The sequence below is a fragment of the Myxocyprinus asiaticus genome, chromosome 3 (genome assembly GCF_019703515.2).
Source record: "Myxocyprinus asiaticus isolate MX2 ecotype Aquarium Trade chromosome 3, UBuf_Myxa_2, whole genome shotgun sequence".
NCBI classification, from domain to species: domain Eukaryota; kingdom Metazoa; phylum Chordata; class Actinopteri; order Cypriniformes; family Catostomidae; genus Myxocyprinus; species Myxocyprinus asiaticus.
In genome coordinates, this window is record NC_059346.1 from 53,350,416 (window position 1) to 53,638,773 (window position 288,358).

General features: G+C 39.4%; 3 protein-coding genes and 1 long non-coding RNA gene across 8 annotated transcripts; 1 reads left to right on the forward strand and 3 right to left on the reverse strand.

Annotated features, from left to right (window-relative positions):
• The first annotated feature begins 5,722 nt into the window (after positions 1-5,722).
• Positions 5,723-99,756, forward strand: LOC127430727 (acetyl-CoA carboxylase). 5 transcript variants are annotated; one of them, XM_051680733.1, is made up of 55 exons: positions 5,723-5,896; positions 13,310-13,565; positions 19,571-19,703; positions 19,782-19,920; positions 20,216-20,325; positions 21,116-21,197; positions 21,328-21,426; positions 23,296-23,402; positions 23,512-23,622; positions 23,752-23,961; positions 25,919-26,089; positions 31,340-31,501; positions 37,692-37,855; positions 39,134-39,284; positions 39,604-39,707; positions 43,479-43,706; positions 44,062-44,212; positions 47,347-47,481; positions 47,576-47,722; positions 48,452-48,640; positions 48,902-49,002; positions 49,105-49,193; positions 50,875-50,999; positions 51,130-51,243; positions 53,014-53,127; positions 53,246-53,335; positions 55,651-55,769; positions 60,932-60,955; positions 61,760-61,861; positions 64,315-64,458; positions 65,043-65,142; positions 65,948-66,055; positions 66,136-66,192; positions 66,388-66,432; positions 70,335-70,376; positions 71,497-71,712; positions 71,803-71,958; positions 72,581-72,805; positions 74,681-74,836; positions 74,996-75,142; positions 76,004-76,273; positions 76,374-76,471; positions 77,182-77,302; positions 78,180-78,290; positions 86,643-86,786; positions 87,009-87,129; positions 88,289-88,385; positions 88,645-88,741; positions 89,537-89,672; positions 89,753-89,930; positions 90,890-91,002; positions 93,399-93,553; positions 94,157-94,327; positions 96,048-96,184; positions 98,362-99,756. In XM_051680733.1, the coding sequence occupies exons 2-55, from the start codon at positions 13,339-13,341 to the stop codon at positions 98,486-98,488; spliced, it is 7,170 nt and encodes a 2,389-aa protein (XP_051536693.1). In that variant the 5' UTR covers positions 5,723-5,896; positions 13,310-13,338; the 3' UTR covers positions 98,489-99,756. The 5 variants fall into 5 exon arrangements, with proteins under 5 accessions (XP_051536693.1, XP_051536702.1, XP_051536711.1 ...); XM_051680742.1 differs by having other exon boundaries at positions 72,581-72,784; XM_051680751.1 differs by lacking the exon at positions 61,760-61,861.
• Positions 99,757-102,967: 3,211 nt separating this feature from the next.
• LOC127430768 (protein AATF-like) lies at positions 102,968-134,894 on the reverse strand. Its single transcript, XM_051680818.1, has 12 exons — positions 134,787-134,894; positions 132,197-132,364; positions 128,735-129,118; positions 128,083-128,220; positions 122,084-122,198; positions 121,019-121,241; positions 119,578-119,745; positions 118,716-118,799; positions 115,460-115,527; positions 115,304-115,384; positions 113,642-113,713; positions 102,968-103,282 (listed from the first exon to the last, which is right to left on the reverse strand). Exons 1-12 carry the CDS (start codon positions 134,869-134,871, stop codon positions 103,231-103,233), a joined length of 1,638 nt encoding a protein of 545 aa, XP_051536778.1. The 5' UTR covers positions 134,872-134,894; the 3' UTR covers positions 102,968-103,230.
• Positions 134,895-144,488: 9,594 nt separating this feature from the next.
• On the reverse strand, positions 144,489-154,242 carry LOC127430820 (LIM/homeobox protein Lhx1-like). Its single transcript, XM_051680923.1, has 5 exons — positions 153,963-154,242; positions 152,569-152,792; positions 151,007-151,281; positions 150,470-150,638; positions 144,489-145,801 (listed from the first exon to the last, which is right to left on the reverse strand). The coding sequence occupies exons 1-5, from the start codon at positions 154,130-154,132 to the stop codon at positions 145,431-145,433; spliced, it is 1,209 nt and encodes a 402-aa protein (XP_051536883.1). The 5' UTR covers positions 154,133-154,242; the 3' UTR covers positions 144,489-145,430.
• Positions 154,243-268,567: 114,325 nt separating this feature from the next.
• Positions 268,568-275,549, reverse strand: LOC127430836 (uncharacterized). Its single transcript, XR_007895499.1, has 4 exons — positions 275,496-275,549; positions 271,991-272,111; positions 271,787-271,898; positions 268,568-268,749 (listed from the first exon to the last, which is right to left on the reverse strand). It is a non-coding gene; the product is annotated as an uncharacterized LOC127430836 (long non-coding RNA).
• Positions 275,550-288,358: the final 12,809 nt, after the last annotated feature.

Consider the following 288,358-nt stretch of genomic DNA (forward strand, 5'->3'; position numbering starts at 1 on the left):
ATTTTTTTCATACTGAAAGTTTTTTTTTTTTTTTTTTTTTTTTTTTTTTTTTGTATATGCTGAGTAGCTGTTTTTGCACAAATCAAAACTGCATTATTTTGCTTTCAGGTAGCTGGGACTCATATAACAGCGATTACTGGGTAGACTAACAATCACTTCGTATTCAATGATGTTGTCACATTTCCCATAAGATAAAATTATTTTAAGAAGAACATAGTTCAACAGAAAAAAAAAATAGTGACATTGTGCAATGGAGGAAACACGTATTACAGTATATTAAAGACTAATAACTTTTGTGTTAAAGGTCACACAAAAGCCTTCCTGCAATGTTTTGGGAACATTAGTTTATGGTTCTAAAAGCTAAAACCTAAAAAGACAATTTCTAGAACGTTAGGAACAGGTTCTTCAAAATAAACAAATAAATAAAATGAACAATTGGGAACCATACAATACATACACCAGCTTTCTGATGCGCATGCAGCAGCTAGTGAGACAATTCACTTCCAGCACATGCACGATCAGCACTGGTGACCCCCAGGGATGTGTGCTCTCCCCACTACTCTTCTCCCTCTACACAAATGACTGCACCACCAAGGACCCCTATGTCAAGCTCCTGAAGTTTGCAGACAACACCACTGTCTTCGGCCTCATCCAAGATGCCGATGAGTCTGCATACAGAAGGGAGGTTAAACAGCTGGCTGCCTGGTGCAGTTAAAACAACTTGGAGCTGAACACGCTCAAAATAGTGGAGATGATTGTGGACTTTAGGAGGAACACCCTGACATTGACCCCCCTCACCATTCTAAACAGCACTGTGGCAGCAGTGGAGTCATTCAGGTTCCTGGGCACTACCATCTCACAGGACCTGAAATGGAAGACCCACATTGACTCCATTGTGAAAAAGGCCCAGCAGAGGTTGTACTTCGCCAGTTGTAGAAATTCAACCTGCCACAGGCGCTGCTGATACAGTTCTACCCAGCGGTCATTGAGTCTGTCCTCTGCACTTCAATAACTGTCTGGTTTGGTTCAGCTACCAAACTGGATATCAGAAGACTACAAAGGACAGTTCGGACTACTGAGAGGAATATTGGTTGCCCCCTGCCCCCCCCCCCTTCAAGAACTGTACACTTCCAGAGTGAGGAAAAAGGCTGGAAAAATCACTCTGGACCCCACTCACCCTGCCCACTACCTTTTTGAACTGTTGCCTTCTGGACGACATTACAGAACTCTGAGCACCAGAACTGTCAGGCACAGGAACAGTTTTTTTCCCTCAGGCTATCCATCTCATGAACAGTTAAAACTGCCCCATTTAGCAATAATTATGTGCAATACACAGCTAAGTCTATTATATTTATCCAACATATCTCTTCTGCCATACATTCCCTTGAAATGTATATAACAGATTTGTATATTGTACATACATTCATACACACAGTTACATTCAAAAAGTATTTTGATTACTGAAGAGATTACTTTGCATTTTATTGTCATTTGTTTCATTTAATATTTAGTCCTTTCAGATGGAAAACATTTATACATATAAATGATGCGATCCAAAGTGCATTTGAACAGCGGTGAAACACTTTCTTATGATGTGTTACATTCATACGAGCAGACAGAGAAGTAAGTTTGAAGTAAGTTTGGAGCAGAAGAAATAGAAATAAACCTTGTGTAAACTGTCAGCTTTACGCTAAGATAAAATGCTATTTCTAGCCATTTTACATGCACGTTACCAGGCAAGATCTTATTTTTTTAACAAGAAAATTCACGTTAGATCATAATTTCTTTCTTTAAGACCTTTGATATTAGGGCAAAAATCGTATTCTTGATAATAATTTTTGTATTGTTTTCCTGTATAAATATGTCTTATTGTGTATTTCTATATGTGCTTATATTTTCTATTCACTTTTTAATTTTTTTTTTTCTATTATCTATGTCTTGTTGCTGTATTGTTTGTGCACTGGAAGCTCCTGTCACCAAGACAAATTCCTTGTATGTGTAAGCATACTTGGCAATAAAACTAATTCTGATTCTGATACAACTAACTTGGCTCTAAGCCTAGGGCCTCAAAATCCCGTGGGCCCCCCCGGTCAGACTGTGAAATGTTCTAGAGGAAAGTTCTGTGTTTTGTGGATCTGATTGGCCTTGTGTTCTTTGGGGACCCGCATCCAGATGTATCAGAAGTAATGCTGCATAATATGTTCAGCACATTTGGTCCAATCAACTCTATGTAGGTATTTATAGAGACCTTGTGCTGCCTGCAGTGTGCTTATTAAAGGAATATTTTAAGTTAAGCTCAGTCGACAGCATTTGTGGCATAAAGGTGATTTCCACAAAAAATGGTTTTGACTCAACTCTTCTTTTCTTTAAAAAAAGATAAAAGAAAAGAAACATCGAGGTCACAGTGAGGCACTTATAATGGAAGTGAATGGAGGTTTTAAAGGCAGAAATATGAAGCTTATCATTTGATAAAAACACTTACTTTAATTCTTCTGTTAAAACTTGTGTCTTACTTGAACTTTAAAGATGTTTACATCATCGTTTACTGGGGATACATGGTAAAGTTGTAAAACTGGATATAACTTTACACAGAAAAGATTAGACTAAAATCGTGTGAACACACACATTGTTTATGTCTTGTGCTATACTTTTGAAACAGCAAGTATTTTAACGTTTACGTATAGTCAGATAGGCCTACTGTAACTGTTACTTTAAAAAGTGATAAAAATGTTTGTATTGAGTAAGTACCGTTACACAAAGTAGTCACAGTGTTTTTGAAAGATTTGAATTGTCTGTGCGGGACAAGGACGATTTGGGTTTCATTTGGATTTAAACTATTTTTTGTTATAGTTCATTATGAAAGGCACCGTGAAAAGTGGATCAGTGTTCTTCTCCTGGATGCCTGTTTTGTGATGATATTGTAGTGTAATGATTTTGCCAGTAGATGACAGTGTTAAACTAGGTTTTGTCAGGTTCAGCTTCATCCTTGGCTGCATCCAAAAATGTAGGCAGCTGACTTGCCACCAACTCAGTTAACAGCTTATCCGGCAGCATCTTTGAATGAATGGAACTCTCAAAGAAACTGGTCTCAGAGCAGTTTGAAAAGGAACTCATTTTCATCCCACCTCCATATACAGCCCAAGGCCTAATGACCTTGACACTAGGCATTTAGCCTACTTTATTCAGTATGTTGCCATTTGGCAAATTTTAAATGTAGTCTCAGTACAGTTACACGTGTTCATATGAAGATAAAGGTACATTTGTAATCAAAGTACACGTTGCTACACCTCAGGCTTTGGTAATCACAGCAGGAATGCTGATGAAATATCAGCCAGATTATTGAAACACTACTGTGTAATATGTGGATATGAAATGTGGCCTTTAATTAAAGGTACTGAAATATTTTATGATATTTCTCAGATTTTGGATTGCTTATTAACAGTTAAGTGGATCTAAAATCTTATTTTAATCTTATTCTGTGCAACATATAATCTGCAATAAAAATAAAATAAAAAAATCACAGTTTTAAGGCAACTTCTCAGCAGTCTCCCAGTGCAACCAGTTTCACTGGATAACTTGCATATTCTTAGGTTATTGCTCTAATGTTATTAACATTACAGTAGATTCCACCTATTCTGCCAATTGCACTCTTCACTTGTTTGTGTAATGTACTGTATAATATATCATTGTATTGTTAGTATATTCTGTATATTGAATGCTGTATGTATATATTGTATGCAATGATATGTCACAAAAAACTGATTGATATTGATACTGTATGCAATTTTTGATTTTTGGTGCTACCCACCAAGTCATATTCCTTGTAAGTGTAACTTGGCCTATAAACTTGAATTCGGAGTCTCATTTCACATAAACTGCAATGTTGCACAATGTAAGCTGCTGTTTAGTGATTTCCAGTGAAATTATTTACCCAATATCTGGATCAGGCTTCTGCATCTAGACTACAGTCTGGCCGAACAGGTCAAGGTTGTGCCTTTTGAAATACGATCATCAAATCAGATTTGCTTGCATATCAGAAAGTTGTTCTAAAGTGCAACAATGGTTATCAACTGCATGGAGGGTGCCAATAAAAAGTGAGGAATCTGTCTGTCTGTCTGTTTGTCTATCTATCTATGACCCATCTAGCAACAACTAGAACACTTTAGAAACCACTTACTGTAGAATCACTCTGATAAACACTTAAAGGAATATTCCAGGTTCAATACAAATTACACTCAATCAACAGCATTTGTGGCATAATGATGATTACCACAAAAAAATATTCTACTCATTCCTCTTTTCTTAAAAAAAAAAAAAAATAAAAAAAAAAAAAAAAGAAGCAAAAATCGAGGTTATGCACTTGGAACCAGTGTTGGGTAAGTTACTCTAAAAAAGTAATTAATTATTAACTACTAATTACATCTTCTACAGTGTAATTAGATTACTGTACTAATTACTCTGTCTGAAAAGTAATTGCATTACTTATTACTAATTACTTTCTAAAACCCTTATCAACCTCGACCAGATGAAAAATACAAGGATAGACGTGAAACTGTTTTTTTAATTCTTTCAAATAAATAATATAAAATCAAATAAATTATTCATGAACTGGCCAAAGAATTTAAGGGGGCTGCATTAAATTAGAAAACATTTTGCATTATACATTTTAACATTAGACATTAAATTTCAATTTTAAATTCACTTTTGTTTTATATAGAATTGTTCCATAGTCTATACAGGATTTAACACAATTACATCAGAAGTAACTGTAATTAATTACTGAACAATTAAGAGTAATCCCTTACTTAATTTTTTTCAATGAAAAAGTAATTTAATTAAAGTAATTAATTACTTAGTAATGCATTACACCCAACACTGCTTGGAACCCATGGAAGTGCATGGGGCTGATTTTTGGAGGGTTTAAAGGCAGAAATGTGAAGCTTATAATTGTATAAAAGCACTTCAATTCTTCAGTTAAAACTTATGTATTATTTGAGCCGTAAAGTTGTTTAAATTGACGTTTTTATGGTCGTATTAGGGGTTACAACGTTACGTTGTCATGGCAACAACGTTGTATAATTAGATATACATTTAAACATAAAAGGTTAGCAAGCAATTTTATCACACTAAAATCATGTTTAACATCTTGTGGCTATACTTTTGAAACAGTGAACATTAACGTTAACAGACTGTAAAAGTAAAAAAAAAAAAAAAAGAGGGACAAGTCGAAATTTATTTTTGTGGGGTTATCAATATTATGCCACAGATGCTGTCGACTGAGTCTAACTTGTGTTGAACCAAGATTATTCCTTTAAAACACCATGGCAACCACCCAGGGCCCCCTAGCAACCACATATTTTACCACATCTCACGATTGAAAGTTAAAAGTTGACTTGACGAATTTTCAATTTCTAGTTCATATATATGTTTACACTCCATATTCCATACATTAATTTTCCCTTCATCAAATGTCCAAATCGTCATTGTTAAAATGCTGTTTTAGTCTTAACAAACCCAACGACAGTGGATTAGTCCACATAGAAAACACGTGGGTAAAACGAACGATCAAATCATTGGGTACACCTTCGTATTTATTTGCATGCGTGACTCCGCCCCGAGCAAAAGCGCGCAATATGATTGGTCCCACTGATGCAGCGTGAGCTGTTGCATCGGTGATGTGAAAGGTCGACGTCCAAACGTAACCCCAAACGCATCACACCACTGTGATGTTGCTGTCAAAGAGGCTGGAACTACAGAGCCCTCACCAGTATGGCGCTATATAGCCTGTTCGTCACCGCCGGAGGGGAGAAATGTTTCAGTTAGGAGGGAATTCATTCACTCGATCTTAAACGTCTGTATAAACGTATCAGAATTGCTAGCAGACTCTTTTCACACGGTGAGTACATAAGCTTATTACTGACACCGGCCGCCTGTTAGTGGCCGATCATACCGAATGCGTACTTACGCTTAAAAAACAAACAAACAAAAAAATAAATAGACGCAACGAATAGAGCAAAACGCAGGTGTTTCGAGACGCGTTTTTAACAGTTCTTTTCAACTTGACACGAAGGGTAAAAGAGATGTGCTCTAATGTAGATGGTTTAAACGGAGTGTTACACATGGTGTGTGCTGATGCTCCCAGACTCGTTGATCAGGTTCATCAGGCTGGATGAGGTGTGCATGGTTATATTTTCACATGTGTCAGCCCTACAGGTGAGGTGCTAAATCAAGGAATGCTGATCTGATGGGTTCATATGGAGATCAAGCTAGATACTGCATAAAATTCAAGAGTGTTACCCTTTCTAAAAGCATTGTGGCAGTACCATGGCACTTTTATATGTGCCATGTTACTGAATTCTTACCATATCCATGAACCATGCCATTTACTCCGTGGTGCTTTGGTGTATAAATACTATGGTATTTCCATGGTACCATGTCCAAAAATCCTGACTTTTCCATGGTGACATGTCCAAAAACATTTTAGGACCATGGCACCTGTGAAGAAAAAGTACCCACCAAAAATCTCCAAAGAAACCCGTGGTATTACCATGGTACATTTTCATTAGCATACACTTATCTCTTTTATCCATAATGGATGACAGAATTTTGATAACTGGTGTTTTACATACTGTTCCTGTACAACCTGATAAAGCAACTTCCAACATGCTTTACTGGTGTATCCTGGTAGACCCACAAATTAGCCTATGTGAACTTACATATCTATCTGTCATGTGGTACTCACTAACAAAAAAGTACTTTAAAGTACCATGATACTATCATGATTCTTTGGACATGTACCATGGCATCATAGTATTCTTTGTATTACCTTGGAGTTCCGTGTAGGCTTAAGTGCCATCATGCTTGAGTAGAATCATGAGCTGTGTCTCATTTCGAAGGCTGCATGCTAGGTAGGACACGTCCTTTTAAGGCTGCAGTATACCAAGCGTCCTCCTTTAAAGAAGCCTCCTTTAAACGAGACGGCCTTCGTAGGACAAATGGAAATGGAAGGTAACATGGTTGCTATGACAGCACGCCACTCTTTAACAAGCGCGAGTGCTTTGAGTGAGAAGGGAACAAAGTCCCTTTAGAAGTGAATGTATGAGGTAAGTATCAATACAGACTTCCCGATTTGATCCAATTCCAATTTACTAGCTCTTGATTCGATTGCGATATATTGATACAATTTGATTAGATTTGGATTTATTTGGGTATATTTCAGTTATGATGTCCAAACTGAAACATTAAGGAGCCAAATGGCTGTTTTTAGTCACAAAATCACAGAATTGCTCGATTTAGATAGAAAGCCGAAGAAAAGGAAGACAGCTGATAACCCAGTAATCAAGGTTTAATATACAGTATATATATATATATATATATATATATATATGAGAAGATAAGTTTGCATTCCTTTTTTTCTCATAAGTGTTCACACCCCTTTCTTAATTTATTCAAATATAAGAGATAAAATATTTTTTTTTAATTTAGTACTATTCAGAATCTACATTACAGATGTTTACAGAAAGTATCGTATGCATATAGTAGTGTGTTGTCCTCTTGAGCATCAATGAATGTTTGCAACTTGTGTAATAGTTGTGTACAAGTCCCTCAATTTTCCTAAGTGTCAAAAGCTTGATCTCATATATATATATATTTAAATTGTTTTACAATATTGCTTTAGTCTTTCTTTACTGTTACCAGATGGCCCAGACACAGAGACTACAAGAGTGCAAATTGAATGAAATCCCAGATATAGTTTATTGTGCTACTCCATTCCCAATCAATAATTACCAGAAGAAAAAAAAACTGGTACACAATACGTGACTTAATTATAAAGAAGCCCAAAAATACACATTGGACTCTTATTTTGAAATGTCTGCACTCCCCGTTGTGAGCTCACTGACGGCTGATTTGCTGAGAAAGTGAATCTGATTCAAACTATTAACCTGAGCTCCTGAGTTCAAACCCTCAGATATTTTCAGGTGATTCATGAAAAAGACCCGGTTCAAAAGAGTAATTTGGTCACGACTCTCTCGCGCTGGGTTTGTTGTTGTTTGCGTGCGGTGCAGCGAGCTCATCAGAAACAGAGCAGGTGAAAAGCGGCACAAGACACACTGGTGCATGCTCTGAAGGTGTATTCAATAACTCACAAGATGATGTCTGAAAAAACTGCATATGAACGCACACAACTCGACTGTCGCCAGTGGAGACTAGGTTTTAATTTATTGTCGCAATCAATTCTTTTTGGTTGCATTTGTAACCATTTTAGTCGCAATCTGGAGCCCTGATATGGAAAAAAAAAAAATTTTAAATAAATAATAATTAGCACAACCAAAACTGCAGGAAATTACATTTTATAGTTAAAGATCGTTCTTTGGATTTTACAAATCGATGTTCAAATGAATGTTGTGATTAATTAGAACATTTATATTTTTACCCTGCTCTAGGAATTACCATCTTGTACCATCACTGTATTATGGCACCTAGTATTTTTTGTAATGGTTGTTATAGTGGGTTTGCTTAAAGTTCAGTTCCTTTTTAAGTTGGTCTCTGACGCTGCATCAGTAGCTGACGCTATGGCATCTCCTCCCACGAGTGAGGATCTCTGAAGCCCGTATAGAAACAAGCCAAGGTATTGGCAGATGGCGCTTGTTGCTCCGCCCCTTATGCGCAAGTCAGTACGGGCATATAAACCAGAGTACAGCCCCATTTCATCAGAATTTTTCTTCTGTAGGGTCGCAATTACATCTCCCGTACTCTGCGAGCCCGACTCATCGCTTTGGCGTCTTGATATGCAATTCTAAACAGTGAGGGGATAATTTTCCATCTCCCTGTTGTGCCTCCGACGATAAGCGTATCTGTTGCACTATATTTTATTTGTGATTGTATTAAACTATATTGTGTTTTTTTTTTTTTTTTTTTTTTTTTTTTTAGCTAAAGAAAGTAAAAGAGCAGCATGCTTAACGCATCTTTTTCAAGATGGTGCAAGTGTTTACTTTAGCGATTTTCCTCTGTCAGGCACACATGCTGTTTTGTTTGGTTGGGCCGAGCCCACGCTGAAGCAGCGCTTGCTGAGATTGATTGTGTTTATTGCAAGCGCATGAAGCTTAAAACGCTTCGCTCTCAGCTTGTTTTCTTAAGAAAGTTGACACCAGTCCCCTCTCCTCCTGATATCTGACCTCTGCAGCTGCAGAGGGTCTGAATGATTGAGGGAAGCGAGGACAGGATAAAGAGTATTGAGAGTTTGAGGATTATTTGTCGCCATCTTAGGCTTCGCAACCCTCTGAGACTGAGTTGCTTGAAGTTCTCACTCAAACCTCGACTGAATGTATGGTTTTCGTTGCATTGGTGTGCCTCCGAGTTTCGCCACCAGTGCCCTAATTTCCAGGCCTGCATGAGCAGCTTATGACATGGTGCTCTTTCTATTCAGGGAGAGTTCCGGTCCTTGTTTCTACTGCCTTCACACTGTTGGTTTGTGCCGTGTCACAAATTTGGCACTCTGGCCACAATGATCTCTGCCCTGGATATCGGCAGGTCTATGGGTGGCCTGGTGTCTGTGGAGTGCGACATCTCGAGACAGGACTGTCTCGGCCTGTTTTTACTGTTGTTGGCGGCATGCCAGAAGACTGCCTTGTCGGAACTCGGAGAATTAAGGCATGTATGGTGGTTTTTTTCTGGTCCTGGGAAAAAATGCTTGGCAGCCCTCTTGCCTTCCCCACCATCTCAAGCCAGGAATGAGTGTGTGGTGTGAGGCAGGTCAATTCATTGCCTGTCTTTGCTGTTGATAGCGACATGCCCGAAGATTACCATGTTGCAAAACAACAATTTAGACGTACGGTGTTTTCTTCCGGCCCTCTAGATGAGCTGAAAATATAAAAACCTCTGTGTCTCCAATGCAGCCCTCTGACTTTCCCTGCCATTTTAAGCCAGAAATGAGTTTGTGGCGTAACTAACGTATGTCACTTTGATGCCTTTTTTTTTTTTTTTTTTTTTTTTTTGTTGGTGGCGACGTGCCAGAAGGCTGACATGTCGCAACACAAACAATGGATCTCATTACGTATACGTGTAGCCTGCAGAGTAGTTTATTCTGTGTTCACAGGACAGCACTCTCGCTTTCCCTGCCACTGTCAGCCTGAAATGAGAACATGATTTTTAGTCTGCCCTTACTACTGTTGCGACGTGCCAGAAGGTTGCGACGTGTCAACATGTTTCAGACCTCGTTGCGGCTGCACAAGGCTGATAATCTTTAAACAAATCAGCCGGGCTGGGCAGCTGCCCCCTGAGGTTGGGTGATGTGCTGACAGTCAAAGAAGAGCCCCTGTGTCCATCGGCCTTCAGTGGCTTTCCGTCTTCCACATGCAAAACATGTCTTGATGTGGAAAGAGGTACACTCCTCTCTCAACAAAGGTTCCATAGAAAATGTTGCATGTTATCCAGTGTGCAACATCCAGAAAGGCTTCTACAGCCATTACTTTCTGGTCTCCAAGAAAGATGGAGGGCAACAGCCCATAGTGTACTTGCGGCGCTTGAACCGGAAACTCAAAATCTCTATTCAAGATGGTTACTCGTAGACAAATTTTGTCTCATATCTGTCCGTTCGACTATGTAGTTTGTGTTGGTGTACCTGAAAGACGTGTACTTTCGAGGGTGCAGTGTTTCAATACAAAGGTCCTTCCCTTCAGCCTTTCCCTGGCTGCCCGCTCATTTACCAAATGTGTCGATGTGGCACTGGCTCTGCTGTGGCTGAGCAGTGTCCACTTATTAAACTACATTGAAGAATGGCTGCTATTAGTGCAATCAGAGGAGTTACCGTGCAAGCACAGTGATCTGTTGCTAATGCACTTGGAGCATTTGGGCTTCAAAGAGTATCTTGAGATTCCTTTTTTTTTTTTTTTTTTTTTTGTTGTTTTTTTCTCCCCGATTTGGAATGCCCAATTCCCAATATGCTGTAAGTCCTCGTGGTGGCGTAGTGACTCGCCTTAATCCGGGTGGCGGAGGACGAATCTCAGTTGCCTCCGCATCTGAGACAGTCAGTCTGTGCATCTTATCACGTGGCTTGTTGAGCACGTTACCTAGGAGACATAGCGCGTGTGGAGGCTTCACGCTATTCTCCACGGCATCCATGCACAACTCACCATGCGCCCCACCACGAGGAGGTTACCCCATGTGACTCTACCCTCCTAGCAACCAGGCCAATTTGGTTGCTTAGGAGACCTGACTGGAGTCACTCAGCATGCCCTGGATTCGAACTCACAACTCCAGGGGTGGTGAGATTCTTCTTTCTTGAAAATGAAACTCTACCTCGGTGACTATGCTGACTCCCGAGTGCAGTCTATTTTCCAATGCTTTACGAAGTTCAAGGTGGGAGTAGCTCTGCCGCTGCGTGAATTCCAGCAGGTGTTGGGGTTGATGGCCAGTGTTTCCGCCGTCCCCTCTCTGGGGTTACTGCACACGAGGCCTCTCTAGTGCTGGGTCAACTCAAGGGTGAATTGTCATTGTGACAATCAGCTGTATAGCCATGCTTGCAATTTAGATATCACCTTTTGTTTAATCAGATGGGTTTTGCGATTGGCCAAGTTGTCAGACGCAAAGTTGTCATGATGGATGCGACCAGCTCTGGCCGGAGTGCCCTGTGTGATGGTCGTTCGTTGTGCCAAGTCACATGGCATATACATCGCCTAGAGCTGCTTGCAGTAATCTTGGCTTTGGAAGCCTATTGAGCCCACATGCAAGGCTTTCACATTCTGGTCCGTACAGACAGGACAGTGGTTGTGGCATTCAGAAATCACCATGGGGGAGATAATTTGCACCCAATGTTGGCTCTGGTGTGTCGTCTCCTCTAGAGGGAAAGCATCTCCTGTCTATATGTGCGATGCACATCCCCAGTCGCCTGAACTGCGTGGCAGACTTGCTCTTGTGTCAGTGGGTCAGACTGGGGGAATGGAGACTTTATCCTCAGATAGTTCAGAGGATTTGGGAGGTTTTTAGGGAAACTGAGGTGGATCTGAGGTGGACAACGCATTTTTGCCTTCAGTTCTTCATGACACAAGCTGCACTGGACGTGGGTGCTCTAGCTCACAAATGGCCAGCAAAATGCAAGTATGAGTTCCCTCCTGTCTGCTTGCTACATCAAGTGTTATGAAAGGTTTGGGAAGACAGGGAAACCATGCTGTTGTTTTCCAGAGCTGGCACCTTTTCGTTGGCTGGTGTTCTTCCCAAGGCTATATCCTAGCACGTTGCCCTGTGCTGGCAGTTCTCCACTTTTTACAGAAGCGTTTGAATGCAGGACTCTCTCCATGCTCAAAGTCTGTGTTGCTGCCATAGCGGCGGGACATGACCATTTGGGTGGTTTGTCACTAAGCAATCACTCTTTGATCAGCAAATTCTTAAGGGCTGATACTCTCTTGCCCCGCTACTCTCCCAGTCTGGGACTAAGTGCTGGTTTTGGAAGCACTAATGGGTCCCCATTTCAGCCGTTAGACGTGGTATGCTTGCAAACACTCATGTTGAAGACTGTGCTGCTGCTTGCATATTTAGTAAAATATGTTGGGGACCTACAGGCCCTCTCAGTCAAAGGCTGTTTTTTAGAGGTTGGACTGAGCTTGTCAAAGGCAGTCATAAAGCCAAGAGAAAGTTATGTGCCCAAGGTTTTGGCCACTACCTTCATGGCTCCGGTTGTTACTCTGCTAGTGTTCTCTCCTCCTCCTTTATCCTTCCTTTTATGTCATATTCTCTTAGCAGATCATTGGAAAATACCTGATTAATTACAATTATTCAAGAAATGTTTATTGGGGGGCCTGGGTAGCTCAGCGAGTAAAGACACTGACTACCACCCCTGGAGTCACAAGTTAGAATCCAGGGCGTGCTGAGTGACTCCAGCCAGGTCTCCTAAGCAACCAAATTGGCCTGTTTCTAGGGAGGGTAGAGTCACATGGGGTAACCTCCTCATGGTCGCTATAATGTGGTTCGCTCTCGGTAGGGCATGTGATGAGTTGTGCATGGATGCTGCAGAGAATAGTGTGGGCCTCCACACGCGCTATGTCTCCGCGGCAATGTGCTCAACAAGCCACATGATAAGATGCGCGGATTGACGTTTCAGACGCAGAGGCAACTGAGATTCATCCTCTGCCACCTGGATTGAGGCAAGTCACTACACCACCATGAGGACTTAAAAAAAAGCACAATTGGCCATTCCAAATTGGGGAGAAAAAAAAGAATTGTTTATTAAACTGGTACGAATTTATTTAGCAGCTTTATGCATTGGATATAAGACTTGAACATGAATTGATGGTTCATCTCTCTCTTGCTGTAGTGCTTGCAGCCTGTCAGTGTCGCCTACCCATGGCAGAGCAAGACTTGGTGGAGAAGAAACTGCCAGCTGCGGCTGCACTGCACTCTCACTTCATCGTGGGCTCTGTGTCGGAGGAGAACTCAGAAGATGAGACCGCCGGAAAGGTAGACCTGCAGATGGAAGACAATCAGCGTTCCCTTTCTCCCTCCTCTGTCAGCTCAGACAGCACTTATGAGATGGGCTTTGAAAGTCTGGATGGCCCCTTGCACAACATGAGGTCAGAGATGCTTTGTGGTCTACTTTTCACTTATTTGTGACATCATTGTCTGCTTTTTTCTTATTATATATTGAAATCTCCAAGTTTTTTTTTATGCTTTCTGTCTGTGGTGCTTAAGAATATGGGCACTACCTTTGTAAAAGAGTGGTTAGGAAATGAGCCTAGTGTTGGAGACTATTTTTCCCAAAATGAAAAATAGTAATCTTTTACTCATTCTCATGTATGAGAAACATATTAACTGTCTTCTGTAGAACACAAAAAGAGAAATTTTGAAGAATGTACTGGTTGCTCTTTTCCAAGTTCTAGGCTGAGAGCAAGAGCAAACAAGCTTCTCTCATTAATGTGCCAAGGAGAGCTCTTTCCGATGTCAAGGTTTTCAGTAAATAATGATTTAAATTTCTCACCCAAAGCTATTTTATGAGTTCATAAGACAAGTTTTAAGGGCTGCTTTAATTATACTTTTATGTTTTTTGTTTTTGTTTTTTTTTAATCCTTTTTGTAACTTGAAAGCTCCAGTCCCCATTCATTGTCTTGGAAGTGAATGCTCAGTACATACTTCAAAATGTCTCTTTCTTCCATGGAAGCAAGAAAGTCATTCTAGTTTATAACAACATTAGGGTAAATGATGACAGAATATAATTTTTTTTGGGTGAACTGTTCCCTTAAGTGATTCAGTTTCTTAGCCCATGTGTGATTGAGGGAAATATGGAGCAGAGTTGTGTGAAGTGGCCTGAGAATTCTGAGTTGTTCAGGGTTCATCTGGGCTAATCAATACGCTGTGTGAAAATGTGCACAGAGCACCTCTGTGTCTTTGCTCTTACACCTGTTATTACACTGACAGCTTTTGGCACCTTTTTCTAGCTTTATGGGCACCAGGGTCTCACATGGACTTGTCTGGGATTTGTGGTGTGTTGAGATTGTGTTTCTACATGGAAGTAGCTGAAGGAGTTTAACTTAAGGCTAAATAACTGAGTCAATATCTACCAGAACCCACATAGGGGTAACCCCCAAAAAAGGAAACCCGAAAATAACATTTCTGTTATTTGCTCACCCTCATGTTGTTCCAAACCTGTAGGTATGGCTTTCTTTTTTTCCCTGCGGAACACAAGTGAGTGAGAACAAGTTTCTCTCATGAATGCGTCTTTTAATACAATGGTTGTGGATAGCGGATAGTGATTCCGGATTCAAGCTTTTAAAAGGCCATGCGGCTCTTGCATCATATTCCAATATGCTGTATTGAAAGCCCTACAACAACATATTATTTGAGGTTTTACCTTGCATCAGGGGGTCAGACTGGGGGAATGGAGACATCATCCTCAGACAGTTCAAAGGATTTGGGAGGTATTTATGGAAGCTTATTACAACACGCTCCAAAAAAGTTGGGACAGTCGAGTGTTTACCACTGTGTAAACTCACCATTTCTTCTAATAACACGTATTAAGCATTTGGGCACTGAAGACACAAGTTTAAGAAGCAGTATTTCCCCCCATGCATCCGTTATGCAGGTCTTTAGCTGTGCAATTGTGAGGGGCCTTCGTAGCCTTATTTTGCGCTTCATACTGCGCCACACATTCTAAACTGGAGACAGGTCAGGACTTCGGGCAATCTAGCACCTGCACTTTCTGCTTATGCAGCCATGCATTTGTAATTTGGGGAGTATATGGTTTGGCATTGTCCTGCTGCAAAATGCAGGGACGTCTCTAAAAAAGGGGGTGTCTGGAAGGCAGCATATGTTGCTTCAAAATTTGTGCAAATCTTTCTGCATTAATGGTACCCTCACAGATGTGCAAGTTACCCATGCCATGGGCACTGACATACCCCCATACTATGACAGACACTGGCTTTTGGACCTGACGCTGATGACAGCTTGGATGGTCCTTTTCCTCTACGGCCCAGAGAACACGACAGCTGTTTTTTCCAAAAACAATTTGAAATGTGGACTCGTCAGACCACAAAACACAATTCGGCTGTTCTACTTTCCATCTCAGATGAGACAGAGCCCAGAGAAGTTGCGCTGCTTTTGGACAGTGTTGATGTATAGCTTCTGCTTTGCATAGTAAAGACTTAACTTGCATCTGTGGATGCAGCGGCGAATGGTGTTGACTGACAGGTTTACCGAAGTATTCATGAGCCCATGTCATGATAGCCATGCCTGAGGGATTAGAGATCACACTAATCCCCTTTACACACCATGACTTGACCGGATTCCCTGAATCTTTTAACTATATTGTACACTGTATAGGGTGAAATGCCCAAAAGCTTTCCATTTTGTCTTTGGGGAACATTTTTCTTAAAGCACTGGATTATTTGCTGACGCATCTCGACCCATCCTTGCTCTTGAAGGACTAGGTTTTTTTTTGGAGGCTCATTTTATAGGCTACTATAACACGATTTTCACACCTTTTTAACATCACCTTGTTATTTCATCTCATCAGATTGTTATTAGTCCTAAATTGCCCGTCTCAACTTTAAAAAAAACAAAAAAAAAACAACAACAAATTTATGTTTTGCAGGCATAAATTTCAGAAAAAAGAAAAATTTAAAAAAATGTATGTCTTCAAAAAGCAATTCAGTTGATTAGGTAAAACATGAAGTACTTTGTCATTATACTGTATTTGTTGGAATACAAGTCAAAGTACATTTACAAATCACTCCTTTTTGTTTTTATTGGAATATTGCATACTGTCCCAACTTTTTTGCTACTAAAAATAATTTTGGTTTCACTTTATGTCAGGATGAGCAAAACTCTCCATTGTCAGGTTAGGGAACACATGGCTGACCACCCTTTATGGTCACCAGACCACATGCAGGCAGGACAGATTGCACAGTACTGGCAAATCTGCTGTTTGTATGCGTCCTCATGAACACAGACATGATTTATATAATACAATAATAAAAGTCACACTGCTCCGAGTAATTTTTAAAAAATTTTTATTGTACGTTCTGATTTGATTTACTGTTCCATACTTCAGTTTCTAACTGCCATGGTATGAGCTGCTCAGGGTGGTTACAGAGCAGAGGGCAGCGATGCTGAAACTGCCAGACTGGGGTGATATGCCCCTCCCCCCTCTAGCTCTTTTCTATTGGTCAAGTGCAGAGGAAGTACAGAAGGTTCTTTTTGCCCAAGGGGAGGGAAGAGGAGGTTATTGAGGGAGACAGATTCCAGTCCTCACCCTTTACAGGAGCTCTTTGTGTGTGCCAGCGCTTCAGTCATGATGCAATACTGTAACTTCAGGTTACTCATGATTGACTAGAGACAAAGGCTATGCTCGGAATATCATACTACCATATGATAGTACTACCATAGAATACCCCATGACCCATTACAAATGTGAATTACTGTAAACATGCAATGTAATGAGGTCATTTGACAACGATGTTGCATACGTTACTACTGTTTGAAATGCATATTGTGTACTGTTTCACATATTATTTAAAAAATAGTTTGCCGTATACACAGTATAATACAGTATACAACTGACTGTACAGAATATGCAGTAAGTAGTATGCTAGTATTCCTTTTTGAATATAGCCAAAGCCTCTTATGTGTTCAGTAGATAAATATACTTCCACCTTCTTATTTCTCTGTTCGCCTGAAGCCATCCATCCTGTCAGATAATGGCCTGTTACCTATGCAGTAAGATTTTAGTACTCAGCCTAGAAACCATAGGCAAACAGTGATTTAAAGAGGATGCCAGCTATTCAGGGAAACACCGCAGTTTTCCATCAGGCACTGTAAAATACTGTATGACTATTCAAACGGAGTTGTTGAGCAGTTAGTAAACTGTAATTACTCAGAGATTTTGATTAATTTCCCATAACTTATAAATATTTTAAATTACGTAGAGTGGCAAGAAAAAGTATGTGAACCCTTTGGAATTAGCTGTTTTTCTGCATTAATTGGTCATAATATGTGATCTCATCTTAAAGTCACAATATAGACAAACACAATGTGCATAAGCTATCAACACACATACAAATATAATCTTTCATGTCTTTATTGAACACATCCCATTAAACATTCACAGTGCTGTAGAAAAATTAAGTGAACTCTTGGATTTAATAACTGGTCTATCCTCCTTTGGCAGCAATAACATTAACCTTTCTGGTAGCTGCAGATTAGACCTGCACAACGTTCAGAAGGAATTTTGGACCGTTCTTCCTTACAGAACTGCTTCAGCTCAGCCATATTCTTAGGATGTCTGGTGTAAACGGCTCACTTGAGGTCATTCCACAACATCTCTATTGGGTAAAGGTCTGGGCTCTGACTGGGCCACTCCAAATTGTGGATTTTCTTTTTTTGAAGCCATTCTGTAGTGGATTTATTTAGATGTTTAAGGTCATTGTCATGCTGCATCACCCAACTTCTACTGAGCTTCAGCTGCTGCACAGCCACCCTGACATTATTCTGTAGGATATCTTGATGGTAAACTTAGGAAATCATTTTTTCCTCTATGATGACAAGCGGTCCAGGCCCCGAAGCAGCAAAGCAGCCCCAAATCATGATGCTCCCTCCACCTTACTTCACTGTTGGGATGATGTTTCCCTGTTGGTTTGCGGTGCCCTTTTAATGCCATACGTAGGTCTGTGTGTTCTTCCCAAACAATTCAACCTTAGATTCATCAGTCCACAAAACATTTTCCCACTAGTGTTGAGCATTTCAATTTGTTCTTTGGCAAACTTCAGGTGCGCAGCAGTGTTTTTGTTGGAAAGCAGTGGCTTCCTTCATAGTGTCCTGCCATGGACACTATGCCTGTTTAATGTTTTCCATATAGACTCCATATAGAGTTCTTATGATTCCTTCAAGTCTTAAGCTGTCACATTAGGGCTCTTTTGTACTTCATTGAGCATTCTGTGGTGTGCCCTTTGAGTCATCTTGGCTGGATGGCCACTTCTAGGGATAATAGCCACAGTACTAAATCATCTCCATTTATAGAGAATTTGTCTAACTGTGGACAGATGAATATCTAAGCAACAATTCTTGATCGTAGGTCTTCTGAGATCTTTTTTTCTTTCTCTCGATGCATGGTCCACTTCAGCAGATGGTAATTGTGAATAGCAAACTCAAAATGTTTGAGTGCTTTTTATAAGTCAAAGAAGCTCTAACCCACACCTCCAATCTTGTTTCAATAATTGGATGCCAGGTTTGCCAACTCCTAACTCCCTACCCAGTCCAAAAAGACCATTTATTGAAGCAAACCTTCAAAAACAGTTATTCTGAAATCTTAATGGTTGTGACGCCAAGTAGCCTTAACATTGTTACTCCATTCACATGCAATAAAGGTTTTGTTAATCATAACATGTTTATGGGTATGTGACGTGAAATACTGGTACTTTGGGGCAGCTTGACTTGTGGTGTGATATTCTGTACTCCTATGTAAAGCTGTTTTAAATGGCATTTTGTATTATATTTGTAACGCCTATGAATTTGAGTTCTTTTTATTACCTTATCTCACTCGAGAGACTACATGGAATATTTGAACTTTTACAAAGTAATTTGGTATGCCACAGGATGAAGTAATGTAATTCAAATGAAGTAGTGAAGACAAAAAGGTGATTAAAAATGGTGAAAAGGAAATGGTGAGCAGTTACAAGGACCCATGATACAATTTCTCTTATACTTTCATACATTTTACCATAAAATCTTTGATTTTGATAATAATGCATGGACATGTTAACTCTTCTTAAAGGGGAAATGGTGATAAAATGGTGGTAAACTGTTATTGAAAAATAAAATTATGAATATTATGAATTATTTGTAGCATGATGGCTTGGCTAATATTATCAGTGTTCTTAGGGGAGAAAACAATTGTACTGTAGGAAATCAATAACTAAATACAGTTTAGCCAGCATTAATGTTGAGAGAACAGTTAAAAATTATAGTTGGATACTGACAGAGGCTGATCTCCATATTGAACTGCTCTGCCTGCAGTTATTGTGTTAGTCCCTGTGTATTATGTTTTTCTCAAGCAGCATTGTGAATTGTGTTCTGTATGTTTCTCAAGACCTAGCATGTCAGGACTTCACCTTGTGAAGCAGGGCAGAGACCGAAGACGCATCGACCTGCAGAGAGACTTTACCGTTGCTTCACCAGCTGAGTTTGTCACCCGCTTTGGTGGCAACAAAGTCATTGAGAAGGTAAGATCCTCAACTTTCACCTGTTAAACGTATATGTGCATGGTGACAGCCATTAAATATCATATTTTGTTGTGACAGGTCCTTATCGCCAACAATGGCATCGCTGCGGTCAAGTGCATGCGCTCTATCCGTCGTTGGGCTTATGAAATGTTTCGGAATGAACGGGCCATTCGTTTTGTCGTCATGGTCACCCCAGAAGACCTCAAAGCCAATGCAGGTAATTTAAAGAAGAGAGCTTAACTGTTACGGCATTAAAAACCTCCCCCCATTCCTGGCTCCATCATGATATAATCCAGGAAAATCTCTGCTGGTACATGGAAGTTTATTTAGATGAGAAGGCCTTGGTCTTTCTTTCATTGTTTAAATTGTGTCAGTCTGTTTTGTCCAGAGCAGGCCTGGTCTAATTTGCATTAAAAGAGTGCAGTAAAGTGTACATCTTTTGTGTATGGCATGCTTCCTTTGGCCTCCTGTACTGACATTAACATTTATGTAATCTGTAACTATGTCCACAGAGTATATCAAGATGGCTGATCACTATGTTCCCGTCCCAGGAGGGACAAACAACAACAATTATGCAAATGTGGAACTCATTTTGGACATAGCTAAACGAATTCCTGTTCAGGTAAATGCATGTGAGCTTTAATGATTGATCTTCTGAGCACTTATAGTGGCTCCAAAAAGCGTTTGGACACCAAAAATGTCACTGCATTAGATAACAAAATCAAACCAAATGGCTTTTTTTGTTGTTGTGTTTTTTTTATTTTATTTTTTTTAAGAAAAATAGCACAATCACACTAAATATGATAAAATACACCTGTGGTTACTCCGCTTGGACACCTGCACTGAAAAACAAAAAACAAAAGACTCTTTGGCTGAACTTGATTCAGTCATGGGTAGTGGTTTCACATGTTTGAAATTAGTTTTCTTAACTTAAAATTACTATGTAATCTCAACACAAAAACTTTGTGTAGAAATAACCAAATTGAATTGGGCAAACCTAACAAAACTGGATTAAGATTTAGATGGATGGAATGCAATGAAATCAAGTTGTGACTAAATGTTCTAGAATTGTGTTGCTTCAGTTCATTTTAATTAAGTAAACTGAACAAGCAGCAAAAACTTTGAGTGTGTGTAAACTTGAGAATATCTGACTTCATATATCCACTTTAAATCACCTTGAGACCAGTTTGTTAAAAGTAATTGCAAACATGAAGGGAAATTAAGTTACCTCTGACTAAATGTCTGGTATTATTTGTTTGCAGATGCCACTTGGTTTAATATTTTATCAAATGCAATGAAATTCATACACTATTAAGTGTGCCTGAAGAGTCCAAATACTTTGTAGGGCCACTGCATTGTTAACTAGACCCTTGTCTCTAACATACTTTAACATTTTCCCCTGTTGTCTTAAGGCTGTGTGGGCCGGTTGGGGCCATGCCTCTGAGAACCCCAAACTTCCTGAATTGCTACACAAGAATGGCATCGCTTTTATGGGTGAGACACCGATATTATAATCCAGCAGGATTCGTGCAGCACCATATTGATTGTAATTCATCACGTACAATGATAGTGCTCATCTTACATTAGTGTTTTTTTTTTTTTTTTTTTTTTTTTATATATATAGGTCCACCTAGTCAGGCTATGTGGGCTCTTGGGGACAAGATCGCCTCTTCTATCGTGGCCCAGACTGCTGGTATCCCCACGCTACCCTGGAGTGGAGCAGGTTTGTCCACCCTCACAAGTTTTAAAGACCGGTTTCTGAGACACACATTGTAAATTAGAATGATTCGGATTTTCCATTTTAAAGGAATTTTCAGTTGGAGCCATGGCACAATGGGTAGTGCATGTTCTCATGGGGATGCAGGTTTTATTCCAGCCTTTTATTCATGTCCCAATCCTGTTCCCTAATTTCTCTCCTTTTATTACCCTATCTACTCTCTAATTTTCTATAAGGTAAAGGCAAAAAAGCCCATAGGTAAATTAAATAATAATAAAAAAGTGAATAAATAAGTAAACTTCCCTGTAAAAGTTATGACCTGATGGTTAGTGCACATGCTCTAGACACGTAAAGAGCTTGCTATTGTACTGGTGGTGCGAGTTTTATTCCAGCTTGTCAAGCACCTGTCATATTACCCCTTTTCCCCCCCACACTATTTCAGTTGTCTCTATTACAGCTGGATGATCTGGGTAACTTATGATGTATTCGATATGATTTTGTTGACAATATAAAATTGTCACAATTTCTAGGAGACATACAGAGATATTTTGATAGCATCTCTGACAGGGTTCCCACACGTCCTGGCAAACCTGATCTTTTGCAATGCAGTTTTTTAGTCATGGAAAATACATAGAAAATTAGAAAAATACCAAAATGACCTGGAAAATATTTAAGTATAATGAAACCATTTGACTGTGTGACTAACATGGTTTTTGTTACATGTACAAAAACATGGTAACGATCAAAACTCGGGATAGTTGTCAAATACAAACAGCGTCAATGGTTGACTGTCATTAACGAAGTCTTGTCACGTACATTCTCTGCTCATCTGCTGTTATCTCTGATTTGCCTTGACAAAATAGTGTAAGTATTTTTACAGTGAATTTTTTTTCTTCATTCTAACATTGCTGTTGTTTTACCTACTAAAACACTTGAGATATATATTAGTCTTATTGTGTATTCTATATATACTTTAATTTTTTTTATTCAATTTGTAATTATTTTTTATGTATGTATGTCTTGTCACTGTTTTTTATTGTTGTGCACTGGAAGATTCTGAATAATAAATGAACAATCTTATAGTCCGCTTATACTGTGGTTACCAGTATGATTACTGTGATGTACAAAAAAAAAAAAAAGGACAGGATCATTGAATTCAATCATAAAAATGGCATTAGCTATAAAACGTGTAATATCGTTTTTTTTTTTTTTGAATGCACAAATTAAATTAATTACGTTATGTCCTAGTGTTATTATTAAACTGCTAAAGGCTGCGATTTAATTAAATATATAATCTGCATGTGCTGCACACTTCAAAATGAAAGTGTGTAATGAATTCAGAAAAAAAAAAAAAAAAAAAAAACATTCAATAACCACAATATACATCAAGACCTCACACCCATTGAGCACATAAAATGTCCTGGAAAATTATGCCTTGAAAAGAGTTGGAACCCTGTCAGATTTCTATCAGAATAAAAAGATCAGAGGGTTCATCCCTTTTTAGAAAAAAAAACGTCCTTTTACGGCACTCAGAAAAAATATTGAGATATAGATCAAATATTGTTTTTTTTTTTTTGCGTGTGTGTGTATTACCCAGCCCTGATCTCTGTCAATAAAAATGGCATAAAGCCCAAGAATATTTAAACACAACAGATTCAATTAATGAATGATCAGATGGTTCCTCTTATTGAAAAGCTTTTTTTTTTTTTTTTTTTTTTTTTTTTTTTTTGTGCTGTATTGTCCATTTGTAGTCTAGTGTCAATAAAAATGGCATGTAGCCCAAGAATGAATAAATAAATTATAGAAATTCAACTAATCATTGTTCAGTTAATATGACGTTCTGTGACTTTGGAGTTTGACAGTGAGATTTTTCAGGACTGACTGTAGAGTGGACGGAGAGTGACCAGAAGAAAGGCATCATCAATGTTCCTCCTGAGCTGTATGAGCAGGGCTGTATACATGATGTGGAGGCTGGACTGAAGGTGTAACACACACTCATCATCAACGCATGACAAACTCGTACTTCAGTCCTGTAAGTGACTGCTTTATCGATGTCTCACTGTTTTTCACGTGGCGTGTTTTGATTGACAGGCGGCTGAACAAGTGGGCTACCCTGTGATGGTGAAGGCGTCTGAGGGCGGTGGAGGAAAAGGTATCCGAAAGGTCAACAGTGTGGAAGACTTCCCCAACCTCTTCAGACAGGTCAGAGATCAAATCACAATCCTATGCTGCTGTTATTTTTTTATTTTATTTTTTTGCTGTAAAGTCTGGTAGTGTACCATAAAAACTGCTCCTCCTCTACTTTTTTGTGTATGTTTTGGTTGACCTCAGGTTCAAACAGAGGTTCCAGGCTCCCCCATCTTTGTCATGCGACTGGCCAAACACGCACGCCACCTGGAGGTTCAGATCTTGGCTGATCAGTACGGAAACGCCATCTCTCTGTTCGGCCGTGACTGCTCCGTCCAGCGCAGACACCAGAAGATTATTGAGGAAGCTCCTGCTACTATCGCTACCTCAGATGTGTTTGAGAATATGGAGAAGGTAATACAGAGAATCAGGAGAAGAGATTGTCCAGTATTGTTGTTACCGATTGTTTTTATACTTGAGTTTCTAATTTGATCACAACCAATTTTTTATTTTTTTTTTGCTTTTCAACACAATAAGAACTAAAATAATAATAAAAACATTATATGCATAATAAATATTTAATAATAATAATAATAATAATAATAATAAAAACCATGATTATTTATGTTTTGTAACATTATAATTACAGTGTTTTCTGATCTAAAAGGTAGCAAATGTATTTTACATCTTTGTTGTGGTTTATGTCTAATTGTTAAGGATAAATGCTACACCTTTCTTACTTGAGAATGAATAGCTTAAATAAGGTTGTTACATTACCTGTAAAGCTTGTCATTTCCTGTTGAATGCACAGTGGTTCATTGGCATTGTTGGGCGCTAATCCTTAGAGACCCACCAAAATTATCTAGCCCTAAAATTAAAGATTAAGATAGAAGTCTTATGTTAATACTAAATTTTTCTAAGGGGATCAATGTGGTATCATCCACTATGAAAAACACATACCTGTAGTAACTTAACCCTCCTATTCTGTTCAAATAGGACTACCTACTTTACTGTTTGCGGCCATTTTTGATCGGAAACATTACTTTTTGGTAACACTTTATGATAAGGTTCCATTTGTTTTTTTTAATTGTTTTGTTTTTTTATTTTCTCCCCTTTTCTCCCCAATTTGGAATGCTCAATACCCAATGTGCTCTAAGTCCTCGTGGTGGCGTAGTGACTCGCCTCAATCCGGGTGGCGGAGGATGAATCTCAGTTGCCTCTGTGTCTGAGACGGTCAATCCACACATCTTATCACGTGGCTTGTTGAGCGCGTTACCGCGGAGACGTAGCGTGTGTGGAAGCCCATGCTATTCTCTGCGGCATCCACGCACAACTCGCCACGTGCCCCAACGAGAGCTAGAACCACACATTATAGCAACCACGAGGAGGTTACCCCATGTGACTCTACCCTCCCTAGCAACCGGGCCAATTTGGTTGCTTAGGAGACCTGGCTGGAGTCACTCAGCACACCCTGGATTCGAACTCACGACTCCAGGGGTAGTAGCCAGCGTCAATACACGCTGAGCTTTCCAGGCCCCCAATAGGTTCCATTTGTTAACAACATTAGTTAACAAGAACTAACAATGAACAATACTTATTAGGCATTTATTAATCTTAATGTTAATTAAAACATATACTAATACATTTTTAAAATCAAAAGTGTATTAGTTGACATTAGTTAATGCACTATGAACTAACATTGAACAATTGTATTTTTATTAACTAACATTAACTATGATTAGTAAATGCTGTAGAAAATATATTGTTAATTGTTTGTTCATGATAGCTAATGGATTAACTAATGTTAATGAATGGAACCTTATTGAAAAGTGTTATCAACTTTCTTTTTCTTCCCTCAAGTAAAAACAAAACAATTATGCACTTCTTTTGGGATTTTGTTTTTATACCTTAATTTCACCATTAATTTGCATAAGCAGCAAATTTGTTATCCAATTTATTAACTTCTCTACAGTAAAAACCTAGTTGAAACATGAAGAAAATATGAGAATGTCCCATGTATTGGGGGCAGATTGCTGCCATCTGGTGAAAGTAAAATAACATGACTTGAAAATCATGTTATAACAATTATAGCCAGTATGTGGCTGAAGTGTTATATGCAGCAACCTTCTGTTTATTAATTCTAAATTCTATTACAAATTATGCATTTGGATATATATTTAGACATGATCAAACTATTATTTGTCAAAGTTTAGGTTTTTTTTTTTTGTGCCTGAAAGATTCAGTTTTTTGTCTGGAAGGTGATTTTGGTCAAAAATGACAGAACAGGATAGGAAGGTTAAATGAGGAAAAAATATTTTTGAAGAATCTTTTCTTTTCGTTATGGCCTGAAGTGTGTATCTGTCTGTTTCAGTGTGCAGTAATGCTGGCAAAGATGGTTGGCTATGTGAGTGCAGGTACTGTAGAGTATCTGTACAGTCAGGATGGAAGCTTTTACTTCCTGGAGCTCAACCCTCGTCTTCAAGTGGAACATCCTTGCACTGAGATGGTGGCTGATGTCAACCTGCCTGCTGCCCAGCTGCAGGTTTGTGTGTGAATTTTGTGTATGTTTTTGGAAAGAAATATTCCATGTTAAACTCAAACTTGAGCTTTATCCATGACATCTGTGACATTACCATAGAAAATAATTTCGACTCACTCGAAAAAGGAGAAAAATGCCTTGTGTTTGCAACATTATTTCCAATATTTCATCTCATGTAATGACCATGCAATTCCTGTAAACCTTCGTTTGAAGTTCTGGCAATGATACCTTGACGTAACTATCTGTAATGCACATCTTGCTATTTATAAAAGCAGTCCCACCTCAAAAGGATGATTTATACAACTTTACAGCTTAAATAAAAGCATATTTTTTACTGAATAATTGCCTTTTTCAATGCCTTTTGTTTTTGTAAAGTGCCTCAACAAAAATACAAGATGCACATTTCTGCTTAAAAATCCTGCAGTACACTTGCCCCACAGACCTCCATTGAAACTGTATTTCTGCACACATGATGTTCCCTTATTATTGTATCCGTTAGTATTATTATTATTATTCCTCCCCAATGGGAGTCTTTGGCAGTCCATAAAACCATACATTGGAAAATTATTAAATTTGGGCATGAATAGTCCCCATAACATATTTGAGACCTCTAGGACAAACTCTAGGACTATCTTTTGAATTAACTAGGTCGATGTGAAAATGTATTGGAAGCTGTATCTCGCGAACACTTTGTCCTATCGAAACTTTGTATGATTCATGAGCACCATGATCTGAGGGTACATGCAGAGTTTCGCGACAGAGCCACCTATGGGTCAAGAATTGTGAAGATTTGGTGTCTGTGGATTCCTTACGTCATGCGGATTTCAACTATTTCAATTTTTCCCATATCAGCCTTGCTGCTTCTACACCATATTTAATTTTATTAAAAAGATATATATATTTAAAATGCATTGTCGGATTTGAAAGAAAATGGATATGCATCATCGACATCATGTCCTGAGGATACCTGATCAGTTTAAAGACAGCGCCACCTATAGTTTTATTTTCTCCCCAGTTTGGAATGCCCAATGCGCTCTAAGTCCTCGTGGTGGCATAGTGACTCGCCTCAATCCGGGTGGTGGAGGACGAATCTCAGTTGCCTCCCCATCTGAGACCGTTAATCCGCACATCTTGTCACGTGGCTTGGTGAGCGCATTACTGCGGAGATGTAGCGCATGTGTAGGCCCACGCTATTCTCCGCGGCATCCACACCCAACTCGCCATGTGCCCCACCGAGAGCGAGAACCACACATTATAGCAACCACGAGGAGGTTACCCCATGTGACTGTACCCTCCCTAGCAACCGGGCCAATTTGGTTGCTTAGGAGACCTGGCTGGAGTCACTCAGCATGCCCTGGATTCGAACTCACGACTCCAGGGATGGTAGTCAGCGTCAATACTCGCTGAGCTACCCAGGCCCCCTTACGCCACCTATAGTTAAAAAGATAATCCACACTTCTGTATGTCCCTTTGGGTACTGTCGTTTTTGTGGCTGTGTGGTGCAGTGGGTTGTGCACTGACCTGTGGAACAGAAAGGCATAGGTTCAAATCAATCCTGAGGTGACTTGTAATGCTGTGTATGTCATTTGCACTCTGTGTTCTTTTAGTGCAGTCCTTGCCATTTTGTTGCTTGGTCCCCTTATTGCTGCTTGCAGCTATATTTATTATTATTGTTGTTACAAACATGAAATATTCCGCTAATAAATATCCAGTGAACTTTTAATAAAGCTTTGTCACTTAGTAAACTGCTCTTGCAATTTTGCATAAGGCTTATGTACTGTAGATCTCCACAAGCACTAGATCAAGAACATCTAGTGAACAATATACTACAGTCCCTGTGGCACACAGTGTTCACGTGACCGCTGTCTTTGCTATATAGGTCACTTGGCTAAGGCCAGTGTGCTATAGGGCCATTGAGAGTGGGAGAGGGGGGCTAATACTGTTATGTAATACACAAAGACTGCTGTGGATGAATGAGGGAAATTGATAGAGACAGAAAAGGAGAGACCGAAAGGGGTGATGGGGGAAGGGAGACACAGTGCACAGTCACTCATTAATTGCATAGCCAAGCGGGAGATTAAAAGGAGAATATAAATTAAAGGGGAAGGTACAGTTGAAGTCAGAAGTTTACATACACCTTAGCCAAATACATTCAAACTCAGTTTTTCACAATTCCTTACATTTAATCGTAGAAAACATTCCCTGTTTTAGGTCAGTTAGGATCACACATTTTTAAGAATGTGAAATGTCAGAATAATAGTAGAGAGAATTATTTTTTTCAGCTTTTATTTCTTTCATCACATTCCCAGTGGGTCAGAAGGTTACATACACTTTGTTAGTATTTGGTAGTATTGCCTTTTAATTAGTTGTACTTGGGTCAAAACATTTTGGGTAGCTTTCCACAAGCTTCTCACAATAAGATTTTGGAATTTTGGCCCATTCCTCCAGACAGAACTATTGTAACTGTGTCCGGTTTGTAGGACTCCTCGCTCGCACACGCTTTTTCAGTTCTGCCCACAAATTTTCTATGGGACTGAGGTAATGGCTTTATGATGGCCACTCCAATACCTTGACTTTGTTGTCCTTAAGCCATTTTGCCACAACTTTGGTAAGCTTGGGGTCATTGTCCATTTGGAAGACCCATTTGCGGCTGAGCTTTAACTTCCTGGCTGATTTCTTGAGATGTTGCTTCAATATTTCGTTTGGAAATTGCTCCCAAGGATGAACCAGACTTGTGGAGGTCCACAGTTTTTTTTTCTGAAGTCTTGGCTGATTTATTTTGAATTTCCCATGATGTCAAGCAAAGAGGCACAGAGTTTGAAGGTAGGCCTTAAAATACATCCACAGGAACACCTCCAATTCAGTACACCTCCTATCAGAAGCTAATTGCCTAAAGGCTAGACATCCTTTTCTGGAATTTTCCAAGCTGCCTAAAGGCACAGTGAACTTACAGGTGCATCTCAATAAATTAGAATGTCGTGGAAAAGTTCATTTATTTCAGTAATTCAACTCAAATTGTGAAACTCATGTATTAAATAAATTCAGTGCACACAGACTGAAGTAGTTTAAGTCTTTGGTTCTTTTAATTGTGATGATTTTGGCTCACATTTAACAAAAACCCACCAATTCACTATCTCAAAAAATTAGAATACATCATAAGACCAATAAAAAAAAAAACATTTTTAGTGAATTGTTGGCCTTCTGGAAAGTATGTTCATTTACTATATATGTACTTAATACTTGGTAGGGGCTCCTTTTGCTTTAATTACTGCCTCAATTTGGCGTGGCATGGAGGTGATCAGTTTGTGGCACTGCCGAGGTGGTTTGGAAACCCAGGTTTCTTTGACAGTGGCCTTCAGCTCATCTGCATTTTTTGGTCTCTTGTTTCTCATTTTCCTCTTGACAATACCCCATAGATTCTCTATGGGGTTCAGGTCTGGTGAGTTTGCTGGCCAGTCAAGCACACCAACACCATGGTCATTTAACCAACTTTTGGTGCTTTTGGCAGTGTGGGCAGGTGCCAAATCCTGCTGGAAAATGAAATCAGCATCTTTAAAACGCTGGTCAGCAGAAGGAAGCATGAAGTGCTCCAAAATTTCTTGGTAAGCGGGTGCAGTGACTTTGGTTTTCAAAAAACACAATGGACCAACACCAGCAGATGACATTGCACCCTAAATCATCACAGACTGTGGAAACTTAACACTGGACTTCAAGCAACTTGGGCTATGAACTTCTCCACCCTTCCTCCAGACTCTAGGACCTTGGTTTCCAAATGAAATACAAAACTTGCTCTCATCTGAAAAGAGGACTTTGGACCACTGGGCCAACAGTCCAGTTCTTCTTCTCCTTAGCCCAGGTAAGACGCCTCTGACGTTGTCTGTGGTTCAGGAGTGGCTTAACAAGAGGAATACGACAACTGTAGCCAAATTCCTTGACACGTCTGTGTGTGGTGGCTCTTGATGCCTTGACCCCAGCCTCAGTCCATTCCTTGTGAAGTTCACCCAAATTCTTGAATCGATTTTGCTTGACAATCCTCATAAGGCTGCGGTTCTCTCAGTTGGTTGTGCATCTTTTTCTTCCACACTTTTTCCTTCCACTCAACTTTCTGTTAACATGCTTGGATACAGCACTCTGTGAACAGCCAGCTTCTTTGGCAATGAATGTTTGTGGCTTACCCTCCTTGTGAAGGGTGTCAATGATTGTCTCATGGACAACTGTCAGATCAGCAGTCTTCCCCATGATTGTGTAGCCTAGTAAATCAAACTGAGAGACCATTTTGAAGGCTCAGGAAACCTTTGCAGGTGTTTTGAGTTGATTAGCTGATTGGCATGTCACCATATTCTAATTTTTTGAGATAGTGAATTGGTGGGTTTTTGTTAAATGTGAGCCAAAATCATCACAATTAAAAGAACCAAAGACTTAAACTACTTCAGTCTGTGTGCATTGAATTTATTTAATACACGAGTTTCACAATTTGAGTTGAATTACTGAAATAAATGAACTTTTCCACGACATTCTAATTTATTGAGATGCACCTGTAGTGTATGTAAACTTATGACCCACTGGAATTGTAATCTAGTCAAGTAAAAGTGAAACAATCTGCCTGTAAACAGTTGTTGGAAAAATTACTCGTGTCATGCACAAAGTAGATGTCTTAAACGACTTGCTAAAACTATAGTTTGCTAATATTAAATCTGTGGAGTGGTTAAAAAATGAGTTTTAATGACTTAAATTTATTTACATTTCTGACTTCAACTGTACATATTTAATGGTTTTCACAAAGGCAAGCATCACTATTACTGGAACTTGTTGAGGAAAAGTGCACTATTGTTTTTCCAAGTTATCTGATTGAAGATTTTGACCTGGTGGACAATAAAACCAGTGGGGGGAAAAAAAAGCCCCCATAAACCTATCTTGAAGTCAGGACTCAAACCTGAATAGCAACATGCTTACAACCTAGTTTTTAAAATCTAGTATATATATGGCAAGTTTGGCAAGCCTTGCACAAATGTTGGCAGTACCATGGTACTTTTATGTATACTATTATACCGAATGATTACCATATTCATGTACATTGTATTTACATGATATTTCAAAGTACTTCAGATAATACCATGGTATTACAATTACATGTTCAAAAAACATGGGAATACCATAGTATTTGTTTAGTGAGTGGCTCCTGTTTAAAGCTGTGCTGTAATTACTGTATGAAGCTCCTTTCAGTTAAAGCTGTTTGTGTCTTCTGTCATTCAGATCGCTATGGGTATCCCACTTCACCGCATTAAAGACATCAGAGTGATGTACGGGATGCAGCCATGGGGAGACTCGCCTATTGACTTTGAAGGGCTCTCTAACACCCCATCTCCACGAGGACACGTCATTGCAGCTCGAATTACCAGTGAGAATCCAGATGAGGTGTGTGAACCCGAATGATAAACTGATCCTTAAAGGGGTCTTACCTTAAAATGTGTCTTTTTTCTTCAGTAAGCACTTATTTTGCATGCAAAGAGGGCGTTTACAACACATAGTTAAAAGTACAGTAACACAAAATGACTTGTTTAATTCTAAGAATCAGAAAAACTGTGTAAAATGGTCAAGAAAAACACAATTTTGACATTTGTGGCACATAAAACCTTAACTAACATTATAAGTGGACCTCATAAAAATAAGGAATATTCAGGGTTCATTACAGGTTAAGCTCAATCTCACAGAATTTGTGGCATAATGTTGATTACCACAAAACCCCCCCCCCCCCCCCAAAAAAAACAGTAAGGCACTTACAATGGAAGTGAATAGGGCCAATCATTTAATCTTAAAATGATCACTGGCTACGTTTACATGCACCCTCATAATGCGATTACAATGCAATTAAGGCAATACTACGATTTAAACTGTTGGTCATGTAAACAGAATATTGTGATTTTATGATATTGTGATTATGCTAATATAATCAGACTAATGATAATCGCAGTAAGATATGTGGAGTACTCCTATTTTAATCACTTTATACTGGCATGCAAACGCTTTAATAGCATTTCTTCCACTCTGACCAAAGTGCGCCTGCGCCAGAGCTGCAGACAGATGATGTTACACTCAAGCACATGTTCGAAAACATTGCGAAACAAAAGAAGCTGCACTTCTCAGCTTCATGTGAAACTGCAGTTTCTTGCACTGTTTTCCAACAGTGGTGCTCCCCCATCTACAGCCCCACGGCAAAAGAAAACATATTTTCCCGAGTTGTGAATGTCCGTTTGCAGTCTTATTTGAACATTGGTGAGATAAAAAGACCGTATTCCACCAAAAAATGCAAGTACGTCTTTCAAACGAGTTCTCTTTCTAACATTTGTTCGGTATCTCACTATGGGAATTCGCCTCAGAGGTATCCAACACTGGAAGCAATGACACCACGTCTGTCAACTGACAGACCAATCACAGCAGTGATAAGGGTGCCCCACCTCCCTATATAAGACACTGCCACAGGTCTCTTCTTCATTCTCATTCACTTCACTGTGAAGATTGTTGGAAGCTGTTCTCAGCAGGACTCGCAAGGAGTGGTCACTAAACAGTTCATTAGACGAGCCATTCAGGTACGTCGCAGAGTGCAGCTTTTCTCTTTTGCGAATATATTCACTGTCGAAGTGAATATACTTTTATGCTGTGTCGATATTGTTTCTCCAGGCGTAAACCAGCATGTCAAGGTGGGTTTATGTATTTTTCCGGTAGAGTTAAAAGCGCTTATAGCTTCTGTTCTCTCCTGTACGTTTGGTGGTGTGGCAGATCGGCTGGTCTTACCATATTAAGGAGATATCTAGGGAAAGTTCCTTCCCGTCAGTGTGCTTGTGGATCTATGATCTCGCCCAAGTATTCCCACTCGGGGTCAGACATGCGCAGTCTGCACTCACTAATCCCGAGTGTTGCCCGCACCGTTCCAGGTTCGTATGGTGAGATTTGGAAAGGAGGGTGCGGGTGGCAGCATCGAATAATGGGGATCCCTGTTTTTCTCTGCCGCCAGCGGAAAAAGACCACCCTCCCCAGATGCAGCTGGTGCAATTTAAAGGACGAAGTTTCCACCAATCTGCCTCCTCTTTGAATCTGCCCCTTTGGCAGGGGACAGGGTAGAAGAGGAAGTGGATTACAACGATGATTGCCTTTGAGGATGATGGCAAGGAGGATGAGGTTGATGCTATTCTCCCTGCTCATTCCAGGCCAGACAGTGCAATGGACTCATCCCCTCTCCTGTCCTGGGAGAGCTGGACCTGGTTGGGACCTGGTTGAGACTGGTGTAGACAGGTGGCAGCCAAACTGTCCACTGACTGGCCGTCACAGCAGGCATGCCAGGGTGCAGAGAGAGACCTGTATAATGGTAAACTGCTGCCATCTCGTGCTGCCACAGTAAAACAATTGATTCCTGCCATCCCAGGGTGCGTCGCAGAGATGCGACTTTGGGACAAGCCGTTTTCTCACAGAGTGCCTGTTAAAGGTTTCTCTAGGCTGGATGTGCACGGGATGGATGATCTAGGGATGTCCAGCCCCCCTCCGGTCGAGGCATCGGTGGCGAATCACCTCCTCCCTGATCGTAGGGCGGCCTTTTCTTCCGCTCCCCCTTCATTGCTGGGATGGATGGAGATACTGTCGGCCTCCATTTATCAGAAGATCATTGTCATTGCGGATCTCAGCTTGCGCATGTCAAGCGGAGCCATCCAGAGCTGTGGCCACAGCATGGGTCTCGCCGTTGTGGGTGAACGGTTTCTACAATGCAGCAGTAGTGCTATTCAAGAAAGAAAGATGGGGAGGCATTTGATACTTGCCTTCCCTGAAAAGTCACTGCTCGAGCTCCACAGCCATCACGTTCTGGGTTCCCAGCCCATTTTAAAGGTGGGCAATCTGAATTCAGATCCCAGACCAGGCCCCCCCCACCCCAGCAGTCAGTGCAGGGAGGGGCACAGCCAAAACAGCCCCAGCTGAAAAGTAAGGCTTCATTTGGGGGACAAAGAAGATGCGGCTGACCTAACCAATGCTCTGGTTCGGAACATGGAGTGGGTGAACAGCACTCTGTTCCACTCCTTCCTCAAGAAGAGAGTTTGTTCTCATCCCCCCCAGCCCCCCCCCCAGACAAGAGGATTCGGCAGGGGAGTGAAAACTATATTTTGTGTTGCACAGCTCTTACAAAAAGAGTTTAAGAAGAGTGTTAGCACCAGTTCCCCCAGTGCCTCTCAGTTTGCATTTCCCCTCTCCACCCACTGGGTCAGAAAATAAAGAGGAGGACAGAAAACAGGTTTGCACGAAAACATGAGTGTTGCAAAAATAAAAAGATACACTGTGCATTCAGGCAGTGGGCTGAGGGCACAGCAATGTGTGAAAATAAACACAAAAAACTCCCAAATATTGTCCAGTTTAGAGCTGCAATTCCCAGCTCCACTGCTAGATGGTGTCACAGCACCATCGGTGAGCGAGAGCTACAGCGGGCCCCTCTATGCTCATGCAGAAAGTTGGCGTGCATGCACAGTCCACCCATCGGTTTTATCTACAATAGAACAGGGTTATCGCCTGCAATTCGCTGTAAAACCACCTCTCTACAACAAGGTGTTAATGTCAACAGCAGAGGGGGAGTCAACTTAGATTTTGGAGGAAAAAATAGTTAATTTGCTGAGCAAAAGAGCTAAAAGGGTGGTGCCGGTGGATGACAGTCATCAGGGTTTTTACTCCAGGTGTTTCGTCATCCCCAAGAGAGTGGGAGGTCTCCGTCTCATTCTGGATTTGCGGAACCTCAAAAAACACCTCAGAAGGTACAAATTCAATATGCTCCCGTTCAAAACGCTCTCTCAATTTGTTCGTCCCAGAGACAGGATTACGTCAGTCGATCTGAAAGATGCATATTTTCACATTGGCTTTTTTCCATCACACAGAAAATTCCTAAGGTTTGCTTATCAGGCAGTAGCCTACGAATTTTTGTCGGTGCCTTTTGGACTGTCATAAGCACTGAGAGTGTTCAGCAAGTGTGTGGAAGCAGCGCTAATGCCGACGAGATTAACGGGTCTCAGAGTGTCTGCTTAACTAGATGATCTACTGCTCTGTGCTCCGTCGCGGCAGCAAGCAGAGATAGATACGAGAGCGATGGTGTCTCATTTTAGAGAGCATAGGTTTCAAAATAAATTAGACAAAGAGCTGTCTGGTGCCCTCACAGGAAATAATATAACTGTGTCTCAGATTAAACCCCGATCTGTATCGAGCGTTTCTGTCAGAGGAGCGCATTGGATCGATTCGCAGCTGTTTGTCCCTTTTTCAGAAGGGGAAATGAGTCTCATTCAGACTGTGTCTATGCCTATTGGGTCTGTTGGCCTTGACGGCATCAGTCATTCTATTGGGACTATTGCGAATGAGAGAGTTTCAGCACTGGATAGCAGCGCAGCACTTGTGTCCTCGCCGTCACTTAAATCGCAGGGTGACAGTGACTTCAGAAGTCACTCTCCGTCACTGGAGAATCCCCGTTTTCCTTCAAGGGGGAATCTCTTTGGGGGTGGTGAGGAAAGTGGTGACGACAGACACGTTACTCACAGGTTGGGGCACGGTGTGCGAAGGCAGAATAATGAATGGGGTTTGGCCCACGTCACTACGCAACGTGCACATAATGTTCTGGAATTAATGACAGTGTTTCTAGCATTAAAGCACTTTGCACTTTTCTTTCAAAGCCACCATGTTCTATGATCGGACAACACGACAACAGTGGCATACATAAACAGACAATGGGCACGTTTTCACAGCGACTTCATAGCTTGGCACAAAAGCTGATTGTGTGTAGCGGTGTGCGCTTTCTCCCATTGCGGGAGACGCACGTTTCGGGAGTGATGAATACGGGCAGATCTCCTGTCCATGGGGAATCCTCTGTACGGAGATTGGAAGCTTCACCCTCAGGTGGTGAGTCAGCTGTGGGAGAGATACGGGCAAGCTGGCGTAGATCTCTTCGCATTGCACAAAAACGCTCATTGCCTTCTGTTCTTCTCTCTGGCGATAGATGGTGCTCCTATGGGTGTGGATGCTCTAGCGCATCCTTGGCCATACGTGCTAATTTACATGTTTCCCCCACTGAGTTTAATCATTCCAACTCTAAGAAGAGTAAGAGAATACGGTCACTCGGTCACTCAGTCATACTGATCGTCCTGTACTGGCCGGGGAAACTGTGGCTGGCAGAAATATTACAACTCTTGTATGGCCAGCCTTGGCCCCTCCCGCTGCTCAGGCACTTACTGTTGCAAACAGGGGGGAAATATTTCACCCCGACCCGGACCGAGTGGTTCTTTGAGCTTGGCCTGTGAAAGGCTAAATTTGAGTGTGTCAGGTTTACCCCAGAGGATGATTGAAACAATTCAGTGCGTGAGGGCTGCCTCAACGCGCTCTGCGTACAATTGGAAATGGAGTGTGTTTGAGCAGTGGTGTGCACACAGACACATTGTTCCATTTTTATGTTCGGTGGCAGACATTTTGTGCTTTCTTCAGGAACTTTTGGATAAAGGCAGGGCCTTCTCAACCATCAATCTCACTGCCATATTGGCCTGTCATGTGGGAATTTACTTGAGTATAATAGGTCAACACCCGCTTGTTTGCAGGTTTATGAGGAGCGCTCTGCGTTTGAACAGGGTGTCAAAACCGCTAGTTCCGTCATGGGATCTGTCTGTGGTTTTGAACGTGCTTTCTCAGCCTCCCTTTGAGACAGTTGATGAAAGTATGGAATTGAAGCTCCTTTCCCTAAAGGCAGCTTTGTTACTGGCTCTGATGACCGCAGAGCGAGTTAGTGAACTCCATGTTTTGTATGTTTGTACGTGGAGAGAACAAAGGCAATGAGGAAGAGTAATCAGATTTTTGTTTCTTGGACTGATTCTCGTAAAGGCAGACCCATATCAGGACAGTGCCTGTCTCATTGGGTAGTGGAAGCTATTATATTAAGCTCATTCTTCCAGAGACATGGCTACCTCATGGGCACTGTTTAAGGGCATTTCAATCCAGGACATTGTTTCCCCCCCTATCCATTCTTTGCAAATTGATGTACATTGGACACTACAAGTCGGTTGATGGTCTGCTTCGGACAGCATATCTGCAAAACGGGAGTTGGCAATATTCCATAGTGAGATAACGAACGAATGTTCTTTAGGTTACTCATGTAACCCCGGTTCTCTGATAACAGGAGTGAGGTATCTCACCACACTTCCCTCCTTGCAGTTGCACAGAGAAGAGATATGTGGAGAATGAAGTAGAGACCTGTGGCATTGTCTTGTATAGGGAGGTGGGGCTCCCTTGTAACTGCTGTGATTGGTCTGTCAGCTAACAGACGTGGTGTTATTGCTTCCAGTGTCGGATACGCCAGAGGCAAATTCCCACAGTGAGATACCTCTCTCCTGTTATCAGAGAACCGTGTTTACGTGAGTTGCAGGGGGTGTTTGGGGGAGGGACACTCTCATTCTAGAGAGCGTCTGATTGGACATTCTGTGTAGTGAACTGTAAGATGAGTTGTCAGTATTTTCTGTTTTTATGCGTTTTCCCAGAAATGAAAGACTTCTGATGATCATAATCACTGTTTAATAACTGATGCTGCTTCCTTTGTGTTGGTCAGGGTTTTAAGCCCAGCTCAGGTACTGTCCAGGAGCTGAATTTCCGCAGTAATAAGAATGTGTGGGGTTACTTCAGTGTGGCGGCAGCTGGAGGCCTGCATGAGTTCGCTGATTCTCAGTTCGGCCACTGCTTCTCCTGGGGAGAGAACCGAGAGGAGGCCATCTCGTGAGTAATGCCTGCTCCACAACGTCTCTGTTTTAGAGAGAGTGTCCTGTTAGTATGCAGCAGGCCAGCAGCCATTAATACATGACCTTACACCACTAAACGCTTGTTTTATGAGAAATTCTATAGAACATACAGTACTGCTATGAATGATTCATTTAGTCCTTAATTCATTGGTTATTTTGTGGTGCCCCTTAGAGGATAGGGCGGGAATTTTTTTCTGAAATAGTTTTGCATGCACTCGCAATAGTTTGCTGTCCCTCGCAATACATTTACATGGGTTTACGACAGTAACCATGTTTTAACTATTTTAACATAGTTTAACTGTGGTTTTACTATAATAATATTGTGGTAACACTTTAAAATAAGATTATATTTGTTAACATTAGTTAACAACATTTGTTAACATGAACTAATGATGAATAATACTTTTACAGCATTTATTAATCTTGGTTAATGTTAATTTCAACATATACTAACATTTTTAAAACAAAAGTTGTATATGTTAACATTAATGCACTATGAACTAACATGACCTAACAATGAACAACTGTATTTTTATGAACTAACAATAACAAACATTAATAAAACTGTAATGTATTCAAGGTGTTGAATGATACCTAATGCATTTACTAATAATAAAAGTGCTACCAATATTGTAGACTGTAGTAACCATAGTTTTTGGCAGAAAACGTGTTTTTCTATAATAATGTTGTTGTAACCATTACTTTTTTTGTTGTTGACGGAAACCATGGTTTTAATACATTTTGCTGTATTCATATAGTAACCATGGTTTTCCTATAGATTAACCATGCGAGGGAACGCAAAATTTTTTGAAGGAAAACTTTTTTTGTTTTCCAGAAGAAAAACAATCCCACCCTGTCCTTTAAGGGGCTCCGTATCGTACTGTAGTGTTCTAACCTGTTGGCGGGAAAAAAAATCCTTAAGTCAAATCATTACTACTCTATCACTACAAAAAGTATTGTAGTGTTACTATTGTACAGCTGATAGTACTGTGGTACTTTGACATATTGCACTGAATGATAACAAATGCCGTCATTTACATTGTACTCCAAGGTACTTCAAGAATACCATGGAGCATGTCCAAAAACATGATATTACCATGATCAGTGTCCAAATAATATGGTGTTACAGTGGTGATCACACTGAAGAGTCAAGTGTTTACACTCTCTGTGGAAATCAACTTACAGATGGCTTGCTTATAGTAAGGTAGTATATCATAACAAGATATATTATTAATTTAGCTTTGTGTTTTCATAGGAACATGGTAGTGGCTTTGAAGGAGCTGTCCATAAGAGGAGACTTCAGGACTACAGTGGAGTATCTGATAAAGCTTCTTGAAACGGAGAGCTTCCAGCACAACAGCATCGACACAGGATGGCTGGATAGACTGATCTCAGAAAAGATGCAGGTATAGTCACTTGAGTCATAGCCCTCTTTATAAAACTCTCTTGCACGTACTTCATCACTCTTCTCGTCATTACAAGTCAAACAATGACCTGTGGCTGCAGTACATTGTAACATTGTAATATTTCTCCTCTTGTTTATTTAACAAATGTTGCTCAAATATGCTTTCATTTATTGAAGTTACCATTCGGTCACTAATTAAAGGAATAGTTAATCAGCCAAAAAAATTAAATAAAAAAATTGTTTAAATGTCTCTGCAGCTTGCTTTATAAGCACAATGGAGATCAGATTTTCAATTAAAATGTATCTAACTGTGTGTGTAGGCAGAGCGTCCTGACACTATGCTGGGAGTAGTGAGTGGAGCTCTGCACGTGGCTGATGTCAACCTCAGGAACAGTGTGTCCAACTTTCTGCACTCGCTGGAGAGGTAAGAAACACCCAGCTCACAGTTTATAACCCAGACTATGTTCGGAATTGCAGTATGGAGTCTGTGCACAGAATGCAATTTTTTGCACACACAAAACCCAGCAGGAAACGCCACAGAATTCTGCAGAATTGGAACACCTGTCATCCATTAAGAGCTACACATCCCCCACCCCTTGAGTGTTCATTTATTAAATATTTTGGATAATTAGATTATACTTTTAGCTACCAATAAGTGTGTAGTGGTCTCAGCCAAGTTTAAAAACACATTTTAGCATCTTTAAATCCATTTAGATCAACAAAATTCCACAGATTTTCTGAAATCAGCGCAGAAAATGTGAAGTCAGCAAATTCCGTTTGGGCCTCTGAACCTACTACATTTACCAAAAGGTGTTGCATGAGATACGGTATCCCACAATGCAATGCACCCAATATGACCTTCCATTTTGAAAGTGATTAATGAACCAGAAGCAATATCATCCACAATTTATTCATTATTTGATTGGACTTTCAAAATGTATTATTCAAAATTAGATTAGAAATGCAAATAAAATAAATTTCCAAGATAATTCAACCGCACTCACTGAATTAAAAAATGCAACGTAAACATTGTAGCATACTAGTGTTTGAAATGTTTGTTACATGATACATAATGCTTACATGCTGTTTAAAAAAAATGTATGCAATAAAATTCAGGAGGAGAGTGAAGACCCGTTAAGATGGTTAATATGAAAACTGATGCGCTTGTTATGTTTCATGCCTTGTAAATTGCTTTCATTTTTGTGTTTTTATTTATTTTATTTTATTTATTTTTTTCATCTTTCAAAATGACAGACTACATTTTGGAATAATCCAATTAACATAACCTCAGGTTCCGATCACTTCACATTCCGTACGTTCTGAGGGAAAATGAGGAAGAGCTATGCTTAATAAAATGCTGTGTTTTCCTTGGTGTGAAAATGACTCTCCGCTATACGCCCCACAGCCCTTTATTTACTGTTGATGACGCAGTCAAGCTTTTCTTACCTTCATCTGTTCTCCCGAAAACACAGAGAGAGAGAGAGAGAGAGAGAGAGAAGCGATCACACTTTGTAAATTACCTCAAAAAATTATTAAATAACACCTTTGTCAACCATGCATTTAAATCTAGTATATAGTTGTCAAAAAGTGTTCTAGTATCCAATGGAAGGCTAAATCAAAAACAAATACATGGAGGCATTTGGTTCAGAAACAAATGCTTATATTCAACTAGAGAGAAGCCATCAAAATGTGTAGGCTAAATTGTCATATATATCGTTATCGATATTTTTGCTTGTATCACCCACCCCATCACACAGTTTTTCATTAAGAAACCTTTTTTTGTTGATTTATTTTATTATTATTTTTTTTTTTCCCTAGGAAACAAAAAAACATTACCATGATATAAAATTACTAGGTCTGGGAATCGATAAAATTATCATGCAGTTTACTCTATTTGCAATTAATCACAATTAAATTATGGTACATGATACATTACAACAAACATTAAAATATCATCATAAATATATTTAATTTATACTTTGTCTTAAAAGAACTTGCAAGAAATTGGTTAGTCATCATTTATTTAAAATAAAAATGTACATGTTCAAATGTTCAGTTTTTTTACTTTTTTGTGGATAGTTAATAAGACACAATTTTACAGGTATTAATCTTTGATACAAGTATACGTATACATGCCATAAATTCAGTGGACATGCTGACAGCTTAGGGTTATTGTTACAGTGAGATTGCTCCTCACTGTTAGGAAAGCATGATGCTGTTATTAAAACGCATTTAATAGCAAAATCCTCTGACGTTTTTCAGTGGACTTTAAATAACAGGATCAAATGGGCAGATTCAATTCATATCAAGCTTTATTGGCAAGAGAAACTTAAGTGTACTGTACATTGACAATGCATTATTGGACACAAATATACAGATATAAAATATATTGAATGCTGAAATTTAAAATCTCAATTATTATTTCTCTGGCTGCTGTTCAGTCTCTACAAGTATACAGTACCTGTCTACAGCTCGCTGAACGGACACATCCTTCAGTCTCTTTCACGCACACACACAGGGTCTCTCTTTCGCGGTTCTGCTTTTGAAACCGGTTCAGACGACAGCAGTTGCACATTTACAGGTGATGCGAAGAGAAACGGCAGCTTGCCCATATCTCTCGCGTGCCTGGTTCACGCGAAGTCTTCATTCTCCATGCAGTAAATCCGTGTTTGTAATGCCCGGGACATGTGTCGCGTGTAATGAAACTCGCACTTCTCCACACAATTAGTTTTTGGCTCACACTTTATATTAGGTGACCTTTACTACTATGTACTAACATTAAATACGTACAAGACTTTATTTACTGTGTAATTACATGATGTTCTGCAAAATTCCCACATTTGCTGCTACTGAGGTTGAGGTACGGCTAAGTTTAGGGGTAGGGTTAGGTTTTGGGGTAAGGGTTGGGTTAGGATTAGGGGTCAAGTTAACAGTATAACTACAAATGTCATTAAACTTTAAATGTAATTACAATGCAACAACATGTACTGTATGTACATAAGTACATTGCAGCAAATGGTTAAGTACATAGTAGTTAAGGCCACCTAATATAAAGTGGATCCAGTTTTTGTGCTAGGATGTGCAGTCATGTCGAGTGTGTACATCCTAAAAATGTATATATGCCAATTAGCCACAGAAAGTTGGAAAAAACATTAGTGAAGTTTTGCGCATTGTACAAAGGTGCCTCTGTTTGTTCCAGACAGGCAGCATGATCCCCTATTCTTAACTATATGGAGCCAGTAAGGCTGAGTAGCCTGCCAGGAATAACCTTCTCGCGAAGGCTCAGGAAGGGGAAAAAACGGATACTGCATTAATTGCTGTTAAATAGAACCCCTAGTAAACAGTATGCACTGCACAGTATGCTGTAAGCACTACATTATTACTCCATTATGAAAATAGACTCAGTCATTAGTTTTTACTGTCACACAATTTTACATGTCGTTTTGTGAGCACACTTTATCATTTTATTGTTTATATTGATCTATAGTAGTCTAAAGTTAAAGGGAATGTTTACCCCCCACCAAAAAAATTCTCTCATCATTTATACTCTCGTGCCATCCCAGATGTGTATAACTTACTTTCTTCTGCTGAATACAGACAAATATTTGTAGAAGAATATCTCTGCTCTTTAGGTCCATGCAATGCACTTAAATTTTGATTTGTTTCTCATCAACATCTATCATATCTCTTCAGAAGACATGGATTAAACCACTGGAGTCGTATTGATTACTTTTATGCTGCTTTTATGTGCTTTTTGGACTTTAAAAGTTCTGGTCACCATTCACTTGCATTGTATGGACCTAAAGAGCCAAGATATTCTTCTAAAAAGAAAGTCATACTCATCTGGGATGGCATGAGGGTGAGTAAATAATGAGAATTTTCAAGGAATGTTCAAGGTTCAAAACAAGTAAAGCTCAGTCACTATGATACTAAAGTCATGTACACATAACACATAATTTTTGCATCTTTTGGCTAAACTTTTGAAACCGGGTCTATTTTCATTTTTATCTACTGGCCCCATTCACTTCCATTGTAAGAGCCTTAGTGTAACTTTATTTAAGTGAGGGATAAGTTGGTTATTTTATCTGGAAATCAACTTGTATGGAATGTAGAAAATTGGTTTAAACCCTTGATTATGTTCTCAGTTTTTCTGATTTTCTCACTCTTTCTCTTACACTCTCCTGTGTGTCTATAGAGGTCAGGTTTTACCTGCACATACCCTGTTGAACACTGTGGATGTGGAGTTGATCTATGAGGGGACCAAATATGTTCTGAAGGTGACGAGACAGTCACCTAACTCTTACGTGGTCATCATGAATAACTCCTTAGCTGAGGTGGATGTTCATCGGCTGAGCGACGGAGGTCTGCTGCTTTCGTACGATGGCAGCAGCTACACCACCTATATGAAGGAGGAGGTTGACAGGTAAACAAAGAGCGAAGAACACAAAAACATTGTTATGAGAGCTGAGAGTATTCATGGTGCTTGTGCCATTTTGAGCAATATTTGGACAGGATTAGTTTTCTGAACAGACAGGTTTGATTCGGATGGGGTTGAAAAGTGTGTTTGGGAATGTTTGTGAAACACAAATTCACAGAATGTCCTCTGGGTAAACTAGTTTAATTTAATTAAAATTAGATATTTTATAAAAAATAAAAAAAATCATATAATTAAATATGAACTAAAATACTTCCAATAAATCTGGTAAACATTTTGTTGCAATATTCAGATATTTTCAAAAGTTGTCATTTAGAAATGTGTTTTTTTTTTTTTTTTCTAGGTATCGAATCATTATCGGTAACAAGACGTGTGTTTTTGAGAAAGAGAATGACCCATCACTGCTGCGCTCGCCATCTGCTGGGAAACTTATCCAGTACAATGTGGAGGACGGGGGACACGTGTTTGCTGGACAGTGTTATGCTGAGATAGAGGTGTGTAAGTTGGAGAGACCATAATCAAGCTCGATTCTGTGTACAAGTTCCTAGGCTGCTACAAAGTGCACTTCCAAAGAACTTAATCACCAGATTTGGCAAAGTTTGCCAGGTTTATTTTGGTCAGTCCCTGTACTATTCACAAGTGGGCAGTTCTTGGCTATAATTACTTTAAACCTTAAACGCATGGGTGTTTCGCCAAACATTATTACATACTCTGGTCTTTAGAGACCCGGCACGTATATCTATCACAAATGGATCTATGCCCTGATAGTGTCTTATTTCCAAAACATTTTCAAGACAGTTAGAAAATAATAGAATATATTCTTTTATATATATATATATATATATATATATATATATATATATATATATATATATATATATATATATATATATATAAAATATTATTATTATTATTATTATTATATATATATTTTTTTCATATCAAAGAGATGATGCAACAAATTAAGAACAGCATTCATTACTTCTGCACTGAAATTTAATGAGATGCAAAAACACATTTTGAGCTACACAAAATAAATAATTTACACATAAGCTATACATTTGTATTTTCTCGAGCACTTTTTGAGTCTAAATAGACTTGCATAATTTCAGTAGTACACCCAAATAACAATAGCCAAATCATACTACTCATGTGTTAAACTTGCTATAGTTTAATTCCACATTGTCAAATAGCAATGTCAAATGTAAATCAAGTCACATCACTGACACATCAGCGTCACCTTTAAAATATGTATGCATACATGCAGGCTTGGGGAGTAACGGATTACTTGTAATGACGTTAAGTAATCAGGATACAAAAATACGTAAACCATCATAATCAGATTACTGTTACATTTTAAAAAATTGGGATTACTGTCATGATTACATGTTTTAATTTCTGACAAAAGAAATAGTGAATTTTCCTGATATAAAGTGATTCAGACAGCTGTTTGTTTAGATTGAAAGATGGTTTAGATGCACGTTCTCGTCAGGGTCTCTCTCATGACTCACTTGAGTCAGGAGCGCCTCCTACTGTCGCATACGCGAATAAAGCCTGTCTCACATCAGCACTCTGTTCTTGAGGCAAACAGCTGCTTCATCGCGATGGTCACAGAAGAACATGCATTATTTTCTTGAAAATTTCAACATTGTTCGCTCTTTAAAAGAGAAAAGAGAAATAATATTAAAGTTCAGTGGAATTTATGCCATCCAGCTGTGAAGGTGCTCTCATTATCCAAGGACCTGAGAATTTGAAGGTAATAAGAGCCACACAGAAATCACATTAGCTACGTTAGCTAAAATTTGTTAATATTAAAATGAGTTAAAATGAGTTAGCCTTAGTGCTCAAAGAAATCCTTGGCCCTCATTATTTGGTAGGAGCAGGAATAGCTGCCAATACTGACACAATTTGCGCATTATTGATGGTATGGCATAGAAATCCCCTGGTTTGCATGGTTGCAAATACGAACTGTACTATATTAGCCAGGACGTCCTGTATGTTGTTCCGTACCGTATTGAAGCTGAAAAAATGATCCCTCCCCCTACTTAAACCTTCATCATTAAAAAAAAAAAACTACTACAAAATACTACAACAATACTCAAATCAACTGAAATAAATAAATAAATAAATACCCCTGGAAAACCTGCTATGACTTTCTCTCCTTTTTCACCTCTCATGATTTGCATCCCTGATCATTATTAACAAATCCAAATTGTACACACAAATACCAAATTAATTGAAAATGTGTTTTACGTTCTTAGGAAAGAAAGTTCAATGAAGAATTTGTCTGGGTGAGACATTCTGGCAAATGTAACATGTTCAACACTTACAGTAATTAGGAATAAGTAATTGAATAGACACTAACTGTTTAAATCTTTTTTTGATCTATTCTTTAAAACTAGATTTTGTTTTCCCCTTTTAAAATCCTCCTTAAACAGAAACATAAAAATAGAAATCAGACATAAACTGTTAGCTGGTGATTTTGACTGCATTATGACAATAATAATGATGATGATAACGTGTGATCTACCTGTTGAATACAGTACCTGTTGCCTACACACACTAACTGCAATACATGGTAGAATTACACTTTGCAGTGTTTTTGAATCTGAGGTATATCAGATTTAGTTTAATGTTAACCGAGACATAATTCAGTGCATGTGTTCTGATTTTATTTGCTTTGAGAAATGTTTTCTGTAGCAGACAGAGAACACACCTGATTTCTATAAAAAAAACTGAGTTGTTCTACATTAACAGCTCATTTTCTGTTTTCTTAGTAGGGTGCAGTTTAGAGTTTTCTTTTCTTTAGATATAATAACAGCTAGAACAGTACTCATAATATTACTCAAACATGTTCTGTTTTCATTCAAGGCATAATTTAAAGTTTTAGAGATCATACTGATTTTATCTTGACTATTTACATATGTGCCCTTGTGGTAATCCAAAAGTAATGAAAAGTAATCAGATTAAATTATTTTCATATTGCTGTAATTGGAGTATGGCACTGATTACATTTATTGTTAAGTAATCTGTAACAGATTACATTAAAAAGTAACCCTCCCAACCCTGCATACATGCATATGGAATACTGATAATTCACCATTGTCACACAGAAAATAAACGTGATAAAGTAGTCATGTTTTTGTTATAAACAAAGAAATATAGATATCCAAAGAAATGATCATTAAAATATGAGTTATGGAAGTGCAAAAAATAAATAAATAAAAATAATTAAAACTGACTGTTACATATCTAGGGTCTTTAAATGACCCTATACACTTTTGGTAAGTAAACGGTTATAAAAAATTCAGTTTTTATCATTTTTGTTTTATTTTTATTTTTTTTTTTACAATTTTGGTTACACGATTCAGAAGAGAAAGGTTACACTAATACTAAAGAGGCACAACTCCATAAAATTGATGAGGTACATGGGGTGGAATGAGGTCCCGGGTCACTAAAGACCTGAGGTATGCATTAAAGGCTTAAAGTGGTCCAGACTTTATGCCAATAGTTAAATGTCTAGCTATGCAAAACCAAAGAAACCACAGAGGTTGGTGTGCTGGTGTGAAATTTGTTTTGTTTTGCAGCATTATAAACAAGATGTACTGTATGTATGTGTGTTTATTAGGTGATGAAGATGGTGATGACTCTGATGGCTTCAGAGTCTGGCTGTATTCACTATGTAAAGAGAGCAGGCGCAGTGCTGGAGCCAGGCTGTGTCATCGGCAAATTACAGCTGGACGACCCCAGCAGAGTACAGCAGGTACATGCATCATTATGTATGGTCTACATATGATGTACATTTTGGCTAGGTCATTTAAATGAGATTTAGTGATTTAAATGAGTGTGTGTTACAGGCAGAACTGTTTACAGAATCATTGCCCAGTGTTCAGTGTGTGGCTCTGAGGGGAGAGAAGCTTCACAGGGTCTTTCACAGCACTCTGGATCACCTGGTGCACATCATGAATGGCTACTGTCTGCCAGAACCCTTCTTCAGTGCCAAGGTGAGGAAACACCTGAACACATGGACCTCTCAGTCCTAAAAAATAAATAAAATCACAGACCAATAAGATATAAGCTTTTGGGTCATATGTATGGAACCAACAGATATATATATGGGTCTGTTGATATCATTGGTCTATTAGCACAAAGAATATATCAAAGTGGCTAGAAATATACCTCTACTGCTGAAAGGAATATGTCATTATTCCTTTATACAACAGTAAGTTCCAGTCCTCAAATCTTATTGGATAAGTGGAATTCCAAGAGTACTGATATTCACCGATTCGTTCAGTGAATATTTTGGGGGGGGGCTGCATATTAACTCCAGTAGGTGGCGACAAATTAGCGCCTTTTATTTTATTAGTCATTCAGTGACTGACTCAACTGATTCGTAAAAAAAAGAGAATTAGAACAATTCGTTCACAAAGATTCTTTCAAAAACACTGATTCCTTTACGAACTAAACACCACTTGTTCAAAACAGTGTATTGAGATCAGTGTGGAGAATAGAGTTTGATGCTTTGCCTTCTTTTGGAACTATTTTCGCTATTTTTTTGGTTTGTATTTTACATGTGAGTAACTGGACTGCGACTTTTATCTCAGTGAATGATGAAAATTCATGCCACACTCTGTAAATAGTTTTTGTGTACATTTCCACAGCCGATTTTCATCAGCATTTTGCACTACTCTTGCTGTGAAAAGCTCATAAGGTGTGTATGTGTGTGTTTTTAGCTGAAGGAATGGGTGGAGCGTTTGATGAAGACTCTCAGAGACCCCTCTCTACCCCTGCTGGAGCTTCAGGACATCATGACCAGTGTTTCAGGCCGTATTCCTCCTGCTGTAGAGAAAGCCATCAAGAAAGAAATGGCTCAGTATGCCAGCAACATCACCTCTGTGCTCTGCCAGTTTCCCAGCCAGCAGGTATCTCTTTTGGTCTTGAGTGTGTGACTATTTAAAACTATGAAACTATAGCTCTGTTCCAATCCCTAGTGGGCTGCCCAACATCGTAGGCACACGATCAGAGTTTAAATCAGTCTAAATCAGAGTTTTGTGTTATTAGCTTAGCAACATGTGCTAATGCCAAACTGCATTCAAATCAGTTTAGTGTTGAGCATCTTGTGTGCTTCACATAAGGAGTGCTATTAGTTGCTGCTTGTAAATGTTCAAAAATTTTCATCTCAGATCGCCAATATCCTGGACAGTCATGCAGCCACACTGAACAGGAAATCCGAGAGAGAGGTCTTCTTCATGAACACACAGAGCATTGTGCAACTGGTTCAGAAGTTAGTCATTAAATAAAAACAAAACTACATATTAACACACAACTACATATACAGACGCCCCATGTACAACTGTTGCCCTCCTGTGTGTTTTTATGTTCTCAGGTACCGCAGTGGCATCAGGGGTCATATGAAGTCCGTGGTGATGGACCTCCTCAGGCAATACTTGCGAGTTGAAGTTCAGTTTCAGCATGGTGTGACCGCCTCTTCTATGACCATAAACAAACCTTTAGTTTCAGTGGCTTTAAAATATTCGGACACTTAACCTCTTCAACTCTGGGGCATTTTTGGGCTGCCGCCTGCATTTTTTTCGCTCTCAAATTTAAAAGCTCACCATTTACACATGCTGTGGACTAATTGCCAAAAATTGGTCTTATCCCCCTAAATTAAAAAAAGAATATATGTTTTCAATCTTATGGAAAAAAAAAGTCAGATGGCAGTAAGTACTAGAAAAAAGAATTTTCCCTTATCATTTTCCGTCACCAAATGCCGATCTGAAATATAGGTGGCGCTCTAACGCATTTTAGCCCTCACAGATATGTTTGTCCATAGATATTCAGTCTAATTTTCAGTTCACGCACCACCCCAACTGTTTCATCGAATATCTTGGCCTCTGAGTGGACTAGAAGCTCTAGGTGTCATTAGAAGGCTGAGACCCTTTGCACAGATATATTACATTTTATCATCAATAATCGGTAACATATATTTCCAATTTTCCTGCTGGACCGTATATATTTTTCTGGACATCTAAGATATAACATTGGATTTTTCACACAAGCAAGATTACAGAAAAGTAAAAAATGACTAATTTTTTTTGAAAACTGCCTAAGGTGATATAATGTTTTTAGCTGTTTGGGGCTTATAGCAGCAATGATCTGTGCATAAAAGAGACATTTGAATGTGTCTTACAGAAATCATTTTTCACTTTGTGATTGTTTTGAAAATATTTTGAATTGTGGTATTAGGGCAACAAAATAAACTGTACAGTCAGAGCTTTCATTTGATATATGATTTGTTTATTTAAGTGCTATTTGAAAGACTTTTATATTCATATTAACATTTCTACCACATGACCTCTAGGTGGCGCTGATTTGCAATGCGGATGTTTTCAGCCCTTAATTTGTTATTTTATGTAACATAAATGCAGAAGTGATGGTTACCTAGGAAAAGTTCATATTCCATGTTTTCAAATGATTCCCCATATGCCTGACTTGCAGGTGTCTGGAGACTTTAACATTTTAAACGTAAAATGTATGGCAACATAGTGCCCTCTTTTGGACCCGCTAGCGGGTCCGCAGATTTGAAGAGGCTAAACTTATAAGTGCATGAATGTTATTGCTTGAAATTGCATTTGAGAACAATATATGAAACCAAGTGGCATTTATTTTAAAGAAAGATGAGACAATCACATTTTTCAGGTAAAATATTTAACAAAAAGAAGTTTAGGTTTCAGATGATAAACATGTACAGTATATAGTTAATGTGCTGAACTACACCTGTGGTTATTCTGCTACGGCACCTTGAGGTGAACTTAAGGGGATCTTCTTACATCCACTAAAAATGACCAGTGAGTTAAAAGTAATTGCATAATTTATTCTGAGAAAAGGTCTAGCAAATTGTTTGCAAATGCCGCTTGGTTTGATATTTGTGTATCTATTATCTGTTACTACTATTAACATTAGTACATTTTTTAAGTGAGACAAGTGTCCAAATATATTTGTGAGCCACTATATCTCTGCTATTTTCATGCACCGTATTTTCTCATTTGAGCACTTGATGGCAGTATAATATTTTGGTACTTTCTGGTGTATTGAATAATTGTAACATTTCACTTTCTTTCTGCGTATGTGTGTGTGTGTGTTTGTTATTGGTCAGGTCACTATGACAAGTGTGTGTTTGCATTACGAGAGGAAAACAAAGGGGACATGGCCAATGTGCTCAACTACATATTCTCTCACGCAAAAGTTACAAAGAAGAACTCTCTGGTCACCATGCTCATTGTGAGTGTATATATAGTCTGTGTGCATTTAAAAACATATTACTTATAAGTTCACATGTGGCTCCATTCCAGTGGGTTTTTTTCTTTTTTTTTTTTATAGTAAATAGTTTGTCCCTCACTTCTCTCTGTAGGATCAGCTGTGTGGGCGAGACCCCACTCTGACTGATGAGCTCATGGCCATCCTCACAGAGCTCACCCAACTGAGCAAGACCACCAATGCCAAGGTGGCACTGCGGGCACGCCAGGTCAGATCACCACACATATTCACAAAATGAGAGCTCAGAGACTCGAAAACCCAAGAAATCTTTACTTTAGACTTCATACACTAATAAGCTCTATTTCAGTACTTTGTGAGCTGCCCACCTAGACAGAGTTGTTAGGCAGCATACTGAGAAGATGCATCCTTTTCACATACTGTAAGGCAATCCCAGAATGCCCATGAACAGAGAAAGATTCAATTTGGTCACTTATGAAATTCCAGTGCATTCAGAAAGTATTTGATAACTTGATAACTTTGCAAATTTATTAAAAAGAAAAAACTAAAATATCACATTGACATAAGTATTTAGACCCTTTGCTATGACACTTGAAATTTAGCTCAGGTGCATCCCATTTCTCTGGATCATCTTTGAGATGTTTCTACACTTTGATTGGAGTCCACCTGTGGCAAATTCAACTGATTGGACATGATTTGGAAAGGCACACACCTGTCTATATAAGGTCTCACAGCTGAAAATGCATATCAAAGCAAAAACCAAGGCATGAGGTCAAAAGAACTGCCAGTAGAGCTCAGAGACAGGCTTGTGTCGAGGTACAGATCTCGGGAAGGCTACAAAAACATTTTGGCTGCATTGAAGGTTCCCAAGAGCACAGTGGCCTCCATAATTCTTAAATAGAAGTTTGGAACAACCAGGATTCTTCCTAGAGCTGGCTGCCCGGCCAAACTGAGCAATCGAGGGAGAAGGGCCTTGATAAGAGAGGTGACCAAGAACCCGATGGTCACTCTGGTTGAGCTCCAGAGATCATGTGTGGAGATGGGAGAAACCTGCAGAAGGACAACCAACACTGCAACACTCCACCGATCTGGGCTTTATGGCAGAGTGGCCAGATGGAAGCCACACCTCAGTGCAAGACACAAAAAAAAGCACCTAAAAGACTCCTTGACTGTGAGAAACAAGATTAACAGGTCTGAAATTAAAATTAAATTGTCTGACCTCATTTCCAAGCGTCATGTCTGGAGGAAACCAGTCACCGCTCATCACCTGCGCAATACCATCCCAACGGTGAAGCATGGTGGTGGTAGCATCATGCTGTGGGGGTGTTTTTCAGTGGCAGGGACTGGGGGACTGGTCAGGGTTGAAGGACAGCTGAACGCAGCAAAATACAGAGATATCCTTAATGAAAACCTGGTCCAGAGCGTTCAGGACCTCAGACTGGGCCGAAGGTTCACCTTCCAACAGGACAGTGACCCTAAGCACACAGCCAAGACAACGCAAGAGTGGCTTAGGGACAACTCTGTGAATGTCCTTGAGTGGCCCAGCCAGAGCCCGGACTTGAACCCAATCGAACATCTGTGGAGAGACCTGAAAATGGCTGTCCATCGACGGTCCACATCCAACCTGACAGAGCTTGAGACAGTCTGTAAGGAAGAATGACAGAAAATCCCCAAATCCAGGTGTGCAAAGCTTGTCGCATCATACTCAAAAAGACTTGAGGCTGTAATTGCTGCTAAAAGTGTTAAGGGTCTGAATACTTATGTCAATGTGATAATTCAGTTTTTCTTTTTAATCAATTTGCAAAGTTATCAAAAATCTGGTTTTTGCTTTGTCTTTAAAAAAATGAAGGGGTCTGAATACTTTCTGAATGCACTGTACCTTGTTAGATGGATGCCTCATTAGAAAGTATGTAGATGGTAGACAGCGAGGCAGCTCATTAGGAACAGAGCTGTAGTCTCCATGAATAAGTTCTTTTATATTTGGTTGAATACAAAAAGAATCATGTCATTCTTCTCACAGGTTCTCATTGCCTCTCATCTTCCTTCATATGAGCTACGACACAATCAGGTGGAATCCATCTTCCTGTCTGCAATCGACATGTACGGACATCAGTTCTGCATTGAGAACCTGCAGGTAGGACTTCCTGGATGTATGTGATTGAGTAGACTGTCCAGCAGATGGCACTCTGTCAGTGTTTTAGTGTTGGACTTTTATAGTCAAATGATTGTCTTTCATGCTTGGTTTTCTCTAGAAACTGATCCTGTCTGAGACATCCATCTTTGATGTACTGCCAAACTTTTTTTACCACAGTAATCAGGTTGTTAGGATGGCTGCTTTAGAGGTAAGGCTGTATCGCTTAATGGCACATTGCACAAATCTACTTTTGTGTCCCATTTATTTATTATTATTTTTTCTTTTTTGAAGCATTAATATATAATATGTAATCTGTTGAATCAAGATTTAATTCCAAAACAAAAAATAAAAAAGATTTTTAATTCTTAACAAATTGGGAACCGTTATGTATTATAAAATATATTAAATGAAACTGTATATACTGTATGTCATAATTGTATAATAGGAAATAAATATTTTTTGTATTATAAAAAAATGAAACATTCCTTAAAATTGTGATGCTCTAGAAGTAACAAAGGAAGACAAGTAAATAATTTTGTTCCATTTTATCCATTTTTAAAAGTAGTTGCATTGATGGCATTTATACAAAGTCTGTGTCTGTGTGTATGTATGTGTGTGTATATGTATATATGGTTTGAGTATTTCTGTAACTGCTGATTTCCTGGGATTTTCACACACAACAGTCTCTAGAATTTACTCAGAATGGTGCTGTAACAGGTTCTTTAATGCTCTTTGTAATGAGGAAGCAGAGGCTAGACTTTTTATGGTGCAAGTCATTTTTCAGTGTCACAGCAATCTTTACGCCCACACACGCACGTGTGTCACTCTTCTCCCTCTGTGGCTCTCATCTTCCCTTTTATCTCTCTGTTGCCTCTCACTGCCACAGAACAGCTGTTAGTAAATTACCCACAGGTGTAACCCCTTACCGCTCTCATCTCCTGATCTTACTCTCCATTCACAAATCGGCACTTATATATATATATATTAAACTCAGCAAAAAAGAAACGTCCCTTTTTCAGGACACTGTATTTTAAAGATAATTTTGTAAAAATCCATATAACTTTACAGATCTTTATTGTAAATGCTTTAAACAATGTTTTCCATGCTTGTTCAATGAACCATAAACAATTAATGAACATGCACCTGTGGAATGGTCGTTAAGACACTAACAGCTTACAGACGGTAGGCAATTAAGGTCACAGTTATAAAAACAAGGACACTAAAGAGACCTTTCTACTGACTCTGGAAAAACACCAAAAGAAAGATGCCCAGGGTCCCTACTCATCTGCGTGAACGTGCCTTAGGCATGCTGCATGGAGGCATGAAGACTGAAGATGTGGTCAGGGCAATAAATTGCAATGTCCGTACTGTGAGACGCCTAAGACAGCACTACAGGGAGACAGGAAGGACAGCTGATCGTCCTCGCAGTGGCAGACCACATGTAACAACACCTGCACAGGATCGGTACATCCAAAAATCACACCTGCGGGACAGGTACAGGATGGCAACAACAACTGCCCGAGTTACACCAGGAAGGCACAGTCCCTCCATCAGTGCTCCGACTGTCTGCAATAGGCTGAGAGAGGCTGGACTGAGGGCTTGTAGGCCTGTTGTAAGGCAGGTCCTTACCAGACATCACCGGCAGCAGTGTTGCCTATGGGCACAAACCCACCTTCGCTGGAACAGACAGGACTGGCAAAAAGTGCTCTTCACTGACGAGTCGTGGTTTTGTCTCACCAGGGGTGATGGTCAGACTCTTGTTTATCGTCGAAGGAATGAGCGTTACACGAGGCCTGTACTCTGGAGCGGGATCGATTTGGAGGTGGAGGGACCGTCATGTTCTGGGCAGCGTGTCACAGCATCATCAGACTGAGCTTGTTGTCATTGCAGGCAATCTCAACGCTGTGTGTTACTGGGAAGACATCCTCCTCCCTCATGTGGTACCCTTCCTGCAGGCTCATCCTGACATGACCCTCCAGCATGACAATGCCACCAGCCATACTGCTCGTTCTGTGCATGATTTCCTGCAAGACAGGAATGTCAGTGTTCTGCCATGGCCAGCGAAGTGCCTGGATCTCAGTCCCATTGAGCACGTCTGGGGCCTGTTGGATCGGAGGGTGAGGGCTAGGGTCATTCCCCCCAGAAATGTCCGGGAACTTGCAAGTGCCTTGGTGGAAGAGTTGGGTAACATCTCACAGCAAGAACTGGCAAATCTGGTGCAGTCCATGAGGAGGAGATGCACTGCAGTACTTAATGCAGCTGGTGGCCACACCAGATACCCCCATTTGTTCAGGGACACATTATTCCATTTCTGTTAGTCACATGTCTGTGAAACTTGTTTAGTTTATGTTTTAGTTGTTGAATCTTTTTATGTTCATACAAATATTTACACATGTTAAGTTTGCTGAAAATAAAAGCAATTGAAATAAAAGATGTTTCTTTTTATATATATTATGTATATAAAAAATATGTGTATATATATAAATTTTTTAATGTGTATATGGGTATGTGATCTTTCCTTAGGTGTATGTTCGTAGAGCCTACATCGCTTATGAACTCAACAGTGTCCAGCACCGTCAGCTGAAGGACAACACCTGCATCGTGGAGTTCCAGTTCATGCTGCCCACCTCACACCCCAACAGGTACCTCAGGATGCCCCGCATTCCCCATCTGTCCCACACACACACCCCTCCCCCTGCTGGGAATGTGGAGGAGCTTGTCAAAACACAATGACAAGAAAGAAAGAGAGAGAAAAGAGAGAGGAAAAATTGAGAGAGAAAAATAAATGAAATTTAAAAGAGAAAGAAAGAAGGATAATGAAGGAAACGATGAGTGAATAAGGCAAAGTATGTTATATCCATCAGCATCACAAGTAAAGGCTGCTGGCTGTGAGCAACACAAATTGTCCTCCACTGTGCCACAGGTTTGTATGAAGTGGGATTAGGAAAGCTTTATGTAGGCACAGAATCTGAATCACAGTGCCAAAATCCCACTGTTGCAGTTCCTGTTTAAAATGTCTTACATTTGTGCTGGCCACAAGAAGCACATTTGTTTATTTCAGGTGACACTGCACTGATTTAACAAACCAAAGAATGCGACCAGGACATGCTCAGTGATCGTGCTGATTGGCTCCTCTTGCACTTCCCGTTTCATTTTCTGCTGCTTTATGCTTGTGAACTGATTCAGTTTAGCCTCCTCTGATGCATGGCAGCCTTTTGCTCGAGTATGTAGTCATATTTTACATTTCTGTCACGTAATCCCAGCTCCCTGCATCCTGCATTCACTTTTCCTCTTGTTAATGCGCTTTGCCTGTAATTTGTGTTAAATGAATGACTTATGCCTTGTACTGTTAAAGTAGGCACATTAAAGATATTTTAGCTGCATATACTGCAGTATTTTAAAAGCAGTTATTGCATGTGAGGGAGGGGTGGTCTAAGTAAAGTGTGTGGTTTGGTTAGATTACAAGCGTTTAAGAGGGAATCTCATGAAAACATGGCTGGGTTACATTTTTAACCCTTAAGCAAGTGAAAGCAATAAGAGAATGTATTTTGACCAAAGAAAATGAAGCCTATTGTAGGACCATTACCTTTTCTCCATGGTGACATTTATTTTCATGACAATTAATAATTAATTTCCACTCTCCATATTTGTATTACCATAATTTGTCCAGACTTTTGAGTTTTTTTTTTTTTTTTTTTAATTCTCATTAATCTCAGTGGTAATTCTCATTAAATTCTCATTACAGTGATTTTGTTTATTTATTACTGTATTACTGTTTAATATTACGATTTTTTTTTTAAATTTAAATCAGCAAAAAGGTAGTACAACAAACACTACCATGGTGTATAAAAATGTATTTTTAATCCTTAAAGCTCTGAAGGTTTTTTTTTTTTAAGATTTCCTGTTTCAGTGGCTTGCCCAAAATTAAAGGCTTATAACTTGACAAAAAAAAAAAAAACAAAACAAAAAAAACAGAGGGTCAAGTGTTTGGTATCATTTTAAAGAATACTTGTCAAATTTTGTAATTATATAGATAGATAAATAAGATCAGCCTAAGAAACTGCTGAAAAATCACAAAAAAATTCATCCAAAAATGTACTTTTTTTCTGATTTGACATTATACAGTGCAATCAGAAAGTATTTAGACCCCTTAATGTTTTTTCACATTTTGTATGTTGCAGCCTAATGCTAAAATGCTTTAAATTATAAACAAATTTCACATCAATCTACACTCCATACCCCATAATGACAAGGCAAAAACCAGATTTTTGATAACTTTGCAAATTTATTAAAAAGAAAAAAACGGAATTATCACATTGACACAAGTATTCAGACCCTTAACACCTTTACCAGTAATTACAGCCTCAAGTCTTTTTGGGTGTGATGCGACAAGCTTTGCACACCTGGATTTGGGGATTTTCTGTCATTCTTCCTTGCAGAGCATCTCAAGCTCTGTCAGGTTGGATGGGGTCTGTCGATGGACAGCCATTTTCAGGTCTCTCCAGAGATGTTTGACTGGGTTCACGTCCGGGCTCTAGCTGGGCCACTTCTTCCACAGAGTTGTCCCTAAGCCACCCTTGCATTGTCTTGGCTGTGTGCTTGGGGTCATTGTCCTGTTGGAAGGTGAACCTTCAGCTCAGTCTGAGGTGCTGAACGCTCTGGAGCAGGTTTTCATTAAGGATATCTCTGATTTGCTGCATTCAACTTTCCTTCAACCCTGACCAGTCCCCCAGTCCCTGCCACTGAAAAACACCCCCACAGCATGATGCTACCACCACCATGCTTCACCACTGGGATGGTATTGCGCAGGTGATGAGCGGTGCCTGGTTACCTCCAGACATGGTGCTTGGAATTGAGGCCAAACAGTTCAATCTTCATTTCATCAGACCTGTTAATCTTGTTTCTCACAGTCAAGGAGTCTTTTAGGTGCTTTTTTTTGTGTCTTGCACTGAGGTGTGGCTTCCATCTGGCCACTCTGCCATAAAGCCCAGATCGGTGGAGTGTTGCAGTGTTGGTTGTCCTTCTGCAGGTTTCTCCCATCTCCAAATATGATCTCTGGAGCTCAACCATAGTGACCATGGGGTTCTTGGTCACCTCTCTTACCAAGGCCCTTCTCCCCCGATTGCTCAGTTTGGCCAGGCGGCCAGCTCTAGGAAGAGTCCTGGTTGTTCCAAACTTCTTCCATTTAAAAATTATGGAGGCCACTGTGCTCTTGGGAACCTTCAATGCAGCTGAAATTTTTTTTGTAGCCTTCCCCAGATCTGTGCCTCGACACAATCCTGTCTCTGAGCTCTACTGGCAGTTCCTTTGACCTCATGGCTTGGTTTTTGCTCTGATATGCATTTTCAGCTGTGAGACCTTATACAGACAGGTATGTGCCTTTCCAAATCATGTCCAGTCAATTGAATTTGCCACAGGTGGACTCCAATCAAAGTGTAGAAACATCTCAAAGATGATCCAGAGAAATGGGATGCACCTGAGCTAAATTTCAAGTGTCATAGCAAAGGGTCTGAATACTTATGTCAATGTGATATTTTAGTTTTTTCTTTTTAATAAATTTGCAAAGTTATCAAAAATCTGGTTTTTGCTTTGTCATAATGGGGTATGGAGTGTAGATTGATGTGAAAAAAATAAATTTAAATCATTTTAGTATAAGGTTGCAACAACAAAATATGAAAATAAAAATAAAAATGAAGGGGTCTGAATACTTTCTGAATGCATTGGATATCTCAGGTTGTAAATAAGATAGCTCCAAAAAACTGCTTTTTGTTTTGTTACCAATCATTCCACCTGTAGTAAAATTTTGTGTTATGACAAAGCAATCAAGTTATAGAATTACAAAATAATTTATCCTCGTGTCCAAAAGCCTCTCCAAACAAATAAAACATAATAAATTGTACATAAGAACTAATTACATGTGCAAATACAACTGACTAACAATGACCTGTCCTGGCCAAATTTCCCCCATAGACCCTTCTCAATCATGGCCTCTCCTAATAATCCCCATCCATTAATTGGCTGTATCACTCTACTCTCTCCTCTCCACCAATAGCTGGTGTATGGTGAGCGTACTGGCACATTATGGCTGCCTTCGCATCATCCAGGTGGATGCTGCACACTGGTGGTGGTTGAGGAGAGTCCCCCTATACTATGTCAAGCACTCTGAGTGCCTAGAAAAGCGCTATATAAATTTAAGGAATTATTATGACTAAAGGTTCGCTCTCTCTTCAAATCATGAGATCTCATTCAGTTCCATTCTGTCATCTGTGCCATCATTGAGTCTGTGTCATGTACTTGGCGCCATCTCCTGGTGGGCATATGTAATTAGAGTGAACGATCCTCTCTGCCCATATTTGGTTGACTTCCAACTCTGGTTGCAGCAATCTGAATCCTAATGCGATTGGTTTAGCATTCTGTGATGATGTAAAACGTACTATATCATTTCCTATAAAGTTATCTGATCCAGGAAAGCTAACGTGTTTTTAACCAAATAACACGTTATGTGCCGTGTGCACATTGTGCTTGGTGTGGATTATCTAATGATCCATTTATCCGATTACATTGTGTGTGTGTGTGGGCTTGTTTTAAAGGGAATCCCCTCCTATTCCGTTTTTTTTTTTTTTTTAAATGTATTTATTTTTTTAGTTATAAGCGAAAACGCGGTGTGTATATATAAGCAACACCTGGTTATATGTAACATGTATGTCAAAGACACGTACTTCACTATTACTCAGTATATTTTTGTCTGTGAGTAAAACAAATAGACTAGATGTATTCTACTCTTTGTGAGCTTACCAATGACATATGACTCATGGCTATTTGATCAGTTTGATGTTTTTATTGCTTACAATAATATGTACAGAGTAAAAGTTTGAATACTGTACATTATCAAAACAGAACACTTCTGATTTATCTGCAAATTTCAAAGCGTTTGTTCAGTTTTGGTCATAATGCCTACATGCATTGGAAAGTAGAGCTTCTAAGCTTTAAAACGATATCTGTTTTGTGTTGGTCAAGACTGTAATTATTAATATTTTGATAATTATTTTTTTCTCGGTGGGCCAAGCTCAAAGGTTAAATAATAAATAATTGATACGATTGTTTCCTAACGAGACACAATGCAATGATTCCATTGACAAGCAATGTGTCTTTCCACACTGAAAGTGAAACTGCTGCATGAGGTGGCATAATCGCAGCCAATCAGAACATATTTAAAATATTGAATGTACTGTTATGAGAAGCAGGATTTTGGACCAATGAGGTTGTGGGCGGGGCTAGCCAGTGTAATACTGCAGAAATAGAAACCAAAGATTGTAGCTCATCACTTGTCAGGCTGGTTAGGACAAAAACTCTGATTAACATGGAAGATATACTTTTTATTGTGGGTCTCTTTATTGTGTCACGTATGGTTAGGACACTGTTAAGGAAATAAGAATTGTCATGAAAATAATGTCACAAATAATAATGGTTTTCTTTAAACAAATATGATTTCTTATTAATTAATTAATTGATTTTTTTTTTTTTTTTTTTGGAGGGAGATATGACCTGGATATGTATTTGAAATGTTTTGTGAAATTGATCATTAAATTAACTGCAATTCGATAATGTATTGAGACTCTTAGCAAATTCAAAAAGTCACAACTGTGCAAATGTAGGAATCCAAATTAATATACGCTGAAATGCTGAAATCGAATTGAATCCATAATTAATGTGAAAAAGCCACACACTTCTAAATCTCTCAGATTGACCCCTCCCATTGATGCCTGACACTAACCAATCATTAATCAATTTTGTTTAATTGCAGAGGGAACATCCCCACTCTAAACAGGTATAGTACACATTCTTTTTTCCATAAATTAAAGCGTAGACATAGAAAATAGAATGAACAAGCAGCATGGTCAGGACTAGTGGAAATCTAAGCCAAGAAATGTTTGTACATCGAACTGTAGATACATCTAAATCAATCAATTAAAAGTATTTATGTTTGGATGAGCATACTACCTGTACTATTTCTGCAGAATGCAGTATGTAAACTGTACACCGTGAAGTCAACAAAGCACACTACTCGCAGTACTGTATCTCAAAATGTGACACACTTCACAGTACAGTGTGCTGGCAGTACAGTGTTCATAGTCAAAGCATAATCACATGGGAAAGTAAAACCTGAAATGAAATCCATCCAAATCCTACTGAATGATTGTTTCCCATAGTTATGTGCATCTCACCCTCAGTATGTTGAATGAGAGAATCACAATAATTGTGAAGCTGTGTGTTGTAAGTAAGTTTGTGTTCCTTAAATGAAAGCTTGTTCTGTTGATCTCGGTAAATAAACTAATTTGCATGGCTCCCTGCACCACTGCCAGTCACAATCTCAACAAAAATGTGTGTGTGATTGTGCCTCTTGGAAATTACTCTCAGCATCACTGTGTGTTTGGAGTGGGTGTGTGTGCATGCAAATGATGGTACACCCATATTAGGTTAAGTGAAGTAAAATGATGTTATTAGGCCTCATACTGCGTTTGAATTAGCTGCGTAATAGTGGTGATTAATTCTACAGTGTGTGATGAAATTGTTGCCCCCTTGGTGTGTGTGCGTGTGTCAAAACGTGACTGTGTCATCGATGTTCTCCCAGGAAACTGTCTGCCCCGCCACAGGACTACAAAACTCCAGATATCCCAGCTAGCGGTAGTGCTTCTACAAGTCCAGCTAGTGTGACTGCTGAGAGTGAGGACAGGTAGAACAGGACAGACTGCTAAGAGCACTTACAGGGTTTAATCGGTTGAAATTCATCTTTTTAATCTATTCACATTGGTCTTTCTGATGAAATCTGGGTGTGAATCTTTTGTTAATTGGACTTTATGGGTAAGGGTTTTTTGTTAATACTAACACGGGTAAGAGAATTCTTATTCAAATTCAGTTTGTAGTAGACATAACAATAGAATTCTGGTAGATGTGCTGTTTTAGTTATAATCATTTAAACTTAAGCTCTTTGGACAGCATCTGGGATATGGTGTTGATTACCACAGAGAATAATTTCAGCTTTTATGTGAAAACAAAGGAAAAATTTATTTACAGTTATGCACATAGAATAGAAGCCTATGGGGCAAGTGTTCAGCACAGTAAATTAACTTTCACACCATTTTAAAGGATAGCCATATTCAGAAATATTCAGAGTTCAGTGCAAGTTAAAGGGATAGTTCACCCAAAAATGAAAGTTATCTCATCATTTATTCACCCTCATGCCATCCCAGACGTGTACGACTTTCTTTCTTCTGCTGAACACAAAGATTTTTAGAAGAATACTTCAGCTCTGTTGGTCCATACAATGCAAGTGAATGGTGACCAGAACTTTGAAGCTCCAAAAAGCACACGAAGGAAGCATAGAAGTTATCCATATAATTCTAGTGTTTAAATCAATATCTTCAAAAAAGACTTGAATTAGAAATAAAAGGGGCCAATCCGTAAACATTAAAATATTCATTTCAAGGGGGGCCTGGGTAGCTCAGTGGTAAAATACGCTGGCTACCACACCTGGAGCTCGCTAGTTCGAATCCCAGGGTGTGCTGAGCGACTCCAGCCAGGTCTCCTAAGCAACCAAATTGGCCCGGTTGCTAGGGAGGGTAGAGTCACATGGGGTGAACTCCTCGTGGTCGCTATAATGTGGTTCGTTCTCGGTGGGGTGCGTGGTGAGTTGAGTGTGGTTGCTGCGGTAGATGGCGTAAAGCTCCCACACGCGCTATGTCTCCATGGCAACGCGCTCAAGCCACGTGATAAGATGCACAGGTTGATGTTCTCAGACGCGGAGGCAACTGGGATTGGTCCTCCGCCACCCGGACTGAGGCGAATCACTACACGACCACGAGGACTTAAAAGCGCATTGGGAATTGGGCATTCCAAATTGGGAGAAAAAAAAATTTAAAATACTCATTTCAAAAGTATAGAAATGTGTGTATATACGTTTACATACACAATGTTTTCACAAAACATTTACTTAAAAACACCTCTATTATTATGAGCATGTTTTCAATTTCTGAGTTAAAAGTAATTTTGAAGTAGATTTTTAAAATATTTATTTTATTAATCATATCAGACATCCTTGTTTGTGAATGACCCATATATATTTTTCCTTTTGTTTTCACAAAATTTGGGACAACTCAAAAATATTATCAGTGGTAATCGATGGAACTTTAATTTTAATTTAATACAATTTTGTTTTTAACCAGGAATAATCATTTAATACCAACCTCCACTACATTATTCTAGCAATATCCCGGGTCTAATACAAGTTAAGCTCATTTGTGGCATAATGTTGATCACCACAAAAATTTATTTTGACTCGTCCCTCCTTTAAATAATGAAAATATCTGGATTACAGTGAGGCACTTACAATGGAAATTAATGGGGGCCAATCCGTAAACATTAAAATACTCACTGTTTCAAAAGTAAAGACACAAGACATAAACAGTATGCATGTTAACATGATTTTAGTGTGATAAAATCGCTCACTAACCTTTTCTGTGTAAAATTATTGCCAATTTTACAACTTTGTTGCCATGACGATGAAATGTCACAAACACTAAAACTCAAACAACTGAAAAAAAATTACAATTTACATAACTTTACAGCTCAAATAATACATACATTTTAACAGAAAAATTAATGTAAATGATGCACTGTACATTAATGTAAATTTTTTATAAAATTATAAGCTTCACATTTCTGCCTTTAAACCCTCCAAAAATAGACCTAATTTATTTCCATTATACGTAAGTGCCTCACTGAAACCTCAATTTTTTTTTTTTTTTTTTTTTTTTTTGGTAATCAACTTTATGCCACACATGCTGTCAATTGAGCTTAACTTGTATTGAACCTGGAATATTCCTTTAAAAAATTCATAATCTATGAACTCTCCCATTTAGTGAATTTACAACCATACTTTTCCTTTTACATTTGGTTTAATTGCATCCTGACAACTGGCCACTTTTATAACATTCACAGTTTAAAGCTTATTCACATGCAGCTTGAAAGGAGGCAATGGTCTTTCTGTTCACTCCTATAACTGTTGTGTGAAGCAGATGGTTTGATTTTACTCTTGGGGTCTTCAATAAGAGCCTGATCAACCGCATTCTGAGAGATTAGGTGTGCACTGCTGTTACATGTCACTGTGTGTGTGTGTTGTGCTCTCAGGATGTCCTTCTCCTCTAATCTGAACCATTATGGTATGGTCCATGTGGCCAGTGTCAGTGACGTGCTGTTGGACACCTCCTTCACCCCACCCTGTCAGCGCATGGGTGCCATGGTTTCCTTCCGCTCTTTCCAGGAGTTCACCAGGTCAGTGTGTTTCTATTTACTTGAGAATGTATTGATAGTCTGTAACCTTACCTACTTGACCGAGGCAGAAGTGGCGAGAAGGGGTAGTTCCCCTTCTATCAACGAAATCTGGCCTGCAGCTTTTATTAATGGATATTGGATGTTTTCAAATAATTGAGTGAAATCAGTTGAAATATTTTGTAAAATAAATATTTATAAAAAATCAACACTTTATTGTCTTTGGTTTAACCATGCACGATTCATCAGTACACATTACTCTAATGAAAATGTTTGTTTTCATAAGCTTTTATTATATTATAATATCTGTCTCTACCTCTGATTCAACTTTTTTTTATGATGATACTAGCAAAGCCGTGTGGGTGGGGAAAATAAAATCATCCAATAAGCTTTTAGCGTAAAATGTCTCACTCCAATCAAATTCCAGATTAAATCAAGTCCCACTGAATATTGTTTACCTTGGAAATGCATCACATTACAATTTAAATTGATTGCAATCGCTGTTTCATGATTTTAAAGTAGTTGCCTTTTTTCTCTCAAAATGAAGCGAAGTCTGTGTTAAATGTCTAATGCGTGTGTTCTCACAGGAACATTAAGGATGTGTTGAGCTGTTTCTCAGACTCTCCCCCCTCTACTCCAACCTTTCCTGAGGGGGGCAACCCTGTGCTGTATGGTGAAGAGGACAAGGTGAGACTTTCCTCCTCTAAACCAAATGCTGTTCATGTTTCTGATTTAATTTGATTCTGAATCATGATGTTTCGGCTGTAATCAGTTTTTGATTAAAGAATATTTCAGACAAATTTGCTTAGATATGAAGGAAATTATCTGACATATAAAGCTACTATTAATGTTTAACAGTAGTTTAGCATTAGGATTAATGAAAATGCACTGACTGACAAGTGTAGATTAAAAAGTTGTAGATTAAGAAATCGATTGTGGGATTTAAGTATCAATATGGATCATTCACATAAATGGTGTTGCACTGAATTATTATTTAATTGAAATTTGGCAAGGTAGCACAACTTTTATTGTTTTCTTCCTTTTGCTTGTTTTAAAGGGATAGTTCACCCAAAAATGAATATTCTCTCATCATTTACTCATCCTCATGTCATCCCAGATGTGTATGACTTTCTTCTGCTGAACACAAATGAAGATTTTTAGAAGAATAGTTTAGTTCTGTAGGTCCATACAATGCAAGTGAATGGTGACCATAAAGCAAATAAAGGCAGCATATAAATAATCCATACGACTCCAGTGGTTTAATCCATGTCTTCAGAAGGTGTGGGTGAGAAAGAGATCAATATTCAAGTCCTTTTTTACTATAAATGTTTGGGTGAACTATCCCTTTAATCTCATTTGTTAGTCGCTTTAGATGTAAGCAACTACTCAATCAATAATTGTAAATGCAAGATCTCAATTAATCTTTTATTTTTATTTTTTTTTTTTACCCGTCCCTACTAGTTCTACAATGCGTTTGTTTGTTTTACTGCAGAGCACGCAAGATGAGCCAATTCATATCCTGAACGTGGCCATAAAGACTGACAGTGACATTGATGACGACGGGCTGGCTGCCATGTTTTGCGAGTTTACCCACTCCAAGGTGAAACACATTTCATGCTGATGGTCTTTTATTGTTGAAGTAGTTTTCTCTTAGTGTAAATAACATGATTTCTTCCACAGAAATCTCTGCTATTTGAGCACGGCATCCGAAGACTTACTTTCCTGGTCGCTCAGAAGGTAATGCCTTTATAATTACAGTAAAGCATGTTTGTGCTCTCTCGCTCCACTCTCTTTAAATAAGTATCGACTAAATATTCTGCAGCTCAATCTTGTTTGAATAACCATAATATGTAGTGAATGATTTTAAATTTGGCCTGCCCACTGCATGTTTGTCTATCTGTTTTCCTTTGCTCTCGATGCCGTTATTAACAGGATTTCAGGAAGCAGGTCAACTGTGAGGTGGACCAGAGGTTCCATGTAAGTAGTTGTGGAGGGTTTGAGACATTGACTCTGTTCCAAAACCTAGTAAGCTGTCTAGCTAGGCAGCTACCTTTTAAGACAGCATCCTAACCAAAATGGAACCTCACAAGTGACTGAATTGAAATGCTCTACATGGGCAGCAACTAGAAACTAGAAGAGTCTTACATTAGCATGTTGCTAAGCTAATGATTCGGTTCTTGATATTATACCATGGTCTGTTCTAATACTCTATTCTGACTGGCTGGAATGCATGCAGGTCAAACCGTTGTATGCACAGGTAGTTCCAGTCAGTTTTAATCACTGTTCGATATCAACGTGCGGTTTGTAACCATAGCAACATACCATTACAGTGCAAGCAGTGTGAGTTATTCACCTTATTCATTGGCCTGTTCGATTCCTGGTTTTGGAATCGATTCCAAGAGTTGATTCCAGACTAATTTTTTCGTTTTTCTTTTTTTTTGTTTTGTTTTGGAGGTAAAAGTTATATCTCATAATAAACAGCTCACTACAAAGCATTCTTTGCACTATTTATAATAGCATGAACAACATTTACTATTAATAGCTCCATTCTAAGATTAAATCAGGTAGAGAAGCGTTGATCATTTAATTGATCATTTAAACTTTAACACCGATTTATTGATGTGAACTAGGAAGCGAACTGAACTCTACCATCTCCTTGTTGCAGACTTGTGTTGTAACATTGGGGAATTTATTATTGTATGCCAATTTACTGTTACAAATTTGGCATGTTGATTAAAAATTGAATCCAAAGTAAAATACTGGTAGACTATACAGGCCTGGAAAGCAGATGTGTTGAAGGGCTTGTCTGATTGCTTCATACAGATCAACAAACGGAGTGGATTAACAGATGTTGACGGACTACAAAAGACTCCGGTTGATGATCGTTAAGATGCGGTCATTTTATAATTCTTTTGTAAGTTATTTTAGTGCTGTTAGGCTTCTGAAATGTGTAGTTCAGTGGTCGAGGAAATAAACACAGTCCGACACAGTATCAACCGGTTTCCCAGAAAGGAATCGACTCCGTTTTGTGTCGATTCACGATTCCCAACACCTCGGAATCGAGGAATCTATTTTTTTTGGAATGGATTCCCAGCCCTACTTATTCAGCCTCGCCCCTTTTCAGCGCTCCATGCTTCCATGTTTTGTCTCTTAAAATCTGGTTTGTACTGAAGCTACTGAAAGGAGTCGATCAAAATGGATTACTTGTGGGGGCACAGAAAGTATTTTTCACCAAGAGTTGATGGTGTGAGTCTACAGCACCCCTTTACTACGTGAAAATGCTCGCGAAGTGTTTTGTCATCACTCTAAATGTTAGTTTCTTCGTCACACGCGGACATTCGTACAGCTATGACACTGCCCTTTTTATGTTATTAGTGCTTTATTGTTATAAGTGTAATTATGCTTATTTTTTTAGTTTTCAACTTGTTAATAATTTGTGTAAAAATGTGTAGTTGACATGAAATTTCAAACAGTGACAGCTTGTATTATTTCACATGCAAGTTCATAATTTTAAAGGTTGTTTAAAAGATTTTTATTTGATTAATTAATAATTAAATTCAGATTTATTAATTCATTCAAATAAATGTAATCTTATTGCACCACTTTGTCTCTGTGTCTGATTTAGATCCGGCATAATTCTTTATCTAACGTCATTAACTAACTAAAGTGAAGTTAATTTATTCACGGTTATATGTGCATTAAACAATCCTTTTTTTTTTTTTTTTTTTTTTTACAATCTTGATATTTGAGTTTAGCTTAGCATACACCCCCGCGCTCACACATCTCAGTTTTGCAGTGTAGCTTTTCCGTGCAAGGACAAATTGCAATTTCATTCTTAATTCAATCAATCTGCAGGTTCCAGAGTGTTTTGGACGGTTACAGTAAGAGCTACTTTTATGGTCATTGCCACGTTTGTAACATCGTTTTTTCCACATTAATGTGAAAATGACAATGAATAAAAATTAAGTAATACATGTTCTCAGGAGTTCTCTGGATGTTCTCTCTATGTGGCTATTATTATTTCTGGAATGTGCATTTAAATTCACAGTTTTGACCAAGTGTGTGGTCATACTACTTTTTCTCTCTGTCTGATTTAGAAAAGGCGGAGCTCTAGATCTAACGACCCTTAGATTAGATTAAGCATTATTTTTTTTATTCTTCCGGTCAAAATTTGCGCTGCATTAATTAATGACAGCTGTAACTAATCAATGTTAACAAGTGACCATGGTATAAGCGGGAGGTTCTTCGGGTGGTTTTTCGCCTCCACGTCGTGCATTTAAAATCGTTTAACGCACATCTAGCCATGGATTATCCCTTACATAGTCAACATTATTTGATTTCGATAATATTATAAAAACAATATATATGATTGAATTATAGTCATTATAAAAAATATGCAGCACACTCAAATATTGGGTAAATGGTTTGATTTTAATTAGATGGAAATTTAATTAAATCTAATTTATTCATACTCGGTATTGAATGAAAGTATACTGGTGACACTTTACAATAAGTTTGTATTTGTTAACATTAGGAAATCCATTAGGTATCATGAACTAACAATGAACAATACATTTTACAGCATTTATTAATCCTGGCTAATGTTATGTTATATATACATCGATCAGCCACAACATTAAAATCACCTGCCTAATATTGTGTAGGTCCCCCTCGTGTTGCCAAAACGGCACCAACAATGATATTCTTCTCACCACAATTGTACAGAGCAGTTATCTGAGTAACCGTAGACTTTGTTAGTTCGAACCAGTCTGGCCATTCTCTGTTGACCTCTCTCATCAACAAGGCGTTTCCGTTCACTGGATGTTATTTTGTTTTTGGCACCATTCGGAGTAAATTCTAGAGACTGTTGTGTGTGAAAATCCCAGGTGATCAGCAGTTACAGAAATACTCAAACCAGTCCATCTGGCACCAACAATCATTCATGTGATTATCTAATCAGCCAATTGTGTGGCAGCAGTGCAGTCCATAAAATCATTCAGATACGGGTCAGGAGCTTCAGTTAATGTTCACATCAACCATCAGAATGGGGAAAAAATTTGATCTCTGTGATTTGGACCATGGCATGATTGTTGGTGCCAGATGGGCTGGTTTGAGTATTTCTGTAACTGCTGATCTCCTGGGATTAGGCAGGTGGTTTTAATGTTGTGGCTGATCTGCGTGTGTGTGCGTGTGTATATATATATATATATATTAGTTAACATAAACAACTTTTAATTTAAAAAATGTATTGGTGTATATTAAAATTAACCAAGATTTATAAGTACTGAAAAAATATTGCTCATTTTTAGATCATCTTGACTTATGTAGTTAACTAATGTTAATAAATACAACTTCATTGTAAAGTGTTACATCGACTTTTCGGCTGTTTGCCATATTGATGTAAAAATGTTGCTAAGCTAATGACACAAAATAAATAAATTAATATAAAATACATAGCATGAAAGAAAAGTATATTTATAATCAACATTTAGATTCTGTCATATCTTGAATGCATTTTTTAACAGAGCTTGTCGCAATGCATTCTGAGATTGCCTTATTTGTGAAGGATACAATCAATTATGCCTTTTGCCAAAACAAGGTATCATTTTGTTGCCTACTGTTTGGAACATGTCAGGAGCACACCTACTGTCTAATGCAAAAAATCTACTCTAGGTAGGCAGTTCACCAGGGTTTGGAACAGACCCTGGTCTCTAGATTGATTGCTTACACTTTGAAGTCTTGTAAATTATTTATTATGTCTAAATTGAGTGTACTGATGAATACTAATAATATTGGAATGGTGCTGAGTCCAATAAAAAACAGTGTTGGATGTTGTGTTATTTCAATGTTTCAATTAAATATCCTTTTTTGTTACACAGAGAGAATTCCCCAAATTCTTCACCTTCCGGGCTCGAGACAAGGTAAGTTATGTTTTACATAAGACTGCCAGTGACAGGCGCAAAAGACCGTAAAATGTTTAAATGCAAATCTTCATTAAATTAATCAACTGCTTTATGTTTCTGGAGAAAGAACAAAGGGGAAACGAGGAGGAGAAAAAGCAAAAGCTGCTCTATTCCTGCGTTTCTTGTCTTTGCTATAACAGTCACACTATCATGCTCAACGTGTTTCTGTGTCTGTCTTCAGCCCTGATAGTTTGCTAAAATGGTTCCAGCAAAGCTCGTTACATTTAATGAACTTTTTAATTATTTCTCTCATTTGAGAGGGATGACATCCATTAGCAGCTCTGATTACCTACATTTACTAAATCCAGCCTGCTATTATTGCTCACGGCCACTTTCAGCTCCTGTAGACTCACTCACAATTTAAAATGACCAATTTCACCCCATTAACGATTTCGGTATCATTCATTCTTTATGAAAACATAACCACAACTTTGCTTGAGTTTTTATGTGCTTCCAGTGAACTCTGATTTATACACAAATAATGAACATAACCTATAGCTTACAATAACAATTAATGATGTCTTCATTGGATTAAAGATTTTTTTGTGCCTCTTTGCTTAATGGTTTTGATTAATTTGTGTTTAAAAATATTTTTTCTCAAGAAGAAGACAAGACAGAAAAACATTAATGCATGGCCTCTAAGTTTTAATGATCATCATTTGTTCAATTCTGTATGGTGCCATTAAGGGTCTTTAAGACTGAATGCATTCTTGCACTAAAAATATCTAGAAGCACCACAAGAAATGGAACCAATGTAGGAGTCTTGAGCAAAAAGCGGCACACGAAGCTTAAAAAACAGCGAGACGCAGTGCAGCGGTTAAAGATGTCCATCTAGCGCATGTTTACTTAAAAAGCAGCACAGACGTGCGCAAAATCACGTTTGATGTGAAACTTATTTAGACGAATGTCTGAGATCTTTATATCAACCTAAGCTACCAGTTTTCAGGTTCTGTTTTTTTACGCCTTCTGTTTATAATGAATTGCCAAACTATGATTTAGTTTGAAATTCATCCTTAACTGAGTTCCAGTATTAAATAGACTCTCCCTTACACGCATGTTTTGTCAATACTTTTTCCAGTTTGAGGAGGACCGGATATACAGGCACTTGGAGCCCGCATTAGCTTTCCAACTAGAGCTCAACCGTATGCGTAACTTTGCACTGACAGCGATCCCCTGCGCCAACCACAAGATGCACCTGTACCTCGGAGCAGCCCGCGTGGAGGTGGGCGCTGAGGTCACAGACTACCGCTTCTTTGTGCGTGCCATCATACGGCACTCGGACTTGGTCACCAAGGTAGAAGCTTCTCTAGGGTTGTCTTTGATCATGTCTATACTGTATATCTGATTAGAAGTATGAAACCATGTGGTGTTCTCTGCTATGTAGGAGGCATCATTTGAGTACCTGCATAATGAGGCAGAGCGCTTGCTGCTGGAGGCCATGGATGAGCTGGAGGTGGCCTTTAACAACACCACAGTGCGCACAGACTGTAATCACATCTTCCTCAACTTCGTACCAACCGTCATCATGGACCCTTCTAAGGTCAGACATGCACACTGTCTTTCACTCTTGTCACATTAGTTGACAGGTTGTGTATATTTTCTGTGCCACTAGTGGCACTAAATGGAAGTAAATAGCTAGATTGGACTTTCAAATGTGATCACAATGTCTGTTGTTATGGAAGGGTCATCTTTGATATTTAATTAAGTCACTATCACTATGTTTACAGGCGTTATTAGAATGCAAGTATTCACTCCTGTCTGCTGTTGTGTGAATAGGACAATTTGAGAGTCACACCTCCTGGTCAATACATTTGTAAATCCCAAACACTGACTGCATGATATTTTGACTTGGATCCCTCCTTCAATGTAATTCTGTGGTATTTTTCACCAGTTTTATTGTCTGCTAGGCCAAAATCATAGGTTTGATCACTTAGAAAAGTAATGACACTCCTCTACAAGCCACATGATTTGAGGTATCATTCATGTCTAGAACACAAACAGTGCAGGACAAGTTACACACCATAGTTTAATACTTAATGTTACTTAGCCTAGTAGGGATTTGAATAAATAAACAGGCCCCAACCTGCCTTTTGTTTAGAAAAGCACAAGCTCGCATCATTTGGTTACATCTTTGTTTTTTGATCCTTTGTTTTCTCATTTAGATCGAGGAATCTGTTCGATCGATGGTTATGCGTTACGGCAGTCGTCTGTGGAAGCTTCGTGTACTTCAAGCCGAGCTGAAGATCAACATCCGTCTGACACCCACTGGCAAACAGATCCCCATCCGCCTCTTCCTGACCAATGAAAGTGGCTACTACCTGGACATCAGCCTGTACAAGGAGGTCACAGACTCCCGTACAGGACAGGTGGGGCAAAAAGACCGACAGGTGGGGCTCACGTGTCTCTCATACATACACACACACACACACACACACACACACATATACAATCATATACATGGCAGTTTTATCCCCTTATCACTCATTATCTGAAAATCATTGTTAAATTACTGTTTTGTGCTGCTTTTGACTGTTGAGTCCACTCAATCATTTCAGAAATTGATAAATCAATTAAAAAGTAATTTAAAACCTCCTGAGACCCGAGCGTAACTGCTGTGTGCATTTTCCATTTCACTTTTTGATTTGTAACTAGTAGCACCTAATAAACACGCAAACAAATAAAACATTTGTAGAGCAGATAGTGTTCCTAAAAATGTATGGCAACATATGTGGACTGTGGGACTAAGTTGTAAAATTTTAAACAATACCAAGCTACAGATACTCTGCTATTTTTTTATAATTGTTATCAAATGTTTTAATATGTTTCCAGGAGTGTTGGTTATTCATGTTATAGACATTAGATCAGAAATTTGCATAATTAATTCTGATTCAAAGTAATGGCCAGCTTCATCCAATCACTGCCTACCATAAAATTATACATTATAATTTCTGAATCTATGTACTGATTATCATTGTCCCACGTCTGCCAAACATATCGTGTGGTCCAAACATCATCTGCAGCCTGAAACTGAACTTTTGGTTGGATTTAAGGAGTGAATTCACTTAGCTGCATAGGAAAGCTATAGGATGCTCCCTTGCTCCCAATTTAGCTTAACTTCCAGTGTGCTCTCAATCTGTACTGGTCTCAGACCAGTTTGAAATGCACCATATTTTCATCTTAACTCCATATAAAGCCTCTGAAAGCAAAAAAGAATTTTCTCAATGTGAAAATGCATAGTAAATATAGGATTTCTAATGAAAACCTTGTGCTGTTGTCCACTATAGTGTACATTGTGTTTAGCAACGTGGCATTTCAAAAATGGCATATTGGATGAAACTAGAGACTCTACTCTTCTGACTCAAACAGGTTCCAATGTAAAACATTTATTAGATTTATAGCCAGATGTAGTTTTGTTGGCATTTCTCCCAAAGAAAAACTCTGCTGTGATCGGTGCCATGTTGTTTTGTCACATGACTTCATACATCGAAAGTTTAACCATTTACTGACAGCCCACAATTTTCTGAGCTGAGATCAGTCAGTTTAAATGAATTTAAATGATGCGTTGCGTATAGTGAAGCCAAAATACAACGTCCACGCATGTGTACCCGTTCGTTGATGAGTTCTGTAAACATACATTATTATGCCTTTATTTTGTCTGAATGTACATAATCCTGTTTATAAAAAAAAAAATGAACCTGAATATTGATCAGTTAAAAGTATTTATTGTGAAAAGAGATTCAGCCAGGGACAACAGTCTAGCTAATAGTTTAGTGGTTATTATACAATATTATTTGAACTTAGAATGCTGCGATTGACCAATCAGAAAAGAGTATTCCAGAGACCCGTGTAATAAAAAGGAATAAGCAATTTGATATTAAAAAAATGTATTTGCTGTAATAAAAACAGAAATGCATTTAAAATGCAATTCAGTTTAGCAACTGATAATGTTTATCAGCAATTTTTCATGGCTCTTGTCGCCATCTAGTTTTATTTGTTAGTGAAGTAATGTACCAGCATTTCTGTCAGAGCTTTAAAAAATGCTTTTCCCTATAATTTATTGAATAGAATTAATCCTTTTAAAAATGTTGTTTGTGAAATCATTTTAGTCATCGTTACTTTAACTGTTGGTGTTATTTGTATTCTATCATCAGCTTACTGTTATTTTGTTTTGTCTAGGTTGGGGAAAATGTATTCATGCTTTTTTGTCTATACCTCTGCCTGACTGACTCTGTCTTGCTTTCTCTGTTTCTCTTTCTCTTCAGATCATGTTCCAGGCATATGGAGATAAGCAGGGTCCTCTTCATGGTATGCTCATCAACACACCCTACGTCACTAAAGACCTGCTGCAGTCTAAACGTTTCCAGGCCCAGAGCCTCGGCACTACCTACGTCTATGACTTCCCAGAGATGTTCCGTCAGGTATGATTTTCTGTTTATGCACCTCAAAATTATCTTTCAACCCCTCTGCTATGCCCACTATAGAGACAACTTGTCATGATCTAATCAGTTCACAGTGGATGAAAAGTCCTGTCCTACTTTTTGTTTTCTTTATCTCATTGTGGTGGTGTCTTTTTCTAGGCTCTAAGGAAACTATGGCAGTCCGTTGACGCACATGCCAAACTGCCAAAGTGCCCTCTTCCATCTGAACTGCTCACCTTCACAGAGCTAGTTCTTGATTCTCAGGGTCAGCTGGTGCAGATGAACCGCCTACCTGGAGGAAATGAGGTTAGATCACATCATGTTTAAAAGATTGCCTGATGTTGATTTAGTTTTCCCCAGCTCATTTTCCCCTTATCCTAAACAAAACAACTAAGCAATTAAATCTTTGAGGAATTCTTTGCTTATTTCTTAGCAAACCAGCAGTTGCAATACAATTCGCCCACTCTAGGGGTCTCTCCTTTGCTTCTTAAGTGTTGTTTTGTCAGGATCTACAAGCATTTAGGCTGGGAGCTGTGTTTATTTAATCATGTTGTGTTATCAGACCTTGATTTTGGATGGTATAATCATTTAACACTATTGAAATACTGGTATATAATCCAGACTGATTAATCGGCTGATATTTGGCCATTTTGAGATTACCTGCATTGGCCGATAAGAGTCCACTTGGCTGATTAACAGAAGTGGTAGTTTCCAGTTGTGTCTGTTCAAAGTGTACTTACAGCTTTGTCAATGTATAGTACATATTTTCTATGCGGTGCGGTGGTCTCGTGGTCAGTGTTGGTGCTGCAACATATTGAGCTGTCATATTCGTGAGAGACCCGGGATCGAGTCCGCCTGGGTCATGTTCCCATCCTCGTCCCTTTTCTCACCACTTGATTTCCTGTCTCTATCTCTCTCTCTATCTATCAAAAAATCTGGCAAAATGCCCCCCAAAATTATATATATATATATATATATATATATATATATATATATATATATATATATACAGTATATACTGTATTTTGTTTTATTATATCAGCATTATATTGGCCATCTGCCACCCTAGTCTCTAGAAATCAGCTTTGGCAATTTAAAAAAAAAATGTGTAGCAGCAGTCAGCCACTATTTAGTGCTCAATATCTTCACTTTTGCTTGATTCTCTAGATTGGCATGGTGGCATGGAGGATGACTCTTCGAACCCCTGAGTACCCGACTGGTCGTGAGATAATCGTCATCAGCAATGACATCACACATAAAATTGGCTCGTTCGGCCCGGAGGAAGACGTTCTTTTCCAGCAGGCATCAGAGATGGCGAGGGAAAGTGGCATCCCACGAATCTACATCGCTGCCAACAGTGGAGCGCGGATCGGCCTGGCAGAGGAGATCAGACACATGTTCCATGTAGCCTGGCAGGACCCGGCAGATCCGTACAAGGTTTGAAAAAGCTCCTGGGGATGGGACTAGTGATCATTAATGTAGTGTTTTCCTTCAGGATGTGTGTCATAATTGTAATGTTTGGCTGTTGGTTTTGTAGGGCTTTAAGTACCTGTACCTCACACCTCAGGACTATAAGAAGGTGTCAGCTCTGAACTCTGTGTACTGTGAGCATGTGGAGGATGAGGGAGAGTCCAGGTGAGTTACACCTGTAACATTTTAAAAGGTTACAAATATGATTTTTATCACTAAAATTAAAGAGAAAGTTTAAAGAGATCATGTGATAATTTTTTTTTTTATCATTTTATGTCCACTTAGAATGTTTGTAAAGATTTCTTGCACCACGTTTAGTCATAATTTACATTTCATGGCCATTTTCCACACTCCCTCTGACCATTAGGAATAAATTTGATTTGTTTTTGTTTTTTGTGCAGCTGTGCTGTTAAGGGCATACTGAAACAATCAGGCATCTTTGTAAAACTTTACTTTAGTTCTTTCCTAACTTTGGAATCATTAGGAAGAACACTCCTATCGGTAGTTATATTCTAACTTGAATTATATCATCATCTTCTGGTATTTAGAAATAAAGTTGCTGAACAACTGAATAGGAAGCTACAATATAAATTTGTTGTTAGACAGTTGCGGAATTTAAGCTGAAGCTTAGTTTCAAAATATTGTCTTTTTGGACTGGGGAGGAAATATTTAGTTTTGAAAGTTACAGTATGGTTTTCATAGCATGTCAAACTCTTATTTACAAAGATATTTGTATTTTTCATGATTGTTCATGATATGACCTCTTTAAAGACAGCACAATTAAGTTTTTGACATCCTCTAACATTTGAAAATAAACTTTTTGTGGTTAATATTAATGTATATGATTTTTCAATGGAAAATCTCTGTTTATACAGGTATAAGATCACTGATATCATTGGTAAAGAGGAGGGATTGGGTGTGGAGAACTTGAGAGGTTCTGGCATGATAGCGGGAGAATCATCACTGGCATATGAGGAGATCATCACCATGAACCTGGTACACTAACAACACACTTGTTGAAAACCGTGACAAAGATTTGGCAGAACATCTGGCAAAGTTTCACTCTGGAAAAAATGTTGGCAAATATATTGGCAAAAATCCACTGTTAAAGATTTGGCAAAACATTTAGCCAAGTTCCACTTTGGAAAAGTTCCACTTTGGAAAAGTTCCACTCTGGCAAATATTTGGCAAAACATTCTGCAAAGTTCCACTCTGATAAAGATTTAGCTAAACATTTGGCAAAGTTCCAGTCTGATAAACATTTGACAAAACATTTTCAAAGTTCCACTCTGGCAAAGATTCGGCTAAACATTAGACGAAGTTCCACTCTAGCAAAGATTTGGCTGAGCATTTGGAAAAGTTTCACTCTGATAAACATTTGACAAAACGTTTGTCAAAGTTCTACTCTGGCAAAGATTTGACAACATTTGGCAAAGTTTCACTCCTATAAAGATTTTGCAAAACATTTGTCAAAGTTCCACTCTTGCAAAGATTCGGCTAAACATTAGACAAAGTTCCACTCTGGCAAAGATTCGGCTAAACATTAGACAAAGTTCCACTCTGGCAAAGATTCGGCTAAACATTAGACAAAGTTCCACTCTGGCAAAGATTCGGCTAAACATTAGACAAAGTTCCACTCTGGCAAAGATTCGGCTAAACATTAGACAAAGTTCCACTCTGGCAAAGATTCGGCTAAACATTAGACAAAGTTCCACTCTGGCAAAGATTCGGCTAAACATTAGACAAAGTTCCACACTGGCAAAGATTCGGCTAAACATTTGGCAAAGTTCCACTTTGGCATGCTCACAAGAGCTCAAAAACAATCCGCTTAATGTAGCAGTTCAATAACCTCTTTGTCTTTGTTGGTCCTCAGGTAACATGTAGGGCCATTGGAATTGGTGCGTACTTGGTGCGACTGGGTCAGAGAACCATACAGGTGGAGAACTCTCACATCATCCTGACTGGAGCTGGAGCTCTCAATAAGGTCAGCAACTGCACAGCACCAAACCGCTCTTTCACTGTAGATGTTAGAGTTATTTGCAACATGCCAACTCTGTCTCGTCAAAACGATTTTCTTATTTGCCCAGTCTATTTCAAAGGTCTTCTTCGTTGTTTATGAAAAATGCCGCTATGAAAAATGGCATGTGCCCATAAATTGCATATTCATTCTACTGATAAGGGCACTTTAATTGACCTGTCTTTTGCATAAGTAATTTGATTGAGCCGAGGCAGAAATTGTGACAGGTTAGCGTGAACTTTGAAATCCTTGTGTTCGCTCAACTATGACCCAAATAAATGAACCTTTAATTCATGCAATTACCAAGACTGCATTACAATGCTGTATGACTTTAATGAATCTGCCAGTTTCTTATTTTACTGGTGATAGGGCTTGGATGTGGTTGGTTGTGCATTCAGGCATATGTTAATGTTTTTATGCTGAGGCTTTATTCATTTTAGCTGTCTGTATTTGGTTCCAAAGTGTTTCGGGTTTCAAAACCTCTCTGGTCTCCTAGAGTTTGGTTTTGTGTCTGTCTGTAAAAAGTCCTTGTTTAGGCAGGCGACTTGTCTTTGAGAGCATAAGATGTACTCCTACATGGTCATGTAAAACGTTTTGGGAGCAGTTATGGTGGAGTGACACGGGTATCAATATTTGCGAGTGAGTCAACTGCATTAACAACTAGTTTTGTAGGAAATATGGCTATCACTAACTGATCTTCTGCAAGTGAAATTGGTCCTATTATGTGGTTGTCATTTCCGTAAATAACCAAACTGCGGGTCTCATTTATTAAACATGTTTGCAAAACCATTGTGATGTAAATTGTTGCATTCAATTTAATATGACTGTTTTCGTAAGAATTGTTTTAAAAGCAATTTATACAGAAATTTGTTCTGCTCTTGTTTTATGAATAAGGTCGTGTGTGTGTACAGAACAGGATTATGCACTCATTAAGAGGAGTGACAACAATATTTAGCTGCAGTATGTGCATGGCCTGTGTGTAATAGAATCAGATTTTGTGCTTTTGTAAATATTGGTTATTAAAAATAAACTCTTACAGTTGGCAAACTCCCATGCTGAAGAATGTTGTAATGTTAGATGCATAGAGGACCAAAATGCAAAGAAACATTTTGTCTATATGTGTGTGTTTCTCTACGTGTATAATTCACCCCTCAGTGATCGCCATCCCCCACGTGTCTCTCTCTCTCTCTCTCTCTCTCTCTCTCTCCCCCTCTCTCTCTCTGTCATGATGATGCAGGTCTTGCAGGAATAATAGAAAGAGAAGCGTGAAGTTGTTATTTGCATAGAAATTGGCTGATGCCTCGGGCTGAGACTGGGAAAGGAGACCCGTATCATTCCTCTGAGAACAGATTTAGCACTTCTGCTCTGACAGATCTCTCTCTTTCTCTCTCTCTTGCTCTCTTTCTGTCTCTAATACATGAACAAATGACTTGTGACCTGATTCTTTTAAAAATATCTGATCAGTCTAAAACTGCTATTCAGCCTTTGGTGGATTGACAAAGTATCGAACTATAGCGTTTGCTAATAGTTTTATGCGAAACCTCTATTCCTCAATTTAAAAAATACATAAATAAACGTGTCCACGTACATTTGAAATAATCGATAAAATCAAAACAATTGCCTAGCCCCAGCTGTAATACATATTTCAGGGACAAGTGTGGTTACTGTAATCTAATTAATTTTTAGTCCAAAAAGTAATGCAACGTATTACATTTAAAATTCTTGTAATCAGATTACAGTTACTGACTTTCAATTAAAGTACATAATTTGAAGTACATTACTTGCGCTAAAGTAGTTTGTATTATAGATTTAAAACATGAATTCATATGTACGTCTGTTAGCGTTTCTGTGACAGCTGAAGGCTGTGCTACAGTAAATGAGGAAATATAGACATTCTGATTTTGAGAGGAAGACCAAAAAGTTTTCTAGGGAAAGGGATTTAGAAAGTAACTTAAGTATTACTTTTTAGATGAAGTAATCAGTAAAGTAATATTATTACTTTTAGAGATATAATTTGTAGTGGATTACTTATTTGAGTAACTTACCCAACACTGGTCTAAAGCCTGGAAAAGTTATGGAAGTTAATAAAAACCCTTAAACATCATGGAAAAGTCAGGGTAATCCCTATAGTGAAAATAATGTTTCCTTGCTGTGCTCAGCTGTAAAATATTTAATTTGCTCTTTTTGGGTGCAATCTCTTTAAAATTGTGTTAAAAATCATCTAGTAATAACAGACATCTGGAAAAGTCACATTTGTTGGTCAAAGAGATTGGGAACCCTGTTGTTTGGAGTTGGGCTGTGTCACATGTAGGACAATTATATATTGCAATTCTTTTACTCAAAATAGTGTATGAATTCTTTTGATTTATTATACAAATGAATTCATTCTTGTTTCAGTTCATTCATTCTTACTTCCTATGGGTCAATTAACAAAGAAGCAGGTTGTCTTAAGTGGAAACTGTCTTAAGCAGCAATTCTTCAAAGCCGCTTCTATTAGATGCCATACTGGACAAGAAAGTTAAGCAAATCGCATGGGAAAAATGTAAACTTATCCTGCAATCTCGAGCATTTGCAGCAGTTTTGCGTGCAATCCATTTATCGTATAATGATGTACCAGAATGTTTTGAATCGTGACGTGTATTACATTGTGAGGCGTTGGCGACTACCAGCCCTAGTTCAAACAAACAGGAAACCCCACCTCAATTCACGCCATTGTTTGAGCCAGACATGTCAGACCGCTCAAACAATCAGTGCCACAAAGTGGCACATTGTTTACAGTCTCAAGGAGGTCAATCTACGAATGGCTTACTTATAGAGAGAGTATTAAGAAGGTATTAATCATCGAAAAAATTACACACTTCACCTTCTATGAAAGCATCATGCAGCCCTATGGAAGTGTGCAATCCTTTCGGCAGTGCGTGAATAGAAAAAAAGAGAAATCGTTGCATTGATGTCATCCTAAAGGCATAATTAACCCTTCACTGTATTAACTAACCCACTGGCCACTCAGTGACACAGTCATCCTTCCCAGGCCATTGACAGAATTGATCGAAGAGCAGGTTCTCCCCGGTAGCCCACAACACAGAACTGACTGCCTGTGTGATGGTATTGACCCACAGCCCCAGGACCTCCACTAACACTGACACTGCCATATCACTGAGACAAAAAGGGATGCAAAACAACCAACTAGAGCACTATGTGGGTAAATATAAAACCAGTGAAAACTGGTAGCAAATTCAAATGAGGCATGTCTTTGTGACAGGGTGTAAAGAAGTTAATGTTTCCAAACAAACGCTAGGCGGATGCACTTCTGGGATCTTTTTGTACCCTAGAAAGAACTGCTTTCAATGGGCGCTTCGCTCAAATTGAACTGAAAATGCCCCAAAAATGCTGATGATCGTTGGATCAGGACAAACTCAGGATTTGATATAAATTAGGATGTTTCAAAGATCACTGTCATTGTTACCGCATCTGCTCGTATAAGACCCAACTGTCCCATTGTGGCTGTTGGTAGATTTTTTGCACTCCGATTGCAAACGACTGTTTTTAATTTCCAAACCGCAACCACTTTTGACAGAAATGAAACCAAAAAAGATCTAACGATGATATTATATAAACAAGACCACCATGTAAGATTGAACGGGATCCCGTCTCGCCACAATCATAGCGCATACTGGCTGTTTGTGAATGGATATGCCAATAAAAATAATGTACTACTTCTAAAATATGACTTGGCATTTATTTTAAATGCACTAAGTAACTTCAATCTAAATCAGCTAAGTTTGAATATGTCAAATATTATTTACCATATATGGACCAATGATTAAAACAGTAATTATAAATTACACGTATATTGCGTGTCTGATGCTAGTTTTTTGTTTTTTATATATATATATATATATATATATATATATATATATATGCCACATTTCTCAGGCTTTTGAAGTGTGTTAAACATATGAAGTTGTGTATTTATTAACCTGTTACACGTCCAACTAAATCATACAGGCCTATTGAACAAAGTTGGTTTTGTCGATAATTCAGAAAGAACCTACTTACTGTATATTTCTTCATTGAAAACCATAGATATCCCTTTATAATAACTTGTACTAAAATTAACAAACATTATTACATTATATAATGCTTAAAAGATTATTAAAACTGCAGCATTGCTCATATCCACCATTGAAAGCTGCTGCTCTAAAGAACCCGGAAGCACGATTGCCTGCTGAATGACATCATGGTCATTTCATCGTTGGACAACACCGAAAAAGTTAGACTAAAATGTGTCTAGACTACTTCACATACTGACTATTAAAAGTTGACCGATAGTGTATTTTTCCGATACTTATAAGTAAGGTGGTGGTAAAGGTCGATAAACGATTAATCGGCCTATTTGTTTTTAAACTCTATTTTAGAATGTTAACATTTTTCGTATTCTTTCGTACACTTACTGTGATGGGAACAGACACAGAGGCTACAAGGGTCCAAAATTTATTAAATCCCAGATGCAGTTTATTGTTCTGCAGTTTATTAAATCCTAATAATAACCAGAAAAATTAAGAATTGGGACATAACACTTTGAACAATAAACAAGCCTGGCCGCGGCTGCTCCGTTGGGGTGGATGGTAGTGGTGAGGACTCTACTACGGCGCATCCCTCCTCCTTCCCGGGTTCCGGCACCAGTGTAACACAGTTCAGTGGAAAGGAAGAGGCGAGAATCGACTTAACAATATAAATAATATTTTAATAATAAACTTAAGCAAAAAGACAAACATACACAGGTGTTGGGCAGCCACCTCCGGTCGCCTTTATCCCTCTTGAGGGCTAGATTAGCCTGATTAGGGGCCGGGTGTGCAGCATCACGACCCGGCCCCGCCCTCCTCCCTGCCACAAAGGCCTACCTTCAAACTCAATGCCTCTGCTTGGCATCATGGGAAAATCAAAAGAAATCAGCCAAGACCTCAGAAAAAAATTGTGGACCTCCACAAGTCTGTTTCATCCTTGGGAACAATTTCCAAATGCCTGAAGGTACCACATTCATCTGTACAAAAATAGTACACAAGTATAAACACCATGGGACCACACAGTCATCACGCTCAGGAAGGAGACTCATTCTGTCTCCTAGAGATGAACGTAGTTTGGTGCGAAAAGTGCAAATCAATCCCAGAACAACAGCAAAGTACCTTGTGAAGATGCTGGAGGAAACAGGTAGACAAGTATCTATATCCACAGTAGAACAAGTCCTATATTGACATAACCTGAAAGGCTGCTAAGCACTGCTCCAAACCCCCATAAAAAAAGCCAGACTACAGTTTGCAAGTGCACATGGGGACAAAGATTTTACTTTTTGGAGGAATGTCCTCTGGTCTGATAAAACAAAAATATAACTGTTCGGCCATAAAGACCACCATGTTTTGGGGGTGCTTTGCAGCAGGAGGGACTGGTGCACTTCACAAAATAGATGGCATCATGAAGAAGGAAAATTATGTGGATATACTGAAGCAACACCTCAAGACATCAGCCAGGAAGTTAAAGCTCGGTCGCAAATGGGTCTTCCAAATGGACAGTGACTCCAAGCATACCTCCAAAGTTGTGGCAAAATGGCTTAAGGACAACAAAGTCAAGGTATTGGAGTGGTCATCACAAAGCCCTGACCTCAATCTGATAGCAAATTTGTGGGCAGAACTGAAAAAGCGTGTGCGAGCAAGGAGGCCTACAAACTCAGTTACACCAGTTCTGTCTGGAGGAATGGGCCAAAATTCCAGCAACTTATTGTGAGAAGCTTGTGGAGGGATACCCAAAATGTTTGACCCAAGTTAAACAATTTAAAGGCAATGCTACCAAATACTAACAAAGTGTATGTAAACTTCTGACCCACTGGGAATGTGATAAAAGCTGAAATAAATAATTCTCTCTACTATTATTCTGACATTTCACATTCTTAAAATAAAGTAGTGATCCTAGCTGACCTAAGACAGGGAATGTTTTCTATGACTAAATGTCAGGAATTGTGAAAAAATTTATTTGGCTAAGGTGTATGAAAACTTCTGACTTCAACTGTGTATATATTACATCAGATAAGGTTTAATGAGGAATAAGGTTTATTATTATTCAGATATATGAAGTTGGAAATACAATGTATGTGCTGACAGGGCACATTTCCATATAATCGCAGTTGTCTTTGTATGCCCTCTCTAATTATGAACACTTTATTATCTAATCACAAAATATACACTGAAGTGAAGATAAAAAAATATGGATAAATATTGTCAATGATAACAGATTTAGATACAGCAAATCTCCACAAGGTGTCAGTGATTGTTTTTATTTCACTTCTAGAGGCCACTGTTATACTGTAGAATCAAGCCATTCTAACTGTAAAATCCTCCAATGCCGGTGACAGAGGAACACGGAGGAATGAATGAATAAATAAAAATAAATATAAAATATCGGCATAGATTTTGCAGATAACCAATAGTTCTAAAAAGCAACTATCTGCACCAATTAATCGTTAAAACCGATATATAGGCCTACCTCTACTGCCTATTACATTGATGTAACCCTGTAAACAAATCAGAAAAAGTGTTGCTTGAGGATATTTTGATTAGGCTTATTTGACACTTACTTCCTTTTAAACTCTTGAATTTATTTCCAAGATTCTGTGGCATGAATCTGGCAGAGTTTGACAAATCTAGCAGCCAGTTTTTCTTCAGACACTCATTGTAACGGCTTAACTTGTCAACCTTTATTTTATATATATATACATATATATATATATGTATATATATATATATATATATATGTATATATATATATAAATATGTATATAATGTATATATGTATATATATTAGTTGCAATCAAAATTATTCATCCCCCCTGACCAGCAATACATTCTGGTGATGTGAATTAAAACACATCAACTAAAACCTCAGTAAACCTTAAAGTAAGTTATTAATACACATTTGAGTGATTTTGAGAACAAAGAGTTCAGTTTACCCAAATTTTAAAATAAAAAATAAATAAATTCTCTCCACAAATGTCATGTCAAACATATTCAACCCCCAAAGTCAATCATTTGTGGAGCATCCTTTATCCTTAATAACAACAAATAAATGTTTCAGGTAAGTGTTCTCAGGCTTCGGACACCTCTCTATTAGAATTTTTACACATTTCTCATGAGCAAAAGCTTCCAGCTCATTGACATTCTTTGGTTTCTGTGCTGCCACTTCTTCCTTGAAATCCCAACAAAGGTTTGCAATGGAATTTTAATGATGGACTGAAAGGGCCCTTTAATAACATTCCACGACCTATCCCTGAACCAGATTTTGGACAACTTGGATGTATCCTTGGTGTTATTGTCTTGCTGGAAAGTCCAGTGATCACCGAGCTTCAATTTACACACTGAAGGCATCACATTTTTACCTACCTGAAAGAATCCATGGTGTCAGTCACATAGTCAGGATAGCCGTTTCCTGCAGCCACAAAACACCCCCATAACAGAACTGACCCACCTCCATGCTTGACTGTGGGGATGGTGTCATTCTTGTCATCACCTTGTCATCTAACTCCAGACATACTGCTGACTCATGGGTCTAAAACTCATTTTCAGTTTAGTGTCATACGTCTATAAAACCTTCTTCCAGGACTCCACAGGTCTTTCCTACTACTTTCCTATTACTTCTTGAATATTCAAGTCAACATTTCCCTTGGTGAAGTTTTGCTTTCTTCCAAAAAAAGAAATGCTGTTGTACCATATTTCAAAAATTTATGAATGGTGCTGCCAACTTTGTCTATTGGAAATTGAAGTGCCTTGGAAATGTACTTTTAGCCATGACCTTTCTTGTGTAATGAAATAATCTCCTCTATTAGCTTTTGAGACAGCTTATTTTTAATTGCATTTTTTGCATAGAAATACATTTTTGCTTACAACGCTAAACTTAAATTTTAAAACTTAAGTGCCATTGCAGATTGATGACTTTTTTGATTATTTACAAATATTAGGTTCTGTATTCACACTATGACTTTGAATGTGTCACTCAACTGATATAGATGTAAAGTTTAAAAATTCTAGGACATCAGAAAAGCTTACCTTTGTAAATCCTTACTGTCATGGGGGGGGTTGAATAATTTCGATTGCAACTGTGTATATATATATATATATATATATATACCAGCGGACTGAACAAAAACCTAGCTCTTGCCATTTGAGGTTGCAATACACATCTGGCATGAACAACCTGTGGTATGCTCTCTGAGCCTGAGACTACATCACTATTTACACTTTAGTTCTTAAACTCTTCACTCTTCCTCCACAGGTTTTGGGTCGTGAGGTGTACACCTCCAATAACCAGCTGGGTGGAATACAGATCATGCACAATAACGGAGTCACACACACCACCGTATGTGACGATTTTGAGGGAGTGTTTACATTACTGCATTGGCTGTCTTTCATGCCGAAGGTAGGCAGAACATACTGCAAAGAGTAACCAAGAGGATTTGATTGTAAAATCTGATATCCCTTGTTTGTACAAATTTTATTTAAACTATATGACACAGGTTGAAATTAAATCGTGTCACCTGTAGTATAGTAAGAGAATCCCTGTGTTCGCTCAGAGACTTGAACACTGAAAATATCATCAGGTTGTTGATGGTTTGCGTCTCACATTAAACTTCTTTTTCAGAACAAGTCCAGTCCTGTGCCTCTTCTGACTGCTAACGATCCCATCGACCGGCCAGTGGAGTTTGTGCCCACCAAGGCACCCTATGACCCACGCTGGATGCTGGCGGGACGTCCCAGTCAGAGTGAGTGCATATTACATCCCTCGCTTGATCGAAATAATCAAATTTGACCCTATTAACTTTCTTAATGCATGCTATTGTGCACTATTAATTGGTGCACATTACTCCAAAGAAAAAAGGCAAATTCGTAACCTTTCATTAAATGTAACTACATGCTCCACCCCTCAATCAACATCACCTAGCCCGCTAGAGCTATTAGTAACATTACATAATAGCCAAATAACTATTCAAGCATTGTTTTAAGAGCTATTGTTGTAGGCGATTATAACCTTTCTAAAATCTTGCCAATAGTTAACAGCAATTTAATGCTAGTTAACATTGACAACACAGCAGTAATAGCAAATAACTATAGAAGCGTTACATTAGGATACGTTCAAATGGTCTTTTTATTTCTTTTTTTATTGTGGCATCACATCAAAATTGATATAAATCCTGCCCTATGTATGTTTGTTTTCTTGTTAAATCTCCTGCTAAACTCAAAAATATTTCATATTGTATAAAATGGGCTGCGATTGCTGTTTCATGTTGACATTTAAACACACCACCAAGAAAAAGTACCAATATATACATTTTGGACATGTTTCTCTGAGTATTTTGTAAATACTATGATGTATGAATATGATAATCTTTCAGTACTATGGTATGTATCAAACTACCATGGTAGTACCATCTTAAACCATTACTGTACCATGATACCACCACAGTAGTGACTTGGTAGTATTTGTTGCTGCCACCTGCAGTGATATCCCGTGTTTTGTGTATTCATTTTGTGTGAGGGATGTGTTGTTAGGATGGAGAAAAGCTCCAGTAATGGATGACTGTGGTCTGGGGGTTTATGTTTGAGGCAAAGCTCTAGGTCTCTCCGCTCAGAGATAAGACTGCGATATATGGAGTGTTTTTTTTATGGTGAGACAGATTACACATCACTGTAATTGCCACAGCAAGGTGGGGAGATATCGTGAACTGGGAGGCAGGGAGATATCGTGAACTGGGAGGCAGGGAGAACAAATCTTTGTCTTGGCGCTGAGACAAGTCAGGTTAAATTGAATGGTAAAACCTCTCTCTGCAGCAAGTATATGCTTCTCTGAGCTTCAGCTTAGCTCAGTTCATGAAATCTCTGATTAAGATTTATACAGCTTTGTCTCTCTCTTTCTCCACACAGACAATAAGGGTGTGTGGGTGAGCGGGTTCTTTGACCAAGGCTCTTTTCTGGAGATCATGCAGCCGTGGGCACAAAGTGTAATCGTAGGTCGGGCCAGGTGAGCACCAGTGCACCATGTATCTTCAATACAACTACCCTTACATATTCACATAATTTATTTGTTTGTTTTTGTTTTGTTTGTCACACACAAATAAAAATGGTTAATGTCCATTTTCTTTTTTTTTTTTTTTACAGTTGTGGCCAAAAATATTGGCCTGTATATTGGCCTGTATTATGCTACACTGTACAGTGTTTAAACAAAAAAAAAAAGAGTTTAATTTATCTCTGTGCAACACATTCTTTCTTGTCAATTGTAGATTGGGTGGGATACCAACTGGAGTTGTTGCAGTGGAAACCCGCTCTGTGGAACTGTCAATTCCAGCAGACCCTGCTAATCTTGACTCAGAAGCCAAGGTGAGCACTTAGAAACACACTCAAACCCTTTTTCCACCTAGTATTAAGATACATCTCGAGTGATCCGATCACATGTGGTCAGGTGAGACACATCACTGTTTACACCTGGTTACTCAAATGTGTCTCCTGTGACCACTTGTGTTCAGATTTGGAGCGGAGGTTTCTGTTTTATGACTACATACATCAATCACTATGTCAGTGTGTTTCTGCATGATTATAAACTTTAAAAAGTCATAAGACAAAGAAAGGGCGAAAGAACCGTCGCACTGTTTCTAACTGATGTAGTTGAAATTTAATCCAAGACCAAGCGCAACATTTTGAGCAGAATTATCTGTTATTTTAGTGAATTACCTGTGTGGTCAGCTGTGTCCCTGCCTGTTGATATCAGACACATTGAAGAAGATCCGTGAATTTCTCGCACTTGTGTATCTATTCGTTTTTTTTTTTTTTCAGTCAGGCGGTTATTTCTTTTTAAAAGTTTAAACTCTTGTTTAAGCACAGTGTTTGATCGACAGGTGAGGAGTAGTGCTTCGTTGCCGTCCGGGACACAAATAGGACTGATTCGCGTTTACACCTCAAATGCGATGTGGACATATGGTCACATGCTTTTTTGACTACCTCTGTATGTGGTTTTTGTGATCCGATCACAAAATGTTTCAGACCCATTTACACCTGTATTTAGCACTGACCACATGAAAAAAATCTTAATAGCAGATGTAAACGAGGTCTCAGACACATGTTCACATGTTCTCTTTCTAAGAATAATGACCACTGGTTGTGCGCTGTTTCCTGTAGATAATCCAGCAGGCAGGGCAGGTGTGGTTCCCCGACTCTGCCTTTAAGACCGCACAGGCCATTAAAGACTTCAACAGAGAGGGGCTTCCACTCATTGTGTTTGCCAACTGGAGGGGCTTCTCTGGAGGCATGAAAGGTCTGTTATACAGGAAGTGATACAAGGAGTGGTTTAGTGTTGTGTGATATATCTGCTAACACATGCTGTTGTGTCTTCAGACATGTATGACCAGGTGCTGAAGTTCGGAGCGTATATCGTGGACGGGCTAAGGGAGTACAGACAGCCAGTGCTGGTCTATATCCCTCCTCAGGCAGAGCTCAGAGGAGGATCGTGGGTTGTTATAGATCCCACCATCAACCCTCGTCACATGGAGATGTATGCAGATAAGGACAGCCGGTAAGAGGAGCAGAACGTAGAACCAAAAGATCTGTCCTCATAAGTAGCGTTTGGCGATATCATATGGCAAAAAAATTGCGAACGTACCGAATCGCCCAAGCAGATTGTATGGAAGAACTGATTCACAAAATTAAACAAACTCTCCAACTCTGTCAGCGTTTTTGTTTCTGATAATATCTCTGACTTTGTGGTCTCATAGTCGTACTGTAGCTGTGACTGTGACACAAGAATTTGGCATGAAACTGGTGATTCGACAGTCTTTAGGAGCTGTAATGGCCAATTTAAAAGCACATTATAATTGTTGCAATATTCACAATGTTAATTATATAGCGCAAAAAAATTACATTTAAATTATTGTAAATATCGTAAATATCGCCCAGCCCTTCATCCGCATGGAACAGCTAAACATGCTTAACATGCGTTTTTACTTTACTGTGTAAGTAACAAACCTCGTACTCAAGGGGGTGATGGTTAGATTCAAACGTCTGTGCCACTATACTGGATGTGTTATTATTCAGGTAAATTACCATAAATATATTGACTTCAACTTACTTGATCAGCAATGTTCTCTTTAAATTGTTGCTCCAGCATAATAGTAGTTGACTTGAAAGAGAAAACTCACCGTAGAAACGAACCGTTCACACTAATGTCCGCAATAGCATCCCTTGTGGTAGCCTTGAGATTGCAACTACTTGCGTTGTGTTATGAACTGCAGTCCGACACATTTTGGAACACAACAACGGACAAAATGAGATTGCATAGCAAAGAAGCGCCTTTGTGTAGATTATGTTTCGGCTTTTTGCCACAAAACTCATTCGCATAAAAATGAGTGGCAAAGTGATGCATATTTGCTTCCTAGTTTATAGTAATATGGTGTCCTGACCAGGCACAACGCGATAAAGCGACAAACGAAAAAAGCTATCTTTGATATATCTGATGATCTAGTGTGTGTTCTACAGTGGTGGTGTGCTGGAGCCCGAGGGCACAGTGGAGATCAAATTCAGGAGAAAGGATCTGGTGAAGACCATGAGGCGGGTGGACCCTGTGTACATGGGGCTTGCAGAAAGACTTGGTAAGTTGATTTTGTTATTGAGATTTCAGGAATAAACATAAGACATCACTCTTAAATTGCATAAAATCAGTAATGATTGAGTGATTGTAGATGTCATAAGGAAATGCCAAATGTTAACTTGGCAAGCATGTAATGCTATCTCATCTTACCCTCTATAAACTGACTTTCTTAGCCCTCTCTTTCCACTGAAATGGATTCCTATCATTGGGTGGTGTATTCTGTATTAAAGAATTTCACCGCTATGTTCCTCATTTTGTTGGCTCTCTCTCCTCGCTGAGGAGACTTGTCAATTACAGAGGTCTCAGATCAGTCAGACCCCTCCACTGTTGTGTTCCTCTCTCAATCGATTCCCCCCTCAGCAGTCACTAAAGAGGACCCTGCCACCAGTGTGGCCTGCGGTGTTGCAGGCAGTCGTGCTAAATGATTGGCTCTGATGTGATTGATCTCTCTCGGACAGCCAAAGGGCTGATGGACGATCCTGGAGGGCTCCTTAGTTGGGCGGCACTGTGGCTATGTGATCATTCTAGCTGATCACCATATATGGAGCATGGAGAAAATAGTGAAGGGGTCAATATACAGTATACAGTAGATGCTTATAAGTTGTGCTCATTGACTTAAAGGCAAACAGTTTAAGATGTAATACACAACAATCTGTTTTAGTAGCATGCAAATATATGGGGCAGTCATATTTTTAAAGATTTTATGTAGTGGTCTACTAGAGGTCTGCAAGGGCCTTAAAATGAAACCCGACCCATACCCGAGACCCTACCTGACCCAAATGATACTCTCAGATTTTAAGCCTGAACCTGGAATCGCTTTCTATCTAATTTCTTCTAGTATCGTCTCCTAGTATAGCTGTATATTATGCAAGCATATAGGCAACATTCGTAACAGTACTGAAACAGTAAACATACACAGTTTTAACAAGGCACGGCAGCCCCTTAGTACACTAGAGCAGAAGGGGGAAAAAAGCATTGCCTTACCGTTTATTTGCTGAAACTTCACTTGGTGCAGAACTATGCAGCTTGAACTTGTTCAGATTGTTAAATCTTTGTGACACCTGCGCTAAAAACAATCTAGACGCAGTGCAAAGAATGAAACAGAGCGCAGGTGTCTCAACATGCGTTTTTGAAAATGTGAAGTTCTTTTTAACTTGACATGGTGTTTAAAATGTGCCGGTCCTGCACGAGATGCTGTAGAAACAGTGTGATGCAGTGCAAATGTCAAAGACATTCATCCAGCATGTGTTTACATAGGAAAACAATGGGAAAACAGAACACACGCGCAAAAAAACATGTTCGGTGTGAACGGCCCCTAACTCGTTTGTTCGCGCGTGTCTGTCAGTTAGAGCACATGCGTGAAACAATTTCGGTAAGCCTGTTTATTTTTTCATTCATTACAAACCCGACCCAAACCCGAAGTCCTACTTGAAAAACTGACCCGAACCCGGCCCGAAACCCATCGGGTTCTCTGGTCCCGTCGGGCCCAGGTCGGGTTGCAGACCTCGTCTACCATCCTACCCTATTATCAACACCACATGACAAATTGGAATTAGACAATTTTCATTTTTGGATGAACTATTCTTTTAACTAAATGCTTCTATATATAGCAAGCGACACAGCACAACAAACTAGAATGCTTTTATTAGCTAGCGAAATGCACAAAAACCGCAACAATATTGACTCGACAAACTAGAATGACTCAGTAGTTGAAATGCTTCCGAAAGTGACAAAGTTTTTTATTGGAAATTGCTGAAATTTAATCAACATTTTACATTATTGGACGAGAGGCTCTAAACAGGTCATTTTGGGTCACACAGTGATTCTCTGGGAGTCTACAGGAGCTTCTTTTGCGCTATTTGCATTTGAACTGCATTTCATTACCTACTGGATATTGGGCCTTGAATTAATATATTTTTGTCCCACCTGTTAGCTCGGATTCTCTATATTATGACTAATCGAGCTCTCAAATGGGCGCGACTTTGGCCAATAATTAAAACGCTGATGTGTGTAATTGACAGCATATGAAATGTAAAAGTACCACAAACGATACAATGGCAAAATTTTGCAATGGCCAGTGCTGAAATGATATATAATGCAGTTTTACTGCAATTGCTAAAATGTGATCAACATTTTACACTATTTACTCAAATTCACCCCAAAATATTACATAAGAGAATGTGCATTATGGACATGTGCATTATATTTATTGACAAAGCTGTTTAGTAGACTTTGTAACTGACACAACAAGGGAGAGCAAACATAATTGTGCCAATAATCTTAAAATGACCACATATTGGCTGATATATCAATCTGTCACTGCTTTTACAGTAGTAAGTATAGTAGTTTTGGAACATTTTCACTAACTTTGGATGTTGTCTGTCTGTCTGTTTGTAGGCACCCCGGAGTTGAGTGTGTCAGAGCGTAAAGAGTTGGAGAGTAAACTGAAGGAGAGAGAGGAGTTCCTGCTGCCCATATATCATCAAGTAGCTGTGCAGTTTGCTGATCTTCATGACACACCAGGCCGCATGCAGGAAAAAGGTGTCATCACTGTAAGTATTCCCCTTTCTGCAGCACATTACACTTGTCTGCTCTGCCTTTTCCTGCTGCTTTTGTTTCCCATTCAGGTAAGCATCTGATACATTATTCTACTATGCATACCTTTAAAAAAAAAAAGTATTGTGGTGCTACCATGGTACAGTGATGGTATGAGATGGTTATACCATGGTACTTTTGATATACAGTGGCCCCAAAAAATTGGATACTTAAGCCAAACTTAAAAATGTATGAATGTCTTGCATTAGATAACAAAAAAATCTAACCAAGTTGCATTTATATATATTAAAAAAAGGTGATTAAAACTAGATAATTTGTTCAAAATTTGTTCAAAATTAGTGTAAAATTTTGTTTTATATTTTATTTAAAAAAGTGTGGTTTGAGGATGTATTATTTACAAACTACTTCAAAGAATACCATGGTAGTACTGTGGTACGTGTTCATAAAAAGAAAGCACTAGTTCTTTTTTGTACTTTTTATTAGTGGTTCTCCCTAGTTGATGAATCAGAAGTTCAAAGACAGATGAATCCATAATTTTAATAAATCTCAGAGTTAACTTGACCTGGAGTGGAGCTGAATGTGTGTGTGTGTGTGTTTAGGATATCCTGGAATGGCGAACATCTCGGCAGTTCTTCTACTGGCGTTTGCGACGGTTATTGCTGGAAGACACAGTGAAGAGGAAAATTCAGAGTGCTAACAGCGAACTGACGGATGGGCAGGTCCAAGCCATGCTGCGACGCTGGTTTGTGGAAGCAGAGGGAGCTGTCAAAGTATGTAATGAACAAAATATTGTTCAAACGAACATACAGTATAAATACACTTGCTGAGCACTTTATTAGGAACACTATGGTCCTAATAAAGTGCCCAACGTAGTCTTCTGCTGTTGTAGCCCATCCGCATCAAGGTTTGACATGTTGTGCATTCTGAGATGATATTCTTCTCACCACAATTGTACAGAGTGGTTATCTGAGTTACCGTAGCCTTTCTGTCAGCTCAAACCAGTCTGGCCATTCTCCGTTGACCTCTCTCATCAAGGAGTTTCCGTCCACAGAACTGCCACTCATTGTTTTTTTTTTTGTTTTTGGCACCATTCGGAGTAAACTCTAGAGACTGTTGTGCATGAAAATCCCAGGAGATCAGCAGTTACAGAAATACTCAAACCAGCCCGTCTGGCACCAACAATCATGCCACGGTCCAAATCACTGAGATCAAATTTTTTCCCCATTCTGATTGTTGATGTGAACATTAACTGAAGCTCCTGACCCATATCTGAATGATTTTATTCATTGCACTGCTGCCATATGATAGGCTGATTAGATAATCGCATGAATAAGTAGGTGTACAGGTGTTCCTGATAAAGTGGTTGGTGAGGATATATACAGTACACACACATATATACATTGTATACATTTATTTATTTTTCATGACAAATGAATATTTTCACTCTTAAAGGTATAATATCTACACCACTATTGTCACCAAACAGAGTAACAAAAAATGGCAATTGTTTCTAAACCTACAACCTCTCTGCTTCCTCCTCGATCTGGCATGGTTCATATAACTTAATAGTCTTCGAAACAATTTTTTTACAGGGAGTCCCAGCCCAAACTCATGCCGCAAGTTGACATGTCAGACTGCTCAAACAGAGCAAGGATTTTTAAAAATTGCTTCTTGATTTACACTTTTCTTTAATTTCAACCGTTTTATTTATAGTTCCCTGCACATTAAACAGGGGTAGGAAAATTATTTTTACATCAGTAAAAATAACCACCTCAATTACCAACTATTTTGTTGGCTTCTGATTTAGATATTTTCTAGGAAGGAAATTTTTTTTTTATCATAGTTGCTCCCATCGCAGGTTAAAGTCTTTCTTTCCCTAAGGTGGTGTGTGTGGACCAGAGAATATATGAAGAGTAGAAGTTATCAGAATGGATGACAGTGAAACAGAGCAAGACTATGCCGCTGAAGAATCACAACACCAGGTCCTGGAGCAGAGCCAAGCCCTCAGGGCAGGCTCAAGTATCTGTAGAAGACGCTGTCTGGACCACCAATACATTAACCCAATCAGAGCAAGCTATCTTAAGCTACAATTAATCTCCACCCTGACACACGCAGATAGAAGAGTAACATGCTGTTTCTTAATTAAAAGAAAACGGATTAAAAATGATTAATATGGGGCATTAAATGTTCTTGCCGACTACAAGTGCTTGCGGTTTTTAGAAGGCGGAAGCCCATTAACGCCTCGACAAATCTTCACAAGTCCAGCTTTGTTTCAGATTAGCCTGATGTTATCAGTTAAAGCTTTAATGAAGAGTCGTTGATTAAGCTTGTGATTTCGCTGTCAAATAGCAATGTTTTTAGAAAGTTTGTTTGAAAGGATGTCTGAAGCTCAAGTTTACTCGAGGTGTTGGCCACATTTTGTTTCCTTGCTTTAGTCTTTTATTTTTGCTTTATATCTGATGTATTTCTCTTTTGTTGGGTCTCTCTCAGGCGTATCTTTGGGACAGTAATGAGGATGTTGTGGAGTGGTTGGAGAGGCAGCTGACAGAGGAAGAGGGTGCCAGATCTGTTGTTGATGAGAATATAAAATATATCCGCAGAGACCATATTATCAAACAGATACGCAGGTAACATCCAAACCCTAGCATTAAAAGTATATAATATTTTACTAGTAAATATTTGCTACATGGATGTGATTATTTGCTATGATTTCAATCACGATTCTTTTGTAATTGATACATATCGCCACATAAAATGTGAAATTCGATTCTGTTTAAATGAATTATTAAAAATATAGTGAAATATAAATGTTACTGCAATCAAATGCATCCACACCAGAAGTAAATATAATTTTGGATTTGTTTGATTTCTTCATCTTAAAATTTGTCATTTATTAGGACAGGGTAAATACACTGCCTGGCCAAAAAAAAAAGTTGCATACTCTAATATTTCGTTGGACCGCCTTAAGCTTTGATTACGGTGCGCATTCGTCAAGGCATTGTTTCGACAACCTTATGTATGGTGGCCGTGAAGTGCAAAACAAAACAAATCTAAAAACACAATGGCAAATCCAAAAACAAAATAACAATTCAGAAACACAACAATGGGTCATAAAACACAACGGCAAATCAGAAAACACAGCACCAAATCCAGTAACAAAACAACAAGTTAGAAAACACAACAGCAAATCAGTCGAAACAGAAAGTGTAGGTACTAAAGCTTCTCACCTGATTGGCTGTGTGGAGAATACCTAGTCCTTTCCTGACTGGTTCCTTGCACACTTGCGTGATTATTTCAAAATTCATTCCAAATGCTCAATTACTGAAAATTGAGAGTGGTTTGTCACTCAGTAAAACAGTAATGGGACACTTTATTACACATAAAGCAAAAACAGTGAGCAGGGAAAGGTACGATGTTCATCTAAGGTGTGTAAGGGACCGTCTAAAAATTCCACAAACTGCGCTAAAACGCTGGTGTCTAAGCGTTCATTCAATTGACTTGCATATTCTAACATAACAAACACTGTTATTAAAAAACCATTTTCACATTCTGAAGGTTAAATTCACATTCTACATTTGAAGCCAGCAGTCCAAATACGAGTACAGTGTTCAATTATTTTAGAAAACAAATTGCTGAAATTTTACCAAGACATTATTTTCATATTGTAAAAGTTGTAGAAGGCTGAAGACTTACTCTAGGTGAAATTGTCCCAGTATGTGGAATTATACAAATAGAGTATTCAATCATTTTTTTAAATAATAAAATATAAGTTAGTCATTCACACCACTGGCAGCCTTTATAATGTAAAAATTACAAAAATTACATCTTGATGAATTTTAGTGGTGTTTTTTCTAAAATGATTGCACATTGTATCCATTTAATTGGATGTACTTGGAAAATCTATCCATTGGCAGCAACCGAAACCCTATATAATTTTTATTTTTTATTTTAAACAGAGTTTTACAAGTTAGAACATGCAAGTTGAATGAACGCTTGGATGCCACCAAAGTTTTAGCACAGTTTGTGAACTTTAAGACGGTCCCTTACGCACTAGATGAACCATGAGACCACAGATGACCATCGTACCTAAAACTAACTTTTCCCGCTCGCTGTTTTTACTCTGTTATAAAGTTTTCTGTGAAAAATTTCTCTCGTTAATATGCGCTCACTGAACTGAACTGGTGGTAGTCTTAAAGAGACGGTACTGTTCTACATATCAATGTAAATACTAGTTAATTGTACAAATTATGCATGTAACAAATTTTTTATTTTTTTATATGCAATATGTATGTAATTTGAAGACGTCATATTTATTGATGGAATACATGGAATTTTTTGGATTCTATTTTTATTTTATTTTTTTTACCAAAATGTGACCAATATGATTAAGCTAATTATAAAATATAATTTCCCCCAGCCACCACACATGCGAGACAGTAGCCGGCCCTTCTTTTCTGTTTACGGACATGACGTAAACGCTTAAGGACGATTAAGCCAAATCTGACCCTACAGCTTTTGTAGGCTTACCATAGTGAATCAGTATAAGACGAGGACATTGTTTTAAACACTGATTTTTTTTTTTATTTTTATGTACTAAATCAATAATGTTGTACATTTTAAACAAAAATGTTTTTCCGTAATGCAGCTTTTAATAGCTTATATGTAGTTAGCTATAGCCTGTAGTGTAGATTTTTTTTTAAGTGTAGCTTAAATTTAGTTTGAATTATTTTCATGATTTAAAATAGCTTCCTCAACTCTGGTACTCATTTGATGTCTTATATATATTTTTCTGTTTCTTTCTTAGCCTTGTTCAAGCTAACCCCGAGGTGGCCATGGACTCTATTGTTCACATGACCCAGCATATTTCCCCCACGCAGCGTGCTGAGGTGGTCCGCATTCTGTCCACCATGGACGCCCCTGCTTCCTCATAGTGCCCTGTCTACACACAATCATCTTACAGCCTGGGAAAAGAGTAACTGGAAACTGGAACTAGAGGAGCCAACATGGCTGTGCTGTGACTGACCTAACACTGTTGGCTATGATTCTTAGAGTTACAACAGATATTTTCTGTCAGTACTCTAATAGAACTTTTGGTATGCACAAAAATGGAATGGGGAAAAAAAGCTGCTTTTTGAGGAAGTTTCATTAATTTTTTTTGTAGTAGGTCATAGATTACAGTATGAGAGAGAGTGTTTAACTGTGATAACAGCTTACAGATTCATAGCAAGTAGAATATCTTAGATAAACTCTACACTTTCTCTAATAAAAGTCAAATTTGAGTGTATTAGTTGCATCACACATAATCGCAGCATGTGCGTGCTACATTTACAAATGCAGACCGTGATGATGTTGAAAGTGGGTTAGAATTTCTTTCACCCCGCCTACACTAACAGTGCGCAACATGACAAAACTAGATTGTTCCTGCTCTTCATTACTATGGAAGCTGTTTAGTTGTTGCCTAACTTCGCTTGCTTAATGAACACTATTTTCTTCACATGCAGGATGGTTGTTTGAGCCGTATGAACGCATCGGTTTGTTGCGCTAATGTTTCACCCCCTTGTGGCTTAACCAAAAAAAAATTTTTTTTTTAAATGTTTATCCACAGGTATGGTATGTATTATTATAAATATGCTGTTTATTTTTTAGCATAGTTGAAATGTCATTAATAACTTATTAAACAATCATGTTTAAAAATAAAACTAGGTGCTGCACACTGTAGTTCAACATGGTACATTATACTGTGAGAGTGGCCGTAGAACATTCCACAGACATTTAGGGTAGTTGAATTTGATTTCCATATAAATATTCTGGAATCACACACCAGGAGTGTAGTGTAGACATATCCACTTGTTTAAAAAGCAATGGAGGGGGACAAGAACACTTTCGAGGGGTGAATGGAGTATTATACATCCCATTGGCAGTCATGATGCTCTGTGTCTGATTGTGACATCATGATGGTTGCTGGAGCTAACGGAAAAGCTCAGTGCAAGCACTACTATTTGACTCAATGAAAGGTCAACACCATGTTAAGTTTGCTGACATTTGTTGTGACCCGAGCGGGCAGTAAATTATCACGTGTCTGTAAGTGTTGCTGAACATGTTAATGTAGGGCTCAGAAGCTGAAATGGAGGATTTCTGTTTACTGTGGCAAACTGTTCTTGCCTCAAAATAATAACTGAATAAATCATAAAGTATCTTACGTGGTGTTGTGCTCTTTTGGTACTCTTGGTTGAATGTGACTAACTTTCAGATCTCAGAACTTCCTCTTAAATCAAGTCAGACGATTTATTACATGCTTCCAAGACAAATCCTTTATATTGGATTTGACAACAAGCATGCAACTTTTTGATTTTGTGTGGGTTTTTTTTTTTTATAACGCCACTTGAGGTGCAAGTGTATATATGTGTATGAATGTCAGATGGCCCCTCCCTCTGTTTACACTGGGGCACCACCAAAGGAATTTCACCTTAATGATCCAAATGGACCATTCGATAAATTAGAAATATGTAAACTGGAGGGAGTTAGATAATCATACACTGATTGTATAAACTAATTCCAAGGTCTCTGGAAAGAGGTTTGGATAGTGATATTTACATTCTACTTGATCGAGTGATGAGCTCGGTGATGGCGACGTCTTCCACTGGTTATGCTGGTCCAGGTTGCAGTAGGAAAGGAGCTGGATTCTGTTTCAAACAACCTTTAAAACGAAGCACTGAAGAATGCTGATCTCCTGGAGCACCGAGAGGGTCCTTGAACACGCAGATGAAGCCCTGATGCTGATGCATTAGTTGCTTTACCATCTGGAACACGCAGATAAAGGAAACTTGAAGAGAAGGTTTGCACACACAAGCTTCACCTTGTTGCTGGCTGTGTGTTATTGTCTCTCTGGAGCAGAGGCTCAGAATGTGGCGCAATCTGTTGGTGTCTCCCTCTTCACTGTGGAGTGAAAACTCAGAAAATAGTGTTCTTCTGTTAGTGTCTCTCTGGACGGGAAACATTTCTCGCAGGACTGGGGACAAGGAACCTGGCGTATCTGTTACTCTCTCTCTTGGAGGGTGACTCAGAACAGGGTGTGCACTTTTATCCCTTTCTGATGAGGAAGAGATCATTGCAATCGTTCTGATTGGCTGCGCCTGAATCAAACCTATCTGTCAATGACTTAGAGTGTTTGCGTACAAAGGTACCTCTGGAAACTTGGACTATTAATCTACAACAAAATCAAGAGCGTTTTGGTGATGACAATGACAATTTAATAACTAAAATACAACTTTTTTGCTAGAAATGGGATCAAAAGTTGGAAAAAGTATAATTTATTTTTTTTTTTTTTTTAAACGTTTAATACACAAATTGGCTATCGACGGCCATTTTCTTTCTTCAGCTCAACCGCTGTGGATCCACAAGCACAGGATTGTGGGATATCATAGGCAGTGAAGGATAGATCTATGCTACCTTCAAAATTTGATCAGATGAAGGTATCTCAGCAGACAGGATGTGACGTGAACATTAGATTCAGACGTGCCTTCTTCCCTTCCTACTTCTGTTTACAGCCTCCGAAGGCAGTATTTTCCCGCCAATTACCCTTGGGCCAAACAAGGCCAACCGGGGAGTGAGGCGGGTTCAATGTCAAAGGCAGAGTTTCGCCAAACTTCCCAGGTTATGTATCCAGCGCACAACGGTTCAGGTTCTGGGGAAAAATTCATTTTAAAATGCAGGCAAATCCATTAAAACAAAGTACAAATCTGTTAAAACACCCAATAGACAAAGCAGTGAACTTTCATAGATGGTGTACTGGGACATCGTCCCGCTGTTAGTGGAGAGACCACTTGGGACACCATGGCAGTTACAGTCAGTGAGTTGTCAACACTAACTTATCTTGCCGTTTACATTCGATATAAACTCGATATTCTTGATAACTAGATAGAATAAATCCTCAGCTTGAGCTTTTCTCTTGTTTGTGAAATGAGCAGGGTGTGTGACACTGGCACTGCAGCGCCATATTAAGGGTGAGTTTTTGGGCAACACTGCAGAGTTATTAGCCCAATGGTGGGTACGCAGTTAAATTTTGGTGTTGCGGCTTGAGGTCCGAGGCTATTGGCCCCGGCTGGTCAGTTGATAGCCCTGGCTTGCACTGGGCCGATAGTGGAAAAGTGGCTAGTGTGTAGCTGATTTGCATAGCCTAAAGTTCACAGTCAGATCAGGGTCTTTAATTTTTTACATATTCTTTGTTTACTTTGCAAACCACTTCCAAAATACTCTTGGCGATATTCTGAATGAATAAAAATGGTCCAAAAATGGTAAGAAATAGTTGAGCCATACATTAATTTATCTGTTAATAGGTCAACTTCTGTGAATTATTGTGTAAATCGAACAACTGTAATTAACATGAACGGTTCTGTGAATGAAGTGGATGTTGCGGCTGATGTCCGTTTTAAAGATTCCAAGAATATGTAGGATGAATTTGCCTTTCAACCACTTCTGCCAAACAGGCAGCTAATTAAGGCACCCGACCTTCGGATGAGACGTTAAACCAAGGTCCTGACTCTGTAGTCATTAAAAATCCCAAGGCACTTCTCATATAGAGTAGGGGTGTACTGGCCAAATGTCCCCCATTGGCCCTAATCTAGCATAGCCTCCTAATAATCCCTTTCCCTGAATTGGCTACATCACTCTACTCTACTCCACCCATAGCTGGTGTGTGGCGAGAGTACTGGCGCACTATGGCTGCCGTCATAATCATCCAGGTGGATGCTGCACACTGGTGGTGGTAAAGGAGATTCTCCCTATACTACATAAAATGCTTTGAGTGCTTAGAAAAGTGCTATATAAATGTAAGGAATTATTAATTAACATGCTGCATCTGGAGGTCTATGATGGCCATTTTAGCTTAAATCTTAGGATCGGAGTCAAGATGTGCCAAAGGATTTTGGCGCTAAGAAACCACCTGTGGACCAATGAGAGGTCCCTTCCAATGTGGAGATGGATCCGGGGCCTTCCTTACAGACCCGTGAGAGGTGTCTGGCAGTTGTTTGAGCAGCTTTATCTGATGGCTGCTTGGCAATTGTTTGTATTGGTCTACCATGATCCAATCAAAATGTAAACACTTTTCTTCACCGTGACAGTTAGAGAGAAGCCCTGCCATAAACTGGGGCCCCTATAATGCCATCTTGTCCATTGTTCAAACAGTCTACTCATACTACCTACCACCAAATACAGGGGCCAGATTGAATCACACCAATCCATTAAAATTATAACAGCCATAATGAGTCAAATCTAGTTGTGAAATAATTCACGGTTTCTCTGATCCTTGACACTTATCAGACAGTAGGAAGGAAAATTAAAATACAGTATCGGTTTCACTACATTTATTCTTGTTGATCTGTTAGTGTAAAATGAAAGAATCAATGAAAATGTTGACAAAATGGCACTTTAATATTAAAGAGGCATTAAAATGTGTCAATTTGCAATCCTTAAACATTTGGTTTCATTTACAGGTATTTTCACAAATTAAAAAAAAAAAATTAACATGGAAAAATAAAACAAAACAAGGTTTTGAGTCTGTCACTAAAGGCTTTCACCTGCACGAGCAGCAGACGTGTGTCACTGACAACAGTGCAGTATATACACACTTCCTATTAGGCTCTGGGGTTTACGTGTGTTGAAACAGATGCTGAGTTCAGTGTGCCATCACTGGACCATTTTCAAACAGAGAACGATACAACTCAGACCTGAAAACAAACACAAAACAGAACAGATTGAATTCATAATTTCTACTCAAGCAATTTACCTGGTCGGTATATGCAGTACTGTGCAAAAGTCTTAGGCACATAAGATGTTTCACAAAAACATTTGGCTTAAGATAGTTGTTTATATCTTCAGCTTTAGTGTCAACAGGAAATATATATTTTAGACTCCCAAACATTCCTTTTACAAATAGAATAGAAGAACAGGGAGCCCTGCAACAGATGGTATGGCCCCCACAGAGCCCCCCACTGAACATCAAGTCAGTCTGGGATTAAATAAAGAGACAGAAGCAATTAAGACAGCCTAAATAGATAGAAGAACTGTGGCAAATTCTCAAAGAAACTTGGAACATAATATCTGCCAACAACCAAGTAAAACTGTGTCCAGGAGTACCTATAGGAGAACTGGGGCTGTTTTAAAGGCAAAGGTGTTCACACCAAATATTGATTTAGCTTCCTTTTTTCTTTTCTTTTTTTTTACTGGACTTTGTATGATGTTAATTGCTAAATGAAAACTATTTATGGCATAATTTTTGAAGACATCCTCACAATGCAACATTTTTCACTTTTGCACAGTACTGTATATAACTTTAAATTTAAATTTTATATAGTAAGAAAATTAGAAAACATCCCATTTTAAATAACGGAGTCAAAACATAGTGATAAACAGCAGCAATTACCCTCTTAAAGTCCCTTTAAGGCTGTGCGGTGCTCAAGTCACATGTAGTGAATCATTTACATGAATTGTCCGAATGAGCCGAATGAGTTTTATTACTCCCTTGGCTCCATTGCTGCGTTCGCAATACAATGACACAAATGTAGCATTTTATGATTGGGAGACACAGGTTTAAAACTGGCTTGTGCTGTGCTGTGATCTCAATACATTTTTGCATTGACTGATTTCTATCCCCTGCCTCCATCTAACACCACCACAAAATCACAGAAGTCCTATAAAATCAACACTTGAACACACAATGAAAACAACACATACAACCTCTTTACGGGTTCACGCTATATGCTGCGTTGTGTTTGAAGAGGAGATGAGGATTAGGAATGAGAGGATGGATTCTAGCTAAAGGTGGATTGATGGAGAGGTGACAGATAGACTTGACATGGTGATCACGGTCACAGCGATCTCCTACATGAGCACGGAGAGGACACAAACACAAAGCACCGGAGAAGGTGACTGAGAAACATGTTGAGTGGTCCAAACATCATCTGCAGCCTGAAACTGAACTTTTGGTCGGATTTTAGGAGTGAATGCACTTAGCTGCATAGAGAGCTATAGGATGTCCCCTTGCTTCCTATTTAGTGAACAATTTAACCTTTAGTGTGCCGTCTATCCGCACTGGTCTCAGAATAGTTCGAAATCCTCTGAAAGCAACATTTTTTCAGCTTTAGGATGAACCCATTGATTCTCAATGTGAAAATGCACAGTGAATATAGGAATGCATTTACTAATGTTAATGAATAGAACCATATTGTACAGTGATAAAATAAAATAACAAAATTTACATTAAAATTAAGCGAAATGACCCACAGATGTGTTCATGTTAAAAGTTATTCAAAATAACTAACATGTTTTTTCGACTTTTGAGGGAATAATGTCCCAAATGTTTATTAGCTCGCTGAAGCAAGAAAAATGAAGGCATTTTTTAAAGTGGCACATCAAACTAAACCAGAGACGCTACTCTTTACACCCGAACAGGTTTCAATGATAAAACGTAAAAAGAGGTTTCTTACCAGAGGAACTTTTGTTGGCTCTGCGCCCGCAGAAGGACTTCCCGGAAATCAATGTCATGTTGTTTTGTCACATGACTCGGTGTGCCAGAAGTTTAACCCTTAAATGACAGTCTAAAAGTCTTGTGAACAGTATTCGGTCGGTTGAAATTAATTTCAATTATGCGTTGTGTATAGCGAAGCCAACATACAACGTCCACAGATGTGGATGCGGGGTCGCATGACGTTAAAGAAAACATCATTACTCAAACCTACAGAGTTATTTGCATTGCAGCACTGTGTATGAACACAGCTCAGGAGTTCATTTCTGAGCTATTGGTACTAACGAACCAGTGAACGTGATCTAAAGCAGTGGCTTTTCTTTTCTGTCTTTTCTGATGGGATCGTGGACAGCAGGTAGGTTTGTTTAATTTTTCAGTGTTCCAGTTTTAAGATCAGCATTTCAGCACATTTAGTTTATATTTTAGGGCAGCCAAAGTTAATGTGTTAACTGATATTTAAATACATTTAATGCTGATAAGTTTGTCAGGATGGTCTAGTGTTATCGTTTTGAGGAATGTATTACTGGCTGCAGAGAATATAAAATGTAATTTTGTATGATAAAAAGTTTTGTACTACATTGGGTCAGCACTTGATGTCCAGTGTAAAATCCTGTGTCCTGAAGCAAGCCCCGTTCAGAATCACTGATCTAAATATCTGTGAAACACTGGCACTCTTATCAGCTCGACCTTAGCAAGCCACACACAGGGTAATGCACAAGTGCACGCTAGCTTGATCTTATTTACATAACAATCGGTGAACTACAGTAATAATGATGTATGTCGATGCCATCAGAGAGTGACCATTGACCTTTGCCGATATGGGATTCTAGATGACCTTTTCCTTATGTGAGGCCAGATACGCTCATACACACAAACATCTCCCAGCCTGCTTACACAACAGCACAGAGCCATATCTCAACAGCAGCTCTATAGCCCTGACACGCACCACTGGCCCCATGAATGTTAATGTCAGTGTTGCGGGATGGTGAGCGCGCACACACACAAATACACAAGGGCAAGCAAGCAGACACAGGGCATCTGGATTCTGCTAGGGCTTAAGAGATAATCACAACTGCCCGTGATGAGGTCATGAAAAGAGCTGAGGACTCTGGGTAGGATGAGCGTGCTAGGTGAAACAAGATATAATGTTCAAGCGCCTGATGTATGAACCAGGGTTCCCACACTTTCACCAATACATTTCCATGCCCCTTTTCGGTCATTTACTGGATTATATTTATTTAAATTGAGACCAATTGCTAAAGAATCATTCAGACCGATATGTGCATCGGTTGGGCCCATTCATTGAAAAGAATGGACTTAAAAGAATGAGTCGCTCACAAATTAGACATCAACATGGCTTGCAAGTTTTACTTGATACGGGAGCAATTTATAGCCGATAAAATCTGTTAGACAAGAGAATAGATAGAAAAACTGATTTTCACTCCAGACAAATTCCATGACTTTTAAGATTTTATTAATTTCCACACCATGAATGTGTGTATATTCTCTTTTACTGGTGAGAACGATTTGGGCCGAGTCTAGAATAGTGTTCATTTTAATACGCATTTCTTTTTTTGTAGTCCTTTGGACAAAAATGTTCTTTAAATTTAGTCAGTGTTTCATCATGTCATATTCATTCAATTTAGTCAATTTTACTCTAACAAAAATGCGCGACATGAAAATTTTTTATCAAACTAACAGACCAAACTTTATCCCTAAGGAATGCAGATTACACATTCTGACTAGCACGTCCCATCATAGTCTGCGCAAACGTAAACTTTAATATTGTGTTTAAGATGTGGATATAGCTGATTAATCTCACTTATATAGGAGTGAGATAATTAACCCTTTAATAAAGTTCACTGTACAGGTGTTCAGCTCAGGAAGCTTAAGTGAGGAAATCCTCATTTAAATCAATTCTTTCTACATTTTTATTTCTTAAAAAATAAACAAAAACAGTGTTGCAGTGTTATGTTTTTTCTCATCATTCTGTATTTTCATCAACAGCATGTGTGATGAGGAGGAGGGCGTGGCGGGCCGTGAGGGTGTACGCCCGGCGCTGAGTTGCCTAATCAGCGGGAGGGTGATATGGTAAGAGCCGGGACGCCAGAGAGAGAGAGACTCACGTGGCCGCTCTGTGTTTTCAGTTTATGTTGGTGTCTCAAAGTTTTGTTGAGTTTTAATTCGGTTCCCGAATCATCCTTTCCCGAACTGTTACAGCATGTTTTAATTAAACCGTTTGATTATTGTCATGATGCATCTTTATCGTCTCGTCAAAATCAAAAAACCCTTCATCAACGGACATTTTTGTCAGTAATTTCATTGACCAAACCATCACTGGTCTAGAAGGGAACCCTCAGTACATGTGAAATCTCGTGAGAGTCGTATGCGGCTTTCATACACTGTTTATTTGGAAGCTCGTCCGAAAACCAGCCGAGCACAGGCTCCAGCACCATTCCGGTGGAAAAAGGGGTCACAGAAACCCTACACCTACCCCTAAACCTAACCCTTCCGCTCCATGATTATTATTCAGTACATTTAGCTTACTTTAGTATTTTAGGGCTGTCAAAGTTAAGGAGTTAACTAATATCATTTAAATGTGCTAAAGTCCGTTTCATTTCTCAGGGTTGTATGTGTTTATCGCTATCTAGTGGCATTTTCATGTTCAATGAAAGCAGTAGGGCTGGGCGATGTGACGATATATATCGTGGTGACGATATTAATAGTCAGTCGATAGAGAATTTGCCATATTGTGTATAGTGATATGTAAATATCCATGTGTGCGGTGTGGACTTATCTATGTGGGCAGGACTTCACGCGAGAATTTAAAAAACACGGGCAGGGCTTTTCCGGTATTGAAAAATGTTCTGCCGCCACCCAAGCAAATTCAATGACATTCATGTTGCGATCGGTGCTTCAAAAGTGCTAAATATTCTACTCATCTGACACGCACATCTGTGTTTCACGCGAGTGTCGCAATCTCTGGAGCATGGAAGTGCGTGCGAGTCCAGTGGGATCACTAGTGCTACTCAATCATTTTTGACCCAGGAAAAATCCTAATGGAGAAAGACATCTCCACAGAACGGGACAACTCCCAAAAAGACAAGAAAATGAAGAGGAGATCGTCATTAAAACATCTGTTGTGTGGGTTCACAAAAGCAGACTCAGAGCAGAAAATGTAATCTGCAAACTGTGTCGCACAACGATAATCACTCGTAATTAGAGCTGTCAGAAAAAACGCGTTAACGCATGCGATTAATTAAAAAAGTTTAACGTGTTCATTTTTCTTAAAAACGTATTTACCGTTAATACAGCATAAACACACGTTGGGAAGGGTGGAACCTTTGTAATGTGTCCGCCTGGACTCAATACACTGATGCACAAATCACCACACACCAGAGCCCTTCTACCAAGGGGAGCCTACAAGCTTAGCATAAAGCGGCGGTACTGTCGTAACACGTTAGTTGATGTTACACACTCTCCTATGATAGAGGTTGTTATCTCACTAAATGAAAGAATCTCTGCACACAAATAACAGCCCTTCAGTGATCAATATTTGATGTACAAAACAAGCCCAGGTGGGACTTGTGATAAAAATCCAGCTGATGTAAGGTGCATTTTAATTACCACAGAAGCACGTCAAGTCTTAACTATCACCAAAACATAGAATGAGACGTTTTGTCTGCAAAAGCATTTGATTAATAATTAGTTATTTGTACTGTAACAAAACGCCAAACAAATCATAAATATTAATGATTTCTCACAGGAGCAGTTTTGGAGCTAATAATAGACAACTTTTTTATTTTTGAGCAAATCTCTGCTGTGTGTGATGCTCTCATGGTTTTAAATTTCTGAAATATCGAGTTATGCCACGATATGGTTCGTAATATTTTTTTGGTCCAATCCCTAATATAAACCAATTTTTATTGGTTTACCAGAAAACATTTACTATATTGTGATACATACCTTTATCGTGATATAAAATTACTAGTGCTGTCATTTCATTACATTTTTTTAAGCGTGATTAATCTCATAATTTTTCATAGTTAATCGCGATTAATTTAAAAGATTTTGAACATGCTGAAATTTGAGTCTGTATATACTTTTCAGGCTGTCAACACCACTTTAAACTCCGTATTAAGGCACTTAAAGACAACGTCTCATTCTGCGTTTTGGTGATAGTTAAGACTTGCCGTGCTTCTGTGGTAATAAAATTGTGCCTTACAGAGGGTGCAAAGTACTTGATTTCTGTCTCAAGTCCCATCTGGGCTTTTTGTACAAATATCATTTGGAGCTCCTTTCTCCATCACTTGATCAATGGCATGGAATCGCTGTTGTGAAGTGTGTGTGTTCTGGCATGTGCGTCACTTTAATGGCCCCGGGTGGACACATCGCAAAGGTTCCACCCTATTACAGGCAGTGTTTAGTACTCCCATGGAGCTAAATAAAATGTCAGAATCTAGTGTCAAATCGGTAAAGCTGTTAATTAAGATTATGAAAAATTAACACGTTAAATATTTTAAATTAATCGCATGCATTAACACGTTAATTTTGACAGCTCTAAAAATTACTTATATCGTGTTATAAGATTTTAGTCATATTGCCCACCCATAGAAAGCAGTATGTAAATTGGTTTCAAATGTTATAATATTCTGTGTAGGGGAGGGCAATATGGTAAAACAGTATACCAGTAGAATTGTCAACTGATTTAAATCTGAGTATCATTTCTGTTGCAGTTATGCAAAATGCTGTCACGTGGTAAGGAATGTGAGTTCCGCGTTTACTTAACATTTAAAAAGTCTTAGAAAGAATCTTAACGAAAACACCAGAATCAACCGTGCATTTACACTGGCGGCCAAAAGTTTGGAATAATGTACAGAGTTTGCTGTTTCGGAAAGAAATTGGTACTTTAATTCACCAAAGTGGCATTCAACTGATCACAAAGTATAGTCAGGATATTACTGATTAAAAAACAGCACCATCACTATTTAAAAAAAAAAAAAAAAGTCATTTTTGATCAAATCTAGACAGGCCCCATTTCCAGCAGCCATCACTCCAACACCTTATCCTTGAGTAATCATGATAAATTGATAATTTGGTACTAGAAAATCACTTGCCATTATATCAAACACAGCTGAAAGCTGTTCGGTTCGTTAAATGAAGCTTAACATTGTCTTTGTGTTTGTTTTTGAGTTACCACAGTATGCAATAGACTGGCATGTCTTAAGGTCAATATTAGGTCAAAAATGGCAAAAAAGAAACAGCTTTCTCTAGAAACTCGTCAGTCAATCATTATTTTGAGGAATGAAGGATGTATAATGCTTGAAATTGTCAAAAAACTGAAGACTTCATACAAAGGTGTACACCACAGTCTTCAAAGACAAAGGACAACTGGCTCTAACAAGGACAGAAAGAGATGTGGAAGGCCAGATGTACAACTAAACAAGAGGATAAGTACATCAGAGTCTCTAGTTTGAGAAATAGATGCCTCACATGTCCTCAGCTGACAGCTTCATTGAATTCTACCCGCTCAACACCAGTTTCATGTACAACAGTAAAGAGAAGACTCAGGGGTGCAGGTCTTATGGGAAGAATTGCAAAGAACAAGCCACTTTTGAAACAGAAAAACAAAAAGAAAATGTTAGAGTGGGCAAAGAAACACAGACATTGGACAACAGATAATTGGAAAAGAGTGTTTTGGATCTTAACCCCATTGAGCTTTTGTGGGATCAGCTAGACTGTAAGGTGTGCGAGAAGTGCCCGACAAGACAGCCACATCTATGGCAAGTGCTACAGGAAGTGTGGGGTGAAATGTCACCTGAGTATCTGGACAAACTGACAGCTAAAATGCCAAGGATCTGCAAAGCTGTGATTGCTGCATGTGGAGGATTTTTTGATGAGAACTCTTTGAAGTAGTTTAAGTAGTTAATTTTTCATGTTATTAATATTCTGACTATACATTATGATCAGTTGAATGCCACTTTGGTAAATAAAAGTACCAATTTCTTTCCATAAGAGCAAAATCTGTACATTATTCCAAACTTTTGGCCGCCAGTGTACATCAAGTAATAAAACTGTGTAATATGTCTTAGTATGATTAAACGCCAGAAAAACAAAAAAATATATTAAGACACTATTGCATAGAAAATTGTAATAATAATATATCAATAATAATGGTATTATTATAATTATATATAAGAATTATATTATTATATTACATTAATAATAATTATATTAGGGGCCTGGGTAGCTCAGCAAGTAAAAATGCTGACTACCACACCTGGAGTCGCAAGTTCGAATCCTGGGTGTGCTGAGTGACTCCAGTCAGGCTCCCTAAGCAACCAAATTGGCCCGGTTGCTAGGGTGGGTAGAGTCACATGGGGTAACCTCCTCATGGTCACTATAATGTGTGGTTTTCGCTCTTGGTGGGGCACGTGGCGAGTTGTGCGTGGATGCCGTGGAGAATAGCGTGAGCCTCCACACGCGCTACGTCTCCGTGGTAACACGCTCAACAAGCCACGTGATAAGATGCAAGGATTGACTGTCTCAGACGAGGAGGCAACTGAGATTCGTCCTCCGCCACCCAGATTGAGGCGAGTCACTACACCACCACGAGGACTTAGAGCGCACTGGGAATTAGGCATGCCAAATTGGGGAGAAAAAAAAAATGTAATAAATAAATAATAATTCTATTATATTATATGATATATTTAAGCAAATGACTAGACTAACATGCGGGAGAGTAATAAACTTGTTTTCAGAGAATGCATCTAGAATATGTCTTAAAGTCTGGAAAAAGCTTGTACAATTTTGCTTCTCAGTTAAATATTTCTTGTTTAAGTTCAGATATATGACTTAAAACAAGATAAAGATGCTGATTAAGAACATGATTGTTTGCAGTTTCATATGTCTTATTGACACCTATGACATTTACAGTCTTCGTCCTCTCCCATTTTCCTAGTTTCTAATACTGTTACATGTAGGGCTGGTTATTGGCAAAACCTCATGATCCGAAACGTAATGTGATACATATGTCACGATTCAATATATCTCAATACACTGCAATATCATAATTGTATTGCGATTGAAACTTTTTCAGTGTGTCCACGAGAAAAAGGGAATTATGCAGGTTCAGCTTTGATCTCTCTCACACCTCATAGAAGTGTCTCTAAACGTGCTATGAAACTTCACTCTCAGAGGTTGTGTTTTTTAATTTTTTTAGATGACCTGCTTCTTCATTATTGAAATGTGGACATGATTTGGTACAAATATGGCTGAAGAAAATATTGATACAGGGATCAAAAGTATTGATACAATACTGTGAGAAAAAGCATTGCAATATATGATATATATCGACACAGTCCTAATTATATGGTAGAATCACGTGTCTTGATGGCAATTTGCATATGGCACTGTGAGCTCCATATATGGTTATTACGGGAAGGAGACGAGGTAGGGAATAAAGCTTGTGCAGGTGTTGTCGTAGGGTTTGAAAAACCTGAAATCTGACGTTTGTACATACGCATAATTTCAGGATGAAACCTACACTAAGTTTAATGCATCAGTGCCCCTGGTCTCATTGCTCCCCTTTGAACGTGAGCATCTCTTCTAGAATCAGAATGTATGCTTTGTGTGATCATGTCAGTGAGCCGTAATCCTGGATACTGCTGGTGCATTTCTAACAGGGATTGAGGATTAAGGATGAGCCGGTTAGCCTGGCCTTAGTCCTGGCCTTCTGGGACATTAGCACCTCAATGTGCATGTCTCTCTTTGTCCTCTCTGCATTAAACAGGGCCATAGTTTATCTATTAAGATTTGTGGTCTTTAGTGGCAGAAGGCTTGAAGGGACTGAGGACAACAGACTGTTGACTTCCTCAAGCTGCTTTGATGTAGATTGTCTCCTTGTCTTGATAGAAATTACAGCTCTTCACATTTCTTGGTCTTTCATATCATGCCTTTCAAAAACATATTGCAGCAGTACTATGACACAGCGAGTGCCATAATACAATTTATATATATTTATATAACCATGGTTTTACTATAGTAATACTGTTACTACAAATAACATGGTTAAATGTACAGTATTTCCATTTGTTTTTCATGTACTACCATATGTAAGGGAAAGTTCACATAATAAGCACAAAACAAAATGAAAAACAAATAGAACCTACAGAAAAATGCTTTCATGAGCCATGGGAAAATATACACAAAAACAAGAAGGGGGGATTAAGAGTGAAATCTAAAATGTGTGAGTGTTTGTGTATGTGCATATCTCTAGAGTGTGTTTGATTAGCGTGTGCTCTGTTTGAGGAGGATTACTGTTGGCTGACAGAACAGAGAAAGCCAACACAACCATTAATTAAACAGATTCACATGCATAGAACTACCACTTCCTGCTCGAGTTCTCAAACTACACAGCAAGTGTACACACACAAATTAACAGAGCTGGGAATGACATGAGGGTGAGTGAATGATTGGGAGAACTATTCCTTATAACAACTACATGTCAGTATCTTTAAAAAGTGAGGTTTCAGCATATGGAAAAATATAACATGTGACTAACCGGGCATCATCATTCATGCTGCTGTTGTCCACAGGAGCCATGAAATTCACCAGCTTACTGTGAACATGGAACCTGGCAAACAACAAAATAGATATTATTGCTGTAATGCACAATCAACTCATAAAAATATATAGATAGCTAAAATAATAGCTAAAGCTCAGTAAAGGATATCGTTGAATGACAAGTATAAACACAAACAGTCATGATGAGTAAATTGAATTGTGACTGTGAATACACAGCTTGAGTGGCACTGAACTCATTTAAATGATGAACGGTAGGACAAACATGCAATTAAAAAAAGATGTTTGATGAGAGATGATATCTGCTGTTTAGTCAACAGAAACCCCTCTCACTCCTGTCTGTGTTGATTACTCATCTGAATTACTGAGATACTGTTAAATGCCACACTAATGTAATGTAATGAAAATAAATAGCTGAAAATGTTTTGCTATAGCATTAAAGGGATAGTTCAATTAAAAAAATGAAACTTCTCTCATCATTTACTCACCCTCATGCCATCCCAGATGTGTATGACTTTAGAAGAATATCTCCGCTCTGTAGGTCCATACAATGCACGTGAATGGTGACCAGGACTTTGAAGCTTAAAAAGCACATACAGGCATCATAAAAGTAATCCACACAACTCTAGCTGTTTAATCCATGTCTTCAGAAGTGATATAATAGGTGTGGGTGAGAAACAGATCAATATTTAAGTCCTTTTTTACTACAAATCTCCACTTTCATTTGCAAATTTTTTCACATTTTGAAAGTGAAAGTGGAGATTTATGGTAAAAACGGACTTAAATATTGATCTGTTTCTCACCCACACCTATTATATCGTTTCTGAAGCTTCAAAGTTCTGGTCACCATTCACTTGCATTGTATGGACCTACAGAGCTGAAATATTCTTCTAAAGTCAGACACATCTGGGATGGCATGAGGGTGAGTAAATATGTGAGACTTTTCATTTTTGGGTGAACTATTCCTTGAAGGCCATCAAGAAAATGTCCAGTTCTTCAGTATCGACTCTACGGATAAGCATCGCCATTTTCATTCTTCACAAAGATGAAAATAAATTTGCGACCACATAGCAAATTAACTGCAAAAATATAATATCTATTATTTAAATATTTATAATTCTTAAATTTGTATTGTTGTCATCTAATGATTATATGACATAAAATGCTAATTCAAAATCGGTTCTGCATATCGGTTATCGGACAATTAAATGTAATCGGCATCGGTCCATCTCAAATTAAGAACAGCAGGACAACAAAAACTACCATGATGTTTGAAATACTTCACAATTCAAATTCCAAATTTTATTTTTTTTTTTATTTCTGAAATGACTGTTTAAAAGAAATACACAAACAAACTTAATCGTTATTGTCAGAGACAACTGCTACCTCGTATCGGTGCCAAATCACAATGCAAAAATAATGTTAATGGCCCTAAAATACTGTACTCTTTATTTTCTTCATGCAAAATTTTATTTCTTGTATTTTCCTTTTTATTGTGCCGTGAAATATTACCCGGACATGTTCCTGACAGGTTTCATAAGATTGACCCTTACTGAGGTCCAGGCGCACAGAAATTGGAAACTCATGGGTAGGCCTACTTAATGCCTCATCTCTGGTGTGCATTGAGAGTGAGAAATCTTACCTGACCTTCCTGCCTTTGCTGGCTTTGGTGTCCACCTTCTTCTTAATTTTACTACGCAATTTCTGGATGGCAAGCCACTGCCTGTGAGACCAGAGTTTGGGTTATTATGGTCAAATGCATACATGAAAGCATGTACACACATGCACACACACTCACCTTCCCATGGCCACTTGATCATTGGGGTCTGATGCACTTGTTTTGCGCTCGATAAGCTCTCGAAGGAGCTTCGAAACAGAAGAGAGAGGGAGAGAAACAGAGGAAACACTGAATTTGATACTGAAATACATCAGAGAACACAACAGTTAACACGGCGTTGCAGTGGCATCTCAGGCTCATTATTTCAGGCCAAAAACATCCCAAAGATTTGGAGAACGTCATGCACATGTGTAACGAGCATTCAATGATAGCCTGAGGGGCATGTTTGCCTTTACCCCATAACCAGTCAAAAGCTTTGACCACGTGCATGTCAAGCTGACATGGTCCTTCGGATGTTACCGTTCTTGAGTGCAGACATGCAATGTGAACTTAACATGAAGGCGGACGAGCTACCCCACGCATAGCAAATGAGAACGATTAAATGGCTTTAACACAACAGACCTTAATAATTATAGAATTTCTACTGTTGTCTTGTATTATGGACATAAAACAAGATTAAAATGCCAAAATTATATTATTTTTTAAAATAAATGTATGATTATGCCACACATTTTGCTAAACAGTGCCACACCAGCCCCTAATGTAGAGATGCCACTGCTGTGTTGACTGATACAGTACAGTACATGATACACTTTCAAAAAACACTGAACACATAACACTGAAACAATAAAATTCATTCCAAGCATCTCCTGTATATTTTTATTATAATAATAATTACTGTTATTTTTTGTTTAGAGGCTTGGGTATTTTGTGATTTATGAAATTTCTGATGGCAAATATTTTAGAAGCATGGCTGCACAGATTTGAAATGCCCCACTGATTGGTTCAAACTTCAATTCAAACCTTTGGGGAAATAGGAGTGCCACTTTTAAAAAATGAAAAAAATAAATTAGCAAGTTCTTAATTTGAAAATGAACTCCTTTGTTGGTTTTCTTTGTCCATTTTTCCAATTCAGTTTAAAAATATGGACAGATGATCAGTGGAAGTTGCCAATGACAATGAACGCTCCCAAAACTGTGGTTATGTGGCCAAGAAAGCCTTAAATAATCAACTATGTACTACAATACACGTGTGCGCTACTTGAAATGTTTGTACAAATCCATCAAACTCCTTGCGATCTTGGCGCATTTAACTTTGTTTGCATCGCATTTCAGCATCTCATGCCATAAACTGTGATTTTTAGAACACTGGTTGAAATTTTGAAAAAGCGTCTTGCGATTCCTGCATTCTATTGTGCTCTGTTCAGCTGTATTTGAACACAAAAATGCATCATCTGTGAAAGACGCCTTATTCTTTTAATTCTTTACCCCTAACTCTAACCTTAACCCTACCGCAGCCACTGTACAGCTCACTCTTTCATATTATTATAGTACAGCCCAAAACTGACTGCAAAAACATCAACGATTATTACAGAATTTATGTACAGGTCAGGGGCATGATGAATAATTGTGTTCATTTTTTTATTTTACATATTATTTTTCATATACAGTGGCAAGAAAAAGTATGTGAACCCTTTGGAATTACCTGCATTTAGGTATAAAGGTCTTAAAATATGGTTTGATCTTCATCCAAGTTACAATAACGAACAAACACAATCTGTTTTAACTAACACACAAATGATTGTATTGTTCTTGTACATATTGAAAACATCATTCAAACATTCACAGTGTAGGTTGGAAAAAGTATGTGAACTCCTAGGCTAATGAAATAAAAAAGCTAATTAGAGTCAGGAGTTGACAAACCTGGCATTCCATTAATAAAACGAGACTGGAGGTGTGGGTTAGAGCTACTTTGACTTATAAAAAGCACTCAAACATTTTGAGTTCGCTATTCACAACAAGAATCTGTTGACTTGGACTATGCCTCGCAAAAAAAATAGATCTCAGAAGACCTACAATCAAGAATTGTAGATTCTTGTAAATGTAAATACAACTTTAAAAGAAATTACTGTTTTCTTCACATTACTTGCCACTGTAGTTAATCAGACAAATTTAACGCACTAATCAGAACATACTCCAATAAAATAGAATCATACTATGTGTGCAATCTTTGAATCTTTTAATTTAGTGGTGCACTGATCAGGAAATTTGAAGCCGATACCGACCTCCCATTTTTAAACACTAATATCGGCCGATACCGATTTTTTTAAAGTGTCCTTTGCCACACTTTTTGCAAGTTAAATTGTGCACAGTTATATGTTTATGCCCCACAGAGTTAAATTATGGTAACACTTCACAAAAAGGTTCCATTTGTTAACATTATTTAACAACATTACTGTAGTTAACATGAACTAATGAACTTAACGTTAGTTACAACATATACTATTAAATTTTTAAAATCAAAAGTTGTATTAGTTAACATTAATGCACTACGATCTAACATGAACTAAAAATGAACAATTGTATTTTTTAACTAACATTGATTAATAAATGCTGTAAAAATATATTGTTCATTCTTTGTTCAAGATACCTATTCATGTGTACTCAGATTTGTATACACGTTTATTTGTTGTTTAATTAGTTTTTATACCCGTTTATACTCTTTATCCTCTTCATGCTCACAGTGCAGCAAGTCAGAATTACTACCATAATGACTCCAGAAAATGGGCAACTTAATATTCATACACGTGTAATTCTTACACATTTTTAAAAACAAAACAGCATATTCATCTGAAACAGCAGGTCTGAGAGTTTAAATTCATGAATACTTAGAATTGCCAACAACTCACCCTCCAGCGGCCACTCAGTCATGCATCAAGAGCTGAGAAAACGCTCATTCATTAGAGTAGCAGTGTACGTGTGATTCCCTGCATGCTGCGAAAAAGATAGGCCTGAATCTAGGCATGATCGGCCGATTGCTGATCACAGATTTAAGACGAAGATCGGCCGATTTAGATCAGTGGCTGATCGATCGGTGCACCCCTATTTTCATTGATGCATTGCAAACACATGCTAAAGTTTATTTCAACAGCTATAACTGCAGCAGAAGAAACAGAGAGTGTTCCATTATTGCTTGTTGGGTTTCCATTACTCTTCCTCTTGTCCACAGAGGCTGAAGATAAAGAACCCTCAGACAGGAGCACTCTTTTACATCAGTTCCTGTAGAGCCCATAACCTGACCTCCATCAGTCCATCTGCCCCCTTTAAATCACAGCTATTGTCTCCATGCAGATGCAGCTACTTTTATCAATTGTTATTGTCACCATTGCTGATAATGGCACAACATGACAACAATTCCACCGTGCCTGTTTTCTTACCTGGTGGTAGAAGTCATCGTCATCAAAGATCTCCTCATCCAGATTTTTGAGATGCAAATTAGCTTTCAAACCCAGATCTGCTGCCTGAAACACCAGGGAAAGCATGCAATCAGTCTAATACAGTTACTTTTAAAAGTAGCATGTTACATTATTGTGTTTCTCCTAATAAAAGAAAGCAATCGCATAACACTGTTACTTTTTCTCGCTTTACACTAGCTGAGGGTCTCTTTCTCTTCCAAACTGCTGTGAAGTATGAATAATTGTTTGTCCCATCAATACACTGAAGAACATTTTTTTGTTTTTCAATAAAAAAAAAAGAAAAAGAAAAACAAATGGTGAAACGCAAAGGTTTTGGTCTGCCATGAAAGTTTGCATGCATTATTCAGGCCTACATGACTTTATAATGGGGAATGAAGAGGTTTTCAATTGTGTTATTTATTTTAAAAACTCTGGAATTATGGTGAAAATTCAAAAAGTAACATGTTGCTACTTCCTAAAAGAGAATCTGATTATGATACACACACTCAAGTAGAATAAACTTGTGTGTAAATCATTCATGATTCCATTGTTGTGTAAATATTGCTATTGCATTCAAAAGGATAATTCCAACAATAATTGTTCAACTAACGATTTGCACACAAATGTGTTCCGTTGGTGTTTCATGAATAAGCCCCATTAATTCCAAGGCATTACAAATTGCCACTTCTCTACTAAATCTGCCTTACTCCTAAAATGCAAAACTTCCAGGACTACAGTTATATCAGAAATCATTCTCATCTATTGAAATCAATGACCAACCTGAAGCTACAGCCCTGAACTATAGAGCAGCCTAAATTAAAACAGAATCAAATGCATGTCTTACCTCTCCTTCAGTTGTGTTGCTGCTGTCTATTTCAGAGACGGTAGGCTCTGGCTTGCCCAGAACTCTGTATTCAGACCTGCATGTCTGTGTGCGTCTCACCAGCCTTTCTTTATCCATTAACACCTGCTCCACCTGTGTCAGAATATTCCTGTCAAAGGCTCCAAACCCCTGTGTGATGGGCGAGAGCGAGAGAGAATAAATTACTTTTAGAGTAAACAGAAGCAGTCAAAATGACATGTCAAACAGTGACAGCAATGTCCTGCTGTGTGATGTGCCATACTTCATCTACAGCATTTTCTTTTACTTTTAAAATGAGTATGCATGCAGATTTATGAATTAATTTCATATTAAAGAATTAGTGCATTAGTGTATAGGTGTGGATGAGAAACCGATCAAAATTTAAGCCCTTTTTCTCCACTTTCACATTCTTCTTTTGTTTTTGGTGATTTGCATTCTTTGTGCATACCACTACTTAATGGGCAAACAGGAGAATCATATCGCTTCTGAAGATATGGATTATTAAACCACTGGAGTCGTTTGGATTACTTTTATGCTGCCTTTATGTGCTTTTTGAAACTTCAAAGTTCTGGTCACCATTTACTTGCATTGTATGGACCTACAGAGCGGAGATATTCTTCTAAAAAAATAAATGTATTGGTTCAGCAGAAGAAAGTAAGTCATATGAGTATATGATGGGAGAATTTTCAGTTTTGGGTGAACTATCTCGTTAATTTAAAAGACTTCAAAGGACATTTGTATTTGACAAATATAATTTGCAGGACTATGAAAATGAATCGAAAAAAAATTCTTATTTGGTTTTAGTATGTGACTTTTCCATTACAACAAACAGCACATTCTTGATTCATACTTTTGATTAATATAATATAGTACTTGCAATATTATTCAAAATGTAAAGCTTCTCAAAACTGCTTGAACAGAAATTGGTAAAAAGCTTAAAAGAAATAATAAAAACATGAGGAAAATATAAGTAAAATATAAGAAATAAAAAATAGTTCCACCATAAAAAATAAATAAATTAAAAAATCACTTTTGCTCACATTGTAATTTTTTATTTAAATTTAGAATTGGTCACCTTTTGACCAATGATTTCTTAATGACTTTTCCAGTCATTTGTGATTGATGGATATATTTTTTTTAATAACTGTATAGATATTGCATTATCAAAGAACACTTTATTTGTGCTGAGCATAACAATCATTAAATACATTTCCATGACTTTTTAAGATTTTATTAATTTCATGGCTTTTTTAGGCTTGAATATCACAATTTTAAAAATCCCAGGTTTTCCAGGACTGTGGGAAACCTGATAGTCCAATATGATCTTATACATTACATTTATACAGTTAAATACATTTACATTTTTCCCCATAATATTGACAATGGAAAGGACATTGGCATTGAAAGTCTGTGCTGTTGTTACCTTATTGCTCTTGCCCACTGTGAGCCGCGTCTTGTCGTACCATTTCTGCAGCGTGGCATCCTGGTAAGGCAGAAAATCTGCGAAACGTTTGGCCATGAAGTTGGGATACTCTGCCATCTCCAGCTTTCTCTTGAGGGGTCTGTTTCGACCTGCATTTTTCTCATCATCCCCATTTTCCATTTCCTCCTCATCACTCATTATCTCTTCATCATCTTTACTCTTGCTGTGTGTCAAATAACAGTGCCATTCATATAATGAAATGATGCATTTAAGCTGTACAGTTTGAAACAAGTAAACAATGTTATGTAATACAGTTAGCATTCAAAGAAAAACCGAGAAACATGCATCAGTCTAGAAGATGACTTGTTTATTCATTATTTGAACTGTAGGAAATGTATGCATGTAAATAAAAAATATCAATACAAGGATTTAAAGTGTCAATACAGTATCATGAGGAAAAGTATTGCAATATATTGATATGTGGGTGTATTCTAGAAGTGAGTGTGGATTTTGTTTTTCTTGTGCTTTCAGGGACCAAACATGCCAAAACTGTAATAATGTTTCCATTACAAAAAAGTCACGATACTGTGCCAATACACCCATATATCAATATATTGCAATACTTTTCCTCACGATACTGTATTGATACTTTAAATCCTTGTATTGATATTTTTTATTTACATGCATACATTTCCTACAGTTCAAATAATGAATAAACAAGTCATCTTACTAAGTGCAAACACTAAAACTCAGTATTCTATGAAGCACCTGGGCAAATGTGAATTATAAAACAGATAGTTCAGACTTCAAATTCTGACTGTTCAAGCCTCGTTCAAAGCTGTTGTAAAATAAATACAAACAATGCTTAATGTAGTAATAATGCCTATTATTATTATTATTATTAATCCCCCACTGTAAGAAACACTGCATGGTATAACCAGAGTACATGTCCAAAAAACATGCTAGTACCACAGGGTTAGGTTAAGGTTAGGTTAGGTACTGGTTAGGGTGCTGTATTGGTACTGTGCTATTAGAATGTCCTGAATAAAAAGCAGAAGGTGATACCTCTTGGCTCCCCAGGTCTTCCCTTGGGAGATGGCTCGAGTTTCTGGGTTTTGGTAGAGCAGCAGATCTTGGAGCTCCAGTAGAGACCTCTGCAGAGCCTTCAGGGCTTTATGACCTACCATAAGTAGATATACAGATCTTATCAGCACATGTCTGACCATAGCATCAATTCTGCACACCTCTGTAAATATAGAGTCATTACAACTCAACTCCGTTGATCTTTCTCATCCCTGTACTACATTAGTTAAACCAGCGACTGAAAACCTTCCAAGAAAAAATAAATAAATTGCAGAACGTAACCGAAAACGGGAACAAGGTCCATTTCAATTGTTCCGGAGTGAAAACTTGGCAAATGGTTAATAGCCGGTCAATTTCATTCCAATAATTTTTTTCATAAAAACCAAAGTCTAAATGGTTTATTACAATAAATTTCCAGAATTACACAACTTCCTTTTGACCAAAAAATTAGTCTTCTCTCATTTTGGTTGAACATGATAATTATGTTCTCTGATTCTGAAGGAAACAGCTGCATCACACATTTCTTTGCCTTAATGCACGTTGTGGATGTAGCCTTCTGTGACATGCATTTTAGACAGCTATATATAATTACTACGTATACATGCACTGTTAATGCAGAAGCAAGAAAAAATATTGAAGTAAAAAAGTACATTTCTCAGATGTTTCCGAGTCTTCACTGAATTATTGTTAGATATGATGCATTAATACAGATTTGATGCTGCCGGGTTCTGATCGAGAAGCAGATCTGTAATTAAAACAAAATAATTTGCATAAGACGAGTCCAAACACGCCCATGCAGTGTGCATGCATGCATGCAGGAGAGAGATATTTTGGTTGTTAATTATTTGAAGATGGCCAGATGTATTTTTGGAATATTTGGGGATACATTTAATATTAAAAATAAATGCATTGAAAAGATGTTAGTTTATAAAGGCTCTTATTACATTGCTTGTCATGATTTTTATGCTTATAATTCCCCCACATTGGGAAAAATAATGTATTGCTTATTTTCACTTAATTTGGTTGAAGTCCATTATTTTGAGCATGTTTTTCCCCAGACCAGGGAAAATTATTTTCTTGAGAGATCTGGTAACACTGAAACTAGTACATCAGCCACCCTTAGCACAAAGTACCGTCATTTTAAAAATGAACGTTCTTTTATTTTGTTCTAACAGGTTAAGCTGGCTCTACACTAGCAGACTCAAAACAACTCGTTTTGGCCAAGAGTGTCACACATGCAGACTGTTCTGCTAAGATATCGCTCTCTTCAGTCAGCAGCTTTGTTGCCTTTCAAAACATTGCTCTGTTTGCTTAAGAGTTTCGATGTCGACGTCTGACTTAACCACTGACGTTAGTTAGGGGTGGGACTACTGAAAAATAGCCTAGTGTATCATTTCAAAACTTTTTGAGGGACCTGTGCCTCCTAGTTTTTATTAGCAGAGCCAACATGCTAAGCAGGGCTCTTACAACACCTGAAGCCTATGCTACAATTCACTTTACATAATGACAGCAAATAAATAAATAGACTGAGGAGGTGTACACACTATCATTTTCACTGCTAATCAAAAGTACACATGCCCTGCAAAACCTCGCCTTCTGTCTCAAAGCAATGTGCTGTTCAGAATTCAGGAGGACGGCCTCACATCAATCATACGCTGGCTAAAATGCAATACATATGCAAATAAGCAACAGGCAGTCTCTCGAAGCACCCAGATCTGCCTAAGAAAAAAGTGCACAAATGTATTAATTGCTCAGAGGCAGAAGAATCCTGATATTGAAACCACAAGTGAAATTAATGATGTCGGGGCCATGCTTCCTTCAGAGAAGTTGGTTGACTGCACAGCAGACGACAGGTTTAAACGATGATAAAGACAGAAATGCAGCTACACACTGAGTGTTAAAATACAGAAACAGGATTGGAGCATTAAACCTTGTGCAACCTTCGGGACATTTTTGACTTTTTCATTTTTGTTTTTTCAATCATTTGTGTTAATGCCAACATCATACATTTTGCCAAAGGTGTGTATTTTTGGGAGAATTTTGATATTTCAACCTCAGTTCCTCAAATACATCTACAATACACTCTGTACACAATATAGTTACACTGAGGACCTTCAGGACAAAAATGTCCCCATTGAAACTGCAATATTTGATCCCAGTGCCATTAAAGCATAAAATCATGAATTCTATGATATTATGCTTTCATTCCAGAGCCCTGGCTTCAAAATTTACATTTTTTATATTTTCCACCAGATGCCGCCATTTTTGTCACGTTTAACCTGTGGAGCAAATTTGTGCTTTTTTCCTATTTTCTGTTTGCTGTATTATAGAGCACTGCAGGCCAGTTGAATAAATGATGCAGCGAAAATTGTGTGGGTGTGTTGGTGTGGATGCCAGAGTGTTTTGTATGTGTGTATTGAGAAATGTGTGTGTGTGTGTGTGTGTGTGTGTGTGTGTGTGTGTGTGTAAAAAAAAAAAGTGGCATTATGTAAAGAATCCTGAAAATGAATGAATATTTGGTAGTTATGATCAGGACTGATGTTGGTTAAAAAACTCAACTCATTGAAAGTGGAAAATAATATTAATATATAATATTTTTATTAGTGACCGACCGATATATCGGTCGGCCAATATTAGCCTTTCGGTATCGGCGTACATTTTACCGATATGCGCCGATATGAAAACTTTTTTTCAGAACATATAATGTAGAAAACAATACTTTAGAATTGGCATCATAACGTAGTTTGTCCAGCAGAGCGCGCTCCGACTCCATTGTTTACAGAGCTGACGGTGGCTCTGCAGACAGGGCGGAGTTGAACTGTGTGGATTTGAGCGATCTCTTCTCATTAAATTGCTAACTAGTTTGTGAATTACAAACTGGAAAGTTAATAAAAAACTACCCCATCATTTTATATAACTAATATAATGTTAACCCTGTCCCTGACAACCATGTCACTCATGTTTATCACATCTGTTTGCTGTTAGCCAGCTATAGTTTGTCAGTGCAGTCAGTAATGTAGCAGATTGAAAGGTAAACATCAGAGCATCTTTTTGCAGCTCATCAGACAATGGTGCGGTGGTGGATTGTGTCTGTTGAGGGTTGATTTCACGCTACGCTGCTACCTAGTTGGTGAGACGCAATGCTGGTCCATCTTTTACTCTCCGTGGCAACGGGCTTACAGCTAACTAGCTAACCATGTAGCTACTTTCATTGTTGTCAGCTGAGTAGAAGCTAATGTGTAAACGTATTCACCAAACTGTTTTGTCTAGGATTCAAAGTTTGGTACCCCCTTCAACTGAACAATTCCAGTCGTCGCATTTATATATTTAAAAGTCTGGTTTTCCAGACATTAAAATAGGATCCGTAATAAAAGTAGATTTAATAAATAGTATATTTGCCTTGTGTAAATAATAATATATAGGAACTGTATCTAAAATAAATGAGGGGTGATGCATACCAATACAACAGGCTGGAAAAACAGACATTTATTTATTTTAATATCCTGCATATAAATTTTGAATGTGTTGAAACTTGACACTGGGTGACGCATTCTGAAAACGGCACCGTTAGATCGGTTTCATGCTGAAGAGCTGCTTAAAAGTAAGTTTTTTTTCTCTCTCTCATAAATGTAAATGAGTGTAAATGCCAACACCATCATATATGTCGAAAGGACTGATGCCTGTCAACCAAAACATGAGCCCATTGATGTCATAAAGCGAGTCTGCTTTTTTATTCCATAAGTTACTGGCATAACGTATATGGAGGCTGCCTTATATATTTAGTTTATACATAGGGTTATGTCCTACATAAATTGAATGGTGCAACGCCCAAATATTTAGTAGTGCATATATTTTGACTTAGTGCCCATTTATGCTACAACTAGGCTAAGTTGTAATGTACGTATAGCTCGTGCAACTGGCCCCAGATGTTTATTTAGCTATTTATTTTATTTTAATTTATTCTTTATTTTAATGGTCAGCAATTGACTGATACTAAACAGTACTGATGTTTATTTTATTTATTCTATATTTTAATGGTCAGAAACTGACTTATACTAACAGTACTGATGTTTATTAAGCTATTTATTGTATTTTTATTCTTTATTTAAATGGTCAGCATTTGACTGATACTAAACATACATTACTGATTTTTATTTTTATTTTATTTATTCATTATTTAAGTGGTCAGCAATTGACTTATATTAACAGTACTGATGTTTATTTAGCTATTTGTTTTATTTTTATTTATTCTTTATTTAAATGGTCAGCAATTGACTTATGCTAAACATACAGTACTGATGTTTGTTAAGCTATTTATTGAATTTTTATTTATTCTTTATTTTCTCAGTGTTCATTTCTACAATTTGTTTACAATGTATAATAATAATGTCAAATATTCTTTGATAAAAATATCTGTTTAAGAAAGCAGCCTTCTGAGTACCTTTGCATAGTCATATCGGTGCAAAATCGGTGCACAATCCACATAGAAAAGGTCTGTTTTCATTCCAGCTCAAAAATTAGCTATATCGGTCACCATTTCGGTAATCGGTGAATTTTCCCCCTCTAAAATCGGTATCCGTCTCAAAAATCCCATATCGGTCGGGCTCTAATTTTTATGGCAGTTTTTATTATTGACGCACAAGGGTTAAAGATCCTATTAAAACTCAGAATTTTTGTTTGGTGACTTTAAAACCATTTAAAGCCATTTTTAATCCATGTCAATTTAAATAGGAAATTTTAACCTTTAAAATGCATTGAGACACGCGCGTTCTGTTTTATTCACTGCACTGCACCTGTTTTAGCCCAAGAATTTAAGTCATCGTCAGTGCATGGCACACATCAAAAATTCTAATGCTCATTTTAGCATTCGAATGTGTATTTTTATTTTAAATTTGACGAATATTCGAATTCCGAATTTTTATTTGACAGCCCTAGCGCAGTGGTTCTCTGGCCACTGGTGGGTCGTGGCCATAATTGGAAAACTGTGGAAGGAAAACTGTGTCAAATCTTTTCATGGGGGCTTTAAGCAGGGGTGTAGGAACCATTATAACTTAAAAGTTCAGCTGATAAGCTTTCTTTCAAATTATATCACATACTTTTAAAAACATAAAACATTTTTAAAAAATCAAAAATTCTTTAAAACTGTTGTATTGTGAAGAGAGGCTGATATGACATTTAGAATGAGTCAGCTCGGTAGGTCCTTTTAATGCTAATTGATGGTAACATGATTTTTGATGCTCCAAAAAGACAATCAGTATTAACCTTATCCATACGACTCCAGTGGTTAAATGAATGTCTTATAAAGCACTATGATCACTTTTGGTGTGAAAAAGATCAATATTTAAGTACTTTTTAACTACAAATCATCGCATCCGGTAAGCAGCAGTATGCGCGTTCACCAGAGGGCTTAACGGAAGTGATTATTTATAGTTAAAAAGTACTTAAATATTGCTTTTTTTCGCACCAAAAGCTATCATAGCGCTTTAGAAGACATTCATTTAACCACTGGAGTCATATGGATGACGTTAATACTGATTGTTTGTGCTATTTGAAGCATCAAAAATCGTGTTACCATCCACTTGCATTATAAGGACCTACTGAGCTGAGAAATCTTTCTATTTTTCTTCAAATGTGTTCTGCTGAAGAAAGGAAGTCATACACATCTGGGATGGCATGAGGGTGAGTAAATGATGAGAGAATTTTCATTTTTGGGTGAACTATCCCTTTAAGTCTCAGTAAATGACTGCAAAAGAAGGTATATTATTAACTAAGCACTACCAATTAATTCAGTAATGCTGAATGTTCATCACATAACTTGTGTTCTATTAAGGTATATCCATTAAGCAAGCATTAATCTCAAAATCCTTGAGGCTACCAATGTAATAAATTAATGCACAGTGACAGCAAATTCTTATATGTTGAAGCAAACTTAGCCATTATAAATGATACTTTATGCATATGGTAAATATTAATTCACTTACTATTTTTCAAAGCTTCGGTATATTTAGGCCCTCCCCTGCTCTTGAACTCTGGGAATGTCTGTGATTGTGGAAGCTGGTTGGCTGACATAAGAGCTTTCTGTATTTTGATTCGCCCTTCAAGCATCAGGTCCCAAAGAGCTGCAAGGATTTGAGAACAGCATACACTACAGAGTACATTACAGGTTCAGAAATGACATTTCTGGTAGTTTATAATAGTTTTTTGCATGTACAGTGGGGTCCAAAAGCCTCAGATCACTAGTAAAAATGGTTCTATTTTGCTGGTTCTATAATTATTACAAATGATATCATCAGCATAACTATTTAGGGCAAAAGGTTAAATTACAAATGAATGTGAATTTCATAATGTACAAGTATTTGTTATGTCCCTCGTTTGCTTTATTGACAGCACTCAAGCTGGAAAATAAATCTGACCTTTTGTACAAAAGAGTTAACATGGTCAGTGTCACAAATATGCTACATTTAATTAGTCACCTAGAAAAAAATAGTGCCAAATCCTTCATATATTTCTTATTCATTTAATAAAATAACTTTTCTTTGTCTTAATATGTTTATTTCCAGGTTTAAATGAAAAACTTTTGGAGCCCACTGTATGTGCATATGTGAGAGTGTGTAACAGGAAACAGTTCCGTACCAAGCTGGTTTTTCACTGCTTTCCCTTTTTCGACTTCTTCATCCACCCTCTCTTTAGAAAAAGTCCTCAGCTCTGATTCCTCCTCCTCATCTTCCTCATTGTCTGCTTCCTCTTCATCACTGGCAGCCGAGTCCTCATCTTCCTCATCGCTGTCTCCCAGATCATCCATCCCCTCTGTGAGTTTCATAAAGTCCGTGGATTTCATCTTGGAGACTAAGCTATCATCTGCATTAAGATCCTCCTTATCATCATCTTGTTCTTCATCATCATCACCACCTTGTTCTTTGTCATCATTCTCATCCTCCTCGTCATCATCGTCTTTGATGCTCTCCATGTACTTATCCAACATTCCATTATCTTCATCATCCTCTTCTTCTTCATCCGCTGAAAAGGTGTAAACAAGTGTTAGCTCTGAGAAAACATCTTCTGGGGGCATGTTATAGAAAGATCCTAACTTTAGAATCTTATCTTATCTGTTTGGTAACCATGGCAATTTAGTTAGGATCTCATTTAGGACAAAAGCTATTACAGAATAACATTTCATAAGTGCATTATCTTATCTTAACTTGATTTAGGATTCTTATCTTACAAAATTGTATCTCATCTCTAGTTCGGGAATCCTAAACCACTCCATCGAGTTCGGAGATCAACTCTTATGTCGGTTTACCAAGCAACCAACTATGCGCAAACAGCTGCAGTGAAGTAAACATTAGATAGATGTAAACCAGAGCCATTCTAAAATTGAGCCTACAAGGTTAGCATCAAAACGCATAATGCAGCGGTACACTACATTCTTTTATCTACTGTCTCCAGCTCGCAAAAACTGCATCCATGAATTAAAGTGTTTAGTATTCAAATATTATACATTTTGTACAATATTGTATATTATCTAATAAAAACAAAAATTAATTGATACATGTCTGTTGTTTTCCTTTGTCTTTTACTATTTAACAATTAAATTAGACAAATACATTGTAATATAATATTAATATATTATACATGTGGGCCTGGGTAGCTCAACGAGTATTGACGCTGACTACCACCCCTGGAGTCGCGAGTTCGAATCCAGCCAGATCTCCCAAGCAACCAAATTGGCCTGGTTGCCTCCACACGCGCTACGTCCCCGCAGTAACGCACTCAACAAGCCACATGATAAGACGCGCGGCATGACGGTCTCAGACGCAGAGGCAACTGAGATTCGTCCTCCGCCACCTGGATTGAGGCGAGTCACTACGCCACCACGAGGACTTAGAGCGCATTGAGAATTGGGGAGAAAAAATAAATAATTATATATATATATATTATACATGTAATTATATTACTGTAATGACTATTATGACTGCTGTGTGTGCCCAATGATGCTGATATAAAATAATATATATATATTTAAATAGATTAAATGCCGAAATCTGCAGCAAAAGTGCGCTCTTTTTCCCACTCACTGAAACGTATTCCACAAACGTTACATTCCCAAAATACATTAAGATAGATGCATCTAAAAATTAGGGATGGGCGGATCAATCCTAAAGTATCGATACTTCCGATACTGAAGTTGTATCAAAAATATCTATTCTCACACAAAAATATTGATTCTAACGGGTTTTTTTTTAACTAGGGATATTATTATTTGGTTACCATGAACATGAACAATAATCATAAGATTCAAAGTGAAATTAAAAGGATTAGGCTATATTAGCAGATACTTGTGCAGGATGGGAACTATTCTTCCTCCGCCCATCTTAACATGCATGCTGAAAGACACAAGCAGATAAGCGCTTTTGCCGTCACAAGGCTCGTTCAAACAAGAGGGATCAGTGCCTTGTAGAGGCAGTGGTGAATTCTCAGGGCCAGCAAAGACTTCTCTGCTGGCGTAACATTCCAAATAAATAAATATTTTTCATCCTTTCATTCTCAATCACCTTTTTGCCAATGTATTTTTAATACTTATGTACATGTGATTTTTTTTCGGTTTTTATTTTTAATAAATTTGCAAAGATTTCAATAAACTTCTTTCACGTTGTCATTATGGGGTATTGTTTGTAGAATTTTAAATAATGAATTTAATCCATTTTGGAATAAGGCTGTAACATTACAAAATGTGGAAAAAGTGAAGCGCTGTGAATACTTTCTGGATGCACTGAATCTGTTTTGTTTTCTGGATGTTAAAATTCTCTCTCATCTTGAAGCTGAAGTCACTTTTTGATTTTAAAGGGATAATTCACCCAAAAATGAAAATTCTCTCATCATTTACTTACTCTCGTGCCATCAAAGATGTGTATGATTTTCTTTTTTCTGCTGAACACAAACAAAGATCTTGTCCATACAATGCAAGTGAATAGTGAACAACACAAGGTCCAGAAAGCACATAAAGGCAGGATAAAAGTAATCCTTACATCTCCAGTGGTTAAAGCCATATCTTCAGAAGCGATATAATAGGTGTGGGTAAGAAACAAATCAATTTTTAAGTCCTTTTTACTATAAATCTACACTTTCACTTTCTTCTTTTGTTTTTGGCGATTCAAATCTTTGCATATTGCCACCTACTGGGCAGGGAGGACAATTTATAGTAAAAAAGGACTTAAATATTAATCTGTTTATCACCCACACCTATCATATCACTTATGAAGATATAGATTTAACCACTAGAATCTTTTGGATTACTTTTAATGTGCTTTTTTTCTGAGTTTTGGACTTTCAAAGGTCTGGTCACCATTCACTTGTATTGTATGGACAAGATCTTTGTTTGTGTTCAGCAGTTAAAAAAAAATCATACACATCTGGGATGGCATGAGGGTGAGTATATGAGAGAATTTTCATTTTTGGGTGAACTATCCCTTTAAAATACTTTCTCCTATAACAACTTAACATGTAGAGACAACTTTAGTAAGCGATTTTACATTTACATTTATTCATTTGGCAGATGCTTTTATCCAAAGCGACTTACAAAAGAGGAAAAACATAAGCGAATCATCTTAAGGAGACAGTGGTACGAAAAGTGCCATTTTACAAAGTTTCACTAGCATCAGAATAGTATTCAAAACAGATTAAAGTGCAACAAGAATTGTTTTTATTTTTTTATTAGTGACTGGATAATTGCTCATGAAAAAGATGTGTTTTTAGCCATTTTTTGAAGACAGAAAGTGAGTCAGCTTCACGGTTGGAGTTGGGAAGGTCATTCCACCAACGTGGTATGGTGAAACCTAAAGTCTGGGAAAGTGTTTTGTTGAAAATTCCTTCACTACATGGCTGAGTGTATAGTGTGTCATTTGGGACACAGCTTGTGTCTTTGTGGCGCAATCAATACGTGGCTAATTGGCTACGTTTGTTTGAGCAGCCTAACACAGCGACATTGGCTCAACCAATGGTGTGAGTTTGGGGCGATAGAAGACATGGGATTGTGATTATTTTTGCAATTATGTTTGGTGGATTAAATAAAATAAATGAACAACTTTTTCACCTTACCTGATCCATCAAACTCTTTCTGTAGGTCTTTTCTGGACGTTGTTTTGCCACGATATCGACGATCAGTGTCTGCCAGAAGGGCAACAGATCGCTTCCGCAGATCACCAGACGCGAGATCTTCATCATCATCACCTTCATCAAAATTCTCTATGACTTTGGCTTTAGTCTCTGCAGGTTACATAAATGTTCAGTTAGGCTGGGTACACAACAGCATTTACAAGCATAATCATATCAACAAACTTTCAGTTATCCATTCAAAGTTATAAAAAGGATTTGCATGCAAGATAAACTCAAATGAACAATATTTATTCTGTAATAACTAACAAAGTAGTTAAACCTTCAGATTTGCTACAGCAGTTCTCTATGGGTCCTGCTGAGATCCATATTATACTTCTCAAGCAAAGACATAAGTACATCTTCAAATGAGCAACAAATACATAAATTGTGGCGGCCCCACGTACATTGATGGAACAGAAGGTAATACCAAGGTACTTTGATATATACCGTAGTTCAGAATGATTACCAATGATAACATGGTACTCATCATTGTACATAATACCGTGGTACAATTATGTCCACAAAGCCATTGTAGTACTATGGTATTTTTTTAAGTGGAAGTTTAAAATCAAAATCAAAAACTGTTTAAGACAAAGAAAACAGCTTGTGGGGAAAAACAATCTCCTCATTGTTATTACTATGACGTTTATCAGATTTATTACCAATTTCAATAAGATATCATCAATTATTGGCCTATAATTAATTCGATTTATAATAGGGTGACCAGACTTCCCCGTTTTCCGGGGGACAGTCCCGGTTTTTGGTGGTCTGTCTCCAACTGGAGCTGTCCCCGGAAATGTTCCCGTTTTTCCCGAGCATTCAAGACAGCCGCATAGTGAAATATTACATGGCAAGAAACTTACCCCAAGCAGCAAAGTCTACCATGTGTTGTTTATTTTGACCAGCAGAGGGGGCTACTCGCTATAGCAGCTTCAATTCATTTGTCTTCCTTCACTGATTACTTGGTCGGGCCAGTTTTGCCATTAAGAACTTGAAGAGAATTATCATCATTGTTATAAGCTTCAAAGTAAGGCACATAACTAGCTATTTATTTTATAAAGTTATATTGTTATGAATTTTATAACAGGTTCTGAAATCGGCATGGGATTGTATTTAAAGTTTGGCCTTCATAATGTGGGAATTCCCGTACAGACCGTACAAACTATAACATGCTGGTGAAAAGTAGTCAAATTAATCCCCGCAGATGAACAAATAAAATCAATAATTGTATCTTTAATCAGTGTTTATCCTGCACTAGTAATATCACACACTAACTAAAGAAAGCGCCTTATCACATATTTGCTCATTTATTGTTTTAACATATACCCGAAATAAATGTAAAATAAGAATACGACATTAATAACATGGAAAAATAAAAAAGTATAATACAATTTCTGCAAAGACATGTACAGTAATTCAGTAAATTACAGCATAGATTTGTACCTTGCAGGGAAACAAGTGATTGAAAAGGAGCACCATAATACATAAGACCTGATCAAAATAAAAGGTGATAATTAAGAAAAACAGGTCCATATGAGATACACAAACAGTTAGGTAAAATAGTATTATAATAATTGTTATTATCATTATTATACAGTACTGAATATCTTTATGTCATATGATAAAATATGTTTTAGATATTGAATATCTGTGTCATATGATAAAATATGGTTTAGATGCTTAATGTTTACATTCTTCACTGTGTTTCATGAAATGATGAAAATGCTCAGGGGCAGGACCCCTGTGCTGTAGAGTCAGCTGCAATAGTTCCTCATTGTTTATACATGTTTGTTTAGTTCACTTTTATACCACAATGTCATCTGCACAGCATAGACAAGAATGAACTCATTGAAGATGAAACAGGAGAGCACTAAAAATTATCAACTTTTCCTCCGTGTTTGAATTTCATTGAGACAAAGGCTACAGTATTCAATAGAGCATGATATACCACACTGTAACAAAAATATTTCCATGATTTATTAACTTTATATTTTTGCCAGATCAATCAAAATATTTACTAATAACATAAGAATCTGTGTTTTTGAGTAAACTAATGGCAATACACTGATATAATGTATACAAAAAATTAAATAAAAATACAAAAATAATTCCACTAATTGTTAGTTTACTATACATTTATATTCACATTATTATTTATTTATTTTATCAATTTTTATTTCAAAAGTAACCAGATTACTTACTTTTTAAGTTTAACCAAAAAAAAAAAATGTCTTACAGTGCATAGTTCAGCACATTCACCATGGTCAAAATACATCAAATCCGACTCTCCCCTTTTTTAATAAGTAACATGAAACTTCAATGACCTATTGAACACTGAACTTGAAATATCCCCGTTTTTTCAGAAATCTGGTCACCTTCATGTATAAAGCGTGTAACGAGTGAAACTGTTGACAGTACAGTGAGACATCGTGCTGCCACTGTGTGTAACAGATCTGACAATGTCTCCATTATAACAACCCTCAGAAAGCCTTAAAACACCCGAAAGAATTAAAATACCCTTATACTCTTATACCTTCATCTTGGTCGTCTTCAGGATCCACGAACTTAGGTAAAGGATTTAACAAATCCTCAAGCTGCTGTGATATGGAGGCTGCCATGTTTGTCCCGCTTCACGCTGCAGTGACGTCATAAGAACGCGTCCGATAATGTTTATTTATTTATTTTTTTTATTTTTTTTATTTTTTTATTATTATTATTATTTTATTGAACAAATATTACAGGGGATATATATATCACAAAAAAAAACATTTAGGAAAACAGGAAACTCGAGGCAGAGCAATGCAATAAATTACATTTTCAAACAAGATACAGTAAACAGAGGTAGTCTACTAAAAATAAAAATTAATTCACAAAACATCTAAAGCAATAGAAATTAAACATACAATAAATGAATACAAATAAATAGAAATAAATAACATGAAACTTAAAAATAAATAAATAAATAAATAAAACTTTGTCACCTTCAGGAAATCAGGAGGTAACTCTTGTAATGAAACCATAATGTTTTTAATCAACAGAGCAGTTTTAGGCTTTCTTGTTAAATGATGAACAAAGAGAGTCATAGAATAACTTAGATTGACACAGAATAGCCTAAAATTGAGCTTAGAATCAGTGAATTTACATTTATGGAGATGAAACCGTCCACAGAGAGTTAGCAGTTTTAACCTGCCATCCATCTCCTTTGACCCAAATCAAAAACAGTACATTCATTATTTCAAAAATAAAAAGTTTGTTGTAAGCAGAGAAAATAAGCAAGGCTACTTCTTTCCAGAACTCCTTTGCATAATCACATAAAAAAAACCAAAAAAAAAAAACAAGTGTGGTATTGTTTCAAGATTAAAGTTGCAGAATGTACATTGTGAAGAGATGTCCAAATTAAACTTAGAAAGAAGAGAGTTACAGGTATAGTAATTATGAAGAATTTTATAATGAAGTTCTTTCAACTTGTTAGGTAACAGAAACTTATTAATGCCAGTCCATATATTAATAGTAGAAAGAGCAGGATAATTTAATTTCCACTTGAAAAGAGCTTTGGGATGACAGCTGATTTTCCTAATAAGCATGTCCGACTATGTATTAAACAAGATAACAAACTTATGATTTCACTTTTCACGTCGTTCACAAAAGTTTTTTAACAGAGTGATGGCGAATGATGACTGACTGACTGACTGAATGAATGAATGAATGAAAGAAAATAAACACGTGTTGTAATTTCTTTTGTAAATTAAATGATCGAAATTGCATGTGTAGAGAAGAAACACTTAATATCAGTCAAAAGGCAGTTTAGACTTAGGATTTTTTAGATGTAGGATTTTCTATAGTTTATGTCCTGTTTTTTATAACCTCTGAATCACATTTGACGTAATGGTATCAGACACTTGCAGGGCTAAATGTGCTTTTTTTCTGGTCACAGAGTTTATCAAGATAAAAAGAAAAAATAAATTTATTTTTATAGAATATTGATAGAGCAACATCATTTGTGTGAAAATAAATAATAACGGAAGTTTTTTGTTATTATTATTAAAATTAATTACATTTAAAAAAAAAAAAAGGTGGAAAGGGAGCCTTTTACCCCACACTTGTGGCAATGTCCCCCAGTGGGGGTTATAATGATATTGAGTAAATATAGGGATAATAGTTATACAACATTTGTAAATTTAGGCAAATACTTTTGAGACAGCAAGATGTTTTCTTTTTTTTTTTTAATTATTATTATTTATTTATTTATTTATTTATTTTAGAACAAATTAAGATAATACTATCCAAATTCTATCCTTTCACTTATTGGTCATTTATTTAAAAATAAACAAAAAAACTTTTGATTGAATCACCTTAAACAAAATTGAAAATGATAGGCTAAATAAGTATTTTGTCTCAAAATAAATGTGATAATTTCAGGGATTCTCATTAGCTACATGAATTAATTAAATCTGTACACCATTCCAAACTTTTGGCCGCCAATGTGGAATAATGTACAGATTTAGCTGTTTCGGAAGGAAATTGTTACTTTAATTCACCAAAGTGGCATTCAACTGATCACAAAGTATAGTCAGGACATTACTGATGTAAAAAACAGCACCATCACTATTTGAAAAAAGTCATTTTTGATCAAATCTAGACAGGCCCCATTTCCGGCAGCCATCACTTCAACACCTTATCCTTGAGTAATCATGCTAAATTGCTAATTTGGTACTAGAAAATCACTTGCCATTATATCAGACTCAGTTGAAAGCTATTTGGTTCATTAAATGAAGCTTAACTTTGTCTTTGTGTTTGTTTTTGAGTTGCCACAGTATGCAATAGACTGGCATGTCTTAAGGTCGATATTAGGTAAAAAATGGCAAAAAAGAAACAGCTTTCTCTAGAAACTCGTCAGTCAATCATTGTTTTGAGGAATGAAGACTATACAATGCTTGAAACTGTCAAAAAACTGAAGACTTCATACTACAGTCTTCAAAGACAAAGGACAACTGGCTCTAACAAGGACAGAAAGAGATGTGGAAGGCCAGATGTACAACTAATCAAGAGGATAAGTACATCAGAGTCTCTAGTTAGAGAAATAGATGCGTCACATGTCCTCAGCTGACAGCTTCATTGAATTCTACCCGCTCAACACCAGTTTCATGTACAACAATAAAGAGAAGACTCAGGGGTGCAGGCCTTATGGGAAGAATTGCAAAGAAAAAGCCACTTTTGAAACAGAAGAACAAAAAGAAAAGGTTAGAGTGGGCAAAGAAACACAGCCATTGGACAACAGATAATTGGAAAAGAGTGTTATGGATCTTAACACCATCAGGGATCAGCTAGACTGTAAGGTGCATGAGAAGTGCTTGACAAGACAGCCACATCTATGGCAAGTGCTACAGGAAGCTTGGGGTGAAATGTCACCTGAGTATCTGGACAAACTGACAGCTGGAATGCCAAGGATCTGCAAAGCTGTCATTGTTGCACGTGGAGGATTTTTTGATGAGAAATCTTTGAAGTAGTTTAAGAAGTTCTGAAATTTGTTTTTCAAATTGTAATAGTAATTATTCACATTATTAATGTCCTGACTATACATTGTGATCATTTGAATTCAACTTTGGTGAATAAAAGTGCCAATTTCTTTTCATAAGAGTCCATCTGTACATTATTCCAAACTTTTGGCCATCAGTGTATATATCTAAAAGAGTCACTTACGTGTTCGCATCTTTTTAAAGATGTCGTTCCATAAGTGTTCCTTGTGCGAGAGACACATCCCAACTTCAGAACAGCATGAGAGCTGCATTCTCTGTCTGGGCCAAGCCCATGCAGAGCCAGCTCTCATTGAGACAGACTGCCCACACTGCGAGGGCATGAGTCTCAAGAAGCTGCGCTCGCAAATCACCCACGTTCTAATGGACGATTCAGCCTCCCGTGCCCTCCCACTCACCTCTTCTGTGATACCCGAGGGGTCACACGAGGAGGCAAGGCAGGGCTGCAAGGTCGAGCAGGATGAATTTGAGGAGGACCTCTTGCCAGCACATGCCCCACGAGCCCCTCAATCTCCATGCAATGTGTCTATGCTGATACTTTATTTGCGTGATGATCTCCAGCCCTCCACAATAGCGCATGGCCTCTTCTCATTTGGCGGTTCTGACGTTGTGGATGATGACGATGTCATGTCTCTCGCTGCATCAGGCGAGTGGTCAGTGGATGTTACTACCACCCCTCCACCCAGCGAGGGCGAGGAGCGTGTTCGCACCAAGGGTGGTCGAAGAGCTCGATATTGAGTGGTCTCCTCCAGAAGAACCTACACAATCTCACTTTGATGAATGGTTCCTGCATTCCGGACGCCATCAAGAGACTGCATTTCGTAGATCTGCCCCATTCTTCCCTGAAGTTCAGAACTATCAAAATCCTGGCACGTGTCCTATTCAGCTTGCCAGCACAGCGATTACATCCTCTCTAATGTGGATCACGGGGAAGAAAACTGTTATGCCCAACTAACCCCTGTGGAGGAGGCGGTAGCGGCACACCTCGGCCCAGCAAGTAGTAGGGTGTGGAAATCACACCCATTCATCCTTCCAAGCCCTGTCAACTGACGTCCGCACTGGCTGGAAGAGCATACTCAGCAGCGGGCCAAGCTGGTTCAGCACTCCATGCAATGGTGGTGCTCCAGGTCTTTCAAGCCAAGCTCCTCAAGCAAATGGACGAGCAAGGTTACAATCCAGAGAGCTCTGCACCACTACGGATTTAGCACTGTGCCCCATGAAAGTCACTGCGCAGGCCATTGGCAAGTCAATGGGCAACCTTGTAGTTCTGGATCATCACATATGGCTGACCCTCACAGACATGCATGACAAGGGAAAAGATGCTCTGTTGGATGCTCCAGTGTCTACAGCCAGCCTCTTCGGCGGCTCTGTGGATAAGTTTGCTGAGCGTTACATCATGACTCAGCAACAATCACAGGCTATGAGACATTTTATACCAAAACGGAGTAACGTTTCACAGCCGGCTCACTCCCGCTCTGTTTCGAGCCAGCACCCGGCCAAAAGCACTGTGCCCGCTGACTCAGCACTGCCACCTGCCACCTGCCACCGCTGAGCCACCAGTGAGACCACGCAAGCCGTGGCCCAAACGGAAGCAGCCGTATCAGCGCCCACCTCAAGCCGGCGGAACAAACCCCCCCGTACAGCAAAAGCGCTCCTGATGGGCACAGCCCTTTGAAGCGGAATGCGGAGCTCACTGTTCCCTCCAGGTCTGATCCGAAGAAGGCTCGATTCGAGACACATAACACTGTTCCCCATCTCCCCACTGTTGGTTGTTGGGAAAGGAATATTGCTGTTCACAATATTGTTCAAAATGTTGTTTCTGTGTCTCACATTTGTATGAATACAATATAAAATGCAATAAATGCAAAAAAAAGAATACAGTGCTCGCTGCACATGCACGAGACGCTCACACATTCTTAATAAAGAGCTCTTTTCCTCTTCAAAACCCACTGGCGAATGCCGCATTATATCATACAATGAACAAACCAAATTGCCCTCATTCCCGTTATGTGGACGTGTGGCGAACCCTTATGGGTATTTCAGATTGGGTGCTAAAAACACTCAAACATCGAACAATTCATTTCTGTGGAAGGGAGAGACAGTTGATTGCTGTATCCATTGCCACTGAGAGAGGTCAGGGATGTGAAAGGTGGAGTGGAGTCACACATGTCATTAGAGATACTGTGGATGGAGGTGGGTGCACTGGGCTCTGGGCTGGGAGAGTCCCCTCGGTGGTGCAATATCATCTCGCTGAAGCATTGTGCCTCATTGGAGGGGTGGTGTGCTGCATGATGCCCTAAAGGGGTTCCTGCTGGGCCAGAGGAGAGTATGAATCCCAGGTCACCAGGAGTCTGGGCATGGGAGGATGGTGGACCCTGAGAGAAATAGTTGTAGTCAGATCCCGGGCCATAGTAGTCACCTTGATAGTCTGTAAGAAAGTTGAGAGTGAGGTGAGCACACTGTTTAAAGACCCTATGAAATCAAAGTGAGAGTTGTATGGGTTTTATTCAACCCCTGCGTTACAAACGGCATAAACGATGCCTTCGCAGGGCACTTCGAAGGGAGAACAATCACGATAGCCATGCTGGCGAGTGCCGCATTATATCATACAATGAACAAACCAAATTGCCCTCATTCCCGTTATGTGGACGTGTGGCGAACCCTTATGGGTATTTCAGATTGGGTGCTAAAAACACTCAAACATGGGTATACGATCCAATTTGCATGCCGCCCACCCCGTTTCAATGGCGTTCTGTCTTCCACGGTTTCGTCCGAAGACGCACCAATGTTACGAGCCGAAATATTGCGATAGAGGTTGTTCCAAATTGTCAAACCCAAAAGGGTTTTACAGCCGCTATTTTCTTGTCCCAAAGAAAGACGGCAGGCTTCAGCCAATCCTAGATCTGAGACATTTGAATCGCACAATTGCAAAGCGCCAATTCAAAATGATTACTCAGAAAAGGATCTTATCGCACTTCTGCCCACACAATTGGTTTGCGTCGATAGATTTGAAAGATGTGTACTTTCATGTCCAAATTGTACAACATCACAGGATGTTTTTGAGATTTGCGTTCGAGGGAACGGCGTATCAATTCAAAGTCCTGCCCTTCGGGCTGTCTCTGGTTCCTCGCACGTTCACAAAGTGCATCGATGCGGTTCTCGCCCCTCTGAAACTGAGCGGCATGCTCATTTTGAATTACCTCAATGATTGGCTGTTACTGGCCCAATCAGAGGATCTGTTATGCCAGCACAGAGACTTACTGCTTCAGCATCTAAACAGCTTGGGCCTCAATGTCAACTAGGCAAACAGCAAGCTCTCCCCCAGCCTTGGACAACTCCTGCTTTTAACCAGCGAGGCAGATTGTCAAGCAGAAGGTGGTGACTACGGATGCTTCTAACACAAGTTGGGGGACAGTGTGCGATGGACGCCTGGCCTCAGGCACCTGGACAGGTGCGAGGAGGGCGTGGCACATCAACCGCCTAGAGCTATCGGCTGTATTCCTAGCCTTGAAGGCTTTTCAGTCAGAAATAGCGAACTATCCTGTTATGATTTGCTCAGACAACATGACAGTGGTGGCGTATATAAACCGCCAAAGCGGAATTCATTCACCGCCATTGATGAGATTGATGCGTCACCTCCTCCTGTGGAGCGAGCATCATCTCCTTTCCCTGAGAGTGACATATGTCGCAGGCCATCTGATTTATGGTGCGGACCTATTATCACGCCAAGGGGTGATACCGGGCGAATGGAGACTTCATCCTCAAACTGTCCTGAGGATTTGGGAAATATTCTGCAAAGCAGAAATCGATCTATTTGCCCACTGTCCCCTCTGGTATTCGAAGTCCCAAGCACCGCTAGGAGCAGATGCAATGGTCCATAAATGGCCGGCAAAATGCAAATATTCCCCCGGTGTGCCTAATTCACTCTGTCATATGCAAAGTCCGAAAGGACAAGGAAACGATTCTACTGGTTGCGCAAAAATGGCCCAATCATCCATGGTTTCTGGAAATGATAGAGATGTTCTACAGCTCGCTATGAGAAATACCGCAGGCGCCAAGGCACAATCTGGCATCCCCAGCCCATGCTGTGGAACCTGCATGTGTGGCCTCTGAACGGAGCGTGCTAAACACGCCAGAACTGACGCATTCAGTCATGAACACCATTTTACAGGCCAGAGCACCATTCACGAGACGCCTCTACACGCTAAAATGGAATGTGTTCACTGATTGGTGTCTTTCACATAGCAAAGACCCAGTAAACTGCCCCATACATGAACTTCTCATATTTCTTCAAGAGCGATTAGATGCAGGACTCACTAAGTCAATGCTCAAAGTTTATATGGTGACTATATCTGTGCCACTATAGGCGAGCATCATTTAATAAATAAAGCTCCTTAGAGGGGCAAGACGATTAAATCCACCACGGCCAGCTACAGTTCTGACTTGGGACCTCACTTTGGTCCTAAAAGTGCTCGCAGGGCCCCCCATCGATCCTTTGGACTCTGTTGATTTGCGCATGCTTTCCATTAAGACCGCATTACTGCTGGCTCTGGCCTTAGTAAAACGGGTCGGTGACTTTCATGCACTATCAATTGACAATTCATGTCTGGAGTTTGGCCCCAGTCTTTCAAAAGCCACTGTCAAACCCAGAAAAGACTATGTGCCTAAGGTTCACCCATGCCCTTCAACACGCATACGTTGAGCGCACCCGCCAGTTCGGACTGTCTGATCAGCTCTTTGTGTGCTATGGAGGACGCACGAAAGGAATGTCCCTCTGCAAGCAAAGACTTTCTCACTGGATCGTTGATGCAATTGCCCTGGCTTACGAGTCGCAGGGTAAGATCTGCGCAACTGGTGTTAAAGCACACTCAATTAGAGGCATGGCCTCTTCATGGGCATGGATGAACAGTGAGTCTTTACAAGACATTTGTTTTGCAGCAGGATGGTCTTCGCAAAACACATTTGCAAGGTTTTACAACCTAGACGTAACGTCTCTTTCTTCACAAGTCCTTTCTGTTTAGAGCGCTTGCTATTTCATTTGCCAAACATATACTTATGCCCCTCCCCTTAAGTACGGGCTCCCCATCATTTTACACAACCGCTGCATCAGGCCATTGTAATTTACCATAAAGTCACAAGCACTTTCATTATAAATAAACTCCCTTCCCGACTGGGTTCGTGAGGGGGTTAATTCATACTATATGACTATGGTTCATATATTCATTCTGAGTGCTCCCCTCCTGGCCCAACATATGGGTCACTCACTTGCAGCCAGGGCTGGATTGGTAATCTGGCATACTGGGCATTTTCCTGGTGGGCCGACACACTTTGGGGCCGATCCGGGGCGGACTGGCCATCGGGAGAACCGGGAATACGCTGAAATGAGCCGCCACGTTATGCAGAACGGGCCACCAAATGGCGCCGCGATATACCAAAGGGGGCAGTGATATGCAGCTGTCCACCCCTGCTTGCGGCATACTCATGTCAGTCACTGTCCTGTGGGACTGCAGCATCATGTTTCCTCCCTGGAAGGTTATGTTGTGTAGTGCGCCTTGATGGGATTCTGTTCCCCATATGCGTTATTACGTCAAGTGTCAAGTGTACTGAGTCATAAGAGAACGTCTTGGTTACGTATGTAACCTTGGTTCCCTAGGACGAAGGGAATGAGACATTGCGAACACTGGCCGCACTACAAGACTCAGAGTTCTTCTGAGGTGCGAGCAATGCGCTCCTTATCCCTCCGTCAGAAAATTCTGAGGAATGGTGTTTGTGCACCCGCTTTTATAGCCAACAGCTTGGCGCCTAAAAGGGCAGGGCTCAAACACCATAGCCAATATTAGAATATTGGCGTTATTGTAGAGAGGTTTCAACTAGGTCCTGTGGAAGAACAATTCCCCATATGTGTTAGCATGCAATGTCTTGTTCCCTTTGTCTCAGGGAACCGAGGTTACGTACGTAACCGAGACGTTTTTTGTTCCTGTTTAGTGTTTTGGGAGAAAATAAATCAAAAAGTCTTTTAAAAAGCCCTGTTGTACCCTACATGAAATAAGTGTCTGCACTGAAGTTGCTGTAGGCTAATGTTAAATTGTATTAAATTAACATTTTATATTGCATTTATTTATGTAATTTACAACACATATATTTAATTTCTAAAGCCTACATTTCTAATTTATTTTTTATTAAATTACCTGTCTGGTTGTTTTATAGCTGTATGGCTATGAAAAACAAACATTGAGCAGTACTAGACAAAGTTGTTGAAAGAACAACTTGTTAAAGTTAGTGAGAGAGAGTGATGTTGTGAAGTTAATTACTTACTGTCAGCACACTATTAGTGCATTTTTTTATTTGAAATAAAAAAATGATTTTGTACGATTTTAGTATTGTTCGTTAACAAATTATATAAATATAAATATAAAAAGTCAACTTGTGGGTCTGCAAAGTTGTTATTTTATATATTGCCATATTGACGTCAAAAACGTTGTCATTGCTAGGCAGAATATGTGCATTAGATACCGTCGCCTATATCTTCGCTATTCCGTTATAATTCACCATAACATCTGACCAGTGATTATAAGAATATATTAAGAAAGCATTCTCTTTATAACTACATGTACAATCCATAAAAATTTACATTTTACATGTTATTTTTAAAACTTCACAAAGGCCCCGATAGGATAAAAGGGTGATTTTATTTTGTTTATTTGTTAAATGAAACATTAAAAAATTAAACATTGAACAATTGCACATTTTAGGATATTTAATTAACCCAGATATTATCAGATTAATAATCAAAATATATGACCTGCCTCTTCAAATTAGTAAATTTCACCCAGTACTGCAGTGCTGTTAAAAAAAGGACAATTTTTTCTGTTTGTGCTTCATTTGTCAACATGTATTTATGGTTTTGTTTAGTGTATTCTTTGTGCAAACACAATATCATACAAACTAGAACAGTGAATCACAACTCAAATATAAATTGAATTAATACAAAAGTTTGGTTACTTGCTTGAAAAAAAAAGTTTATCCTTCAGTATCAAGAGTTTTTTTTTTAAAGTCACTGCTGATATTTAACCCCCTAAAGAAAATATATACGTAAACAACAGCTCTCTGTCCACTGACCATATGAAATTATTTTAAGAAGGTAGACTTTGTCTTATAATTCAAGTCATACAAATAAAGGGTTTGTCCCAACATGTTTGTGTCCCTTTTAAAGGCAAACGCTCAGAATTGGTGGAACACACAACAGAAATGTAACAACATGTTTAAGCAGAGAAAGATTTTGGTGCGAGGTGATTTCAAGTGTCATTATGGCAACGCTTTGAAAGGCAAAGAGGTTTGAGGAGTCAGGTTATGAAACACATAAACAGACACACCAGGTGTAAATATAAACATTCTGTTTTTCTTATACTGTTGTTGTCATTAGCACTGCTATAAGGTCTATAGACATTTGACAATCCACTTTCAAATACACAAATTCTGCTTAGAATAGAGAAATACATTAAATAAATAAATAGGTAAACAAATCAACAAATAAATAGATAAATTACATTGATAAATTAACTAAATAGAAATATTGTTGCTATAAAAATCACACATATATTTCCACATGTTTGTATCCTGAATTAGTCTGGCTTCTGCCGTAGCTACCAAACCGTCCCTTCATTCATTTCTGTGGAAGGGAGAGACAGTTGATTGCTGTATCCATTGCCACTGAGAGAGGTCAGGGATGTGAAAGGTGGAGTGGAGTCACACATGTCATTAGAGATACTGTGGATGGAGGTGGGTGCACTGGGCTCTGGGCTGGGAGAGTCCCCTCGGTGGTGCAATATCATCTCGCTGAAGCATTGTGCCTCATTGGAGGGGTGGTGTGCTGCATGATGCCCTAAAGGGGTTCCTGCTGGGCCAGAGGAGAGTATGAATCCCAGGTCACCAGGAGTCTGGGCATGGGAGGATGGTGGACCCTGAGAGAAATAGTTGTAGTCAGATCCCGGGCCATAGTAGTCACCTTGATAGTCTGTAAGAAAGTTGAGAGTGAGGTGAGCACACTGTTTAAAGACCCTATGAAATCAAAGTGAGAGTTGTATGGGTTTTATTCAACCCCTGCGTTACAAACGGCATAAACGATGCCTTCGCAGGGCACTTTGAAGGGAGAACAATCACGATAGCCATGCTGTAAGGTCGTTCCAAACAGAATTCCCAATAAAAATGACTTAAAGTTTATTTTCCAAAGTTCTCACTATGGATTGTAAAGTCTTCAAAGGGAATATGGTTTAGGGATGATCACTTCTGAATGAAACTTACCCCATGTCTGTTAGCTTTAAGGTCATTACTATATATGCTAGTGTACGCCTTAATGTTGACAAAATTTGATATTTAAAATTCAGCTGATAAGATTCTATTGATTTAATTGTGAAAAATCATTATACACTGTAAAAATAAAAAGAAAGTGGATAAATACAGTTGTTTCTCTAAAGAGCTGATCTGACACTTAAAATGAAAATGTAAAAAAAAAAAAAAAAAAAAAAAAAAAAAAAAAAGAGAAACAGCTAGTAAATTTAACAGACCATATCTTCAAGTAAAGGCTATTCACAATTCTTGGTGGCTTTAATTAGAAGAGTAAAGGTTTAATCACTTATTAAGTAAAGCTTACATTGCAATACTCTGTTTTAAGTAAATTGTACTCTTTTTTTTTTTTTTTTTTGTGGATATTTTACTCAAGCAATGTCGCACTGAATTAAGCCACGCTTTAAAAACCGTACTAGCATATAAACGCGTTTTTAACATACTTAGTCATGTACCACATAACACACGGAAGCCTTAAACAGTGAAGCTTAATGCATGCTATTTTGTCTATTAAACAACATATCCTTGCTTTAATGGCAATAGAAACAATATGCAGAGCTGTGCACACACACCTGAACACTTGGTGCACAAAACATGATTACGGTAACAATCAACAGATAATTTTTTTTGATCATGAACGGGTAATTTAACAAAAAACGTAACAAAAAAAAAACAACAACAAAAATGGTGTAAATCAACTTGCAATTAGTGCAACCATGCAAGCTCATTAATTATTCTTGACAGGTGCATGCTGGAAACACCAGCTTTGAAAAGTTAAATGTACTCAAATTGTACACAAAGGTTTTCTTCTTTAGGATTGAAACATGATGATGCATTATAAAGATAACAATTATAAATTAAGTTTTACAATTTACTTAATATTTTCAAGTTCACACTAAAACTAACTTATTCAATGTAGATAGTACTCAATATTTTCTGCTATATTAACTTCACCACAAAATCATTTTTTTTCAGTGGTATAGTTAATTGAATATAAAAGCCTTTTTGACTTCAAATGAAACCAGTTTATTTAGATTATCACATTAATACAAATTAAAAAAACAATTTGACAATATACAGGTACAACTGGGCTAAAAGCACACCTTAAGAAAAAGGTGCTTTTTTTCTTTATGAATATAAAAAAATAAAAATAAAAACATTTTTACTGAATATTGATGGAGCAACATAATTTGTGTGAGACAAAAAATAACGGAAGGTTGTTTTGAATAAAACTGAATGAATCAAATGAATCTCCATTGTGATTAGATCAATCAATGTTCACCCCAATTAAGAAAAACAATGTGTTTTATGGAAGCCTGCAACAAGGGGTGGGGCTTTTTACCCCAAATTTTATCCTTTCACTTATTGCACAGTTATTAAAAGACTTTTGATTTAATCACCTCGAACAAAAGCAAAAATTACAATTAAATGTTCTCAAAATAAATGGAATAATTTCAGAGATTTGCATTAGCTACCTAAATTTGCATTTTAAAAGCTATTAAATGCTAGAAAATAAATCACCTTTAGTCACTGCATGCGATGACCTCATGGATCAGGAAGTGTTTTGTAGAAAATAAAATCAAAAGTGCCTTTTACCCCACAGGGGGGCCTTTAGCCCTATGTTGTACCCTACATGAAGTAGGCCTGTCATGATTCACTGCCGTTTTCCCCAGACTACATTCCCCATAATTCGCTGCCCTCATCACTGCCAGCTGTTCCCAATTGTTCTCACCTGTTTTTCATTACCTCATTAATCCCTGAGTATATAATGCCCTGATGTCTGTTCAATCTTTGTCAGTTGTTGTGTTTTCTCCAGTTCATGTTCTGATTGCTAGCTTGTTTGTAACATTTGTTTTGTTCCCCAGTCTTGCCCTGTTCCAGTGTTTACCCTGTTTTTGTATTAGATTTAATTTTATTACATTTAGCTGCATCTAGATCCCGCTCTCGTGACTTCCTTCATTCGTGACAGCACAGCTGACCATACAAAATGGATCTATCAGCTTACTTCATTCAATTGAGCCAGGCGGATTTACCCATCAAGGAATACTCCCAACTTTTCTGCACCGTTGCCAGCTACACAGGATTTGCTGATTCCCACCTGAAATCCATTTATCGGATCAGACTCGCAGCTCACCAGTGGAGGGAATTGCCAGAGACAGGAGACTACACTTGGGAGGAATATGTGAAGTTAACTTTAGAAATTCTCGCTTCAGAGGATCCTCCTCTCCCTACCCTGATCCCGGCTTCCAAGCCTTCCATGCCCCGAGTCTGTTCCACGGCATGTCACGGCCATGCCCCGAGTCTGCTCCACGGCATGTCACGGCCATGCCCCGAGTCTGCTCCACAGCATGTCATAGCCAGTTCTCCCACGACTCCTTGCCCCACGCCTGCCCCGGCCACCGAGCCCATGCCTGCCACGGCCACCAAGCTTGAAGCCTCGTCCGTCCCAGAGCCAGCGTTGCCAGCCTCGTCCGTCCCGAGTCAGTGTACACGGCCGCCCAGAAGCGGAGGAGGAGAAGGGCTTCTGCTATCGAGTCTCTGCCCGTGTTCACGACCATGGAGGTCGTTCCCAAGTCTCTGCCCATGCTAATGACCACGGAGGTCATTTTACAGTCATCCACGACTCTTAGCCTTGAGCCCCCCATGGCTCTGCCTTCCACGGCTCCAGTCCCAAGTCCGCGGCCACCTCCCAGGCCTCCTGGCCGTCCGCCTGATCTGCTCTGATCTCCTTGGCCTCCGGCTCCATCTTGGCCCTGCCTCCCTTACCAGCCTTCCTTGGGTGTCAGGAGCCGCCCATTGGGGAGTTTCTGTCATGATTCACTGTTGTTTTGCCTTGTGTTTAGCCTCTGTCTTCCCTGGACTACATTCCCCATAATTCACTGCCAGCTGTTCCCAATTGTTCTCACCTGTTTTTCATTACCTCATTAATCCCTGTGTATATAATGCCCTGATGTCTGTTCAGTCTTTGTCAGTTGTTGTGTTTTCTCCAGTTCATGTTCCGATTGCTAGCTTGTTTGTTTTGTTCCCCAGTCTTGCCCTGTTTTTGTATTAGATTTAATTTTATTACATTTAGCTGCATCTAGATCCCGCTCTCGTGACTTCCTTAATTCGTGACGAGGCTTACCTGCATTTCTTTTTGACAAAACATTTTTAATGTGTATGTTGAAACTATATACTGCTAAGCACAAACAGATCAGGGCCTTGTTTCCCAAAAGCATCGTAACTTTAGTACTTGAAAATGCTCATATATTAACGAGTGCTCTGGAATAATCGTACAGCACTAAGAACATCGTAAGGACACAGACTTATGCAGACACTTGCAGGACAAATGCGAAGTTACACCTGATACAATTTAAACCCCTATAGCAACACTTTATGCTCATTTAATATCAGCATACATAGGTTTCATTTTATTTATTTTTAACTGAAAAGGCTAGTAATAATGAATGCATAAAATGGTTATTCAATATTGGATGAACAGACATTAAGTAAACAAATTTGTGGACTAGTTGGTAACAACAAAGTGGTGGCATGGTTGTTGCAGAGAACTGTAAAAATTACAATAAGAGAGAGAAGGAAGAAAGTCAATAACTTGATGCCATGCATGAAAATTGTCAGTACAGTATATTGGCTCCTCGTCTCTTCTTCCTTTGTTACACTAAGGGGCGCTGTCGCCCGCACCACGTGTTGTGTAGTACCGCACATGTTGTGTATCATAGCCGTTACCCTTATCACTTTTGGGGGTAAAGAGCAGATCTCCCTTTGATTGGTGAATGTCCCTAAAGCACAGTTTCCACGCGTCTCCTTATTTTGCGCTGCGCGATAACATGGTGAACCTCCTTATATTCAATTAATGCTTGTCATTAGCAGGACCGTACACAGGGCCTCCGCTGTCTTCACTGATCCTGGAAGCTTTAATCTCGACCCACAGAGCAATTTTTTAAAACGAAATATTAAAATGCCCACCTGATGAACAAAGCAGTGATTGTGTAAAAGAAATATATCGCTCTGCACAAAACGATTGCAAAATAAAAATGCAGTTATGTGGTGAATTAAGTAGCACTTAAAGCGCATCCTTGCACCTTCATGGTAAGTGCAGTTTTGGGAAACACAGGTAAAAAATACAATTTTGTAAAATCGCTCGTAGAAAACGCTCTTAACCGCTAAGATCAATCGTTATGAAACGAGGGATGCTTTATGTTTTCAGTCAATTTTAAGATTTGAATTTTAAAATTAAAAATTTACGAATTTTAGTTGGCTAATAATTTTTCAGCAGGAAATATATATATATATATTTTGTTTTAATTTTTTTTATTTTAATTAATGATTATTAACTAACCTCCATGATACGAGAAATGTCCGTTGGCCATGAGCTCTCCTGGTTCCAGTCGGTCGGCGTGCAGCGCTCTCATTCTCCTCGGGCTGCGGAAGAACATGTGTCGTCTGGAGCCCAGCGCGCTCAGCTGCTTCATGCGCCTCTCTTTAGAGCGCCGATTCTGAAACCACACCTGCACACCAGAACACAATACACACACTCAGAGATGGGATGGGACCTTCATTTAGAAAATAAGAAACACCAAAGCCGTTTAACTGACAGCCACAATGGCGAATTTTGTTTGTACATTGTAGGCGGGAAAAAAAAAAAAGAAAAACGAAATCTGAGATGTTTTGCGGTTAGCTATTTATTCAGAACAAGCACATGCCTGGATATCGTTAATCCATGAGAAGTAAAATTCAAAGAAACGAAGAAAGAGAATTTGGTGTTAACTGTGTACATCTGTTTGTATTTTCTGCACTAAAATCACTTGTTATAACTCCTGCCTCAGAAATGCTCCACGTTCATGTTATAATAAATTCGCATTCTTTGCAGACTTGCCTGTATGACTCGCATGTTAAGGCCTGTCTCCTGTGCCAGCTGCTCTCGTATGTGTCTGGTGGGTTTAGGGGTGGCGGCGAATGCAGCTTTCAGCGTCTCCAGTTGTTTGGCTTTGATAGTCGTGCGCGGCCCGCGACGTTTCCCGCCCAGATTCTGCTCGTCGTTTTCGTTGTTGCAGGTCTCTTTGTCGGACAGCTGTCCGCTTTCAGAGTCTTTACAATCATCTTGTGGATCCTGAGATTCTGGAGATAGGCTCGGATCACTGCACGTAGTAACTGTAACGATCATACACATATATAATGCGAATTAGCCCCTTCTTTCAAATGCGATATCGACTCTTAGAATTACTACACTAAACTATAGCCAACCTATATAATATATGTAGGCCTTGAGAAATATTGGCCTTGAATTACAGGCCCTAACTTGAATTTGAAACGGTGCGACTCTCAGACAAAAAGGTATTACAGGGCTAAAGAGGCTAAACGGGGCACTCCCAAAACACTAAACAGCAACAAAAACCATCAGTACTTTCCTAAACACCTGTTTGTCACTATGAAATGCAAATTATGCCTGATCCATGAGATCATTGCATGCAATGTCCAAAGTTTGATTTTAAGGTAATTTGATCTAATATTTAATAATTTTGAAAATGTTGCAAATTTATGTAGCCAATGAGAATCCCTGAATTTCTCTCTCTTTTTTTATTTTTTATTTTTTTTATTTTTTTTTAATAACTGTCCAATAAGAGAAAGAATAGTGTTTAGAGGGAAAATATTTGTTATGAAAATGTTTCAAAGTGGGCTCACATTTGCAATGGAGATTCATTTGTTTATAGAATACTAGAGATGTTATGAAATGCCAAATGTGATCGAAATGAACAGAAAATGGTTAATCCTTTTATGAGGTGGTTATTTTGAAGAAGCAGTATCTCAATTTGTTACTCAAAAAAGCAACCTGCTGCCCTAGCCCTATAACTACAGTGTTGTCCCTATATTTACACGATATACCTTTAAACCCTTGAGGGCCTTTTAACACAAATGTGGGGGCCTTTTACCTCTTGCACCTTAAAAAAAAAAAAAAAAAAAAGAAGAAGAAGAAAAAATTATTTTACTTAAAAGGCTATTATTTCTTCTCAAACTAATTGTGTTGCACCATCAATATTATATATAAACACATTTATTTTTTTTCAATCCTGATACACTTTGTGACCAGAAAAAACAAAAATAAATTTTCCTTAAGGTGTGCCTTTAGCCCCTTTGTACCCTACCGTCAAAGGTACAAAGACGTCACCCTTGTGGTACCCTTAAGGAGATAAAAAAAAAAAAAAAAAAAAGAAGGGGAGTCCAAGTTTTTTCTCCCACATATATAAATGTACCTTTAAAGGTTCACAATACGTCCTTATGGTACAATTATACCAAAACGAGTTCTACATTGTAACTAGAGGTACAAAAAAGGTCCCCTTCAGGGTGCCACCCCAGTTACGGCCCTTGTACCTTTACCTGTTTTCTAAGAGAGTGCTTTTCATAAAATCCATCTCAATTTCAAGGCCCAAAGTTACTCACTTGACAGGAGGTTTGTGTCTTTTCCCATGCTGTTGCTCATGTAATCCTCCTTGCAGACAAATTTATATTCATCTAGTATGTACAATTCCTCGCCCGTGGAAAGCTGTTTGTTGCACATGATACAGGTGAAACAGTTCAGGTGAAAGATTTTGCTTCGCGCTTTCCGAACGAGATCATTGGGTGAGATCCCCTGCGCGCAACCTCCACATTTAGTGCCATAACGTCTGTTGTGAAGAGACAAATAAATAAATCAATAAAAAGAAAAAAAGAAAAGAAAAGAGAAAAAGAGAGAAAATCAAATACTAAATAATTAAAAGAATAAACTTGTCAAAAAATAATTGTAAATATTATATATATATATGTATAACTTTTGAAAATAGCCCGTGCGAAACATTGTTTATTTCATGTATCATGTATTTTCATAAAAGTATATTCTTAAAGTATAGTTCAAAAGGGATTTTATTTTTATCTTGTAATTCTTATTGTATTAAATATTTGCATTGCTGCCTCATCTTTTTATATGTATATTTTCTATAGTTGGCTAAGCTTATGTAGCCTATAAGTCTAGGCCTATGTCAAGGTAAATGCGTTTTTCATGTATAAAGTATACAGAGTCGCTCATTTAAATATTCAGTAGGCCTACATTTATTAGGTATTGCTTTGATAGAATTTATTAACAGAATATCCTCTTCCCAACTGCGCAAGAGATAATAACACATTATTTTGTCTCTGTGCGTGCATGTTAACTAAAACAGTGAACAAAGGAGTGCTGACTGCACGTCTATGGCTTTCCTCTCCAACTCATTCTTAATTCAAATCCACTTATCACATCTTTACTCGCGCTTTTGCAAACAAACGCGTGTGCCGCGAGAGACTGAGGCGAGGCAGGGCGTAATTCTCATCCCTCTGACTGACACTCACCTTGTAAACAAAGAGAAATCTTCTTTCAGTCTGTCTCGGAGCAAGTTATCAAGTGTTTGGGGGGGGGGGGGGGGGGGGGGGTATATTCAGTGTGCACCTTTCTCATTTATAGTGATTTTTTTAAAATTGAAATTGAAAGATTTTAGCTATGTTAAACTCTTGAAAAAAAAAAGATTTTTTTTTCTAAACAGTAGCACATAAAATAGGGCTTCATGTGGTAACATCTGAATTAACTGTTGTTGCCGTTTTTTTTATTATATATTTTTTTTATTTAATTTATTTTTTTATTAGGCTTATTATAAGCTATAACTAAACCAACTTGACTTTATTATGTTTTACAGTGCGTTATAGGGCGTATTTATAGCCTACGGCTTATTTGAGGGGTTTTGGATATCTAGGCTATATATATATATATATATATTGTCGGTATGGAGTTGAAATATCCTGAAGTTTTCTTTCATTCAAATACTCACCTGAAAAAGTCAATTTTGCAGTAGAGTCGTCCTTCTCTTGAAAAGCATCTATCAGTTAAATTACATTTACAGTCACAACACTGCACGCATTTGGCATGCCAGGCTCTATCCAAGACGTTGAGCAAAAATCTGTCCAGAATAGGCCTTTCGCATCCAGCACAGTGGACCATATTTTGTGACTCCAGTCACTGCGTTTCTGTCCTTGATAAAAGGCAAAAATCTGCTCGATGTGTTCCAGAAGTTCGAGAAAACTACGTGGTCATCGATCCAAGTGAACCGAAAGTCACCAAAAAGGCAAACATTGAATATAATGTAGCATCCAAAGATGATCAGTGATCGTCAACTCCTCATTAGAAGATTTAACATGCGTGGATCTTATAGTAGCCTACAGCTGAAAATAACAAAAACAAACTGTCGTTTGACGTGTTGATTAAATCTCACGTGGAATACTTACAAAATGTTCAAATTAGAGAGCGCGGTATTTCCAAAGATCCCAACGCCAGAATAAACAATGAACGGTTCAAAACGCGTTACTTTGGCTGTTTCTAAAAAGTTCAAATGAACGATTTCAAAGCATATCACGTATATTCCTTGCTCTTGTGTGTCATTGCCAGTTTCACCTCGCACTGCTTCAGTCCCTGGCATGCGTTGGGAAGCCGCCGAGAGTCCATATTCCCTGCGATATGACGTCATGTTGGAACAGAACCAATCAGATAACAGTAATTTAGGTGAAATTAGGATCCCCTCCAATTTCTGCTGTACACACTGAGCATTACACAGATAAACTTGAGAAAGAATTGCACAGAGTAGAGTCAAAATGTGTAGCTAAAATTATTTTGACCACTAACAAATTTTTTTTTTTAATGCAATGTTATGTGTCTGTGCTTCTACATTAATGGTAATGTATTCATTCATTTTTAATAGAATAATGCATACTTATTTTTAACATGTTTTTAACAGAAGGATACGTTTTGAATACGTTTGTCTTAAGTCAAATAAACTCATATGTACACTGAGAGACTGGAGACGTATGGATTTGTAAATCTCGGTATTGGAAGGCCGTGCTAAATACTGAATATGGAGCTGACACACTTGTTATAGACAACCTTTCTTTTCAGAAAATACTTTGAAGGATGTGTTGTGCAAGGTGTCCACAAAACTTGTAGAATTTTTATCACAAATACATTTGAAGAATCGTATAGATTTTATTATAATTATTTCTGTATATTTTTTTTGTTTCATTTATTTAACTTTTTATATTATATTTATCTCTTTTTATTTTATTGCTTTATTTATTTCACCTTGTTCATCTATACGATAACGATGCTGATTTGGATTTAAAAAACAAACTACTACTAGTGCGACACAATTCAACTAATCACATTGTTATCAGTATTATTATTATTATTATTATTATTATTATTATTATTTATTTTACCTGAGGCCATTGAAGCATATCAGTTTTTCTAAATTGTAAAACACTAAACCCCATTCTCTGAACCCATTGGTCGAATCAGTCACTCTTTTTGCAAAACTCTAAACACATTCTCACTCACTAAAACACATTTTGCACTGTGATGCACTTGTGTTGCAAAACAGTTAACATGGGCAGCAACAGTTAAACACAGCCACAACACAGTTGCCATCATTTACACACAACAATTCAAAATTGCTCACACTTGTTTCTAATGATGTGATAACGTGATGCTGAGGCAGAATGAATCTCTCATTGACATTGATTTTACAGTTGCACAATATTTTTGAGTGAGTGTACTGTAATGTGTTTTTCATTTAGAGTTTTCTTTGTTCTTTGGGGTTTTGCAGTTGGACTACTGTATTTTTACAGTATGCAAGTGCTGAATATACTGTATTACTTGCAGTACTTACAGTATACAATATATTCACTGTACTACTGTAAATTGTGATGACTATACTTTTTTGACAGTAATTGCAAAATGCACTTACTATATACAATTATCATATTTTTTCTGTAACTACATGCCCTGGACGCTGTGTTCTCCATTTTCTGATGTAGTGTCTAATGAATGCTCTGTAGTGTTTATATATTGACTTGATGTGTGTATGATCTGAAAGCATTGTTTGATTTTGAGCACAGATGAAATGGTTTTGAGGCAATTGTTTGATTTTGCCAGAAGAGTCAGGGGTTTTGTAAATGTAGTTTGAAGAATTGCTTTTGTGTTTAAAATTGTGAGAAAATGGGTGAAGGTTTCAAAAAATGTGTCTTAGCAATTGTGAAAAACTGTAACAAAGGATGATTAACAAAAATATTTGCTAACCAGGTTGGGGCATCTGGAATATAAAGTAGTTGTGTATAAACTGTGTGTGTGTGTGTGTGTGTGTGTGTGTTCAAGCAGAGTGATCAAGAAATTCTGCACAATTCGGACTACACAACCTTGACTGCCATGTGGGAAAAGAGGGGCATGGTAGTTATTCTTCACTATGGGTGAGAGGGCAAGGATCACTAATGATTATAATATAAAGTCCCCGGCTGCTGGGAGATATTATCGCACAATGGGCAGCGCACAGGGAGCAATCTGCGGATCTGGGAAGCGAGAGATAGTGGATTTTCTGTGCCATAGAACAGACAGGGAACAAGCGTCATGCTTGTATGCTATAGATATCATTAGACGTGGGATTTGATCCTTAACACTGGAATGAGGAAATATGTTCTCATGACTTTATTGATTGATCAAGTCATATATGTGCATTGCTTATGAGGAATCTAATAATGATGCAAAAGTAATAGAAAAATCTTGGTGATACTACAAAATTATCATCAATTTAAGTTTGTTGACATAAAGAACATCAATACACTTCCATACATAAACATAAAGGTTCCATAAAAGGGTTTTCAGCCTAATAAGTTATATTAATACTATGGATCTTTAGAAATCCAGATGGTTTAATGAACCCAGGAGAGCTTAACTTTTCCTGTTAATAAATGATGCACTCTCTAATAGCACTATTAGGGTTCTCTGACTTGTAGCAGAGACATTTAACAGTTTTTTTTTTTTTTAATTGGATACACAATGTGACTGAAACAAATCACCAATTCATCAATTTCTCTTGCTAATGTGTCAGAAACATAACACGTTTTACAAAACGGTTAACACTTTTTTCCTGCCTCCACACAATTTGTGTCTCCACACAACTCTTCACACAACTCTCAGCAGTCCAGCACAATTGTCGTAGTGAATACACCTGCAAATCTAAAACCAAGGGAGTCAAACAAACAAAACTCAATGAGATAATGCGGCAAACACATCTCACCTGTGCAAACACAATCAACCAAAATTGAAAACTTGATTGTCTCAAATATATTGAAGTCAAACAATTGCTCACTGAAACATCAAAAACATGGAACAACAAAGAGCATGAGGAGGTAGAGAAAGGCAAAGATGCAGAAATATATCAGATGAGATACACAGTAAGAGCTACTGTGAAATATAGTGTCATCAACCAAGGTATGCGCTTAAGGGAAGCTGGACAGAGAGTGCTGCCACATCTAAATTGTTATACTGTAGCTAGAATAATTAGGACATTTCGAACTGAGAACAGGTAAGTTGTTTGTTACAGATATTTCTTGCAGTATATTATATTTGCACAATATGTCACTTTGTATGGGAAACCCAACTTTTTCAACCTCTACAGAACTGAGAGAAGACCATCAAATATTGGGGGGGGGGGAATCGCCTGTTCACCCCAAATCAAGAAGCTCAAATTGTCAATATGGTGGTGGCCAATACTGTAATGATATCACTATTTTTTGGTTACTTTTTTATAGTACATGGCCAAGTTTTTCCTTTCAAAAGGTGACACCAAGCATACTGAGAACTGAGTATGCGGTTAATACAGCAGATTGGGAAATAACATGTCTGTTTCTGAAGTGTCAGACAATGTTTGGTCTTTTTTTTTTCAATCTGAATAAAATTAATTTTAATGAGAGTGTTATCTTTTGCAGCGCAGTGTATAAACTGATGCTTTGTGTGTGCAACATAAATACTTTTCTGATTGTGATTCTGACTGGATAATTTAGTTTTGACTGCTGTGTGTAAAGTTTTTCAGCAAATAGTGAGGTTTTTTCCGTGTGTGTGTGTGTGTGTGTGTGTGTAAGATTTTGGAAATGTGGTACTTTATAATGGGCTTCGTGTATGTAGTTTGAGGAAATGGGTCAATGATTCTGTAAAATGTGTGTATCCAACAGAAAAAAACTGTAATGCTAAAAAGCTTTTAAAGGTTCCATAAAGCACAGGAGTACAAAATGTTAGGGTGCAGCATATAATCATTAAATTACCTTTATCTATAAGAGCTTAAATCTTTATTTGTGAGTTCTGCAGAAGACAAATGTGCAAACTAATAAGTGACCATATGGTTAATTAAAAACATCAATTATTATATTGGCTAAATACAAAGATGTCATAAATGCTTTGGTACAACCTATTGTCAATAAGTAAGGGACTATTCAATGTACCTGTGGACACAGAGCCTCAGAAGCACAGACTTTATTTTATTGCCTTGGTCTGAAATAAGACGTGGCTTGATTCTCACCGGAATGGTGATATCGTACCAGTGTCTGACCAGCAGTTTTATGTCCAGAATATGTGTCAAGCAGATGAAAAATATAATACACAAGAAAGGATTGTGTTCAGTCTGTGAAGTCATCTTGAGAGAGGAAGAACACAACTGATAGTAAAACTTAGTCTTGTGTGCTTGAATGGGTGTCTAGAAATGGTGCAGGAGGCATCTTCGTAACAACCAAATAAATCAAAGACCATGAGCATCTTGTTTCACCTTTTTTCGCCATTGCTTTAGCTTGAAGACAAAAAAGTAGGTACAATCAAACTTGCATAAATACTTTTCTAACCCTTCACTACTTCTCTTGTCTATGCAGTCAGATTGGAAGAGACAGTCGCAGTGAACCTGACCCACTGCATTCAGCTTCTGTTGCTGTTAGATATGAGGCAGAGCTCCCACTGTTTGTTTTGGATTCCACTTCATCTCATTAGTGCGTGTTAATTACTGCTAATTGAGTTCAACAGGATGAGATGGCAACCCAGAGGGACCATTCATTCACATAATTTGTGGAATACATAATTGATTATGATTTGCCAAATGAAATCGCTTAGCACAGTGTAAGCCATGTACTGGTGATTTTGAATGAATGTGTTATGTTTTTAAACATCTACACTGTATGGAAACGTAAGCCACACTTAAACATGCATGAATTTCATTACATTAGATAACAAAATATCAACCGAAGCGCAGGCATCTGCAAACAAATGATGCTAGAGCTTTTTTCGGATCTATAACTTCCCTTTTCATTGCCATTTTTACAATTACTTTTAACCAATTGGTCATTTTTAGTGGATGTATGAAGTCAGTTATAGTACCTCCGATTTCACACAGGTTTTAGTTTATCAAATTAATTATGGACAGGTTTGATAACTCGAAAGTTTCCAAATAGAGCACAACAGTGCTAAAAGTATTTGAATCATTTGAATGAAAATTATTTGAAGCAATACAAATTGTCTTTAAAGGTTTTTATTCAACAGGTCTCTGGAATACTCTATTCTGATGGCGGCATCTAGCGGTCGGATATTTCTGAGTAACAGCTGCACATCCGGGGATTAATTCATATCACACCGGTCATCCAGGTATTGCGAGTCATCTTTCCTATTTCTCGTTTCACACTGTGATCTCTGCAAGTAAGCTAAGGAAATAATTTTAACTCATATCAATATTTCTTGTCTATTTAGTTAGTTGGCAAGTAGTCTTGTAATAAGCTGGACAATGAGCAGTCAGATGGTCATTTTCACAAAATAAACACCAACAAAGCTCTGACGCAAAACGGAGCTGGAATTCAGCTGTTTAGTGATTTCATTCTTTTCAAGTAATTACATAATTTCAATGCAAATCAATATTTCATATCCATTTTTTTTTCTTTAATTGGCAAGTAGTCTTGTGATAAGCTGGATATTGAGCAGTCGGATGGTCATTTTCACAAAATAAACACCAACAGAACTCTGACACAAACAGAGGTGGAATTTAGCTGTTCAGCAATTTCTTTTTTCTCAAATAATAACATAATTTCAATGGAGATTAATATTTCAAACCCATTTATTTATTTAAATTGGTTGGTAGCTGTGTCATAAGCAGGATAATGTACAGTCAGCCAGTTGTTATTGCAAAATAAACCCCTTTAGGGTGATACAAGTTCCCTCCGCTTCACATTGGGGTCCTGATCACCCTGTCAGGATTATTTTGCGATAACAACCGGCTGACTGTTCATTATCCCTTTCCACCTATGGTGAAAACTAATAGGATTTTTACTTTCGGAACCAGACTGATCTATACTTAAAAATGTGTTTATGCTATATTATATATATATATATATATATATATATATATATATATATATATATATATATATATATATATATATATATATATATATATATATATATATATATATATATGCTGGGTAAGTTACTCAAAAAAAGTGATCCAGTACAGATTACTAAATAGTTCTCCAAAATTTAAATCAGTGTTGGAGAGTTGAGTGGTTGCAGACTGTAATGCTCAATGAATGTTAAGGGCTATTCTCGGTGTAAAGTGGGATGAAGAGAGATCCCCATGGCAACCTTTTGTCAAGAGAGAGTTTGAGGTTATGCCTGCTTAGGTGCAGCGGGGAGCAGGTTTACTACGTGTGCAGTATACACAGGTTGCCCTCAATGTAGAAGTTATACCTCAAAGAACTGATGTTGAATTGAAGCTGAGTGGAGGTAATTATGAGAAACCTTACATTAAGACCACTCAACTTCAATTTGACAAATTTCAGCATAGTGACTATATTTTAAAGCATGATGAAACAACAAGATATGTACAAGAACGTACATGCTTTGACAGTCACTCCTGACAGATAGCTGGTTGAAGAGTTTGTCAAGCCTATTTGGACTTTCTATATGAATAAGACTGATACACTGTGTGCTCTGTCCATGGAACCTTCAAACCTGCTTTCCTTACCTTTGGAGGCGTGGAGATGCACAGGTAGGAACATGGAAAATAGGGAGAGACTTTACTCTAATCCCTATTGACTGCCTCTCATTCAGCCTGCCAATTGATATCATGGATTTGTCAGACTCAGTGATGTCCCTGTGTAGTGAGGACGTTTCCCCTTTAAGAGTGCATTTTCCCTTAAAGAGTGTGTTTCCCTTTAAAGAGAAAGAGAACATTTGTACATTAGCGATTTATCGAATGAGGGTAGGTTTTGAGACTATCCATATACTTTGGGCGTTTTCCAAATGGCATTTTTGTGCCCTTGTAGGGCACTTCGAGAAGGGGATGCCACTCGAAGAGTGATTCCAAACAAAAGCAAGAAAGCTTATTTTTTCACAAAGCATTCAGGGAAGAAAAGGGTAGAAGGTATGTGAAGGGTATGTTCAAACTGTAATGCTATGCTCTCTTTAGAGAGCCCACATTAAAAGCTCTGTCCTTTGTAGTGAGTAGTGCATAGGGATGATCGCTTTCGATTGGAATTCGCCCAATATTATACATAGCATGAGGGGTTGAATCAGTGCTGTTGCAAGCCTCACTTCCCATTTGCCCCCTGTTTACAGGTTTCAGGCGGAGCAAGGTAATATGGTAACCATAATCGCTCCTCTCTTTCCTTTGCTCTGTTTAAGCGATGAATGTTAATGTTGTTGTTGTTGTTTTAAAAGGTTTCCTATCTCGTTGTAGGCTTTTTTGCTCTTTTTGGCAAGGTAGGTCGGGATTATTTCCCATTGTAACATTGTGACCTTGCTTGCCTTAATGCTTCAGTGCCTGGTCAACAGATAGTTCGTAGTGTGTTGGTATGTTTTTTTTCTTTTGAGAAAAAATGGTCAGTGGCAGTTATTTGTCTAATGGTGTTTATGATCATGCAGCATTTAATATTATGTTGTTTTCTTTTAGGAATTGCAATTGCACCACTGCTGTTTCTTTTTCTTTACCCTTTTCTTTAAATATAATTTTTGTGACTTTATTTTGTATGGTATGTTATTTGATTGCTTTTGAAATAATGTTTCTTTTTTGATTTCTTCATTTACTGAGGTTGATTTTGCTTTAATTGAATGGTTTATTTGTATACATTTATTGTCAGAATACGAACAGATCTTTTATTCCCTTTTTAGTGGACTCCTTTGGGATTATCGGTTGGATTGCGGGAGTTGGCTCCTTGATGATGTGGATTCTCTCCCTGTGCACTGCATGCTGCATGCATGATACACTTAATGTGTGTTACACTTGCATTTGTGTGTGTGTGTGTGTGTGTGTGTGTTTTCTTTGTTTGACAGGCACTACTACTGGTGAATTCTTCTGGGTTTTATTGTGAGTTTGTACCTGTAGCCAACCGGTTTCCCATGTGTCCTCTGACACTGCTGGGTATTAGTAGGTACATTTTGATTTAGAGTTTTGTTTTAGAGTTGGTATTTTATCTTAAAAGGGAGAAAGAACAGAATATATTATTTTATATTTGAAAATTCATCCCTTTTTAAAGTACATTTATTTTTCTGAATGTGCATTAATCAACTTTAATAAAGAAATGTGTATGTGAACCTGAGAAACGCATCTCTGCTCTCCTGCTTACACGCAAATCTTTGTAATTTGGTCAACTATTAGTGTTTAACAATATTCCCTGGGTGAGATTACCAGGTTGGTGTGGTCAGGCTATTGGGCTCAAGGGAAGCCCTTGTAGTTCCGATTGTCCACTCGCGCTACAATCTGGCGCAGTCGGCAGGGTGTGTGAAAAGCAGAGTTTTCCCAGTGTTTTTGAATAGTTACGTTTTTGATCATTTCATTGTTTGTAAGGGCAAAGAAGGGAAAAAAAAGAAACAGCAGTTGACTATTCAGGAATGGAACCTTCCAGGACAGAGTGTGAAATCCTTTCTGCAAGTGGTGACTGGTGTAAAGGACTTTTCTTCTACTGATCACAGAGATTGAGAATTAACTGCAGGAACTGTGGGACTTAGTTGTGCAATTGAGAGCAGACAATGAACGATTTATGCAAGATCTGACTGAGGTAGAAGCACCATCAGTGATCGCTTCTGGTTCTAACAATTCTGTTTTGCCTGATAGGCCTACACCTATTGTGGTCCCAGAGCGTCTTTTGTATGTGCCATGGGAGAGAAAATGTCCTGTTTTCCATGGCAACATTGGGCTAGTGGTCGAATGGATTGATGAGGTACATGCCAGTATGCGGGCCCGACATCCAGCCCCAGTAGATCAAACATATTTTATTTATGACCACTTGGAAGGGGAGGCTAAGAATGAAATACGGTATAGATTTAGGGAAGAGAAGGAAGATCCAGAAAAGCTTTCGTCCATATTACAAGAGCTATATGGTTGTTCTCAGTCTTATCAGGAGGATTTCTTTTCTAGGAAACAGTTAGAGGGAGAGTCATTTCAGGAGTATTCACATGCTTTGTTCAGTTTGATGGAAAGGGTGGTTAAGAATGCACCTAATGGACTGCCTAATTCTGCTGTGTTACTCCGAGATCAATTTGTGGAACATGTTAATGATCCTAATCTCCTTAGGGCTTTAAAGCAGGTGGTTCGAGCCAAGCCAAGTTGTACCTTACCTGACGTAAGGGCTGAAGCTATTCACTGGGAGCAGGAAGGTAGGCCTATGACTGATGTGGTAAGAAGTTATTCAGTCCCTTCTGTTTGTGCTCTAAAGACCTCTAGAGTTCCTGATGGCAGAGTGGGTTTATCCTCCCAGATGTCACAATTGAGTTAAAAGAAATTATGGTAAAGCAACAACAACAGCTTAATTAACTTTCTGAACCTTTGTCTTTTCAAGGGGATTCTAGGTGCAGTTTACTCTCTCATAATGATCCAATTATATGCAGACCTGCCAGCAACCAGGCCACATTGCTAGTAGATGTGACAATGAATGTGTTGTTTCTCAGGGTCAGCATACACAGCCTCGACCTGGCCTGGACATACCTTATGTTGGCTATGTTGAGCTTGATGTTCAGGTGCTAGGCAAGGTCATTTCTAAGTGAGGAATTTTGGTAGTATAGGGTCCTCCAGTGCTACAACTAAGGGAATCTACAACTTCGGTGCCTGGAGTGTTGGATATGAACGTTAAAAGGGAATGTTATACTGAGTTATTTGGGAAATATGACCTCAGGTAACCTGGTGCATTACAGCAAGCCCAGTTCTCTGAGTATACCAGTGGGCTAGCTAAAGCTAGGGGTAGATATTCCGTCCCTGTATTTTCTTTATCTAACACTGCATTTTTTGAGCCTCTACAGAATGTAGTTTCTGCCCCCAGGGGCAATACTCTTCCCAACTGTGGTTAAAGTTTTGAGGGGCACAGCTTATGTTCCAGTAGTGAATGTTAACATGACCGCTGCTAAACTACTAAGCATGTTACGTTAGGCACAGGTTGTAAGTTTACCTGCAGGAATTTCTGAAGTCCTTAATAAACCAGAGGGCCCAAATGTTGCTACTGTGAATTCCCATGTTGGCCTGGTAGACAGAATGCAGGACCTTGTTCAGTCAGTGGACTTGCAGGCCATGTCCAAGTTAGAACAGTTAAAGGTGAGGGATTTGTGTACAAATATTCTTCTGTGTTTTCATCTCATTAGGGGGATTTAGGGTGTACTAACCTTACAGCTCATGAAATCCCTTTAGTTGATGATGTGCCCAAGGGTACAGACGTATTCCCCCCTCTGATTATAACACAGTTAAGGCCCACATAAATCAACTGTTGGAGGCTCAGGTGATTCGGGAGAGTTGCAGTCCCTATGCCTCTCCCACAGTCCTTGTAATGAAGGATGGCAGCCTACATATGTGTGTGGACTACCGGCAGTTAAATAGCAAAACACGTCGGGATACCTTTCCTTTACCACGTATTGAAGAATCCATGGATGCTCTGTCTGGTGCTAAGTGGTTCTCTACCTTGGGTTTGGCCAGTGGATATAATCAGGTGCCAGTGGCCGAGAAGGAACGAAGTAAGACTGCCTTCTGTACACCCTTTGGCCTATTTGAATTTAACCATATGCTCTTTGGCCTCGTGATGTGCCTAGTACATTCCAGAGACTCATGGAGTGGTTATTTGGAGCACAGCATTTTCAATCTCTATTATTGTACCTTGACGATTTTATAGTGTTTTCATCCATGGTAGATCAACATCTTGTCCGCTTAGAGTCAGTCCTGTCCTGTCTGCAGAGAGAAGGGCTGAAAGTGAAGCTGGAGAAGTGTTGCTTCTTCCGGATGGAAGCTAAATACCTGGGTCATGTTATCTCCAAAGATGGTGTTTCCCCTGACCCAGAGAAGGTTGCCGCTGTGTCCACCTGGGCCCGTCCGACAACTGTGTCTGAGGTGATATCTTTCTTGAGGTTTGCCTGCTATTATAGATGCTTTGTGGAGGGATTTTCCAAACTGTTAGCTCCATTGCATCGTCTTGTTGCTGACCTTAGTGGTACTTGTACTAAAAAAGGGGCTGGAAAACCAATAGGAGCTGCCTGGACCGAAAAATTTGAGGAGAGTTTAAATAACCTTAAAGCCTGTCTGACCACAGTACCAGTGCTGGCATATGCAAACTTTTCTCTACCTTTCATATTAGAAATTGATGCCAGTCACAGTGGCCTAGGAGCAGTATTCTCCCAAGAACAGGAAGGGAGAGTAAAGCCAGTCGCTTATGCCAGCAGAGCTCAAATGTGTATGTGGACCTGGGAAAAATGTCTCTGCTCTCCTGCTTCCACACAAATCTGTGTAATTTGGTCAACTGTGAGTGCTTAACAATATTAACTGGGTTAGATTCTCAGGGTAGTGTGGTGAGGCTATTAGCTATTGGGCTCAAGGGAAGCCCTTGTAATTCAGATTCACGTCCACGCCAGTGAGATTTCCTGTGAGTCGATAGCCCAAAGAAATACTGCAGAAAGCAACTAGATTTTGAAAATGTTCTGAGGAAAATGTGTGGTGCTTGCCTGTGCAAAAGTTGCCACCACAATGTGAGGGTGTTGTGGGTGGTTCCTGGGGTGTTAAGGGTTCTTTGTGTGGTTGCTTACTGGCCACAAGAAAAGTCACAAAAGCCCATCCCAATTCTCTGATATTCTAGTCCCTAGATATGTACAGCGCACAATAGCATGGATTATTTTTATCAGACTTTTTATGGTGCTTTTTTATTTTTTTTGAGCTGCAACTCGGATATTCTCTAAACTCCCTTTGTGTCCCACTGTAAAGAGCAAATAAGCAATAATTTATATAGCAATGAGTAAATGATGACAATGATTTTCAATTAATTTAATTTTAAAATGTGGCCTTGGGTAAGGTATTGAAATCCTCTGAAATTCATTGAATACGGCATCAGAGTGACATTTTGGTAATGTAGGGCCAAGGAGGACGTTTTGGTGGCACAGGCAAAAAGTTGTTGTAGGGACATATCGATATGAGAGTGTGTTGAAAATAGTTAACTATTCCTTTCTCTACAATGAGAGAGACCATGGCAGCTCTCCTTTGCCGTATAGCCCAAAGGGGGTGAGACGGTGGTCTTCTGGCAGTGAGAGGACCCTAGGGACTCAGTGCCTGGAGCCTGCTGATGATGGAGATTGATGCAGGCAGAGACGCAGACGCCCCAGACGTTCAGCAAAATTAAAAGGCTATTTTGTCAGGTTGTAAAAGAACAGAATGGAGCAGAGGGTGATGGGCTTCCCCTCCTCCTTTCTTCTCCATGTGCCTCTTTAGTGTCATCAGGCCCTCAGGGACAAGAACCGTTGCATGCCTTTTACTCTCACTTTCTCTCTCTCTCTCTCTCTCTCACGATGTCTCACTCTGTCTTGGAAATGCACATAGACAAGAACAGGCAAAAAGATACAGACTACAAAACAACAAATAAAAAAACAACATAACACGGGTATATTGAAAAACCTTAAAAGAATGTTCAATTTAAATTCTACCCAACAGCATCTGTGGCATTTTGTTGACTACCACAGATAAAAATTTGGACTCGTCCCTCAGTCAAGCGAAGTCTATGGGGAAAGCTGTTGCCATAAGTATAGCCATTTGACCTTAAAATTATAGATGTTAACATGAGAACATTGTGATAAAATCACTTATTAAACTTGTTTGTGCAAAATTATATCAAATCTTTCAACTCCTGTCATAATATAATGTAAATTTGGTAGCTTTCATATGTGCAAGGATATAGGGTTTACAGAGATAAAAATACACCCACAGACAGGAAATACATTAGTAACATATAACGAGTAGTTCTTGCACATGGAAATTAATTCCCCTGCAAAAAATGATGATTCAGACAACCTTAAAATTCAAATACACATTTTTGGAAGAATTCATAAGAATATGAGCCAAAGTCCCTTTTAATTTAAGTCAGTCACTCGGCGGCCATCTTTGGAACGTTCCCGGGCAGCTATTTTCTTTGGACACAACTGGCATAAAAGTACAGCTCCTATCTACTTGAAACTCCAAAACGGATGTTAAATTTTACGATTAAATATATTTCAAATAAGCAGTAAAATTTGTTAAAAATGGTATCAAAAATTGTGCTTCTTAACGCTTAAAACAAATGCTATTTTTCAAGCTTGTTAAGTTAATGCTTATGAGTGCTCACGAGGTTGACTGAAAAGTGATCTCTGTAACTAAAAGATGCTCGGCTCATTTGCCTGTAAGGCGGGACTTCCTTTTGTACATCTATTGTTCCAATTTGTCCCATTAATTTTAATACCAGTGGTCCATTTCGACCTAAATGTTCTTTGCATGAGCTTAACATTTCTGCAGCTTTTAAACCCTTCTGAATGCTTTGCCCCATAGACTTCCATTGCAAGTGCGATACTGTCAATGCAATATTTGTTTTTTACTGAGAAACGAGTCAAAATTAGTGTCTGTGGTAATAAAAATCATGCCACAGATTCTGCCCTCAGACCTTGTATTGAGCCTAGAACATTACAACTAATACAAAACAAAAATAGTAAAACACAACACAGTCTCGTGACAACTTGAAATCTATGAAAAATCATAAGATTTCATACGACTTGGCTTGTACGAAAAGGAACGACTCGAATGACTTTCATTCCCATAGAGATCAACAAATCAACATACAGAGATCAACAGTAAAACAACATTAATATATAGTACAGACAGGTTGAACTGCAGCAAAACGTCTAACTGAATAAATGTATACATTTAAATCCTGTGCATTATTTCAATGTATAAACATTTCTTAGATCAGTTCTGCATCCTCTGGTTGTTCCAGAGCCTTTTCAAAATAATTTCCTTTTACCTACTTATTTGGACATAATTTGAAGATCATTTATCCTCAATTTGAATTTAATTGATCAGGTGACCTGAGGATGAACCCAGGCCCTGGAGTCCAGCCCTGCCTGAGAGCAGTTGGCACAGAAAAACAGTAGAGAGACAGACACACACATACACACATATACACAAGGTTATACTTGTGTCAAGTAGGGAGTGGAGACCAGCTAAGTTGTTCACACTCATGCTTTGTGAAAATCTGGGCAGCTATTGTGTTTGTGTGTTGATCGGCTGTTGTGAGGTATCCCAGAAGATATAATTTAAACATTCAAACTTTGCTTTTCACTATTTTCGCAGTGCTGTTTCTGCTTGTTCAATACCTCTCATTCAGACTGTCATGGAAAAAGAACCATCGCTTAAATCAAAGGTCTATTAATGTTGTAAAACACACCTATAAAACATATTTGATCATAATAAAGTATATGTGTAGGCTAAATAAAATGTCATGGCAGAGTAAAATCTTATATTCAGTGTTAGGGGTGTAAAAACTGACAATGAAAATGTCATAATATCTTATCCAAAATGCAATTCTTGACCAATTTGAGTTTTAAAAATCCACCAAAATCAGATCCTTAATCTACTTTTAGTGCAGATGCTTTAAGTTTTCCACCCAGCTAAATACACTGAAGAGCAAAATAATATGACCACTCACAGGTGAAGGGAATAACGTTGAACATTTCCTAACAAGGCCACATGCCAAGGTCTGAGTAGATTAGATGGTAGGTGAACAATCAGTTATCATAGTCAGCTTGTTGAATGCAGGAGAAATGGGCAGGAGTAAAGAACTGAGCTACTTTGACAAGGGCTAAATTGTTATGATGGTACCAGCATGCACTGCGGGAAGATGACAAGCCGGTGGAGGGAGTGTGATGCTCTGGGCTATGTTCTGCTGGGAAACCCTGGGTCTGGCCATTCATGTGGATGTCAATTTGACATGTGCTACCTACCTAAACATTGTTGTAGACCCGGTACACCCCTTCATGGCAATGGTATTCCCTGATGACAGAAGATGGCCTCTTTCAGCAGGATAATGCGCCCTGCCACACTGCACACATTGTTTGGTTCTAAGTGTTGCCCTGGCCTTTAAATTCCCCAGATCTCAGTCCGATTAGGCATCTGTGGGATGTGCTGGACCAACAAGTCCGATCCACGGTGGCTCCACCTCACAATTACAGGACTTGAAGGATCTGCTGCTAATGTCTTGGTGCTTAGTTTTTTAATAACTAAGAATTGTACTAAAGTAATCTAACCAAATCAAATCCAAGTCAGTGTCAGAAATGAACTTTTACATTATGGGGCAATATTCACCCCCTAGATTTTTGGGGGCCATTTTTTTTTTTTTATTTTACTTTTTGGGGGCAAATTTTTTCCTAACCATTTAAAACATAACCTGTGTCTTAACTGCTCATGTCAAATACCTCTTACCCTAACAATTAAATCAACATCAATTCATATTTTATTTATTAATACACTGTAAACACTAATAGTAATCTCAAATTATAAAAATAGTTTACTCAACTTAATCTTAAATTTTTACTATTCTTACTAGTTTAAATTAAGTTACAGTTACTCTCGAAATCCTAAAGTTGTCATTAATAAAAACATTTAAGTGGTCCTAATTAAACATTACTTGAAATGTCACATTTTGGAATCATAACTCAAATACACAAGTTCTTTAAAATTTGGCTTCGAGTACTACTAACTTAAAATTACTAACTACAAAATTGCGGCTGTGTGGAATACCCATAAACCCTTGCGCTTGAATAAATTATGTTTGTTTGGTCAAAACAAGGTAACTTATGTAGTAAAATTATATTTTTTTTATTTAAAAATGTATTTAGTTTTAATTCTTATGACATTGTTGTTGTTTTGTTGTTGCTGGTTGATAATTGAGATTTTTGTTAAGTCACCATGAGGGTGATAAGTGTTACCTCTGGCTTAAACTAAACAGGCTCCAATTTCACCATTCTTATTTACTCAATTGTAATTTACAAAGGGCAGATTTATGTGCACTATGAAGTATTGAGTAGAGTCCATATAGCTAACTTAGAGTCTAGTCATAATTTCCCTTATTCCTCATATCTTTCTGTATAAGACATGTTATAACCCAATTTAAATAATTAAATCAAAGCAACAATACTTTAATCATAGATGAGTTAAGCTTACTTGTAACTAGTTAACGTTACTTAAAAAATTAGTTGAGCCAAATAAGTATGTTTACTTAGAAAAAGCATGCAAACCGATTGCCTTGAAAAATCTAAGTACGGTCAACTAATTAGATTTTACAGTGTATGTATGTAACCAGGACTATAATAGAAAACTAATAAATCAAAACAAGGACATGTTTTTGCCCCCACATTCTATATTTTGGGGGCTTTTTTGGTGATATTTTTCCCCAAGCCCCCCTATATTTTTGACCCTGATCCAAGTCAATCTAATTGTTACAAGATTTTGTAATGCATCATTAAGTAAAGAACTGAACCGTTGCACTTTACAGTATTATGTATGTCCTGTATGCTAATTCAGTATAGCAATTGGCCTAAATGTGCTTATTTTCAGTAAGAAAAAAAAAAATTAAGAATAGTGGTCGAACAATATGGGTTTTTTCAATGAGCGATTCTTAAACTTTTAGATTTAAACCCCCTAATCTTGAATATTCCGCTAAATCCTTGTGTCTTTATACTAAGCGATATTCATCACACTCAATTTTGTATGTGTGTGAGAGTGTATGTATAGTACAGTATGCAGTAATGTATGTTTGTGATAGCAGCCATTTGCTGTACCCTGGCTCTTGATTACTTATCTTCCCAGCGAATCTAACCAGCAGTTGCAGTAATCAGCTCAATTTACACAGGGGTCCTGACCCCAGTGCAGTGATAGCCCTTTTCCTTCTCAGCTTATCATCTCCAGCAGCGTGACCCCACTGATCTCAGCGCAGACAGCAGGTGAGGAAGCCATGGGATCAATCAACCATCAATCTCGCTCTGAAATGGCTTTCAGTCTGAAGATGAGGCTGAATGTGTACTCAATGACATTTTGTCAATATGAGAATATGAAGTTTTGTGTTGGAATGGGAAAAGAAACATTTGTGCACACAGATCAGTTAATATTTAAGCAATATCATACAAACAATCAACATGATCACACAGGAACTCGACATGTTGCTACTGAATGTTCATGTACCCTAAGACTGACCCATTCTGCCGAGCTGCTGACATTTTGCATTAATTGAAATGGTTCATCTTTTCCTGCGGTGTGACTGTTGCATGGGCAACCTCTAAGACACAGGTTCTGTTCCCATGGAAAGCAGGGAGTAAAATGGTGAGCACGATTTGGAGGTTTTGTTTTCCCTCTAAGATTTCATTTGAACTCCACTGACGATTAGGTTAAGGGTTGGGGCTAGGGCATATGGTTAGTAAAATATGCATTCATGTTGACTGTATTACATAATTTACAACTAAAAACAACTCGCGTTACACCTCACTTTTGGCGCCACTCTGTGGACATTTCACCCAAAAACTGGAGCTCACATGTGCCCATACGTTCAACAACACTTCCAGGTTCAGCCACTGGGGGCAGTGCTTCGAATTTCAGTTAGTCTGGAATAACTGTGCTGTTGTCCCATTCTGATATTCAGTACAGCAGCACGAGTGATGGGTGCTTTTAAACCTGGAAATGCAACTTATCCAATCAGATTAGAGGAATGGAACTAACTATTGTATAATTAAAAAAAAACAGTAGAAAGGAGAAAAAAATCTCAAAGATCTCAAAGAAAACTCGGGGAAAAAGCCACAGTATTTATTGCATAAGTTTATGACAGGTTGTTCAATGCAGCCACTCCGCTGGGCATGTCAGCTGTCTCTGCATTCCCCATTCTCACACCCACCATTCACAGACATGTGCCAGAGAGCTCTGGGCCAGTGCCCCCTTCTCCACATAGCACTCACAGATGGGACCTTCACAATAGCCCCCAACCCTCAGCAAGCTGCCTTTCTCATGCCCGATTACACCCCAATAACAGCAGCACAATTGATACAGTGACTCCTGGGAAACCTGCATGAGTAGTGGGGGACAGAGAAAGGACAGTTTGAAGACCATATTATGCTTTGATTTCTACTGTGTCACAAAAACTTTGTGTTTGAGGTTCACATGATTGAGGGCCAAAAAAACCTAAAAATGCTTTCTGTAGATGACCCATTCTCAGAAAACTGTGCCATTTGTGCCTTAACAGGAGGGTTAAGAATGGAGGGTTACAATACCTGGGCTGTAACCTCCATTGGGAAACTACCACAGCAGAATGCATTCCCACAAAAAATCATATTAGTAGTCAATAAATGCTGCATCCTAATATCCATACGTCCCTACTACAGTGGTAAGAAAATGTAGAGTATGTGAACCTTTTGGAATTAGCTGTTTTTCTGTATTAATTGGTCATAAAATGTGATCTCATCTTCATCAAAGTCACAATATAGACAAACACAATGTGCTTAAGCTAACAACACACAAACAATTATAAACTTTCATGTCTTTATTGAACACATCCCATTAAACATTCACAGTTCTGTGGAAAAAAAATAATTGAATCCTTGGATTTAATAACTGGTTGATGCTCCTTTGGCAGTAATAACCTCAACCAAGACTTGCAATATGTTCAGAAGGAATTTTGGGCCATTCTTCCTTACAGAACTGCTTCAGCTCAGCCATATTTGTAGGATGTCTGGTGTGAATGGCTCTCTTGAGTTCATTCCACCATCTCTATTGAGTTAAGGTCTGGGCTTTGACTAGGCCACTCCAAAAGGATGATTTTCTTTTTTGAAGCCATTCTGTAGTGGATTTACTTTGATGTTTAGGGTCATTGTCCTGCTGCCTCACCCAACTTCTACTGAGCTTCAGCTGGCCCTGACATTATCCTGTAGGATATCTTGATAAACTTGGAAAATAATTTTTTCCCTCGATGATGGAAAGTGGTATATAGTGCTGCATGTTCCTTCCAAACAATTCAACCTTTATTTCATCAGTCCACAAAACATTTTCCCAGTAGCATTGTGGAGTGTCAAGGTGGTCTTTGGCAAACTTCAGGTGTGTAGCAATGTTTTTGTTGGAAAGCAGCGGCTTCCTTCGTGGTGTCCTGCCATGTACACCAAGCCTGTTTAATGTTTTCCGTATAGTAGACTCATGAATGGAGATCTTAACCAGTTCCAATGATTCCTTCTGGTCTTTAGATGTCACTCCAGGGTTCTTTTTTTACCTAATTGAGCATTCTGCAGTGTGCCCTTTGAGTCATCTTGGCTGGATGGCCACTTCTAGGGAGAGTAGCCACAGTACTAAATCATATCCATTTATGGACAAATTGTCTAACTGTGGACAGATGAATATTTAAGCTCTTCGAGATAACTTTGTTATCCTTTTCCAGCTTTATGCAAAGAAACTTTTCTTGATCGTAGGTGTTCTGAGATCTCTTTTTTTGCGAGGCATGGTCCATGTCAGCAGATGCTTCTTGTGAATAGCAAACTCAAAATGTTTGAGTGCTTTTTATAAGTCAAAGTAGCTCTGTCCCACACCTTGAATCTCATTTTATTTATTGGATGCCAGGTTTGCCAACTCCTGACTCTAATTGGCTTTTGTTGACGTCAGATAAAATACAATAATTTGTGTGTTATTAGTTAAAACAGATTGTGTTTGTTCATTATTGTAATTTCGATTGAAGATCAAACCAGATTTTAAGACAAATTTATACATAAATGCAGGTTATTCCACAGGGTTCACATAATTTTTCTTGCCACCGTATATAGTATGCCAAAACAGTATGCCAATGGTGTAGCATGTCATGAAACAGTAAGCAAGAAATTCATGGATGACCTATTATTTCCGGGGATATTCTGAAGTGCGGATTGACTGGACACTTTACTATCCCATAATGCCTCGGAAGCTGAGGAGGTGTCATGTTTAAACCATTAGATTTAAAGGAACGGGGGTGAAGAGTCAGATGACTCTATTCAGCTATAAGTGATAGGCTATATATAACAAGAAAGTTGTTCCTTGTGCATAAATGGTGCTTGTTAACAAAACCAGAGTAGATTATTTTCATTGATGTCATGCGTCAATGCCAGTGTCCCCTGATGAAGTATATCCATAAACTATTCATACTATTCTCATGCATACCTAAAGAATGTACTGGATGAGAAGTGCGTCCTTCATCAAATACAGTACATACTGTGAGAATATGTGATTTCGGACGCAGTCATTGGCTTTTTTATGGGCGATTCTTAACCCTCCTGTTACATTTGGGTCAATTTGTACCCATTTAAGAGTAAAAACTAATCTTGCATTCGGTCAAAATGCTTTAGGATTCTCTAAAGCAATTAATAAATGAATAAGAAAAAAAAAGTATTATATTTTTATGATACTTGTTTATTTTAATGCAATGTCAGGGTGTTTTGTTTGGTTACTAGGGTTTGTTAGGTGGTTGCTAAAGCATTATTTAATGGTTGCTAAATGGTTGCTTACTGGTCTAAGTCAAAAGAGACCATCCTCAAGTCTCTTATGATATCCTGATATCGAGATACAGTATGTGTGGGACCTTTTCAGCTGAAGTCTATGGACTAAAAAAATAAAAAATGTGTGTTTGCCAGCTGGACATTTATATAAGATTTGTAATAGAAACCATGATTCTGTATTTGTTATATATAGTCTTTTTATTTTTATCCAACATACCACACCTCTTCTGCCATTACATTCCCTTGCTTCTGTATATAACAGATTTGTATTTGTATATTGCACATACACACACACACACACACACACACACATATATATATATATATATATATATATATATATATATATATATATGTCCTGTTGGGGGGGGGGGGGGTATATTGTGTATCTACTGTAAAAGAATAATACCACTACCGATATATGCATGGCACTTTTTTCAGATGAACTGCTACTATAAAAGCTTTTGTTCAGTGTGAAAAACAAGCCTATGTCAATGTTCATGTTTATAATCAAAAAGGAGGTGTTGTATACTGTATCTTCTATACTCTACAGGTTGTTTTTTGGCCTGAACAGAAAAATGTTATGGAATTTTACATGCTGTGGTAATTAACGTCATGCCACAAATGCCGTTGGCTGAGCTTAATTTGTATTGAACCAGGAATATTCCTTTAACTAGCAAATACCAATGCACCACTACAAATTATTCACAGTCAATATTTCTGTCATTTGTGCCTGGAAGAAAATAACATCTTTTAAAAGTTCAGTATCTGTGATTTTTCCTGGTAATCATATCAGTAGTAGGTCATCATGGGGACACAAATGGCACTGTTTCATAAGAATAAGCCAAACACAACTTGCATGCAAGGACAAGTTACCTAATTAAAGAACCCTGCATAATACAAGTAGGGGAGATACATCAGTTTTTTCAGTTGTGAATATAAATCCAAGTTTTGTTTTCCATTTGCACTTCGGCTCAATTATCTCTGACATGTGACATATTTACATGCACTGTTAGTCAATAAGAATACAGAGAAATATTATCTTGTAATGATGTAGCTGTATGTTATACAGTAGTAGACTGCATGGATTGAATTGTCCTGGTAAAGTATGGGTTATCCTATACACAGACCACAATATATTTTCGGTGGTGCCAATATAACGATTGATTCTGCACTGTTGTAAGCACCAGCCAAGCATGTCTTATGAGACAGGGCTGTCGGTGGAGAAAAATCATAACCATGTGGCAGCTTCAGATAAAATGATGCACGAGGTGCACCATACAGAGCGTATATGTGTGTGTGTGTGTGTGTGTGTGTGTACACACAAAGAAAAGCCTCCACATACAGAAGCATTCGCCTTGATTTATTCGTGTTAGTGCCCTCACAAGAGCATACAGCACATAACTGAGCTGCAGACAGACTACATTAGATTCAGGGATGTAGCTCAGACTTAGAGATGGTTCACCATCTACAGTATGTTATCTGTGACAAACATACTTTGAGTGTTTTCGTGCTTGTGTGTGTGAGAGAGAGAGAATCAATGTCCATATTATCACCAACATTCAAAGGTATGAAACACCACACAGTGCCTTATCAGCGTCTACTGGCCTTCATTTCTACCTCATGGCCTGGCACACCTGTCAGCACTTTAAGATATGCAAATAAAGAAGGAGGCATATTCAGATCATTACCATGCATTACCCTGTGCTTATCTCAGCATTAATCCCTCGTCTACATAATCGCATTTAGGTGTTCTCCTCGGCTGAATGGAAACCATAGGTAAATATAATCTTCTCTGATTAAAATATCAATGCATTTGAATACGTCGACAACACACAGAAAGGATTGGATTATGGGATCCACTAGTTAGACTATCACATTGGCAACATCAATAGCATATTTGGGGCCATTCAAATAGAATGTGTATTTGCGTCCATTGGCACTGTTTGAAATTGTTTTTCTATGTAAATATGTGCTAGACGCACTAGACGTCTCGCAGCTCATTCGCATTTTTTAGTTGCTGTGTAAAATTTAAAAGAACGTCAACTTTTAAAACGTGTTTCAAGACAGCTGCATTCTGTTCTATTAGTTGTGCTGCTTCTAGCTCTTTTTAGCGCAAGAACGTGTTCGGTCTGAATGGCCACTTTGGATGTTTTTATAAGCCTTTAGTCTCTGATTGCAAAAAGCAGAGCTAGTCGGGGTGTTTTGTGGAGATCAGGAGGTCATGCCAGGGTAGGTGTAGCCAGGAGAGGGGTTGGGGATGATGGAGGAGTTGAAAGAGGGCAGTGCACAGCATGTCACTGGTCAGACTAACAATAAGGAGGGATGCAGGTGAAGAAATCAGCTGAACGTCTCTGTCCCAGCCTCCATTGATGCCCTTCACTGCTCCTCAATCAGAAACATTTACTCCAGACACTCACACCCTGACCTCAACTCCACCTTTCAACTCGCTAAGACCTCTTGAAATGTTTTGAAAGGCCAAATGGTAAAATCACATGAGCCATAGTCATTAATTATAGGATTACCCCAAAATGAAAAAGCAGAAAGCTCATCATCATGTTGTTCCAAACCCACCTTTTTTTTCTTCTGTGGGACACAAAAGGAGATGTTTAGAAGAATGTCCAGTCCGCTCCTTTCCATACAATTAAATTAAATGGTTCTTAGAGCCAACAAGCTCCAAAAATGAAAAAAGCACAATAAAAGTAACACAAAAATAGTCTATGCAACTTCTGAAGCCACATGATAGCTTTGTGTAAGGAAAATAACAAAATGTAAGTCTTTATTCACTGAAAATCTTCCCCTCAGCCATAACTGTCAAATTTCATTCACAGTTGCGTTCGATTAAAAAAAAAAAAAAAAAAAAAAACATTGAAATACGTCAAGATTGGTTACGAGACACACACGAACCAATGATTTTTAAAATCATTGATGTCAATCTTGGCGCAATGAGTCTTAATATGGACAAGTGAATAATTTTGATATGGAAATGCACAAGTAAAATTTGAGAGCTGCAGCGGAGGTGAAGATTTTCTGCATTTAACAACATAAATTGTATGATTTCATAAGACTTTAAAGATGCTTTTTTTTTTATCACTGGAACTCAACTGTCCCAGTACCCATTCACTCTTATTGTATAGAAAAGAACAGCCTGGGCATTGTGCATCCTTTTGTGTTTCACAGAAAAAGAAAAACATTAATGTTTTGAACAACATGAGGGTGAGTAAATGATGATGAATTTTCATTTTTGGGTAAACTATTACTTTAAGATTGTTCAAATGTATCCTTAATTATAAGTTATTAATAATTAGTTATTAAGTAATTAATTATTTTTCTCCTAATATGGAGTTCATGCATTAATGATAAAACAGATGAACATAAAAGCCCACTACACAGAAAACCGCATCAACACGTCAATGCATTATGGTGTCTAAATAATACCAAAATTTTTTTTTTTTAAGAGGTTCTATATATAGATGCAATTTTGTTTGGTGAATTGGTTGATTAAATGGCTCTTTTAACCTGGTTAAAGCCTGACTGTGCTTAATGGTTATGTTGAATCAGTCACGTCACAGTGTGCATATGTGTGTCTGCATGATGAAAGACTGACAGGTGCCCAGCTGCTTTAGGAAAGCCCCCACCTTGAGTGGGCCACACCCCTGCTTTGCATGTCTCATTTTAATATATTGAGTGGGCCATCTGTAAGCCATTCATCTCATTCAAAAAGCCGTTATAAGAGCTCAAACCTCCCTCTTTGCCCTCTGAAGCTCATTAGCATAAACTCTGAACGACATGCACAAACACACCAGGCCTCTATGAGTATGTTTACACATGCATGCACGATCACAATCCCAATGGTGAGATGTGCCAAGCTGTTTATGTTTTAATATTTTCAATGAAAATTTTATTGTTTATTATATGATAGCAGGAAATAATTTAAAATGGTAGTATTCCTCATTCATTACTTCAGCATTCAGTTTTTAGTAACTGTTTCAATGTGTCACGAATCCCGCCTCTGTAGTTCCTCCCACTCACCACCTGAGGGCTCCATCACCTGAATATTGACTTTTACACTCTGAACTCCATTTCCCATAATCCCTGTACCTGGCACTGATTACCTGCTCACCTGTTCCTCATCTACTCAGCTATTTAAGTCTCACTTTTACTTGCTATCATTGTGATGTCTTGTTTTGCCCTGGCTGACATTTCTGAGCGTTCTCAGAGTTTATTGTGTTTCCTGTGTATGATCCTGGACTGTTTACCCTGTTTTGACCCATTGCTGCCTGCTTACTATTACTGCCTTGTTTGCCTGGATATAACCTGTGATTGTCTGCCGCCTGCCCTGACCTCTTGCCTGTTTATTGACTACCTCTCTGGATTACCTTGGAAATAACTGTTGCTGGTGATTGACCGCTGCCTATCTGTATTACTACGTTTATTGTTATTAAAGCTGCACATGGATCTCAACTCCGTTGACTCATCATTACAGAAGACTTTGCCAACAACCGATTCCGCCGCTTTCCTGCAACTCACAATCGAGGTCTCAGCGCAAGCGAATGTACTGGCCGTACACCACCGACAGCTTGATCGGCTGACATCGCAAACAGAAAAGCTCGTTAAGACTTTGCAAAGCCTCCATTTACCAACACCAAACCTGTCAGCTTCATCTAATCCAGTGACTCACCCGGTCTCACCTAGAACATTCACCGCAAACCCACGCCTCACCTTTCCTGAGAAATTCAATGGGTCACCAGCTAAATGTAAGGGATTTCTGCTCCAATGTTCCCTGTTCGTTAACCAGCAACCCGCACTATAAAAGAATTGCAATGTTTCCTGGGTTTCCTAGAGTACTTGCATAAGGCCAAGAGACTCAACCCAAGACAAGCAAGATGGGCGTTGTTCTTTACTCGCTTCAACTTCACAGTCACATATCATCCAGGCTCTAAGAACGTCAAGGCCGACACCTTCTCTCGCCAGTATGAATACTCGCTTCAAACTCCTACCGAAGAACCCATCTTACCACCCACAATGATCATTGCTCCGGTACAATGAGACATCATGACAGAGATAACTAACACTCATTCCAACGATCCACCGCCTCCCAACTGTCCACCTGACAAAACCTATGTTCCACTCCTACTTCATGAGAAGGTTATCCAGAGGGTCCACTCCTTGCTCAGCTCTGGTCATCCGGGCATCACTGCCACTCTCCAGTTGGTACGCAACCGGTTCTGGTGGTCCACACTGCAGGCAGACACCATCCGTGAGGTCCAGAACTGCTCCATATGCAACATCAACAAGTCATCTAGACAACTCCCAGCTGGGTTACTGCAGCCTCTACCCATACCTCAATGTCCTTGGTGTCATATTGCCATAGACTTCATCACGGATCTTCCTCTCTCTCAGGGCCACACTACCATTCTCATGGTAGTAGATCGCTTCTCCAAGGCTTGCCGCTTAATACCGCTACCCATGTTACTGCCTTTGAAACCCTGAGCATCTATATAATTATGTATTCAGATTTTATGGCCTACCTGAAGACATGGTTTCAGACTGAGGGCCTCAGTTCACCTCCCACCTATGGACAGCTTTCTTTTGCCAACTCAACATTAATGTCATCCTAACCTCTGGGTACCATCCACAATCCAATGGCCAGACGGAACGCATGAATCAAGAGTTGACCTGCTTCTTCAGAACCTCCTGCAATCAGAACCAATCTGACTGGAGCCGCTATCTACTCTGGGCTGAATATGCCCAGAATTCCCTCCGCAAACCATCAACCGGCATGACTCCGTTCCAGTGTGTTCTTGGGTTTCAGCCTCCCCTATTTCCTTGGTCAGGGGAGCCCACAGACCTTCCTGCCATCAACGACTGGCTCCTCAGAAGCGAGGCCACCTGGGATCAAGCTCGTGTCCATCTTCAACGGGCAGTCAGGAGACAAGAGGAACAAGCCAGTCATCGTTGTTGTCCCAATCCTGAATACAACCCCGGTCAGTGGGTGTGGCTTTCCACCCGTGATCTTAGACTTCATCTACCCTGCAAAAAACTCAGTCCCTGGTATGTTGGTCCTTTCAAAGTGCTTAGACAAATAACTCCTGTTTCATACCACCTTGCCTTGCCTCCCACTTACTGCATCTCTCCCACTTTCCATGTATCATTGCTCAAGCCGCTGTCCGTCCAAGAGGGGAGGAGGAGGAGGCCGGTGTCCCCCACCCATCATCGTGGATGGCGAGGAGGCATATCAGGTATGAGATCTCTTGGATTCCAGGCAGGACACTGCAATACCTCATTGACTGGGAGGGGTACGGTGCGGAGGAATGGTCCTGGGTCAATTCTGAAGATATTCACCACCCCACACTCATTGCAGAGTTTCATAGGACTCGCCCTCTTAGACTGGCCCCTCGATCCCATGGAAGACACCGGTGTCACCAGCCTTCTCGCTTCAGGGGCCCCTTGCAGGGGTGGAGGGCTGTGTCACGAATCCCAGGATCCATCACCTGACTATTGACTTACACTCTGAACTCCATTTCCCATAATCCCTGTACCTGGCACTGATTACCTGCTCACCTGTTCCTCATCTACTCAGCTATTTAAGTCTCACTCTCACTTGCTATCATTGCGAAGTCTTGTTTTGCACTGGCTGACATTTGAGCATTCTCTGAGTTTATTGTATTTCCTGTGTATGATCCTAGACTGTTTACCCAGATTTGACCCGTTGCTGCCTGCCTACTATTACTGCCTTGTTTACCTGGATATAACCTGTGATTGTCTGCTGCCTGCCCTGACCACTTGCCTCTTTATTGACTACCTCTCTGGATTACCTTGGATATTACTGTTGCTGGTGATTGACCCCTGCCTATCTGTATTACTATGTTTATTGTTATTAAAGCTGCACATGGATCTCAACTCCGTTGACTCATTACACAATGAGCTATTCCCCTCAATGTTAATTTCAATACATCGCATCAAACATTTAACAAATATACACAAACACATGGCACATTTTATTACATTTTTTTTTTTTTTTAGCATTAGAGGCACAAATGTCTTATAGATCTCATTTAAAAAAATAAATAAGACAAATTAGAAACTATTATCTAACATAAAATGGACCTAGGATGAAAATTAAATAGCTTTATCAACATCAGCTATCTGTACCCTTACATGTCATTCCATTTTAATTTTTTACAAATATTTTTGTGTTGCTTGTATTCATCAAATTCAATTCAACCCTGTTACCTTAAAGGTGCACTCAGCAACTTTGTCATTTAGTGTCATTTTGGACTTTGGACAGTGACACCTAGTGGCATGGATGCAGCATCATTCAAAATCAATCATTTTTAGTTACAGATACCTTTTGTAGATTTTCACAAGAAACCATGATTAATTTAATCCAAGTGCAAAAATGTCCATTAACAGGGTGATTACTGAGATTAGGTGAGTAGTATTCGTCATGTGATTCAAACATAGCAGCTCCCATGAGGGGAGCCTTTTATAAGGTTACTGCTATGACTGAACTCTTCATCTCACGAGAGTGTTCATGATTTTATACATATGTTTCAAAATTATAATTAATTTCTTTAGGAGTAAAACTTTTCTAATGTGGAATAAATTACTGATTGCACCTTTATTTTTAATTGATGGGAAATATAAGTGTATTAATAACTATACATCAATATTTGGTAAACTTGCTAGTGCCTAGAAAAATTATTTTTTAGGCTAAATTGCGACCCCAATTGGTGATTTTTACTTTTAAATTCTATTCTTTCTCAATTCTTTAATTCTATACATTTAATTTTTATGTTTATTTAAATATGTATTGCTAGAAACTTACAAAAATCCCATAAATCAGAGTTTTAAACTGTATTTGGTAACACTTTATATTCATGTTCCCTTTGCTAAGGGTTTATAACAAGGTCAATGATTAATAATTAATTTACATGAGCGTATAAATCATTGATATGTAGGTTTAACACCATGCATAAAAAAAGGGTGACTTTCGTGTAATAATTGCCAAATAATTAGACATTTTACAGTACCTTGCATGTTATAAATGCCTAATAAAACTTCAACATTAGTAACCTTTAAAAATGTACCTTAATGTAAAGTGGACAAATATAAAGAATTACTAAAGGAGTTGCAAACATTAGAAACCTATGTACATAAAGTTCAGTATGGTTTAATGGACATGACGCTTTATTATTTGATATATGCTGTGATTGAGCATAAAGACCTGAAAAGTGTTTTTGCAAAGGACTTTAGATAACTAGGACTAGGTAAATTGGGACACCACTCAGAGCAGCACCATTCTTTTGACATCAACATGACAAGGAAAGTGACAACACAAGTGAGTGAAGACATTACACTAATGAATATAACACAAAGATGACTGTAGCAAAATTATGGCATTTTATGTTTTTGATTAATACAATCATATTAGTATATACTTATACTAATGGCCTGGCCAAAAAAAAAATAAAAAAAATTGCATACTCTAATATTTCATTGGACCGCCTTTAGCTTTGATTACGGTATGCATTCTTTGTGGTATTGTTTCGACAACCTTATGCAATGTCACAACATTTATTTCCATCCAGAGTTGCATTAATTTTTAGCCGAGATCTTGTATTGATGACAGGAGAGTCGAACCACTCCATAAAGTCTTCTTCAGTACATTCCAAAGACTTTCAACGGAGTTGTCATCCTGGAATATGCATGTGCCATCAGGGAAGAAAAAATCCATTGATGGGATAACCTACTCATTCAGTACATTCAGGTAGTCAGCTGACTTTTATTGCCACATAACGTTGCTGAGTCTAGACCTGACCAATTGAAGCAACCCTAGATCATAACACTGCCTCCAGAGGCTTGTACAGTGGGCACTATGCATGACGGGTGCATCGCTTCATGCACTTCCTTTCTTACCCTGATGCGCACATTGCTTTGAAATAGGGTAAATCTGGACTCATCAGACCACATGACCTTTTTCCATTGCCCCACAGTCCAATCTTTATGCTCCCTAGCAAATTGAAGTCGTTTGTTCCAATTAGCCTCACTAACAAGTGGCTTTCTTATGGCCACACACCTGTTTAGTCCCAATCCTGTAAGTTCTTGTCACATTGTGCATGTGGAAATGCTCTTACTTTCACTAATAAACATAGCCATGAGTACTACTATCGATTTTTAAAGATGTGACTTCAAGTGTTTTAGTGATCTCCGATCACGATCATTCGTGATTTTTTTCCGACCACATTTCTTCCGCAAAGCTGACAATTCACCATTATCCTTCCAGATTTTAACAATGCGTTGGGGCCGCTGGGTAGCTCAGTGAGTATTGACACTGACTACCACCCCTGGAGTCGTGAGTTAGAATACAGGGTGTGCTGAGTGACTCCAGCCAGGTCTCCTAAGCAACCAAATTGGACGGTTGCTAGGGAGGGTAGAGTCACATGGGGTAACCTCCTAGTGGTCGCGATTAGTGGTTCTCGCTCTCAGTGGGGCGCGTGGTGAGCTGTGCGTGGATCGCGGAGAATAGCATGAGTCTTCCATGCTGGGAGTCTCTGCGGTGTCATGCACAACGAACCACGTGATAAGATGCATGGATTGACGGTCTCAGAAGCGGAGGCAACACAGACTTGTCCTCCGCCACCCGGATTGAGGTGAGTAACCGCGCCACCACGAGGACCTACTAAGTAGAGGGAATTGGGCATTCCAAATTGGGAGAAAAAGGGGATAAAAAAGTAATAATAATAATAATAATAATAATAAAAAAAAAAAATAATGTGTTGGACAGTTCTTAACCCAATTCCAGTGATTTTAGCAATCTCCTTAGTAGTTTTCTTTGCTTGATGCAGGCCAATAATTTGCCACTTCTGAAACACAGTAACATCTTTTCCACGACCTCGGGATATGTCTTCTGACATGGTTGTTTAAGAAATGAGAAGCTACATACTGCATCAGTTAGGGTTAAAAGAATTCTTGCCAGCTGAAACTTATTAATCACTGCAATAATGATCCAATCATAGGCTCTTAAGTATCTGCTTATTTAAATCCAAATAATCAAAGTGTATTAATAAAAGTATATTTACTATATAAGTGTATTTAATAAGCATTTATAACATGGTCACTATTTGGTAAGTATTGCATGAAAGACGGCCTTTTTATTCATGTTGGTATAACAGCACTTTAATGATTTATAATGCATTTGTAAATGACTTATTAGTCATTAATAAACTCTTTATAAACCCTTAACAAAGTGAACATTAATGTAAAGTGTTACCGTAAAGTGTCAGTGTTTATACAGTATGTGACCCAAATTTTGGAACAGGGTTGCAAACAATGAAAACCTCATGTAAAATTAATTTAAAAAAATATATAATATAATGTAATATTTAGTTTGACCTCCTGAGCTTGACAATCAACACCTCCTTTTAGAGAAAAAACAAATACTTTAAAAAACATTTCACTTTTTATGAGTTTAAAGCCCTATTTTATACCCTTTTCGTGAAAAGTGCCACAAACACTCTTCCTTCCAATCTGTTTTCTCAGTTTTTTTATTTTCACTCATTTTTCATAAATCTTTCCGATCCCTCAGCTGAGCGTGCTAGTCTTGACTAGCCATTAATCACAAGTCTTATCTTCCACACTGGACACTGTTTTTATGGCATCCTCAAGTCAACATGACAGCTCGTATCAGTGTATCAGTCCCTATTTGCTGCTGAAAGCTCACTTCTGCCTGTTTGCTCAAAGACTAGAGGGAGATATGGTGGAACATAGGAGATGAAGTACCCTGCCTCCTCCTCTCTCTGTTTTTCTCTGTCTCTCTTGTTCTCTCTTCTCACCTATGGCAAACAGGAGCAATCATAGAGCATTGGAACAAAACTTTCACCAGAGGTCAAGAGCAAAGAAATTAGTGTATGATTATTGTTTTTAAAAACACTGCACATTATTCATGCTTTCCCTCACTCAGTTTTGTAATAGCAGAGTAACACTTTATTGCTCAGAAGTTGCTTGAACGTAGTTTGTAGATGCACACAAAAACACATTAGGCATGAACAGCCTTTAACTCGTCTGTTCACGCATGGTTTTTTATTAATTAAAACTTGACCCAAACCCGTAATTATATTTGAAAACTGTCCCAAAACCGGGTACAGTTGGACCTGTGTCTGGTAGTAGACCTCTAACAGTGTGTGAGGCACTTACAATGGAAGTGAATGGGGCCAGTCCATAAATGATAAAACTTTACACATAAGACTAGTAAGCGATTTTATCACACTAAAATATTTTAGCATGTACAATCACCTCCATTGTAAGTGCCTTAGGCTTTGTTCACACTGCAGGAAAAATCTTATTTATTCTCAAATTTTTTTAGACTGACTGTTCAAACTGCAGGTTAAATGTGGACAGATCAGTTTTTGTTCTGTTCAGACAGCAGCAGCTTTTGCTAGCCCATCCACGTTGTCATAGTAACGATGCAGTCGAGTTATAAAAAATCCACATGAGCTGGTTTATAATTTGCAAACAATAAAAACATTGCAAACGTATACATTAGCTGATCAACTTACAGTGTAAGGCTCATCGCTTGCCATTGTCAGTTTGCTCGTTCCTGTTGCGTGTCCTCGACCTGGCAACCCATGTGAGCTTCGAGTCTGGGGAGGAGGGGGCGGGGGAGACATCCCTCTCCAATATTTTGAATTTGGACTGCAGTACCCATTTTAAACGCTTGATATCAATGTTACATATTGCTCCTTTAACTCAGAATAGGCTATTCCTTTAAAGGTGATGTGTGTAATTTTTTCAAAGTTAAAATACATTCTCTTATCCCAGCTTAATATGCACAGACAACTATAACGAAGTCTGTTTTGAAACCCAAAACAGAGACTAATTCTCCTTTTCATATCAAAATGAAAACATGCAATTAAAGGGATAGTTCACCCAAAAATGAAAATTCTGTCATTATTTACTCACCCTTATGTCAAGAAAATAACAACAAAAATTTTATTTTTGTGTGAACTAACCCTTAACTGAACTCCGTATACACTGTGGCAGTGCACACTTTACCTTGCTGCTCCAAACATGCAGCTCTTTTCCATGTGTAAAAATGAAGCCAGGGTGGAGGTGAAAGCGAGGGTGTGGACCTTTAAATCAGCCTCATGATGAATGTTTTTGGCAGTCCTGTGGATGATAGAGTGGAGGGAACATTCGATAGCGTCGGGCTCTTTGAAGCCTGGCGGAGCCTGAAGGCACGACTCCACAAGTCCTTCAGCCCCTCATGAGTTAATGTCCTAATCTGTTTTCAGCAGAGCCCTTGCAGGCAAGCACAGCACCCAAGGGCAAAAACTAAATGAAATGCTCTTTTAGCCAGCCATCATTAATTGGTCACAGTTAGAGAGGGAATGTCAACATGGAGGCTATTATCTGCTCTCAATCTCCACACAAATGTTCCAGGACTTTCACAGCTCCCTCCATCTCTGTCAAAATACCTTCCAGTTCCTCACAGTCACTCAGAAGGCGTAAAGTCTTAGTTAAGCCAGTGTATGTAGTTCATACATATTACACTTAGAAATCTCCTGAAACTGAGTCTGTACCTAAATGATATTGTCAGTTTACAGCGTTTGTATTTATGTTTGTCTAAATTTGTTACAATTTGCCAGCCTAAGAATGTAGGCTCTTCCAGCTGTGTTTGGGTTCCTTGTCGTCATGGTTTCTTCCTCTTCCTACCTAAATATCCAAGTACTGAAACATACTCTATGCAAGAATGAGACACAAACACTTTCTAGCCAAGCACAGCTTTCCGTAATGTGTCAGAATGCAATTCGTATAGCAACGCAAGACATTCTCAGCATTACCAGAATGGACGCTATAGTGGCATAACTTCAGCACTGTTGGGTGTAATCTAATTACAAAGTACATTTTCAAAAGTAGTATAACATATTTTAAATTCTTGTAATCAGATTCGGTTACTAATTCAGCTATGGGGGACCCTGTAGGGTTGTATAGATTGTTGTATTATATGTATAGCTGCATTATTTTTATTTGTGGTGCTGTTGATAATAATAATAATAATAATTATTATTATTATAATTATTTCATTATATTTTTAATAATATTATTGAGTCTTAAATTAATATTAAATATAAAATGATAGGCATACAATTTTAAAGTGCAAAAGTCAAAACATAAAAGTCCCACCACAAATGAAATGCATATATTAATTTACCTGCTTTTAGTCATAAACTGACACCTTTTGCTTTTAATTTGCATCAAATTTAAGGTTCTGCTTATCTATTTATTTCATAAGCTTAATTGACTTTCTATTAAATATTCCCCAAATACTCTACAAATAAACACAAAAGTACAAATATAAATATAATGTAATTTTTTATTAGTATTATTTAATCTAATTCTAATAAGTTTTATTATTATTATCAACAATACCAATAATGCTAAAATTATATAGATAACTATAAATGTATTTACCACATTAATATCATTAAATTCAAATACATTTTATTCCTATAATTATATATATATATATAAATTATTATTTATTATCCCCTTTTCTCCCAATTTGGAATGCCCAATTCCCACTACTTAGTAGGTCCTCGTGGTGGCGCAGTTACTCACCTCAATCCGCTTCTGAGACCACCAATCCACGCATCTTATCACGTGGCTCGTTGTGCATGACACCGCGGAGACCCCGCATGTGGAGGCTCATGCTATTCTCCGTGATCCATGCACAACTTACCACGTGCCCCATTGAGAGCGAGAACCACTAATCGTGACCACGAGGAGGTTACCCCATGTGACTCTACCCTCCCTAGCAACCGGGCCAATTTGGTTGCTTAGGAGACCTGGCTGGAGTCACTCATCACCCCCTGGATTCGAACTCGCGTCTCCAGGGGTGGTAGTCAGCGTACATACTTGCTGAGATACCCAGTCCTATAATAATATTAATAATAATAATAATAATAATAATTAGTACTATTTTATATATTATATATATAATATATATATATATATATATATATATATATATATATATATATATATATATATATATATACACACATACATACAGGGTTGTGAGGGTTACTTTTGAAATGTATTCCACTACAGATTACAGAATACATGCTGTAAAATGTAATTTGTAACGTATTCCGTTAGATTACTCAAGGTCAGTAACGTATTCTAAATACTTTAGATTACTTCTTCAGCACTGGTAGATTTTTTCACTTGTTTTGACTATAAAAACTCTGCCAGTACAGTAAGACAAAATACACATGTTAAAAATACATTCTCTGAAAAACCTACATATCTCATGCAGTGTTGTTTCTAAAACAAGATACATCAAATTGATCTTGTTTTAAGGATTTATAGATATTTTAACAGGAAAACAATAAAAAATTGAAGAATTTTGCCCTAATATCAAAGGTCTTACTACAAAAAAAGAAACTGAAAAATATGATCATGCCTAGTAACATGTGCGTGTAAAATGGCTAGAAATAGCATTTTAGCTTAGTGTAAAGCTGACAATTTACACAAGGTTTATTTTTATTTCTTGTCCTCCAAACTTACTTCAAAATTACTTCTCTGTCTGCTTGTATGAATGTAACACATCATAAGAAAGTGTTTCACTGCTGTTCAAATGCACTTTGGATCACATCATTTATATGTAAAAATGTTTTCCATCTGAAAGGACTAAATATTAAATAAAACAAATGACAATAAAATGCAAAGTAATCTCTTCAGTAATCAAAATACTTTTTGAATGTAACTTTATTCTAATTACCAATGATTTAAATTGTAACTGTAGTGGAATACAGTTACTTATATTTTGTATTTTAAATACGTAATCCCGTTACATGTATTCCGTTACTCCCCAACCCTGAATATATATATATATAATTAGGGGTTCAAGCACAAAGTGCTAGAAACCCTATTGTTTTTGCTCCGATTTTCTTTTATTATTATTATTATTATGGGTTCAAGCCCATAGGGCTGAAACCCTATTGTAATTGTAAGGAATATTAGGGGTACAAGCCCGAATAGCCCCTTCGTATTCCCGCTATTTTGGATTGTTTGAAAAATAAAATAAAAACAAACTAGTCCTAGGCCTTTCGCTCAATCAGAACCAAACCAGTCCCAATATGAAAAGTTATCAAAAAAGTTTGAACTTTCGATTGATCGTCGCAACGGTATGCAAAAAAAAAAAAAAAAAAATGTACGTAGCGGGAGTGGCCATTTTTGCATGAATGGTTATAACTCTTGAATGGAATGAGATATTGTCACCAAATTTGGTACGCATATGTACGGGGTAATTCTAAGGACATATACAAATTTTTATTTAAAAATTTAAAAATGGCTCTAACTATGGAACCATTGGTCCTATCGACTTGAAATTTTGAATGCAGTGTCTTTGTCCAAGGTGCCATCAAAGTCTATGAGGACAGTCGCATATCTTGAAAAACATGGCCGCCATCAACCAATCAGCTTTTAGCTGCTGTTTGACATGGTCAAAAAAGGCATATCGAAACGAAACGTTGTAGGCCTATTTGTCTCTTGGCCCGAGAGGTCTGTGCAAAATGTGAAAACAATTGGCCACCGGGAGATGCTATCGCGTTTTAATTGTGTCTAAATCAATGTACAGGTGCATCTCAATAAATTAGAATGTCATGGAAAAGTTCATTTATTTCAGTAATTCAACTCAAATTGTGAAACTCGTGTATTAAATAAATTCAATGCACACAGACTGAAGTAGTTTAAGTCTTTGGTTCTTTTAATTGTGATGATTTTGGCTCACATTTAACAAAAACCCACCAATTCACTATCTCAAAAAATTAGAATATGGTGACATGCCAATCAGCTAATCAACTCAAAACACCTGCAAAGGTTTCCTGAGCCTTCAAAATGGTCTCTCAGTTTGGTTCACTAGGCTACACAATCATGGGGAAGACTGCTGATCTGACAGTTGTCCAGAAGACAATCATTGACATCCTTCACAAGCAGGGTAAGCCACAAACATTCATTGCCAAAGAAGCTGGCTGTTCACAGAGTGCTGTATCCAAGCATGTAAACAGAAAGTGGAGTGGAAGGAAAAAGTGTGGAAGAAAAAGATGCACAACCAACCGAGAGAACCGCAGCCTTATGAGGATTGTCAAGCAAAATCGATTCAAGAATTTGGGTGAACTTCACAAGGAATGGACTGAGGCTGGGGTTAAGGCATCAACCACACACAGACATGTCAAGGAATTTGGCTACAGTTGTCGTATTCCTCTTGTTAAGCAACTCCTGAACCACAGACAACATCAGAGGCATCTTACCTGGGCTAAGGAGAAGAAGAACTGGACTGTTGCCCAGTGTTCCAAAGTCCTCTTTTCAGATGAGAGCAAGTTTTGTATTTCATTTGGAAACCAAGGTCCTAGAGTCTGGAGGAAGGGTGGAGAAGCTCATAGCCCAAGTTGCTTGAAGTCCAGTGTTAAGTTTCCACAGTCTGTGATGATTTGGGGTGCAATGTCATCTGCTGGTGTTGGTCCATTGTGTTTTTTAAAAAGTCACTGCACCCGTTTACCAAGAAATTTTGGAGCACTTCAAGCTTCCTTCTGCTGACCAGCTTTTTAAAGATGCTGATTTCATTTTCCAGCAGGATTTGGCACCTGCCCACACTGCCAAAAGCACCAAAAGTTGGTTAAATGACCATGGTGTTGGTGTGCTTGACTGGCCAGCAAACTCACCAGACCTGAACCCCATAGAGAATCTATGGGGTATTGTCAAGAGGAAAATGAGAAACAAGAGACCAAAAAATGCAGATGAGCTGAAGGCCACTGTCAAAGAAACCTGGGCTTCCATACCACCTCAGCAGTGCCACAAACTGATCACCTCATGCCACGCCGAATTGAGGCAGTAATTAAAGCAAAAGGAGCCCATACCAAGTATTGAGTACATATACAGTAAATGAACATACTTTCCAGAAGGCCAACAATTCACTAAAAATGTTTTTTTTTATTGGTCTTATGATGTATTCTAATTTTTTGAGATAGTGAATTGGTGGGTTTTTGTTAAATGTGAGCCAAAATCATCACAATTAAAAGAACCAAAGACTTAAACTACTTCAGTCTGTGTGCACTGAATTTATTTAATACACGAGTTTCACAATTTGAGTTGAATTACTGAAATAAATGAACTTTTCCACGACATTCTAATTTATTGAGATGCACCTGTATATATGGCTGTCTTTCACAAATAAACACGTTATTCATACCATACTGTACATCTCCTCTTTCTGAACAGCTGATTGGTTGATTAGCCTCAAGAACCATTGGTGTGAATCAAATCGTTTGTTAAATTTGAGATTATATAAAAAAATATTTTTTTCAAACTAGTCCTAGACCGTTCACCCGATTGGAACCAAACCAGTGCGGAAAGAATCTCTGGAGTCCCAATATTAATAATTATCAAAAAAAATTTAACTTTTGATTCATCATCGCAAAGGTATGCCAAAACGTACATAGGGGGTGTGGCCACGCTTCCTAAAATGGTTATAACTCTTGAATGGAATGAGATATTATCACCAAATTTGGGACACTTATGTATGGTGTCATTCTGAAGACACACAAATAAAAAATTGCACATCTTTGCCTCTTGGTGGCGCTATAATAATTAAAAAACTAAAAATGGCTCTAACTATGGAACTGTTGGTCCGACTGACTTGAAATTTTGCATGCAATGTCTTTGTCAAAGGTGCCATCAAGGTATATTAGGACAGTCACATATCTTGAAAAACATGGATGCCATCGACTAATCAGCTTTCAGCAGCTTTTATATAGGGTTAAATAAGGCCGATCAGAATGAAACCTGGTTGGCCTATTTGTCTCATGGCCCAAGAGGTCTGTGCAAAAGTGAAAAAAATTGGCCACTGGGAGGCACTTTCGTGTTTTACATGTTTGTAAATCATTGTATATACCACTGTGTTTAAGAATTAATGAAGAATTTAGACAAGGTTAGCAATGGCCGATTGAAATGAAACTTCATGGGCTTATTCAGATATCTGTATGAAATTTGAAAAATAAAATCTAGCACATTTTTCAAGTACAGAAATGGCTGTATGCCTCGCAGTGTTTAACAAATACACAAGCAATTAATGTAGCTAGATAGGTCTCCTCACCCTGAACAACTTTGCCTAAAGAACTATTGCGGTCAATCAAATCGTTGTTTTAGCATCATCAATTATTTGCAAAACATAGGCTTGCAAACTAGTGATAGGTTTTTCATCCAATCAAAATGAAACCAGTTTAGAAAGATTCTTTGGAGTCCATACATCAATAATTATCAAAAACATGTTGAACTTCATGTTTCGCATGGCTATAGTAGACCAATGAAATCGTGTTGGGGGATCCTAAAACACTTAAGGCTATAACTCCTGAATGCAATGAGCAATCTCAACCAAACTTGAGACAAATTTGTAGGGGATCAAAGTGAGGACACATAACACATTTGCCTGGGATTGGCCACCTGGTGGCACTATAATAATAATTAAAATTCTACAAATGGTTCTAACTATGGAACCATTGGTCCGAATGACATGAAATTTTGCAAGATGTATCTTTGTCTAAGATGTCAAAAAGGTCTATGAGGACATCTGCATATCTTGAAAAAACATGGCTGCCACTGACCAATCATGTTTTAGCAGCATTTAGAGAAGGTTAAAAAGGCAGATCGGAACAAAACATAGTAGGCCTATTTGTCTGTTGGTCCAAGAGAAATAAAAAATAAAGAAAGAAAATAAAATAAAAAAAAATCGGCCACCGGGCGGTGCCATCGCGTTTTATATACATGTAAATCGTTTATAACTGTGCGGTTTGTCACAAAGACACAACACTGTTCATATCATACGATACATCTCCTCTTTCTGAACAACTTTGCCTCAAAAACCATTGGTGTCAATGAAATCATTCATTAAATATTTGTTTATTTGAAAACCTACTTTTGCGAATTTCTCCTAGGTTTTTCACCTGACAGCAACAAAGCCTGTACAGGAAGAATCTTTGGAAAAGCCAAGATCAATAAATAAAAAAATAAACACTTTTTGTCATGGCTATGACAAGGTAATTTTAAAAAATGGCTGTGGCCAAGTGTACTCCAAACCCCAAAACCCATAAACGACAAACCCGATTATAATCAAATTTTGTACACATATACGACATGTTAATCTTTAGATGTGTGCAAAATTTGGTGTAAATCGGATGACTGCTGGCGCTTTAACAGATATGAATGTTATAAAGCCCATATGTCTATGGTACCTGACCTGATGGATATGAACTTAATTACATTTTATCACTGTTTTAGGTGATAGCAGACAAGCACATATGTAATTGATTTACTGATTAATAATTAAAGTGCTTTAAAGGCTTGAACCCTGTTAATCACTGCTTGCAGCTATATTATTATTTGAATTACAATTTATTAATATATAATAAATTCACAATATATTGAATTAAATATTAAATATAAATATATTTGCATTAATTCTATTTATTGTAATTTACGTGATACAAGTGTATAAGTAAAAGCACCTCTAAATACAACAGCAATTGAAATACTTAATTCACCTGCCTTTAGTAATAATCTGACACCTTTCAATTTAATTATATTCAAATGAAGGTTCTGCTTATTTGACACTTAATAAGCAGATAATTTTATAAGCTTAACTGACTTCATATTAAATATTCTACAAATTCCCTACAAATGAGTGGTAGAGGTCTATCATGGGAGCTCTAATAGAAAAGTACAATTACTTCTCAGAGTGAATTATCTTTTACAGGGCACTAGTTATCAAAATTTATCAAGCCATGGCTGGTAATTATTAAAGCCTTAATCAAATATGGATGGTCATTTGTTAATTGAATTATTGCAGACCATCAGAGTGCGTTTGGAGGGTGAAAAATGAGATGTAAGACGGAAACTGAAATCTGCAGCAGATATGAGGTCCATTAATGACTCTGAGACCTGCGTGGCACTGAGAAGTTCTAAACCAGTTTAAATGTAAGAGTAAATAAAATGTTACAGTAAATAAAAACTCGGAGTGTAGGTGGACCTCAATTTCCACATAGGAAAGAATACTTCAAATAGTTTCAGTGATATAGTCATACACATAAAAAATACAGAGTCTTTTGACTCTTATTAGATTGTTTGTTTCTCAGTCATCCATATTTTATTATTATTTTTCACACTAAGGAATATGAACAAACCCTTAACCTTAAGTATTAAACTTCATAACTCGTTTACGGTTTTCTTCAGTATCATATCACATTAATATCACGGTCATGACCAACAATAGCTCTGATATCCACAATTTCCCAAACAGAAAAAGGGTCTGTGATTCTGTCTTACCCTGATGCCCACCAATAGACCAAAATGAGATATTTCTGACAGTGATTCAGCTGAGTAGCAAACACATTCCTGGTCCATACATCACTCCCTCATTCCCAACTCTCACACACGCTCAGAGGAAATGGAAGCAGGCAGTGGAACAGCAGTACGAAATTCAGAGGGGAAATGAGAGGCAACAGCTTGGAACAGCACTTCCTGTTTTGCACTTCAGAAAGAGAGTGTGAAGTAAATACTCAGTCCTTGAGCAGTAATATACAGATCCTGTACATGTCTTGTGCATGCTACTTCATGCATTCTTTTGAGAGCAGACTTCATTAACCAATTTGCATGTTCCCTTTCATCATAACATTACATTTTAACTAGATATATAGAATCTAATTGACATCATAAAATGGCTTTTTAACCAAATTTAACCAAGTTCTTTTACAGTTTTTATCAGCATTTTATTGTGGTTACGGTTAGACTTATATTGGTCTTGTCAAACTCATTTAACTCTTTTAGGAAAAAAAAAAAAAAAAACTGAATACTACCAGCATTTACTGAATTGTCTATTCAAAATTTAAGTACCAGTATATGAATTCACACTTGCTGTGACAGGGTTGAAGAAGAGCTATAAGACCCCTGCATACTCTAGGTATGTTCGTTCTTCTCTCAGAGCCAAAAATAAGTTTGAAACAGCTGAGCAACAGCATACTGTTTGTGAACATTCAGACACTAGGAGAGGTGTTTAGAGGAGCATTTAAATATGAGGACACACAAGACTACATGCAAAACATCAATTAATGACATTAAAATGTGTTATCAATGACTTTATGCCTCATTCTATGAGTAAAATTCACAAGAGATCTGTAAAAGAAGCTGTTTTAACCACTCAATGATAATTTAAAGCAATATATGCTGTAGATAACATGTAATTTGTCATTTACATTTTACATTCATGCGCATAATATGCACCAATTAAACTCTGTAATTTATGATGACACTGATACTACTGCAAAGATGGGTGTATAAAAGAGTGTGAATGCTCAGAATACAGACAAAAGAATAATTATAAGAGGCATATCTCACTTTGAGAAGATGTGTGAATAGCTTTCGTCTGCAGACGACACTTGAATGAAGCAGCATATTAAGCATTTGAGTAGATGTAATTCTTTTTGTAGACTAATTAAACAAAACAAAAAAACACACGACATGGTCTTGGACAACCTCTCTGCACAACAAATCGTACAGATGTATATAAGTTTATACCAGTTCGTTAATAAATCTTCATGACAATGTGTTCCAGTTGACTGATCTTAACTGACTGAAAATCTGTCGGCCTCAAAGTAGGTGGAGCTCCAGATCACATCTACCGATGATGTGGACCAATGGCAGAAAGGTGTTTAACAACTGGTGCAAAGTTTTCCTGGAAATTCACTCTAGTGAGCTGTTACGAACCACAGAAATGACATCACACCCATTCGTTCTTTGATTTCATATGAAGAGATAGAAACTATAAATAACTACTACTTTAACACATTGCCAGGCAGTGACCTGTGGAAGCCAGGTCCCGCCACAGGGAAGAAAAAGAAAAAAAAAAAGTGATTCTAGACTTTATATCTCACAATTGTGACAATTTCATATTTGCAAGATATAATGTCGAAATATGGCGACACATCAGCAATGTCAAACATCACTGGATCTTGTGCATCTTATGACCAAATGTCATGACACAAGTACCAATGTTTTAATGTTACTGTGTAACAGCAGGACTCAGAGAGAGGGGTGTTGAGGATCCAAATACAGTGCTTATTAAATAAACAATGCCAAGTTGCATCAAAAACAAGACCTAAACTACACTCACCAATGAAACAGCCACAAGTGGACAAAACAAGACAAGGAACACTGCAAACTATAGGGCTTAAATACACATGAAACTAATTGACCAACCCAACACACCTGAGCAACATAACGACAGGAAACAGGAGCAGGAAACACAAGACTTCAAAATAAAAGTTCATAAACAACACTATCAAAATAAGAGTTCACAATAAAAGAACACAATAAACATACACTGTAAAAAATGTCTGTAACTTTAACAGAAAAAGACTGTAAAACTGTGTTAATATCGTAATTACATGTATTGACAAAGTCAATACGTGTAATTTTACAGTAAAATATTGTAAAAATTAAAAACTTTTTAGATGTAAAAAAATATTATTTAACAGTATAATTAATGGTAAAAATGTATATTATGTTTAACAAGAGGACATGTACATTTCACAGTAAATTATTGTTAAAATTACAGTAAAAAAACCCAATAATCGGGCATTCCCAGAATTCATGTTCCTTTCTGTAATTACTATGGTGAGTAACAATACATTATAAAGTGAAAAGCAAATTTTTTTACAGTTTCAGAAGGTTAAAGTATTAGTTTATATCATTTTATAATATTAATGGTAATGCACCGTAAAACATTCAGGCATTAAAATTACATCCCGTAAAGCGTGGTTACCGTATGTTTTTTTTATGGTGAATTTCTGGCAACCACAGCTGCCAGTTTTTTACTGTAAATTTAACAGTTTGTTTTGCCATATTTGAAGATAGAAAGTCATATGGGTTTGAAACGGCATGATTCATGAGGGTGAATAAATAATAACATTTTCATTATTGGGTGAACTATTCCTTTAAGATATGATGTCACATTGTATTTACAAGATCTGATGGTTTATATACTGGTTTATATACACATATAACAAGTTGTCATGGTGTAATTGTATTACAGTCATATTCAGCACTTACAAAATGATCATGTTGGCACATATGGTACATATGAAGACAGTGAGTCTTCATTTTACCGCACCAGTCCAGTGCACTGTAAGTCCATCCCAGATGCTGAAGTGTGTAAATGTTTCAGTACTTCACCCATACAAATGTTTGTGATCTATTTCTTTTTGTGAGTTATTTATTTAATTATCAAACAACTACCATCAGTGCAGGTATATATTCTGGTCCACTCCCTACAGCCTGTCCAGATCTGTTCTGGAGATGCAGATGTAACATTTGTCATGTCAATAAAACTATTTGCACTGAATTGATTAGCTGCAGGGCTGAGGGGCTCCCTGTGGGCCTCCTGACAAGAGCAAGGGAAAATATGTGTGTTTGTGTGTGTGAGAGAGAGAGAAAAACACTGAGTAAGAGCTGATTTACCAAACACAGATTGTATCGCTCGTGTCCACGCTGACTGTGTCTGTGGCAGTGCTGTTCAGGGCTGATATTGCACCCTGGAGATAGTGCAGATAAGAGCGCTGACATCCTCTCTCATTCACACATCTATGGGGGAGGACAGCCTCTCCCCTGGGACAGACGAAATAGGAGGGGTATCTAGTAAAAGGGCAACTGGAGGATGAATTGAAGCATTGGAATAATTTAAATAATGTCTGAAGTTAACGATTAATGATATTCAACTTGGAAGCAAATGGTTCAGAACCGGATCCATTTTTCAATGATTCAGACAAACTGATTCGAAAAGCGTGTGTGAGTCTCTTGACAATAAGGAAAGACTTTGGGAGTAAGACTGTGATGTGGGTGACAATTGTGACATTGAAACCATTACAACAACACTTTACGCATTATTTTCCCCAAGCAGGTAGGAACATTTATCAGGCATAGAACATAGTCAGGGTCATATGGACAGTGCTAGCATTAAAAACATAATACAATCAAAACGAGCCTATTATGTATAAAGTGGCAAGAAAAAGTATGTGAACACTTTGGAATTAGCTGTTTTTTTTTTGTTGTTTTTTTTATATTAATTGGTCATAAAATGTGATCTCATCTCCATTAATGTCACAAGTATAGACAAATGACAATGAGCTTAAAGGTTCTGCAAGTGATTTTTTCATGGAAAGCTATGCAAATTGTTTCTACTTGCTGAAAGATATTACTGAAATTAGTGTCGTGAGATATCTCACCGGTCTCTGTGACCACTCTAGACTCTGTAAACAGCAAACAAAAATGTGTCCGCGGGCCATGGTCTCTGACACTTTTGACCTGTCAATCATTTTCATTGTAGTTTCAGCTAATTATTGAGGCTTACTGCCAATTTTATGCCATGTTGTTAGTTGATGGTGCTTTTTTGCTGCTGTTGTTTTTAACAACTGTTTCTGCATAATGTTGGCCTCAATAAAGCTAATTTGGTATCTGGAGTGCAGGATTTTGGAAAGAGGGGGGTCTCGTGGAAGTAGAACGGTTAAAATCGCTTACAGCACTTTTAAGCTAACAACACATCAAATTAAACATACATTAAACAAATTAACTACAATGTGCCGTGGAAATATTAAGTGAATCCCTAGGCTAATGACATCAACAAAAGCTAATTAGAGTCAGAAGTTGGCAAACCTGGCATCCAATTAATGAAACGAGATTGGAAATGTGGATTCGAGCTACTTCGGCTTATAAAAAGCACTCAGACATTTTGAGTTTGCTATTCACAAGAAGCATCTGCTGACGTGGACCATGCCTGGCAAAAAAGAGATCTCACAAGACCTACGATCAAGAATTGTTGCTTTGCATAAACCTGGAAAGGGTTACAAAGTTATCTCAAAGAGCTTAGATATTCATCTGTCCACAGTTAGACAAATTCTCTATAAATGGAGACGATTTAGTACTGTAGCTACTCACCCTAGAAGTGGCCATCCAACCAAGATGACTCAAAGGGCACACTGCAGAATGCTCAATGAGTTAAAGAACCCTAGAGTGACATCTAAAGACTTGAAGGAATCATTGGAACTGGTTAACATCTCTGTTCATGAGTCTACTATATGGAAAACATTAAACAGGCTTGGTGTCCATGGCAGGACACCACGAAGTAAGCCGCTGCTTTCCAACTTTTCATTGCTGCACGCATGAAGTTTGCCAAAGACCACCTTGAACTCCACAAGTCCACAACGCTACTAGGAAAATGTTTTGTGGACTGTGGATGAAACTAAGGTTGAATTGTTTGGGAAGAATACACAGCACTACGTACGCCGTAAAAATGACACCACATACAACATGAAAACATCACTTCAGTGGTTAAGTACGGTGGAGGTAGCATCATGATTTGGGACTGCTTTGCTTCTTCAGGGGCTGGACCGCTTGCCATCATCGAGGGAAAAATTGATTCCCTAGTTTATCAAGATATCCTACAGGATAATATCAGGGTGTCTGTGCACCAGCTGAAGCTCAGTAGAAGTTGAGTGATGCAGCAGGACAATGAACCTAAACATTGAAGTAAATCCACTAAAGAATGGCTTCAAAAACGGAAAATCCACCTTTTGGAGTGGCCCAGTCAGAGCCCAGACCTTAACCCAATAGAGATGGTTGAATGACCTCACGAGAGCCGTTTACACCAGACACCCTAAGAATATGGCTGAGCTGAAGCAGTTCTGTAAGGAAGAATGGTCCAAAATTCCTTCTGAACATTGTGCAGGTCTAATCCGCAAAACTACCGGAAAAGCTTTGTTGAGGTTACTGCTACCAAAGGAGGATCAGCCAGTTATTAAATACAAGGGTTCACTTACTTTTCCACAGTACTGTGAATGTTTAATAAGATGTGTTCAATAAAGACATGAAAGATTATAATTGTTTGTGTGTTGATAGCTTAAGCACATTGTGTTTGTCTATATTGTGACTTTGATGAAGATGAGATCACAATTTATGACTAATTAATGCAGAAAACCAGCTAATTCCAAAGGTTTCACATACATTTTCTTGCCACTGTAACATAATTGGAACTGTGGCAGGGCCAGATCTAGGGGGGTGCTGGGGTGGCTTTGCCCCACCAAACTGTCCCTGTTGAAATCAACCCTAAACCGTGTTTAATTCCTTAATACACTGGTGTTAATGTGCAGGATTCATCAGAGCACATTATTCCAAAGAAATGTAACGTTTGTCCTAATAATTTTTCAACAAAATGTTGTTGGACCTCTGAAACATACTTTCGGTAACACTTTACATTAATGTTCCCTTTTTTAAGGGTTTATAAAGGGATTTGTTAATGACTAATAAGTCAATGTTTAATAAATTAATAAAACGTAAAATTTTCATGCAAAATTTGCCAAATAGTGAGAATTTTATCTTCCATGTTATAAATGCTAAATAAATACACTATTTCATACATATAAATAACTATGATAATAAAATGTATCATTTTATTATCATTATTCAATTAATGATTCAATTAATCAATAAATAATAAAATTATTTATGTCACAATGCAGCAAAAATAGACTATTATAGTGAGATTAAACTAAGGGATTATGCTACACTTTGCTACTGTTTTGTGTTTTTATTGATTACTGTATTGTCTTTACTCACTTTTGTCACATTCTTTTTTTTTTTTTTTGGCACGTTGATGTAACAAAAATGGTGCTCCAAATGGTGTCCCAATTTACCTAGTCCTAGTCACTGAAAGTCCTCTGCGAAAACATTTTCAGGTTTTTATGCTCATTCACAGCATATATCATATGCTAAAGCCTCATTTCCTTTAAACCACACTGAACTTTATGTGCATAGGTTTCTAATTTTTGCTACTTCATATGCTTTATATGTGTCCAGTTTATGTTGTTTCATTTTCATAGGTAACTAATGTTCAATAACTATTATTAGGCATTTATCATATTTGAGGTAAAATGGCTCACTATTTGGCAGGTGTTGCATGAATGTTACCATTATTATGCATGTTGTTATAACTGCATATCAATGATTTATAATGCTTTTGTAAATTACTTTTTAATCATTAAATAACCCAGTTATAACTCTTAACAAAGGGAACACTAATGTAAAGTGTTACCCAACTAGTTGACGTCATCTAGACCAACAGCCAAAAAACTATTTCGGCTTTGCTTTAGCGAAATCACAGTCTGGTATACCTACTTTTCACAATTCCCAATGTGTATAAAATCAAGTCCCATCTTCCTTTTTGCTTGTTTGACATTCTGCTTCGCTCTTCTGTGATCGTTTTTCAGAGATGAATCAAACAAATCATTGAATCATTTTGCACCAGTTCATTGGAACGACCGACTGTCCACAAGAAGTGATTTGTTCAAATAAATAAAGAATGCAGTTGAACCAGAAAAAAAGTCATGATGTAAATTCAAGTTGTGTATGAGCCAGAAGCAAAATTTAGTGGTTTATAAAAGAATGTGATATTACTGGATCCACAAGTGCATATAAAATCAGGTTTAATTAACAGAAAAAGGTTGTTTTTTGTCTTTGACCTGTCTCATTCATCTGAGTATTTATAAAGACAGGCCAATTCCTCTTCTTAAATCTGTAACTGACCAAAAAATTAGTGTCTGCCTTTGAATTTAGAGTGTTCATTAATAGGATATGATGTGCTCCAGAGTCCATAGTAATAGAATATTACACAAATGGTCTGAGGGATTCTCACTGTCTGTGGGGTCAATGAAATTTCAATATACTCACATCACACATTCTGTAGGAATTCTAAAGCCTAAAGTGTGAAAAACTACAAGTGCATAGTGAAAATTTTACATTAAGGCTGATTGAATGTTGTATAAATATTTAATTTATCTAATTATATCTCATATGTGTCTTTAGGAGCACTGCATGGTAAGGGAAGAATCACTTTTACTATTGTTCATACCAAGGGCTAAAGATTTGAACAAACCACTAAGTATGAAACCTTTGTGCATAACTCATCCCACAATGCTTGTTAAGGAGTGGTAGGCTATTACTCTACTTAGTGACCTTTTTCGTTATTTTCTAATCTAAGCAAATTTTCCATTCATTAGATTTAGGTTTTTATTTATTTATTTATTTTAATCCCAAAGTCTTACACTGAATGAATTTCAAAAGTCATGTCTAGGGACCAGAATAACATAGAGCCTTGGTGGTGGGCTCATTTGGGCTAGTAAGTGTCCCCCAAAAACACCCTAGCAACCACATAGCAATGCCCTTGCAACCATCCAGAACACCTAGCAAGGGGGTATTTCTCCTGAAGTCCACTATCATCTTCACTGTTTTGAGCATGTTCAGCTCAAGGTTGTTGTGACCACACCAGACAGCCAGCTGATCAACCTTCCATCTGTATGCAGACTCATCACCGTCGCAGATGATGCCGATGACCGTGGTGCCATCTACAAACTTCAGGAGCTTGACAGTGGGGTCATTCGTGTACAGGGAGAAGAGCAGTGGAGAGAGAACGCATCCCTGAGGAGCACCAGTGCTAATAGTGAGGGACCTAGATGTGAGTTTCACCAGTCTCACTAGCTGCTGCCTATCTGTCAGAAAGTTGGCGATCCATCAACAGATTGGGGTGGGCATGGAGAGCTGGGTCAGTTTGGTTGAGAGAAGATCAGGCATGATGGTATTTAAGGCTGAACTGAAGTTCACAAATAAGTACCAGGTCTGTCGAGGTGTTTCAGGATATAATGCAGTCCCATACTGAGAGTATCATCCACAGACCTGCTTGCTTGGTAAGCAAACTGAAGGGGGTCCGGCAAAGGGTCAAAGCCAGTCTCTCAAATGACTTCATGACCACAGACATGACAGGTCTGTAGTCATTAAGTCCTGTGATTTTGGTTTTTTTGGGGACCGGAATGACAGTGGGGCGTTTGTAGCAGCAGGGAACTTCACACTGCTCCAGTGATCTATAAGATGGGGGCCAGTTGGTCAGTGCAGACTTTCAGACAGGCAGGTGAAACCCCGTCTGGGACTGAAGCTTTCCTAGTCTTTTTGTGACCCGGCACACATCTTCCTTACAGATAATAAGTGCAGACTGAGTAGCAGGAGGGGGAGCAGGGGGGTTCCAGGAGGTGTTGGTGTGTGTGTGAATTGAAGATCAGAGCAGGTGTGGGAAGTGAGACTGGGCTTTTCAAACTTGCAGTAAAACACATTCAGTTCATCAGCCATTAGTTGACTCTCTACAGAGTGAGGGGGATGTGTCTTGTACTTGGTAATGGTTTTCAGGCCTTTCCACACAGATGCAGGATCATTGGCTGAAAACAGTTTTTTCAGAGTAGCTTATTTTAGCCATTCTGATTTCCTTAGTCAGTGTGTTCCTGGCCTGGTTGTACAATAATTTATCTCCAAGAGCATCCTCTTTGGCATGACGAAGCTGTCTGAGATTTCCTGTAAACCATGGTTTATCATTATTGAATGATAAAAATGTCCTAATAGGAATGCACATATCCTCACAGAAACTGATATATGATGTCAGAGTATCTGAGAGCTCATCCAGGTCTGTGGCAGCAGCCTCAAAAACACTCCAATCAAAGCAGTCAAAGCAGGCTTGTAGTTCCAGCTCTGCTTCATTGGTCCATCTCATTTCAGTCCTTACTACAGGCTTAGCTGATTTTACAGGTGAGGTTAACTTTATTAAAATCTCCCAGAATAATAATAAGTGAGTCCGGGTGTTGTTGCTTCAGTGCCTGTGATATGATCAGCCAGCTGTTGCAACGCTGCATTCATGCATGCTTGTGGCTGGATATAAACACACCAGAATGAATGAGGAAAACTCCTGTGGCGAGTAGAAAGGCTTACAGTTGATGAAGAGCATTTCTAAATTAGGACAGCACATCTTCTTCAATGCTGTTACATCTGTATACCAACTTTCGTTGATGTAAAAGCATGTTCCACTGCCTCTCATTTTCCCCAATGATTCCACAATGCGAAACAGCTGGAAGCCCGGCAGATGAAACGCGCTGTCCAGGATGGCTTCATTCAGCCAGGTTTCCATGAAGAATAGAGCAGCAGAGTTAGAAAAGTCCTTATTTGTTTGAGTGAGCAGAAGCAGTTCATCCTTTTTGTTGGCAAGGGAGCGGACATTCGCCAAATGAATACTCGGCAGCGGAGTCCTAAAGCCATGTTGACAAAGCTTAACATGCGCGCTGGCTTGCTTCCCTTGTGTGTCTTTTGGTTCGCTTGTAGAGCACCACTGCGCCTCCAACTAAGATGTCTAATAAAATGTCTGAATAATCAAACACCGGCAAATTATCAGGTATGCCCTGCCGAATATTCAGAATTTCATCCCTGGTGAACCTAATCAGGAAAGAATGACTTAAAACATGACAAACAAACAAAAGTAACATATTTGAGTTACTTGTTACTGTAGTTTTCATGGCATTTCTGCAGCAGACAGACAGCCTTTGCGCCAGTCAAAAGACAGGTGATACTGAACAGGCAGGTGGAGAACAAATGGAGAACAAGGATTAGAGAGCCTCTTGAAAACAGGGGGGAGAAGGGAAGGGAGGCTGAATTTTGTGAAGGGCTCTCTGAATCCCAAAGGACGTGTGTGTATATCGGTCTATCTGGGGCTAATTCATGTCATAGCTTGTATCTCATATCTCAGGGAGGCCAGAGAGAGGCTGATAAAATTGGAAGTGTAAATGAAGTTGGCTGCAGCAGTGAAGAGCTCCCTCATGCTTTTCGTCACAGGATGAATCCTCTGACCCCACCTCATGTTTTTATTGTACAACACACTTTGCCTTTTTCCATCCAACTTGATTTTCTAAAGATTCCAGAGCAACATGGTGGGTTATCAAGCACATCTTAGATATTTTTTGTTAATGTTTTGCCACAGCATAGTTAGAGCTTCAAAATGATCTCTTCACCAAGTATATATACACATCTGTGTGATTTATATCATGCATTAACAATAGAGCACAACAGTCGAGTAAAAATCACATTCATTTTCTCCACAGACAAATATTTTTTTTTGTTTTTGGCTTTTTACTGGGATAGGGAAAGTAGAGAGGTGACAGGAAAAGAGAGGGAATGGGATTGGACCTCACGAGCCAGGACTTGAACTTGGGTCACCCGTGATGCATCAGTACCACAGGTACAGCTCTGACAACAAATTACTTTTTAAAGATAGCTTGTAAACCTTTAAAGACAGACCGAGCTCCAAGGTTGTTAATTGATGGTATTTATAATTTGATGCATTATGAAAACTTTCTTTTTTAAAATGTGTTTCATTGCGGAATTCCTGGTGAAGATCTACACTACCCATGATAGTGCAGAGGAGGATTCACCAATCAGACAATCATGGCAAAAGCAAAAAACTTCAAATGAGCTCTGCAGCGACCGCTCACTCCCATGACAACATGATGCACAGCGAATGACACAATTAAGTCAGCCTCCCTACATTCTCAAACTACTTATGTAGCCCCTTGCTTTAAAAACCTATAATAGAAGACATACATTTGAGTATTTGTAATTTTTTATTACTATAAATACAGATTTCAAACCTTGTATAGCTTTATTGCATGCACGTGTAATGAAATCGAGACTTTGCACATCCTAACTTTTGAGTGCAAAATATTTTAATTGAAGCCTTATTGGTTTATTAAGTGTCCTTGTTTTGAAGACAAAAAGGTGATTGGTTGGGGGGTGGGACTTAGCACCAGGTAGAGTGTGTGTGAGATGAAGAGATTAAACTTCAGAGCTGGACACTCAGAGTGTTGCTCTTAAGTAATTTTAAGTAATTTCACATACTTTCAATCAAAACGTTTATTTCTTTTACTTATGTTTCTTCTGTTGATAAAGTGATGGTGGCAGGGCTTGACATTAACACCCGCCAGACCCCCAAATGTGGTGAGAAATCGGCAGTGGCGGGTAACTCTGTAAATCTTACTAGCCACTTTGGCAGCTGACGTACTCAGGGTTTTCCCTTCATTGAAAATTCTGTTAAATAAGGGCCATCAAAGGAAATTAAATTATATATATCTTGTGTTCAGTGCTTTATAGGCACCAAATATTCTTCTCGTCTGAAATGCAGGCACGTTGTTTTGCATGCACAATTGAAGCCTGGTTTTCGCAGGAAGGTGGCATGGCCATCAAAGACCCACTTGCCTGAGTGAACCACTCTGCACTACACTATGGGCAAAAACATACTCTACGAAAGTATCTTGCAACGCATCTTTCAATGCAAGCTTGATTTCACATGTTGTTTCATTCTGAAATGTGTCAGACCTCAAATCATAACTTAAGGCAACTACAGGTTGCATTCTCAACATTGCCGCAAGTGTTGCTATAGTGAGATTAGCGTGAAATGTCCGCTTCTATGGTGGGTTTTCTCTTTCAACTTAACTACTGTCATGGCAGAGCAGCAGTTTGAAGAGAATATTGCTGCTCAAGTAAGTCAATATATTTATAGCAACTTACCTGAATAATAACACATCCAATTTAATGGCACAGACGTTTGAAGGTAACTTTATCACCCCCTTGAGTACAAAGGTTTGTTCCCACCATGGTAATGCAAGAACGCATGTTAAGCATGTTTAACCGGACCAGACGTTGGCTATGCAGTGGCCAAGCACTTGCATCTGCGTTCACACACTTGCGTAGAGTGTTTCAGCTTTACTGTATCTCTGGAGAGCATGCATCAACTGTGCTTCCCTCATTATCCACGCTTTATCATTATGCATGCTTCAGAGATAGGATAACGCAGAGTTGATCACATGCTAGATTCAACCAGGCTTCTCTCAATATTGCGGCACGGATCACAAAACTTATGCATCCCATTAGAAATGTAAAAAAAGATTGTTCTACATTACAGCACTTTGAAGGAAATCAAATATCTCAAACAGCTAGACAGCCTCAACATTATAAACAGCACTAACGAGGAAAAGGGGGAAACAACACTGTGGCATACCAACATAAATTACAAGACTTTTCAATCTTCACATCATCACCCTTACTAAAATATATCATGATTTTTACTGTAGTTAAATAACTAACTGGTATTATGACAGAAATGCTACAAATTCATAATAAATCTATTAGGACAAATCTATTAGACCTGATTTTTATTACAACTGTGAATGTTGTAGTTGAAGTTTTTAAATGACTGAAGTTCAGCCATGTAACTCTATGTGGCACAATATGATAGGTTTTTGAACTTGTTATCTGTTAGCCAGCTGGCTCGCATGATGTAGGCGGAATGGTCCTTTGACATGTAATTAGGTAGCCAATCAACTTGTGTTTCTCTCTTTGTCTAAAACAGTGGTGCCCAACCCTGTTCCTGGAGGCCCAACACTACACATTTTTGTTATCTCCCTAATCAAACACACCTGATTCAACTCATCAGCTTATTAGTGGAGACTCCAAGACCTGAATTGGGTGTGTCAGAAAAGGGAGATATACAAAATATGCAGTGTTGGAATGGGGTTGGGAACCACTGGTCTAACATTTAATTAGCTACATTTTGCAGATAAGCTGGTGAGAAGCGTGATTTGGCATTTCTATGGGAACGCGGCTCGCGCCGCTCATCAGCTTATCAGCGGCACCTGTTCCTCATCACTCCCCACTTATTTATTCTCCCCCATGTGTTCCTCTTATTGCCAGATTGTTTTGTTTGTCTTGCTTACCACACACAGTCCCGCTCCTGACGGCCTGTTATTATTTTCTCTGTGTTTTCTTTAGGTCGGTTGGTTCCAGTGGCAACGCCATACCTCTGTCTGTGTCTCCAGTGGGTTTTGCAGCACCAGACATCCTGTCAGTCAGCCCTCCTCCAGTCAACACGTCCAGCAAGTCAGATCCGCTAAACCTAGCGCCTGTCACCACATCTCCTGTCCGCTACATCAGGGTGCCCCAGTCTCTGTACTATCTCTCTCCTCCCCTCCCATTGTGGTCTGAGCCAGGTTTCATCCAGTCTTCTGTTCTCTCAGTCTCCCTCTCATTGATTGTCAATAAACTGATTAACTGTTTTCTCTGCATTTGGGTCCTTTCTGTGTTCTTGTGACACACATTAAGGTCCAGGTGTCTAGCCGTTTAAGCCTTTTGGCCAAGCAGGCTAAGGCACACACAGAAATTTGGTTTATTAACATTACGCCATTTGGCCAGTTGCCAAGGCACACCTACCTAGCATACACACGGTGCACATACTATAGCTACACAAGTCTTTGCTTAGTTGGGGGGGTTGGGAGGGGTTGGGTTTCGTGTTTTTGTGTTATGCATTTGTGCCGCTTCCCTGCTTTGTTGGGGGATTGTATGTATGTCTATTTGTGCAGCAGCACGTCCTACATGTTCGATGCAGCATGTCTTGCGTTTTGTCTTATTGTGCAGCGGCATGTCCACATGCTTAACTCAGTATGTCTGTTGTTGGGCCTCATGTATTCAGATAGAAGACAAAGGCAGGCCTAACCCAGTCATAAAACCTAACTTAGGCCCACATACAAAGTCATAAATCTTACTGATAAAAACCGTGCCAAAATCAAACAAAGGGAGTCCAAAACAGACTACAAATCCCATGAAGCCTTGCTCACTAAAGGATTGAACTCTCAACTCCTATTGGATGAGGCACACAACAGAACATCCCTCAACCATGACATCATCAGGAGTAGAAATAACTCTGAGATGCTTCCGGGATTGGCTTCCAGCAACTTTGCTCGCCGTGTGTAGACACAGCTCATCGCTGCTCTCAGGTGTAGCCTCGTGGCACAAGGAAGTAACGTCCGAACTGAAACTGTGGCCATACAATCTCTATCTCGCTGGACGAGTTGAGATTACTCTGTGTTCCACCGAACACTCTAACGGATCCAAAGGAGACCGCTGAGCAATCCGCATCTTCATCCATTTGCCTGCAGAAGTGAAGAGATAAAAGATTTCTCTTCCATCTTCAATCAAGTCGACGTCGCTGATTTCTCTGCCAGCCCGCCGAGAATCAGCAGCCGTACTGCCCGGCGACAGAGCAAGGAAACAGCCTCCTGTCATCACCCGAGCCTCGAGGAAGCGAGTCGGAGTTAAAGGACGGATGAACACACTTTCTACATCCTCATACGATTCAAGTAAGAGGTTTATGTCTGGGCAGAGATAGAATATTATAGTGTGTTATTCTTGTGTATCAAGGTTATTGCTTGTACAGTTTACGGACCGTCGAGTCCACTCATTGTGGCTAATAATACTCAAGGTATTTAATTATCACGAATGAGATCTGCTGTCCAACCACATTGGACTGTTGTGCATTTCCGCCATCGCAGGTGAGACTGGCACACTGCGTTTATCCATTAAAGAATCAAAGACCGCGGGACGGTTTACGAGACATCCACCGCATCTCTGAGTGATAAACTAACAGCTGCTTTCTCTCCCATGATCACTTTATTCTCTCTCTCTCTCGTATTAACCACACATGCGCGACCCCTCACAAACATTCTCGCACACATTTTTGGCTAGTAGATAGCTTCATGATAAAGCTCAGCTTTGTCCCTAAGCTATCGTACAAGTGGATACATGCGGTAAACTGGCAGACGCCATTGACTGGTTTCTCTCCGCCCACATTCGTGGCCATATTCTCTGGCCTGAAGTCTCGTGTGACATACTCTCCACGAGAGTCACGTCCGCCATTTTGTGCGCGTCCCTCCTTACACACACACACACACACACACCCTCATGTGTTATAGGATTATTTTGGTTACCATATCTAATCATATCACTGTTTAGTTTGTAGTTGTAAGTCAGAAGTTTATTGACTGCATTGTATTAATTATTCATTGATATTACTGCATAAATAAACTTTGTTATATTTCAAAGAGAAGTGTTTTGGTTTATTTTGCATACACCTGTGTCATGCTGATGGGATGTCAGTGCTCGGATTCAAGCCTTCATTCATTGTTTCTTTTCATAAATCGATATTCGGATGTCGATTTTCCTAAGAGAACAATCTAATATCGAGACAGTTATACTATTTGGTTATTAGTCTCTGATTCCAGGGTGGTGCCCCGGCGAAATTAATCCTAATTAATATTCTACTGATTTTTAATTTTTTTCGATAATTGATAACTATCTTTGATGATTGTTGAATTTGAAGGATCAATAAGCTGTTGTTAATTTTAATTAATGTATCATAGATGTTAATGATTGGCGATTATCTTTGATAATTGTTGATTTAAAGGATTAAAAAAAGCTAACATTGATTCAAATCAATGTTCTATTGATTTTAATATTTAATAATTATCTTTGATAATTATTAATTATTGCTAATAACCAAACCCGCTCCTAAACGTAGCGCACTACATTTACTGGAGCCCCATATGAGGTTTTAATGAGTTAGATTCTATTACTTAAAGAAATAATTATTAATTATTTCTGATAGTAACACTGATCTAAACAACCAGTAAAGCCCTACACTGTGTATGTTCTAGCAGTAGCAAGTCTCCGTAGCAGAGTAGAAGATACTCTGGCAAGTCTGGCAAGACCAATATCCTATCAATATGTCAAACCCACATTAGCATGCTAAATCTTTCTCAACCTCTATGTGATGTCATGGAAGTTCCTGAGTCTTTTTAGCCGGAAGAGAGAGAGACGGCAGATTTTAAATGCGTATTTCTTCTGAAAATTTATTTTTTCAACATTTACAAGTACATTAGCATATAGATGATCTTAAACTGAATAGATATGGACTAAAAACAGCAAAACTTTTATTTAGATTTCAAGGGGTCTTTATGTTAGTTGCTGACATAGATATGCAGAGTCTGGGCCCAGTGAAAACCTGTAAACGCTAGAAAAATCAAAGTAATAACATTCAATTCAAGTGAATACTTGTGAAATGAGAGTGAATACCACTGAATATTTGTAAAAAATGTTTAAAAAAAATAAATAATAATAAAAAAGTGTTGAATATCATAGCATTGTGTTCTTTGAGTCTTCAATTTGCTGTTTGAATAACTCGATTCATTATTTGATTCAGTTGATTCCTAGATTGAATAGTTAATCTCCAATTTGAACAATATGATTCCAGATTTGAACTTTTTAAATCCCTGTTTGATCTAATAGATTCTTTCTTTGAACATTTGACTGTGATTCCTTATGTTAACGTCATGGTTACTGGTGTAACCTCCGTTCCCTGATGGAGGGAACGAGACGTTGGTATCGATGTAGTGACACTAGGGGTCACTCTTGGGAGCCCGAGACACCTCTGGTCTTTGATAAAAGGCCAATGAAAATTGGCGAGTGGTATTTGCATGCCACTCCCCCGAACATACGGGTATAAAAGGAGCTGGTATGCAACCACTCATTCAGGTTTTACGTTGAGGAGCCGATATAAGGTCCGGCCATTTCAGCGGGTAGTTCAGCGTTGTGGCAGGAGGGACCAACGTCTCGTTCCCTCCATCAGGGAACGGAGGTTACACCAGTAACCATGACGTTCCCTATCTGTCACTCACTCGACGTTGGTGTCGATGTAGTGACACTAGGGGTCCCTATACAAAACGCCACAAGGCTGAACTGTGTTACGTGAACTGGCGGTGTGTGGTGGGCAGACTTGCTGTGTGCCTCATAGCCAGCACACCAGGTCGACACGTAACCTCCCCCAACACAGTTATGAGTGTCGAACGGCCCTTTTTGGGGACAAGTCGACTACCCAGAGATAGAGACAGGCTTAACCCAGTCATGGCCTCTTTCCCCTTCTCTTTTTCCACTCCCTAAAAAAGAAGGGGGATTATCCGACTGGGCCGCCAGGTCTAGTCGGGGGGTGTCCCTCCCAAGGGGAGGACACCGCGGAGACCACACCTCGCCCCAAGAGAGGGGGGATATTTAAGTGGAAGAATACATCACATGGTCTTTCCAACCATGTGGAGAGCCTTCAAGGTAGATCCTACCCAATGGGGGAGGAGTTACTACAACATGGAGACTGAGGGGCTCTGCCCAAGGAAGACGCAGTTTGCCAGTAGGGAAACGAACTAGCGGAAGATATAGATCGCATGGGGTTAGCCTTACAGGGAACCGCCACATGCGGAGCACCTACCCCAGAACCGGGCTCTTAGTTAGCGCGTGTACTGGGCCGGCAGCGAGTCTCTCCGAAAACTCGACTGCCACAGGGCTCGGAGGAAGTCAACCAGGGAACAACCTTTGTGAACACTACTGGGAATTAACAGCGCACGTCTTCAGCTCAAAAGGAGGTGGAAGGCGCTATGTGCAAGCGATACACCCGGCCGGCTATCCCGGGCTTATCCGCTTGTGTTGCGTGCCACTACCTGGGACGAAACCGGTTCCACCCGGAGGTTGTAGAACCTTGCAAAGGTGTTGGGTGTTGCCCAGCCCGCTGCTCTGCAATGTCTGTTAGAGAGGCACCTCTGGCCAGGGCCCAAGAAGCCGCTACACCACGAGTAGAATGGGCTCGTAGCCCTACCGGGGGCGGCATGTTTTGGGCGAGACATGCCATAGTTATGGCGTCAATGAGCCAGTGGGCGATCCTCTGCTTGGAGACAGCGCTTCCTTTCCGCTGTGCACCGAAGCAGACAAAGAGCTGCTCAGAGAGTCTAAAGCTCTGCGTGCGATCCAAATAGATGCGCAAAGCGCGCACCGGACACAGCAACGCCAGGGCTGGGTCTGCCTCCTCCTGGGGCAGCGCTTGCAGGTTCACCACCTGGTCTCTAAAAGGAGTGGTGGGAACCTTGGGCACATAGCCCGGTCGGGGGTCTCAGGATCACGTGAGAATAGCCCGGACCGAACTCCAGGCACGTTTCGCTGACAGAGAACGCTTGCAGGTCACCTACCCTCTTGATGGAAGTGAGCGCAGTCAGGAGGGCAGTCTTCAAGGAGAGTGCCTTAAGCCCGGCTGACTGCAAAACTCAAAGGGGCTCTCTGTAGACCCTGAAAAACTACAGAGGTCCGATGAGGGAACAAGGCGTGGCCTGGAGGGATTCAGCCTCCTGGCGCCTCTTAGGAACCTGATGATCAGATCATGCTTCCCTAAGGACTCACCGTCGACTGCGTCATGGTGTGCTGCTATGGCAGCAACGTACACCTTCAAGGTGGAAGGGGACAGCCTCCCTTCCAACCTCTCTTGCAGGAAGGAAAGCACTGATCTGACTGCGCACCTCTGGGGGTCTTCCTGATGGGAAGAACACCACTTAGCGAACAGACACCACTTAAAGGCATACAGGCGCCTCGTAGAGGGAGCCCTAGCCTGAGTGAATGTGTCTACCAACGCAGGTGGGAGACAGCTTAGGTCTTCCGCGTCCCGTCCAGGGGCCAGACATGGAGATTCCAGAGGTCTGGGCGCGGGTGCCGGATGGTGCCCCTTCCCTGAGAAAGAAGGGCCTTTCTCAGGGGAATTTGCCCGGGGGAGCTGTCACGAGGAGCGTGAGGTCCGAGCACCACGTCTGGGCGGGCCAGTAGGGTGCTTACCAGGACGACCTTCTCCTCGTCCTCCCTGACCTTGCACAGGGTCTGTGCGGGCAGGCTCACTGGGGAAAACGCATATTTGCGAATGCCAGGGGACCAGCTGTGTGCCAGCGCGTCTATGCCGAGGAAGGCCTCGGTGAGGGCGTACCAGAGCGGGCAGTGGGAGGATTCTTGGGAGGCGAACAGGTGCACCTGTGCCTGACTGAATCGACTCCAAATCAGCTGGACCACCTGAAGGTGGAGTCTCCACTCTCCCTTGAGGGTAACCTGTTGTTACGGCGCGTCCGCCGAAGTGTTGAGGTTGCCCGGGATGTGAGTGGCTTGCAGCGACTTGGTGCTGCTAACTCCGTTGGAGGAGACGGCAGGCGAGTTATGACATACAGCGGGAGCGCAGACCGCCTTGGCGGTTGACATATGCTACCGCTGCCGTGCTGTCTGTCCGAACTAGCACGTGCTTGCCCTGGATCAATGGCCGGAACCTCCGCAGGGCGAGCAGAATTGCCAGTAACTCGAGGCAGTTGATGTGCCAACGCAGCTGCGGACCCGTCTAGAGGCCGGCAGCTGCGTGCCCATTGCCAACAGCGCCCCAGCCCATTTTGGAGGCGTCTGTCGTGACCACGACGCGCCTGGAGACCAGTTCTAGCGGAACACCTGCTCGTGGAAACGAGAGGTCGGTCCAAGGGCTGAAAAGACAGTGACAGACCGACGTAATGGCCACGCGGTGTGTCCCGTGGCGCCATGCCCGTCTCGGGACTCGAGTCTGGAGCCAGTGCTGAAGCGGCCTCATATGCATCAACCCGAGCGGGGTGGCCACCGCCGAGGACGCCATATGCCCCAGGAGCCTCTGAAAATGTTTCAGTGGAACCGCTGTTTTCTGTTTGAACGCCTTCAAACAGGCCAGCACCGACTGGGCGCGCTCGTTCGTAAGGTGCGCCGTCAAGGAGACTGAGTCCAACTCCAAACCAAGAAAAGAGATGCTCTGAACCGGGAGAAGCTTGCTCTTTTCCCAGCTGACCCGAAGCCCTAGTTGGCTGAGGTGTGAGAGCCCCAGGTCCCTGTGTGCGCATAACCCGTCTCGAGAGTGAGCTAGGATTAGCCAGTCGTCGAGATAGTTGAGAATGCGAATGCCCACCTCCCTTAACGGGGCAAGGGCAGCCTCTGCGATCTTCGTAAAGACGCGAGGAGACAGGGACAGGCCGAAAGGGAGGACTTGTACCGATACGCCTGACCCTCGAACGCAAACCGCAGGAAGGGTCTGTGTCGAGGAAGGATCGAGACGTGAAAGTACGCATCCTTCGGGTCTACCGCCGCGAACCAATCTTGATGCCGGACGCTCGCTAGAATGCGTCTTTGCGTCAGCATCTTGAACGGGAGTCTGTGTAAGGCCCGGTTCAGTACTCGCAGGTCCAAGATTGGCCGCAACCCACCGCCTTTTTTCCAGTACAATGAAGTAGGGGCTGTAAAACCCCCTCTTCATCTCGGCTGGAGGGACAGGTTCTATCACGTTCTTCCGTAGGAGGGTAGCGATCTCCGCGCAAGGTAGCAGTGTTTCCATCTTTCACCAAGGTGAAGTGGACACCGCTGGACCTGGGCGGATGCCCAGCGAAGTGAATCGTGCAGCCGAGTCAGACGGTCCGGACCAGCCCTCGCGACGGACTGGAAAGCGCAAGCCATGCACCCGAGTTCCGCGCAAGGGGGACCAAAGGGACAACGTCATCGGATGTACCGGCGGGTGGGGCCTCGCGGCGGGGCGGAGCTTGAGGTGCCACACCACATCGTGGCCGTGCTGAGTCCGAGGACATCGAAGCACTTACCTGGCTCCTTGTGACCACCCCCGGAACAGCCTGGGACGGGGGAGGAAGAGGCCTGTCCTCATGACCCGTGGAGACTGTCACATCGGGGGCGGATTTGTGCCACAGCTGGGCACTCAGGGCGGGAGACCGCCGCTGGAGCGCCAACCTGCCAAATGGAGTGGTGGACGGTGGTCGTGATGCCAGCCGTACACACCGAATATGTGACCCAGGGAACAAGGAAACCACTCTTGCGGAGCTCTTGAGTACTGCAGCCACTTGGGCATGCAGCGCAATTAAATGCAAAAGGTAACAAAAAGAAGATCTGCTTACCAGCTCCAGAGCAGCGGGTTTCGTTGTCCCTGGGTCGCCCGTCTCAGGGGTGCTTCGAAGACCTCCGTGGGTTCTTCGGTGCCAGCTGTGAGACGGGTGGCGTCGGCTTCCTGCGGTGGGCTCCACGCCGGGGCCGGGCCGGAGGGGCGGGCTGCGGCGGAGCCGGGGCAGGACAAGCCGGCTAACATCCATCTACTGCTCTACCATCGAGAACTGCTGGGCAAAGTCCTCGACAGTGTCGCCGAATAGGCCCGCCTGGAAAATGGGGGCAGCAAGGAATCGTGTCCTGTCGGCCTCACCCATCTCGACCAGGTTGAGCCAAAGGTGGCGCTCCTGGACCACTAGTGTGGCCATCGTCCGCCCGGGAGACCTCGCCGTGACCTCCGTCGCTCGGAGAGCGAGGTCGGTCGCCGAGCGCAGTTCCTGCATCAATCCCGGGGCGGAACTACCCTCGTGCAGTTCCTTTAGCGCCTTGGCGGACTTGCAGGAGAGCCATGGCGTGCAGGGCGGAGGCGGCTTGTCCAGCAGCGCCGTAGGCTTTGACCGTCAGAGACGACGTAAACCTACAGGCCTTGGACGGGGGCTTTGGGCACCCACGCCAGGTGGCGGCGCTCTGCGGGCATAGGTGCACCGCGAGCGCCTTTATCCACTGGGGGATTGCCGAATAACCCTTGGCCGCCCCACCATCGAGGGTAGTGAGAGCGGGGAAGCTGAAAAGATCGGGACCGGGCAGTAAAAGGTGCCTCCCGCGATCTTGTCAGCTCTTCATGCACTTCCGGGAAGAAAGGAACGGGGCGGGGCGTGGCTTTGAGCGGCGCCGCGAGCCCAGGAACCAATCACAGAGCCGCGAGGGTTCAGGGAAGAGCGGTGAAATCCACTCTAACCGACGCTCGCGGCTGTCCGGGAAAGCATGTCGTCACCTCCGCGTCAGCCTGTGACTGGGCGATCGACCCCGAAGGGAGGAGCCCAGCCGAGGCTTCCGACTGGACGAGCCCGCTCTCCGATGCTGCGCTCGAGAGCTCATCACTTTCGCGGGCTCCGAATAAGAGGCCGAACTCGCCGTGAGACGAGCCGGCGGACTCACCCGGAAGCCCGATCGGGGCAGACGAGCGTGCTGGGGAATGGGAGTTCTGCGGGGGGATACCCGGCGGAGGCGGTCCCATTGGGGTCCCCAAATCGCCCCCAGTGCTAGCCGCGCTGGCCTCAAACCCGTGGGTAAAAGGACCGAGGCGGGAGCCTCTGGGGTGGCTCGCTTCCTTACGAAGGCGAGCCGCGACCGCAACATTGCCATGGACACATTCTCGCAATGAGAATGTGACCATCCACGAACGCTGTCTCCGCGTGAGCAGTGCCCAGACACGAAAGACAGTGATCGTGACCGTTAGAAGGCGAGAGATAACGAGCACAACCAGGAATAACACACAATCGGAAAAGCATCTTTAAAAAGACGCGTCTTTAAAAAGACGTTCTGTGTGTGCGCTCTTTTAGAGAAATATATACTCTTTTAGAGGGGAAAAATGCTCTTTCAGAAAATATACTCTCTAGTTTTTCTGCCGAAGCGCCCAGGGGCGTTCTCTGCAGTGCACCAGTGCAGAGGAGGGAGAAGCCGCTGAAATGCACCGTCAGATCCAGCAGGTGAATGAACAGTAGTATTCAGCTCAATGAGCATGACTGTTCGGCTCCGAAGAGAAAATCCTGAATGAGTGGTTGCATACCAGCTCCTTTTATACCCGTATGTTCGGGGGAGTGGCATGCAAATACCACTCGCCAATTTTCATTGGCCTTTTATCAAAGACCAGAGGTGTCTCGGGCTCCCAAGAGTGACCCCTAGTGTCACTACATCGACACCAACGTCGAGTGAGTGACAGATAGGGAACTATTTGATTCATTTGTACAAAGCCCTCCATAACCACATACTTTGCAAAACGAATACTCTTTCAAATGTTATGGATTAGTATGACTGTGATTTAAAACAAACATCTAAAAAAAAAAAAAAAAGAACAATGACAATATGATTGTGTTTATTATTTAACACTGAAACAGTTGTCAATATTCTAATGCTCCAGTTGAACTGGTTCTCAGCTCAATTTTTCAATCTGCCCAGTATGTGCACTAAATGATTCTGTGGTTGGCAGAAACTGGAGAGGAGGGCAAGAGGTGCATAATGAGCAGAGGTATCAAACAGAGAGCATAATAGAGGTCAATGTAAAGATAGACACATGGGATGTCCATAGGCAGAATGGATCCATTGAAAGCAGACACAATGTCTAGCTGAGAAAATGAAGCATTTTAGAACAAAGCACTTGATTTGACTTAAAGAAATAATTCTATAATCATTTACTCACCTCAAGGTATTTCCAAACCCGTATCCTGTTTCTGCTACTTTTAAGAATCATAGTTCAGAGTGACCACGTCTATCAAATTTAAAAAATGACAAAAAAAAAAAAAAAAAAAAAAAGGTCATGGCGTTTGGTTACAAAATACATGAGTACCAAAGATGATATCACTGACATTCAACATCTGCCTTAGGCACTATATTTGATTTGAGAGCTCAAAATACTCATTTTATGTTCCACAGAAAGCTATGGAACAGCATGAGGATGAATAAGTGATAGAATTTGTATTTTTGTGTGAACTATTCCCAAGTTTTGGAAATGACAAGTGGAGTGCATTTGAAGAGGTTCTGATCTCTAAGACTACAATCAAAAGAATCTGAAGACAAATAACAAACTTCATGCCTCACACAGCACTGACCTTATTCCTATGAAAAGCTTCATATATTATGAGAGCGAGGATTTAAGCAGCAGCCCTACAGTAAAAAGAAGTAAAGAGCAGGAACTATGTGTAAGTACCAAGAGGTATAGGTGAAAAGAGACAAGACAGATGGCAGAAAGATGAATAAAATGCCGCTGAAGGATCTTGGCCTATTTTCATATAAGCCGCCTACCTTTGATTTTCAAGAGGATTACACCTTGTGTGCAGAATGAGGGGGTACAGAAGGCATTGAATGACTGCTTAAGGAGGTCTTCATTCACACTTAATTCCTTGTGTCTCATTAACACTAATCCTTATTAGACTGTGAGTAAAGCCGATCTGAATGGGCCCGTGGTGGATAGGCGGACATGTGGCCCCATTGTAATGGGGTGTAGTGGGTTAATCCAAATCTTGAGGCTGGAGTTGAAGAGCAGAAGCAGTACTGCCCATCCCCCCATTTCCCCACTGGAGGTCGAGAAGGAAGGGGACACGGTGATGGTGGTTGGCATGGTAACAGGCAGAGTGTAGCTCTAAACATCAGCAACATGCAAATAGTGCCATGAGGTGATGTTGAAGTAGTTGTAAATGCTACAGGTCCAATTATTACAAAAATGACTGTTATCAAACAGGTCCCCCCCATCTGACATTAGTCAAAAAACAGATAGTCCTGCTCCACACTCATCCTGCTCCAGAGAAATGCAAATGTTTCTACAACAGGCTGGTCGGGATGCTTGAACAAACAGAGCAATATTTTGATAACGCCACAGATCCACATTGTTTACACTATTTGGAAAAATCACCTGTTGAATGACTTACATAAAATTATTGCTGCATATTAAATTGGGATAGGAGAAAATATCTCAACAACTAAAAAATTACACATATCACCTTCAAGAAACACAGAGACAAAAAATGACTTCATTAGAAGACAAAGGTCAGTCCATAAGAGACTAAAGGTTGATTGATACTGCGTCGAACCTACAACGTAGCCTCTATGTCGGTGGTTTACATTTAAAGTTTTTCATGCTGCATTGGTGTGTCTGTGTGGTTCTGTGAGTACACTGCCAAATTCATAGTGTATTGAGAGAAAATGTCTTCATTTCTGAAATAATTATAGGCCTTCATTTCATAAATAAACAAAAGCAATGTAATTTGTGTGTTCGTAAGTATTTATTAAATTATTGTAGCATTCAAAAACACATTCATCAAAGTATGTGAACGTGACAATTTAGGTACATACTGTTTATTATACATGTTGCCTGCCATGCAGAGCAAAAATACGTAAATCAAGGATATACTGTATAGTATGTTTGCTCTTGAGTTGCTTAAATAGTAATAAATACATATTTTGGCATACTTTGATGCTCCGCACTGAAAAAAAATACAATGTATTTAGGCAATGACTGATTCTTTTTAATTGCAGACTAATTAGAAGTGTTACATTTTTACAACATATGAAATCTTATTATTTACTGTACACCATACTGTCAAAATATCAAACAGATAGGAAAGGTCTCGAGCAGAGTACAACAAATATTGTTTCTCTCACAGGCTGAATATATATTGACTTAAACTTGTGAAAGCACAGAGTTTATAAGTTATAAACAGATGTCTTTTTGTCCCTATTTTGTTTGTAACTTAATGAAACATTAAAATGTTGATGATGATGCTCTGGATTAAAATGAGTCCAAATACAATGTGATATGATGAAAAGATCTTAAAATAATCTTGAAGAAAATGCAAAGCTACCTCAAATATCTTTTTAATCATCCTGGGAGTGGGTACAAAGTGGACTGCGTAGATGAGTAATAAAATTTTTGGAGAGTTGCACATCAGGCTACAGTGTAGGCTACGCTATAATCGCTGAAGCTAAGCATGGCCTACGGCGTAGGTTTGAAGCATTTCTTTCCATAGGGTTATAAAAAAATTACCATTAAGAAACCAGCTCCGATGTGAATCACAACATTATAAACTATGATTGAAACAAGAAGGTATTGGAAAATAGGACAAAAAGACAAAGGTACAAGACTGTGCACTTAACATCTTTTATGACGGCATAATCTACAATCACATGAAGCATTGCGAATTGCGTAATCGAAATGGAAAAATTAAAACTATTGATTTAAAGTTGTTGTTTATAAATATAGAAACAATATATTTTAAGTTTATTGCAAAATTCAGATATTCAGACAAATAGAAATATAAAACCCTTTGAAACGTCCTGCCCAAACTTCCTGTTTCAATAAGAAATACAAATCATTAACACAGGAAAGATGCCACATGAACTTGGTGCCATCCTGGGAGTTATACACAGTTAATTAAAACAACATGCCACATGGCCTTTGCCCTCTTTTAGACACCATCTGGGACCTGGGGCTCAACACTACAGGCTCCTCAAGAGTTCTTACCAGACAACCTCGTTAACACAAGTCAGAAATTAGCGCCTGCTGTTCTCTCGTTTGTGAATGAGGTGTTAATGGAAAGTTAACCTGTTGAGAGAGTCTGACTGTGAGCTGAAGGAAAGATGGATGAGGTAAGAACAATGTAATGAAGGCAGCAGCATTTTGTAGACTGTAAAAAATTGTGTGCTAACTTCTTTCAATGTTTTTTATCTGACCACTCATGCAACTAACTATGCAGACTCAGTAGCCGTGTAAAGCTAACTTTTATGTAGCTATAACTAATTTGGTAATTAGTGGCCCTTAAATATAACCAGCACAACAGAATAACCCTACAGACAACAGAAAACAAACATATCACCTGATTATACCCCCAGCCTACAATCATACTGTACAATAGTCTTACACAATCTACACCGGATGACTGGTGTGATGTGTCTAAAGCAAACTGCTCCCATTGTAATCAATGATCCTGTCTACACTGGATGCGACAGTCGTGTGGTGCCGATAGTTTACAGGCACCCCATTCTATTTCTGACCTGCTGCACGCACTTAGCACTACAGCTTACAACTGATTGTCCATACAAGTCATCTATTTCAGACTGAACTCAATGTGAAATCGGAAACAGTAGGTTGACTTTTCTTGAGCTAAACTCAGTCTGTGCTTAGCGAAATTCAAACCACTGCCCCCAGTGGTTGAATTGCCCACAGAGGGGCACCAAAATCAAGTTGTTTTTAGCAGTAAATGATGTAATACAGTGATGAGGAATGCATATTATATTAACTCTACCCCCAAACCCCAACCCTAAATCTAACCGTCAGTGGAGTAAAAATGTAGTCTCTGAGGGAAAATGGAACCTCCAGAAAGTGCTAACCACTGGTTATGGAAACACGATTACTTCCTGGTTTCAGGGCAAGACAAGAACCCACACTGTTGACGCAATGCACTATCAGTCGCACCACAAAAGAATATAAACGCACTTGAACTGATGCAAAAATCTGATGGGATCCGCTTGTCAATAATCTGGCATAATGGGGCCGATGTCAGCCTTAGTCTTAATCACAAGTGTATTGTCACTAAGGGTTTTCTTAACTAAAGAGGTGTCTTACAACCGGCTGCAGAGCTTTGAATTTCATGCAGGCAGCAAGTTAGAAAATTGAGGCCAAGAGGGGTGTGACTTAAGCCGTTGTGTCCTAGATTATTTGTAGAGACTTAATGACGCTATCTGGAAGGCTGCCAACAGAGCATTGCAGTAGTCCAGACTTGAGATGACAAGAGGTTTTGGACTTTAAATATTAGATGTTCTGACCAAAACATACAGTAAGTAAACAACATTTCAGTAAAATTGTTATTTGCTATATAAACAAAGTTATATTACTCCACCAGCATTTGTTGTTCATGATTTTATTATTTACGATGCCAACTACAATCTGTATTTCCTTTTGAGCCATCATATTTGCTGGATATCAAGGCAGCCATTCCACAATCTCTAGACACCATCTCTCTCATTCCCTACATTTAAGCTCTCAATGCCTCCAGAAATATCGCCCACTGCCAGAGTTTAAACAGTCACTTTAACACACACATTGCACCATATCACAATGTAATTAAATTATGAATTGATATGCATCAGAGCAGAACATGTTTGTTTTCGCCATTATTAGAGAGGGAGCACTTCATGAGGTGAACGTGAAGCAGGGTTTCTGTATGATGGTATTCTGCTGTATGCCATGGGCCCTATATTCCAGAGAGACACAGTCATGCTGGGAAAACACATCTTCTGCTGGGAGCTTGGCTCTCTAATAGTTTATACCCCCTCTGCAGAGCATATGTTACATTATCTGTTGTGTTAATTGAATTGTTGAGCCTTAGGAATCTCAGTAAGAATATTGGACTGCATGAGACAACAGCAGTAGATATACAGTAATTATTGCTAACAAGGCCATTGAAATTATAATTGTTGGGAGAAATGCATGGTAAACCATAATATTCACTGACCAAAAACCTACAGAGAACCTAGAGAGTAAAAAAAAAAAAAAAAAAAAGAAAGAAAGAGTTACAGTGCGGTCCAAAGGTCTCAGACCTCATTTAAACCTGGAAATAAACAGATCGTTTTTTTTACATTTTAAAACAAATAAAAGGAAATTGTTGAAAAAATATTCTGCACTACTTCTAGATCACTAAATAAATGTCAGAAATGTTGTGACAATGACCATAGTAAAGCCATAGTTAAAAAGAAATGTCTGCAATCATTTACTCGCCCTCAGGTCATTATTGTTGATGCTTTCAAGGATGACTTATTTGTGTTCTGTTTGTAAGGTGACCTTGAGTGTCGTGAAAGGTGCCTATAAATAAAATGTATTATTATTATTATTATTATTATTATTATTATTATTATTATTCCAATCCCATATGACTTTCTTTTTTCAGTGGAATTCAAAGGGGGAAAGATGCAATGAAAGTGAATGGTGACTGAGACTGTCATTCTGTAACATTCTGCCAAACATCTACTTTGGTGCCAATTCACTTCCATTTAAGCACACAAGATGCACTTTGGAACAATCATGCTGCATAACATGGATCTTCAGGTTTTTCACAAACTTGTGAAGTCCATGCCAGCTTGAGTACATGCCATCATTAAAGCAGAGGGGAGAACGTAACAAGTAGTAAGACATAAAACTAATTAAATGTTCCAATTCAACATTTCACTCAAACTGTTATTCTGCAATGGTCAGGAACATCTCCCTGCCACCCCCGCAGATGGACACCGGATCCTTTCCATTGCCTCTCATTCTTGTCTTCCCATCAAGATATTCCTCCTTTACAGGTGCTAACATGTAGAAAAGGTTCAATGTCACCCGCACGAAGAAATCCTACCCTACATCCTAAGGCCTCTGCCATGCTGACATCTGTTGCACATACTATACCATACCCACCGTGCAGCATATAACCTCCCATGCGACCATACATGCGGTGGCTAAGGCTGTCCTAGCCCCACTGGTACCATTAATGTATGCTCAGTACACCGTTTCTGTATGGCATAACTTTCCATATAACCATATATGCTAAAATGGTGGCTAAGGCTGTACCAGCCCCACTGCCACCAATAATACATGCTCAGTGCCCCTTGTTCCATGTGGCATGATACAACCTTAGCATACTAGACAGACACCATCCCTAGAATTTCTTACCCCAATGTAATTGTATCACACATAATCTCAAACATCACAAATGTTACCTAACCCTACTTTCTCCCTATTGCCTTTTTCACTTCTGCACACCCCACTTTTGTCCTTAATTTTTAACCATAGTCATAAACTCCCTTTCTGCAGCTTCCTCTGCCATTTTATTCAGAGACTTCTTTAACGGCAATCCAGCAATACCAATGTCTTTCAAGAGGCACTGCACTGATGTTCCTATGAATCCTTGACACCTGACCTCCACCGGGTATGTGGCAGTCCTCCGTCCATTTTACCTGCATTCGGTGGCCAGATCAGGTTAGTTTAACTTTTTCCTCACATGGGCTGTCTCCAGCCCCTCTTTCCATGGGATGGTAAGCTCAATCATGATGGCTTTTCTAGCTGGTGTCGAACATAACATTGTGTCTGGCCTCAAGGAGGTAATGGCGACTTCAGAAGGAAATTTCACCTGCTGACCTAGGTCGATCTCCATTGTCTAATCACTTCCAGATGCCAGGATGGCCCCTCCCTTTTTAACAAAATAAATGAGCTGCATCTGAGGAGCATGGTGGCCTTTGCTTGCCTTGACGCTACACATCTCTGGGATCTCCACCAGCTTGCACAGGACCTGGTCATGCCGCCACCTGTACAGGCCTTGAGCCAAGGCGGTCTTGCACCCAACCAATACAAGTTGCAGATTTGCTCTTTGGGTCACACAGAGGCGACAACTCTCCTCTTTGCCAAATCACACATTTCCAGGGCTTGGAAGGGTGTCATAAGTGGATCTTATTAGAAAGCTTAGCTTGGCCTGTGGTACGTTCCATAGGTCAGCCCACCCTAAATCTCTATCAGATGTACCAGCCCAGCCACTCCCTTATTTAACTGTTGACCTTGCTATCCAGCTCTGGTCACACCAGACCTTGAATTTGCCTGGAGGATGACAATAATCTATATTATCCAGGCCCTCTTTCAGCTGCTTCAAGACCAACCTGAAAGATTTGCTGTGTATTCTCTCTCTAAACTTTGAATAGGTTTTTCTGCCAGCACCAAGATTTGTTCCCCATCCACCTCAAACGAAATCTTGATAACTCCCTTAAAAATAGAAAGTCTATGTGATTTTGCAGGATTAATCTTCATCCTGGCCCATTCCAATAGCTCTTCAATTAAATTTGAAAAATGGGAAATAGAATCATTTTCATTGTGGTTTCAGACTTTTGTACTGTACCACTGTACATACGTGTCGGACTGTGTTAAAATAAAAACTGAATTTTAAGAATTTTTCTGTTTTGATTTTGTTGTCCCCTTCTCAACAAAACATACTGACCTTGCACCAAAATAACTGACTGAATTTCCTCAGTTCATATTTTTTCCAGGAGACAGGCAAAACATCTGCCCACTTCAGTCTTTTTGACTGGATCGATTTTTTTGTTGCCTTTTCCTTTGTTCACACACTGAATCTGTGTGGCTTTTGTTGCATAGAGAAATTGCTGTATTACATTTTATATGTTTTGCTTTTGCAAATTGGGGACACATTATGGTATACAGGACTCACAACAAGCACCATTGAGGTGAGGGCAATTCAAAAATCGCTCACTGTTCAACAGCTTTAATGACCGGCAATGGGTGTTGTCTGTACTCTTTAGAACGTGTCTGAATCAATATGAGGTATAATTGGTTCTAATGGGACTTTATGACATGTTAGTGGTGGGAGTTGTCTGTGTAAACACTCATTTCTCTAAAGGAGGCTTTTTGAACAGTCACATGGCAGTAAAGGTACAGCTGAAGAGGAAGTGTGTGGAGAAATACAGCAATCTACCATAATCATCTCTCCGTTTGAAAAAAGAGAGCAGCTCTTTATTCTGCTCTGTATTTGCAGAACTGGAGTCTGTCAACAATTTGCTTATTTGTTAGCATGCTTATGTGGTGTTTATTTGGTGGTGCTTGCAAAATGATTGGGCTTTCTTTTGCTTTGCATCTAGAAAATAAACTGAGTGAAGTAGTTAATTTAGAGACGTTTTCAAGTGTGAGATTGAATTGTGCATATTGCTTCTGCTAGTCTTCAGTAAACAATTCCCCAAATTCATCCCACTTTTGTTTTTTCACATAGACATACAGAGTACAAAATTATCACTGATAACTGCTACATTACATGGTTTAAGATATAGTTCATCCAAAAATGAAAATTCTCTCATCATTTACTCACCCATTTAATGACTTTCTTCTGCTGAACACAAATGAAGATTTTTATTAGAATATCTCAGTTCTGTTGGTCCATACAATGCAAGTGAATGGTGGCTAGAATTTGAAGTTCCAAAAAGCACATAAAGGCAGCACAAAAGTAATCCACAAGACTCCAGTGTTTTAATCTTTGTTTGTGTAAATGAGGAATTGTCAAATCAAACAAAAGTTAAGTATGGAGTGCCACAGGGATCAGTTTTAGGGCCTCTGCTTTTCTCCATATACAGTATATGCTTCCCCTGGAAGATATTATCAGGAATCTTGGAATAAGTTTCCACTGTTATTGCCAACAATACCCTACTTTATATTTCTTCTAAACCCGATGAACTTTCACAATTCTCCAAATTAGCAGAATGTATCAATTAGGTGTGAAACGATTAGTCAACGTTATCGACAACGTCAATAAAAATTGTCGACAGAAATTTTCATTGTCGAATAGTCGTTTGATCTCATTTAACGTAACATGAGATCACATTAAACTCTAATGATGACACTTGAGAGCAGAACAGCAATTCGCGCCTGACTGTGGAGAGGAAGAATTACACATTTCACAGTCCAGATGCACTCTAAACTTTCCAAACAGCTTCAGGTGATGTAGATTGCAAAGTATAAGGGAATTATAATGCAAAAATACAAAATAAGTAAATACAGAAGCACTCTTGTTGTGGAATAAGTGGATCTGGAGCTGCCGCTCTGCTGAAGAAAACTTGCGTGCCAAGCGACTTTAAAGGAAACACCCCGAATTTACATCTTAAATGCAGTTATATTTAATGCGTTATAGCTTTAATACAGAGGCAGATCATGTAAATAATTACAAACTCCGAAACTGGCATTTCTCTGTGCAGTCAGCGTCTCTTCTGAGTTGCGCGAATGTCCCGATCTAAGGGGGAGAGACTGAAATCACAGGTACGCTCGTCCCTTGAGTGAGCACACTTAATGCAGCTAGATTATAACGTGATGGCTTATGACTTATTGAATCATAATATATGTCACTGTGCATTTTTTATCGTGAAGAAAATTGGCAATACGCAGCTTTATTAATAAGAGAGAGTTTGTTCTTTTGTGAGTTAATGATGGATTGAAGTGAACAGAAAGGTGAGAGAGGGTAGTCTTCGCACCATTATACACTGCAACAAAATACATTTTTGATTTGCTTTTTGTTTTGGCTTGTTTTACAATATAAATATCTAAAAATCCTTTAAAACAACATACATTTTCTTTAGCAGCTATACTGCAGGAGAAAAAAATTGTTATCTGAGAATGTTGAATATAATATTTTATATTTTTATATTTTATATATGATATTTAAAAATATCTAAAAATCCTTTAAAAAAAGATGCATTCACTTGAGAAGCAGCATATACGATATTTAGACTTGCTTTTAGAGACAAGATATTGAATGTAAGTATATTTTGTTTTTACTACACTCGCAAAAGTACAACCAAGTGAAAAATCCACTAATATTTAAGATAAATTCTCTTAAAGCAAATCTAAATATCTTACATGTTACTTCTCAAGTAAATGTATCTTGTTTTAAGGATTTTTAGACAATTTTAAATGGAAATCAAGACAAAAACTCTTGATAACGTCTTGGTTACTGATGTAACCTCTGTTCCCTATATGTCACTCACTCGATGTTGTGTCGATGTAGTGACACTAGGGGTCACTCTTGGGAGCCCGAAACACCTCTGGTCTTTGAAAAAAGGCCAATGAAAATTGGCGAGTGGTATTTGCATACCACTCCCCCGAACATACGGGTATAAAAGGAGCTGGTATGCAACCACTCATTCAGATTTTCTCTTCGGAGCCGAACGGTCGATGCTCACTGAGCTGAATTCCCACGGCTGTTCAATCAACTCTGCTGGATCTGACGGCGCATTTCAGTGGCTTCGCCCCCCTCTGCACTGGTGCACTGCAGAGAATGCCCCTGGGCGCTTCGGCAGAAATAAAAGAGTATATTCTAAAAAAGAGTATATTTCTCTAAAAGAGCAGCACACATGGAATGTCTTTTTAAAGACGCATCTTTTTAAAGATGCCTTTCCATTTGTGTGTTATTCCTGGTTGCGGTCATTATCTCTCGCCTTCTGACGGTCACGATCGCTGTCTTTCGTGTCTGGGCGCTGCCCACACGGAGACAGCGTTCATGGATGGGTCATGTACTCATTGCGAGAACATGTCCATGGCAACGATGCGGTTGCGGCTTGCCTTCAAAAGAAAGCAAGCCATCCCAGCGGCTCCCCGCCTCGGTCCTTCAACCCATGGGTATGAGGCCAGCGCGGCTAGCACTGGGGGTGATTTGGGGACCCCAATGGGACCACCTCCGCCAGGTATCCCCCCATGGACCTCCCATTCCCCAGCACGCTCCTCTGCCCCGATCAAGCTTCCGGATGAGTCCGCCGGCTCGTCTCACGGCAAGTTCAACCTCTTGTTCGGAGCCCGCGAAGGTGATGAGCTCTTGAGCACAGCATCGGAGAGCGGGCTCATCCAGTCGGACGCGGAAGCCTCAGCTGGGCTCCCCCCCTCGGGTACGGTCGCCCAGTCACAGGCTGACACGGAGATGACGGACATGCTTTCCCGGGCAGCTGTGAGCGTCGGGCTAGAGTGGAACCCTCTGCTCTCCCCTGAACCCTCGCGGCTCGATGACTGGTTCCTGGGCTCACGGCGGCGCTCACAGCTATGCCCAACCCCGGTTCCTTTCTTCCCGGAAGTGCACGAGGAGCTGACAAGGTCGTGTGAGGCACCTTTTACTGCCCGGTCCCGATCTTTCAGCTCCCCCACCCTCACTACCCTCGATGGTGGGGCGGCCAAGGGCTATTCGGCGAACCCCCCGGTGGATAAGGTGCTCGCGGTGCACCTATGCCCGCAAAGCGCCGCCACCTGGCATGGGTGCCTAAAGCTCCCGTCCAAGGCCTGTAGGTTTATGTCATCCCTGATGGCCACAGCCTATGGTGCTGCTGGACAAGCCGCCTCCGCCCTGCATGCCATGGCTCTCCTGCAAGTCCACCAGCACATCCTGCCCCGGCTATCCAGCACATCCTGCCCCGGCGCGGCTGAAGATCCCGCACCCCGTCTGCTCGTCGCCAAGGGCGTCCCCCTGCGGTGACTGCACTGGCTCCACCGCAGCCTGCCCCTGCGGCCCAGCCCTGGCGTGGAGCCCACCGCAGGAAGCAGATGCCACCCGTCTCACGGCTGGCCGCCAAGAACCCGCAAAAAGCTTTGAAGCTCCCCTGAGACGGGCGACCCAGGGACGATGAAACCCGCTGCTCTGGAGCTGGTAAGCAGACCACTCCATCCCCTGGTGGAGGGCCGGGAGGAGAATCTTTTTTTACCTTTTCATTTAATTTCGCCGCATGCCCAAGTGGCTGCGGTAACCAAGTGTTCAGCAAAAGAGCGGTTTCCTTGTTCCCTGGGTCACATACCCGGTGTGCACGGCCGTCATCACGACCACCGTCCACCATTCCATTTTGGCAGGTTTGGCACGCCAGCGGCGGTCTCCCCGCCCCTGAGTGCCCAGCTGTGGCACAAATCAGCCCCCGATGTGACGGTCTCCACGGGTCACGAGGACAGGCCTCTTCCTCCCCCGTCCCAGGCTGTTCCGGGGGTGGTCACAAGGAGCCAGGTAAGTGCCTCGATGTCCTTAAACTCAGCACAGCCACGACACGGCATGGCACCTCACCTGCCGGTATGTCCGACGAGATTGTCCCCTTGGTCCCCCTCGCATGGCTTGCGCTTTCCAACCCATCACGATGGATGGTCCGGACCATCCGACTCGGCTACGCGATTCAGTTCGCCAGGCATCCGCCCAGGTTCAGTGGCGTCCACTTCACCTCGTTGAAGAGCGAGAATGCTGCTACCTTGCGTGCGGAAATCGCTACCCTCCTACGGAAGCGTGTGATAGAGCCTGTCCCTCCGGCCGAGATGAAGAAGGGGTTTTACAGCCCCTACTTCATTGTACCAAAGAAAGGTGGTGGGTTGCGGCCAATCTTGGAACTGCATGTACTGAACCAGGCTTTACACAGACTCCCGTTCAAGATGCTGACACAAAAACGCATTCTAGCGAGTGTCCGGCATCAAGATTGGTTCGCAGCGGTAGGCCTGAAGGACGCGTACTTCCACGTCTTGATTCTACCTCAACACAGACCCTTCCTGCGGTTTACATTCGAGGGTTGGGCATATCAGTCTCGATGTATCGGACTCAGTCTCGATGACGGCGTGCCTCACGAACGAGCACGCACAGTCGGTGCTGACCTGTTTGAAGGCGTTCAGACAGAAGACAGCGGTTCCACTGAAACTGTTGCAGAGGCTCCTGGGGCATATGGTATCCTCAGAGGTGGCCACTCCGCTCGGGTTGATGCATATGAGACTGCTTCAGCACCGGCTCCAGACTCGAGTCCCGAGATGGGCATGGCGCCGCGGGACACATCGCGCAGCCATCACGCTGGTCTGTCACCGCCTCTTCAGCCCTTGGACTGACCTCACATTTCTACGGGCAGGCATTCCCCTAGAGCAGGTCTCCAGCCATGTCGTGGTTATGACAGATGCCTCCAAAACGGGCCGGCTCCTGGAGGGGCCCGTGGCTGCATTGGCACATCAACTGCCTCGAGATGTTGGCAATTCTGCTCGTCCTGCAGAGGTTTTGGCCGTTGATGCAGTACAAGCATGTGTTAGTTCAGACAGACAACACGGCAACGGTGGCATACATCAACCGCCAAGGCGGTTTATGCTCTCTTTGTATGTCACAACTCGCCCGCCGTCTCCTCCTCTGGAGTCAGCAGCACCTCAAGTCGCTGCAAGCCACTCACATCACGGGCGACCTCAACATTGCAGCAGATGTGCTGTCACGACAGGTTACCCTCAGGGGAGAGTGGAGACTCCACTCTCAGGTGGTCCAGCTGATTTGGAGTTGATTCAGGCAGGCACAGGTAGACCTGTTCGCTAACCAAGAATCCTCCCATTGCCCGCTCTGGTACGCCCTGACCGAGGCACCTCTCGGTATAGACGCGCTGGCACACAGCTGGCCCCCTGGACTACGCAAATATGCATTTCCCCCAGTGAGCCTACTTGCACAGACCCTGTGCAAGGTCAGGGAGGACGAGGAGCAGGTCATCCTGGTAGCACCCTACTGGCCCACCCAGACGTGGTTCTCGGACCTCACGCTCCTCGCGACAGCCCCCCCCCCGGAGAATTCCCCTGAGGAAGGACCTTCTTTCTCAGGGGTGGGGCACCATCTGGCACCCGCGACCAGACCTCTGGAATCTCCATGTCTGGCCCCTGGACGGGACGCGGAAGACTTAAGTGGCCTAACACAACCGGAAATGCCTGGATTTCGGTCCGGGCTACTCTCACGTGATCCTGAGACCCCGACCGGGCTATGTGCCCAAGTTTTCCATGACCACTTTTAGGGATCAGGTGGTGAACCTGCAAGCGCTGCCCCAGGAGGAGGCAGACCCATCCCTGACGTTGCTGTGTCCGGTGCGTGCTTTACGCATCTATTTGGATCACACGCAGAGCTTTGGAGTCTCTGAGCAGCTCTTTGTCTGCTTTGGTGGACAGCGGAAAGGAAGTGCTGTCTCCAAGCAGAGGATCGCCCACTGGGTCACTGACACCATAACAATGGCATATCATGCCCAGGACGTGCCACCCCCAGCAGGGCTACGAGCCCATTCTACCAGGAGTGTTTTGGCCTCCTAGGCCTTGACCAGTGGCGCCTCTCTAACAGACATTTGCAGAGCAATGGGCTGGGCAACACCCAACACCTTTGCAAGGTTCTACAATCTCAGGATGGAACCGGTTTTGTCCTGTGTAGTGGCAGGCAGAGCTCTGATGAGGGGAAACACAGGGTTCATCTGATGGGAAGCCAAACAGTGGAAACGTATGGAGCACTGAGCCCAAGTACATGGGCTCACCTGAAAAGGGGCATACCATGAGTACTGGGCCTGGCGGCGTTACTCCTCCACTGAGTTCGCCACCGAATAATGCTTAAAGAATTAAAGAGGCGTCCAGTGTTCATCAGTTGCGGGGAACTGTTGTGGACAAGATAGTGCACATTATCACCTTAAAAAAGGGGAAAGGCGCAATTCAAGCGATACACCCGACTGGCTGCCCGGCCTACCTGTTGTCACACCGTAACACTCGGGTCGAAACCAGTTCTATGCGCAGGTTGTATAACCTCGCAAAGGTATTGGGTGTAGCCTAACCCGCTGCTCTGCATATGTCTGCTAGAGAGGCGCCCCTCGCCAGTGCCCAGGAGGACGCAACACCTCTGATGGAGTGCGTCCGGACTCCCAAAGGGCACGGCAGGCCTTGTGATTGGTAAGCCAGAGAAATGGCATCCACAATCCAATGGGGCAACCTTGTTTGGAGACAGTTTTCCCCTTCTGCTGCCCTCCAAAGCAGACAAAGAGCTGCTCTGAGCATCTAAAGCTCTGCGTACGGTTCAGATAGATGCGCAAGGCATGCACTGGACACAGCAACGACAAGGCCGGGTCTTCCTCCTCTGAAGGGAGCACTTGCAGGTTCACCACTTGATCCTGGAAGGGAGTGGTGGGAACTTTGGGCACATAACCGGACCAGGGTCTCAGGATCATGTGAGAGTGTACCGGCCCGGACTCCAGGCTTTCGCTGGTGACAGCTGTGTGCCAAGATCATCCGTGCCGAGGGGAGCCTCGGACAGGGAGTACCAAAGGGGGCAGTGAGAGGACTCTCCGTAGGCGAACAGGTCCATCTGCTCCTCCTCGAATCTCTCCCAAATTAGCTGGACTGCACGGGGTGGAGTCTCCATTCTCTGCGGAGCGTTACCTGCCGTGAGAGTGCATCCGCTGCACAGTTGAGGATGCCCGGGAGGGAGTGGCTCGCAGAGACTTCAATGTCTGCTGACTCCAAAGGAGGAAGTGGCAGTCAAGTTGTGACATGCAACGTGAGCGTACGGCCGGAGAAAGGCGCCTTCCACGACTTCGCAAGCTCCTCGTGCACTTCCGGGAAGAAAGGCACTGGGGCGGGGCACAGCCATGAGCAATGCTCGGAGCCCAGAAACCAACCATCCAGCTGCGAACGCTCAGGGTGGGGCAGAGGGTTCCACTCAAGCCTGATGTTCGCAGCCGCCTGGGCAAGCACGGCTGCCAACTCAGCGTCCGCTTTGTCCTGAGCTCTACCGCCCGAGAGCGGGAGCTCAGTAGACTCATCCGCTTCCAAAAGCAGGAGCCCACCCTCTGATGCAGCGACTGATAACTCATCCTCATCGCGAGCCGCGAACGAGACATTAAATCTGCCCTGAGGCGGAACGCCTGCCTCGCTCGTGAACTCTACCGGTCAGAACGAGCGTGCTGGGGGATGGGAGGTCCACGGGAACTGAGTCGGCGGAGAAGCTCCCGTATCCACATCCAAATCGCCCACGGCACTCGCCGACCCAGCCGCCTGAGTTTCAACGCAGGATGGACCGGGTCGGGAAGCAGCCGCGATGGCTTTCTGCTTCACGGAGAAGCAACATTCTCATGGGCAAGTTCTCACAGTGAAAACATGACCCATCCACAAAAGTTGCCATGGCATGGTGGCGACCCAAGATTTCGTGACCATCCGGTGGGGAGAGATAACAGCCACACCCAGTAGCACAAAGGCGAAAGGACATCTTTAAAAAGACGGCAATCGTTTGTATGAGCACTTTTAGAGAAAATATACTATTTTGAATATACTCTTTTTTTACACCTGTGGACTCAGCCGCCGAAGCGCCCAGGGGAAGCACAACATTCGACTGTGCGAGGGTGACCGCTGATATGCAGTGTAAAATCCAGCAGCAATAGCAAGGTGACGGGACGAACACACACATGTGCTAGGCTCCGAAGAACAAGTCTGAATGAGTGGTGCACGGCATCTCTTTTTATACCCGTATGTCCGGGGCGGAGAGTGGCATGCAAATTCCACTCGCCAATTTTCATTGTCCTTTTCTGAATAAAGCAAAGATGATTGGGGCTCTCAAGAGTGAACCCCTAGTGTCACTACATCGACACAACGTTGAGTGAGTGACAGACAGGGAACAATAGGATTTTCTTTACTGAATTAAACTTAATAAAAAGTATTTTTTTCCTTTAATTCAGTGAATGTCATTTAGAGGTAGTTTTAAAAGATGATTTTGTCCTCTTTATTGTTAGTAAGCACATTTAATACAGCCTTTTAAATCGGGGCACAAGCTGAATAATTGGTTAAGAGCTAATAATTAATCATTACAATAATTGCCCTAGTATCAATTAAATCAAGGATTGGATGGCCAGAAATGTCCTTCTACTCAATTCCAACAAAACAGAGGTACTAATTATTGGACCAAACATCTCTAAAAATAAGCCGCTAAAATAAAATTTAACTCTCGATGTACTATTACGTCATCTTCTACAGCGAAGAACTTAGGTGTTATATTTGATACCAATCTGTCCTTTGAAAATCAAATTTTCAATATTTGTAGAACAGCATTATTCCACCTGAGAAATATTGCTAAATTAAAACACATGCTCTCTGTTGCTGATGCCGAAAAACGAATTCATGAGTTCATGACCTCAAGACTAGATTATTGTAATGCATTACTGGGAGGATGTCCAGCAAGTTCAATAAATAAATTTCAATTGGTTCAAAATGCAGCAGCCAGAGTGCTGACTAGAACCAAGAATTATAATCATATTAGCCCAATTTTATTGTCGTTACATTGGCTACCTGTTAAATTTCGTATTACCTTTTAAAATTCTGTAACTTCACACAAAGCTTTGAATGGTCTAGCTCCACAGTACTTAAGTGACCTTCTGACACGCTTAATTCCATCACGTTCATTACGATCACAAAATTCTGGCCTGTTAATAGTTCCTAGAATATCAACATCCACAAAAGGTGGTTGATCCTTTTCCTATTTGGCTCCTAAACTATGGAATAGTCTCCCTAACACTGTTCGGGACGCAAACACACTCACTCAGTTTAAGTCTAGAACAAAGACTCATCTATTTAGCCAGGCATACACCTAATTTATCTATCAACTCACAATTAGGCTGCTTTAGTTAGGTCTGCATGGCAGAAACATCTATCGTGATCTATAACTCTGCATAAAATTGAATGGCATCTACATATTCATATCCCAAGGTTACCAGAGCTGGCCAGATCCAGCTCCGTTCCTGCTTTGTGTCAGACTCCACTGCTACGTGTCGCTGAGTGATGATGACAAACTACAGCCAGTACTAGCCAGACATCACTTCAGTCTTTTATGATGGACTTCAGAGGATGAACTGATGCCAACTCCATCTGTAAGACATTGGATACTTCATATGCCACTGCCTGAACCTTGGACTTAGGGTGGACCCCACCGAACCTCACCGAAATGACCTGAAAACGCCAGGTGAATCGCCAAAAACAAAAGAAGAAGAATGTGAAAGTGAAAATGGAGATTTTATAGTAAAAAAGGACTTCAAAATGTATCTGTTTCTCACCCACACCTGTCATATAACTTCTGAAGACATGGATTTAACCACTGGAGTCGTATAAATTTATGGACTTTTATGCTGTCTTTATGTGCTTTTTGGAGCTTCAAAATGTTGGTCACCATTCACTTACATTGTATGGACTTACAGAGATGAGATATTCTTCTAAAAATCTTTGTTTGTGTTCAGCAGAAGATAGAAAGTCATATACATCTGGTATGGCATGAGGGTGAGTAAATGATGAGAGAATTTTCATTTTTAAGGTGAACTAAGCCTTTAAAGGGATTGTTCACCCAAAAATGAAAATTCTCTCATCATTTACTCACCCTCATGCCATACCAATTGTATATGACTTTCTTTCTTTTGCTGAACACAAATCAGCTCATCCATACAACTCCAGTGGTTAAATGGATGTCTTATAAAGTGACAAATATATTATAAATTGCTTTTGGTGTGAAAAAGATAAATATTTTAACTATAAATCATTGCGTCCGGTAAGCAGCAGTATGCGTGTTTACGAGAGGGCTGAGGTCACACAGTCTTTCCAGCGGTGGCATGGCAACATTCCATTCGTTGCAGCAGACACTCTCTACCTCTGTTGGCATTGCCTGGCATTGCTTACATGTGCACTACCACGTATCCTGAGCACTCTGTTTCTCTGAGGCTTATTGGTCCAGCCTCCTCCATCTCCCTGTGCTCCTGGTCAGAGTACTCCGGTTCAAATAAATATGGATGTGCAAAAACTTGTATCTCCTCTTCTCCTCTTAAATCAAAATCTTCTGACATCTTTGTTTAAATTTGCTTCAATTTGGTTACGGCGTTCAGTGTGTACAGCATTCCTCCTACACAGTTTTAAACAGTGCTGCTCTTCCAGTGTCGTGCATGCGTCACTTCTCGTGTGAACATGCTAACGGCAATACATCAAACGAGAGACCGCGTGACCTCAGCCCTCTTGTGAACTCGCATACTGCTGCTTAATGGAAGTGATTATTTATAGTTAAAAAGTACTTAAATATTGATCTTTTTCACACCAAAAGCTATCATAGCGCTTTATAAGACATTCATTTAACCACTGGAATCATATGGATGGCGTTAATGCTGATTGTTTGTGCTATTTGAAGCATCAAAAATCGTGTTACCATCCACTTCCATTATAAGGACCTACTGAGCTGAGAAATCTTTCTATTTTTCTTCAAATGTGTTCTGCTGAAGAAAGAAAGTCATACACATCTGGAATGGCATGAGGGTGAGTAAATGATGAGAGAATTTTTTATTTTTGGGTGAACAATTCCTTAAAGTGGAATTGTAAATACAATAGTCTAAACCTCTCTGATGTACTGTAAGTGATGTGTGATTCAAGTCAAAGACATGTGTAATTGACGCGTAACATGTCCATGGGCTTTTTTTTATTTTAATTTTTTTCCAACATCAAGATTTTAGGTTAAAATATGAAAGTATAAAGAAAAGTATATATTTTAGGTGATGTAACTGCACTAAGTTTTTCACCATTTTCACCTTCACTAATTCATTTTAATTGTCTTACAGTGTGATTTTTTTAAAGCACAAATATTCCATGTAGTCTCTCGTTTAATATGAGATTATAATAGCTGCATGCAAAATTATTATAAAAGAATTAGCAAAATGCTGTTTAATATAGTTTTATTTTTAGGATAGCATGACACACCACAGGACATATCAACTTCCCAAAAGTTTTTAATGTCAACTACCCACATACAAACCATCTTCAAAACAAAGCATTTGTCGCAAATTGCACATCTTCAGACAACTAAGACAAAAATAGATCAACTGAAGTTTATCTAAGATGCCTGAAGTTTTTTTTTTTTTTTCAGAACTCCATGTGGCCATATATATGTGAAATACTCTTTGCATTCAAATTAAAGTATATGAGGAACTAAACCATGAAGTTTTTGTGACTGGTGCAGTTTAACCAGAGACTGGCTCATCTTGTATATGATGCTGCTAGCAACACATAACTTGTCACAAACTTGCAAGGAAAAACAATAATATAATCCCCATTACCATAGGGACAATATACATTTTAAACATTAAAAATTACATTTAAAATAATGTAAAAACAATTATGCAATATGCAGTTTTATGACTAGTGAGAACGATTTAAGACTGGTCAATTTTCTCATTACATCTGCCATTGGCACGTGTAGCAAAAAGTTCATTTTTGAATTGTGAAAACATAAAAGATCAGGAAAAAACAAGGTTTAGGGTCCAAAATAAAGATATCAATATTCAAATATTAACATCACCAAAAATGCTTTGGGTTTCTATCTAGCATGTACTGTAATGCTATATGTATATGTGAAGTGGATGCATAGTATATCAACATCACTCTCCACAGCCACTGAAATCAATTCAGTGTAATTAACAGAAAGAGCTCTCCAGTATAGACACTGTCACATTGACATGAACATGCCACTCAACCTAATACAAAGTTACCACAATTACAGCAATTACAAGTGGATGATTACACTCAAACTGAGCAGAGCTTTGAGAGACTCTTAACTCGATTATGACTCTATTCCTACGAACTCTGATGGAGTGCTGGGCTGAGTATAGGTCAGGGGCCGCCTCTGGCACTCTGGCACACTGCCTGACATACTCAGAAACGCATAACATACAACATATTGCATTTTATTAGCCTAATATTCACAGGTACATCACCCAGATGTCTATTTGATGTGCGTGTTTACATCTGGAAAATTTATTTTTTAGGTTGTTTGCTCATCTGCAATACATCTACAAGGAATTGTGGCATGAGGGGGGCATGGTCATGTGTCTGAGAGGGAGAGCGGTAAGGCTTGTCACCTTGGTCGTAATTATCTCTAACACCTGTCTCTCATTATAGTGATGGTGGAGGGAGACCTGAAAAGGCACGCCTGAGCGTCAGACAGGGGAGAGTGACCAGAAAGCACGACAACCCGAATAGAGAGTGTTATTGAGTGTGTATTATTTTAGAGTGCTTTCATTTATTTACTATTCCCTTGTTATCGTCGATTGTGTGTAAAAAGAGAAAGAATAAAAGGTCTGACCTTGAAACTGCTTCGTTGTCTCCTCACTCTTCTATTGTCCACAAACTAAGAACCTTCACAGGCATTTATCTGTGTGGATGTCAAGAAAACCTTCAGAAGATGTCTTTGAGACGTCTATGATTCAGACTCAATTTGAAAAAAGTGTTTTTGTTTCAAAATGCTCTTGGTCCACATTGCTGTTTTAAAACATTTTCCAAAAGTTGCTGGTCCACACTGAAACATCTGAAAATGCTAAAATACCCTTACGGCGCATATGAAAAAAAATAAGATGCTTGGCCCTGAGTCATTTCCATCAGGCGTATTTACTTTCCGGCTCTTTTCATTTTTGCGTCAATGGCAAGGAAAAGCAACATATGTTTTAAATGAACGGACAAAGTGGTGAAGTTACTGCTTCTGCAGGTATCCCAAAATTATAAAGTTGCCAAGGCAGGTAAAAATGTGGACTGGGAATCGTGCTGAACCGTCACCTTTGAAGGACTGCAATGTGAAGGTTGAGTAACATTTAACTTTAACAATGCTATCAAAGTGGATAGCAGGCACAACAACATCACTACAACATTAGCCGCCATCTTGATTGTTTTGGGTTGAGTGTAACACACGACTGCGTCTCATGACAACAAATACGCCATTTGGTGTGTTCGACAGTTGCATTTGGGGTGGAATTGAAAAGAGAGCCGCCAAGCCAGACATTTTGCAACTAATTTACTTCTGTTCATCATAACTTTTTATTAAAAATCTATGTTATTTGTCATGTGACCATTTTCAGATAGCACACATACATCTCCGAGATGTCTGTTCAAGAGTGTTTCATCTGGAAAGCATCACATCCTAATTTGAAATTTAAAAACGCATCTTTTTCTGTACGTTTTGGCCTTTCGTCCATACTGAGACATCCAGTGAAAACCATTGTTAACCCTTTTCATTTTGTTGTGTAGAGGTTGGGTTTAATATGAGCCCAAAAAGCAAGCTACATAGAAAGTCCACAAAGGACATCTTTGCCTTTGCTGCTGTAAAAGGTGTTATGGTCAAGGGAAAGGTAGGGTTTGGTTAAGGTTAATTGCAATAAAATATGTTATATATGACATGCTTAATATGATCTTTATATGACACTGTATTCCACAAGGTAATATATATTGTTATAATTTAATGTAATTTTTTTTTCATGTAAACAAATACAGTTGAGATATAGTTACATGTAACCATATGCAATTTCATGGTGTTATCATGGTGTTATGGTTTTTGCGTATTTGCTGTGTATATTTGTCTTTTTTCAATAATGCCAAAAAAAAAAAAATATATATATATATATATGTGTCATTGTTTTTACATAACACAGTTAGTAGAGCTTATTCTCTATGGTGATTAGGTGTTAAATAAATGATTGGATTCTGGGTGGGGGCCTGAAGGGCTGCCAAAATGAGAGAACGACTCCTGAAGACATGCCAGCATTTGGCAGCCATGACCCATTAACCATAAATCCATTCTCCCTTTATAGTCCCACTTATTTTCATTAACCCAAACCAGCCTCTTAACTAGAAAACACTGTTGTTGTCGTCATAAAGGCAGATTACTAAGGGATTTTACAATGTGTGGGGCAGCATTGGATGTTCTTCACAGAGAAGAAAAAAATCCAACATGGAGGAAAAGTCGAGAGAAATGTTGATTAAACTATATATTTTAGTCAATACTAAAACATATAGATAATTACATTTTTAAAAATGGACTAATTTACCCTATAAGTGTGTGTGTGTGCAATATAAACTGATGGGCCAAAACATTATGACCACCTGCCTAATATGCATGAAGTCGAACACCAAATGTTTTCGAATATCTCCATTTTCAATTTTCCCAGTCCACACTAAAATGTGATTATGGTATTTTAAATGTATCCACTAAGGGAAAGCATTTTTGAAAATCTCTGTTTTCTATAAAAATTTTCATTTGTACAAGATGGTGAATGATGCTGCTTCAGCAGTGTCTAAATACATCATCCACAAATACTGTATAGAGTAAGTAATATTATTGATTAACGATTTTAGCTAAATGCTAACACTTACATTCAAACGCTAACAGCAGGCCCTATACAGGGGCGTTTTAAAGTACCTCTGGGCTCATGGGCTCGCTGGCCCACTGAGGCCCCCTTCAAGTTGTTGAGGCACTACACGGACGCCTTTAACGGTTGCGCACTTTCACTATGTCAACAACCGCGTCTACCGCTGAAAGCGTTTAAACGCGATCCTCTTGCTGGGCCCCATGGGAGTTGTAGGCCCCTGAGCTTCAGCCCGTATAAGCCTGTGCGTTGATGCGCCCCTGGCCCTATATGACAAAAGGGGACTGTGGTATAATGTGGTAGTTTTTTCAATAGTGCATTACTGTCATATGCAAAAGTTTTACTTTTACTTATCGTACATAGTATAGTACAAGAAGGCAAATTAAAAGTCAGAGAAATAAGGCTAGCTAGTTGTAGATTGTTAGCTTGTTAATGTTAATGGCTATTAATTTTAATATCTTACTGTTATTACATGAAAGAAAGTAAACAAAAGAAGAAGAACAGAAAATAATGAACATTTATCACAGCAGGCAATAACTTTAAATCACATAAAATTATTTAAAATGATGTCAATAAAAGACAACAAAAGATGTGTTGCTCATGTGATACACCATGTTTTACAATCTTCATGCACATACATATCAAGGACTAAAACATGTTGTATTCCTGTTTTATACCAAAATATGGATATATGAAGTGGTTTATAATGTGTACATTTTTTTTATCTGTACATGAATAACAGATCCAAATACATTTTTACTGAGAAGCAGGTTGAGGACTGAGATTTATGAGGTGCACAGACACACTCTCATTTCTCTGAAGTAAAACAATAGGAGTTCCTCCATCAATATTCCCGACCCCCACTTTCATCTTATGAAAGCACTTATCATAACTCTCTCTAGCTTCACGTGTGGCCTCTGCCGTGGAGAACAAACATATTTCCTGATAAACTCAGCAGATCTTTGTCCTGTGACAGCACTGTTGCAGTGTGTGAAGAACATGCAGAGGTCAGTGAGATATTGCTGATCACATGACAAGCACATCGAAAGAAATTTTAAATACAGTACATTTAAAGATAGGCTACATCCAGTGACTGAAAGAGATGGAATATTGTTTTTGTTTTGTTTTTTGTTTTTATCACAGTGGTGCTCTCTGCAAATAATAATGTTTTCCATTCCAATTTCCAATTAAGTGTTTTTTCTACTTTACTTTTCATCTCTATTGATGAACAATAATACAGTATATTTTTTAATTAGCTTGAACTGCACTTCCATAGTCTTCTTTTGTGCATCTTTTTTTTTTCATTTTTTTCTTTTTCTTAAACATACTGTATCTATAAGTCAGCCATGAAAAATATTTACTTGGCTATTTAGAACATGAAAGAATCTCAAGTTCTGAAAAATAAATGTCAGTTTTTTAGCTTCTTTACTGCCTCACTTTGTTGAAAAAATATCCTTGATAATTTTCTATGTAAAGTGTGTTTCTCTTTTCCAGCACTCTGTCAGACCCTTAGAAAATAGCCCCAACTTCTTTGCCCTCAAGTTTCTCATCAAGACTTTATTATTTATTTATTATTAATTCAGCCTCACAATCGCAATTATCGCCACTGGCCTTGCTTATCCCTAAGTATCTGGCACACTTTACCCCACAGCTTCCATTTTGGGAAAAAATGCTTCAGAACAGGGACACTGCAAGAAATGTGCAATACAAAAACTAATGGGAAAAAAGTGCATTAGTCCTCTTTCAATAATAGTATTAACACTGAAAAGGGCAAAGGACTTTGAACTGGAATCAAGAAGTGGAAGTCAGGGGGCCATTATCCTGTCCACTATAACCTGAAAAGACAGATTTGACGGCTAATGTAAAAACAACATTCACCCATAAATCAAGGCTGAGGGAGAAATTGGATGATGAGGGTTAATCAATACAGGGGTAAGGCTTTACCATAGTGCAGGATGACACTCCATTTGTTACAGTGAGCTATGAGAGGAAACATCAGTCATGGTGGAGCAGCTTGGCATCGTACAAGAGCAGTAGTGCAACATTAACTCACAAGAGTCTCTGTGCTTACATAATAATAAACCCCAAATGTGCTTGATGTGTATCCGTGTATTCGAAACTGACGTTTTCACCCATTTATAACTCCTTTAGACTGGGAAGGGGCATGGTAAATTGGTCATTATTATTATCAAAAGAATAGTTCACCCAAAATTTAAATTCTGACATTATTTACTCACCCTTATGTCATTCCAAATGATGACATTTAGTGATTACAGTCGTCAAGCTCCAAAACAGACAAATAATGTTCCATAAAAGCACCAAAAAAAGTAGTCCTTATGACTACAATAGCTTTATGTGAGGAAATTTAAGTTGCAATTAATTGATAATGGCACTTTTCCACTGCACGTTATGGTTCGACTCGACTCGACTCTGCTTGCTTTACTTTTCTGAGCTTGCTTTTCCACTGCAGTTTAGTGCCGCCTCAATGTGGGTGGGATTATAGGCTGATCGCCATAGTTGCGCCGCCTCTACTGCCGTGACATCATCTTAAACGCAACACAAACATTACTGACCATAAACAATAACACGACCATTAGCTGTTAGCTACTAGCTCATTGTGCTGCATAAAGCAGTTGTTGCATGGTGATTTTACACAAGTGTAACAGTTAAATTGGCCAGGTTGTTTTAGAAGCAAGCTTTCCAGTAGCTGGTCAACTAAATAAAGTGAAGCTTTCAAGCAGATTATAGAGTTAATGTAACAAAACGTACCATCCTCCATCATGGACTCCAACAACGCCGAGTCCAGGGCACTCTCCCTCCCATTGCTCGCCAGTCTATTGCCATAGATAGAGTCCATTTGGTCGAACCACTTCCACTTTCTTCTGTTTGAACCACTCCGGCTGTTGTGGTCCTTGATGGTTCTGTAGTCACTTTTACGTTTTTTTTTACTTTTCCCTACACTGTTGGTAGGTCCGGTGGTAGCCGTGTGCGGCCAACAGCTGAGACACTTCCTGAAAGACTTTTTTTGTTTTGCGTCGTTTTGTTCGTTGCTAACGAGAGGAATGTCTGCACCTCGTTTATTGACCACGCCGTGGTTTTGCGCACAGCCATTTCTTTGTACAATTCGAAAGTCACGTGAACAAATGATATTGCTGTCGCTGTTGCTAAATTTAAAACTTGTGGGTTGATGTCCCATGTCGCAAATCCAGTGATGCTGGTAGTGACGATTCTCTCTGACCAATCAGTGATCTGCAGGGTTTTGACATCACATATAGTATCGGCTCGGCTCAATTGGAACCTCGACCAAAGTGGTACTAAAAAAAGTATCAGGTACCAGGTACTATCCACAGTGGAAACCCTCCAAAAAGCGAGCAGAGTCGAGTCGAGTCTGTGGCAGCAGGGGCATGGTCAAGCGTCCGTCCGGAGTGAGAGAAAGAGGTAAGGGCGCTTGCACCTGAGCTAGATTATGTGTAACACCTGTCTCTAATTCAAGTGAGCATGTGGAGAGTGGCATATAAGCAGCCACACCACCAGCAGAGACAGAGAGAGAGAGTCTGGGGACGGCCATGGTGCTCCTGAAGCTGCTATGTTTAATCTGTTATGTTCGTGAAGCTGATGTGTTTAAGTTACTATGTACCTGTGAAGCTAATGAATTTAAGTCAACGTACCTGTGAAGCTGATGAGTTTGAGAAGTTGTAAAGCATTGAAGTGGCCGATTAAAAGTCCTTCCTGAGCCTGGAAAAACATGCTTCCCTGTGTTCTCCTTCCCTTCTGTTTGTGAGCTGTTACACTGGTGCCGAAACCCGGGATCTTGAAGCACGCCCCATGGAGTCCTCCCAGTTGGCAGAGATCCTCAAATCCCTCGCTAGCTTACACCAGTCCTGCTTGAGCTCCGACAAGATCAAGATCGCCGGTTCTTTGAGATCCTTCGGGCTCAAGCAGAGGACCGGCATGCAATCCGGAGCCTTCTCAGCCAGGAGAGAGCCCCAGCCACCTCCCCGGACAACCACAGCCCCATGCCCCCTCCCACACTTCTGAAGATGGGGGCCAAGGATGACCCATAAGCCTTCCTCGACTTATTCGAGCGGACCGCTGAGATATGGAGCTGGCCGCGTGATCAGTGGGCGGCCAGGCTCCTCCCGTTGCTGTCCGGGAAAGCAGCCCAACAACTGCCGGCGGCGAACCTCCTAGCTTATGAGGACCTGAAGAAGACCATCCTGCAGTGGGTTGGCCACAGTCCGGAGCAGCATTGCCAGCTCTTCCGGTCAATGCAGTTGGAGACGACCGGCCACCCGTTTGCCTTCACCCAACGGCTCCGAGATGCCTGCCGGAGATGGCTGCTGGCAGGGGATCGCGACGTCGAGGGAATAATCGTCAGGTGGTATTAGAGCAGCTTGTCCATCGGCTACAGCGAGGAACGGCGGAATGGGTCCAGTGCCACCGCCCGGCGTTGCTGGAGGAGGCTGTTCGATTGGCGGAGGACCATATGGCAGCGTACCAGAGGGCGGAAGAGCCCATTCCTGCCCCGCAGAGGCGAGGAGTCCCGCCACTGAAGCCAGTTCCCCACGCCTGGGGTGTTGCATCACCCACAGCAGCGACAGTTCCCCGCTGCTCTCCCCCTCAAGTGGAAGTGATGCCATGGTGCCTGGGCCGGTCTGCTGGAGTTGCAGGGATCCGGGACACTTCCGGGATCAATGCCCTGTGATGGAGCTGGGAACAGTGGTCTGGATTCCCGACACTCCACAGGCTCCCCCCGATCGGGCGGAGCATACCGGATACCGGTAAGGGTCAAGGGGGGTACTCACCAAGCATTGGTGGACACGGGTTGAAATCAAACCACTATCCACCAACACTTGGTTCAACACGAGGCTTTGGGCACAGCTAAAATGGTAAGGGTGAATTGTGTGCATGGGGATATTCACAACTACCCTGTGGTGATACTTGTGATTAAATTTCGGGGAACAAAACATAGAGTGGAGGCCGCGGTTAGTTCCCGCCTCACCCATCCGCTGATTTTGGGGACTAAATGGCCTGAATTAAGAAATGTATTAAAGGGAATATGCACGGATGAGTCCTGCACTAAAGCAATGAGATGTGAAATGTGAGATGCTCTGGCAGGGGAGGCGGAGCCAGGGCTGTCTTCATCTGCTCCACGTCAGGATGACGTGAGGGGGGAGAGGCTGCAGCCCCTCCCATCCTCAGGAGATTTCCCGAGGGGGATTTCCCTTTGGACCCTCAAGTACGTCTTTGACCAAGTGAGAGTGATCGATGGTCAACAACTCCAGCCGAATGTTGCTCTTTCATATCCTTATTTCGCAATTATAAACGAGCGGTTGATACAACCCAGCTCTTAATATGGAGCCGTCGGGAATTGGTGTTCCAGGCGGCTCATTATAATCCCATGGCGGGTCATCTAGGGGAAAGAAAAACACTGAACTGCCTAATAGCCCGTTTTTATTGGCCGGGCATTGCGCGCAATGTCCGCAGGTGATGTGCGGCATGCCGCGAATGCCAGCTGGTGAATCCACCGGCCACCCCAAAAGTGCCATTGCGCCCTCTTCCACTGATCAAGGTCCCCTTTGAGAGCCGTCCCTACCGATTGCCCGAGCACAAAAAGAAAATTGCCCAGGAAGAATTGGATGCAATGCTCGATATGGGGGTAATAGAGGAATCCCACAGCAATTGGTCCAGCCCGGTTGTTCTAGTTCCTAAGAGCGACGGGTCTGTATGGTTCTGTGTGGATTATAGAAAAGTCAATGCGGTGTCTAAATTTGACGCATACCCAATGCCTCGCGTTGATGAGTTGCTCGATCAGTTGGGCACTGCTCAATTTTATTCTACACTGGATTTGACAAAGGGTTACTGGCAGAGCCCCTTGACACCAATTTCCTGTGAAAAAACAGCCTTCTCCATGCTTTTTGGATTACACCAATTTGTGACACTTCTGTTCAGTCTGTTTGGAGCCCCAGCTACGTTCAGACAGATGGCTGGGGGCCGTACTCTCGCAGGTGGTGGAGGGGGAGGAGCGCCCGGTGCTGTACATTAGCCGCAAGCTCTCGCTGAGGGAGATTTAGTACAGCACCGTAGAGAAGGAGTGTCTCGCCATCAAGTGGGCGGTCCTCACTCTCCGGTACTACCTGTTGGGGTGGGCCTTCACCCTTTGCTTGGATCACGCCCCACTCCAATGGCTCCACCGCATGAAGGATACCAACGTGCGGTGGTATCTGGCTCTTCAGCCGTTTAAGTTCAAGGTGGTCCACAGACTGGGAGCGCAGATGGCTGTCGCCGACTTCCTTTCCAGAAATGGTGAGTGGTAGACAGGCCGGATGTCTCCCCGGCCTGAGTCGGGTGGTGGGGATATGTGGCAGCGGGGGCATGGTCAAGCGTCCATCCGGAGAGAGAGAAAGCGGTAAGGGCGCTTGCACCTGAGCTAGATTATGTGTAACACCTGTCTCTAATTCCAGTGAGCATGGGGAGAGTGGCATATAAGCAGCCACGCCACCAGCAGAGAGAGAGAGAGAGAGAGTCTGGCACTGAAGCTGCTATGTTTAATCTGTTATGTTTGTGAAGCTAATGAATTTAAGTCTACGTGCCTGTGAAGCTGACGATTTTGTGAAGTTGTAAAGCATTGAAGTGGCCGATTAAAAGTCCTACCTGAGCCTGGATAAACATGCTTCTCTGTGTTCTCCTTCCCTTCTGTTTGTGAGCTGTTACAGAGTTGAGCTGTACCGTGCAGTGGAAAATCCCCATAATCGTCCCCTCTGCTGTAGCTCTAAAATTTCATTCATTAGAAGTCAATAGTAGCTTTTACACTATCAGGCCAGTGCAAGCCAGGGCTTTCAAGTGGCCAGCCGGGGCCAATATCCTCGCACCTCGAGCCACGAGACCAAAATCGACCTGTGTTCCCACCATCAGGCCAATAGCCCCTCAGGGTTGCCCTAAAACCCACCCTTAACACACCGCCCTGGTGTCAATGTCACACACCCCACTCATTTCACAAGAAATAGGGAAGCTCAAGCTGAGGTATCATGTTATCTAATTATCTAGATTATCGAGTTTATATTGAATGTAAACATTAGCTAGCTAGAAAGATAAGTTAGCATTGACAACTCACTGACTGTTACTGCCATGGTGTCCCAAGTGGTCTCTCCACTAACAGTGGGATGATGTCCCAACATACTGTCTGTGATCACGAAACGTGGAAAGTTATTTCTTTGGACATCGCTCTGTCCATTGTGTGTTTTAACGGATTTGTACTGTACTGTTGGCCCAGAGAAAGCCAGATGAAGCCCCGGATGTGACAGTAGGTACTCAACTGGCCCTGGCATGCACTAACACACCCTCATTTGGTCCGATAGTGGAAACGTGGCTATTGATGGCTAAATGATATTTTGCCATCTGAAGTGTGTTGTTACTGAATGCAACACACCAGTTCAAATATTTTTTTGAGATTTGAGAGCATCAGAAGAGTGAAATATACACTATATTGCCAAAAGTATTCGCTCATCTGCCTTTAGACGCATATGAACTTAAGCGACATCCCATTCTTAATCCATGGGGTTTAATATGACGTCGGCCCACCCTTTGCAGCTATAACAGCTTCAACTCTTCTGGGAAGGTTTCCACAAGGTTTAGGAGTATGTTTATGGGAATTTTTGACCATTCTTCCAGAAGCGCATTTGTGAGGTCAGACACTGATGTTGGACGAGAAGGCCTGGCTCGCAGTCTTCGCTCTAATTCATCCCAAAGGTGCTCTATTGGGTTGAGGTCAGGACTCTGTGCAGGCCAGTCAAGTTCTTCCACACCAAACTCGCCCATCCATGTCTTTATGGACCTTGCTTTTTGCACTGGTGCCCAGTCATGTTGGAACAGGAAGGGGCCATCCCCAAACTGTTCCCACAATGTTGGGAGCATGGAATTGTCCAAAATCTCTTGGTATGCTGAAGTATTCAGAGTTCCTTTCACTGGAACTAAGGGGCCAAGCCCAGCTCCTGAAAAACAACCCCACACCATAATCCCCCCTCCACCAAACTTCACAGTTGGCACAATGCAGTCAGACAAGTACCGTTCTCCTGGCAACCGCCAAACCCAGACTTGTCCATCAGATTGCCAGATGGAGAAGCGTGATTCGTCACTCCAGAGAACGCGTCTCCACTGCTCTAGAGTCCAGTGGCGGCGTGCTTTACACCACTGCATCCGACGCTTTGCATTGCACTTGGTGATGTATGGCTTGGATGCAGCTGCTCGGCCATGGAAACCCATTCCATGAAGCTCTCTACGCACTGTTCTTGAGCTAATCTGAAGGCCACATGAACTTTGGAGGTCTGTAGCGATTGACTCTGCAGAAAGTTGGCGACCTCTGCGCACTATGCGCCTCAGCATCCACTGACCCCACTCTGTCATTTTACATGGCCTGCCACATCGTGGCTGAGTTGCTGTCATTCCCAATCGCTTCCACTTTGTTATAATACCACTGACAGTTGACTGTGGAATATTTAGTAGCAAGGAAATTTCACGACTGGACTTGTTGCACAGGTGGCATCCTATCACAGTACCACGCTGGAATTCACTGAGCTCCTGAAAGCGGCCCATTCTTTCACAAATGTTTGTAGAAGCAGTCTGCATGCCTACGTGCTTCATTTTATACACCTGTGGCCATGGAAGTGATTGGAACACCTGAATTCAATTATTTGGATGGGTGAGCGAATACTTTTGGCAATATAGTGTAGAATATAGGTGCTTCCCAAACCAGAGACTTCTGCACTATTCTACGTCATATTGAAGTGTAAGTAGTGCGAGTTAACACTAAAAATGCAACAAAAAGAAGTGTACTATGACTACCGGATGATGCACTTTTTCGACCATCAAAACGGAGTGTGAAATGTTGGACACTTCATGCACTCAGCGCTCGCGGCTTGCTGTACGAAGTGGAAGGGGCGGAGTTACCTGGCTGTGCTTCTGGTGGGACATTTGTAAATAATGGAGAATATAGCAACTTTAAATGTAAGCAAATGTAAGCTGGATGCTTTACCATCACCCCACACTGTGTGAATATGTACATTGTTTGAGAAGTGTTGAACTGAGGTTGGCTAACGCGCTAAAGCTAGCGGCAACACATCACATGCGTTTGAAACACCACTTCCATCAGCAGTGAAATGGCAAATGCTTCAATGTAGTAAAAAAGTGTTCCCTTTGGGACGATACTACACTTCATACAATTCATACACGTAAATAGTGTATATTGTAAGTGCATAGTGTATAGTGTTTCATTTTGGACACTTATGAGAGGACTACTTTAATGGTGTTTTTTGCTCTTTTATTGTGATCTTGTGGTCACTATAAACTATTAAATAAAAATAATTGCTTGAAGATTCATCAAAAACTCTCCTTTTGTGTTCACAATGTTCTTATTTTGGGTGATTTTTTTTTTTTTTTTTTTTTTTTGTATTGTAATACCATATTCCTCCAGTTATTATGTGTGTTTATTGGGTAGTACTCTCAATTCTCAAAAGTAAAGCTTTGTATATAAAACTGAATATGTTGAAATAAATGCCACAGATTTAAATTAAACAGACATGTGCATATACAGGTAACATCTCATTTTTACCTTGTGGTAAATCAATCTGTGCTGTGCACCAGAATTATGCTGCCAAGTATTGCCTGTTGGCAAAGAATCAAATATTAATATCTAATTACGACAACAACGTGAAATTAAACCATTTGTGTTGTTAATTATATGCAGTAAGGCATTGTTTGTAAAGTGACAGCTTATTTTGTCAAGTGATCAAGTTGTTATTTCATTACAGTTTTGTATTAAAGTAGTCACTCAAGGCTGTGCATTACAGAGTATTTTCAGTATTTTCAGGCTAAACCCCTTCATCCATGGTAAAATCACTGTAACGCACTGTTTACGGTTGTCAGGTTACATAGCAACTTAATTCATTTAGAATTCAACCAATGTGCGGTCACAGGTTTATTGAGATTGCACATCTGTAATATGGGCTATTTTACAACTGTTTCGAATATGGCTCATCCAGTCAGAGTTGAGGGTCTAAACAATAAATTTTATAAATACAGAGACAAGCGCTTTCAGAGATTAATTGTTACTATTAGAGGTGTGCAGAGAAGCCATTATCTGTATTTGTATCTGTTACTATGACAAAATTATCTGTATCTGTCTCTGTATTCAGATAGAACCAGATGTGGGCGTGTCTTAAAAAATGCTTTGGATAGGCCTATTTAATTATTATTGTTATTATTATATTATTTATATATTCTTTATTTTATTCCCACCAAATGAAGCTGGATATGTAGGCTACATTAACTGTGGAATGTGTTTTTAGCTTTGGTTTCTCCTGATATTTTTGACTTTAATATCTGCTGAAAAAATATTTTGGTTTATGTCTGAAATATAACAATGTTATTCTGGAGGCATGAGGTTCAAGCAATTGTGAAATGTCAAGCACACATTTTGCAGTGAATATTAAATACAAATGCAAACATTAAAAGATAACTTTACTGTACATTAAAAATACTGTAAATTTACAACCCCAATTCCAAAAAGGTTGGGACAGTATGAAAAATGCTAATCAAAACAAAAAGGAGTGATTTTAAAATTATATTCACCCTTTGCTTTATTGAAAGCACTACAACTACACATTATATGATGTTTTACCATGTGAATTTCATTATTTGTTTGTTTTCATGTACAGTAATTTCAAATCAGACAATTGCAACAATTGGGACAGTTGAGTGTTTACCACTGTGAAACATCACTATTTCTTCTAATAACACATATTAAGCATTTGGGCACTGAAGACACAAGTTTGTTAAGTTTCACAAGTTTGTCATCCATTATGCTGGTCTTCAGCTGCACAATTGTATGGGGTCTTTGTTGCCATATTGTGCGCTTCATAATGCACCACACATTCTCAATTGGAGAAGGTCAGGACTGCAAGCAGGCCAATCTAGCACCCCCACTCTCTGCTTAACTGGCCAGTATGTGGATTTGAAATTGTCCTGCTGAATATGCCGGGACGTCCCTGGAAAAGACAGTGCTGGATGGCAGTATATGCTGCTCCAAATTTTTGCATATCTATCTGAATTAATGGTGCCCTCACAGGGGCACTAACACACCCCTGGCCCATTCAGACACTGACTTTTGGACCTGACGCTGATAACAGCTTAGATGACCCTTTTCCTCTTTGGCCCGGAGAACACGACGGCTGTGTTTTTCAAAAACTATTTGAAATGTGGAGTCTTCAGACCAAAAAACACAGTTCCACTGTTCTACTTTCCATCTAAGATGAGACCGAGCCCAGAGAAGTCGGCAGCGCTTCATGACAGTGTTGATGTAGGTCTTCTCCTTTACATAGTAAAGTCTTAACTTTCATCTGTGGATGCAATGGTGAGTGGTGTTGACTAACAAAGGTTTACTAAAGTAATCCCAAACCCATGTTCATGATATCCATTACAGATGAATGATGTTTTTTAAGACAGTGACATCTGAGGGATCAGAGATCACGCACATTCAGAAGTGGTTTTCGTCTTGCCCTTTATACACCAAGATTTGACCAGATTTCTTGAATCTTTTAACTATATTGTGCATTGTATAGGGTGAAATGCCCAAAATCCTTCCAAACATTGTTCTCAAAGTCCTGGATTATTTGCTGAAGCATCTGTTGGCAAATTGACAAGTCTCGAATGATCCTTGCTCTTGAAGGACTAGGCTGTTTTTGGAGGCTCCTTATATACTATGACATGATTACCTCACCTGATTAACATCTCCTATTTCACATCGCCTTGTTATTTTAACTCGTCAAATTGTTATTAGTCTTAAATTGCCCTGTCTCAACTTTTTTGGAGCGTGTTGCAATCATCTGATTTGAAATGACTGTACATGATAAAACAACAAACAATGAAATTCACAAGGTAAAACATAATGTGTAGTTGTAGTGTTTTCAATATAGCAAAGGGTGAATATAATTTACAAATCACACATTTTTGTTTTCATTAGCATTTTTCATACTGTCCCAACTTTTTTGGAATTGGGGTTGTATATCAGAAAGTTTTATGATAGGCTACACTTGAAGATTATTTTGTGTGCACATATTTTAACATAATGTGGAGGACATAATTATTTATTTAAGTTACATGTGCAGAATTAACGAAATACAGTGGAAAAAATAGCAAGAGTGAGCCTCTATAAATTTCTAGAAGAGAAAAGCGGGGTAAATGTGCATGTTTTGTTTTCTCTGCAATCCTCCGTGTGCAGGAATATACTGAATAGATTTACAAGTATTTAAACCTCTATGGAGCATTTCAACTGTTTGAGAATAAAGGCTAAACCATGCAATTACCTTAATTGGTGATGTAGATATAAATGTGTTCAGCTATAAGAGACGGTCAGATGAGCGCCGCTATAAAATCATCACTTCTCTGGTCAGGAATTCAACATTGCTGTCAGGTTGGTTTATGGATCCTTACGTGTGAATTGTGTTCAACAGTTGGTGTTAATGTGTTAACAGACATTTCAAGAAGTGTAAAATATGTATGATATGGTATCTTAGTTAATATTACTCTTGACAAAATTAGATTTCTGAGCCGCGCACAATTAACGTAGACTGAATCGGAGTCAAGAATGCAGTCATCCGATGAACTTGAAATCACACGTGCGCATTTTCATTCATAAGGTTTACAGTGTAGTAATATATTGGCTTCCCAGACTCATCATTACTTTGTAATTTTGGAGATGTTTATTTTAAATTTCGCTTAATACCTGTGTTCATTGTATGATCAGTCTTCCCAATATTTTTGGTATTATTTTTGTCATTAAGTCATTATTAGTGCCTATCCAAATAAGGTATTCGGCTTTGGGCACATCTCTAGTTACTATCATATCTTTCAAAAAGCACTACATACCATTAACATGCCAAGAAGCTGGAGCTTTATATTAATATAACAAGTGTCCAAATGAGCTGAAACACCACAGTAGATTAAAGTCTATTGGCAACCCACAGCTTGACCTCTCACACTGTTACTCATCTCACTAGTCTCCTCTGGCAGCAATGGCTGTGGTGATGACACTGGGGCCAATGTGGCCTGTAATTGGCTGAAAGGAGAGGCGGCAGCCCCTCTATTACTCCTCTACACCTTTACTCTGTACCACATGATGTTAATGGCAGGGGGCAGAGTAATTGGACCTGTATAGTACTTACTGTCTCTCTCTAGTCACCAGTTCATGTCAAAGGTGATACAATTATCAGTACACAGAGTAAGAAAGAGAGAGGTATACTGTATCTAGACAGAGTTTATAGTTTGAATGCAAGGCACAGTGTAATAGTTATGTAAAAATGACATTTTAAACCAAAACTAAATAGCACAACTCTCCTCAACAAGCTGCATGATTATTTTGAATATCACTCATGTACGTACATTAGCACAAACAGTCCAGCATTATGCGGCAAAGCTTAATAATACTAATAATATGGTCCCACTTTATATTATGTGTCTTTAACTACTATGTACTAATATTAAAATACACACAATACAATGTACTTATTGTGTAAATAAATGTTGTTCTGCAAAATTCTCAAAATTTTCAAATTTTCTGCTACTGAGGTTGAGGTATGGGTAGGTTTAGGGTTAGTGTTAGGGTTTAGGGTAAGGGTTGGGGTATGGTTAGGTGTAAGGTTAACAGTGTAACATCAGTTGTAATTAAATGCAGGTACTTTAAATGTAAGTACAAAACATGTATGTACACAATGAGTTCATAGTAGTTAAATACACATAATATAAAGTGGTACCAAAAATACTAATTATTATAAATTATATATATTTATACAATTAAATATATTATAACACTATAAAATAGGTAACAAATGCACCATCAAACGTCCTCATTAATAACCCAAGGCAAACCAATATGTGCCCAAACAGATCTACATACAGTACATTTTCAAACTCATGTACCTATATTCTCCCCATTGCTTCCTTTTACATGCATCAACATTTAGGAAGGTTAAAGCATACTTCATTACACATGCTATGAATCTATGATCGGGGTTTTTCTGTATGGTTTGGAGTCTGTGCTTGTGGAGGGCTGGAGTGAAATCAATAACTGGTGACACCTGTCTCCAGCACAGCCGAGAAAGGATCTATCATAGTGGAAACGTGATGTATGCCGTTAGAAGACAGATTAGTAGCACAGACCAGAGAGACAGATATGGGTGGATGGAGAGATAGGGTGGATGCAGATAATGCTAAACTTCTGCCTTGCCAGAAAGTGTCAGGAAACAAGACCTTTTCCCTGGTGTTAATACCAGAAATGAAAAGTTTGATATCATCAGTGCATTTTTATCTTAAGCTCTGCATTAATGTATATGCATTATAACATTGAAAATAGCGAATACTAAAGTAATGTACATTTGCATTGTCATTTAGCAGACACTTTTATTCAAAGCGACTTACAAATTAGGAACGTAGCAAGTAATTTGTCATACAAAGTTCAACAACATCTGCAGTGTTGTACTGCCAAGCTCTCAAGGTGGCTGGAGTAGAATAGGTGCTAGCACAGAAGAAAGAGACAGAGTAAGAAATTTTTACTCTGTAAAATTAAGCTGGTTATCTACCACCACTCCCAGGTTCCGAGCTGTTCCCTATCTGTCACTCACTCGACGTTGTGTCGATGTAGTGACACTAGAGGTCGCTCTTTGGAGCCCCAAACACCTCTGATCTTTGAGAAAAGGCCAATGGGAATTGGCGAGTGGAATTTGCATGCCACTTCCCCGGACATACGGGTATAAAAGGTGCTGGCTCGCAACCACTCATTCAGGTGATTTGGGGACCCCAATGGGAGTGGTTCCACCGGGTAATCCCTCACAGGCCTCCCATTCCTCAGTACGCTTGTTTGCCCCGGTCGAGTTCTGGGATGAGACAGGCAGCTCGCCTCAAGGCGAGTTTAATGACTCGTTTGGGGCTCGAGAGCAGTATGAGCTCTCGATTGTAGCATCGTGGAGCGGGTTGGCGCAGTCGGACGCTGAGGACTCGACTGGGTTCCCACCTTCGGGTGTGGTCACCCAGTCTGAGTGACGTGGAGCTGACCGCCCCGTTTGCCCAGGCTTCAGCAAGTGTCAGGCTGGAGTGGAAACCTCCACCCTGCCCTGAGCCTTCGCGGCTTGATGATTGTTTCCTGGGTTTGAAGCGCCGCTCAAGGCCGCGCCCTTCCCCGGTTCCATTCTTCCCAGAGGTGCATGAGGAACTCACAAAGTTGTGGTGGGCACCTTTTACTATTCGGCGACACTGTTGAGGACTTTGCCCAGCAGTTCTCAGCGGTGAAGAAGCAGATGGAGGCCATCCAACACATCCTGCCCAGGCGCGGTTCAAGGTCCCGCACCCCATCGGCTCGCCGCCGAGGGCATCCCCCTGTGGCTGCAACTCAGGCAGCTCCGCCACAGCCTGAGACAACCGTTCGGCCCCGGCGTAGAGCCCCTGCAGGAATCTGATGCCCCTCCGTCTCACAATCTGGCACTAAAAGCCACAGGAAGGCCTCCAAGCACCCCTGAGATGGACGACCCAGGGAGGAAGAGGCCCGCTGGAACCCCCGGAGCTGGTGTACAGACCACTCTGTCCCCCAGTGGAGGGCCGGGAGAAGAATCCTTTGTTCCCTTTTGTTTTGATTTCGCCACACGCCCAAGGGGCTGCGGTACCCACATTTTCAAAAAAAGAGTGGTTTCCTCACTCCCTGGATCATACACCCGGTGTTTATGGCCATCATTGTCATGATGGCTATACACCGAACACTCGCGGCTAGGGTGCTACGAATGCAGGACCCCCACCTTCACGCATCCGGCCGTGGCACACACACACCCACGGGCAGGCGGTCGTGATGAGCCACGAGGGTGCACAGCCTCCTCTCCCATCGCTGACCTGTCCTATGGTGGGTATGTGAAGCAAGGTAAGTCTTTGATATTTCCCTCAGCACAGTCACGAGCTTGGGCTGCAAGGCTCCTCAACGTGGCGGTTCCTACTCCTCCCCGCCACGAGGCCCCAGCCGCAGGTACGTCAAACGCGATCGTCCCCTTGGTGCCCCTCGGAGTTTGGAGGAGTGGCTAGCGCTCTCCAACCTGTCACGCTGGTTGGCCAGGATGATCGACTCGGCTATGTGATTCAGTTCGCCCGGCACCTGCCCGCATTCAGCGGTGTCCACTTCACCTCAATGAGGGCAGAGAATGCCGCTGTCATGCATGTGGAGGTCACGACCCTTCTGCAGATAGGTCCTACAGCCCCTACTTCATCGTGCCAAAGAAAGGTGGTGGGTTGTGGCCAATCTTGGACCTGTGAGTGCTGAACCGGGCCCTGCACAGACTCCCGTTCAAGACGCTGACTCAGAAGCGCATTCTGTCATGCGTTCGGCATCAAGATTGGTTCGCGGCGGTAGACCTGAAGGACGCGTACTTCCATGTCTTAGTTTTACATCGGCACAAACCCTTTCTGTGGTTCGCTTTTGAGGGCCGGGTGTATCAGTATAAGGTCCTCCCCTTCAGTCTGTCCCTGACGCCTCGTGTCTTTACAAAAGTCACAGAGGCAGCCCTTGCCCCGCTAAGTGAAGTGGGCGTTCACATCCTCAATTATCTCGACGACTGGCTGATTCTAGCTCACTCTCGAGACCTGTTGTGTGTGCACAGGGACCTGGTGCTCAGGCACCTCAGCCGGTTGGGGCTTCTGGTCAACTGGGAAAAGAGCAAGCTCTCCCCAGTTCAGAGCATCTCTTTTCTCGGGATGGAGTTAGACTAGGTCTCAATGATAGCGCGCCTCTCAGACGAGCATGCGCAGTCGGTGCTGAACTGCCTGAAGTTGTTCAGGTGGAGAACAACGGTCCCACTGAAACAGTTTCAGAGGCTTCTGGGGCATATGGTGTCCTTGGTGGTGGTCACGCCGCTCGGGTTGATGCATATGAGACCGCTCCAGCACTGGCTTCAGACTCGAGTCCCGAGATGGGCATGGCACCGCGACGTGCATCGCGTGGCCATCACACCGATCTGCCACCGCATGTTCAGCCCTTGGACAGACCTTGCATTTCTGTGGGCAGGGGTCCAACTTACAGCAAGTATCCAGGCGTGTTGTTGTTACGACAGACGCCTCCAAGTTAGGCTGGGGCACCGTGTGAATGGGCACTCAGCCGCAGGCTCCTGGACAGGGCTGCGACTGCATTGGCATATCAACTGCCTCAGGTTGTTGCCGATATTTCTGGCCCTGCAGAGGCTTCGGCCATTGATCCAGGGCAAGCATGTGTTGGTCCGGATGGACAACATAGCGACGGTAGCGTATATAAACCGCCAAGGCTGTTTACGCTTGCGTTGCATATCGCAACTCACCCGCCGTCTCCTCTTCTGGAGTCAGCAGCGACTGAAGATGTTGCACTCACATCCCGGGGTGACCTCAACGTACAGCAGATGTGCTGTCATGGCAGGTGATGCTCAGGGGAGAGTGGAGACTCCACCCCCAGGTGGTCCAGCTAATGTGGAGTCAATTCGGCGAAGCACAAAATAGACCTGTTTGCTTTCCAGGAATCCTCCCACTGTCCGCTCTGGTACTCTTTGACCGAGGCTCCCCTCGGCACAGACGCGCTGGCACACAGTTGTGTTCCCCCAGTGAGCCTGCTTGCACAGACCTTGTGCAAGCTCAGGGAGGACGAGGAACAGGTCATCCTGGTGGTGCCGTACTGGCCCACCCAGACTTGGTTCTCGGAACTCACGCTCCTCATGACAGCCCCTCCCTGGCAAGTTCCCCTGAGGGAGGACCTCCTCTCTCAGGGACGGGGCACCATCTGGCACCCGCAACCATACCTCTGGAATCTCCATGTCTGGCCCCTGGACGGGACGTGGAAGACCTAACTCGCCTACCACCGGCGGTGGTGGACATGATCACTCTGGCCAGGGCTCCCTCAACGAGGAGCCTATATGGCGTTTGTTCGCAAATTGGTGTTCTTCCCTGGGCGAAGACCCCCAGAGATGCACAGTCGGGTCGGTGCTTTCCTTCCTGCAGGAGAGGTTGGAGGGGTGGCTGTCCCCCTCCACCTTGAAGGTGTATGTAGCTGCTATAGCGGCGCACCACCACGCGATGGATGGTAAGTCCCTGGGGAAGCATGACCTGATCATCAGGTTCCTTAGAGGCGCTAGGAGGTTGAATCCTCCTAGGCCACACCTCATTCCCTTGTGGGATCTCTCCATGGTCCTGCTGGGCCTGCGGAGAGCCCTGTTTGAGCCCCTAGAGTCAGTTGAGCTAAAGGCTCTCTCATTGAAGACTGCCCTCCTGACTGCACTCATGTCCATCAGGAGGGTTGGGGACCTGCAGTTGTTCTCTGTCAGCGACACCTGCCTGGAGTTCAGTCCGGAGCACTCTCACGTGGTCTTGAGACCCTGACCGGGCTATTTGTCCAAGGTTCCCACGACCCCTTTTAGGGATCAGGTGGTGAGCCTGCAAGTGCTGCCCCAGGAGGAGGCAGACCCAGCCTTGTCATTGCTGTGTCCGGTGTGTGCTTTGCACATCTACTTGGGCCACACTCAGAGCTTTAGACACTCTGAGCAGCTCTTTGTCTGCTTTGGCGGACAGCGGAAAGGGAAGGCTGTCTCCAAACAGAGGCTTGCCCACTGGGTAAAATACCATCACTTTGGCAAACCAGGCCCAGGGCGTGCCCTTCCCTTTGGGATTATAAGCACCCTCCACGAGAAGTGTGGCGTCCTCCTGGGCACTAGCCAACGGCACCTCTCTAGCATATATCTGTAGAGCAGTGGGCTGGGCAACACCCAATACCTTTGCGAGATTTTATAATCTCCAGGTTGAGCCGGTTTCATCCCGTGTGTTGACAGGTAAGAGCAGGTAAGTGTGCGGGCAGCTGGCCGGGTGTACCGCTTGCGCATAGCTCCTTTCCCCTTCCTGAGGGGAAGATGTGCACTTTTTCCCCCATGCGAGTTCACGAGATGGTGAACCCTGGATGTTCTTCCTCCTTAGCCCTACGGCTGGCAAATTTGGTGGAGGATTTCGTAGCTGGGCCCAGTACGTGTGCTAGTATGACCCGTACTGGGATAGGTGCCCCACATGTGCTGGTTAACTGTGGTAACACCTTGTGACGTATTTTCCACGGAATGGTTTCACTGAGGGCAAATCCGTGTCTCCCTTCGGCAGGGTCCCCTCTCATGTAAGACATAGCAATTAATAGTAAAAAGATTCAGCATATACTGTAAGTAAAAATATTCAGCATATCAGTGGAATCTGAATTGTAAAGTAATGTTCTGCTACCAATATTCAGACAAAGTTCATACCCCAAAATAATGTGAACTTACTTAACTCTTGTAGACTTATCAATAGAGAACCCCATTCCATCTGTTTGGGTCATATTTGACCCAAAAACATCAAATGTGGAACCCTCCAACTACTCAAGTACTCCATTAATGTTCATATAAAATAAGAACATTTTGTTATCTTTACTTTAATAAAAACCTTAATTTCAGTAGATTGAAAGATTGTCAAAATATCAAAATATTTCACGCATTGGGGGTCTCTGATGACATCTGGAATTAAAATAACAATTACATAAAATGACAACTATGGCCAAAAGATGGCTTCAGTGCTCCATGCTTTGGCTGATCTCTATAAACCAGTGTTGTAACAAACTTATTTTCTAGATATTATCACAAGTTATGCATTAGATATACTGTATATTTGGACAATATAAAAGTCAATTATTTGTAAAATTGTAGCATTTTGTTTAAACCACTTGTGTTGAAGGGTGAGATTTTGCAATGATGCCACAATATGGTTACAGTCAAACCTGACCATGGTGTGCAGCTCCCACACATCAGCGTAACATTTTTCACAGTGGGGTCAAACTAAGACTTTGGTCTGACCTTGAAGTGTGTGTGTGTGTGTGTGTGTTTTCTGCATTGAGGATGTGTAGTCTCAACCCTTCATTTCTGTGTTCTGCTTTGTGGCTGATTTATTGATTTTTATTTGAATTTTTTAAAAAATTGCTCTGTTATAGTCTCACCCATTAATTTCCTTTTGCGGATCAATTTTGACCCGAACAGTAGGAACAGCTGACTGTTTGATGAAACCACATAGGAAAATCGAATCTAGTCAACATTTTTTGGTGTTTTCAGGTGGCAAGTTTAAGAGAAGTCACCAAGCCTTGTACCACTCAGATTAAGGAAACCATTTTTATAAAAAAATAAATAAAAAAAAAACATGACCCGAACAGTGCATTGCATTAGATAGGCCTACTAAAATATCAAACTAAGTGGCATTTATTTTATAGAAAGATAGCAGGCTTAAAGTAGGCTTTAATTCAATTATAAGCACAATATATAATATTCAAAATTACTGTATGTCAGTAGTTGTAATGAACATGACAATAATGTGATGAATTACACCTGTGTTTACTCTCCTAAAACACATGTGTGAACCTGAGGGGAACTGATGTCATACATCCACTAAAAATCTCATAAGACCAGTTTGTATAATTCCAATGAAGTTAGTTCTGTGAAAAGCTCTAGCATAATTTGTTTGTAGATTCCACTTGGCCTGAGATTTTGTAATCTAATGCAATAAGATTCATACATGTGTCTTAGGTGTCCAGATATCTTTTGGGTCTACTGTATGACATATGGCAGTATAAAATGCTTTCCTCTTCCTTAACAGGATGTTCTCTGCTCCAACTGCAGGGGAATGTGTGTGCCAGTGTCTGAGTCTATGTTATGATTATTGATGATGTCTGCCATTGATTTGTCAAACACTGTAGCTAAACTCTACCGGGTCATGTTCAGATGGAAGACAGAGAAACAGTCCACTACTACTCACTGTAAATTACTTTAGATTGTTTAGATTTGACACATGGTAAAATAAAACGGGTCATAGACACATATAATATATATTACAACTCGCATTTCAAGTTTTAGGATTACAATTCAATAAGGTAATTATAATTATTAATTAATTACTAACTAGATAGGTAACGTTTGTCAAGACAGACTTTTATGTTGGTTTGACAAAACTTTGTTTGAAAGTTTAAAACTAATCAAAAAAAGTTTGAAGGTTACAGATAGATAGATAGATGGACGGACGGACAGAAAAAAGAAAAGCAACAAACAAGGCAAGAAAGAAAGAGAGAGAGTTAAAGGAATATTCTGGGTTCAATACAAGTTAAACTCAATCAACAGCATTTGTTGCATAATGTTGATTACCACAAAAAAATTTATTAGTTAATTTCAACTTCTCCCTCCTTTTCATAAATAAAAAAGTAAAAATCTGGATTACGGCGAGGCACTTACAATGGAAGTGAATGGAGCCAATTTTTGGAAGGCAAAAATTTGAAGCTTATAGTTGTATAAAAGCACTTACATTCATTCTTCTGTTAAAACTGGTGTATTATTTGAGCTGTAAAGTTGTTTAAATCATCATTTTTACAGTCATTTTGGGTTTTAGGGTCTGTTGACATTACATCGTCATGGCAACAAAGTTGTAAAATTGGCCATAACTTTACACAGAAAAGGTTTATAAGTGATTTAATCACACTAAAATCATGACTTTTGAAACAGTGAGTATTTTAATGTTTACGGGTTATTCCCATTCACTTCCATTGTAAGTGCCTCACTGTTACCCAGATTTTTGCTTTTTTTTTTTTTTTTTTTTTTAAAGAAAAGGAGGGACGAATTGAGAATAAAATGTTGTGGTAATCAATATTATGATACAAATGCTGTTGATTGAACCAGAGACTGTTTAGCAGAGATGAGCCAAAATGAATGGGAGAAATTGGAACGCCCAACGGCAGCCAACGGTCAACGGATGTAGAAAGGAAGTCCCGCCTTACAGTTAAAAGAGTCAGTCACCTTTTAGATACAGATATTACCTGCCAATCAACTTGAGAACATGCATGTGCATTAACTAATAAAGCCGGGAAAATTGCGTTTTTTGTGTAAAATGAGGTAAAGAAGCATAATTTATTACCATTGTTGTCAGACTTTACTGCTAATTTGAAATATGTTCCTTGATCATAATCCTGACCAACCATTTTGGAGATTTCAGTCTTTCCCCATCCAAGTAGATAGGAGTTGCACTGTCATGACTGAAAATAGTCTCCCAAGAGCATTCCAAAGATGGCCGACAGTGGGCTGACTTGCTAGAAAGACTTGATTGAACTTAACTTGTACTGAACCCGGAATATTCCTTTAAAGCAGATTAAATGCATTGTTTACATTAGAATTTTTGTGACAATAGTTTAAATAGTTTTGGTTTTTTGGTCTTTGTTTAGGATTTGAAAAAAAAACCCTAAACCATGTCTGTAGAATAACATTATGTTGGCTTTGTCAAGCCAACATAATTGTTTTAGATTATAATTAAATATATTTATAATATGACCATTTTAACTGTCACATTAGAGCAGTGATTCCCAACTGGAGGTACATGTTACCCAAAAGGTACTTAAGCAGGTTCCAGAGGGCACTTGGAAAGCATTTTGCTTTGTTAAAAAGAGAAATTACTACAAACAAAAAATCTTGTGAGTTAGATGACTTTATTTTTTATAGATCACAAAGCTATTTACTCAATGCACGAGTAAGAACATGAGGTTTGCATGGATCCCATACTGGGAATATCATACAGAAAGCAGCGCTGAGCAAGTATATGATATAAATGCTAATCATTTACACCACAGTCTGTCCCCTCCTGGCTCTGTGCCATAGCAACCACAGTCTCATTTCAGATGTGTCATGCTGCATTACACACACACACACACACACACACACACACACACACGCACGCACGCATAAAGGCATTTATACAAACAAACACACACAAACACACACACGTGCGTGCACATACATTTACAGTCCAGTGTTCGCTGACACTTTAACCAGAAGCCAAATTGAATGACAGAGCATATCTGATGTCTTTCTTGGTTTTCATTGTACAAATAAAAATTTTAAGCACTAGAGCAACTCATCCAGTAAGAAGAGTGACTAATGTGCATATATTACTCGAGTACAAGAAGTTATGGCACAAATATTACCTGCATAGCTTTTATAATTATTAAAAAAATATGAAAAAGATTAAATTTAATACAGTTAAGTCCATATCAGCCTTGACAAAAAAAAAAAAAAAATTATATTGCATGTCAGTAAAAGTAAATAATGCATTCAATGCAACAAAGAGCATTTGCATGAGTTTTCCAAAACAAAACAATAACCAATCAATAGGTCTAATCCTCCTCTTTAACTACATTAAACACTTGTAATTACAAAATCTATTACAAAGTGTAATTATGATATTCGATTTAAGTATTTCAGCATTTTCCTAATGCAGTTACAGGAGTACCTTACCACTGGTATTAATTCAGGCAGTATTTATTTATATGTCTTTCAGTAATGTTGGCACATTTGAAATTTATCGAGCCCACTCGCCCTCTAGGCACATTCGAGAAAAATGGGGTGAAATGGAGAGAGAGGGAATGGATGAATGCCAAGGACTTTTGTATTTTGTTCCAAATGTATTCCCCAAACTAGTCTGAAATGAAATCATAGTAACATAGCAGGCATATCTAATGGTTTTAAAGATTGACTGCTTATTCATTCTGATAATTCTGATTCATTTCTGATAATAGAATTTCAATATTAGGTGGCAATCCTATAAAAACACTAGACCAATTCAATATATGAATAACTGGTCACTACATTTTAATCACGGTTATTTCAAAATGTTAATATGAAAATTGTTATGGGAATAATTAAAAAGTTTCTATTAGATTGTTTTATACTGGAAATGCATTTGTGCCCATTGTTTCTTTTTTGAAGTGAAGCTCAAATGTAATTGTACTCAGTCTCATGAATTAAGCCCCACAATTAGCCCACTCATAGCACACCAGCTCAGTCAATTTGCCCCGAGCTTTTAATGAGCAAATTAGCTAATAACTCACCATTAGTAATGAACTAAAACACTGTCATTCAAAATTTATGAGGAATTTTCATTTGTGCAATGGAGTTGCCTCATTTAGTACAGCAATAAAAAAATGGAAGGTGGGAGAACAGGAGCGCTAAAAGAAGATATAAAGATGCAATATACGTTTTCCTAGAGTGCAGCATAATCCAATTTGGATGAGATTAGACGGATGGACGGACAGACGATAATGGAAGAAAGAAAAGGATGTGGGACAACACATGGGTGAGTAAATGATGACATATTTAAATTTTTGAACTAACATTTTAATTAGTTCAAAACCTTTACACTTGTTTGTCCAATAATTTTCCTTCAGCATGCATTGGACTCTTCTGGACCTGCAAACAATAAATCCCTCAGCCTTGACCTGCAGCTATCAGAGCTGTAGCAGACAGCTTTACGCTCGGCCGTTCCATTACTTTGCTCTCGGCAGTCTCTCTGCTCTGTTTCTGTGGCATATTAAGCAGATTAATAGAACTGCACTCTGGGGAGGGGAAACGTCAAGTCAATCTAACTTGCCGACACAAAGGCGAGAAAGCAGACACGCCACGACTCATCCTTCAGAGCTGATAAAACAAAGACAAATGTCACAGGAGATAGAAAATTCCAACTATGTGAATGTTGACTTTCAGCTCTATTTTGTAAATAGAGGGAGAATCAGAATAATATGCTAACTGTGCAAGTAAAATATAAGAGGATATTAGTGGGGCCTTCTAAGGCAAGCATCACTACGTTACTTTTACATACCCCTAATGCGAAGTATTAAACTTTGGTGCGTAACTTGTCCTGAACCATTTGAGCTATAGATTTTAATAATGCCTCAAATCATGTGGGTTATTGAGGAGAGCTGTGATAATTTTTTAAGCAGTTGAACTTGCAATTTATGCCTGGAGAACGATAAATGGAGTGATTGTGTTACATCTAGGGACCAGAATATTATAGAGGCTTGAACCAATATACAACCACCCAGAACACCCTAGCAACCACCTAGCAATGTTCTAGCATTACGCAACCACCAAGAACACCCTTGCAACTAGAGGTCAACCAATAGTGGATTTTGCCAGTACCGATAACTATGCTGGTGGAAAAGACTGATAACCGATTAACCAGCCAATAGTTTTAAAATCGATTCATAGAATGTTAGTCGGCACAGACATAGAAGCCAGAGTACAAAGTGAATAAAATCCCAGATTTTGTTTATTTTTCAACCAAAATTCCAACAAATAAAAAATAAAAAACATGGGACACAACATGGGACTTTAAGCACTAAACAAGCCTGAACCACACCAGGGACTCTTATTTTGAAATGATGGAGACTTGGCTCTGTTACAATGCTCTATATTTAATATTTACCAAATTAAGCTTTATATAGTCTTTATATTATTATTATTCACAATATATGAAGTTGGAGGCATGATGTGCTGACGAGGGACGTTTCCATATAGTCACATTTTTCTTTGCATGCCCTCATTTAAAAAAAACGTAATTATCAGAGGAACACGAGAGAATAAAAAAAAAATTATAGGCAACTATCGGCATAGACTTTTACCTATAACCGGTAAAACTTAAATAACGGTCTACCTCTACTTGCAACCACCCAGAACACCCCGGCAGCCATTTAGGACACCCTAGCAACAGCAGCACAATGCCCACCAAGAACACTCTTGCAATGCCCTTGCAACCACCCAGAAGCAATGCCCTATCAACCACCTAGAAACACCCAGCAACCACATAGCTACGCCACTGCAACCACACAGAACACCCTAGCAACAGCATATCAATGCCCTTGTAAAACCACCAAGAACACTCTTGCAGCACCCCTGCAACAACCAAAACCACCCCAGCAACCACCTAGCAATGCCCTAGCAACCACCGAGAACAAAATGCCCTACAATCACATAGCAACAGCCTTGCAATGACCAAGAACTCCCCAGCAACCACCTAGAAAACCTTAGCAACCTCATATAATATACTAGGTATTTTCTTCAAAATATGTAAAGATGTAGTGACTTACTGTGCTATTAAGTGGTACAATAATTGGAACCTACAGATTCTGGCTTCTCAGGGTCTACATGAGCTATTGTGATTACTAATATTGTAAATAGACCACAGAACCATCCGTTTAATGATTCAAAAGTTAAACTAATTTCCTAAACTGGCTTCTTTGTAGAACACATCAGCTAAAAGCTGTTTCCCTTTAAAGAGCTACAGATCACTCACCCAGTAAAAACAACAGAGTGCTTCATTACGTTCTTATACTTCTAATATCTCGCTCTCCCCTGCAGCTATGAGAAAAAATGAAAGTGAGGTGTGTCTGCAGTATTAGCAGCTTAATCGTCCTGTCCTGCTCCCTGCTGGCATACCAGCCAAACACATTTTAGTTTAATTTTGAACCATCCAGTTTCATAACCCCTCAGTCAGATTCAGTGAACTTAACATAAATGCTGCTCCAAAGTACAGGTCCAGCATCAGCATACTATAGCCAAGCCCTCATTTAGTTCTAAGTAAAAACTCAATACTGATCTCAAAGGTAGCCTTACTATTACTAATATACAGTATATGTAGTGCCACCTGCTGATCTAGCATGAGTACTGCTGATTGAACATAATTGATATAAATCTGGGATTAAAAAGTGGAAATAAGTATTAGGATTTTGAAACAAATAAATCAAACAGATCTTGTGATGTAAAATTAATAAGAAATATTTAAGATTCTGGACTGTTTCTAGGCCACTAATCAAATAAACTAATTTGGGACTATGTTACCTCTTTGTACAAAAGGTCAGATTTCCTTCAGTTGAAACATACATTTTTTGTTTTTGTTTTTGTTTTTACATATACAGCTTTCAGGAGTATTTTCTAATTAATATAAATAAATATAACTGATTGACTTGATTATTCATTCAATGTAAAACTAACATATTAAATGTTTATCTCCAGATGGCAAATGTTTAGAAAGACAAAGCACATGAACAAATTAACATGTTTATTCATCTTAACTGAAGTGTTACACATTTCAGTGATTTAACAGCATGCTTTGATGGAGTTGATGGAGACCCAGTACAGCACAGGTCTGGGCCAGAATGGATCTCCAGCCTCTCTTTATCTGATCAATGGGCCTCTCCAGTCTCTTTAGACTGTTAATTGATGAAGTAATCAGTTGCCATCATCATCAGTTTCCTGTGCATGTGGACAGCAGAGAGTGCAACAGGATGCCTGCGAAAGGGAAAAAACAGCAACACATTAAAAAAAAGTCCAACTGAACTACATTAACAAATGTACTATATGCATAATCCATATGATCAATTATCTTCATTAATAAATTATGTCAGTATGAAGCCCAGAAACCTGTTTCTCTGTGTAAGAGACAAAAGAGAACTTGACTGTACATTATATTTTCATATATTGTAGGGGCTTTCTAGTGTCCAATTTTAATCCAAATTTAAGCCACCCACCTGGTGCAGAAGGTTGAGGGATTTTACGACACACATAATCCAATAATGATATCCAAACAAAAGCCGTTAATGGTAAAATGAAGTGTTTATTTTCCACAAAATAATATAAAAAAAACAAGGTTCAAACTGCTCGAAAAACTTAACAAAATGTAATCGAATAGCTGTATGCCCTCCACCTTCACACACCTGTTCCTTATCTCCCTACTTCCTACTTATTATACACAGGGGTGATACCAAAATAAAAGTCATAAATCCATAAATTCATCAAAACCATACTAAATCTAATAATAATTCATCGATTCAACTCAACAGTTTCAACAATACAATTCAACAATTCATCCTCAACTAAACATTTTAACATTTACATTTAATTTAACCTTGTGTGACCCCGCATCCACATGCATGGACGTTGTATGTTGGCTTCGCTATACACAATGCATATTTGAAATTAATTTAAACCGACTGAATACTGTTTACAACACTCTTTACTGTCATTTAAGGGTTAAACTTCTGGCGCACAGAGTCATCTGACACAACAACATGACATTGATTTCCCTGAAGCGCTTCAAGCCATTGGCGCAGAGCCAACAAAAGCACCTCTAGTAAGAAACCTCTAACTTTTTTAATTGAAACCTGTTTGGGTGTAAAAAGTGGCATCTCTAGTTTAGTTTGATATGGCGCTTTAAAAAATGCATTCATTTTCCACGCATCAGTGCGCTGATAAACATGATGTCCACATATGTGGATTTTGGGACATTATTCCCTAAAAGGTTGGGGGGGGGGGGGGGGGTGGACATGAAAAACTTTCAATATTAACACATCTGTGGGTCATTTCGCTTCATTTTAATATACATTTTGTTATATTTATTTTGTTATCACTGTACAATATGGTTCTATTCATTAACATTAGTAAATGCATTCCTATATTCTCTGTGCATTTTCACATTGAAAATAAATGGGTTCATCCAAAAGCTGAAAAATGTTGATTTCAGAGGCTATATATGGATTTAGGATGAAAATAAGGTGCATTTCGAACTGTTCTGAGACAAGTGCAGACAGACAGCACACTGGAGGTTAAGTCATTCACTAAATAGGGAGCAAGGGAGCATCCTATAGCTTTCTATGCAGCTAAGTGCATTCACTCCTAAAATCCAACCAAAAGGTCAGTTTCAGGCTGCAGTTGATGTTTGGACCACTAAACATGTTTGGCAGACATGGGACAATGGTTATCAGTACATACAGGTAGATTCAGAATTAATCATGTATAATTTTATTTGAACATGGTTGGCAGTGATTGGATGATGCTGGCCATTAATTTGAATCAGAATTAATTATGCTAATTTCTAATGTAATGTCTGTAACGTCTTAAAAACATGAATAACCAACACTCCTGGAAACATAATAAACAATTTGATTTTTTATTTATTTTTTAAAATCTGACTTTCTATAGCTTGGTATTATTTAAAATTTCACAACTTAGTCCGCTGTCCACATATGTGGACATACATTTTTAGGAAAACTATTTTTTTTTCTTTTTGGCTTGTTTATTAGGCGCCTCTAGTTACAAATCAAAAAGGGAAATGGAAAATGCACACATCAGTCATTCACAGGTCTCAGGAGGTTAAACTTAAATAGCTCCATCATATATGGTTATATTTTGGTTAAATTATCAAAAGAAACTTAGAGATACAGAGCCATTTATGTGTATATGATCTTTGGAAAGGTATTAAAGGATTAGTTCACCCAAAAATGATAATTCTCTAATGATTTACTCACCTTTAAGCCATCCCAGATGTGTATGTCTTTCATTCTTCAGCAGAACTGAAATTAAGGTTTTATAAACACATTTCAGCACCTGGGATGGCTTAAAGCCGAGTAAATCATGAGAGAAATATCATTTTTGGGTGAACTAATCCTTTAAGCGTAGTGTCAGAATTATTAATTTTTTAAAAACAATAATCACCCCCTGACAATTGGCTTATTTATGCTTTCCATATAAAAATTGTTTATGATTTTTTTTTTTTATGAAATTAATTCTCAATCTCAACAATTATGAGATTGAAAGATTGAAGATGAGAGAAAAAAAAAAAAGCAAAAGTAGCAGTAAATAATGTGCAAGCTATCATTACACAATCAATGCTCTGTTAGAAAATTATATGATTGACTGCTCCCCTATGTGACAATATACAGCTGTTTTCTGTCTTCTTTCATAGATAATTTTTTTTTTTTTTTTTTTTTTTTTTTGCGTTTTTAGAGCAGAAATTACACACTCTACCTTCAGAATATTATGAAATATATTAAATGGAAGATAACACTAAACAACTGGAAAATTTAAGTCCATCAAGACAAACTTTGATGTTTAAAATAGTTAAAAGTACAGTAATTCTTTTTTGAAGCTTGAATTTAACATTTTACACAACAGTCAAAAAGACCTTCAGATTGATAGCCAGATTTGAAGTATGATACAGGAAAACTATAAATCCAATCTGTTAGAAAAGGCAGAGCACACAAAGTCAGAACAGGCTGTAGGTCTGTGCCAAGTTTGGTGGATGTAGCTTGAAAGCTCTAGGATTAGTTAGACATTTTGTTCTTGGTTTAGGGATTGTGGAAAAAGCCCTAACCCAACTTTGTGAACAACAGTATGTTGGCTTGCCAAAAATTCACGGGGACATTTTTTGCCAGCCAAATTTTAAATATCTGTGGCAGTTTTGCCCTGAGCCCTGGTTAATTTATACCAGCAATTCAGATCATTAGTCAAATATAACGTGAAAAGCTGTTGCGTGTGAAGGCTGTTGTACCTGTGGCTACAGAAACATTGACCGAATCTACACCAGGCAGCAGTTCTCTGTGTGGAGGATTGGTAAGCAGGATGTCACACAGCTGACACAGTTCAGGAGACAGACGATTACCCTCCCCACCCGATAACACACAGAGATTAGTAAAGAAAAACAACACAGAGTGTACAACATGTATGGGGTCAAACAAGTTTTAGAGACACATACCTATTAACAGCAATGTAGGTCTGGACATTTGGAAATTTGAACATGGCATAACAGGGGCTGCAGGATTTCCTCCATCTAACCTAACAGTGCCGACTACTCCCCAGCCTTGTTCCGCTTTCACCTATTTTGACATAAAAAGTTGGTTATAGCCATTAAACTTAAGGAAATCCTATTGATCGAAAATAAGGTGTGCTTTTTAACTCTCAAATTAGGACAGAAGAACAGAACTGGCATAAACTAAAGTACAGTTGTATTCTTGAACTGCCCTCTTCAGGCTACAAATGGAAAGACGGTTTAAAAAAAAAATGATGCTTGTTTAAAAGGGGTCAGTCATAACATTAAAGATGTTGCAAAATTTTCCAGGATCTTTTGAAATAAGGGTTCATTGTACTATGAAAACCTACGTTTCAGTATGGAAAACTTCCTCCCCAGTGGAAAAAAAAAAAAGGTTGGAAGCATAAGCGTTGTGACTCTGTTCCCATGTGAATGAGTAGTTTAAATATGAGTCATAAAAATACACAAGCAAAAAACTGCCCATTTAATTCAAATGATCAGTAAGAATTATTACGGTTTTTGAGCAAAATAACAAACTTCACAAACATTATTGTACTCTATGTAAAACAAAGGGGTCTTCCTCCATGGGCCATTTACTGCCCTGAAAAGCAGAATCCTCCATGTTTTTTTTTTTTTCTTTCTTTCTGGCAACATTTGTACACAAAAAAGTTGTCTGTTTAATTACATTAATTACAAGGATTGGTACCTGAGATGCAAATGGACATCTGCTCTTGCAATATCTAGAAAATAATTAAATAAAATGCCCTATCCTGCAATCCCAAATGACTGTGAATAGCCCATCCAGCCAATTGGTGCCAGTGCTGAGAAAAGTAGCATGTACCATTTGCAGTGTTGAGTAAGTTAATCAAAATAAGTAATCTACAACAAATTACTAAATATGTCTCTATAATTGCAATCAAATACTTTACTAATTACTGTATTGAAAAAGTAATCACATTGCTAATTATTTACTTGTTACTTTATAAAACACATTTTACGTGAAAGTTTGTTTTCCCGCTCAACTAACTCAAAATAATGTCTGTATTTCCTCCTTGTTCATTGTCTCACATAGGCCTGTCACGATTATTAAATAATAGTCTGATCATGGTTATTTGATCTAACAACGGTTACTTGAGAAAACCTTGATTTTTGTGCACTTTAAATTCCAATCACATTTTACTGTCCAAATAAGTGAATGAATGGCACATTTGAGTGTCTTCTGAACCGCTGTGATGTATGTGCCATCTGTGGAGGATCGTGCCAACAAAGTTGTAGATTTGGCTTGAACACTGGGGGGGGGGGGGTTGCAGCATGAAGCATTTACATGTTTCCATTGACCATGGTATAAATAACGGGGGGGTTGTACTTGCTTGTTTTGATTATTGGGGGTTGTTACCTTCCCCCACCCCCGGAATCTACGCCCCTGCGCGCCAAACTCCCACGAAAATATAAAAGTGGTCCGGTTATACTGTAATATAACGATTGCATAATGGCAAATATTATTTGTTGTTGTGGGTTCATACATGCAATGTTAATGACGAGATAAAAGAATGAATAAACAGAATCTCAACGGTCTTCATGTGAAATAAGGGCTCGGTTTAATCATAGAGCCTTAAAGTAACACGTGAAAGTGAAGAATTTTGGATAGAAATATTTTACTACTGCATACTACTGTATACTTATATAATATAATATAATATAATATAATCAGGGTTGTGAGGGTTACATTTGAAATATATTCCACTACAGATTACAGAATACATGCTGTAAAATGTAATTTGTAATGTATTTCATTAGATTACTCAAGGTCAGTAATGTATTCTAAATACTTTGGATTACTTCTTCAGCACTGGTAGATTTTTTCACTTGTTTTGACTATAAAAACTCTGCCAGTACAGTAAGACAAAATACACGTTAAAAATACATTCTCTGAAAAACCTAAATATCTTATGCAGTGTTGTTTCTAAAACAAGATAAATCAAATTGATCTTGTTTTAAGGATTTTTAGAAATTTTTACAGGAAAACAACACAAAAATTATTATCAAGAATATGATTTTTGCCCTAATATCAAAGGTCTTACTAGAAAAAAGAAATTATGATCTAACGTGAATTTTCTTGATCAAAAAATATGATCGTGTGGTAACATGTGCATGTAAAATGGCTAGAAATAGCATTTTATCTTAGCGTAAAGCTGACAATTTACACAAGGTTTATTTCTATTTCTTCTGCTCCAAACTTACTTCAAACGTATTTCTCTGTCTGCTCGTATGAATGTAACACATCATAAGAAAGTGTTTCACCGCTGTTCAAATGCACTTTGGATCGCATCATTTATATGTATAAATGTTTTCCATCTGAAAGGACTAAATATTAAATGAAACAAATGACAATAAAATGCAAAGTAATCTCTTCAGTAATCAAAATACTTTTTGAATGTAACTGTATTCTAATTACCAATGATTTAAATTGTAACTGTAGTGGAATACAGTTACTTATATTTTGTATTTTAAATACGTAATCCTGTTACATGTATTCCGTTACTCCCCAACACTGAATATAATATAATATAATATAATATAATATAATATAATATAATATAATATAATAGCTATTCAGGTTGGCTGAGTTCCAGCAACAGTGTAAATGCAAAATGGACCAAGACTAAAGCTGACCAAAAAGAGAGACAGATATTTTAAATGTTTTTTTTTTTTTTAATATTATTTTTAATGTAATTCATAAGCTTTTAAAGCCTTAAAGGAAATCATGTAAAAGTTAAATATGAATAAATGACTTCTTAAGGTTTATGAAGCACACATACACTAACACCTATGACAAAAGCATGACAATTTGAATGACAATTAATTGTCATAATCGTGAGAGCCCTAAAACAGAATTAATCGTCATAATCGCAATTATTTGTATGACAACAAATGTCATAATCATGACAGCCCTAGTGGCACGTAAGCCATACATTATATGCACCACTCCTTTCTGTTACTTTATTTGGGGGAACATGCCCTTCAGCCTGCACAGACACATGATGTATATCTGCACATAATTCATGTTTTTACACATACTCTACATGAATATTATTTTAGAAATGTGTGTAACCCAACTATTGTACTTAAAATTAACATTATTGAAAGTCAGTACTTGTAAACTGATTACAAGAATTTAAAATATAACACATTACTTCTTTTACTTAAAATGTAATTAGATCAAAGTAACTAATTACTTTATAATCAGATTACACCCAACACTGACCACTTGACCATGTGCTCGTAAATGTTTGCTTCAGCAGTGGTCTGGATGACAACGGCATTGAATTACCAATACTTAGTGTATAGTCAGGTGCGCAGCTACACATTTGTTGAGGGGAATGCAACATCAATGTTGTTAAATTAAAATGAAAAAAGAAATAAAATAATTTAACAATTCATTGAGGCCTACCAGACATCAGCTATTCTTAGCATGGTTGGAGACTTGGAAGACTCTTTTCCACACCTGCATATATATAAAAAATATATATATATATATTTGCACTGTACATAACAGATTTGTATTAGATTTGCACTACCCATGTGTATGTGTGTATGTATGTATGTGTGTGTCTGTACGTATGTGTATCATTATTTTTTATTTTTTATTATTATCTATGTCTTGCTGCTGTTTTTGTATTGTTTTTGTATTGTTGTGCACTGGAAGCTCCAGTCACCAAGACAAATTCCTTGTATGTGTAAGCATACTTGGCAATAAAGCTCATTCTGATTCTGATTCTGATATTGCCCTAAATACTGTACAATTATGCCTCACACTGACAGTATCCAACTCAAATAAACGGCTTAAACCAGCCTAAGTTTACTGGTCATTTTTTTTTTTTTTTTGCTGGTCTTAGCAGGCCACCAAGCTGGTTTCCACTGGCCAGGTTTTAGAGGGGGTTTGTGCACTCGTCAGCTGGTGAAGTTGGAAGACTAGCTGCCTGAGTAGCTAAACCAGCTGAACAACAGCTAGGCCTGAGAGACCAGCAAAATACCACAGCAGGTTAAATGTATAAGTTCACAGTAACTGCTATCCACACAAGCAAACTTTTATATATATTATATATTTCATTCAAATTACTGAATTTCTTATTAACTACATTAATCAAGGGTAAACATGTTGCTTTTAATAGGAGTCAGCTAAAGTGTTTTAATTATCTGTTTGTTAACACAGCCGCTGCTAACCAGAAATCTAACTTGCCCTACCATGGACAAACATAAAAGCAGAATATTGAATTTTAATCGAAAAGACCCAATACTTACGGAAGCCCTGAACCGCATTGTGAAAAAAAAAAATTTCACTAGGTGAAAACAAAATTTTTTTTTGTCTTTGTGCCTTTCTGAGCATATGTCCTACAAAAACATTTTTTCTCAAAAATACAAATAAAAATTCTCAAAAAAATTCTCAAAAAAACAAAACAAAAAAACAAAAGCCAGACAATGATTGAACATGAAGCGTGCACGATTTCCTCAAGCAGCCCTGCACCTTCCTTTAACTCGACATGGTGCGGTGGTTGAAGCTGACGCGTCACTCCAAAGAGTTCACTGAATTGGGCAACTCTAACACGAGTCATCCCTTTAAACACAGCACTGAAAACAGAGCAAGAGGTGTTGTAATAGTCAAATACGTCTATCTAGCACGTTTACATGGGTCAACAAATTAAAAAAGCACAATATCAATAGCAGCATCGATATGCCCGGTGGTTAATGTCATCAAAAAAACAGAAAGAACTCCTGTTGTCACACTTCACAAAGAATGCCATATGAAACATAGTAACCAGAGGTATATTCATTTAATTGTGGGATCTCAGGTATTAGTAGACTCTCAAACATTATATATGTTTCTTTTGTAGATTAGGATTTGCAAAACATTCTTTTTTTATTTTACAGTAATAAAAATAAACAGATCACGTACCACAGCTGTCATCTATCACCTTAAGCACAAGATTTCATGATTACTGATAGTGGCACCTGGTGGCCCAGGCTGGTACTGCATGCTAATTGTTAGCTAGCAAGCAAAAACAAATGTTTTTTTAATTATTATTTTGGAGAGAAACAATTTTTTTGGAGAGAGAAAAAAATTTTGGAGATAGAAAAACAGCACAGCACAAGGCAAAGCAGCACAGGCCGATTTGAGAACAGCGAGTACATGTTCCTGTCGTGCACATGTGCATGATTCACTTCCGGCTGTTTCCGTTAGTGTGTTACTATGCAACAAGATGCTCAAATGTTTAGCATTAACTTCCAGCCAGTGTTTAGAAATTATTAAATGGTTGCTCAACATTTCCATGCTTGGCGTTTGTTTGCTGAATAGTAATCAATGCAAATTATACTCTACATCTAAAAGCTTTTATCTTTTGAGACCCAGTGGCGGATATGGCCGACAGATGGTGCACTGAGACCGGGGAAGCGATTTACCGTTCACGGGATGCCGTTACAAACTTCACGTTTCAACATCTCACGCCATACAGACTGATATCACAGTGAAATCGTAAACAAGTAGGTAGGCTTTTCTTTAGCTAAAATAGGTCAGTGCTTACCAAAATGCAAAACACTGGCCCCAGTGGCCAAAGCGGTAAGTGTTGTTGGGCATATGGGCACATCTGAGCTCCATTTCCGGGTGTAATGTCCATAGAGGAGCGCCAAAAGCAGGTTGTGAAGTGAGTTGTTTTCAGCTGTACAGGCTGTAATAAGTGAAGAGGAATGCATATTTTATAAAAACGGAACCCCTAAACCCAAACACCAAACCTAATCCTAACCTCAGTGGAGTAAAAATGTAATATTAGTTGTAAAAATGCAACCTCTGAATTGCGCTAGTCACTGATTACACTAACGTGATTACTTCCTGGTTTCAACGTGGGATCTGAACCCAGGTCTCCCACGCTGCTCACACAATGTGCTTCCGGTCGCAAAAGTACCTCATCTGTGAAAGGCTCTATTCATTTTGTGCTGCCTGCTCTCGTTGGTTTGATGAGATGGAAGTGTTCCAAAGTGAATGATTCCCCACTGATGTCAGTGCTTTTGGCCATGAAGGCCATTCCTCACAGGGTATCAAAGCCCACGCCTGCCACGGCCAATGAGCCAATGCCTGCCACGGTTAATGAGCCAGCGCCCATACCTGCCAAGGTTAACGAGCCAGCGCCCATGCCTGCCACGGTTAATGAGCCAGCGTCCATTCCTGCCACAGTCAACGAGCCAGAGCCAATGCCTGTAGCCTTGACCATCCCAGAGCCAACGCCTGTAGCCTCGATCGTCCCAGAGCCAATGCCTGTAGCCTCGACCGTCCCAGAGCCAACGCCTGTAGCCTCGACCGTCCCAGAGCCAGCACCTGTAGCCTCGACCGTCCCAGAGCCAGCACCTGTAGCCTCGATCGTCCCAGAGCCAACGGCGTAAGCCTCGACCGTCCCAGAGCCAACGGCGTTAGCCTCGACCATCCCAGAGCCAACGCCGGTAGCCTCGACCATTCCCCAGACTCTGCCCATGCTCACGACCACGGAGGTCGTTCCCCGGTCCCTGCCCATGCTCACAACTACGGAGGTCGTTCCCGGTCCCTGCCCATGCTCACGATCACAGAGGTCGTTCCCCGGTCTCTGCCCATGCTCACGACCACGGAGGTCATTCCCTGGTGATTGTGTTGACAGCAAGCTCAGAGTCTTCTGAACCCAGTTCAGTCCATGCCAACTTTCTTAGCAGAACGCATGACCAATGACACAGGAGGCAAGAGAGACATCCTGTGTTAGTGTACATAGCAGCTTGTCCTCTGTAAAGGAATTATCTGAAAAATGTCTTATTTTATTAAAAAATCAGAAGCATCTTTAAATCAAGATACATTTTCCTGTATATTAAACTTGTATCTTAATATCTTGTATCTTAACATCTCAGGTAAATGTATCTTGATTTAAGGATGCTTAGATATTTTTACTGGAACGCATGACTAAGATACTGATTAACAGTAGATGTTTTTGTTTTTTTATGTTTAGGAGGTTTATGTAATTTTGGATTATTTTCAATAGAGAGTCCAATATTCCCAAGTCCCGTTTAATCATGCGGGATCCTTCATAGGAGGTCATAAAGGACAGTCACACCATCAACACACCAGTGCAGACTATGTTCATCACGGGAGACCTTGGGCCTTCAGGGAAGTAAGTGTGACAGTACAGTTTATTAAGCACTTAAATGGGTCATATCATATATTTTTTTCTCTTAAGTCCAGTTTCCACCCTCTCTCTGTCCCCCATTTTTGTGCAACCGTACCTTTTAAGACTTGTAAATGACATGTAAATGGCCATTTTGCATGTGAAATTAGTATCAACGCTTAGCATGGTTGAAGGTTTCCACACACTGAAATTTGTGCTCTAACTGAAAAGATCATACTGAAATGATCAGGGCCCTTGTTAAAAGTGCACTCAGTAATATTTTTGTTTATGGTGCACTCGCACTTAGTGGTGTAGAGATGCAGTATCATGCAAGAACAAATGTTTTCAGGCACTAATGCCATTGTAGAAATGTGCTATCCACAGTCAGCCATGATAATTTTTTTCTGTGGTTGAAAGTGTCCAATTACTGGGGATTATTGAGATAAAGTAAGCGAAATTCAGCTGGACATATGATCTCAACATGGTGGCACTCAATGACAGAAAGCACTGATTGCACCTTTAAATGTGAATTTCATCTGACTGAGCCGCACTGTGTCTTACAGGTTGGGTCTGAAAGAGAACGAGTATGTATTATGCACCATAAGAGCAGACAGTAATGGAGTAATCACAATAAAACCAGACTTAAACAACAACATAGGAGCTTACAGGCAAGGCCCTCTGCTTCCACTTCTTTAGATTAAAGTATACTTAAGATTAATGTGGGGGTGAGTTCATTGTGATTTTAGAAGGTATACTTGACTGTATTTGTCACCAGGGTGGAGATGGAGGGAGTTAAAAGAGAGGTGTGGAGACTCTATGTGGAGAACGCCTCAGCAAACATTCACACAGAGGAGAAAGAAAGAGAGCAGCACATGTACAGTGATGCATGTCCCTGTTTATCAGTTCACCTTCAGACATACTGTATGTTAGATGAGTGGTTTGGCTCTTTGACTAGATAATTCAATGGATGGTTTACCTAAAAATGAAAACAACATTTACTGACCCTCATTTTGCTCCAGACTCATATGACTTTAATTTAGTAGAATGTCCAAGATGCTCTTTTTCATACAACGAAACTGGATTTTGGAAGAGGTGTATGGAAAAGAACAACTTGGACATTCTGCTAAACTTTTCCTTTTGTTTCCACGGAGATGAGTGTGAGTAAATTATAACATTTTCATTTTTTTGGGTGAACTCTATCGTTTTGCTAATTTTTATCATCCAAATTGTGTACAGATTGTATGGACATTGTCCCTATTAATCATTCATTTTGAAATTGCAGCAGTACTGTTTTTGCCCCTTTGAGACTGTAAGATCTTGTTGTACTTTTTTTAGGGCGTTTATTGATTCCAGCACCCTCAAGAGAAGGAGACAGACTGTCCTGAATCAGCTGGGTGGCCAAAGTCAGCAGGGGTCTGTCCATGATGTTCTGGGTAAGATAGGTCTAAATCACTTCAGTTAGGTCCTCTATTGCTTTTGATTCCCATTAGATAGTATTACTGCTCATATTTAGGCTTAGGGATTTGAACAAACCTCTAACCCTAAGTATTAAACTTTGATGTCACACCATACGGACATGAATGATACCTCAAATGGTGCGGCTTGTCAATGGTGTTATTAATGTTCTAAGCAATTAGACTTCGAATTGTCGCCTGGTCCAGTAGACTTACATAGAATGAGGGACCCAAGCCATATCTAGTGACTAAAATATAGAGACTTGATGGTGGGCTCTTTTGACCTGGGACAATATACAACCACCTAGCAATCACCCAATATACCCAAGCAGCCGCATAGCAACATCTGGTAACAACCGGAGAACACCCTAGCATCATGGCGGTGACTTTTACACTGGCAAGCACCACTCAGATTTTCTTCAGAAAGTGAAAAAATCTTGTTGCTATTGCTTAATAACACCTTGCTATTTACTAAAAACAGATTAACAGTATATCAGATATAAAAGGTTTCTTTACTGATTAAGAGTGTATTTGTGATTTCAGAAGCATTCCAGAGGTCCCATAAACGCATGCAGGAGGCAAGAGAGACAATATCTCGAAACCTCATCAACACCTCTGTACAATTAAACTCGGAGACTTCTACATAGGAACATTACAATTGGACATTATAATAACATGCTGCTTCTGTTTTAAGGATAATTTGGTCACTTAATTTGCAGTATCAAATTTGTGTGTTAATGTACACTACCATTCAAAAGTTTAGGGTCACTTACTCATTCTTTATTTATTTATTTTTTTTTTTCACATTTTAGAATAATAGTAAAGTCATTAAAACTATGGAATAACATAAATGGAACTATGGGAATTATGTTGTGAATAAACAAAATCCAAAATAAATCAAAACTGTGTTATATAAGTAGTCACCCTTTGCCTAGAATTTGCAGACATGTACTCTTGACATTTTCTCAACCAACTTCTTGAGGTATCACCCTGGGATGCTTTTTAAACAGTATTGAAGGAGTTCCCATCTATGATAGGCACTTATTGGCTGCTTTTCTGTATTATTCGGTCCAATTTCAAAAACTTTTTTTTTATTTTTATTAAATTTTAGTTTTATAATGAAATAAATTAATATGGTGGCACAATTATATTTTTGTCTACAAAACTAATTTAAAACATTTAAGCATACGCCTTCAGATCAAAATATTTTTAAGATCATGAAAAACATTTCAGGCAAGTGACCCCAAACTTTTGAACGGTAGTGTATATAGTTTCTAGAATTCAAAGAAAACATTTTTGTAGAATGTTAAAATTTCTATTAAGATTTAACTTTATATATATATATATATATATATATATATATATATATATATATATATATATATATATATATATATATATATTTAACCACATTTGAAAAAATTCTATGCATGTTTTATTCTTAATATATTATTATTATTATTTTGCAAATGCCACTTGGTTTGATGTTTTGTTGTCCATACATTTTTAAAGGGATAATTCACCCAAAAATAAAAATTCTTTCATCATTTACTCACCCTCAAGCCATCCCAGATGTGTATGACTTTTTCTTCTGCTAAACACATACAAAGATTTTAGAAGAATATCTGATCTCTGTTGGTCCATACAGTGCAAGTGAATGGTGACCAGAACATTGGAGCTCCAAAAATCACATGAAGGCAGCATAAAAGTAATTCATACGACTCCAGTGATCTAATCAATGTCTTCAGAAGTGATATGATAGTTGTGGGTGAGAAACAAATCAATATTTAAGTCCTTTTTTATTTTTTTTTTTACTATAAATCCACTTTCAAACAGCTCTCCTAAGCACTCTTTAAGAGTTCTTCTTTTATTTTTGGCGATTCGCATTCTTCGTGCATGTCGCCACCTACGGTCAGGGGAGAGAATGTTTAGTAAAAATGAATTATAAATGTATCTGTTTCTCACCCACACCTCTCATATAACTTCTGAAGACATGAATTTAACCACTGGAGTCTTATGGATTACTTTTATGCTGCCTTTATGTGCTTTTTGAGCTTCAAAGTTTTGGACCCTGTTGACTTGCATTACATGGACCTACAGAGCTGAGATATTCTTCCAAAAATCTTCGTGTGTGTTCTGCAAAAGAAAAAAAGTCTTACACATCTGGGATGGCACGAGGGTGAGTAAATAATGAGAAACTGTTCATTCTTGGGTGAACTATCTCTTTAAGTGTGGCTTAAAGGAATGTTCCAGGTTCAATACAAGTTTAGCTCATTCGAAAGCATTTGTGGAATAATGTTTATTACCACAAAAATTTATTTTTACTCGTTCCTCCTTAAAAAAAAAAGCAAAAATGGAGGTTTCAGTGAGGCACTTACAATGGAAGTGAATGGGGCAATAAAAGTGAATGTGGCCAGTTTTTGGAGGGTTTAAACACAGAAATGTGAAGCTAACAATTTTATAAAAGCAATTTTATTAATTCTTATGTTAAAACTTGTGTATTATTTGAGCTGTATTGTTTAATTTTTAAGCGATTTAATTTTTACAGTCGTTTTAGGGTTTGTTGGCATTACATGTTCAGGGTAAAATTGGATATAACTTTACACAGAAAAGGTTAATAAGAGATTGTATCACACTAAAATCATGTTTACACATATTGTTTATGTCTTGTGGTTATACTTTTGAAAAAGTATTTTACATTAAAAAAAACTGGCCCCCATTCACTTCCATTATAAGTGCCTTACTGGAACCTCGCTTTTTGCTTTTTCTAAAGAAAAGGAGGAACGAGTAGAAATCATTTTTTGTGGTAATCTACATTATGCCACAAATGCTTTCGATTGAGCTTAACTTGTATTGAACCAGGAATTTTCCTTAAAGTGTACAAACACTTCAAGCGCTAAAAAAAACAGCAGAGGGCGCTGTCTAATGTAAGCCTCACAGTTCATAAAACATTGTCAGTCATTTGATTTATGGAATTTCAATTACACTGATCTGACTTAGTTTTTGTCATGAAACCAAGCAAATGCATTTAATTCGCATAAACTTCTGCAAGTATTGCATATCAAAAGTCACGCATGAGCGCCTGGCCTTCATTTGATTTTGATAAATACAGTGAGAACATAAAGTGAACTATCTGCACCCCTGTATTCCCAGTCTTTGAGACAGGTGCTTGGATTAGAGCAGAGCTTGCTGTCCCTCAGAACACCTGTCCATGTGTAAAGTGAAGCGAAGTGTGCAGACTCTTCGAGTAACATGCTTCTGTGTGAAGTGCTCTCCATTTCCCTGTTGCAAGCGTAAAGCAAAGTTTAAAGAGGCCGGCAAAGTCAGGAGGCTACCCCGCTCAGCCCTGGCGCCTACAGCACCTGCTTCTGTCACAATGCATCCTGTTCTTGACCTCATGTCACTGTCTGCAGACACAAGGTCAGAGACTGTCCCATGCCACTTAAAAAAAAGAAACAAAAAAACAATGGTTGTTTGCCAGCTGTTTTTAATTCAGGAATGTGAAACATAATTAAAGGAAACATTCTTCTCTCTTGGCTGTAACTGAAGTAAAGCTAATCAAGATTCAATTTAAAATTGTTGACTACTTTCATTGTCAGATTACCCTTCTCTCAACACCTTAATTACATTTAAAGGGTTCATTTAAAAAAAAAAAAAAAAAAAAAAAAAGAAAAACGACTTTCTTCTGCGGAACACAAAAGGAGAGGTTTTGAGTAATGTCTGGGCTGCACTTTTACAGACAACTAAAGTAAATAGGGATGGGGACTGTTGAGCTCCAAAAATGAAAAAAATAAAGCACCATTAATCATCAGTGACATCAGACTCTGGTGGTTCTTGCATGTCTCGTCATTCACATCAAACTTTGCATGATGTGGTCTTGACGCACCATTTAATGTAAGTGAGCAAAAATTAGATTTGACCGCTATGGCGTAGGGGGAAGATTCAGTGAATAACGACTTCAAATTTGGTCAGTGCCTCACACAAAGTTATCGTATGGCTTCAGAAAACTGGGAGTATAGCGGACAAGTCATATGGGCTGCTTTTATAACACTTTTTATTATGCTTTTTCGGCCCTGTCCCCATTTTCATTGAATGGAAAACAGCGACCAGTTCTTTCTGTTAACCGTCACCTTTTTTTTTTTTCCAATGGAAGAAAGAAAATCATGCAGGTTTGGAATGACATGAGGATGAGTAAATGATGGTAAAATTTGCATTTGTGGGTGAACTGACACTTCAAAATGGAATTTAGGTGTTCCCTTATTGCAGTATGTTATAGAGAAGTGCTATCAGACAAAAAAATACATATATATATATATATAATTTCTAAGAGAGAAAGATAGGATTCTTTAATCTCACTGAAAGGTCTTTTTTAGCATGCTGTTCATTGTTTAATATGAACTAATGAAATTGTAGCAGACACTGCTCCTAATATATGACTGGCGAGTTGCTGATGGGCTCTTTATATACAGTAGGTGCTGCAAAGTGGCTGTCATCTAAGGTTACTTAAAACAACCCCCATTCACCCACTCTAAATGCCACCACACTCCCTTGATTTGGGGGACACTATGTTTTTAGTTATGTGCTTTCACAACTTATAGACACCACTTAAAGCTGAATATAATTTCTGCAGCAATAGTGTCAGCAAATTGAATTGAAAAATAATTGCTGTTTTCAAACAGATTCCAGAAACCCCCCATCTTCCTTTGGTTGTGCAAACATATTGTCCCAAGCCAGAGAGAATTTGAGGGGAAATGGGCCTTATTGTCATTAAAATAATGCAAAACCATTATGGAAAGTTATCCATTGAAGAACACAAAATATATTCTGTCCAATATAAATAAAATATAGGACAATATCAAACAACACACACCTCATATGAAATGGAATTGAGAAGGGCATTGGCATTGAAACATCACTGGCAGAGCGTGCCTGTGCTTTCATCACAATGACATTTATTAGCATATGACTCTCTCTCATTCTCCCCTCCTGCTTTTGCATTTAGCTTGTCGGTCATGCCAGGCATCTTCATTAGAGAGGCCCGCTGCTCTTTGGCTCCTGATTATCAGCTGACCTCCCTGTAAGGCGAACCGATTCATCTCTGTCCCTGCTCTACAATGATCAGCCGCCAGAATGCCAGTTATGGCCCTGCTCCCTCCACAGGGACTACCTGGCATCTCACACTCCCAGGATAGAGAGAGTCAAAGAGTGCACGAGAGCGCAACCATCCAGTGTTTTCCCATTGAAAAATCCATAAACTTTAAAGTGTGTAACTGATGTGACAGCAGCAGCACCAAACAGAATTGAAAATGAAAGGGATAGTTTATCCAAGAATTAAACCATCCCAGATGTGTATGACTTTCTTTCTTCTGTAAACACAAATGAAGATTTTTTGAAGAACATTTCAGCTTTTTAGGTCTATATAATGCAAGTAAATGGTGACCAGACCTTTGAATTGCCAAAAATCACATAAAGGCCTCATAAAAGTAATCCATATGACTCCAGTGGTTTAATCTTCTGAAGCGATATGATATTTATACAATATTTAAAGCTGCGCTACATAACTTTGTGCTATCTAGTGACATCTGTGGTTGAAACTTAAAATTACAAGCAATTTGCGGAAGAATACATTAAGTCAGTCGTGTTCTGGCACTGCTCTTCTGGCGGATGAATCTCACAATCTGAGTTTACCTGGACATCGCCTGTGTATGATAATGGAGCCGGAGTCATAACGTGCTATTTTCATGTTTATATTATGTTATACGATTAAATATTTGAAACGGAAATATTACTTGCTTTGATGAAGATAAACAACACTATTATTTACATAAGTGAATTTACATAAATTAATTTTACACTTAAATTGCTTTTCTGACATGACACTAAAAGCACTTTTAAATAGAGAACTGGGGACTCTCCTCAGCCACCACCAGTATATCATAATACGATTATTCAAGTGTTTTATCTACTATTATTGTTTGATTTGTACTACAATTGTAAATTTAAGAGGTTAAACTCGTGATATGGCTGATATGAGTTCAGTAGAAGACTTTATTATTTTTATACTATATTGTCCAGCCTCAGTTGATAATGCAAGTGAACCATAATACTACAATAGTATGTCTATGCAATGCACACAACACTGTAAACTAAAAACATAAAACGAGGATTCAGTAATGATGGGGATAAAATATACTTTATTAAACGTAAAAATAATATTGCTTAAATATGCAATATAACAATTACAAGATGTCAGTTTCAGAAGTCATACATATTAAACATGTCACAGTAACTTCACCGGACAACGTAGATACATCGTGATCGGTTAACACACGAGTAATGATTGATTAATACAAGCATGACAAGCAATATTAGCTTCAACAACCCTACCAGAAAACATATCCAAGCATAAACAGCAGGTAAACAACTTTGCCAAACGGATAACAGATAAATATCCATCTATACTGCAGTGATGCTGTCCTGAACTGTGTGAATGTTACTGAACTGAGTTGAACAGCGTAGTTAGTTTCTCCAGCCGGAACATGTGACAGCCAGCACTTCTTTCCTGTGTGTGTGGACATGATGTAATGATGCAAGGATGAACGTCATAAGCCAGCAATTTCGCACCAAATCGAACCCGACAGCTCAAAATAAAAATAATTTTTATAGGCTTACTGTAGTGAATCAGGGTAAAGTAAGGACATTGTTTTGAACATTGATTCTTTATGTACTCAATCAATAATGGCAATTCATTTTTAACCAAACATCATAGTGCAGCTTTAAGTCCTTTTTTTACTATAAATCTCCACTTTCACTTTCACATTATTTCCACATTTTGAAAGTGAAAGTAAATGTGGAGGTTTATAGAAAAAAAGGACTTATATTGATCTGTTTCTTACCCACAGCTATCATATTGCTTCTCAAGATATGGATTAAACCACTGGAGTCTTATGGATTACTTTAATGCTGCCTTTATGTGCTTTGTGGAGCTTCAAAGTTCTGGCCACCATTCACTTGCATTGTATGGACCTACAGAGTTGAGAAATCCTTCTAAAAATCTTCGTTTGTGTTCAGTAGAAGAAAGAAAGTCATACACATCGGGGATGGCATGAGGGTGAGTAAATTACGAGAGTTTAATTTTTGGGTGAATTATCCCTTTAAACACGAGATATGATTATGCAATCAATATGATTACATTAATATGATTAATTTAGAGTTTGAAATTAACACGAACAATTTTTACTTATATGAAATGTAAAAAATCTAAACATCTTCACCTATATTACATTTTAGGCCTATAAAATGTAAAAAAAAAAAACAAAACAAAAAAAATGTTGTCACATAAATGTTTGTACCAATTTGTATCATTGGCATGGTCTGAAACGTAAGTATGTGCACTAATTAAAAATAGATTTTAATCTTTAAATGCTGTAACAGCATCAGTCAGTGTAGGTCAAGAAGGTGAACATTTTGGATGTTACAGTTTTGTGAGAATAATTTCAAAATTACCAGAAATTAACTCCAACCAACCAACCAACCTTGAGCTCCCCTACTGTTTTTATCCAGAGGGTTTATCCAGCTTTCCTCCTTTCTTTATTTTATTGTAATTTTTGAATAACCACGAAAATTAGAGCAAAGACTGATTTGGGATGCCTTTGTCTTGTCCTCTGGTCCCTAGAGACGTGTCC

Excerpts from the sequence above, each read along its gene's own strand:
- LOC127430727 (XM_051680733.1), top strand. The coding sequence starts at position 13,339 with ATGGCAGAGCAAGACTTGGTGGAGAAGAAACTGCCAGCTGCGGCTGCA. Across the intron at positions 77,303-78,179 it reads AGATCATCACCATGAACCTG|GTAACATGTAGGGCCATTGG; the intron begins GTACACTAACAA and ends GTTGGTCCTCAG. Across the intron at positions 94,328-96,047 it reads AAGCAGAGGGAGCTGTCAAA|GCGTATCTTTGGGACAGTAA; the intron begins GTATGTAATGAA and ends GGTCTCTCTCAG.
- LOC127430768 (XM_051680818.1), bottom strand. The coding sequence starts at position 134,871 with ATGGCAGCCTCCATATCACAGCAGCTTGAGGATTTGTTAAATCCTTTA. Across the intron at positions 128,221-128,734 it reads AGCAGTGAAAAACCAGCTTG|CTCTTTGGGACCTGATGCTT; the intron begins GTACGGAACTGT and ends AAATCCTTGCAG. Across the intron at positions 122,199-128,082 it reads TACCGAAGCTTTGAAAAATA|GTCATAAAGCCCTGAAGGCT; the intron begins GTAAGTGAATTA and ends TACTTATGGTAG.
- LOC127430820 (XM_051680923.1), bottom strand. The coding sequence starts at position 154,132 with ATGGTCCACTGTGCTGGATGCGAAAGGCCTATTCTGGACAGATTTTTG. Across the intron at positions 152,793-153,962 it reads TGCAAAATTGACTTTTTCAG|ACGTTATGGCACTAAATGTG; the intron begins GTGAGTATTTGA and ends TCTTCACAACAG. Across the intron at positions 151,282-152,568 it reads AGACACAAACCTCCTGTCAA|TTACTACGTGCAGTGATCCG; the intron begins GTGAGTAACTTT and ends TGATCGTTACAG.